The sequence below is a fragment of the Diabrotica virgifera genome, chromosome 10, assembly GCF_917563875.1.
Source record: "Diabrotica virgifera virgifera chromosome 10, PGI_DIABVI_V3a".
Classification (NCBI taxonomy): Eukaryota; Metazoa; Arthropoda; class Insecta; order Coleoptera; family Chrysomelidae; genus Diabrotica; species Diabrotica virgifera.
Genome location: NC_065452.1, coordinates 152333895 through 152621811, shown reverse-complemented (window position 1 = coordinate 152621811; position 287917 = coordinate 152333895). Strand labels below are relative to the sequence as shown.

Sequence of the window (287917 nt, the reverse complement as noted above, 5' to 3'; positions counted from 1 at the left end):
ACAACTACGAATACAAGCTCAAAATCGGTTAAGAACAGGCCAAGAGGCCTAATATAAGAAGAAGAATTATCAATTTGGTATGCTTTCTAACAATTATTAAGAAGGTATGTATTTGAAACAAAATTTCAATATTTTGTCTTGTACCTACAACGTTACAAAAAACAAAAGCCCTGAACCGTATTGAATCATTTGAGTTGTCTTTTTCTAAAGAAGTTTTTTGAGTTAATTCGATTCGTCAAGGGAATGGCAACCGAGGAAAGGCGACAGTTCATAAAAAATGACGTATTTCCAATATTTATCGCGAATTTACCATTTTTAAGATTTCGCAAAAATCTAGCAGAAAATCAAAGGCATTGGAAAAATTTTGTTGTTGAAAATCTTTGTCTTTTTGAGTTTATACGCTTCGTCAAGCGAAAAGCAACCGAGGAAAGAAGACAGTTTATAAAAAATGAGGTATTGCCAATATTAAAATTTTTAGATCTCGCAAAAATCCAGCAGAAAATCAAAGGCTATGAAAAAATTGAAAAATTGCCCATGAAAAAATTTATTGTTGAAAATCTTCGTTTTTTTTTAGTTTATACGCTTGTTTGAGAATCAAAGGCTATAACCCACGAAAAAATTTTGGAAAAAGTTTTCTTGTTGAAAATCTTCGTTATTTTGTGTTTATACGCTGCGTCAAGAGAGAAGCATTCGAGGAAAGGCGACAGTTCATAGAAAATTACGTATTTCTAATATTTAAAGCGAATTTACCATTTTTAAGATTTCGCAAATATCCAGCAGAATATCAAAGGAAAAAATTATGGAATAAATTTTTTGTTCAAAATCTAGGTTTTTTTTGTGTTTATACGACTCATCAAGGGAAAAGCCATTGCGGAAAGGCCTCAGTCAGGGCCGTAACTACCATTGGGGCAACCGGGGCAGTGTCCCGGGGCCCTCAGCCAAGGGGGGCCCCACAGAGGCCTCCTTTTGGTTGGCCGTGCATAGATTTTAACGAGGAAAATAAAAATATGTAATTTAAAAGCCGATATCAACGAAATATTTTCAAATGACACAATTTTAAAAAGACAGCAACATAAAGTCCTAATTTTTCACTGGGGAAATTAGTCTTTTCGACTAAAATGCAAATGGAACAGAACAGGGGCCCTGAGGCCTGAGCTAAGCTTTGACCCCCGAGACCTTAACATAAAGATTTAAATTATTAGTTAGGAAATTAGTTATTTCGGCGTAACAAAACCTAAAATGCCATTGGAAGAGGGGACCCGGGATAAGCTGGGGCCCCCGAGACCTTTCTTCTTCTTGCAGTACCGTCTCCTATCGGAGGTTGGCTACCATCACAGCAATCTTAACTTTGTTGGCTGCAGCTGTGAACAACTGTATTGAACTGCACCCATACCACTCCCTTAAATTTCGCAACCAGGAAATCCTCCTACGTCCCACATTTCTCTTTCCCGAGATTTTTCCTTGGATTATGAGTCTTAGCAAAGATTACTTTTCTCCTCTCATTATGTGGCCTAGATATTCCAGTTTTTTCGTTTGTATGGTTTTTATGACTTCGCATTCCTTCCCCATCTTCAGCAAAACATCTTGATTTGTTACTCTTTCTGTCCATGGTATTTTCCACATTCTCCTGTAACACCACATCTCGAATGCCTCAGTGTTTTTGATGTTTATCTTTTTCAGTGTCCAAGCTTCCATGCCGGACAGCAGAACGGAGAAAACATAGCACCTTAACATTCTCGTTCTTAAGTTTATATTTATGTCCCGGCTGCATAGGAACTATTTCATTTTGACAAACAATTGTCTCGCTATCTCTATTCGCCTCTTGATTTCTCTTGTCTGGTCATTAGTATCAGTGAAGCAAACCCCTAAATATTTGTATAGGACGTAACTCTTTCAACTGGATGATTATTTTTTATGGTTAAATTCACATTGGTGTATAGCTTCTTTGTTACAATCATGAATTTAGTCTTTTTGATGTTCAGTTTTAGACCATACTTATTAGTGGCAGGCATATTTTGTATTAATATTAAGGCAAAAACCATACGATTAGCTATCTAATGAGTGGAGTTAAAGAGAAGAGTCTGTTTAGTGCAGGCACGTAGCGACCATTCTTTGAATCATGTCACATGAGTCTAAAAGTAGATACGCAGTCTAAAGATTTCAAGGATGGAAAAGCGGATCAAAAGGAAAAATATGAAAGATAGTGACAAAGGAACCAAAAAGAAAGCTTCAAACGTCAAAACTAAACTAAATTTTTATATTGAGCAACCCAAACCATCTACCAGCTCAAACCGAGAATCAGAAGAAACTGTTGAGTGCCCAGGATGTGGGCAGTCATTTTTTAATGCCAATTGGATTCAAGGTGGAATATGTGCAGAACGATGGCATGAGGCCTGTTTAGCGTATGAAGAAAGCGGACCTTTCGTTTGCGACCATTGTAAGACTCTTAATAACTAGTGCGTACTTTTACCCTAACTCATTCGTACTTTTAGCCTCCCCGGAGCTCAAGAGTACGCAAATGACACTTTTTGAAAATATTTTTTACAGGGATGTTTTTTTGTTTAAACATAATATGATTTTATTGTTACTTAATAAATAAAGATCTATATTCAACAAATATGGTATCGTTATGTCTTTCTTCCCCCAAGTTACAACCCAAAATAAACTAAGTTCATACTAATCTTACCCTCCTTTTGAGTCATAAGTCCCATATTATAAGGCATAAGGTCCTTCTTTTATACTAAATAAGTCTTATTAATACAGTCGAACCCGTTTATAACCTTCGTGCCAAGCAAAAATATTCCTATTTCCTATAACGGGAATATTCTAATAACCGATCTGACCGATCATTGACAGCCAGTACCAGTACCTAGAAACGTTTCGGGACCTCAAAATTGTATTCCTTAAACCGGGATATTCCTAAAATCGGTATTCTAATAAGCGGGTTCGACTGTATACGACCACAAACGGTCCAGCAAACGACCACAGATTTCCAACGAAATACAGCTTCTACTATCAGATATCAGAAACCCATGATTGTAAAAGGGTCCCCTACACGTCAGTATCTATAAAATTTATAAGAAAAATCCAACAACATTTCAGATTTTGTATCAGGATAACAGAAACGTGTGAAGATAGTAAGATTCTCGAGCGAATCCACACAATCCTCGCAATTTAACAAACTCGTCAAAACATTCAGAATTTCAAATTTTGTATCAGGATAGCAGAAACGCATTGAGATCGATCCGTGTCAAGTAGTCAACCGGCCGAATCCAACCAAAACCCATCAAAACACTGAGAATTTCAGATCTTGTATCAGGATAGCAGAAACGCAAGGAATTCAATTCTTGATCCGTGGCGCATCGAGTACGTCAGTCTCTCCGCCCAATAGTTTGGACACGCACACAAAATGGTGGCTTGACAAAATTGTAATTTTCAAAAATATTTTAAACTGATAGGCTTTTATATAAAAATATTAATATTTTATAGTAACTATAATATTATCTAACGTAATAAATTTCGTTTATTTTTAGATTATTCAAATAATAATTTAATTTTTGTATTAACTAGCGTCGCCACCTGTCATCAGAAGTTAAAAGTTTTGTTGTAAGTGTAGCAATAGTTAGTTAACAAATAAATTAATGTCAAACTGCAGCCAAATTTTATTCTTAAACAGCTTATTTAGTTTATATAAATTATTAAATTAATGACCAAAAGATATTTATAATAAATTATATCTTACTTTTAATTTAATATATAGTCTGACCTTGCGCCATCTATAAGATAGATGGCAAAGATGCCAAACTAGAAATGAAGGAAACTGTAACGGGTCTGAAAGGTATTGAGGACTACAATTTTCGCCAAACACCATTTTGCGGCTGCAGCCAAATTTTATTCTTAAACAACTTATTTAGTTTATATAAATTATTAAATTAGCGACCAAATGATATTTATAATAAATGATATTTTATTACAATAATAATCTAATTTTTGTATTAACTATAGTTGCCATCTGTCATCAGGAGCTCAAAGTTTTGTTGTAAGTGTAGAAATAGTTAGTTAACAAATAAAATAATGTCAAATTGCATCCAAATTTTATTCAACAGCTTATTTAGTTTATATAAATTATTAAATTAATGACCAAATGATATTTATAATAAATTATATTTTATTTTTAATTTAATATTTAGTCTGACCTTGCGCCATCTATAAGATAGATGGCAAAGATGCCAAACTAGAAATGAAGGAAACTGTAACGGTTCGGAAAGGAATGAGGACTAGAATAATTTTTGACAAACACCATTTTGTAGGCGTGTCGAAAGTATAGTAACCATCGCATGGACTGACGTGTAATACCAGGAGTAAATTTCACGACTGCTCCTCGCATTTCTGCTATCCTGATACAAAATCGAGCCATTGTCGAGATTCGGAATGAATGGACAGGATAGATAGACATGGTATATGGGGATAAATGGACAATATCCCATATCCATATAACAGGTGTTGCGTATATAAATTCTTCTTCTTGTAGTTCCTTCTCCTATCAGAGTTTGGCTATCATCACAGCTATCCGTGCCTTATTGACGGCGGCTCTGAAGATCTACTGAGCTGCAACTATACCTCTCTCTAAGTTTCTCAGCCAGGAAATTCTTCATCTACCTATGGATCTTTTCCCCTTAATTTTGCCCTGCATTATGAGCCTTAATATCTCATATTTCGCACCTCAGTAATAGTAATGTGGCCCAAATATTCCAGCTTTCTTGTTTTGAAGTTCTTTATCAGCTCGCAATCCTTTTGCAGCCTTTTCTTAACACTTCTGCATTCGTAATCGTAACGTAACTCGTTGGATCCAAGGTATTTTCAAAATCCTTTTATAGCACCACATCTCAAATGCTTCCAACTTCTTTATGTTGTCTACTTTCAATGTCCAGCTTTCCATTTAATACAACAAAGTCGACAACACGTATCTAGCATCTTAAGTCTCTTATTCTCAGCTCCAGAGGAAGCCCATTTAACAAACATTTTTTTCATTTTTATACATGCTTTTCTTGCAATTTCTTCGATACGTGCCCTGATTTCTCTACCTTGGTCGTTGTTTTCTGTTACCCAGGTTCCCAGATATTTGTAGTTATTCACTCTTTTTACTTGTTTTCCCTCGATATCTAGCCTTCCTATTGTGTGTGTGTTGCTTAGAAATAATCATGAACTTGGTTTTCTTAACGTTCATTTGTAGTCCATATTCGAGCTGTGGGTATACAGAAGAATTCTGAAAATATCGTGGACAGAACACGTCACAAACAAAGAGATTCTGAAAAAGATGAATAAAGAAATGGAAATCTTTAATACCATCAAAACAAGAAAATTGGAATATCTCGGACATATTTACACGCGGAGAGAGACATCTTGCTCCAATTGATTATGCAGGGAAATATTCAAGGAAAAAGAAGCATAGGGAGATGCAGAATATCGTGGCTGGGCAACCTGAGAGAATGGTACGGATGTACATCAAATGAACTTTTCAGAGTAGCCGTCTCAAAAATACGAATAGCTATGATGATTACCGACCTCCGTCGCGGATACGAGACTTAGAAGTAGTATAAATTTTATACTGACTTGATGTAATCTATCTACTAATCGTTGCAGTGCTTCTAGACTGCCTCCAAAAATAGCTGTGTCGTCTGCGAATCTTGTTATTCAAGATTTTTCCGTTTATTGATATACTTACCCTGTTCTTCCTCTGATATTGCTTCCTTAAAAATAGCTTCGCCGTACAGATTACATATCAATGGAGACAGCACGCAACCCTGTGTAACACCTCTTTTGATTTCTACGGTTTCCGTTTCGACATTTTCGATTTTAACCTCTGCTTTTTGGTTCCAGTACAGATCGACAATAACCCGTATATCTCGACTGCCCACATTCTTTTCTTTTAAAAGTTCTATGAGTTTCTGATGTCGTACTCTATCAAAAGCCTTTTGATAATCTATAAAGCAGACATAGAGATTTTGGTTCATATCTAGTTGTCTTTGTGCGAGAACGTTAAAAGCGAACAATATAGTTGCATACGGGTAATATGATCGGTCATATTACCCGTATGCACGCCAATAATGAATATAAAATTCTTAATTGCAAGTCAAAAAATTCGCAATAACTATCTCTTAAAACCTACCAAATTTTATTTTCATATCTCAACCGGTTTTAGGGCAATAAAATAAATCGTCAGTTTGTAAAAAAAAATCAACATCCCGTATCTCGTAAATGAAGCATTTGCGGACATAAGTTTATAAAGCAAACGGTCATTATTTTATCATGCAGAATTGCCCCTTAAAGTTTGTCCCACTTATTTACAAACAACCTATACTGATGAAGAACATGACTAGTTGTTAAAGTACATAACTTTTGTATTATCCAACATAAGATCAATCATCGATTATGGATGTGTTTTGTATGGTTCAGCAGCTAAGTATATCTTGGGAAAAATAGATGTGTTTCAAAATACAATATTACGTATTTGCCTGGGTACTATGAAGTCAACTCCAACCAATTCGTTATATGTTGAATCTCTTGAATTTCCATTGAGATATAGAAGACAATATCTTAGTCAAAAATTTCTGATTAATATTTGTCATAGAATGATCTAAACAAACAGTGGAAACAAGAATATTATGAATATAGTCAACACTCCAAGTCACAATATGCACTGATACAACCCACAATCCCGAGTGAATTTTGGTTTAAAAATTACTCTGTCCCACGTAGATACATTACATCTATTATCAGAATGAGATCTGGACACGCGTGTTATCCAGCCCATCTAGCAAAACTTAGAATTTTAAGTTCCAATTTATGTGAAGATTGTCAAAAAGAAGCAGATTTAAACCATATTTTCTTTGAATGTACAAAATATATACAACAAACTGATGACTTAATAAAAAATTTAATCAAACATAAAATCCTTCCTCCCTATAACATTTGCTACCTTTTGTCATTAAATAATAAAGCCTATATGACTATTTAACAGAATTTATTTCAAAAAGTAACCTTCACTTGTGAGCACAATTAAACTAGTAACCTTTGTTTTACCCCTGTCAAGTCCTTTTTACTTAAAGGACGTAAGTATTTGTAATGAAATAATACTCGATGTAAAATACTTTATTTTAAAGAATTATGCACATGGTTTCCATTTTCTATCGCAGTATTAAGTATGTGACAGCTGTCGTTCAGATGACAGTAGTACCAACCTACATTCATGGTTAAGGGAGTTTTACACGAACATAACACCTCCTCCCTTGACCATGAATTACAAAAGTTAACTAGAAGTAAAAGTACTTACAAATTCAGTCTGGTAACAGGTTTCCTTACTCTAGTGGAACGCCTTAAAATGGGTTCCTCAGTTTCAGTTTGAGCCCCAGGTACACTATTCGAACTTTCCATATTGTTTGAAATTTCGGATTCATCAGTAATCACTTCGGTAGGTGGTGGTGAGACACTGTGCTCTGGAATTGATGCCTCCCTCGGAATCAAATTGTGAGTAATGGTATCCGGAATGTAACATGTTGGATTATTTTGAGATGGAGTATATTCCCCAATTTGCCGTATTTGGTCTACATGACGTTTCCATGTTCTACCATCATCTAACTGAATTAAATAATGCAATAACCCTAATCTGAGTACAATAATGCCAAATTGCCATTTAGAATGAAAATAATCCCTCACGGAAACCCTAGTTCCTATATCAAAGTTTCTTAGACTCATATCAGTATAGGTAACTCTATCACTACATGAAGGTTTAAGTAAATCTAATCTATTCCTTATTTGTCTTCCTAACATAAGTTCTGAGGGACTTTTACCTGTAACTGTATGTGGGCTTCTGCGGTATTGCATAAGTAGCTTACATAATTCAAACTCCCTGTCATTTCCCTCACTTCGCATAGCCCTTAAACATTTTTTTAGTATTTGGACATATCTCTCTCCCTGTCCATTAGTTGCAGGATGGTAGGGTGCAGTAAATTTTTGTGTAATTCCATTATCTTTCATAAAAGTTCTAAACTCATGAGAGTCAAATTGTCTACCATTGTCTGTAACAAAAACTTTAGGAATACCAAAAGTTGTAAAAATTTTTCGGCAAATTTCAATAGTAGTTTTTGTAGTAGCATTTTTTGTAAAATTAATTTCAGGCCATTTACTGAAGGAATCTACCAATATAAAATAATAACCTCCATTGAAAGGTCCAGCGTAATCAGCATGCACTCGTTCAAAACAAAATTTTGGTGGCTCCCATATATGAGAATTATCTTTAATTGGGTTGTTCTTGTGCTTATTGCACTCTAAACAATTTTTACAAAGTGACTCAATATCCTGGTCTATGTGAGGCCACCAGCAATAACTACGAGCTAAAGATTTCATTCTAACTATTCCAAAATGTGCAGTATGTAATTCTGTCAAAATTTTATTTCTCAATTTAGTAGGTATAACTACTCTTTGTCCTCTCATAATAACATCAGATTGTAATGAAAATTCAGCTTGATTTATATTGAAGCTAAATCGTTTATCAACAGGTTTTCCTGTTTTTAACCCAACAAGTAATTTTTTTAAGGTATGATCATTTTTTGTATGAAAAGCTAGATCTCTAATATTTGTAGGCAAAGTTTCAATTTGATTTATTTCAAAAATATCTGGCTCATCATGTGTGAAATTTTGTTCTGATTTTATAGGTAGACGTGAAAGTGCGTCAGCATTGAGATGAGAATCTGTATTTTTGTAACGAATGTCATAATTCAAACCTTGTAAGAAAATTGCATAATGTTGCATTCTTGTTGCACTTAAAACTGGTAGGCTTTTATCAGGTGCAAAAATTTGAACTAACGGTTTATGATCAGTGAGCAAAGTAAATTTCCTAGCACATAAATAATTGTAAAATTTTTTTACTCCAAAAATTATGCTGTAAGCTTCTTTGTCTATTTGTGAGTACCTTTGCTGTGTAGTAGTAAGAGTTTGAGAAGCAAACTGTAAGGGTCTCTCTGTACCATCTGAAAAGATATGTGAAAGTACTGCACCTACCCCATAGGGTGATGCATCAGTTGCTAGGACTAATGGTAAATTTGGGTCATAGTGACATAAAACATTTCTAGAACAAATGAGTTTTTTTGCTTTGTCAAACGCAGTTTGACAAGTATTCGACCATTTAAAATTGACATTCTTTTTAAGTAAATTATTTAATGGTTGTAAAATTGTAGAAGTATCTTTTAAAAAACGTCTGTAATAATTAATTAGGCCACAGAAACTCCGAACTTGAGTTCTGTTTGTAGGTATTGGAGCATTTGCAATTGCAGTTACCTTATCTGCACTAGTAGACACACCCGTTTTACTCATCTTATATCCACAGTAGTCAATCTCGTCTTTGAAAAATTCGCTTTTATCCAAATTTATATGTAAATTATGTTCAGATAATTTCTTTAAAACTTGTTCAAGTCTTTGTAAATGTAAGGTATTATTTGGAGCTGTAATTCTTATATCATCCTGAAATATTGAAATACCATCTATTCCTTGTAGCATTTGCTCCATTAAACGTTGCCATTTGGCAGGAGCACTAGCAATTCCAAACATTAATCGATTTGGTTGAAATAAACCTTTATGGGTGTTTAATGTAAGTAAATGTTTCATTTCATCTTTTATTGGCAAGTGTAAGTAAGCTTTCGTAATATCTATTTTTGTATATTTGTCCCCACCTGCTAATTGGGAAAGTAGGTCATCTGGTGTAGGTAAAGGGTATTCATCCACTTCAATGCAAGGGTTTAATGTGATTTTAAAATCACCACAAATGCGTATGTCCCCATTTTGTTTAACTACAGGAACAATAGGAGTTGCCCAGTCCGAAAATGCTACTTTCTTTAAGACTCCCTGATTTACTAAGGACTCTAATTCTGCCTCAACTTTAGGGCGTAATGCAAAAGCTACAGGACGGGCCTTACAAAATTTTGCTTTAGTACCAGGTTTTAGATAAATTTCAGCCTCTAACCCTTTTATTTCACCAACTGACTTTTCAAATAAATGTTTATATTTATCTAACAAAGTTGCAATTTCAAAATTTTCATGTAGAATTGTATTTACCTGATGTAAATTGATTTCCAGAGCATGTATCCACTCTCGACCAACCAGTGAGTAGCCATCACCATCCACCACATACAACTTTAGAGTGTGCTTTAATTCCTGGTGCTCAACCTCCACTGAAACTAAACCTAAAACATTCAAATTATTTTTGCAGTATGTAGTTAATTTAACATCCGATTTTTGTAATTGTAATGCAGGAAAATATTTTTCAAATATATTTTTATTTATGATTGTAACAGCAGCGCCAGAATCAATTTCAAAATTTAAAATATTACCATTCACTTTTAAATTTATAAAAAATTTATCTTTGCAATTTCCAGCATTTACTTCTAAGACCTCTTGAGCAGAGTTTACTGAATTTACTTGCCTGTGTGAATTTTGTTGTGCCTTTAAACAAACTTTTTGAATGTGTCCGACGTTTTTACAAAAGTTACAGATTAAATGCTTTTTATTACATTTATCGGCTAAATGCGAGGTGTCTCCGCATCTATAACAAGCCCTATTACGGTTATTTGACATTGTAAAAGTATTATTAGGAGAGCTACTATGATTATTTACTGTATTATTATCATTAAATTTACTAGTGTTTGTATTTTTATGAAAACTTTTTGCTTTCGCATTTAAAACATTTATACTAGCCTGATTGTAATTATTGTTGTGAGAAAATTGATTACTATCCTTTTCTGAAGTTTCCATGCTTGCTGCAATTTCTACGGCTCGGTCCAAGTCCAATCCCTTTGTTTCTAATAGTCTGGCTTGAATCCTCTTTGACTGTAAACCAAAAACAAACTGATTTCGTATAGCACTTTTTAAATATGTGGAAAAGTTGCAGTTTATGGCAAGTTTCTGTAGAGAATGTAGGTATTCTTGTATACTTTCGCCTTCTGCTTGTCTTTTTGATTGAAAGCTAAATATTTCAGCAATTTCAAGTGGTGCAGGGTTGTAAAAATTATCCATTAACTTAACTGTATCCTCATATGACTTGTCTTCAGGGACCTCTGAAGCTAGTTTATCGCACAGTGTATCGTATGCTTCCGACCCCATGTAATGTAGTAAATAGGGCAATTTCATTTCCTCTGGAATTTTAAAAACTTTGTATGCTCCTTCCAGCCGTTTTACCCACCTGGACCATTTTGTAGCTGTCTGGTTAAAAGGTTCAACGGAAAACTGGAATGTAGAAACTTGTGTAGACATTACTGGAGCTGTAGCAGGTGCAACTATCGCAGTTGTAGTCGAGGAACTCGTGTTTGTACCGGCTGTAGTTGGAACGTTGTAGTTGATGTAGTGTCTGTAATATTTGTATCCATTATCCTCGTCGCCAAATGTCAAGTCCTTTTTACTTAAAGGACGTAAGTATTTGTAATGAAATAATACTCGATGTAAAATACTTTATTTTAAAGAATTAGGGTAGAATACCCAGTGATTGGCCATATTTAATATTTGTGTTAGTCATTGGCCCCCATTAAAAAACTTTTAAAAACAAGGCACCACTGTACAACTAATACTAAATACCAGTATCAAATTCGTCTTCCAACATTCAAGGCCACTTCCATAAAATTTCGTTGTTAAACAGTCTGCCATTTGCGTGCTACAACTCGTTGTTAACAGGTCTCTCAGTCATGTGTAGTATTAGTTAGATTTCTAAAGTATTTGCTAAGGGCGACTACATTTTGGTAAGTGTTTGTGCAGTTTATTTTCTTTAAAACCCTGATTTTCTTACTTTGATTGTGTTAGTTACGTAATTGGTGGCTAATTAAATAATTTTTTTATGTTATAACTAGTAAATTTAAGAAAATAAATGACGGCCAATCTCTAGATTATAAAACACATACTACATTAGTGATTGGCCTGATGGCCAATAACTGAATTTTAAATATCTCGACGAAATTATATTTTCTATAAATGATTTTGAACTCTTTTGGCGTATTAACTCTATTGCTAGTCTATATGCTACAAACAAATCATTAAAATCAGTTATTGGCCGGGGGCCAATAACTGATGTTACACAGGGCCAATAACTGATTTTTACAAATTTGCAGGTAATATTGAACTGAACTTTTTTGGAACAATGCCTAAAATTATTGACGGAGAGAAATATCAAAAAAAGTATACAGAAGAAGAGCTTCAAACTGCCCTAGATGAAATAAACAACGGGTTTTCATTACGAGAAGTTTCAAGGCGCTATAAAATTCCAAGGGCAACCCTACAATTTCGAAAAAGTAAAAAATTTACGAAACCAAATTTAGGACCTAATCCAGTTCTTCTACCAGAAGAAGAAAAAATTTTGGTGAACTGGATTTTCGAAAATCATAGGAAAGGGTTTCCACGTCGAAAGGAAGATGTGCAGGAATCAGTTAAGCAGTTTCTTGATAGTAATCCCAGAGATAATCCTTTTATTAACAATCGTCCTGGCGAAACTTGGTACAAAGCTTTCCTACGAAGAAATCCCGAGATTTCTTTGCGTACAACAGAAGCTGTAACCGCGGCTAGCGCAAATGTTTCGGAAAGTGACATACGAAAATGGTTTTTTGAAGTTGAAAGTTTTTTCATAGAAAAAGGACTTACGGAAGTGTTACAGTACCCCGATCGTATTCTGAATGCAGATGAGACATGTTTTAATCTGTGCCCGAAAAACAGTAAAGTTCTAGCGCCTAGGGGGGCATCAAATGTTTATGAAGTAGAACATGCATCGTCTAAATCTAACATCACTGTGATGTTTACTTTTACAGCATCTGGAGGAATAACACCACCGATGGTCGTGTATCCATATAAACGGCTTCCTGCGAATATCGCCAAGTCTGTTCCTGGTGAATGGGGCATTGGCCTTTCTGATACGGGCTGGATGAAAGCAGAATTAATGTGTGATTATATTGAAAACATACTTTATCCGCATTTAAAAAAGGTGAATACGTCTTTTCCGGTCATTTTGTTTTTAGACGGTCATCGAACACACATGACGTACAACCTTAGTATCTTATGTAAAAAACTAAATATTGTTTTAATATGTCTATATCCTAACTCTACGAGACTTCTTCAACCGGCAGATGTGTCAGCTTTCAAGCCTATCAAAAGTGGATGGAAAAAGGCTGTTATACAATGGAGACGAGATCATCATTCAGAGACATTATCAAAAGAGCATTTTGCAAATGTTCTGAAAATTGCCGTGGAACAAACTGGAAAGTCAGAAACAATAAAAAGTGGATTCAAGGCTTGCGGACTATACCCTTGGAATCCAAACGCTTTAGATTATTCCAAGTGTCTTGGAGGACAAAAAATATTGACAGTTGAATCCGAAACAAAGTCAGAAAATCTAAGTAACACATTTTTAAGTTACAAAGATTTCTCTCGCATAGTAGGAAATCGCATTATTCAAGAATTTAACAATGATTATAAGGATGTCACAGAAAATGAACAACCACTGTTGTTTAAGTTATGGAAAAGTTTTAAACACATTCCTCAGGCCATAGAAGTGATTCCGGTGGAACAGCAAACTTTAAATATGCCTACCGATAGCACTGTCCATACAGAAGAGCCTGAACCTTCCGATTTCAACATTAATGAGATTCCTGTATTAATTGTAAGTCACGATCAAATATTAGATGGGCTGCTGGATGAAAATATTCAAATTATTAATGTCCAAGATATGCCCCCTGAACATACAGGCACGGAGCAAATTGAACTATCAAGGCCTAATAATAATGAAAACACAAACGAACAAAGACCTCCAAATCTGAATGAGACTTTGCAGTTTGCAAAGACACCTAAACGAAAAGGAAACAGAAACACCGAAAAAATAACATATGCAATTACATCTACCCAGTGGATTAAAAGAAAAGCTGAGGAGGAGGAATCTAAAAAAAAGATTGCTGCAGAAAAGGAGGAGAGAAAAAGACAACGTTTGGAAAAGAAGGCTGTTACAGTAAGCAAAATTTCCAAGAAGGTTAAAAGTTTAAAAACTGCCAAGAAAGAAAAAACACAAAGTAAAAAAACAGAGAAAAGTATAAACCGAGAAATAAAAGATGATGATAAGCCTAAAATGTTGAACAAACTTACCGAGCAACCTATCTTACCAGAGAAGGATTCTTTTAATACATGTGAAGACAATTGGCTTCTTGATAAATTTTTGTCAGATATACCATCTTCCTCGTCTTTTCAAGATAACAAAAAATGTGATTTGAAAAATATTGCAATAGAGAAGGTAAAAAAGAGTTTATTTACCGATGAGGTAATGGAAACCTACAAGAATAATTCGTTATTTAAAAATCCTAAGCTGACTGAGGGTCTTTGCTTCTCGTGTACTTATAATTTTAAAGAGCAAAATCTTGGAATTAAATGTAACTTTTGCCGAAGGGCCTACCACATTTCTTGCATAAATAGACTTAATATGCATAAATCAAATTCACAAACATTTAGCTGCAATATATGTCTAAAAAACCAACATAAAATTAATTAAGTCTTATACTTATGTATCATTTTTTACTTTTATATTAAAAGGGAGTTATATTAATAGGGAATTATTTTGATTTTGTGTACTATTTTTTACTGTGAATAAATACTACATATTTTAATTAGTACCTAAACCTGTTTCTTTTTTGATTATCTTTTTCGGCCAATAACTGATTGGTGGTGGCTAATCACTAGAAGTTTCATAATCCGTCCTGGCCAATAACTGACAAATTAGTGGCTAATTACTGGAGAAGCCATGCCAATAACTAGTTTTTGACAGAAAGGTATTACACAAGATTTTTTGGAACTTAAATTTGAATCTAGACTAGAAATGTTTGGTTTTGTATAACCTACAACTGATTTTTTATAGGGAGGAACGTAATATTCCTAATGATAAACATTTATTACATAATTCTATGATTTAATCCCTTAATAGAAATGTGACCGGCCAATCACTGGGTAGTCTACCCTATGCACATGGTTTCCATTTTCTATCGCAGTATTAAGTATGTGACAGCTGTCGTTCAGATGACAGTAGTACCAACCTACATTCATGGTTAAGGGAGTTTTACACGAACATAACAACCCCATTTGTTTAAAACCTTCTTTCCGTGACCCAGTCTAGTTTGTGTATTAATTTAATGTCTTGATGGGTCCCTAGACGAGAAGCGAGTAACCATGTTATTCCTTACTGATAATCAAATAGGTATAGTGATAATTACTTTCTTTTCCTTGCTTTAGGAAGATTAAAAAGGTTGTGACTGGCTGAATGGCAAAAGCCTATGCCAAAAAAAAAACATAAGCGAATGAATCAAAAAACAGAATGTTAAGAAGACCTGAGGCTATAGTTGGGTTTTAATTTCAGTATTTTATAAATCCTAGAATATTCCTCAAGGTGACGCGAACTTTGAGAAAAAAACAAAGTTTGATTCGTACACCCGGTCGGTATACAATGAAAATTTACCTGTTTAGCAAAAATATTACTACAAGGATATTGTTAAAGAATAAGGATATAACATATTCAAAAAATCATTTAAATCGGACAACAGGTTTAGGAGATACGCGACATCAAAAATTACCCATTTTTTAGGGTGCCAGGTTTCTATGACGCGCAGTGTATAATATTACCAATCACTATTTAGTAGTTTATAAATTACCAAGTTTTTTTGAAAATATTTTAATGAAATTTTCTGAACTGCTAAATATAAAAAGAGTAAATATTTCATAAAATAGTACAAATTTGTATTCTTCGTGAAATTTGGTGCAAATAAATTAATTTTTATTTCATTAGACAGTTTATTTGAATTTGAATTGCTATGTCCACAAACGTTCCAATTAATGATTTTTGGCGATTTTCTTAGGCCTGTAACTCCTATGCCGTAAGTCTATAACTCCAAATTTTTACCCCTTATTTTACTTATTATCGGCTAACATTCAACCAAATTTAAAATGTTTACATGCGTGCCCATCAGAGATATAAGGGGTCAAACTTTGAGATCTTTCAAAAAATTACATTTTTGAGATTTTTTTTGAAAAAAACTACTTAATCCGGGAACAGTCGCGCCGTGGGAAAAATCTCACATTTTATCCTTTTCCTTGATAACTTGATGAACAATTTTGCAACATTGCTTTCCACTCGTAAGTGCCTCGAGGAGGATCATAGTAATGCGTGAAAAATTTTCTTAACTCTTTTTTGTGTGGAATTTATGGCTTTGGTGAGAACCAATTAGCTTTAAAATTGTTAGAAATAGGTATTTTTAACATAACAAGTAAATAAAAATATTATAAAATAGAAATTTGTTTAAAATTAGTATTTAAATTTGTATTATGAGATTTTTTTCTCTACGCGCGACTATCTACGCGACTGCTCCCGGATTAAGTCTCAACGCTTAAACTTTTTTCATTTAAAGTATATACCTACGTATTTCTTTTCCAGAAAAAAAAGAAGAATGTGTGTGTACTTTGTACGCACGTAAGAAGTTATACTTCTATTATATGATTTCAACGAAATAAAGAGACTTTCAACAGATTATTTGTATTTTATTTAAAGATTAAACTAATTTTTACTTACTACTTTCAAAAAATTTTTATTAAAACAATACCAAAAATAAAAAAAAAAATAGAAAACGCACGGATTCGAACCGGGACCTCTCGATTTCCGGTCACACGCTCTACCACTGAGCTATACCCCCTTTGCTTTGACAGGTTACAAGATTTCTCATACATACTGACAAATTTAATAGACCAAGTGAAGTATACAAAAATACTTAAAATTTAATATACTTACTATTATTATAAAATATCTTATTCCCGAGGAAGACAAATCCAAAGACACAAAAATTATAATAAATATTATTACTAAAAACACTAATAATATATTCTTTTCACGCACACCTTATTTAACCATACTGTCGGTGTGCGCATGCGCCGGGGAATGTAAAAATTCACCCTCGTGCCTAAAGAAGTATAACTTCAAAAATTACAAACCATTATCTGCTTGCCTTATGCTGTTAAAAAATGTTGAAAATTTAATTTTATCAGTTTACCTTTTCAAACTTTGTGGTTCATTTAAGGCCTTAAGGGTAGTTTGTAATTAAATAATGCTCTGGACCGTTTTTTAGAGCATACTTTTCTAAAAAGTTTGGTTTTTGATTTATTGTTCTAGGACAAACCTAAGAGAAAATATTGGGTAAACAGCGAAGCAATGTTTTCCGTGAATTTGATCGATACACTGAAACATAAATCGCTGCCAGCAGCAAAATAAGTTTTTTAAAAATAAAATGAATGCACTTTTGTATACATACTCGATAAACTGAAGTTTAATTGGTAGAAAACTAAACAAAAATTTTTCTACAACCACTATTCAAAATGCACTTTTTTGCACAGTTTTATGTTAAGAAACTTGACATACACTAAGCGCCAAAATTAACGCACCACCTTAAAAATGGGACATTTTTGAAGTCTCGTATTTTCTAAACCTGTTGTCCGATTTTAGTGATTTTTTTAGTATGTTATAGCTTTATTCTTCAAGAATATCGCCGTAATAATATTGTTGCTAAACAAGTAAGTGTCAATGTATACCAGGTGTAACAATGATAGTGTGTTTTTTCCTCAAAGTTCGGAACACCCTGTGGAATATTCCAGCGTATATAAAATATTGAAATTAAAACTCAACTGTAGCCTTAGGCTTTCTTAACATTTTGCTTTTTGATTCATTTGCTTACGTTGCGTAATAAAAAAGTTAGGTACTTTAACAAATAGTAACGTTCTTCATCAATACAGGGTGTTTCTAAATAAGTGCGACAAACTTTAAGGGGTAGTTCTGCATGAAAAATAATGACCGTTTGATTTATAAACATATATCCGCAAATGCTTCCTTCCCGAGATACGGGATGTTGAATTTTTTCTTACAAACTGACGATTTATTTACTGCTCTAAAACCGGTTGAGATATGCAAATGAAATTAGTTAAGTTCTAAGAGGTGGTTATTGCGCACTTTTTGGCATATAATTAAGAATTTTATATTCACCATTGGCGTACATACGGGGATTATGACCGGGTAATATGACCCGTATGCACGCCAATGGTGAATAAAAAATTCTTAATTGTAGCCAAAAAATGCACAATAACTACCTTCTAAAACTTACCAAATTTCATTTGCATATCTCAACCGGTTTTAGAGCTGTAAATAAATGGTCAGTTTGTAAGAAAAAATTCAACATCCCGTATCTCGGAAACGAAGCATTTGCGGACATATGTTTATGAGTCAAACGGTCATTATTTTTCATACAGAATTACCTCTTAAAGTTTGTCGCCCTCTATTGATGAAGAACGTTGCTAGTTGTTAAAGTACCTAACTTTTTGTTATGCAACATAAGCGAATGAATCAAAAAGCAAAATGTTAAGAAAGCCTAAGGCTATAGTTGAGTTTTAATTTCAATATTTTATATACGCTAGAATATTCCACAGGGTGTTCCGAACTTTGAGGAAAAAACACACTATCGTTGTTACACCCGGTATACAATGACACTTACCTGTTTAACAACAATATTATTCCATAGATATTCTTGAAGAATAAAGCTATAACATGCTAAAAAATCACTAAAATCGGACAACAGGTTTAGAAATTACGAGGCTTCAAAAATGTCTTATTTTTAAGGTGGTGCGTTAATTTTGACGCTTAGTGTATATGGCATTAGTGTGCAGAAAAGTGACGTCTCTGTGCCGGAAAGTTCTTTTCTGCACAGTACCATTACATTCCACAAAAATAGTTATTTATGTAGGAAGTCAGTAAAGTGACTCTTTATCGAACGAGTCTGATATTATGAGCCGAGCGAGCCTAGCGAGCGAGGCGAATAACAGACGAGTTCGATAAAGAGACTTTATTGACGTGGTGCATACAAAATTTTATCGCCAATCATAAAAAACATTAACACTTACTTAATTACATCCTAATGAAAAAAGAGTATGTGTACTTGGTACGCACGTAAGACGTTATACTTCTATTATTATGATTTCAACGAAATAAATATATTTTAAACAGTTTGATCGTATTTTTATTTAAATATTAAACCAATTCCAACACTTAAAATAAAAACAAGAATCTACAGGTCGAGCAAGTCTCGTAAATTTCACGATTGCGAGCCACGCTTCACGCAACCGTGTTTGCGTACTTGTGTTTCGAGTTGCGTGGTCGTGCGGAGTTATATTTACCAATTCGCGCAATCGTACTTGAGACGCTGTGTCGTCAGGTGAGGTGTTTGAAAATTTGTGTAACTTGATTGCTTGATTCTGTGGTGTGAAGGTGGTTAAACTTTTGTTTTATTTTTTTTTTGTTTTGTTTGTTTTTGTTGTTGCGAATATATCGCAGAAAGTTTTTAGATGAAGTAATTGTATGATGAAGATAACACAGAAAATACAAGAGGGCAGCATACTTTGCAAAACAACTGCTACAATTTGAAATCAACAATTTGTTAAGTTGTTGTCTTGCAGGTAAAAAAAGTGACTTTTTAAAAAAATTATATCTTGGAAACTAAAAATTATTTTTATTTATAATTGAAACATGTAAAAGTATAGTACTCTCAAAAAAATTTCAGCCAAAAATATTCATTTTTGTAGAGTGGACTGCAATTTTTCGACAACAGCCCTTTTTTGCGGTGAGCAGCATAACAAGTCCAGTCTCATCTGAAATCAAAGTTTCTTGTAGTTTATACCTCTGGCTAGTGAATGAACAAAGGATTTTTTATTAGATGAGGTCATTTTTGTTTTATAAAAAAAACTACTTTAAAAATGAGAAAAATTGGGGTCAAAAATGTGTTTAAACTTATGTAAAATCTTCAAATTTCATTTTTTTTTAATTCCTTCGTTCATATTCTAGCCAGAGGTATAAACTACAAGAAACTTTTTGATTTCAGATGAGACTGGACTTAGTTATGCTGCCAACGCAAAAAAACTTAAACTCTACAAAAATGAATATTTTTGGCTGAAACTTTTTTTGAGACTACCTTAAGTACTATACTTTTACATGTTCCAATTATAAATAAAAATAAATTTTAGTTTTCGAGATATAATTTTTTTAAAAAGTCACTTTTTTTACCCACAAGACCTATGTAACCCCTTAAAAAAATGTTTGGAAGAATATGTTTGATGGCCAAGATGCATACATATATTTAGAAGGAAAGTTCCTGATTTCTGTAGTATAATACATAATACTGAAGAGGAAGTAGCTCTAAGCGCCGGACTCCACTTGCGATTTGTAGTTGTGAAGATTGAACACATTCTTTCAAATAGAAGTCAATCCATGATTATTTAGTCACAAATGGATTGACTTGTATTTGAAACAATGTGTTCAATCTTCCTGATTACAAATCGCAAGTGGAGTGCGGCGGTAATAACACCAAAATATTCCATATAGGTCCATAGAAGGTACACAGACATTGAAAAATTCCTGGAATATCCCCGAAAACATGTTCCCTGAACATCCCAGGAAAATCCTGTGTCAGCATTTTAAACATTACCTGAATGTTTTATTGGAACATTCCATGAATGTCCACGAATGTTCTCTGGACATTCAAAATATATTTTGTAGACATTCCCTGGATATACCAGAAATACAGTGATGAGCGCTGTAATAACCGGCAAAATAGCACAAAAGATGTATTAAGTAGTGAGATAAAAAGACATGAAACTAGTCGAGCTGGGTAGCGATATTAACTTATACATTTAGATTGTATTGATTGTGTACCACCTTCAGACGTATCAGACGAGTTTGGAAACTACCACTGTCACAGTGACAGTTTTAGTTGACATACTCCTCCGATATGTGTAAAGGTGGGATCAATATAACGTAAATTTAAAGGTTAATTTCGCTAAATTTCCCAGCTCAACTAGTTTCATTTCTTTTTATCTCACAACTAAATATGTTGCCCATATTTTGCCGGTTATTAGGGCACTCATCACTGTACATTTTTGCTGATGTGACAATACCTCCTATCTGTTTTTTCATGAGTTTTGTATGAGAGATGGAAAAACATGTTTTAAGGTCACCTCCTGTGTTCATATGTAAGTTTTGACTTGTTTTGTAGTTCATAGATAGTTTAATTTACTACAAAACAAGTCAAAAAATATATGAAAACAGGAGGTGACCCTAAGACAAGTTTTTAGTCTCTCTTACAAAACTCATGAAAAAACAGATAGGATGTATTATTACATCACTGACGATATGTGGCCATACCAAATAATACATCCTTGATAAATATAAACATTTTTATTGAACAAAATCTTTTCATACATTTTTTAATGCAATTTACTGTTATTCCTAAATATTTCAAAAAAATGTGTCACATTTGCTTTGTAAACCTTTCTTTTGCCTTTCGTAGCCACATATTCCGTTTCCTTCCTGGTTTTTTGTAGACCACTTCTCTCAGCTGATTCTAAAAAAAATAAAATAAATGGTAATTTTTCTATCCTTTACAATTAACAATCAGAAGAAATATTATTTACAGATAATGATATGCATAATAATAATAGGTTTGTTCTAGCATCAGTTTGAAACCATTAGCGAATAGTGGACCAGCGCGAGTAGAGGGGATCGCACTGGTGACTGCATTATGTTCTTTTACTGACCAACTGTTTGCTGATGGTTTTTGACTAGTTTGACTGTTTGCTAGAACAAACCTAATAATAATGAATATTTTGTATTTTGACAATGACATCTGATGTGGAAGTCAAAACATTAATAAAATTATTTTTTCAAGTTAACTTTCACATGCGCGTCTTAAAATTGTACTTTTAATACTTATATCATAAATAACTATTAAAACTATCTTAAGAGGAAACAGTATCGATCAACAGGTAGCGAAAATGTGTTCCAAGATTGCGGCTGTAATTTTGAATATTTTTTCAAGATATTTGGCACACATATTCGTAATATAATAAAGAATGGCGGTACAGAGCCCAATTTGAAAAATATATTAATATGTGGAAATTACTCTGTAATTAAATACAATATAAAAAAACGAGCTTGTACCGCTATTAAGAACAAAAAAATACACTTTTTTCAAATACAACTTTTTTATCCGATTTTGTGTTATTTTGGAACTACTAAAATTTTTTATTTCATTAGTAGTTCCAAAATTACACAAAATCTAGGCATCGGATAAAAAAGTTTATTTGAAGAAAGTGTATTTTTTTGTTCTTCTTAATGGCGGTACAGGCTCGTTTTTTAAATATTGTATAATTACAGAGTAATTTCCACATATTAATATATTTTTCAAATTGGGCTCTGTACCGCCATTCTTTATTATTTTACGAATACGTGTGCCAAATGCCTCGAAAAAATATTCAAAATTACAGTGACAATCTTGGAACACGTTTTGACTACCTGTTTATCGCTACTGTATTACCTTAAAACATTGTAATTTGCTAAACCAGTATATTTTACTCTACTACTACTCTACTAGCTACCTCATTTTCCACTGTTTCTAAAGACTTGTTTACATGGGTAGAGTTTTGAGGAGAGTAGAGTAGTGGTAGTACTCTACCAAAAATGGCTTGATACCATTCACATGAGGAGAGTACAAGTATAGTACAGGGTGATCAGTTAAGGGTAGCGAGCGGCCATATCTCATAAGATATTGGTCGTATAGATTTGAGAAAGAAAAATCATGATAAAAGTCGCCAAGAGAAATTACTGGAAATTATTTTCGAGTTTGTCAAACGTCCGCTAGAGGGCATAACAACCAACACAAAGTAGAAAAATGGAATTTTTATAGAATTTTGTCTAATGAAAGTTTATCGATGATATCATTTTCATATTTACAGACCATTTCCCTACATTTTTTGTCTAAAACGTTTTGTTCTATCTATCAAAATAAAGCGGTGGGGGAAGTTCAATTGTTTTTTTAAACAAACCAAGATTTCTTCCGTTTCTTTTGACCGATTTTAGCAAACTTAGGCTCATATGAAAGAGCATAATTTGCACTACAAAACGCTTATTTGGTTTTGAATTTTTACGTTTGCTGTCGCCGCTAGATGGCGTTAACTGAAATGGTAGCAAATTTTTGAGTTTTAAAAAAAAAAAACAAATGTAATGGTATATTAATTTTTATATATTTTAAAAGAGGATAAATTTCTCTATAATTTAATGAAAAGAATTTATTATCTACCTTTTTTTGAACCGTTGATATTGACCAAAATATAATTTTATTACATTAAAAAATGGCACGCCACTGTTTTTTATCAAAATAAAAATCAGTTTTGTAATCTCTTATTAGTTGCTAACAAAAAGAACCTCTTGACTTTTTTCGTTAGACAAACGGTTTTAGATTGAAAAAAAAGTAAATTAGTAATGTTTCGAGATATGGGCGCCCCATGTAAACATATCTTATTTTCTCAATCCAAAACCGTTTGTCTAACGAAAAAAAGTCAAGAGGTTCTTTTTGTTAGCAACTAATAAGAGATTACAAAACTGATTTTTATTTTGATAAAAAACAGTGGCGTGCCATTTTTTAATGTAATAAAATTATATTTTGGTCAATATCAACGGTTCAAAAAAAGGTAGATAATAAATTCTTTTCATTAAATTATAGAGAAATTTATCCTCTTTTAAAATATATAAAAATTAATATACCATTACATTTGTTTTTTTTTTAAAACTCAAAAATTTGCTACCATTTCAGTTAACGCCATCTAGCGGCGACAGCAAACGTAAAAAATTCAAAACCGAATAAGCGTTTTGTAGTGCAAATTATGCTCTTTCATATGAGCCTAAGTTTGCTAAAATCGGTCAAAAGAAACGGAAGAAACCTTGGTTTGTTTAAAAAAACAATTGAACTTCCCCCACCGCTTTATTTTGATAGATAGAACAAAACGTTTTAGACAAAAAATGTAGGGAAATGGTCTGTAAATATGAAAATGATATCATCGATAAACTTTCATTAGACAAAATTCTATAAAAATTCCATTTTTCTACTTTGTGTTGGTTGTTATGCCCTCTAGCGGACGAAACTATGCCTCAAACTCGAAAATAATTTCCAGCAATTTCTCTTGGCGACTTTTATCATGATTTTTTTTTCTCAAATCTATACGACCAATATCTTATGAGATATGGATGCTCGCTACCCTTAACTGATCACCCTGTACTGATGCTAGTATAGTGAAACCGATTTTTGTATTTTTAAACACTCTTGATTATAAGTGCACCTTAAATTCTTAATTTTTTGCTTAAGCTCGTTTACTCCAAAGCCCCCTTTGCCATTCTTTCTACGATTTCATCCTCTGCAGCTTGCTGCAAACTTTTATTTCTGTAGTATACACTACCTAAATTCCATAAACACTGGTATTCGCCGTATTATAGCTCTACAAGTTTTAAAGTTTCATCTTCGGTGAACTTCATTTTCACTATTTACACAAAACACAATTCCAGCCAGAATGACAGCGCCCCCATGTACTCTCCTACCTACTCTATTCTGCCATAATTGAGCGTGTTCCATGGGTAGAGTGTGCAGCCGAGTAGACATTTTGGCAGTAGTGGTGGTCATAGAGTAGTTACTTTGCCATAGGTTGCTAGTCACTCTACTTTAACTCCAACTATACACTCTACCAGCTATTCTACTGTGCTGAGCATTTTTACAGGTAGAGTTACTCTACTCTATCAAGTACTTGCATCATTACTCTACCTGTGTAAACAAGTCTTAAATCTACTGAATGAAAATCTACTTAATCTTAATCTACTCTTAATGAAAAATGTCTAAAATCATTTACCCACCTAGTATTATTGTAGAATTTAAGACAGTCCAGTGCCTTATAAATAATTTCAATATGAATATTTTTCACTTTAATTCTCCTTTGATACCACTCCATTTTAGATTTTGGGGAACTTATTTCATTGTGTTTATAGACCATATTTATTGAAGGAACCCAATCTGGAGATTGTTATTATCGATTAAGTCGGCTGATTTTCCTATAAGATTAAAATGTTAACATCTTCAAAAATCGTTACTGTTGTAATTGTAACTTACCAGATATAAAATGATTACAGCAGACAGGACAGGAAAATTTTCATTTCGCTAGTAAAACCTGTACATTGTATTGCATTTAACCATTGTTGTCTCTCAGATACCTTATTTAGTTCAGTTTAAAAGTGAACTTTATCTTGACTTTATCACAATTACTTTGCATTTCACACTTCAAAACACAACACAACACCAATGAAGCATATTATCTTTCTAAATTAATACTTCCAGAGAAAATGTTAAATTAATCTTTGTACAACACAAAATTACAAAGAAATACAACTAAAATTATCTAAAACTCATTAAGAACAGATAGAATAAGATTTATCTTTTACACCCAGTAGCCATATTGACATATTGATTTAATTTTGAAAACGATTATATTTAAATTTGGTAAATATAACGCCGCACGACCACGCAACTCGAAACACAAGTACGCAAACACGGTTGCGTGAAGCGTGGCTCGCAATCGTGAAATTTACGAGACTTGCTCGACCTGTAGATTCTTGTAAAATAAAATATCAAAAATTAAAAATACCGTTAATAGTTACGTTATGTTTATGAAGTGTAGCCTACCGTAGTGCAGTTGCTTTTCCCTTGATGAATAGTAGAAAATCTAAATAAATATATTTGCTAATAAATTATCATTAATATCTGTCACCGTCCTATATACATATAATCCAGTTAACAAAAACACCATTTCATAATATACAATTTGTATTTGCATTAATACAAAACTTAAAATATTTAAGAATTTTATTAATTTTAGACGAAATAAAAATTTCGTGTGACAGTAATGACGATGACAGAAAGCTTTTTCATGATGGCCGATTTCGATGTTTAGTCGATAGTTGTTATCAATATTGAATAAGTACCTAATTACTAAATCTGTAAAGTTTTGATTTATGTTTTATGAATATAATTGCAAAATGCTACAGAATTTCAATTTCTGACATAAATTTAATTAATAATAACGTAAATTTTGTACAATATTTTTAATAATTAAAGTAAATAAATTTTAAGTTCACTCAAATAAATAATCGATTACTGCCATCGACCACTTACATTCAATCTCAGTTTATTTTGATTAATCGCGGCAGGTAAAGTAAAATTCTTCTTTCAGTACAATAGTGTTACTTTACTACCGCAAATGGCGCCAAATGAGTACAATAATGAATGACTTTATTGGCGGTTGGAGATAAATATAATTATAACATGTTTTGATGAAGTTGTTTTATTTGAGATATTAGATTTGATAGGACTTAAAAAAACCGATTTAACTACATCTCATGTCCGAGAAATCTGGAAAATTCGCTAATTTAACACATTATTTTTGAACTTTAAATGAGTATTCTACAAATGACTACCTCATTCTGAGTAAGATATAAAATCTTCTGTTTACATCTGTGGTAGACAAATATATAACCTGTAAGACAGTTATTTTACTTAATTATCTTATAGAAATTAAATTATGATAACTGTTTTATTTTATAATTTTATTCTTAATAAACATTTTATAATTATAAATTAACCAATAAGGATTTAGCTACCTCAGCAAGATACGTCGAATGAAGTAGGTATAGTGGAAATCTGTGTCTGCATAAATATAACGTCAAATGTGACATTAAGTATTTTATAATAATTATTTAAAATAGTTTAAATCTGGTTTAAATTCAAACAAATTAAGGCAGTGCATTAATTTTTTAACTGATTTCTGTGTAATTTGTGTGGGTATAAGGAATTTAAATTTAAATTGATTAGTATTAATTAAATACAGTTTAAAATTTATAATTTATTATAATAAATCTTCATTTGGAAATAGTGATTTTTATTTTTAGCAAAAACTGTGGTTGTAGAAAAAGTATAGTGTGTAACACATGCAGAAAGGTAATTTCTCACTCGTTTCAATTTATCAAACTCGTGAGAAATTAGTACCTTTCTGCACTTGTTGCACAATATACTATAAAATTGTCAAGCAACCAACTTAATTTATATTAGACCACTTGGTATGGATTGACCCTGAAGGTTTCATTGAGTAAAATAAAGAAAAATTTTAATAGTAATGAAATGAAATTTAATCGCCTTTCTCACAATTTATAAATAAATTACCATACAATTAATTCTAAAATGAAATTTCAATTGAACTATATATAACTCAAGCTCCAGCTCCATTATTAGTATCAGTACCCTCTTTATGTAAATTTTGACTATTTCGGTTAGCTTCTGCTCTTCTTTTCGCATTTTGTGCATCGCTCCTGGCCCTTCCACGAAGAATAACACTGATTGGTCGAGGTTTGCTGCAAGTGGCGGCTTCTTTGAGTAGATCATCTTGAGCCCGGGTTTCCTTTCGCTTGTAGATGGACTTGGTATTGGGTGTGCCGATTGTTTTTTGATCTCCTATTTTCCTTTCTGCGGATGCTATTACTAATTCCTGGACAAATCTGCTTCGCTCTCTTCGAACTTGTTCAGATGCAGTCTGAAGTGAAAGCTCTTCTAATAAGCCTAGAGTGAAAACAGAGCATATTAGAAACGGTCGTTATACTAAAATTTATTAAAAAATCCTTTATCAGAGGTTATATTTACTCCAGGGTAATAAGCTAGAAATAGACCATGTTCGGGACACTCAAAGATCCAGGTACTTAGCTGACTACTTTTTTAGTTATTGTAGACCTATAGGAAGAAAACTGACCTGTTGCCTGCCTAGAGTTCGCGTCCGTTTTTTAATTATTAACAATTTAGTGCAAAAAACGCGATTTTTTCGATTTTTTGCACCCCATTCAAAAGCTAAATAGTTGACCTAAAATTACAAAATTTAATTTTTAGAACATTGAAAAACCTTCAAAATGCCGATATTTTAAAGATAAAAAGTTAATTTGTTGCTGCGCAAACTGCAAAATAAGTGAAACTCGTTATTTGTTAATAACTTTTACTAAAACTACCTTAGAACTTTAGTGTTTTACCCAAAGTTGGGTATTGGGGAACTTAACAAACCCTCAAAATTTGAGACCAATCCATTAATTAGTTTAAGAGTTATTCTAATTGTTTATCCCAGAGACCTTTATTTTGCAATAACATAAGACAGAAAATAATGAAGATAAGGCAATTCTGCTTATGCCAAATGAAAGTAGAAAATCGATGCTATCAAAATGTACTAAAAAAAGATAAAAAAATTATCTAATATAGTCAAAAATCCCAATGCCAAAGTGAAATTTTGTAGTTTATAAACATTTAGAATACCTTTATAGTATATTATTCAACGAGCATGTAATGATGGCTATTACTCACGATGATAAGTTTGCGACTGTCGTAATTCATCAGAGTGAGTAATAGCCATTACATGCGAGTAGAATACTATACTTTTTCTACGACCTTTTTTTTTATTTTAATTAGTAAAAAATTTAATTATCAACTACTCGAAATTTAAATTATAATAATTTACAAAAATACCTAAATGCTATTTACCCCTAGTACGTGGCTGAATAATTGGTTGCCTACTATTACCAAATTATTATTTATTGTAAAAATACAACTAGAAATAGTCAATATAAAGGCGGGTTGACATTACTAGTGAATAACGAACGTGGCTCACGCTTACGTGTTTTGCCCGTGCTATTGGTAGATATTTTATTATCTATTTTCAAACTCGAGTAGTACATTTGTATTTATGAAATGCATAGATACAAATGTACTGCTCGAGTTTGCAAATAGATAATAAAATATCTAACAATAGCATGGGCAAAATACGTAAGCGTGAGCCACGTTCGTTATTCACTAGTAATGTCAACCCGTCTTAAGTTCTATTCGTTTCTGAAAAATTATAAGCTTAAATTTGTACCTACTGTCAATGAATTTAATAAATAGGAAATGGCTGTTGTCGGTAGACGATTTCATATAATATATAGTTATAATGTACATATTTTACATTTAACTATAATATATAACATAATAATATTTAACTATACATAATAATATGTTATAACATCTTTAAAACAATATAACTTGAAAAACAAACACAATATTAGTTATAAATTCCAATTAACATAAACAAAATGCGCTAATGTCACTGTCACTAAATTAAATAATAAACGTCAAAATTTTTAGTAAACAAAATATAAACGTAAAAAATATACTGACATTGTTACAGTTAAAATTCCTTTAAAAATTTTTCGAAGTTAATTATTGGTATAAATTACAATAATTATTGTATTAAATAAACAAGTTTAAGTAATTTTATTTGCAGTTTATATACGATTAATATTAAAAATGGCATGCGCCACTTGAATCTAACTTCAGCCCGTGAGTAATGACCCGTGAGTAACTTCAGCCCGTGAGTAATGAATTATTACTCACGGGTACAGTAATGGGTGCTATTATCTATGAAAAAATAGCGAATAATGAGCATATTATTAAACGGTCGTAGAAAAAAAATATTGTCTGTAGAAAAAATCATTTTACATATTAGAAAAGCTCGTATTTTACACGAATTTTTAAAAATGTAGTTCAATTTGTGACTTGTCGTAGTAAGTGAAGGGGGAGCTGGGAGCCGACAAATGCATGAGTTCAAAAACTAAAAAAGGCAACTTGAAACTGCTATCATTTTCTATATCTCGGGATCTACTGAATATATTTTGATCGTTCTTTTTTTAATTTGTATGTAATTTTTCTGTACCTTACAAATATGCAATTTGTCTAGACATTTATTAATTAATAAACAGTCTAATTTGTTTAAACAATTTTTGAAAAAATAATTTTTTCACAAAAATCCATGATTTTAATCATACTATCGTTATTAATCATAGAAAAAGTTAAGGTATAATTTAATAAATAAATTATCTTCAATAAGTAATTATCTAATAAAAATCATTTATTTATTAAAGTGTACTTTAACTTTTTCTATGATCATTCATGATACTATGATTGAAAAAATAGATTTTTGTAAAAAAAATATTTTTTCAAGAATTGTTTAAACAAATTAGACTGTTTATTAATTAATAAATTTTGAAAGAGCAATATCACAACTAAAAGATGGCAAAGCTCCTGGACCTGACAATGCATATGCTGAACTCATAAAACTATTTAACACCGACGGTACTCAACGCCTAACCAAAATATTTAACGACATATATTTAAGCGGAGTAATACCAAAATCATTGTTGAAGTCGACGTTTGTTGCTTTACCAAAGAAAACAAAGTCCGTATCCTGCAGTGATTTCCGAACCATCAGCTTAATGAGCCATATTTTAAAACTATTTCTAAAAATTATACACGAAAGGATATAGACTGTGCGAAGAAAAAATCAGCCGAACACAGTTTGGTTTTCGAAATGCAGTGGGTACAAGAGAGGCTCTATTTAGTATACAAGTGCTATTTCAACGATGTAGAGACGTAAATTGTGATATTTATGCATGTTTCATTGATTACCATAAAGCGTTCGATACAGTAAAGCACGACAAGCTGATGGAGATATTAACCAATATTGGAATTAACACCTGTGACTTAAGGATTATCAGCAATCTGTACTGGAATCAAATATCCTCTATCCGGACAGAGGCAGGAGAATCTGACGATATCAAAATCAAACGTGGGGTCCGTCAGGGATGTATACTATCCCCCCTGCTGTTTAACATCTACTCTGAGGAAGTCTTTCAAGAAGCAGTGGATGATGAAGCCGGAATTCGAATTAACGGAGAATGTATCAATAACATAAGATACGCAGACGACACTGTGGTATTCGCTGACAGTTCTGAAGCCCTACAGGAGTTAATAAACAGAAACGCGGAGGTCAGTCAGAGATACGGACTTTCACTAAACACTAAGAAAACAAAATGTATGATTATCTCTAAGAACAAACAGCAATTTGGACGAATCAGTGTAAATGGTCAACAAATAGAAAGAGTAAAGACATATACCTACCTTGGTACGAACGTCAATGAAAATTGGGACCATTCTATAGAAATCAAATGTAGGATAGAGAAAGCAAGATCTGCATTTCAAAAAATGGCAAAGTTGTTCAAATGTCATGATTTGTCGATACCCATAAAAGTCAGATTACTACGATGTTATATCTTCCCTATACTGTTGTACGGAGTTGAGTCGTGGACTCTCACAGACGCCACCTGCAAGAAAATTGAGGCTTTTGGGATGTGGCTTTATCGTCGAATCCTGAAGATATCTTATACCGACCACATTACTAATGAGGGTGTTTTGCTGAGAATGCAAAAAGAAAAAGAGCTGTTAATCAAAATAAAAACAGCCAAAATCGAATACCTCGGTCACATCATGAGGAACAGTGAAAGATATGGACTGCTGCAACTGGTCTTACAGGGAAAAGTAGAGGGAAAGCGAGGACCAGGAAGGCGAAGGATTTCGTGGCTGAAAAATCTACGTACGTGGTTCAACACAACCACTACAAATCTTTTCAGAGCAGCAGTGTGCAAAGTACAGATTGCCATGATGGTCGCCAACATCCGAAACAGGATAGGCACTACAAGAAGAAGAAGAAAGATTTGTAGGTTCCCCCTAGTAATCGTTTGAACCACATTTTTGAAAAATCGTAGAGGGTGCTGTGAAGGTACAATATGTGTGCAAATTTTTTAAGAAAAAATACAAATCCAATTCTTTAAAATGGCATTAATGAGATTCCTTAATTATTATAAACAAGTTAGCTGTGAATTAAAAAAACATATGGCTAACTTTGTCCCAAATGAACCCAGGCTAAATTTTTTTATTTGAAAATTCGTGTTAAGTGTTTCGAATATATAAAAATATTGTTTCTACGGACAACATTTTTAAAGTTATTCTAAATGTTTATAAACTACAAAATTTCAAAAATTTGGCATTAGGATTTTTGACTATATTAATTATTTTTTTTATCTTTTTTTAATACATTTTGATACTATCACTCTTCTACTTTTCTGTCTATTTTCTGTCTTATCTTATTGCAAAACAAAGGGCTCTGGGATAAACAAATAGAATAACTCTTAAACTAATTAATGGATCGGTCTCAAATTTTGAAGGTTTGTTAAGTACGCCAATACCCAACTTTGGGTGTAACACATAAGTTCTAAGGTAGTTTTAGTAAAAGTTATTAACAAATAATGATTTTCACTTATTTTGCAGTTTGCGGAGCAACAAATTAACTTTTTAACTTTCAAAAATCGGCTTTTTGAAGGTTTTTTAATGTTCTAAAAAACTCAATTTGGTAATTTTATGTCAACTATTTAGCTTTTGAACGGAGTGCAAAAAATCGAAAAAAATCGCGTTTTTTCCATTAAATTGTTAATAATTAAAAAACGGACGCGAACTCTAGGCAGGAAACAGGTAGGTTTGCTTCCTATAGGTCTACAATAACTAAAAAAGTAATCAGCTACCTGGATCTTTGAGTGTCCCAAGAAAATCCTTATTACTCTGGACTTATTTATTAAAAGACCCCTTCGGGCTAGATAACAGAACGTTTTCAGAATTCGATCATCAGAACTTCTTACAAGGTATACATGTTTCTCCTTCTTCTTTTTCGTTTATATAGGCAGTACTGCCTGTTTTTCTTCAACGGTGCCTTATATTCTGCCCCTAAATTGTCGTTTCATCTTTTCCTTGGGCGTCCCATACTTCTTTTGCCTAACGGTGACTTGTCTCTGGCTATTCTTACTATCCTTGATTTAGACATCCTGCTTAAGTGTTGATTTCACTCTTCTTTTCTGTTCTTTATCCAGGTATTTATATTATCTACCCCACATATGCATCTGATTGAGTCACTTCTTACCCTGTCCTGTAGTTATTTTCCAGTAATCCTTCTTAAGATCTTCATCTCTTTAGTCTCCAGATGTCTTTGTATTTTGCTTGTGTCTGGTCTTGTTTCGGCCATGTAAGTCATAACTGGCCTAATAACTGACATATACTCGGGCGTTTGTTTCCACTCCTAGGTGTTTGTTTGTCCAAATTGTGTCGTTTAGGCATCCGGCCGTTCTACTGGCTTTAATTATGTATTTGGTCTTTTACCTCTTCTTCGATATTGTTGACGGCTGTTAGATTAATTCCCAGGTATTTGAAAGTCATTACTTGTTGTATCATTTGATTGTCTAACTCTAATTTGCATGTTATTAGTTCTTTGGCTATTACTAAGCGGTTTGTTTTTTGGTTTGATATTTTCATATTCATTTCTTTTGCGTTAATGTTGAATTCGTGCAGTAATCTTTGTACGTCGTCTTCGCACTCTGCTACTAACACGGTGTTATCAGCGTAACAGAGTATTTTTATCTCTCTATCGTCCATTTTGTACCCTCTTTTTTTATTCACTTGTTTTATTATTGCATCCAACATTATGTTAAACAGTAGAGGACTTAGTGAATCTCCTTGCCTGATTCCTATGTTGGCTTCTATGGGCACTGTTGCTGTTCCAGAAAATAAAATAGAAATGAAAGTCAATCGAATAATAACAGAACCCATAGAAGCAAACACAGGAATCAGGCAAGAAGATTCACCAAGTCCTTTACTGTTTAACATAATGTTGGATGCAATAATAAAACAAGTGAAGAAAAAAAGAGGGTACAAATTGGGCGATAGAGATAAAAAATACTCTCTTACGCTGATGACACCGTGTTAGTAGCAGAGTGTGAAGACGACCTACGAAGATTACTGCACGAATTCTACATTAACGCAAAAGAAATGAATATGAATAGCCAAAGAACCAATAAGATGCAAATTGGAGTTACGACAATCAAATTATACAACAACTGACTTTCGAATACCTGGGAATTAATCTATCAGCCGACAACAATATCGAAGAAGAGGTAAAAGACCAAATAATTAAAGCCAGTAGAACGGTCGGATGCCTAAACGACACAATTTAGTAAAACAAACACCTAAGAGTGAAAACAAAGGCCCGAATATATAAACCAGTAATTAAGCCAGTTATGACTTATACGGCCGAAACAAGACCATATACAAGCAAAACACAAAAGCATCTGGAGACCAAAGAGATGAAAATCTTAGAAGGATTGCTAGAAAAGGACTACAGGACAGGGTAAGAAGTGAGGAAATCAGACGCATATTTGGAGTAGACAATATAAATACCTGGGTAAGGAACAGAAGAGAGGAGTGGAAACAACACATAAGCAGGATGTCTGAATCAAGTATAGTAATAATAGCCAGGGACAAGTCACCGTTAGGCAAGAGTAGTATGGGACGCCCAAGGAAAGGATGGAACGACAATTTAGGGGCAGAAAAAAGGCACTGTCGCAGAGAAACAGACAGTACTGCCTCCCTAACAACACACAACATTCCAGGAATGTACTATCAAATATCTATTAATGTTTGAATGTCCTGCACATTCAAGGAACATTCGGTGAACATCTGATTAAATTATTGGTGGAATGTTACCACAAGACATTATATGAACATACTACCAATGTCGTATATTTTAAGAGAGACCATTTACTATTCAATTTGCGTTCATTTTCAAATTTGCCGCGTGTGTATCTATGTAGGGTCGCGTGGTCATCACATTTCATGATAACCTAAAAATTTCTGATTTTTGATATTTCTTTTGATTTTTAATTGTAAAGAATAGAAAAATTACCATTCATTTTAATTTTTTTTAGAATCAGCTGAAAGTGGTCTACAAAATAACCAGGAAGGAAACGTATAGCCTTGTGGCTATGAAATATAGCCTTGTGGCTATGAAAGGCAAAAGAAAGATATAAAAAGTGTATTGGCTAGTTGGAAGAAACGCCACATTGTCGAAGCATAATAAGTTATTACTTTATAAACAAATATTAAGACGTGTATGGACTTATGGATGCCCACTATGGGGTGTACTATAGACCAAGTACCTATATTTCACATGACACCATTAGACAACCGTAGGAATAACTTCTCATAGCAGTAAATTTGGAATATTGTAATTCCTAATGCTGACTCAAATAACTAATTGGTGGCTGAAATTTTAAGTTTTTGTTAACTTTTTTATCGAATATCTATTAAATATTTAAACTACACCCTAGAATTTATCTATTTTTACCCTCAAAACAAAAAATTAAACATACAAAAATATGTAAAAGAAAATGTAAAAAAATGTTTCGTTTTCGAAACTTGGGCCATTAATGGGTTAATATGTATATGTAAAATACAGTTACATTTACGTCTAGAATAGAGACTTGTATATTTTGTTCTCCAGTTGCAAACTAGGGCCTGTATTTTAAAGAGATTGACGCTGTTCTCCAATTTTTCTGGAGCCACTGCCATTTTTACAGTCAACATACTAAATCGACGAAAGAATCATGAAATCCATATTGAGGCCAAAGTGTTTCTAGCAAAATGGTTAGCTGTCAAGAATGATGTCACATATCTGAGTATTAACGCTGTTCTCCAATTTTTCTGGAGATACTGCCATTTTTACAGTACACATACTAAATCAACGAAAGAATCATGAAATCCACATTAAAAGACCAAAGTGTTTTTAGCGAAATGGATAGCTGACAAGAATAATGTCACGTATCTAGGTATTAACGCTGTTCTCCAATTTTTCTGGAGCCACTGCCATTTTTACAGTCAACGTACTAAATCGACGAAAGAATCATGAAATCCACATTAAGAGACCAAAGTGTTTTTAGCGAAATGGTTAGCAGTCAAGAATAATGTCATATCTGGGTATTAACGCTGTTCTCCAATTTTTCTGGAGCCACTGCCATTTTTACAGTCAACGTACTAAATCGACGAAAGAATCATGAAATCCATATTAAGAGGCCAAAGTGTTTTTAGCGAAATGGTTAGCTGACAAGAATAATGTCACGTATCTGGGTATTAACGCTGTTCTCCAATTTTTCTGCAGCCACTGCCATTTTTACAGTCAACGAACTAAATCGGCGAAAGAATCATGAAATCCATATTGAGGCCAAAGTGTTTCTAGCAAAATGGTTAGCTGTCAAGAATAATGTCACATATCTGAGTATTAACATTGTTCTCCAATTTTTCTGGAGCCACTGCCGTTTTTACAGTACACATACTAAATCGATGAAAGAATCATGAAATCCACATTAAGAGACCAAAGTGTTTGTAGCGAAATGGTTAGCTGTCAAGAATAATATCACATATCTGGGTATTAACTCTGTTCTCCAATTTTTCTGGAGCCACTGCCATTTCTACAGTCAACGTACTAAATCGACGAAAAAATCATGAAATCCATATTAAAGACCAAAGTGTTTTTAGCGAAATGGTTAGCTGTCAAGAATAATGTTACATATCAGGCTATTAACGCTGTTTTCCAATTTTTCTGGAGCCACTGTTATTTTTACAGTCAACGTACTAAATCAACGAAGAATAATTAAATCCATATTAAAAAACCAAAGTGTTTTTAGCGAAATGGTTAGCTGACAAGAATAATGTCACGTATCTGTGTATTAACGCTGTTCTCCAATTTTTCTGCAGCCACTTCCATTTTTACAGTCAACGTACTAAATCAACGAAAGAATCATGAAATCCATATTGAGGCCAAAGTGTTTCTAGCAAAATGGTTAGCTGTCAAGAATAATGTCACATATCTGAGTATTAACGTTGTTCTCCAATTTTTCTGGAGCCACTGCCATTTTTACAGTACACATACTAAATCGATGAAAGAATCATGAAATCCACATTAAGAGACCAAAGTGTTTTTAGCGAAATGGTTAGCTGTCAAGAATAATATCACATATCTGGGTATTAACTCTGTTCTCCAATTTTTCTGCAGCCTCTGCCATTTTTACAGTCAACATACTAAATCAAAGAAAGAATCATGAAATCCATATTGAGGCCAAAGTGTTTCTAGCAAAATGGTTAGCTGTCAAGAATAATGTCACATATCTCAGTATTAACGCTGTTCTCCAATTTTTCTGGAGCCACTGCCATTTTTACAGTACAAGTACATGTACCAAATCAACGAAGAATAATGAAATCCATATTAAAAGACCAAAGTGTTTTTAACGAAATGGTTAGGTGTCAAGAATAATGTCACATATTTGGGTATTCAAATAGACGGTCACTGAAGTGAAAAACAACTAAAGTTAGACACAGTTTATAGTAAAATAATATAATTAGTATACGTTAGTCGCAACAACCTCATTCGAAATGTTAAAGAAACAATCGCCATCAGTATTCAAACTAGCTGAAGAGTCAATTCTAATGCATTGACCAATGACTTCTTAACTCTATTAAACCTAAAGCCGGGCTCAAATGACTCGTGTACTTGGTGAATAATAATTATTATTGTTACTTGCGTAAACTTGCCATGTCGTGTGAGTGGGTTACTACTAAAATTATTTGTCCATGTATGCTTAATTACTATTTTTATTAATAATATTTGTCAATTACTACAATAATTGTACTAGTAAACCGCTTACATGAGTATACAGTATTACGAGTATATGCAAGTAATGATTATTCGCCACGTACACAAGTTGTTCGAGTCCGCTTTAGAAGACCGAAAAGGTTGAACCTTCTAGATCTTCTCTCCACTAGAAACTGATTCATATTTATTTATTTAGTTAGTAGTTATATTACTAATGTAATTAAATATTAAGGGTGATCACACCTAGACGTAGCTCTCGACTTGTATAGTGTCTACGTAAGAACAGATTACAAGAAGGACATTTATAACAGTTATGGCTAACACTGACCTTTAAACAGCTAAACACCTACCTGTTAGCAAAAATTGTGATTGTTGCGATGGCGCTAATGGTGTATTAGATGATGTCTGAACAACAACTGGAGATGCGTTGAGCATCAATGTAGACGAAGAGCAATTTGATGTGTTTGGTTCTCTCAATGTTTGGCTCTGAGTTTGTCGTCTGGGATACCGCTCTAGTTGTTGTCTCGCAGCATTTACTTGTTGTCTTTCTAATTGTAACTGCATTTGTAGCTGTTGTAATTGGGTTGGGGTGCTGCTATTAGTATTGCTTGCTGATCTTCTAACTCCTAAAATTTATGACACTCGATAATTCTAGAGCAGGGTTGAAAAAAAAACATGTATTTTTTAATTGTATACAAAACACATGTTTTTTTGTTTTAAACGTTTTTTTTTTAAATGTTATGTTTGAAACAAAAAAAAAACGGGTCGTATTACGCGCGCCAATGGTGAATATAAAATTCTTAATTGTATCTCAGAAAAGACGCAATAACTACTTCTTAAAACCCACCAAATTTCATTTGCATGGGTATCTCAACCGGTTTTATAACAATAAATAAATTGTCAGTTTGTAAGACTGTCTAGCATTAGTAATTGTACAATGACAATTTAACTGTCTAGCAACAATATTATTACAGTGATATTGTTAAAGATTAAAGCTACAATATTTATTAAAAAATCACTTAAATCGGACACGTTTCACGATTTCACAATTTCACAATTCAAGACACCAAAATAGCCAATTTTTAAGGTTAGGGGTTAATTTTGCCGGTGAGATAAAGCAAATTAAAAAAAAACGCCTGTCTAATTTCAGTGTTTTAAACAAAAATTGATTTAAACCTAGACAAATGTTTAAAATAGTTAATTAAATGTCATTAAAACAGTTTAATGTTTAAAATGAAACAATCCTGCTAATAGTAAACAATTCATATTTTCACAAATATTTTGTAATGAGTAGTAAATAAATATGTAATATATTATATTCCTGGTTATTTCTTCTCAGTAAATGTATATTTGCGAAAATTTACCTGTATATTTGAGAAAATACAAACTGTGCTATAATGTAAATATATTTTAACACATTTTTCGTTACTGCTTACTGCGCATACTCGTAACCATTCGTAAAAGAACGGTAATGTGACAGGTTGGAACCATTCGCAAAATTAAATTCCTACAGAGGGCGCTCAAAATTTCAAAGATGGACGATAACTCTAGGAAAACAAATCATTTTGTCATTTGACCTCACAGTTCTAAAACGTTAAATTAAAATCATGTACACGACTACGAGAGTTTTGCCAAAGTAACCACTAAGACATCTTATAGGTTAAAGACGACTCAAAATTATGTTTCATCTGTATGCATTCATTAAAATTTGATGCTAACTACTGATTTGTTTTTACCTTTTTTTCATAAAAAAATCTGGCCCCCGATAATCACACAGCGTTTTAAAAATTATTAATAGAGAGTTATCAAGTAAAATTCTATCCATCCGTTATTTTGACACGTAAACGCTATTTTTTTACGGTATAAGTTTTAACGTATATGTAATTTTAGAGTTATCAAGTGCTTCACGTTAAAAGTTGGTAGCTGTCAGTCAAATGTATTTGACAGCAATATAATTAAATTTGTTTAAATTTTTTTCTATTTTTGGTTTCTTTCATCGAAGATACGTAATATTTTGTAATTTTGCCTGGTTTTGTACAATTTGGGTTTCAAATTTTTTCTAAAGAAATATGGAAGAGATCTAAAGGCCGCGTCTCACCATCAAATAATTTGATCAAACAGTTTGAGCAAACTTGACGTACTTGAGGAAGTACGTCAAAGTGACGTCACAGTTGCAGTTTTTTTGAAATTCTAAAAATCTGTGCTCTCACTATCAGTCTAGTTTGATCAAATTTTTTGTATTGAGTTGTCTAACTTGTTTGTACTTTATTTAAAATTAAAATTTTTCATTATTATCCACAATGAACACTCAGGATGTGACGTCACTAACTGTCACTTTCAGTTTGCTCAAACCAGTTTGATCAAATTATTTGATGGTGGGACGCGGTCTTTACAACAAGCAATAAGGTACTTGAGGCCAAATGACGAAGATTTAGAAAAAAAAAATTTGAAAATAAAATGTTTTCCACCAACTTTCCACTAACTCCAAATGTTAGCAGATGGTCAATCAACCAAGAAAACAAAGACAAAACACTTATTAATGTACAGAAATAAAATTTCATACCGAATAACAGATGACATAACCACACATAACAGAACTTAAATGTCGAGTCTGGCCGAATTGGTGCGATTCGCTGCTAACGTTACCGTATTTCAAGCCCGCTATCCGACGTACCGTAACGTAGCCCGTAAACGTTAAAATCATTTCCGTTATTCAGTCTTCATACTGCGCATGCTCCATTGCTAAAATAACGTTACCGTATTCTCCTAGAATTACTTGATAACTCTCTAATATATCTTCGAATTTCTAATTTTGTTTATAATTTAGTTAATAGCTACACTACAATTTATTTTACACCAACAGATAACAATTTTTAATTAAATAAAAACTGCAAACTAAGTAGGTGAATTTATTTTATAATAATTGTGTTCTGGAAATTATGAGGTGGTCGGAATATTTTGCATAACAATGTACATTCTATGTACAGAATATACACTACATTTTATTTATTTATTTAATTTTGCAGTCGCTTAAACAATAAAAATTACTTAATTTAATACAAACGTTAAATTAACAAAATGTGTGATTTGGCATTGGTTAGTTTACGTCATTACGTAGAGTGTAGAGTATAATAGGAATAAATACTGAGGAACACTGCAATAGTTTTTTAAGTCGAAATCATTGTTAATTACAACATAAACTGACCGCAAATATGTACACAAATTAATGACAAAGTCAATATTTTCCTAGAGTCGATGCTTTTCAAATTTGCCACCAGGCGTCGCCCACTTTGCGGTTCCTCGCCAATAGACATACATGCATAGAAATATACACAAGGATAGACAAGGCATACTGAGCAAAAAAGCCTAACGCGGAAGCAGTCGATCGGTGGTGTATCTATCTCTTTTAACCAAGCGACTCCGCGAATGTTACAGACAAAGATGGCTAGACCACTCATTCTTTAATATTGGCGTTACACCCTTAGACAAGGAAAAAAGAGGTTACACCTAGATGCACAGAGTGGCCCATACCTTCCCTAATCTACTAGTTATTATAGGTTTGTTCCAACACAACGAGAAACCGTCCATGTAACGATCACCGTCCTGCGCAGTAAACAAAATAACCCATGGAACGCACCATATACAGACACAGAACGTATTATTTTATAGTAACGTGATCGTTACATGACGGTTCTCGTTGTGTTAGAACAAACCTTATATCTACTTATGGTTGGAACTAACCTAAAATGACAGCCTGACCCACTACTTTGTGTCGTGTAATTTGGGTTGCCTATATGAACTTGAATCTGCGAAATGGGCCTATAATAATAAAGTTTTGCTATAAAATAATATAGAGTTAAATGTTTAAATAATGAGAATAAGTTTTGCTATAATTAACCACTTTAAAAATTCACATTGTAAGATATGAGTATGAATGTGTGACTGAAAAGTTATTTCTATAAAAAGTGATCTGTACATGTAACTGTGGGTATGCTTGACCATAGCCACCTTAACTTTACAAGCCATGAAGAGAAAAAGGCAACGTCGCAATTTATGACGTCCGTAGTCTGACTTTCGGACTACCGCTTTCGAAACTACGACTTCTGTCGTAGTACAAATTCTGGTAAAATTTATAATATTTTTTGAATCGAACAAGAAAATATTATTAATTGGAAGTTTGTACAAAATAATATTAAAAGTAATTCCTTGTAAGTAACGTTTATTATACAAAAAAAAAACCATTAACAAGAATATAAACGAAATTCATTTTTTTCGAATCATAAGAAAACTAATAAGTATTTTTCAACAATTTAAACGCAGAGTGAAAGATTACGTTAGGACCAAAGGCCCAAAGTCCCTGAAAACTTCTATGTTTATTTTAATAAGTTACAGGGGTGAAAAACTGGGAAAATTTAGTGTGATTTTTAGTTTCAAATATGTCATTAAAAAAACTTTTTATTTATTCTAAGGGACTTTTGGCCCTCGGTAATAAAGTAATCTTTTATTCTGCGTTTAAATTTTTAAAAAATACTTATTAGTTTTCTCATAATTCGAAAAAAATGATTATTAAAATACAGGCGTCAAAATTTTGCATTTTGTTCCTTTCCCCTTAAAGTTTGTCGCACTTATTTGGAAACACCCTGAATTGATAAATAACAAATCTAGTTGTTAAACATAAGCGAATTAATAAAAAAATCAGAATGTTAAGAAAACCGGAGTCTATAGTTGGGTTTAATTTCAGTATTTTATAAATTCCCGGTACACCATAAAAATTTAACTGGTTAGCAACAATATTATTACAGCGGTATTGTTAAAGAATTAGGCTATAACATATTTAAAAAAATCACTTAAATCTGCCAACAAGTTTAGGAAATATAAGACATTAAAAATGACAAAATTTTTAAGTGGACGGATTTCTATATGCACGCAAGTTTATATAAAAATATATTATATTGAACTAAAATCATCTTAATAACATACCTTTTAATGGTATTTATAATTTGGAGCACGAAATATTGTAAAATATTTCAGTTTCTCTGTAAATACAGTGAAAATTATTTAAAAACAAATGAGAACTGTCAGAATTAATCGGTCTACCAATAGATGTTGCCAAGTTTCAACTTCATGGCTTGTTAAGTAAAGGTGGCTATGGCTTGACTAAAATAAAACAACGATTAGATATAAAAAAAATCACAAATATTATTCAATTTGGAAATACGAATATCAATGTTGAAAAGTATGTATTTAAATACTAAAATTGTACCCAAGTCTTTGGTTAAATTTTTTTCTTAATTAATCACCTTTTTTTGCACATTTAATATTTTTAACTTGGTATCAAAGCTGATGAGTAGTATTTTAAAATTTAAATAATTTAGGCTTTAGAGTATTTAAATACCAAGTATTTATTATAATTATAGAGTATTTAAAGACTTGGTTTTTAAATACTCAAAGTCTAAAGTATTTAAATAACTATAAAAAAGTATGTAAATTTTGAAATACTGCCTATCAGCTCTGATACCAAGTTAAAAATATGAAATGTACAAAAAGGGTGGATGCTTAAGAAAAAAAAATTCCCAAAAACTTAAGTACATTTTAAGTATTTAAATACTTTTCAACATTGGTATTTGTATTTATGATACTTTCCCAAATTTAATAAAATTTGTGATTTTTATATCTAATCGTTGTTTTATTTAAGTAAAGCATAGCCACAGTTATAGGTGCAGTAGTAATAGTAGTAATAACGTTTCAGTTTCATATTTAAATACATCTACAAATAAGGTACTACATATTTGATGCATTTATGCCTTACAATGTGAATTTTTAAAGTGATTAATATAGCAAAATTTTATTATTTATAGGCCCATTTCGCCGATTCAAGTTCATATAGGCAACCCAAATTACACGGCACAAAGTAGTGGGCCAGACTGTGGACATAAGTCTATTAAATCATACTAATTTTGTTTGGGAAGTTGATTTTTATGAATAAATTAAATAAATACTAAAATTGTAGTTTCGCATTTAATTAATAAAGATTCAACCATCCGCCTATGGTTTTTCACGTTGACGTAAAGACAGCAGCGATACTTTATGAAATAAAAGCTAGATGGCGCCTAATGCATTACAAAAAATACGATTATTTATTTAATACTCCAGCCAGAAACCAGTTTTGCATACAAAAGCATTGTAATTATTGTAATCTGTTTTTCATTTAAATATTGGTACTTAAGTTAGAGGAAAGCGTTGTATCTTGGGATGATCTTAATTGCTCTGCCATCTATGAGTAATAGACCAAACTAACCTGTCCAACTTTTGGCTTGTAGTTTGGGTTGCCTATATAAACTTGAATCGGCGAAATCGGCCTATTAATAATAAAGCTTTGCTATTTTAAATATTATAAATTTTAGTAAATTTGGGAAATATCATAAATACAAATGTTGAAAAGTATTTAAATACCCAAGTTCTTGGGTAAATTTTTTTCTTAATCATTCACTCATTTTGTACATTTCATATTTTTAACTTGGTATCAGAGCTGATGGGCCGTATTTCAAAATTTAAATAGGTACTATTTTGTAAGTGTTTAAATACTTTGGAGCAATTAAATTTAAATACCGAGTACTTAACTATAGAGTATTTAAATAGGTACCTGGTATTTAAACACTCTAAAGTATTTAAATACTTACAAAAAAGTATTTATTTTGAAATACTACCCACCAGCTCTGATACCAAGTTAAAAATATGAAACGTGCAAAAAGGGTGGATGATTAAGAGAAAAATAACCCAAATTTAATAAAAAAGTTTTTTTATATCTAATCATTGTTTTATTTCAGTCAAGCATACCACAGTTATAAGTACATAATATCACTCTTTATAGTAATAAGTTTTCAGTTTAATTTTTAAATACATCCTACAAAAAAGGTACTACATTATTTGGTTCATTTATGCCTTACAATGTGAATTTTTAAAGTGGTTAAAAAGTTGGTAAAACTTTATTATTTATATGCCCATTTCGCCGATTCATGTTCATATAGGCAACCAATAGCTCAAATATAAGTCAAGTACTTCACTTAGCCACCAGAGGGTAGTGTAGAGTGATTTGCAACTTTTAAATGAACTGTGTGTGAGCTACTGAAGAAAGTTCGAAATTATCATTTGTAAGTAATTTTTTGTGGTTTCATTGTTTATTTTTAGTTACTCTTTAATTTATGGATAAACGTAAGATACTATATTATACTCTGAGATGTGCTCTACTCAATGCTATAATAATTATAAATTCTCCTATACAACTAAACTCAAATATGAAACGTAGTTTCAAAAGTAATGCATCAGCTAAAATATTATGCTCATTTTCATAGTTGATTTTTTCATGAACAAATTAACGGATACCGCTAATTTTTTTTTATTATTTTACATTTTTCTTTGGTATTTACACAGTTGGGCCAAGTTTTACTTAAACTTCTTTTTTGCATTTATACCAGGTGGAAGAAAAGAAATGTTTTCTGATGTTTTGAGACACACTGTAGGGAGGACAAGGCACAAGTGTGAGTTAGCGTTGAAATCGTACTCTGTAGTCTTGTTTTGTAAACATTTTGTTTTTTTAATATTCCTGATATCTTTGGTAACAAAGAAAATATACGGTTTTATTCTATAACATGTATTTGAACTGAAACAAAAGTTTGAGACACTCTGTAGGGCGGAAAAGGTACAAAGGTGGGTATACATCGAAACTAGGTACTGTTATAGTCTCATATTTTGTGAATATTTTATTTTTTAAATTTGTCTGATATTTTTAATAACAAAGAAGCTAGACGGTTTTACTCTTTGTGTTTTAACTGACAACATGCGATACGTGAAGAGGCCATGTCTTATCATACCACTAAGATGAAACTATTTTCTTTATATAGTACGAAAGGAACAAACTGTTCTTTAAAGAGCTTCCACACGTAGACACCAAATCCATACTTACTCTCAAGGAAATTCCACCTCAAAACATCACAGAACCTCCATTAAACAATCTCGTATCTCTTATGTTGCGCTGTGCATAACTATACTCTTAAGGTTTCCACCGAAATTATTAACATTATGTGTCTTTCTGTTTTAAAGGTTTATTAACTGTTATTTTTTATTAATTTAGTTTTGTTTCACTCAAAATACGTCGTGTTATAGAAGAAAATCGTTTAATTTCTTCGTTTCTAAAGATATTGGGGACATTCAAAAAACAAAATGTTCACAAAACATAAGCAGCATAATTTTAGGTGATGCGTAACTTTTGAAACTTGGGACTGAACTACTGTTGTACATTAGGACGTCCCAAGGTACAACACTGAGATATGCTTTTTCAATTAAATGCATATAAAAAATATTAAATGCATCAAATATATTATGTTCCTGGATTGATTGGCAGTGCTTACAACAAAGCATTACAAAAGAAAATATTGAGAAAGGTTTTTCATATTTCCATTTGAAAGAAACATTGTGAATGACAATGAGTTTCTTTCATCCTATGTAACTGATCGTGAACTGGTTTAGGAAAATACAAATGGTAGGCCTATAGACATTGAAAAGACTCAAGGACCAAGAAATGAAAGTTGTGTTGGATTCTACCAGTGATTTTGAAGCGAGTGAGCCTTTAGTCTAGTGTTTATCATCGTCTATCTACAGAGGCCCCCGCAACATGAAGCGGAGGGGCCGACGGAGTTTGTTACGCCACTGTCTATCTATCACCTAACATCTAAAATCGTGACACCTGAAACGATTCGCCAGTTTCCAAAAGCTCAGGCGAGAAAGAAGACCACAAGAAGGAGACAACCTGGAAGGTGCAGAATACTGACATATACGCCGGAAAAAAGGAGATGAGGATAACAAAAATAAAAAGAAAATAAGTTTTGACCCTCCTAAGCAACTGTTTCCTGATAGGAAGAACAAAAATAATCCCAAAAAAAAACAAAGACAAAATTGTTCTCTAGTTCTAGAGACCTCTAGTTCCGAGGATGAAGAAATGACTTTTTTATCTGACGAAGAAGATTGCGATATATCCATGCAAGAATTAATACAAGGAGTTGTGGAGGAAGAAATAGATATAGTCTTAAAAAGCCTTACCTCTTAAAGATTTATAAGTCTCAAATTAGCCAAAAGAGCATGTTTCAATAATTACATCTCGATGAAGGCCCCTACTTGGGCATGTTTTGAAGTATTTATTAATAATTAAGTGTTCACTGGAAAATTGTTGTTTTTATTTATTATATGCATCACAATTTTAAAGATTTATAGGTCTCAAATTAGCTAAAAGAGCATGTATCAATCATTACATCTTGATGAAGGTCCCTTCTTGGGCACGTATTTATTAATAATTAAGTGTTCACTGCAAACTTGTTGTTCTTATCTTTATATGCATCACAATTTCAAAGATTTATAAGTCTCAAATTAGCTAAAAGAGCATGATTCAATAATTACATTTCGATGAAGGCCTCTCCTTAGGTATGTATGTTTTAAAGTATTCATTAATAAGTAAGTGTTCACTGGAAAATTGTTGTTTTTATTTATTATATGCATCACAATTTTAAAGATTTATAGGTCTCAAATTAGCTAAAAGAGCATGTTTCAATAATTACATTTCAATGAAGGCCCCTCCTTATGTATGTTTTAAAGTATTCATTAATAAGTAAGTGTTCACTGCAAAATTGTTGTTTTTATTTATTATATATATCAAAATTTTAAATATTTATAGGTCTCAAATTAGCTAAAAGAGCATGTTTCAATAATTACTTCTTGATGAAGGCCCCCTCCTTGGGCATGTCTTGAAGTATTTATTACCTAGTAAGTAAGTGTTCACTGCAAAATTTTTGTTTTTATTTATTATATGCATCACAATTTTAAAGATTTATAGGTCTCAAATTAGCTAAAAGAGCATGTTTCAATAATTACATATTGATGAAAGCCCCCTACTTGGACATGTCTTGAAGTATTTATTAATATCTAAGTGTTCACTGCAAAATTGTTGTTTTTGTTTATTATATGCATCACAATTTCAAAAATTTATGTCTCAAATTAGCTAAAAGAGCATGTTTCAATAATTACATCTTGATGAAGGCCCCCTCCTTGGGCATGTCTTGAAGTATTTATTAATATGTAAGTGTTCACAGCAAAATTGTTGTTTTTATTTATTATATGCATCACAATTTCAAAGATTTATAAGTCTCAAATTAGCTAAAAGAGCATGATGCAATAATTACATCTCGATGAAGGTCCCTCCTTGGGCATGTTTTGAAGTATTCGTTAATAAGTAAGTGTTCACTGCAAAATTGTTGTTTTTATTTATTATATGCATCACAATTTTAAAGATTTATAGGTCTAGCTAAAAGAGCATGTTTGAATAATTACATTTCGATGAAGGCCCCTCCTTATGTATGTTTTAAAGTATTCATTAATAAGTAAGTGTTAACTGCAAAATTGTTGTTTTTATTTATTATATGTATCACAATTTTAAAGATTTATAGATCTCAAATTAGCTAAAAGAGCATGTTTCAATAATTACATCTTGATGAAGGCCCCCTCCTTGGACATGTCTTGAGGTATTTATTACCTAATAAGTAAGTGTTCATTGCAAAATTGTTGTTTTTATTTATTAGCATCACAATTTTAAAGATTTATAGGTCTCAAATTAGCTAAAAGAGCATGTTTCAATAATTACATATTGATGAAAGCCCCTTCCTTGGGTATGCCTTGAAGTATTTATTAATATCTAAGTGTTCACTGCAAAATTGTTGTTTTTGTTTATTATACGCATCACAATTTCAAAAATTTATGTCTCAAATTAGCTAAAAGAGCATGTTTCAATAATTACATCTTGATGAAGGTCCCTCATTGGGCATGTGTTGAAGTATTCATTAATAAGTAAGTGTTCACTGCAAACTTGTTGTTTTTATTTATTATATGCATCACAGTTTTAAAGATTTATAGGTCTCAAATCAGCTAAAAGAGCATGTTTCAATAATTACATCTCGATGAAGGCCCCTCCTTGGACATGTTTTGAAGTATTTATTAATAATTAAGTATTCACTGCAAAATTGTTGTTTTTATTTATTATACACATCACAAATTTAAAGATTTATAAGTCTCAAATTAGCTGAAAGAGCATGTTTTAATGATTACATCTCGATGAAGGTCCGTCTTGTAAGTGTCCCGATTTTTTCAGGTTTATGATTTGGTCATCCTATCCTAGGTGCTTTCTCCTTTTAAAAGGGAAAATCCCAGTAGTTGGCTGTATACCATAGTTTAAAAAAAAACTTACAGAGACGTAAAAACTGCAGTTGTAAAATGGTGTATTATTTTATTAAATATATTAAAAAGTCATCCAAATGGATTATAAAATTCCAGAACTTTTTCGATCTCATCAGATCATCATCAGTAAACAATCTATTTTGTAGTTGAAACTAGCCCACTATTTTGTGTATAAAACTTAGATGTTACATGGTTTTCAAATAATATTACAATTTTGATGTGACAGTAAGTCGTTGTTAATAGATTAAAATTAACTTACGGGGCAAAATGGCTTCCCTGTTCGAACAAAAGGAGTGCTTATCTTGTGAAGGATACAGACCGGAGTTGGTCTGTAATTTTATAGTCCATTTGAATGATTTTTTAAAGTTATACCATTTTACAACGGTAGTCGTTACTTCTCTGTAAGTTTTTTATATTACCATTTATTATAACACTAGGGCATTCAACACAACTTAATGTTAACACTATGTCTGTTGATTTGATTGGATTAGGTTTCTACATCATTTTGTGATACAAGCTTCCAGGTTGAGATGTTGCTCAGCACTTCTACATTTTGACGCACTTTATTACCATTTATTATCACACTAGGGCATTCAACACAACTTATTGTTAACACTATGTCTGTTGATTTGATTGGATTAGGTTTCTACATCATTTTGTGATACAGGCTTCCAGGTTGAGATGTTGCTCAGCACTTCTACATTTTGACGAACTTTATTACGATTTATTATCACACTAGGGCATTCAACACAATTTATTGTTAACACTGTGTCTGTTGATTTGATTGGATTATGTTTCTACATCATTTTGTAAAACATTCTTCTAGGTTGAGATATTGCTCAGCACTGCTACATTTTGATGCACTTTGAATAGGGTTTGGTTTACAGCGGTCAAGTTTTTGGCAAACACTGTGCTTGCCTTGCATGTTGGTGAGTATTCCTATTTATTCCCACGAGTAGCTGGGGACCGTTGGTCGATTCCTGAAGAGCCCCATGTACAGCATCGTTACTGGCCTCGTGACGTGTGACCATTCAGTTTTTAGCACGATAGATTCCAGCTTAACGTTTTCTCCATATTTTTGTTGAGTAGAATGGGGAGAGGAAAAAAGTGTATATGAGAAGAATATACAGTAGAACGAAATATAGTGAGCCGTCTGCCTTTGGAAACCTAATTTGGGGTCGAAAGAAACAAGAGTTAGCCAAGAGAGGCTGATAGAAAAGGTTAAAGCCATTTCATTCAAGACAAGTTGAAGAAGAGTAAAATGTGAAGGCACTTATGATCCACCAGGTGCGTTTCATAAGCGTATGAGTATTGATTAACTATGTGTTCCCGCTCATACTACAGACTGTATGGCTCATCCAGCATGCCATAGCATGGAAGACACCATTTTTACAGTGTCTTGTTCTTAACGTGCCATATCAAGTCCCCTTGATGTTGGCGAGTACCATGGCGAAACTGTCTCTGTCTCCAGCTATTGTAAATAGTTGCTCTGCTTTCTTTATGCCTGCCCACTCCCTGATAATCTCAACCAAAGGGACTGTTTTCTACCAATTCCCCTGCGTCCCTCGATTTTATCAATCATAATAAGTTGAAGAATATATCCCCTTACTAGGTGTCCAAAATAGGCCATCTTTGTGCGGGCTAGTTATCTGGATCTAGTAATATTAATTTTAATTTTACAATTTAATTTTAATTTTACAATGAGGACACCCTAAACTCCATGGCCTGACGCCATGAAGAGGACCATGTTGGGAAGAACTCTGCGAGACAGAATCAAAAACGAAGAGATCATAAGAATAAAGGTGACTGACATCATCGAAAGAATAGCCAGACTAAAGTGGAGATAAGCGGGACACATAGCCAGAATGACAGGTGGGCGATGGACAAAGAGGTTATTGGAATGGAGACCAAGAGAAGCGTCGGCCGACCGCCTACAAGATGGACGGACGATTTAATAAGGCTCAATAAAAACTGGGTAAGAGTGGCGCAGGATAGACGGGGTTGGAAACATAGGGAGGAGGCCTATGTTGAGCACTGGACTTTTGATGCTGGATGATGACTGCTATATTGTTGCTACTCTACAATGATGAATGAATTTAGAACCAACGTGACGTCATCGGGGAGACTTCGGAAAGAAACAAAATATTAGTTAAAAAAAACATAAATCATAAAAAATCATAAAAAACATAAAAAATCTCAAACATAAAGTAGTTTTAATAAAAATTCTAGCTTATCCTCATTAAATAAAGTAGTTCATACGCCATCACATATTAAAAGATTTCATATAAAAACATGTTCGCATTTCTTCCGTTCCTTTATATCATTCTCTCTGATTCACCGATCCCATATCTTCAATATCCATTTTTACCTGATATGGATCCTACCATTATTTTTCTTAAGCATCCCTTTGTTTTCCTTCCACAAATAATAACACTATTTTTTTTGTTTTCTCTCTCAAATCATTCTCCCTCTTCTTTGTTTTCTTTTGATGTGCCATTTTTTAAGCTTTTCAGCTTTTTAAGCCATTCTGTACTCATCTTTTGTGTACTTTTTAAGTCCATTAGTTTTTGAACTTATACTTCTTTAGGCACGAGGGTGAATTTTTACATTCCCTGGCGCATTCCCAAACGTTATACGGGATCTGATTGGGTGTTAAAATCATCTGTTAATAATTGTTCAATATGGAGATTATGGATAAATAAATGTTGTGTATATTAGTTTTTATTGTTGTGATGGCAGAGAAAAAAGCAAGTTTATAATATTGTAGTGACTTTTTAAATAGTTTTTAAAACCGACAGGTACGTAATAATTGTAAATGTTTCAGTATCCTAATAAAAAATTACATAGGTACCTAGGGGAGAGTTGGACAAAACGGGATACCATTCTTGTTTATTTTTATTACGGAAAAAATGTTAAAGAAATTATCATATTATTTTTTATAGGTATAACATTTATTGAAGCACACAAAAAACATATTTTTAGCTATTTTTAATGGCTGGAAAATAGTAAAAAAAATATTTATTAAAGTCCTGCACATCCCGTTTTAGCATACCACGGTTGGATAAAACGGGATAGGTTCACAATATTTAATTTTTTGCATAAAATTATTTAAAAAGTATATTTAAGTAGATATAAGACTGCAAAGCAAAATTTACCTTTGAAAAAACAATATCTTCAGTAGTCAGAAACTTAAAAATAGGCCTTTTTTATGTTTTATTGCAAAATGGGAAATAAGACCTTTTATTTAGGACTAGGTATGTACGTATATCAGAACAAAAGTCACATAAAAATATGATGTTCTTTCCTGCAGTATGAGAACACGCTTTATCGCTATTTAAAAAATTAATAGGCCAACAAATAAATAGGTGGATAAAACGGGACATAAAAAACTGTATCCCATTTTATCCAACTTAGAAGTGTCCCGTTTTGTCCAACTCAGACATTTTTCAAAACAAAAATGGCTCGTGCCTAAACGTGAAAGTAAAATTAGATAGACTACACATGACAATATTCGTTAATGAGTGCGTAATTTAATGTAATAGTTACCGGAATTATATGTTTAGATATGTAGGCAATATTAATGTTGAAAACAACGCACTTAAAGTACAAAGTACCAAAAAAATAGAGTCAAACAATTCTAAACACAACTTTTCATCAAATAATGGCATCGAGGTAAAACGAACTGAGAATGTTAAAATGACGACTGAGAACAAGTTTTCGTCGTTGTCCGATTGATAGCAGCACTAGTTGGGTCTCTAGGCTAAGTATCCCGTTTTATCCAACTCTCCCCTACCTATTTGGAAAATTTAAAATGAACCACCTACCAAAATATTATGTAATGCTTTAATTTACATAATTTGATTACCATCAAAATGTCTACCAATATTCACCTAATATGAATAAATAAAGAAATATACAGTGGTACCTCGACATACGAGGGTAATTGACATTTCCCCATTGAAATTAACGAAATGTCATTAATCCGTTCCAGTCCCAAAAAAATCACTTTAGTTGTTTTTGTTAAGTGTTTTTAAATAAGAAAAATGTTTTTATAAGAAGAAGCATTTATTTATAAATAACAAAAAATACCTACATATTCTGTAAAAACATAAGAAAAAGTGAGGTGCTTACGGAAGCACTTAATTTTCGTCAGTGGTCTTCGCTTTTTTCGTCACACTTTGCCCATTTTCATCTGCAGCTCGTTTAACAAAGCTGTCCAAATAGGTTTGTTTCTTCCTCCCTTTCATACATCGCTCGTGCGTTCTCACATATGATGCTTTATGTTAAGGTTCCTGCTTGAAGCTGCTTCTCTGTCACCCACACCATCATTAGTTTCTCCATCTTTTCATGGAGAGAGGTCCGGAGCTTGGAAATGATTGTAACGCTCTTAGCTGGGATTATACCCTTTATCACGTCCTTCAAGTTAGAAGTAGGTAGTTAAAAAGAGGTATGAATTTTAATAAAAAGCGGTTGCTCGTATCACAAATTTTGCTCTCATCTCAAAGCAAAACATCTCGGCAGCTCGTATCTCAAAACGCTCGTATATTAGGGCGCTCGTATATCGAGGTACCACTGTATTGTTATTCCACAAAATATTCCTTTAATTCCACAAAAATCAAACTAATTTGATTAAATTCATATAAGTAATAAACAACTGTCAAAAGTTTATGGTGTAAACGTTCAGTTGGTGTATATTCCCACATGACAGATACGCGAAGCTGGCGCAATGGGAAAGCACTTTGATTTTCGATCAGCGGGATCGACGGGAAGCGGGTTCAATCCCCAATGCAAGTTACTATTTTTTTTTTATTTTTTTTTTATACATTTTATGATTGTAAGTATATTAATATATAATTTTTTCAGAAAATACGTATTTAGTTAAAATTTTTGACAACAATTATTGTTTAGAAATCATTTCTTTGTGGCATTTTTTAATGTGTTTGTGTGTGTTTTATTCTTTTATTTTTTTTAATTTTTGGTATTGTTTTAATAAAAATTTTTGGAAAGTAGTAAGTATTAAAATTAGTTTAAATATAAATAAACTGTTTAAAGTATATTAATTTCGTTGAAATCGTACACACACATTCTTTTTTTATTTATTCTTCTCATTCCATCGTGCCATTTTTATGTCCCCATAAGCTTTTCCTTCTGATATATCTAGTTTAATTTCATCTTGTTTTGTCATGTTTTAAGTCTCACACATAGAACTTATGGTCTTATGGTCCAGTTTGTCCGAAGTAGATATCTCATTTTAAAAATTATTAAAAATAAAATCAGTACCTATATCTATAATAAAATCACAATAAAGATGCATTAGAAATAAACAAACCAAGGCACGTTGAATGTTACGCTCCCAATTCATAATTTACAACGTACATACATTGTAAATCTCAATTCATGATTTACAATGTTTATACATTGTAAAGCATGATTCGGGAGTGCACATCAGTAACATTCAATGTGTCTTAGTTTGTTTATTTCTGATGCATCTTTATTGTGATTTTAGTATACTTTTATTTTAATTGTATGTTTTAAAATGTAGCCTCTTTGCTGAGGTTCTTTTTTTGTTAATGTTTCTTAAAAGAAGACAACTTAGATCTTTTTGTAAAAATCTTCAAAAATAAATACATATATACAAAAATTCCACAAGATTGGTAAATTTCGTTTATCCAACATCCAACCAGAGCTGTTGTAAGTACCAACAAAAAGTAATGAAGTCGTAAGTACCAGTACTTATTTAAAGTGGAACTAAGTATAAGGACCAGTACTAAGAATAAATGAGTACTTAAGTATTTCGGTTAAGTAGTACTTGAAAACAGTAAATTTAAGTACTAAGTATTAAGCAGCCGATTTGTGTACTTAAGTAGGTACCTACATTTAAAATATTTGGTGCTTAAATATTGAGTTCAAGTAGGTTCAAGTACTGACATATTTGTGTAAAAGTGAAGAAACTCATATATATCAGGAACATTTCATTGAAATTAAGGATTAGAACACATAGAAATATTAGATATTTGCAGTACTGTTGTATGAAATGGAGAGCTGGATGTTTAAAACAGAAACATGTAAATAAATTACAATAATTTTGTCAAAAGAAAAATAAATGAAGATACTCAGAGTAACGAGAATATTTTATTATAATAATATTCATTTATCGGATACGGGAACCATTTCGAGAAGGGTTTAAATAGATTTCGAGTACTTTTAGAATATGTACTTAAGTATTTTTGAAGTTATACTGCTTTAGGCGCGATTAAGAGTAAATTTTTTCATAAATCTGCGCGCATGCGCACACAGACAGTATGACATTTAGTTGCTAATTTTTCAAATTATGTATCAGCGCAAATAAGCCATTAAAATAATATATTAGTGTTTTTTAGTAAATGTATTATTTATTATAATTTTTGTGTCTTTGAATTTGTCTTCCTTGGGTGTAAAATAATAAAATATCTATTTTTATATTTCACTTGTCACCGTTATGGGTAATTATATATATATCCGAAACGTTAATAGCACGTGCCTTGAGAGTCTGGTTGGTGGGGTGGGGGGGGGGGGGTAACTTTAAAATCTTAAATAGCAATCCCTACTTTTTATTGCAGATTCGGATTCGTCATAAAGAATTAAGCATCATTTATTCGAAACATTTTTTAAAATTTCAGATAGATGGCGCTAATAAATCGTATTTTTCCAATTAAAGCGCCATCTATTAACAATTCTAAAAAATGTTTCGAATAAATGTTGCTTAATTTATCATGACGAATCCGAATATGTTTAAGATTTTAAAGTTACCCCCTACCCCACCTCCAGGGGGTGGGTTGGAGGGTCACGTTTAGTGTTATTCAAAAGGTTTTCGAAAAAGATTAAAAATCTGTTTTTTAGTTTCTCATTTGAAGGTGTATTTCGTGAGATATTAGACCATTTCTATAATTTACCTTTGGTATCAGGATAAATCGTTTTTCCCAATTATATAGCGCCATCTATCCACAGTTGGAAAAAATGTCTTGAATAAAAGTTGCTTAATTTTACATAGCGAATTAAAATCTGCAAGAAAAACTGGGATTTTCCATTTGAGATTTTAAAGTTACCCCCACCCCACCTCCAGGGGTGTAGTGGGGGTTGATGTTTGGTGTCATTGGATAGATTTTTGAAAGTGATTGAGCACGTATTTTTCAGTTTTTCGATCCGATGTTTAGTTCGAGAAATATTCGACCGTTCCACTACTTTTGGGACACCTTGTATAATAGAAGTATAACTTCTTACGTGCGTACAAAGTACACACACATTCTTTTTTTATTTTTTAAATTGCAAGTAAAAATATACTTCAAACTAATTTAAGTACCAAGTACAAGTATTTGTCGGAATACTTAAAAGTTCAAGTGCCCGTACACGTATTTTTTGGAGTACTTAGAGTAAAGTACTTAAAAGTACTTAAGTACATTTTTGAAGTACTGTCGGTAATCAGTACCGCAGCTCTGCATCCAACTACACCATTCATGCTCCTACTTCGTCACCAGTCGGAAGTTGGAGCTTCGAGTGGTCCCTCTAAATGATCCGACTCGTACCACAAGATGTACCACTAATCCAGCCAGCTTATTTACGATCCGATTAGAGATCCCACTGCGAAAGTCCCACCACTAGCGGGAACTCAAATCGGAAACGTGAATGCCCTGCTTTACAGCCAGGATTTTGAAGAATGAGACTAAAGAACAAAATAATAAAAATAATAAAAAAATATAAAAAAAAATCAAAAATTACGAAATATAAATAATAGGTACAGTCACAAAATGAAAGATTACCCATGAACAACTATTTTCAATGTGAAATAAGCCACAATTTTACCAAAAAAATGATTTTATTAACGTTTCGACGCCCAAGTCGGGTGTCGTTGTCAAAATACAAAATAATTTTAAATTAAACAAAAATGTTGTTGCTAAGTAAAAAATTTTTCTACTATGTAATAATTTATTTAATCTGACTCATTTATATCGGCAATTCAGACATGTATTATACTTCTACTATAAAGTAGAAGACTGATATTGCCAATATTGATGAATTGCATTCCTGGGACGACTTTACTAAAAGATAGTTCATTCGATTACATGAAATTAACCCAACTCAAGAATATCCGCCACAAAAAATCATAGCATGTGATCTATCTTTAAAAAGACAACCAAATGCAACGGTGGCAGTAAAATTCTCGCGCTAGAGATTCCATAGTAAATCATGAGGGAAAGAAATCACTAGTTTTAGATAGAATAGATCTCAATGTGTTTGTTGTTTTGAATGTTGTTGAAATGTTGAATTTATTTCCTATTGTTTTAAGTTTCTCGGATAGTCCTTTTATATATGGTATTGATATTTTCCTCGTATTATTTCTTGTTGATGTTATAGGATCCCGTTCTACGTTGTTCTTTTCTATTCGATCCAATCTTGACAATTCCTTATTTATAAACGATAAAGGATAATCATTTTTTAATAAAACAGATGTTAGCCAAAATTACTTGTTCTAACGAAAATTCATTGTTAGAAGAAAAACAATTGTTAACATCTGTTTTATTAAAAAATGATTATCCTTTATCGTTTATAAATAAGGAATTGTCAAGATTGGATCAAATAGAACAGAACAACGTAGAACGGGATCCTATAAAATCAACAAGAAATATTACGAGGAAAATATCAATACCATATACAGGGTGTCTGCGTAACTTGGAACCATATGAGAAACTTTTTTAATATCAATTTTACGAAAAAAAGTCATTCTTTATAAAGTGCTCTGCATAGTCTAAAACCTAAGATGCAATCATCAGATATCAAATTTTGTCAACAGTATACGAGGTATGTCAAAAAATATGAATTTCGCTCAAGAGCAAACTATCTTTATATTTCAAAATATCAAAAAATTTTATTATGAAAAGTTATTTGTAATTAAAAACCATATTCAAATATGCAAGAACAGCCTTCTACTTGAAAAAAAAATTTCTGAAATTTTCCTAAATTACCGATTCCGGACATCATTTTTATTTATTAGACATGTAATAACTCTTTTATTAATAATTTTAGGAAAAAAGTTATTCTTCATAAAAATCTGTGAATGGTCTAAACCTCAAGATGCAACCATCAGTTATCCAAGTTTGTTAATTTTATACGAGGTGTGTCAAGTAATATGAATTTAGAAAGAATTTAGAAATTCATATTATTTGACACACCTCGTATAAAATTAACAAACTTGGATAACTGATGGTTGAGGTTTAGACCATGCACAGATTTTTATTAAGAATAACTTTTTTTCCTAAAATTATTAATAAAAGAGTTATTACATGTCTAATAAATAAAAATGATGTTCGAAATCGGTAATTTAGGAAAATTTCAGAAATTTTTTTTTCAAGTAGAAGGCCGTTATTGCATATTTGAATATGGTTTTTAATTACAAATAACTTTTCATAATAAATTTTTTTGATATTTTGAAATATAAAGGTACTTTACTCTTGAGCGAAATTCATATTTTTTGACATACCTCGTATACTGTTGACAAAATTTGATATCTGATGATTGCATCTTCGGTTTTAGACTATGCAGAGCACTTTATAAAGAATGACTTTTTTTCTTAAAATTGATATTAAAAAAGTTTCCCATATGGTTCCAAGTTACGCAGACACCCTGTATAAAAGGACTATCCGAGAAACTTAAAACAATAGGAAATAAAAACATTTCAACAACATTCAAAACAACAAACACATTGAGATCTATTATATCTAAAACTAGTGATTTCTTTCCCTCATGATTTACTATGGAGTCTCTAACGCGAGAATTTGACTGCCACCGTTGCATTTGGTTGTCTTTTTAAAGACAGATCACATGCTATGATTTTTGTGGCGGATATTATTGAGTTTGGTTGATTTCATGTAATCAAATGAACTATCTTTTAGTAAAGTCGTCCCAGGAACGCAACTCATCAATATTGGCAATATCATTTTAAAGTGTTCTACTTTATAGTGGAAGTATAATACATGTCTGAATTGCCGATATAAATGAGTTATTAGAATAATTTGTTACTTAGCAACAACATTTTTGTTTAATTTAAAATTATTTTGTATTTTGACAACGACACCTGACTTGGGCGTCAAAACGTTAATAAAATCATTTTTTTGGTAAAATTGTGGCTTATTTCCCATTGAAAATAGTTGATTATAAAAATGCCACAAGGAAATAGCTTCAGAACAACATTACCCATGAACGATCATATTATCAACCACCTAGCACATATTTTGTATTTGCTCGCTTTTTCTATAAATAACAAACGAGACAGATAGATTATTAGAATTATTTAATGATAGAGATAGATTATTAAGATATTACGATTATTAATAATCTATCTCTCTCGTTTGTTATTTCGTCGTCGTGGATGTGAAGAGAGCTAACGCACAGTTGCTTAAAGATGATCTAACTGCAGTATCGCAATCGGAAACAAAAATTTCATATTGTAGTGAAGAGATCTAAGTGAATATGTAACACATTCACTTAGATATCTTATCTCTTCACTAAAATATGAAATATTTCTTTCTGATTGCGATACTGCAGTTAGGTCATCTTTAAGCAAATGTGGGTTATAGTCTAAGAGCTAGAGCCGAAAAATCATCGTCATAAGTAATATGGAGTTTGGCATGTGAAATGTGTCCATTGTATATTGACAATTATGACCAATTTCAGGCTGACACCTCAGTGGATACAGGAAGTAGCAATAAGGGATGAAAGGGGAAAGTTAGTGTAGTCTTTAAAGGTTTTCACCTCCAATTTTGTTAAACCTCCATCGATTTGCATGAAAATTGGTGACTAGTTAGAGCATACCCCAAGAAATAAAAATGATTTGTTGCCAACTTGCACTTTTACCCTGGGGGTGGATACCACCCCTTCTCGGGGGTGAAAACTATTTTATTAAAAATAACCCCACAAATCGATAGACGGACAAATTATAAGTAAAATTTGTTATATCATGTTATTAAAATAAATCAATACTTTTTGAGTTATTAAAGATCAAATATTTGTCTGTTTAAGAGCACATGCGTGAAGTTACGGATGATAAAAAGAACATATTAATTAATTGTTTGTTACTAAAATATTATTTTTATATTATTTCGATATTATAAATTTAACAAAAGTGTACTCGAATATGTCAAATGTACCCATTATTGGTCACCCCCAGTTTCTGGACATATTCAGTTTATATTGATAGAAAAAATTCAATTAAATATCGAAATAATATAAATAATATTTTACTAACATACAATTAATTAATATGTTCTTTTTATCATCCGTAACTTCACGCATATGCTCTTAAATAGACAAATCTTTGATCTTTAATGACTCAAAAAGTATCGATTTATTTTAATAACATGATATAACAAATTTTACTTAAAATTTGTCTCTATCGATTTGTGGGGTTATTTTTAATAAAATTGTTTTCACCCGCGGGAAGGGGTACCACCAGGGTAAAACTGCAAGTTGGCACCAAATCAGTTTTATTTCTTGAGGTATGCTCTAACTAGTCACCAATTTTCATGCAAATCGATGAAGGTTTAACAAAATAGGAGGTGAAAACCTTTAAAGACTACACTAACTTTCCCCTTTCATCCCTTATTGCTACTTCCTGTATCCACTGAGGTGTCAGCCTGAAAGAGGTCATAATTGTCAATATACAATGGACACATTTCACAGGAAAAACTCCATATTACTTATGACGATGACTTTTCGGCACTAGCTCTCCACCTATTAGCTCTCTTCACATCCACGACGACGATTTATAGAAAAAGACAGCAAATACAAAATATGTGCTTGATATGATCGTTCATGGGTAATCTTTCATTTTTCCGACTGTATATATAAACAATAACCTGAGTAAAGCGGAAAGGAAAATTCAACAAAGCATGGAGAACAAAGAGCATATGAAGTATGGAGTACTGTCCAAAGTAAGGACAGAGAGCATATGAAGAAAGGCAAAATAGATAAACGGTTAACAGGTTTACATTTAACAGGCTTTGCCAAACCGAGAATTGAAGGAGGAGTTTGAAAATGGAACAAAGAAACCTCAACACTAGAAAAATAAAAAAATACAGATATAGAGAGGAAGGACGTACGTCGAATAAATAGACCAGGCAAAGGATAAAACCAAAGCGAAAACGAAGTACATGACCGTGAAAAGAACACCTGACAATGAAAATGATGTCACAATAGACAACTACACTATTGAACGTGTGGATGCCTTCACATATCTGGGCACAGAAATCAATCAGAAGGATTCCGTAAGTAGTGAAATTATTGCATGTATTTCCAACGGAAATCGTACATACTATTAGACGGAAAGGCAGCGCTGAAAAATCTCTTTAAATTTACTAAAGCTAAATTTTTCAAGGTTGATTTCTGTGATTGTGTAGAGAAACATACTACGGTCGGTCAAGCGAAACATAGAACAGGGGTTACTGAGAGGGTATCAAAGTTGCTTTCCTACGAAGGTAATTATGTCAATTTACTAAGGCTGAAAATCAGTATACACATTCTAAATTGAATATAAATAAAAGTTATTATAGTCGGTCAGCTGTATGACGGGACAGAGCCAGTCGGTCGGCAACAATGAATGTACAGGGTTATTCACTATATTTTGACCCCCTTGTAAACTGCTTTATTTACAGAATTAGAAAAAAATGTAAAATACAAAAGTTATTCGATTTTTTAATTATGATTTTTTGACATATATATCGTACTAGTGACGTCATCCATCTGGGCGTGATGACGTCGACTATTTTTTTAAATGAGAATAGGGGTCGTGTGCTAGCTCATTTGAAAGGTTATTCAATTCTCTATACAGTACTATAAACATTAAGATCATTATTTATACAGGGTGTCCAAAAACATTTTGAATGAATAATTAAACAATTTAATTAAAAATTTTTTTGGACACCCTGTATAATTAATCATGTTAATGTTTATATTACTGAATTGAGAATTGAATGACCTTTCAAATGAGCTAGCACTCGACCCCTATTCCCATTTAAAAAAATAGTCGATTACGTCATCACGCTCAAATGGATGACGTCACTAGTACGATATATATGTCAAAAAATCATAATTTAAAAATCAAATAACTTGTGTATTTCACATTTTTTCTAATTCTGTAAATAAAGCAGATTACAAGGGGGTCAAAATATAGTGAATAATTCTGTACACAGGGCCGGCGATAACGGGCCTGCAAAAGGTATGCACTGTAGGCGGGCGCTCCTAGCGCCGGTATTGCCTGTATATTCACTGGGGCCGACCGACCGGCTCTGTCCCGTCATACAGCTGACCGACTATAATAACTTTTATTTATATTTAATTTAGAATGTGTGTACTGATTTTCAGCCTTAGTAAATGGATTTAATTACCTTCATAGGAAAGCAACTTTGATACCCTCTCAGTAACCCCTGTTCTACGTTTGGCTTGACCGACCGCAGTATGTTTCTCTACACAATCACAGTAATCAACTGTGAAAAATCTAGCTTTAGTAAATTCAAAGAGATTTTTCAGCGCTGTCTCTTGGACTATATGCTAATAAAGATTGCTGACATTGAAATTATTAGACAAAAGAACCAAAGTGACTATCTACAGAACATTGATTAGATCCGTAGTAACCTATCGTTGTAAAACCTGGGTAATGACGAAAAGGGATGAAGCCCAACTCACGACATTCGAGAAAAAATACTAAGAAAAGTATAAGGCCCGGTGCAAGAGTAAGACGGCACATGGAGAATCAGGGGAAACAACGAGGTTAACGAATTGAATAAAGGTTATGATATTGTACGATTTGTGAAAAGTCAAAGACTGTCATGGCTGGGACATGTGCAGAGACAAGACGTTGCAAAAACAACAAAGAAAATATTACAATGAAAGTCGATATGAAGGAGAAAAAAAAGGAAGGCTCAGAACGAGATGGTGGGATGACGTGGAAGACAACCTGAAAACCATGAACATAAGACAATGAAGAAGACGGGCACAAGAGATATCTCAATGGAAGGACATAGTCAGACAGGCACAGACCCATCCAGGGTTACGATGCCAAAAGAAGAAGAAAGGATACAGACATATGCACAAATAACTCGGGAAACTAAAATTGGAATAATAGCAAATAAAAGTATGTAAAAGGCAAAAAACAATAAAAAACATAAAGTAAAAATAGGAACCGGTCTCACCGGTCAAGGTAGATGATGATATGATCATGAATGCCATATATCTAACTTCCTTTTACCGAATTATATGCAGAATTATATAAGTTTAAATTAAACTAAACTTATCACAGTACATTTCCATTTTATTCCTAAATTGACACAGTTGGATGCTAAATGAATGGCAGAAAATAAGAAGAAATCGGCTTTCCAGATGTGTTTGCATGTCAATATATCATGTTTATGATTTACTAAGTGTAATATACCACGGGCGTAGCCAGGGGGGTCTTGGGGATTCAACCCCCAAAAGTTAAGATATTAACATATTTCAAATTTTTATTATGAATATAAAGGTTATATTATGTAGTTTTAGTCGTTTTACTTTTTTGAACCCCCTCTGAAACTAAAACCTGGCTACGCCTGTGTAATATACCTTACCTGATAATTGAGATAGCAGTTCCGCTATTGGATCCACAGAATCTCTTGAAGAAGGGGATGAAGATGACAATCCTCCAGAGCTAAGAACATATTTATATATAAATATATACAGTGGATAGTGTCTCTGAGAGAACATATACAAAACGAGGACGTGCATAGCAGGACGAAGGTGGAAGATATAATAGGAAGAATTGCGCAAATGAAATGGAATTGGTAGGACACGTGGCACGACAAAACATCGAAAGGTGGACGAGAAACATTGTACATTGAAGACCACACGAACACGGTCATAGCAAAGGAAGAGCACAAAACAGAGAAGAGTAGAGAACTTATGGGGAGGCCTTTGTCCAGAAGTGGATGCAAGATATACAGTGGGCGCGGAAAATATGGAAACAAAAGATATCTGTGACACCCTGTATGATACAGGGTGTTTCATTGGGAAACTGAAATACTTTAATGGTGAATATAGGTCACCGAGCCGGTTCTAGATATAGTACATTTTTTGCCCTGCCAACTTTTATTACCGAGTTACAGGGTGTATTATCGATTTTGCCCATTTCTTTCCTAAGTCATATCTTTAGAACCACCCTGTATATTTTTTTGATATTTGGTACACATATGTCTCATTCAAAACCCAAACGACCGACATACTAACCATAAGAAAAATCCAGGTCCGGATTAACAAAAAATTATAAAGTAATTGTGACCTTAAAACAACACCCTGTATAATGAAATTTTGAAAATCTGTTTGCATATTTGAAAAGAGCACAAAAAAGTAAGTTTAATGGTTCACTTCAATTTTTCGGCCAGACAATTTTATGACTTTAATTTTAAAATTATATTGAATTCTTTAAGAACTCTGAAATTAAAAAGCAGATATTATTAACTTTTAGTTATAAATTATTAAAGTTAATGAATAAATACTCATTTTAAAAATAATCAATACTTATTTACCACATTGGAACGACCCAATTACTAATGACAAGAAAATCCAGGTCCGGATTAAGAAAAAAATACAAAGTAATTGTGACCTTGAACCAACACCCTGTATATTGAAATTTAAAAAATTTGTCTGCGCATTTTAAAAGAGCATGAACAAATGTGATTAAAGGCTTATTTTAATTGTTTCGCCGTTGATTTAATTACATCAATTTTGAAATTATATTGAAATTTTAAAGAACTCTGAGATTAAAAACCAGGTATTGTTAACTTTGAATAATAATTTAATGTTAATGAATCAATACTTATTTTAAAAATACTTGATACTTATTTACTACGCTGGCTTCATAGATTCTCTGGATTTGTAGCTATATGCACATCATTAAAAATTAGAATTGCGAGAAATGGGATATTTTAATGATTTAGTAAAGAATTAAAAAAACTGCTATATCTAATAAAACTAAAATTCGTTACAATTCAACATAATTTAAAAATATTTGAACTATAACAGTTGCTCAAAATGTCCGCCATTTTGTTAGATGCATTTCCTTGCTCGTTTTAAAATATTTCGAATCAATTTTCTAAGTAAATTGGGATTGTTCTTCATTTTTCTGGTAGCTTCTTGTCACCTTAACAGAATTAATCAATATGATTTCAAAATTGCCGTAATTAAATTATCTGCGCAAAAATTTGACATGCACCTTTTAATGCAGTTTTTTATGCTCTTTTAAAATACACAAACAAATTTTCAAAATTTCAATATACAGGGTGTTGATTCAAGGTCACAATTACTTTATATTTTTTTCTTAATCCGGACCTGGATTTTTATTGTCATTAGTAATTGGGTCGTTCCAATGTGGTAAATAAGTATTGATTATTTTTAAAATGAGTATTTATTCATTAACTTTATTAATTTATAACTAAAAGTTAATAATATCTGCTTTTTAATGTCAAAGTTCTTAAAAAATTCAATATAATTTCAAAATGAAAGTCATAAAATTGTCTGGCCGAAAAATTGAAGCAAACCATTAAACTTACTTTTTTGTGTTCTTTTTAAATATGCAAACAGATTTTCAAAATTTCAATATACAGGGTGTTGTTGTAAGGTCACAATTACTTTATAATTTTTTGTTAATCCGGACCTGGATTTTTCTTATGGTTAGTATGTCGGTCGTTTGGGTTTTGAATGAGACATATGTGTACCAAATATCAAAAAAATATACAGGGTGGTTCTAAAGTTATGGCTTAGGAAATAAATGGGCAAAATCGATAATACACCCTGTAACTCGGTTATAAAAGTCGGTAGGGCAAAAAATGTACTATATCTAAAACCGGCTCGGTGACCTCTATTCACCATTAAAGTATTTCCGTTTCCCAATGAAACACCCTGTATAGTAACAAAATGGTGGTTATGTCATATGATCATATTGAACAAAACCTTTATTTTTTATAGGTGCTTTCTGTCTCAGGGTGTCCCCGAAAATAGTGCGTTCCTTTAAGGTATGGATATAATAATATATAATTTAGAACAAAAAAGTTCTATAACATTTTTTTCTAAAGTTAACCGTTTCCAAGAAAAAAATTACATTGTTCTCCATATAAATGAATTTTTATTTTCGTAAATTTGAATGACATGGCAACCTAGCCTAGAAGAACTTGCTGTGACTGTGGAAATTTAACCTAATAACTGCTTGTTTATTTACACTTTGAAGTGTGATTTTTGGGGTTGTTGACATGGTAGGTACCTACCTGCAAAATAATGGATATGGGTTTGGTTGATATTTACATTATTTTACCTACCAGATGCAACTGACATACAAACCTACTTTTTAATCTTTAGATTTTTGAGTTACGCGTTGTTGGCAGACTTTAATTTGCATATCAAAATGTATTTTCGTTTTTTTGGTCAAACTGATCAATTTAGAAAAAAAATGTTATAAGACTTTTTTATTCTACATTGTGCCTTCTACTTATCCCTTTAAGGAACGCACTATTTTCGGGGACACCCTGTATTAATGGTCAATATTATATGTTGCATCAGCAATAAAAAACTGTAAGAAATGATTGTAAAATGATTTGAATGACCACACAAACACTACTGAGACTATACTTGAGGAATCCATCTTTATGATAAACTCAGATATAATGACACCAGAACTAATCTTCACTGGGAAGATTAAGGGTACTAACATGCCGAAAATACATGGATGAGCGCGGTGTAGGTCGCGATCGCGGTCGAGGTTTACGTCGATGACGGGCAGAACATACCGAAGATACCTTCCTATCACTGTTCTTAACGGTTTCCATATAACCAAAACTTGTTGCAACCTGATTACAACAAGAAATTAATAAATACACCAGCCGTATCTTCGGCGAATGTCACGTGGTTTAAAAACCATCAATAAACTTTAATTTACCACGCGATCAGCAGCTCGATCGCGATGTAAAACAAACTATTTTGTTTTGGCATATACATCGCTGTAAACCGCGATGATATGTCACGAGGGTGAACGGGTGACACATCCTTTGTATGTGCGATCTCATAAGAAAATGAAGGTTTGTTTTGACATCGATGTAGTGACCGTGATCGCGACCTACACTGCGCACATCCTTGTATCTTTGGCATGTTCGTAACCTAAGGGTAAGAACAGAACAAGTGGGTCGAGGTGGAGGTGTAGGTCGCGGTAGATGCTACTAGTTAAGTCGCGGTCGATGTCGACAGCACATAGCAAGGAGGTCACCTGAGCTGTCAGTCGAGCTAGAACCACCACAATTTCAGTGTTTTTCTAGATAAGCTTCTCCACATCTTCAATAAGGCATTTCCTTTAATTCCTATTAAGCCAAAACATCGGAAACCTTGGGTTACGAAAGGTATTCGCATATCAGCTAAGAATATGCGTTCACTACTATACATCAAGAAATTTACTACCAATGTTGCTGTCACTGAATATATCTTGAAGTACAGGACAACATATCTAAAACTTGTCAGGTCAGCTAAAAAAGCCTATTATGAAAATCGTCTGGGACGCTCTAAAAGTGTTGCAAAAGAAACTTATCGTAAACGTATGTCTATCATAAACGATCTTCGAAATAAAACTCACACATCTCAATCTTTTTCCCTTCCAAATCCTGAAAGTCTAAACGACTACTTCGTTAATGTGAGTAAAAATATAACATCAACAATTTTGCCGCAACAAGATCCCATTTCCTGCCTTCCTAATTCAAGAAAGGTCTCGAATTTATTCTTTTTACGACCAGTCGATAACTCTGAACTGATCCAAACAATCAATAGTATCAAAAGCAAATCATCCTGTAGTACTGATGGACTATCTATAAAAATTTTCTCTAATCTCACAGAAAATGTGTTGGAAATCCTCCTCTCACTATTTAATGATTCCTTCGAAAAAGGTAAATTTCCAGAGTGCCTAAAGACAGCCATTATTATTCCTCTTCATATGGGTGGCGAAAAATCTGATGCCTGCAACTATAGACCTATTGCTTTACTACCGGTGCTCTCCAAAATTATTGAGAGACTCATTAAAACTCGACTTATGTCCTTTATCGTTGATAACAACATTTTATCACAAAATCAGTTCGGCTTTTTAACAAATAAATGTACCACTGATGCCATGTTTTCTGTACTACATGAGGTTTACCAAGCACTAAACAATAATCTTTATACTGCCACTGTTTTCTGCGACTATGCCAAAGCTTTTGATTGTGTAAATCACGACATCTTGATTACAAAACTAAATTTCTATGGAATTCGTGGTATTTCTTTGAATTGGTTCCAATCCTACTTGAATAATAGGAAACAACTAGTTAGAGCAAATTATACTAACTCTAGTCTCAAAAACATTGTATGTGGAGTACCACAAGCTTCAGTATTGGGTCCTCTACTGTTCCTTATCTTTATAAATGACATCACTAATTTAAAAATCAATGGGAAAATTTTTCTTTTTGCTGATGATACCAGTATCACTTGGAACAACTCAACTATTGCATCTCTTCATGAAACTATAACTTCAGATCTACTGACGATAAAGACCTGGATTGACTCTAATTTACTCTCTTTTAACGTAAATAAAACAGTAGCATTATCCTATAAAGGAGCTCTTCAACCTTTGCCTCTCAATAACAGCCAGATCAGTACCGTTGATTCTGTAAAATTTCTTGGTATTTTTTTAGACAGCAACCTCAAATTGTCCCTTCATATCGATTCGTTAAGTAAGAAACTCGCCTCAGCTTGCTACGCAATAAGATCTGTCTCAAGGGAACTCAATTTAGCATATTCTAAAATAACATATTTTTCGTTGTTCGAGTCTCATCTTCGATATGGTCTTCCTTTTTGGGGTTCTAGTACAGCTGCTCAATTTGATGTCATTTTTAGATTGCAAAACAGGGCAATAAGATATCTGTTTGGCCTCAGAAGATCTACACATTGCAGAAGTTACTTCAGAGATCACGAAATTTTAACACTTCCATCTTTATATATTCTAGAAACGGTTTGTTTAATTCGTAAACACCTTCATGTCTTTCCATCAAGGCCCAATCATCTTTACTCCACCAGAAATTCAATCTTTGATATCTATTTACCGATTCCATCCACTGAGTTAGTAAAGAAATATATATTATATTTCGCAAAGAAACTGTACAATCATCCGTTACAACTTAAATCTGCAACATCTTTCCCTAAGTTCCGTAAAATGACAAAAGTCTATTTATCCAAAAGACCATATTATTCAATAGAAGAATTTCTCAATGAATAACTAAGAAAATTGGGTTTCATACGCAGTAGCATAAATTTGTTAGTTCCTTATGTTGTACCTATTTTATTTTATTTGTTGTATGTTCAATTTGCAATTTATATAAATTTTGCAATAAATTGTTTTTGTCTTGGCTTTTATATTTTATACTGTACATTATTGACGATTTATCTAATTTTAGTAAATTGTAGTTGTTATTTGTTATTTATATTATGTTTTTCTTTTGACTGTATGTAAGCTTTGTCCATAAAATTGTAAAAACTTTCAGTGGCAATAAAGCATATTTCTATTCTATTCTATTCTAAGTAAAGTAGTTTAATGAAATTTGAATGACAAAAAAGACTGTGCTTTTGCGATGTTGTGTCAGTAAGTGATGATAGTGATGAAATGTCAGCTGTAAAGAATCAGATCCTCCTTCGTATTTAAAAAATTTACTGAATTTAATTACTTTAGAAATTAAAAAATAAACTAAATACAAAAAAGGGATTATATAAAAAGTATCAACTCAGATAGCGCAGGTAATGACAACTTGGCTTCGAACGGACCAATCACAAGAAAGCATCATTGTAGGCCGCGCAGTAGACATATATGTAAAACAAACTCATTTTATTTTCAAAAGCATCGATGTAAACCTCCTGGATAGCATCGCTCTAAACCTCCACAGCGACTTACCTGCTATGTACTCTTCCATTTACTACAATGTGTTTGTTTTACATGGATATCGACATCGACCACGACCTCCACCTCCACCGCGACCCACTTGTTCTGTTCTTACCCTAATACAATTATCTAGAATCTAGAGAACAAAAAGTCCCAAACATTAGTTAATGTGGACTTAATATGGTTCACTGATGGATCTAAAACCGGCATGGTACTGGATCAGGAGTCGTTGGGCAAACATATAACTATAATAAATCTTACAGCCTAGGTAATCACTCACGAAATCAAAACTGGTGAGAAACTGCAAAGATCTCCTCAACAACCTGGCAACAACAATAAAGTGTCTTTAATATGGTTGCCAGGTCATGAAGGGGTGCATGGGAACAAACGAGCAGATATGTTAGAGAAACAAGGCTCGAGAGAAACTTTTGAAGGCCCAGAACCTTTCTGTGGCATCACTAAAGATGATACGAAAAACGAGGTTCAGAGACGGCTGATAAGGAATCATCAAAAGAAATAGAGAGCCACCCAAGGGTAAATCCAGACTAAAAAAATAATCAAGAATATTGATATAAAACTAAAAACTCTCGAACAGTTTGATGAACCTCAATAAAGGAGAGATCAAAACGGTCACTGAAATGGCGACTGGGCATTACCGTTTAAGAAACCACCTACACAAACTAGGTAAGGCGAATGAACCATAGTGCAGAAAGTGCGAAATGGAAGAAGATACTGCCACACACATACTATGCTATGGCAATGTGCCGAGTTATGAAAGGCTGGAATTCACTGGTCAACTGAGGTTTGAACCAGAAGAGATCCTAAAAGTAAAAATAAGAAAACTGTTGGCCTTCGTTGAGATCACAGAACTTATTAGAGTTTAAGGAAAAAACAAGGTATGGTACAAAGGCCTTACAACCAAGTGCCAGAAACTAACGAGTCTCGCCTGATCTAAGAAGAAGAAGAGAAGATGTCAAATATATGAGTGGTCCCATATTTGTCTCAACTGTACCTTTGGCAATGTCGAAAATATAAAATTTTAAATCGCTGGTGCATCTAATATACATACATAACCAGCAACTTGTTACTATATTATACAGGGTGTCACAGATATCTTTATGTCTCCAAACATTACGCACGCACCTAATATATTAACTTACCCAAAATGCATATTGCTTCTCCTTGGTCTTAAAGCAGTGGTTGAACCCCTACCCAAATGAGTGGTACCATGAGATGTATTATGTGGAATGCGTCTAACATTATGTCTAGTTCCTACTGGCTCATCCAAAAAAGAAATTAAATCTCTTGCACCAGTACGATGTTCCAAAGTTAAATGGCCAGAGAAATCATCAGTCATTAAGTTTGGGTCACCGCCTGGCATTGCAGCGCAAAGTGGGCAGACCTAAAAAATAATATAAGTACAGTGACTGAATTTTAAATGCGGACCACGAATAGAAACAGAAAAGACGGTAAAAGAGTAGCTCATGCTAGAAGTCAGATTTCGTCAGTATCTTCTCTTCTTCTTGCAGTACCGTCTCCTATCGGAGGTTGGCTACCATCACAGCAATTTTAACTTTGTTGGCTGTAGCTCTGAACAACTGTATTGAACTGCACCCGTACCACTCCCTTAAATTTCGCAACCAGGAAATCCTTCTATGTCCACATTTATTTTTCCCGAGATTTTTCCTTGGATTATGAGCCTTAGTAGGGAGTATTTTTCGCCTCTCATTATCTGGCCTAGATATTCCAGTTTTCTCGTTTGTATTGCTTTTATGACTTCACATTCCTTCCCCATCTTCAGCAAAACATCTTGATTGGTTTGTCACCCTACCTGTCCATGGTATTTTCCACACTCTCCCGTAGCACCACATCTCGAATGCCTCAATGTTTTTGATGTTTATCTTTTTCAGTGTCCCAGCTTCCATGCCGTACAACAGTACAGAGAAAACATAGCACCTTAACATTCTCGTTCTTAATTTCAAATTTATGTCCCGGCAGCATAGGAACTTTTTCATTGTGATAAATGATTGTCTCGCTATTTCTATTCGCCTCTTCATTTCTCTTGTCTGGCCATTAGTATCAGTGAACCAAACCCCTAAATACAGGGTGTAACAAAAATAGAGGTCATAAATGAAATCACATATTCTGGGACTAAAAATAGTTCGATTGAACCTAACTTACTTAGTACAAATGTGGACATAAAAAAAGTTACAGCCATTTGAAGTTACAAAATAAAAATCGATTTTTTCCAATATATCGAAAACTATTTGAGCTTTCTTATTGAAAACGAACATTTGGCATTCATATGACAGGAACATCTTAAAAAAAAATTATAGTAAAATTTGTGGCCCTCCCCCCCCCCAAATATTATGGGGTTTTGTTCCCTTAAACCCCCTAAACTTTTTTGTGCACGTTCCACATTGTGGCAACGTTAGTTAAATGTTTCTAAAAATTTTTTGCCTCTTAGTACAATTTCGAAAAGCTAGTTTTTATCGAGATATTTTGAATATTTGTCAAATCCACCACATATTTGTATACTGTTAGTAGAGAGCTGGTAATAATATTAAAATTTATTTATAAAATTACAGTTTGAGGTATATTTTGACACATATTAAAAAAAAAAGAAGTCACATCTCGATCAAAGGCGCTGCATCGGAAAAATACTCAGAGGCAAAAAAGGTTTAAAAACACTGTGTTTAACTAATGGTACCGCAATAATAGTTTAATTGGAACGTACACAAACGTTTGGGGGGTTTAAAGGCACAAAACTCCCATGAAATTTTTATGTAAACTTTTAAAAAAGATACCGCACCTCGATTAAAACTAGTTAATCGAAAAAATACTAAGAGGCAAAAAAGTTTTAAAAACGTTGTGTTTGTCTAATGGTGCCAGAATAATAATTTAATTGGAACGTACCTAAAAGTTTGGGGGGGGGGGTTAAGGGAACATAACCCCCGTAAAATTTTTATGGGGTGCAGAAATTTCACTGTAATTTATTTTTACGATACCCCTGCCATAAACACGTCCATTTTAATTAAAAAATCTCTAATAGTTTTCGATATATCGGAAAAAAACGATTTTCATTTTGTAACTTCAAAGGGCTGTAACTTTTTTTGTGTGCATATTTGTACTAAGGTAAGTTAAGTTCAATCGAAATATGTTTAGTCCCAGAATATGTGATTTTTAATTTATGACCTGTATTTTTGTTACACCTTGTATTTGTAGGACGTAACTCTTTCCATTTGCTTATTATTTACGGTTAAATTCACATTGGTGTATATCTTCTTCGTTACATTCATAAATTTAGTCTTTTTGATGTTCAGTTTTAGACCATACTTGTTGGTATAGGTGTTTATGTTTTCCAGCAGTATAAATAAACATTAAAAAATTAAAACTGATTCAATAACAGTGTATCAGAATGCTAAATATCAACTGAAAATTAAGTCATTGCATGCGTTTCCGATTTATAAATGCATAGTATCTTGATAACTGCTTCTGGATTTCTCCTTTGCATATGTCCCATCCATCTGAGTCTTTGTGCCTTGATAAATTTGACGATGTCTTTCAAAAGTTCTCTTACATCGCAGTTCATCAGTATTCTAAATTGATTATTACCTTAGTTCAGTGAGCCTGCTATCCTCTAAATGATTTTTATCTCTATGATAGAATCCTCCATCTCTCTGTGTCAGGCACATTACTTCAGCACCATATGTCAATACTGGTCTAATTGCTGCTCTGTAAATTTTCAGTTTAGTAATCTAAGCTTCTGATCTTTGAGGAAGTTGTATTTCCAGTAGATTTTGTTCCCTGCCAAGATTCTTTCATTGATTACTATGCTTCTATCGTTAGTTACATTAACTGAAACCCAGGATATTTAAAGTGTTCTACCTTTCTAAACTCATATTCGCCAAATTTAACCTTGTCACATTAACAGTATTTTTTCTTAAGCACATTAGCTATTTTATTTGGAATTATTGCCAAACCCCTGCTTGCACAACTTCGTAAATGCTTCATTTAAACTATTTAGGTTTCGGCTAATCTATGCAATGTCTTCAGCATATGCCACAAGTTCCGACATCGATGTTATGCTGACAGGTAGGCCGAGGATAGAATTTAAAATAAAAATGCCTATAGGTCCTAGGTCGACTCAGTCTGAACAAAATGAGTACCTTGCGTAAAATCAGGGGTAATAATAGACGGTGAAGTGTAGGAGTGGTTCTGTTACTTTCTTTTTATACCGTAGGCCCTAGAGATAACAGACTACCCTACTATAATCCCTAAGCCGCGTCAGCGGTATAAAACGAGAGACTATTATTATAGCACATATTGTTCCTTCTACAGCGACATTAAATAGTGACATTGATAGAGAGTCGCTCTGTCATACTCCAGTTGCTATTTCTACATTTTTGGAGATGCCATCATCTGTTATTATTGTCATTGTCATTTTCGTAAACTTTACGAGTTTTTAGGATATCTCGATTTTTCATGTCAAGAAGGATATTGACAATGACAAAAATATAACTAATGAAGAGGTACAAATATCAATCAAGAAAATGAAAAACAGAAAATTGCCAGGAACTGATGGTATCAATAACGAGCTTATTAAGTATGGTAGCCCAGATATCGTGACAGAATGACAGATATTTCAACAAATAATAAGATATAGTACCCATACCAGAGGAATGCAGAATAAGTATAACAATACCAATAAATAGTGTGACCAACTCCAATTCAGTCGAATCGGGACAAGGCTGAAAAAAATTGAAATCCGGGACTTTTCAATGAAAATCGAGCCATTTTTTTTTCAGAAGACGATAATTAAAATACAGAAACGAAAAAATGTCCATCGTTTTAGTTTTCGTAGAACTATAATACCACGATATAAAATGCATGCGTTTTGGATGTGGTATTAGTATTACACTCTAGAAATTGTCCACTTTTTATCGTCCCACCAATTCAATTTGATGTGAATTCTTAGAAGAATTACGTATTCAAAATTTAAAAATAGAATTTTAACAAAACTGAAAATTCGGATGGCCCGGAAGCCTTGTCCGGGACACGACTTCGTAATTTGGGCCATGTCCCGGATTTTTCGGGCTAGTTGGTCACACTACGCAATACATATATAAAAAAGGACTAAAAACCGACACACATAATTACACAGGAATAACGCTGTTCCAGTTTATATCAAAATTGTGAACAAACATCTTGTCACAGGAGTTAATTAACACCGTAGGCCTATCTGAAGAATAACCAAGGATTCAGGACCAATAGATCTATAATGACGTGATCTTCCTATTACGGCAACTAGTAGAAACATACATAAAGTTCAAAAAACCTCTTTTCCTGTGCTTTGTGGATCTCACAAAGGCGTTTGACAGAGTGAAATTGGAATCAGAAAAAGTCAATAAAAGACAGTACTACAGGAAACTAACAGTCGCAATAAAACAAGAATAAAAATGGAACATGGACTGACTGAAGAAATAAACGTGCTGGCAGAAATTAGGTAGTGGGGACAGCATAAGTCCGAATCTCTTTAACATGATCATGGACCAGATAATAGAAATTGTAAATGAAACCAACATTTGCTACAAAATGAGAAACCAAGCCTTCTAAGTAAGTTTATCGACAATCAAGAACTATTTTCAATTATATTGATAAGTAGCTATTAGAATGTATTGATTTTATTGTATTGAACTTTGTACTATTAAGTGTTATTGAAGAGTGACTACAAGGTAATTAGATAATTAACTTGGGAGCAGTCGCGCTCACTTCTGTCACGTAAGTAGTCGTGCGTAGAGAAAAAATCTCACAATACAAATTTAAATTAGAATTTAAAACATATTTCTATTTTATAATATTTTTAATATCTATTTCTAACAATTTTAAAGCTAACTGGTTCTCACCAAACCCATAAATTAAAAAAAAGAATGTGTGTGTACTTTGTACGCACGGAAGAAGTTATACTTCTATTATATGAGTTCAACGAAATAAAATACTTTAAACAGTTTATTTTAGTTTTATTTAAATATTAAACTAATTGTAATACTTACCACTTTCCAAAAATTAAAAAAAAAACTCGGACATTATGACAATTCACGGTAACAAATAGACGAAGTGAAGTATAAAACATAAAAATGTTTTAATAATACGTATTATCTTACTCCCGAGGAAGACAAACCCAAAAACACAAAAATAATAAAAAATATATTTACTAAACACACTAATATATTCTTTCCACGCCTTTTTTGGACTGATACACACACAACTTACAAGATTTAGCAACGAAGTCCATACTGCCTGTGTGCGCGCAGAATAATAAAAGTTCACTCCCAATCGCGTCTAAAGTATAACTTAAAAAAATCCCACGTATTACTACGATCCTCCTCGAGGCACTTACGAGTGGAAAGCAATGTTGCAAAATTTTTCATCGAGTTATCACGGAAAAGGATAAAATGTGAGATTTTTTCTCACGACGCGACTGCTCCCGGGTTAAATCAAACTAGATAAAAAGTGTGGCACAAGGTATTTACAAAATCATAAAAATCAAATTGAAGTTCATTTTGTTATAGAATGGTTATATAATACAAAAAAATTGATATTAAAATTAAAGTCATATATGGCTTCAAAGCTTTCAAATACTACAGTGAACCAAAAGTGGTTTTATCTGTAATTCCAACCGAAGAGAATAATGTACTTTCACCTGAAAAGCCAGCCTGTTCTGACTCAAGGAAACGAAACCCTAAATCAAAGAAGAAAAAAGCTCCTTTGAAAACCAGTAAGAGTGCAAAGAAAAGACAAGTGGAAGGAAGTGACTCTTCCTTATCTGACAGTGACTACTCAGTGCACAATTCATCTGCAAGTGATATAAATTGTGAATCTGACTCGGAAATGCTTGAGAACGAACCAAAAGAAAGATCTTTCAATGAAATTTTGAAAACCCCGGAAGCTCCAGCCAAGAAATGTTTAAAGCCCAGGAAGAAAGCACTCACCTATCGTGCTCAAAAGATTGTGGTTAATTTATTTGAAGCAAAAGAAGAAGATCAAGCAAAAAAATACCCATCAAAAACAAAACATTTTAATGAACCAAAATGCACTGGAGATAAAAAAGACAAGAGTAAACTTAAAAGTGAAGAAGATGCTCAACCTGGAACTAGCGGAACAAACAAATTCATTAACAGCAACATAGTAGAAAGCTGGTCTTGTCACCTTTGCAATACTAATCGTGTAACGGACATGAGGCTTTGTAATCAGTGTTAGCATTATGTACACGAAGAATGTGAAGGGCTCACAAAGCAGGACAAAATTCCCTTTTTCCAGTGTTCGTCTTGTTTGGACTTGTAAAGACGTTGTTCGTGGGTTTCCAAAAGTTAAATACAACTTCATAAAATTATGTCTACCTTTTATAATGTAAGTTTACAATTTTTACAATGTTGGTGACTGTATTAAATTTCATAATTTTGTAAAATATTAATTCTGTTTTTCCTTTTAATGTGTTTATCTATGAGTACCTCACTAGGCCCTCTAAAAAGGCCAAACTTATGCGTGGGCCACCTTAGGCTCTACTCATGGGCCAGTTTTGGAACACCCTGTTCCTAAGATGGCCCACATGCAACTACTTAGTTTTTTAATTATTTTATGATCATACATATTTAAAAACGAGCTTAAGTACGGATATTATTTTGGCTAACAGTACTGCCAACTTATTACCAAAGCAGCAAAATAAAAAAAAATTGTTTACATATTGTAATAGTTACTTTTCACTTAACTATGGCCACCTTTGGTGCACCTACCTTAGGTAATTGAACTATTTAATCCTGTACTTCTCCTAGAAAATTTCTAGCTACTGTTTCTTTTTTAAAATCTATTTTCATGTTGACATATTTATATGAAATCTTCACAATTTACTTTATTTAGCTAATCTTGCAGGGTATTTTAAACAATTGATACCTATTTTTGTTTTAATTTTTTTGCTCGCTATTTCTACTTCAAACTAAGAAAATTCAAAAGTTAGGTATTAAACTATCTTACCACTTCAAAATTAATGTCTTGATGGTCAGCAGTTACATGCTCTTGCAATGTAACATCAGTAAATCCCATACGAGAGCAATATGGACACGTGTAAGATTGGGGTAATTCCAAACTCGTAAGAGCTTCACCACCATAGTACAGCTCTAAAATAATAAATGTACAATATATAGTAAAAAATAAATACTATGTACACTTTGTTAGTCATACAGTGTTAGATATTTTTTATATAAAGCTATATTAGTTGTCCAATTATGAGACGACAAAAGAACATTCTAATGCTGAAATTTTTTTTATATGTGGACAACAACGGTCAGTCTACCACTTCTATGAGTATTTCCATTACTAATTATAAAGAATCATTAGTAGGCCCAGACTACCAGCTTATATACCTACTGTTAGCAGCATGAACATTAAGCAAAAACATGAAACCGCAAGCCAAAATCTCAAATTCTTCTATTCTGTTACATATTGCCGCTTCGCAAGAACGTAGGCTTAAGTCAAAAAAGACGATTTTAGAGAAGCATTTTAAAATTTCATGGATGATTATGAGCGTAACTCCGAATAAGTTGTTACTTTAAAGAAATTACCTATACAATTTTCTTAGAAATATATCTAAATACAAACTGTGACAACTAGATAAATTTATATAAAGTGTTTTTGTTAACCCCTATTACATTTGAGTCTTTTTTCCTCAGAAACATTTACTTCAACTTTGTTAAAATGCTGACCTAACTACAAAAAGGGTCCTTATTTTAGAGAGAATTTTCACAAAAACTAATCGTAAGTATAAGATCGGTCATCCTTAACGAGAAGTACACACAAATTGCTTCACATTCTGTGCTATTCTGTGGCGTAACTAGCTTGGGTCTGTATTCATACGAAAATGTTAAGTATTTAACTAATTTCGCGCTAAACAAATATAGACACTTGGTGTCATCTCTTAGCGACTATTATTATTAACGTCTTAGGTCTTTATTCACGAGATAGATACTTTTATTTTTAGTAGATCTGCATTAATAAGTCAATTTCGTCAGATTTTGACTTAAGCCTACATTCTTCTGAAGAGGCGATATATCCTATTTTAGCATCCAAGCCTCCGTTCCACATATTAACACAGAGAATACAAACATAACACAGTATTCTTACTTTGCGTTGCAGATCATTATTGCCAAGTACTTTTCTTATATTAATGAATGTTCATTGAGATTTCCTATATGTGATTTTTTTTATTACTCCAATTTATTTAACAATCTGTTCCGTTAGGAACAATCAGTTAAAGTTACGACTTTCTTAGGCTATCTATACATTTGTTGATAAAAAAAAATATGTGATTTAATCTCCTGTGTATAATCATTGTTTTTGGTTATGATTGTTTCCAAGCATGCATATCTGTTTACCTTTTGAACGAGTTGGTTTCTAATTCATCACATCTCTTGTTGGTGTGTCTTTCCAATCGTCATTAATTTCATGTTTTTGATATGTATTACACACAGTAGAACCCCGATTATCCGTGGGCGGATTATCCGGGCTGCGGATTATATGTACGTGCTACCATTTTCTATTAGTTAAATTGCACTTTTGAGGTTTTATCAAACCTCTATAATTTACCTATGGTATCGCGATAAATCGTTTTTTCCGATTATAGCGCCATCTATCCACAATTCGAAAAAATGTCTCGAATAAAAGTTGCTTATTTTTACGTAAGCAATCCAAATCTGCAATAACAAATCGGGTTTCCATTTAAGATTTTAAAGTTACCCCCACCCCACCTCCAGGGTGTGGAGTGGGGGGTCGTGTTTAATGTCATTCGATAGATTTTTGAAAAATATTGAACACTTATTTTTCAGTTTTTCGCTCCAATCTTCATTTCGCGAATTATTCAATCGTCCCAGGCGATGAGCTCCAACCTGTGCACCAGGTACCTCAGAAACCATCATGAAATTCGTGTTCAGTGACCACCAAAACCCCTAAGTATAAAAATTGAACTCATTTCCGTCAATACTTCCTAAGTTCTAAATTTTTCATTTTCCATCTCTTCGAGATGCACTTTGAAAATGCATTTTCTCATGCACAAAAATTTTTACCGGAGATCAATTTAGTTCACAAAATTGCCTGACATTCTCTCTCGAATCGAATGCCGGCTGTTGCGTATCTTTTTTTTTTAATTTTTTAAATAAATTATTAAAAGTTAATATATTTAAAGTTCATATTTTATAAGTTAATTATTATACTGAGCGAGTTTTATGTATAGAAACCCTCAATTATCTCGGAAACGGCTTGCACGATTTTTATAGATTTTGGTGGGTAGGGGTTTTCTAATGCAGCCGATATTATAGTGATAATTACATTGTTGTCAGATCTTCCGTTTTTCTGGAAATCTAATGAACTATCTTATTTAAAATGGAACACCCTGTATATTTTTTGCGTTTTGAAGTCCTTAAGCAATACTGATTATTTTTCATGTTATATTCCCTATATCTAAATGCCATAGTTTCGGAGTTATTGCTAATTTATTAAAAAAAAAAATTAAACAAATTATAAAAATCAATTTTTTCGGCCCGTTTAGACATTATTTTACGTTATTTGGAGCATTGGTAACAAAAAAGGTATTGTAATTTTTCTCTATAGTTAATAGTTTTCGAGATATAAACAATTTAAAACTGAAAAAAAATCGAATAATGACAATTTCAAAAACACAAATAAAAAATATTATTTTTGAAACTGAGGAGTTTCCAAATTCAAGCCAAACCCTTTTTGTAGGGGCTCGCTATAAAAATTTTTGGCACGTTTTATTTTAAAACATTGCTTTTTAATAATTGTTAAAGAAGCGCACATGAGAGGACGGGCGATCAGGCTGCATTAACAACTAAAAAACAATCTTTTAGAATTAAACAAGCTCAAATTACTTATTGGTAACTGATAAAATAAGGCTTAAACTTGAATTTGTGTACTTTTCAGTTTCAAAAATAATATTTTTTATTTGTGTTTTTGAACCTTGAAAATCGTCATTATTCGATTTTTTTCAGTTTTAAATTATTTATAACTCGAAAACGATTAACTTTAGAGCAAAATTACAACAGACCTTTTTTGTTCCCAATGGTCCAAAGAAAGTAAAATAATGTCTAACCGGGCCAAAAAATTGATTTTTATAATTTGTTTAACATTTTTTTTTTAAATAAATGTAGCCATAACTCCGAAATTATGGCCTTTAGGTATAGGGAATATATAACAAAAATAATCAGTATTAGATTATTTAATTAAAGTTAATTAGATTTTTAGAAAAACGGAAGATCTGGCAACAATGTAATCATCACTATAATATCGGCTGCATTAGAAAACCCCTACCCATAGGCGCCCATACCCATGGGCAGGGGGGGCCGTGGCCCCCCTAGCCTTTTGGGTGCCTTAAACTATATATTGTTATCTATAGTGTACAAAATGTAATGTGCAAAATCTTCACGTCTGGCCCCCCTGAAAATTTTTATATGGGCAAATATGCCCACCAAATTCTATAAAAATCATGCAAGCCGTTCTGAGATAATTGAGGGTTTCCATACATAAAACTCACTCTGTATATAAATATTATATATACCATTTTAAATAGTTTCTTTGGTTTATATGAGTTTAAATCCGCTAGAGAAAATATGCCTCTAAAATAGTCGCAAAATTTTTTATGGCAGAAATTAAAACAACAAAATAGTTTATAATTTTATATTGGGTCCTATAAATTTTGAAAACGTTTTATTATAAAAAGTTCTTTTTTGTAAAAGTGTAATTGTTTATTTATCAGCTTACCTTCTTTTTTATAACAATTTTAATTTACTTTACCATTAATTAATTTAAAACCATTCATCTTTTTAGTTTTTCATTGTATCCAGTATTTACACTGATATTTTACTACATATTTACTTTTCAAAACTTTATTTTTGGGTGTTTCAAAACTATTTTTTTAATGTAACTTTATGTAGGTTTGTTCCAACACGACCAAGGACCGTCAGATTACAGTTTCGTTACTAGATAATTAACGTTCCATGGGAACGAAATAATACGTTCCATGGTACTGCGCAAGACAGTGATCGTTGTTTCTTGACTGTCCAAAAGTTCATGTTGGAACAAACCTTGTAATGTGGTAGATATTTATGTATGAAAAAAAATTAGGATATGGCAACGGTGTCCAACCAAATGTCAAACATACAATACATAAATGTTAGGTTATATGTTATGTCAATTAATTGTCAATGTATTCTTGTACCAGTGTTGCCAATCAGCGGATAATTATCCGATTTGCGTACCTTTTTGGGAGTTGTCGTATCTTCTTTGTATCTTTAAATAAATCGGATATTTACGTATATTTTTCAGCGTATCTACCATCTACTAAGACTTTCTCATCCATATATTCCCAACACCAACAACACATTAATCTTCTTTGGTTCCACCCAAATTTTTATACTGGATGAATGTTAGTGACATCCGATACTTTTCATCTTTTGACAAAAGGGACATGTGCCAATTTTTTTGTTTAGAATTTAAATGCACAAGTGCGTCCACTTAAGGCATACTAATCCAATTCAAATTTCAAAAACCGTCTGCTGTCCGATGTTTATTTATGAGTTTTTAGTTTTTAGTCTTTAAACTTATGAAAGCTAATTGACTCACGATTTAGTTTTATTTTCATTTTATGTAGTGCAGTGCTTAAGTAAACGTCTGTTGAAATAAGTTTTGGTTTGTGAAAATACTTTTTTATAATGGATAAATGGTTAATAAAAAATGTTAAGGTGGGTAAAAATTTTTACTAACGTGTGGATATTGAAATATAATAATGAATTTGTTTTAGACCAAATCAAATAATGAAAAAAATATAATGCACTGCCTTAATTGTAGAGATAGTGCAAACACTCCTGACCATGGAGCTGCGCGAAGGCGGATATTTTCACGTTGAGTACAGTGCGTTTCGAATGGAAGTGCGAAATTTCGTCTACTGCGCCGTGGTCACGAGTGTTTGCATTACCTCTAGTTATATACATTGTTACATAGGAACAATTTTGAATAAAAATTCTAGGAGAGTTGGTCACGGATTTCCACCATACTTCATTCGACGTATCTTGCTGAGATTGCTAAATTCTTATTGGTTAATTGATAATTTTAAAATGTTTATTAATAATAAAATTGTAAAATAAAACAGTTAATAATTTAATAAATAATAAATAATTTAATTTCTATTCGATAATTAAGAATAATATCACCTGTCTTACAGGTTATATATTTTTCTACGCTTTAACCACATATGTACACAGAATATATAACGTTACTCAGAATCAGGTAGTCATTTGTAGAATACCAAATATAAAGTTCAAAAATAATGTGTTAAAATAGCGAATTTTCCAGATTTCTCGGACATGAGATGTAGTTAAATCGGTTCTTTTTTGTAAAGTTCTGTCAAATCTAATATCTTAAACAAAACCATTTCATCAAAACATGGTATACCTACCTAATTATATTACATTTCTATTGTTTTAGTTGTAATAAATCTTTAGTTGTTAAAAGAGCATAGGCGCAAAATTTCGGACCAAAACAATCTTTAAACGTATTCATTTTTTTCGAATCCTGAGAAAACTAATAAATATTTTTGAAAAATTTGAATGCAGAGATTACATTATTACCGAGGGCCGAAAGTACCTTAGAATAAACAAAATGTTTCTTTTGAATGAGATATTTGAAATTAAAAATCACACTCAAAATTCTCTTTTCCTTTCACCCCTGTAACTTATTAGAATAAAAATTATAGAAGTCTTCAGGGATTTTCGACCCTCGGTAATAATGTAATATTTACCGGATTTTGTTATTTGATGGTTGTTAAGGGGACTAAAAGAATAACATTGGCAACATTGATTTTAATAACAGAATAACTTTTGACCTAGGGTACCTTTTCATGACAAATCGGATATTTTTCGAGCAATCATCAGATACTCTAAAGAAATGCGATTGGCAACACTGTCTCGTACATTATGTCCTAATGTGCATTTATGAATAAAGCCTGAAGCCTGGAATGAATTAAAAATAGAAACAATAAGAGGGACCTCACATCAACAAAACTATGCAAAAATTAAGCAATTGGATAGTCCCAAACTTCAAATTTAATTGTCATTATGACTAATACTAATAGTATCTACTTACCATAATCAGATCTTGTTAATATACACTGCATAGGATGATCAGTAGTATGTCTGGTATTAGTGGCTCCTCCTTCATAACATGTTGCACAAAGATCATAATCATAACAAACTAGACATTTATATCTGCGTCCTCTAAAGTTTCCTTTTAGACAGGAATCGCAGCTTACACCTAAAATTAGTAAAATACATTAAAAAATAGTTGGTGCACAGGTACCTACTTTCAACGGCTTACCTTCATGACGGCTCATGGTTATTGTCAACAATTTACCGAACACTTTAATTTAATAACAATGAAAAATCATTTCAGAATACTATTGCAAATAAGAACATATTAGTTGTACTAAAGATTTTGATTTTTGGTAACTTCGTAATTTGGAATTTCTAACAAAACTTCATCCGAACGAAATATAAATGAAATGCCACAGTCACTCCACTTCTCCACTATTCACTTCACTATTCACTATGCTCCACTCACATTACACAAGTGACACTGACACTGACACGACTGACACTTGACACTGACACTACAAGAGTTGTTGCCACTGCGACCAGTGCGACCTTTTAAATGCCCCACTTAGAAACTGAAATTCCACCAAACCAAAAGAAGCGACAGCTTGGTCGGTTCCTTTGATGTTAGCGTGTAAACATGGCGTGTAGTTATGATTTTACAGTTATACCTATTAGTACACTGAGAAAAGTCTCACACATTTCTCGTAAAACCCAAAATTATAGTTGCACTGAGAAAAAGGTTTGCTCAAGAGGAAAGTACCTTTAAGGCCGCGTCCCACCATCAAATAATTTGATCAAACTGGTTTGAGCAAACTGAAAGTGACAGTTAGTGACGTCACATCCTGAGTGTTCATTGTGGATAATAATGAAAAATTTTAATTTTAAATAAAGTACAAACAAGTTAGGTCCGCTTGCCACTATGCTAAATTTAGTACTGAAATTAGTACTAAAAATATTGTATCTACAAATTAGATGCGCGCGCCGATTTAGTACTAAAAATTAAAACATGTTCTAATTTCTTGGACTAAAATTGACACATTATTAAAAAGTGAGGATATATTGTATATTACTTTGGTTTTGTTTATACATAATAGAAGTGTATCGTTTTTTTTTTTTCTTAATTGCTAGGATCATTGTAATTACAGCTGCTGCACATAATTTCAGCTTTCGCTTCCTGTTATTGTTCGCATTCATTATTTGCCTCTTTAGCTCTTTATTTTGTTTACTCAAAAATAGGATTAGAAAGGTTTAAAATACTTCTTCAACATCAATATTATCAATATAAAATTAGTAGAGCGCATGCCTACATGCTGATTATAATTCGGATAGTTGCAAACACAAACTGACATTTTCAATCTAAATCGACTCGCGCAACTAACCAATATTTTTAGTACTGAAATCAGTACTGAAATTAGTATAATGGCAAACGGGTCTTAGACAACTCAATACAAAAAATTTGATCAAACTAGACTGATAGTGAGAGCACAGATTTTTAAAATGTCAAAAAACTGCAATTGTGACGTCACTTTGACGTACTTCCGGAGTTTGCTCAAACTGTTTGATCAAATTATTTGATGGTGAGACGCGGCCTTTATGCCTCACGATATCAAAAATTGTTAATAAAAAAGTTGTTTGTAATTAAAAATTATGTTATAATATGTAATTACATTCTTCTAATTGAAAAAAAAAAAATTGAATTTTTTTTCAAATGACGGATACTCAAAATTTTTATTACGCGATAACTCCGTTATTATTAATTTTACGAAAAGTTATTCTTATAAAAAGGTCTGCATAGTCTAACAACTAAGACGCACTTATAAGATATCAAATTTTTTAAATTTTATACGAGGTATGTCAAAAAATATGAATTTCGCTCAAGAGTAAAGTACCTTTACTTTATCAATAAGAAGGATGTAATTGAAACTGAAAGTTTCAGTTTATTTCAAGCAACAGCGCGAAGCGGAACTACCTGACTTGACAGTGGCAAGTGTGATCTTGCCGAAACGTCCTCAAAATAATGGTTTTTCTCAAAATCAAAATTATTCAACGCTGAGTCAAACCCGGAAAACCACAGAAAAACCATTATTTTGACGACGTTTCGGCAAGGTCTCATACTTGAAATTTTCAATTTTCTTTATGTACCGAGATCTTCTCTGGCTTGATATGTGATTTTTCTCCATTCCTTCCTGTTATTAAATTTTCTTTTTTGGCGTAAATCGTCTGAATCGACGATTTTTGACTCTTGTTGGATTCTCATCGGAGAGAGCGTATGCCTGCTTCTCCATACCTCAAGTGATCAATACCAAGAGTTTATCCCCCACACCGCAACTGAAGTGAATGAAGTAGGTGACTAGCGTCATCTGGCAATTGAAAGATGAAATAGTTTTCAATCCTAATAGCATTATTATTAATATTTAAAAATATTAAAATATTACTATAAGATTTTTAAATTGAAAACTTATTGGTCCATTTTCTTGGTAACACCTCTATGGCTTCTAAAATTTGCAATTTAATTTAAAAATTATTATTGTAATACCATACAAAAAAAAACAAATACTAATTGGCTAAGCCAAAGTCATTATAAAATAAAAAAAATCTGATCTACAATCAACAATAATTATTTTCATTTATATTGATAAGTAGCAAAACTTTATCGATTTTATTGTATTGAACTTTGTACTATTAAGTATTATTAAAGAGTGACTACAAGGTATGTAATTATAATTAGATCTTTCTTTCTTTCTCCCCTTCCTTGTACCCTATCAGGGTGTCGGATTTGGGATCGCTATTTTAATTTACATTCACCCATCTCTTCCATTCTTTTCTGTTTTCCGCCATTATTTTTAAGTGATTTTCCTTTAACTTTTCCCGCCTCTACTATTTGCTGTATCCATTTTTTTTTCTTGGTCTGCCTCTTTTTCTTTTTGCAATGTTCCTTGCTTCGTGGATTCTTCTCGTAATTCTGTTGGGTTGCATCCTCATCAAATGCCCATACCAATTCATTTGTCTCTTTTTTAGTTTATTCATTATTGGTTCTTGGTTGGCCATTCTCCTAATAGTCTCGTTGCTTAATCTATCCCATTTTGTCTTTCCAACTATCCTTCTTAAATGTCTCATCTCCATTGCATTTATTCTGCTCTTATGTTTTTCCAGAATTGTCCAGTTTTCACTTGCATAGAGCACAGTCGGTATCACTATTGTGTTATATATGTTTATTTTTGTCTCTCTTGCAAGTTCTCTTTTCCCCAGTATTGGGGATAAAACATAGTATAACTTGTTTGATTTCTTTGCTCTAATTGTTATTTCCCAGTCTATTTTTTCGTCGTTAGTAATGATACTTCCCAGGTATTCGTAAGTTGTAACTATTTCCAGTTCTGAGTTTTTGCATTTTATCTTTATTTCATTATCTTCTTTGCCGTTGATTATCATTATCTTACCTTTTTCCTCGTTTATTTCCATTTTTAGCTCTTCTATTTCCTCTACCCATATATCCATTATTTTCTGCATTTTGTTCTCGGAATCTGCTATTAGTACTATGTCGTCCGCATACATTAAGGACTCTATTGTTACCGGTTGTAATCTATGGTATCCTATTATTGTCTGTAGTTGGTTGGTTCTTGCTCTAGTTTTTCTTATTAATTCATTCATTACGATTATGAATAGCAAAGGGCTGAGACTATCTCCTTGTTTAATACCTCTATTCCAATTAAATTCTTCTGATCATTCCCCTGCTATTTGTACTCTTCCTTTTACCTCTTTGTAAGTGCTTTCTATAATTTTTATCAATCTGTTTGGTACATTTATTTTCCTCAAGCATTCCCCTATAATTTGTCTTTCTATCGTGTCAAATGCTGCTCTTAGGTCTATGAATGCTAATATCAGTTTTTCCCCCGTGTCTAAGCATCTTTCGATTAGGTTCCTGATGGTATATATGTTGTCATTTGTTTGTCTTCCTGGTCTAAAGGCCGCTTGTTCATCTCCCAATTTCATTTCTACTTCTTGCCTTAGTCTTTTCTCTATTATTTTCGTATACATTTTAAAGCATATGGATGACAGACATATAGCTCTGTAGTTTTCGCAGTTTATATGTTCTCCTTTTTTGTATATTGGTACAATTATGTTATTCTGCCAGTCTCTAGGGATTGCTTGTTTTTCCCACGCCTCTTTATATATTGTCCATAGCCAGTTTATTCCCTCTTCTCCCATGTATTTTACCATTTCCCGTTCAATTTCATCATCTCCTCCTGCCTTGTCTGTTTTTATGTTTGATATTTCTTCTATTACTTCTTCTCTACTTATTTGGTCTATCTCTGTGTTTTCTTGGCCTTCATTTATTACATTGTCAACCTGTGTTACTTCGGTATCAAATTTTTCCTCATAATATTCTTTCCATACTCCATACCCTAGCTATTTGTTCTAGGTTTATTTGAATTTGCATTGATCTATCTCTTACTGCATTTATCTCCTTTCGTTTTCCTCCTTTCATGTGTCGTATTGTCGTCCAAAAGTTTCTATTATTTGTTATATATCCTTCTTGTAGTTTTTCTCCAAATTCTTTCCATGATTTTGCTATTGCTTGTGTGACTGTCTTTTTTACCAATCGTCTCTGCTTGTAATATTCTTCTTTATCTTCTTCTAATCCCGTTTCGATGTATTTTTTCCTTAGACAAGGAAAGAGAGAGGACGAGTAATCCTATGACCAAAAGTGAAGCCAAACTGACACCAGGGATTTTGATCATCGACGTATCTTTGGGGTATTGTTATGCATTGAGTACTTAAAATAAAAACATGAAATGTATTTAAAATGAAGAATTTGTGTACGGTAAATGTTTTATTAAGTTGCTCATATTACGTACATATGTTTCAATACATACATATGTTTTTATTACGAATTTTAGATGATGATTTACTTTATTTTTTATGAAATTTTAACCTTCAACGAACACCCACCACTGGCAACCCATTGTTATTTTTGACGTGACCGCCATGTTTCTGGTGACAAACAAACCAAAAACTGGCTTTACTTTTGGAACGTGTGTGTTAAATGGGTGTTACCCGTCCTCTCTTTTTTCCTTGTCTAAGATTTTTTCCATGCCATTTTCTTCTTTTTTATTTCTGTTTTCACTTCTTTATTCCACCATCTTGTCCTTTTCAATTGTAATTAGATCAAAGCTAGATAAAAGGTGTGGCACACAAACACAAGTATTTACAAAATCAAGAAACTCAAGGTGAACAGTTTTTAATGTTTATTTGTTACATTTGTTGTAGAATGGTTATGTAATAAAATAAAAATTAATATTAACAATAAAGTTCCCTATATGCCTTCAAAGCTTTCAAATACTACAGTGAAACACAGGTGTTTTTATTTGTAGTTGAACTATTTAATCCTGTACTTTTCCTAGAAAATTTCTATAGTCTGTTTTTAAACCAGGAGGAGTAATTCAAATTTACCACGCCGTAATGCTTGTTTGTAATTGGTCCAACCGCAGGCAAGTTTACTCTACTGTTATTCCATAGGTTAATTAAGTTATATCGACGATTTTTTGTTTTCTGCGTTATTCCTTTAATTTTTAGTCTCCTTTTATATAAACAAAGTTGTTTTTAGAACTCTTTAGCGACGTATTAGTATCAGGCCCGCGCCGTCCATAAGGGCGGAGAGGGGCGATGCCTCCCGGCGCCGAACCAAAAAGGCGCCGGCAGGTGCCGAAAAAAAAATTTGACAATAAAATTACCAGAAATATTAGTAATATTTTATTATTTTGTAAAATTGAAAATTTACCAATCGTAGGTAGATATAAAAATAGCAATTATTATTATATTGTTTTTAGGAACCTAAGTTTACGAACCGTTATTTCTCTCATTAACCGAACTATTACTCCATTCACTCACGGTAAAATATTGCAAAACCTCTGAATTTTAAAGAACAGCTCGGATTAACATGAAATTTGTCATACACATAGCTAACATTTCACAAAAAAATGATATTTTGTCGACGTGTGCTTTTGTCCTAGGAGAGTAGCACTCTTTCACGGGGGGGGGAATATACGTTCAAAATAAGTCCGGAAGTGGATAAACTGACTAATTGTTAAATGTAACTATAAAGTTAAATTGTTCTATAAAGTTTTTATATTACTTAAGTGAATATCTACTTTTTGAGTTATTTGCGAAAGAATATGTTCATTTTTCAACAAAAAATCCACAATAAAAACAAACAAACCGTTTTTAGACGTTTTTTTTGCAAATAACTCAAAAAGTATTTTATCGAAAATATATTCTTAGGAAAAATTTTTAAAAAAAAGGCATTGCCTTCAAAATTTCAAATATTTATTTTTTTCAAATTTTCAAAAATTTAAACGCAGAATTATAGATTACATTATTACCGAGGGCTGACAGACCCTTAGCATAAACAAAAAGTTCATTTTGAATGATATATTTGAAATTAAAAATCAGACTAAATTTTCTCTTTTTTTCACCCCTGTGACTTATTAAAATAAACATTAAAGGAGTTCTCAGGGACTTTAGACTATCTATCGAGAATAATAGAATATTTCATTCTGGGTTTAAATTTTTCAAAAATATTTATTAGTTTTTTCAAAATTCGAAAAAAATTATTGCATTTAGAAAGAATTCGACCGAAATTTTGCGCCTACGCTCTCAAACAGGATTAAAATATTATACATTTTTGTAATCAGTATTTCAAATGCTTTTAAATGAGGTATTACATGATGTACTTTCCCATTTAAAAAAAATCAAAGTTATGCCTGTCACCTGAAGACGGATCGCGTAAAGTTCGAAACATTGATGCTATAATATACTATGATTATTTTAAAAATCGACCTGTCCGAGCGTTTTGCTTATGTGCTAAAAATAAACAAGTTAATAAGGGGGGTAACACCGTATAAATATATATAAGTAAAGTAAATTGTAAAGCTGTAACGATTAATTTCATTTGGGATGGTAATTAAGCGGATATTTTTACGATGTTTTTTACCAAAAAAAAGGGACCAACTTTATTTTCAGCGTTACCTTTCAGGCTTACTTTTGCTGCTAGAGACTAAAGAAAATAAAAATAAAGCTTTTTCCAAAGACTTTAAAAAAGTTATAGTTTTCCCCGAAAAGTTCTTCATTTTTTGGTTATTTCACGTTGAAATATTCGATTTGGAATTTGACGAATAAGAATCCACTTTTCTCGAGCTACAACTCTTCCTCTACTAGATCTACAGACTTCATGCGTGCACAAGTTTTTTTAATTTTTTATAAGTTATATTTTTGCTAAGAACATTTTTTTCAATAAAATACACACTTTTTGTGTTATTTGCGAAAAACCGTCTAAAGCCGTGGTTTTATGTTGAAAAATGAACATATATTCACGCGCAAATAACTCGAAAAATATTGACTTAGTGAAAAAAAAACTGTATATGGAACAAAAGTTGTTTAGAATTAGTCAGTCTATCCACTTCCGGACTTATTTTGAAGGTATATTTTTTCATCTCCGACGACGTAATATGTATTAATTTTTCTCTTTGTTATAAATTAGCTATGCGTATGCCAAATTTCATGTCAATCCAAGCGGCTCTTTAAAATACGGAGCAAAAATCTAAAATCAGAAAATAAGGGCTACCCAGACCCAGAGGGCCATTCTAAGAATCACAAAGGAAACAGAATACCAAATAATATCAGGGAAAGAACAAAAATCAAAGACATAGTATCTAGAACCTGTAGCAAAAAATAAATGTACATGTGCAGGTCATGTGGCAAGAACACCGAACAACAGCTAGACTAGAAGATTACAGACAATCGGATAAACGAAGCAGAGATAGACCACCAACGCGCTGGAGTGACGATGTAAAGAGAATTGCCGGGAACTGGATAGCTGATAGCTCAAGATACGGAGACATGAAGAAACTTAGAGGAGGCCTATGTTCAGCAGTGGGCGATAATGGTATTAGATTATGATAATGATGATACTTTCTAACACATTAAAAATAGTTTGTAGGTATACCGTATAACGATTCACTAAGCTACAAAAAACTACTTACAAAAGAAGGAGGAAAGGGGCGCCTAAAATTACTTGCCCCGGGGCGCATGAAAGCCTTGGCGCGGCCCTGATTAGTATAATGTAATATTCATGGATTACCGTCAAAGGCAGACATGATCAACCAAAAAAAAGATGTATTTGGTGATTTTTCTAGTGACTTTTTTGGGTGTGAATCTATCTTTTTAGTTTATTTCTCTTAGTTTAGAAACAAAAACAAACCATAGCTATTTTCTTTTAATCTATTTTTACATTAACATTGTAGGTGCCACTCTCCCCCAAATTGAATTTAACCCAGAGCGCAAGAGCGCGTAGATGCGTACGCAAGATGCGGACGTGTTCGCAAGTAAATGCGAAGTACGCACTTCGTACCAGCGTTGCCACATTTAGTAGATTTCTACTTTTTGGTAGATTTTTAATATTTCTTAAAAATTCTAGTAGGCAATATTTTTTAGTAGATTTTTGGTATATTTCAACATTTTGTTATGACTATGACTAAAATAAAATTTGCTTTTTAATAGTATTTACCCTATTTTTAAATTAATTTTCAAACATTTTGTTGCAATTTCCTAATTTAATTACCTAAAATAAGATTCAAGAACATTCCTAGTAAGAACAAAAAAAAAAGGATAAAAAATGGGAGAAAACCAACTTAAAATAATCTGCTATACAACGCAATACTAATCTCTCAAAGTGAAGATAATTTACAACGTATGCTGCACCAATTTAACATAACCACTAGAAAATTTAACATGTTAATTTCCCAAAAAAAAAAGACTAAATGCGTGGTTATAACAGCAAATCTAATAAGGTGTAAATTAGAGCTGGAGGGTCAACCAATAGAACAAGTCATGGAATTTAAAATCTAGGCATCACACTATCTAGCTACGGAAAGCTCGAAACAGAAGTGGAAGATCGGGTGAATAAAGCAAACAGAGCCGCAGGTTGCCTGAATGAAACAATATGGAGAAATAAAAACATCGGAAAAGAAGTGAAAGGCAGAATTTACAAAACAGTCATCAGACCAATAATGCCGTACGCGGCAGAAACACGACCTGATACAGACAGGACAAAAATAATGCTAGAAACAGCAGAGATGAAAACACTTCGAAAAATCGATGGTAGATATATAGACTAAGAGCCGCTATAGGTGAAATTTCTTAATCATTTTAGGCACGATGGGACCCTATAACTTAAATAGTAGAACCTAAAAGAAAACGTTTGAACACTATGCCGTCACTTTTCAGTGGCACATGCGTCGACAGTGGCGCATCAAACTTTCCACTTATGGACGGGATAAATAAATCAAGACTTAACAGAACTTACTAACAGAATTAAATTTTTTTTATTTTTTTAAGTTCTATGTGATTAACACATAGGATTTATCGTGATTTTAACCCACCACCCCCTTCCCCCTGCCCCCACCATCAAAAACTTCATTTTTCGTTTTTATTTTTTTTTTTTGGTGGGATGCAATCAATTTTAAAATTTCAAAAAATTCACACGCATAGTTGAGGCTTTTATAAAACATGCCTATTTTTTATAGACCCATAGGTAGAGTGTACATAACCTCAAAAAATTAAAAGAAATTTTTTTTTCAAAAAAGCGTATAACTTTTTTTGAGGAATAGCTGCCGGTCTAATTTTTTCTTAATCTTGTGTGTTTTATCAAACAATATATTTTAAAATTTTTTCAGATTTTTCCGTAAGTCTCCCCACCTTCAAAAATCCGAAAAACTGTTTTTTGGGGGGTTTTGGGGGATTTTCCCTATTTTATAGACTTCATAATATATCAAATCAATTTTGTTTTTATAGGTTATATGTAGCTTGAAGTAACTGAGTTCTTTAGAATGTTTAAAAATCAGAAAAACACGTTCAAACCCCCCAAAACCCCCTTAAAAAACAGTTTTTTGGATTTTTGAAGGTGACCAACGTTACAGAAAAATCTGAAAAAAATTAGAAATATAGTAAAATCAATGGGAAAGTCCCCGTAGCTGGCTGTATACCATAGTTAAAAAAACCATACTGAAGTAAAAACTTCTTTTGTATATTGGTATAAAAAGTTTTATTAAAAAACATAAAAGTCCTCCAAAAGGATTTGCAAAACGTTTTCAATCTGAATCAGATCATCCTCAGTGCGTTCTGCTTCTTCTGCTTCTTTTTCTTTTGTGAAGCAGAACGCACTGAGGATGATCTGATTCAGATTGAAAACGTTTTGCAAATCCTTTTGGAGGACTTTTATGTTTTTTAATAAAACTTTTTATACCAATATACAAAAGAAGTTTTTTACTTCAGTATGGTTTTTTTAGAAATATAGTGTTTGATAAAATACACAAGACTAAGAAAAAATTAGATCTGCAGCTATCCCCAAAAAAAAGTTATATACTTTTTTTAAAAAAAAAAATTTAAAATTTTTTTGAGGTTATGTACACTCAACCTACAGGTCTATAAAAAATAGACGTGTTTTATAAAACCCTTAACTATGCGTGTAAATTTTTTGAAATTTTAAAATTGATTGCATCCCACCAAAAAAAAAATAAAATCGAAAAATAAAGTTTTTGATGGTGGGGGCAGGGAGAAGGGGGTGGTGGGTTAAAATTACGATGAATCTTATGTCTTAATCACATAAAACTTAAAAAAATGAAAAAAATTAAATTCTGGTAATTAGGGAGGGTATTTTTTAATTTATGTATCCCGTCCATAAGTGGAAAGTTTGATGCGCCACTGTAGACGCATGTGACACTGAAAAGTGACGGCACAGTGTTCAAACCTTTTCTTTTAGGTTCTACTATTTAAGTTATAGGGTCCCGTCGTGCCTAAAATGATTAAGAATTTTCACCTATAGCGGCTCTTAGTCTAATAGTAAGTGCAGATATACGACGGAGATGCAGGAAAGGCAGGTCAACTATAGACCAAATATTTACAGTAAGGCAAACGCTGGAAAAATTCTACGAGCGGAATACCGAACTACATCATCTATTTGTAGATTTCAAACAAGCGTATGACTCAATAATTAGAAAGGAATTATATAGCGCAATGCAAGAGTTAAATGTACCAAAAAACTAATCATATTATTAAAACTATGCCTAACTAACACCAAAGCAAAAATAAGGATCCAAAATCAACTGCCCGATGAATTTAACATTAATGAAGGTCTAACACAAGGGGATGCACTGTCAACAACACTTTTTAACCTTGCGTTGGAACAAGTAATCAGGAAAACTCCTATAGATAGGGATGGTACAATATTTACAAAGCTCAATCAGGTCGTTGCCTACGTAGATGATATAGACATAATCAGCTGGACATTAAACGACCTAGAAAAAACTTATACATATTTTAAAGAAGCCGCACAGACTATAGGTCTAGAAGTTAATGTCTCAAAGACAAAGTACATGATAACAACTCGGGAAAAAGTACAAACGAAAGGCAACATATCTCTAAGCGGGCAAATATTTGAAAGAGTGGACCGTTTCAAATATTTAGGATCAACAATAACAGAAGGAAATAAAAACAGTGATGAGGTAATAGCAAGAATTTCGCTTGGAAACAAATGCTTCTACAGCCTACAAAATATCATAAAGTCAAAATCAGTATCTATTAATTCAAAAGTAAAAATATACCCAACAGTGATGAGACCTGTAGTAATGTATGCATCAAAAACATGGAATTTGACTAGTGAACAAGAGGAACAACTTCTTAGATGGGAAAGAAAAATCTTAAGGAAAATATATGGACCTATACAGGAGAATGGAGAATGGCGTATAACAATGAACCACGAAATAAATAGAGTGTTTAACAGACCGACTATAATAAAAGAAATACGAAGTAAACGACTGAGTTGGTTAGAACACGTAGAAAGGATGGATGATAAGAGAAATACAAAAAAAGTACTTAGAAAAGAATTAAATGGGAAGAGACCGAGAGGTAGGCCTAGAAAGAGATGGATTGATGGTATTAACCAGGATTTGAAAGACCTAGGAATACGAGAATGGGCAAAACAAGCAAAGGAAAGAAAAACATGGGCAGCTATAGTCAAACAAGCAAAACACACATAACGCCGAAAAGACCTCAAAAAAAAAAGAAACAAGAAAGTAATATTTTATATAAATATCGTTTAGAACTTTTGAGGAGTTATGCATGTGGCTGGCCTCCACACCATGTAAAACTTTAGAGCCTAGAAACCCAACGGGCGACCATTGCCCTCCATGGGCTGTCAGCGGTCACCGATGATGATAATGATGCAAGGTACGCAACATAAATAACTGGGTGAAAAACAAAAGAGTAGAATGGAATGACCACATAAAACGAATGACAACAAATAAGTAATAAGGACGGCGAGAGACGGTTTCCCAAAAAAGGTGGAATGACAACCTACTGGAGGCACATTGAAAAACAGACAGAGTCATGTCTTCACAAAAAGAAGAAGAAGAAGAGAAGAAATAAGATTCAGGACGTAGGCCACTTTTGTCATAAATATTTTTGAAGATATTCTTCTTTAGCGGCGAATCGATTGAGGGTAAATTTTGATTGATCCACGCGCATGCGCACACCGACAGTATGGTATTAGTTGTTATACGGGCTCTGATTGGGTGTTGAAATTTTGAAATGATCTGTCAATAATTGCTCAATATGGAGGTTATCGGTAAACAAAAATATTGTATAATATTAGTTTTTATTGATGTGTGGACAGAAATAAAATCAAATTTATAATTATAGTGACTTTTTAAATAGTTTTGAAAAGACGCAGGTACGTAATTCTAAATGTTTCAGTTGGAAATACCTAAAGACCGCGTCCCACCATCAAATAATTTGATCAAACTGGTTTGAGCAAACTGAAAGTGACAGTTAGTGACGTCACATCCTGAGTGTTCATTGTGGATAATAATGAAAAATTTTAATTTTAAATAAAGTACAAACAAGTTAGACAACTCAATACAAAAAAATTTGATCAAACTAGACTGATAGTGAGAGCACAGATTTTTAGAATTTCAAAAAAACTGCAATTGTGACGTCACTTTGACGTACTTCCTCAAGTACGTCAAGTTTGCTCAAACTGTTTGATCAAATTATTTGATGGTGAGACGCGGCCTTTATAGTTTCAATACCTATCTATTTGGAAAATGTAAACAAAATAATGTAGTTACCTATTAGTAGGCAATGCTTTAATTTACATAATCTGATTACGAACAAACTTTATACAAATCTTCATCTCATATATCGTTTTCTTACTCTATATTTTGTTGTATTTTATTTCGACAAAAATCAAACTAATAATTTTATTAAATTCATATAAATTTATGGTGTAAACGTTTAGTTTGTGTATATTCCCACATGACGTATACGAGAGTTTGGTGCAGTTTGAAATGGCGTCAACTTTCGTACGGCGCGGTTGACGTGAAGTGGGTTCAAGCCCCAAGCAAGTTATTATTTTTTATTTTTTTTTTATAGGTTTTATGATTGTAAGTATATTATTATATAATTTTTGAAGATATTCTTCTTTTTTGAAAGTGGTAGATAAGAAAGTTAGTTTGATTTTTAAATAAAATAAGTACAAATAACCTTTTAAGTATATTTATTTCGTTTAAATTACCTATTATATAATAGAAGAATATCTTCTTACGTGCGTACAAAGTACACACACATTCTTTTTTCTCTCAAAGCTGTACTATAAACGGTTCTTGAGATATGGCCTAGAGCCATTCTTGTTGGGACACCCGGTACATACTTAAAACATAATATAATTTCACCTAAAATTCATCAAACTTTTAATAATTTTATATAATATAAGAACAATAGAGAAAGAACTCAAAGAAAATAATTTAACATGGAACGATGCAAAAAAGATAGCAAAAAACAGAAGAGAATGGAGAAAACTAGTAAATAAAATTGGACGGAACTCAACAGATGATGCGTGGGCATGGGACTAGCAACCTCACCATCATTCCTCATGCTACTTGAAACACCGCAAGGTGCCCTTTGCTCCACTTGTAGATGTATGATTATGATGATCAAGGACCGGATTAAATGCAATCTGCATTTTTTGCATATTTTTGCATTTTTTTTGATAAATTAGAAAATGTTGCATTTTTTCAAACATTTTAAACATTTTGCATTTTTTCTTGATAAATTCAGAAAAGTTGCATTAATTCGATATTTTAAATCTCAAAGGTCACTTTCACTTCCAATTAAAAAACTATCAGTCGTAAATTCAATAACTGTGTATAATCCATTTCTTAAGAAAAATGTTTAAATCAGGTAATATTCTTATTCTATTATCTATTTTTGGGACAAAGCCGACTAATCCCTAATATAACTTGGTCGGTAGGACAACAATTAGTTGACATAGGTTGTAAAAACCTATTTGCTCTTTGTAAGGGGATAAGCAGGTAAAGAAATTTAGATTTTAATATTTGTTTATAAAAGCTTAAGTTCATTTCGTGTTTTGATTCGCAGTGCGTTGTTGCGTATTATTTTTGACATATAGTTTAAATTGAGTAACGAATAATTTTTTCGCCAAATTGCCGAAAGTGACAAGTATTAAACATTTGTGGATAAAGGCGTATCCAGAGCTTTCATGGGACGGAGGTAATTTATTTTGCTCAGCGTGCACAAAAATTGTAAGTACCTACCTATTACCTACCATTATACTAAGTAATTTAATTTATAATGCCTAATAGTCCAAAAGATTATTAATGTTGCATTTTTCATAAAGGCTCTTGCATATTTTTCACAAATCAATTGCATTAAAATGCGCATTTTTTTACATTTTTTTGGTGCATTTTTTCCGGTCCTTGATGATGATATAATATAAAATACAGTAGAACCTCCGTTAACCGAAATAATTGGGGGGGGGGGAGAGGCCGTTCGAATAACAAGAATTTCGGTTAAAAATAACATTGTTTTTTGTATTCTTCTTGTATCAAATTACATAGTATTGGGGAGATACAGCTGCAAAACATCGTTGTCAAGGGAAAACACAAAAGAAAATACCTAGAAGATTTCTTTAAAACACACTCTAAACATGTTCAATTTCCTTAATTTTATTGCTTTTTTTTAATTTACTGTTTATTGACGAAATTATTGAAACTGTCAGCCATTTCGGTTAAGCGATGTTTTGGTTAAAAAGGTTTCGGTTAACCTAGGTTTTACTGTAGGTACATTAACTCCTTCGGTCATAATCATCGCAGATTTTTACATACTACATACTTACATAATACGAAACCTCGTAAAAAGTCATGTTAATAGATTGAAATATTTACAATTTAGTAAAATAACTTATTATTTACATGAAATATTGATTAATACTGACAACTAACATTTATAAAAATATTTATTCATCCAGAGATATTTTAGAGAAAAACTTTTAAATAGAAAGTTGTAGTACCTATATTAAAAAACACACAATTTGATCTATGGCAAGTTTAATTTCGTTAATTTTTGTTGCAAAACAGCCAGCGAAAATAATGTGGCTTTTTTAATTTACTACAACTTTCTATTTAAAGGTTTTTCTCTATTTTTTTTTTCGTTTATTGTGTCTCAACAACAAGGTTATTGACATTGGGCCAATTTTGTTACATAAGGACATAAGCTATTACATTCGATTATTGTTTACAATAGAGAGAAAATACCTAAAAAAAAACATTAAATTTTATAGTACAGATTTGTTTCACGCAGAAAGTCAAGTACATTCTGAACATGTTTCAAGTCACTGAGAATCACATTAGTAAGACCCTGTATCGAGTATTTTTTTTTGTTCTTGTTCGAACCCGGTGCACTGAGTGAGAATATGCTGAACGGTTAGCGATTCACTGCACTTTTCACAAACACTTGATGTCTCTGAAGCCATGAGGTGTCCATGTGTCAACCGTGTGTGACCAATTCTCAACCTGCGAATGATTAACTTGTCTCTTCTGCTTAAGTTAGGTAGTTGAAAGGTTTCGACAGTAGGTTGTATTCTGCATAATTTCGAGGTTGATATCTTCCATTGGTTTTGTCAGGATTTTTTGATTTGGGACCTGAAAAGTGGTTTTAGATCTGATGCTAGTTGAACGGGTTTGATGTCTGATTTGGCTGTAATTGCTTCCTTTGCAGCAGTATCGGCGGTCTCATTGCCTGAAATTCCAACGTGTGAATGAGTCCAGATTAACGTTATATTTATTCCAGAAGCAATGAGACGGTTTGTTTCTTCGTGTATGGTGTGAACTAATGGATGTTGGGAGTACATATTTTTAATTGAGTCGATGGAGGACATCGAATCAGTACATACTGCAATGTTTTTGGCTTTAGTTTGGCTAGATAACCATTTTAATGCTTGGAGGATGGCATATAGCTCTCCTGTATGGATGGAGTTGGATGCTGGAAGGCAGAACTTCTGAAGAACAGTATTTGCAGTTGTTACAGAATATCCAACCCCTGTCGCAGTTTTAGATGCATCTGTGTAGAGAATCTCGTCGTATCAGTTTGTGTTGACCAGCTTTAGGAACGATTGTCTCAGAATTAGGCTGTTGGTTTTATTTTTCGGATAGTTGTTAAGCGAAAGGTTAATTTTTGGGATATTGTTAATCCAGGGAGGAGTTGATGATATTATATGAGTATCTGTTACTGATAAATCAACAGGTCGTGAAAGAGGAAGTAAAATTTGAGGTAGTGTCTGATATTTATTATTGGGCGTGCAGTTATAGGGTTTGCAAATTAGCTCATATACAGGGTTGTTTCGATTCGAAGACACCCTAGCAAAGTATGTCAGAAGCAATTGTTGCCTACGAAGTGAAAGAGGAAGTTCACCTGCCTCGCAACGTAGGCTTTCGGTGGGACTGGATCTGAAAGCTCCAAGACAGATTCGTAATGCGGTATTCTGAATAGTGTCAAGAGTTCTTACATAAGACTTTGATACTGACATGTATACAAAGCATCCATAATCTAAACGAGAGCGAATGAGAGATCTGTACATCTTAATTAGGACGTCCTCATCAGCTCCCCAGTGATGGTTTGCTAGAGATTTTAATAAATTTAATCTGGTTGAGCAATTAAATTTGACATTTGTAATCTGTGGTTTCCATGTTAGTCGATTATCAAATATTAAACCTAGTATTTTGTGTTCATTACATACCGTGAGCAGAGTACCATTTAATGTAAGTTGAGGTGATATAATGCTACGTGTTCTTCGACTAAATTTGAGTACTTTTGATTTTTCAGCAGAGAAAATAATACCAAAATTTGAAGACCAAGAAGTTAGTTCATTTACTGCATTTTGTATTAAATTTGTAGTTGTGAACGTATCTTTACCGCGGCAATATAAAATGAGGTCATCTGCGTATAAGTTGTACTTCACTGGGCTATGAATATTATTGCAAATATCATTGATAGTGATTATGAATAAAGTGGAACTTAGAACTGAACCTTGGGTACTCCGTTTTCTTGAACGTGAGTTGAGGAAGCTTTTCCGTTAACTAATACTTTAAAGCGGCGACAAGAGAGAAACTGTTCGATAAAAGATAATGTATTTCCTGAAATATTGTATTCCTTTAATTTGGTTAATACAGTAGAATGTAGTAAAGTATCAAAAGCGCTTTCGATATCAAATGATGTTGCTATTAAATCTTGTTTGTTTTGAAAAGCGATTGTGATTTCTGTTTGTAGTTATAGCATTACTAAGTTGTCAGCCGTGCTTCGGCACGGACGAAAACCAGATTGAGCTGAATCTAAAATTTTGTATTTTTCTAGATACCATATTAATCTTTTGTTTATTAGTTTTTCTAGGAGTTTACACAAGGTGCATATTAGTGAAATAGGACGATACGAATTTGGGTTAGTAGAGGACTTGTCTTGTTTCTTAATTGGTATAACGATAGATTCCCTCCATAATGTTGGAAATTTTTGATCGGTCCATATTATTTTGTACAGTATTAGAAGTTTTTGATGGCAGACATAGGAAGATTTTTGAGGAATACGAGGGGGATGTTATCCGGGACCTGCAGCCGAATTCTTGCAAGTTAGAAGAACATTTAATAATTCCTGAAGTGTAAAAGGGGTGTTTAAGACAGAAGAGTCAAATTCGAGCGATTGAGAAGGATATTGTACAGAAAGGTTTGCTTGTTTGGGTGTTTTTATTTTTAAACCGTCGATAGAAATTTTCGGCAATTAAGTATCATGTATTTGGTCTTTTTTATATTCATTTTTAGTCCATATTCTTCACAGAAACTGTTGAACTTGAACGCTTGAACTATAACATATTTATACAAATATGCCAAATTTCAAAGTAGGTCATTTTGTTTGCCTGTTAAAATGTAAAAAAGTTTGGGTTTTTACAAACATTCATATTATAAGGCGGCGCCAGACATGCGGTATTTGGCAAATACTGAACAAGTGCTCGCTATTTGCCTATCAGTGTGGAGGGGTTGCTTGCTATTTGGCATTTACCAATTTTAGTGCTTGTCGAATATTTGTCGTGTTCCCGTACGTTGTCGGTCTTTTCAACACTTCAAAGTAAACAAATATTCGCCGTGGTGAATCTCGGAACAAATCTGGAATATGTGGTGCAAGGTGCTTGCCGTTTAACGAACACTTTCATGAGCACTCAAATATTTGATATTTAGCAAGCACTTGTTCAGTAATTGCCAAATACCGCATATCTGGCGCCGCCTTTTTATATATTTCTAGTTAATTTAGCTGATGTTTTTATTAAAAAAAAATCCCAAATTATATACAAATACGTTAATAAAGTTTTATAGTATGTACATATTATATATATTTTAGTTTTAGATTTAATAGATTTTAGTTAAGTAAATTTCAAATAAAATGTGGCAACGCTGCTACGTACTTTGTGGAAAAACCCCAGTGAGTCAGGAGTTAGTGAGTACGGTACGCGTGTCGCGGTACTCGGTACGACTACAGAAGAGAACAAACCTTTCATTTTTGTCACTTTTAAATTGTAAATAAATACATAGCGTTTTCAATTCAGTAAATACAGAACATTACAAGTGTAGGATTCAGTTTGGTTCTTCGTAATATACCGGTTATAAGAAAGTTTAATTAATACATTATAATATATTAGTGCAGTAATAATCCGTATTGTGTTCGCGGGGTGACGCCATGCCAAGCCGAAAAAGCGCGACCGCGAGTTTAGTGGATTTGAATCCCAACGCCAATCGTCCAATACAGGATTCAGCATTGAAGACCGGTTCGCCGTAGCATCATTCAGCTGGCCGACTAACAACCATAACCAGTCAGGTATTCTTTATGTATTCAATAAAATAAGAAAGGGCTATAGTCCGTTTTTACCCGCACAGCCCCAAGGATTATAACCGAACCGACTTATAAGCACTAGGGAAATAAGAAATAAGCAAGAAATAGACCATGTTCCGGACGCATATTTACAGATGCTAGCGTGTGCACCCGCGCCTATATAAAATTTTTCAGGGGGGCCAGACGTGAAATTATGCCAAATAAAAGTAGAAAATGATACTATCAAAATGTATTAAAAAAAGATAAAAAAATTATCTAATATAGTCAAAAATCCTAATGCCAAATTTTTGAAATGTGGTAGTTTATAAACATTTACAATAACACTACCTATTATCCGTAGAAAAAATCATTTTACATATTCGAAAAGCTGGTATTTTACTCGAATTTTTAAAAATATAGTTCAAATGGTGACTAGTCGTGGTAAGTGAAGGGGGAGCCGACAAAATTTGTACATGAGTTCAAAAACTAAAAAAGCAACTTAAAAGTATTGTCACTTGCATCTCGGGATATACTGAATAGATTTTGATCTTTCTTTTTTAATTCGTATGTAATTTTTTTTTACATTACAAATAAATATACAAGTTGTCTGGACATTTAATATTTAATAAACAGTCTAATTTGTTTAAACAACTTAAAAAAAAAATTTTTTTCCAAAAAATCCATGTTTTTTAATTACACTATTATTATTAATCATATAAAAAGCTAAGGTATGCTTTAATAAATAAATTATCTTCAATAAATAATTATCTAATAAAAATATTCTTTTACTTACTTAAATAATTTATGTACTTTTTCTATGATCATTAATGATACTATGATTTAAAAAATAGATTTTTGGAAAAAAAATTGTTTTCAAGAATTGTTTAAACAAATTCGACTGTTTATTAATTAATAAATTTATAAACAAATTGCATATTTGTAATGTATGTAGAAATTACATGCAAATTAATAAAAGAAAGATCAAAATCCATTGAATTGATCCGGAGATACAGAAAATTGTATTACGTAGTTTGAAATCGCTTTTTCGGTGTTTTAACTCAGTGAATTTGTAGGTTTTCCTAGTAACCGTTTGAACTACATATTTGAAAATTAGTAGAGGGTGCTGTGAAAGTACAATGTTTGTGCAAATTTTTTAACAAAAAATAAAAAACCCATTCTTTAAAATGGCGTCAATGAGATTCCTTAATTATTATAAACAAACTAGCTGCGAATTAAAAAAAACATATGGCTAACTTTATCCAAAAAAATGAACCCAGGCTAAATTTTTTTATTTGAAAATTTGTGTTGAAATACTAGCTTTTCGAATGTATAAAAAAAAATTTCTACGGACAATATTTACAAAATTATTCTAAATGTTTTTAAACCATAAAATTTCAAAAATTTGGCATCACTCTTCTACTTCTTTGCATACACAGAATTGCCCTATATTCATTATTTTCTGTCTTATGTTATTGCAATATAAAGGTCTCTGCGTAGACAAATAGAATAACTTTTAAACTAATTAATGGATCGGTCTCAAATTTTGAGGGTTTGTTAAGTACCAAAATACCCTACATAAAATTCTAAGTTAAATTTACTAAAAGTTAGTAACAAATATGGATTTTCATTTATTCTGCAATTTGCGAAACAACAAATTGGCATTTAGCATTCAAGAATCGGTATTTTGAAGCTTTTTCAATGTTCTAAAAAATCAATTTTTTAAATTTTATATCAACTATTCAGCTTTCTAATGGGGTGCAAAAAAACAAAAAAAAAAATCTTGTTTTATGCGTTAAATTGTATAAATTAAAAAATGGATGCGAACTCTAGGCAGGAAACAGGTAGGTTTTCTTCCCACAATAGGTTTACAATAACTAAAAAAGTAGTCAGCTACCTGGATATTTGAGTGTCCTGAGAAAATTCTTATTTCTCTGGATTATTGCATATCCTAGCTTTCTACGCATATGCGGTACGAATGGGTTATAAGTTTATGGATACGTACAAACATATAATTTCACCTAAATTACATCAAAATTATATGAATATTATACTCTAAATTGTGTAACCTCAATCCTTCTAAAGGCCCGGGACCTGATGGCATCCCATCAAGCTTGCTCAAGTACTGTGCATTTAATTTAGCTCGGCCATTATTTCTCATCTTTAACAAGTCTTTAGCTAGTGGAAGCTTTCCAAATGTTTGGAAGACCAGTTTCCTATTGCCCTTACACAAAACAGGTGACAAAAGTCTTGTGTCCAACTCTATTCCTAAACTATTCGAATCACTTTTCTGCGATTTCCTTACACCCTCCTTGAACGGTGTTCTATTGGAACAGCAGTTTGGTTTCAGGCGCCATAAGTCAACTGAACTCAATTTGCTGACATATACTAACTTCTTACTGAACGCCTTGGACGAAGGACTACAGGTGGACGCCCTGTACACCGACTTCTCTAAGGCTTTCGACAGAGTTAATCACAATATTCTATTAGAAAAATTGCAGCGATTAGGGATACATGGTTCACTTCTGCTGTGGCTTAGGGAATATCTTCTGGACAGAAAACAAATCGTCAAGCTCTACAGCTATTTTTCCTACGAAATAGTTGTCCCTTCGGGCGTACCGCAGGGATCTCATCTAGGACCTTTGTTGTTTAATGTTTTTATTAACGATATAAAAGACTGTTTCCAATATGCGAAATTTCTTTTATTTGCTGACGATGTTAAGTTTTACTGCCACATTAGGAATCCACTCGACTGTTTAAGGCTTCAGTCCGATTCGAATCGGTTGAATGAATGGTGCAGCAACAATGACATGGTTCTCAACTCCTGCAAATGTTTTCACATTTCATTCACGCGTTCAAAAAGTCCTATCTCTTTCACATACAAAATAGGTGATATAAATATCACAACAGTCACATCCATAAAAGATCTTGGAGTTACACTTGACTCTGGACTATCTTTCAATATTCATATAAGCAATATCATCTCAAAATCGCTTCAACTGTTAGGTTTTATTAAAAGATGCTCCCAAGACTTTAAGCAGTTGAGATCGTTTAAACTGTTGTACTGTGCAATGGTGAGGCCAATCGTGGAATATGCATCTTGCGTCTGGTCACCCGCCTATGAGACATACAACTGTAAGATTGAAAGGATCCAGCACCTATTCCTTAGGTTCGTCGCATTCAAAACAAACCGTAGAGACTGGAATTATATGGATCTTGAACTAGAACTTAACATTGACACCTTATCAAGCAGACGGAAAAAGAAGGACATGTACATGTTGTATAATATTATAAATTCAATTCACGACTGCCCTGAGCTCCTGGAGGAAGTAGGTTTACATATTCCCTCCAGAATCACACGTTCAAGATCTACGTTTCATACTCCCATCAGCAGAACTAACTTCACTGCAAATTCTTTCATCTCGAGTGTTTCTAGACAGGCAAATGCTTGCTCCAATTGTGTGGATTTCTTTGCGGATAGTTCGCGATTTTTAAAAACGCTTAAGGATTGCACCCTCTAGTTTTATGTTCTTGAATATTTTAAACTTGTGATTATATATCTTTACCTGTTATTTTTACTTTTTGACTTGCTTTATTGTCGTAGTGTTTATTGTATCTTATTGTATTTTACGTATATTTGTAATATTTTTTTAGTTCTTCATATCTTCTGTAATGATTTATTGCAATGAGCTTTGCTCGTAAATATATATAAATAAATAAATAAATAAATATTGTTCTGAAAATATTTCTTTGTGGCATTTATGTAATTTATTATTCTAAATGGGAAATAAGCCACAATTTAACTTAAAAAATTATTTTATTGACGTTTTGACTTCCACCTCGGACGTCGTTTTAGAAATACAAAATATAACTGAATTAAACAAAAATTTTGTTGCTTAGTAAAGAAAATTCTTCTAATACCTAATCTGACTCATTCATATCGACAATTCAGACATACATATTATTATACCTTTCAAAGTAGAAGACTTTAAAATGATATTGCCAATATTTTCAGTTGCGCTCCTGGGACAACTTTATTGAAAGATAGTTTATCATTCGATTACATGAAATCAACTCAAGAATATCCGCCACAAAAAAGTCATAGCATGTAATTTGTCATTAAAAAGACAACCACATGCAATGGTGATAATAAAATTCTCATGTTAGTGTTAGTGATTCCATAGTAAATTACGAGGAAAAACCAGGAAAAAACTTAATTATACTATCCCGACATTGTAAGAAGTTGGTCTTACATTCAGTTTACTCTCAAAATACCGGGTGTCCACTTATATTTTCCCCCATTTTAACTGCCTATAACTTCTAAACGGTTCAAGATAGAAATATGCGGTTTTAACTGAAATGTTTTATTTTAGTAAAAGTTTTGTCTGAATGGATTGAATTTTTTATACCGCTTTCAAATACGAAATAAAAAATGGCGGATTTTTGAAAAAACTTTGTTGACTTTTTTTTAATGGAACACCCAGTATATTTTTTTGTAAATTGAAAGAAAGGTCATTCACCTATCCAGCGATATAAAGTTTTTCAAAATCGGGTGTCAAATCACTCAGTAATTAATTTTTAAAATGAGGGGTGCAACGTGGATATCACATACCTAAATAACATAACTGAGCAAGTTATGTGATTTCCACATTGCATCTCTCATTTTAAAAATTAATTGCTCAGTCATTTGGCAACCGATTTTAAAAAATTTCGCTGGATAGGTAAATGACCGTTTTTTCAAGACACAAAAAAATATACTGGGTGTTTTAATAAAAAAAGTCAACAACGTTTTTTTTTTTTCAAAAATCCGCCATTTTTTATTTAAAAGCGGTATAAAAATGATCATTTACCTAAAAACTTGAAAAAACGGTCATTTATCTATCCAGCGATATAAAATTTTTTAAAATGGGTTGTCAAATGACTGAGCAATTAATTTTTAAAATGAGAGATGCAATGTGGAAATCACATAACTTGCTTAGTTATGTTATTTAGGTATGTGATATCCACCTTGCACCTCTCATTTTAAAAATTAATTACTCAGTGATTTGACAACCGATTTTGAAAAACTTTATATCGCTACATAGGTGAATGACCTTTCTTTCAATTTATAAAAGAATATACTGGGTGTTCCATTAAAAAAAAGTCAACAAAGTTTTTTTCAAAAATCCGCCATTTTTTATTTCATATTTGAAAGCGATATAAAAAATTCCATCCATTCAGACAAAACTTTTACTAAAATAAAACATTTCAGTGAACACCGCATATTTCTATCTTGAGCCGTTTAGAAGTTATAGGCAGTTAAAATGGGGGAAAATATAAGTGGACACCCGGTATAATAAAATAATATTTTAAAAACGTCAATAAAATCATTTTTTAAATTAAATTGTGGCTCATTTCCCATTTAGAATAATAATTAGGTATATGAAACTTTGTAAAAAGTCATATTAATAGATATTGAAATCTTGATTAATACTGACAACTAATAGATGGAATATTTATCAAGTTTCAATTTTAAGTACATATCCATAAACTTATAATAATCCATCCGTACCGCGTATACCTACCTAGAAAGCTAGGATCTGCAATCGACTTGTGCTTGTAGTCGATTCGGTTATAATCCTTGGGGCTGTGCGGACATGCAATTTTTACCGTTACTCAGTGTTGCCAATCGCATTTCTCTAGATTATCCGATAATCACTCGAAAAATATCCGATTTATCAGGAAAAGGTACACTAGGTCAAAAAATATTCTGTTATTAAAATCAATGCTGCCAATGTTATTCTTTTAGTCCCCTTAACAACCATCAAATAACAAAATCCGTTGTTCGTACGCCAATCAGTTGATTGTAATCAATTATCATTATGATAATTACCATAATTGATTGATTAATTAATTATTAATTATCAATTAACGTAACAATTATTAAGATAATTGATTAATTAATCTAATCTCATAATTGTTATCAATTATGTTTTCAGCAACCCAATAAAAGTTGACATTGACAGTAATTAAATATTTGATAATGATCAGTTGATTCCATTTCTGTTTAGCGTTCGAACAACCGCAACCGGCCCTCTAATCTACTGGATTCTCTATTTCAAAGTTTAAAAATTTTCGTTTATAGATGAAAATCTCGTATCCTAGTTGATTATTACCTAATTCATGTACATATGTAAATACTATTTACTTACTATTATTATATTATTCGTATTTTGTATTATCGTAAGTGTTAAATTCTAAATAAATAAATAAATCTAAATATTTCATTATTTGGATCGTTATATTAATTTATTATAATTATTTGAGTAGAAAAAACACTTTTAAATGTTATTTTATTAAAACGTAATAACTACCTAAAACTAGGTACTGGAAAAATAAATAATAAATAAATCAATACAAAATAAACTACAGCTATATTAACAGCATAGGCGCAAAATTTCTGGTCAATGCTCTTAAAATGCATTATTTTTTCGAGTACTGAGACAGCTAATAAGTATTATTTCAAAATTTAAACGCAGAATGAAAGATTACATTATTACCGAGGGCCGAAAGTCTCTGAAGATTTCTATAATTTTTATTCTAATATGTTAGAGGGGTAAAAGGAAAACAGAATATTGAGTGTGATTTTTAATTTTAAATATCTCATTCAAAAGAAACATTTTGTTTATTCTAAGGGACTTTCAGCCCTCGATAATAATGTAATTTTTCATTCTGCGTTCAAATTTTTCAAAAATATTGATTAGTTTTCTCAGGAATCGAAAAAAATTAATAAGTTTAAAGATTATTGGTCCGAAATTTTGCGCTTACGCTCTTTTAACAACTAAATATTTATTACAACTAAAACAATAGAAATGTATTTGACAGTCTTGTAGTTATTAAGGTATCAAAGTTATTATCCATAATACCCGTGGTGTGTTCAACGTTAATGCCCGACTAAATAATTTTTATAGGCAAAAAATTTGAAGGATTTTTGAGTTAATTAGTAGATATCTGGATACTACTAGTTTCAAATAAGTAGATTTTTCTACAACCACTATTCCAAATGCATTTTTCTGCAGAATTTTATGTTAACAAACTTAATATTTTCTCACAGAATAACTGACAGTAGTGTGCAGAAATGTGACGTTTCTGTGCCGGAAAGTCCTTTTCTGCATAGTACCATTACATTCCTCAAAAAAATCATAAATATAATTAGGTATAACATTAGCTTCTAATAACACAAAAATATACTGGGTGATTCATTAAAACTAAAGATCATGGACCATGCTAGACTTTCGTGACGCACCCTGTATATTTAAATCTATGTTTATAAAGCGCCCATTTGAATTTAAAAGTTAACGGGTACAGCATTTTTTAATAATTTTCTAAAATAAGTACACAAACAATTTTATTCCATAAGTAGTTTCCATACTTTCTAATTTCAAAATTTCACCCTGTATTATTGATAATTATATTTCGTTAAAATTAGTTGTTAAGCAGCTTTTAAAAATATAAAAATATATAGGGTGTTCCAATAAAAAAAACATATGGACTCTGCCAGCCTTTCGTCAATTACCCTGTAGATTTAAATTTATATTTAAAAAATGCACATTTATATATATTAAAATCGAGGGGTCCCAGCGCTTTTTATAATTCTTTAAAACAAGGACACAAATAATTTTATTCCAAAAGTGCATTTCACACTGTATAACGGTTTTTGAAATTTGAATTGGATTAGTATGCCTTAAGTGGACACACTTGTGTATTTAAATTCTAAACAAAAGAATCGGCACATGTCCCTTTTGTCAAAAGATGAAAAGTATCGGATGTCACTAACATTCATCCAGTATAGGTTATTTATAAAAATTTGGGTGGAACCAAACAAAATTAATGTGTTGTTGGTGTTGGGAATATATGAATGAGAAAGTTTTAGTCAATGGTAGATACACTGAAAAATATCCGCAAATATCCGATTTATTTAAAGGTACGAAGAAGATACAACTCTCCAAAAGGTACGCAAATCGGATAATTATCCGCCGATTGGCAACACTGCCGTTACTATACCTGCCATTAGGGTCAATCCATACTTGCGTTGGTTGCTTGATTATTTTTAACATTTTTTATTTTTCTTCCAATTAAACTTCAGCTTATAGATAGAGTAGGTATACAACATTATTGCATTCATTTTATTTAAAAAAAAATATTTTGCCGATGGTTTTGTTCTTTAGCCAATATTTTCACTTAGGTTTGTCCTAGGACCTAGAACAATAAATCAAAAACTAAACTTTTTAGAAAAGTATGCTCTAAAAAACGGCCTCTAGCATTATTTAATTTCAAACTACTCTTAAGGCCTTATAGTCTAGTCGCAACGTAAGGGGTCCCGTGGTAAATTCTAGCTCGCCGTGATTTGATGGTGGTATTATAGGTTTTTTGGGTCGCTGAATCCAATGTAAGTAGTTTGAAAGCCCAAATATTACCCGTTTAATTGTTATTAACAAATTATGGTAAAATTAGGTATTTTCCAGGTATGTATTACTTATTAGAAGCCCTGTAAAGAAATTGATAGTGTTAAGGTATTTTCTGATGTGTTTTTGCGACTAGTCTCGATTACTCAAAATATGTTGTTATTTTGTTAATAACAAAATGATTGATTATTCGGCGAAAAGCTCGAAATAATGCGCTATCTACAGCAAGTTTGTAGTCTTTTTCATAGTATGTTTATATACGCTAAATCGATTGCCACTAGTCGTGATAGCTTAAACCACGTTCCGACTTTGTTATTAATAAATTATTGCAAAAATAACTGTATAGTACGTTTACTCGCGGTTTTTGCTCTAGATTAAAAAAAAACCGCTTGGATTGACATGAACTTTGGCATACACATAGCTAACACTCCTTCTCGGGGGTGCAAAAAGATACCTTTAAAATAAGTCCGGAAGTGGATAAACTATAAACTGATTAATTCTAAGCAACTTTTGCTCGATAGAGTATTTTCACTAAGTCAATACTTTTCGAGTTATTCGCGAGTGAATAATATGTTCATTTTTCAACAAAAAAAACACGTTTTTAGACGGTTTTTCTCAAATTACTCAAAAAGTACCTTATACAAAAAAATAGTATCCATGTCTTTTCTTTTTCTATTTTTATCATGTCTCTTACTTTCTTTCTTTCTTCTTTTTATCTATCGTAATTTTCCTCGGTTTTGTTCCCTAAATATTTTTCCCATAGTTTCTTCTTCATTTTTACATGGTTTTTGATTTCGTCATTCCACCAGCTCGTTTGTTTAGTTTTGTTGTTTTTCCTGTATACCCCGCACGTGTCTTTTGCCGTTTACGTTAATATATGTTTAAGTAGTTGCCATTTTTCTTCCAAATTGCTTTCTTGTATTGATCTCATTAAGTTTGATATTTTTAAGTTTGTCAATTCTTCATATTTTTGAGCTATTTGTTTGTCTCTAAGCTTGTAGTTTTTAATTGTTTCGAACTCGATCTTTTTTCTATTTTCTGTTGCTCTCGTTTGGAGTTCTATCCTATTTTTTATTTTGGCTTCCAATAAATAGTGGTCGCTGTTTATTTCAGGTCCACTTCTAACTCTTACGTCTTGGAGTGCCCTTCTATTATTGCGTTCTATCAGTATATAGTCGATTATTGATTTTTCCGTTTCCCTTGGTCCTTGTCTTGTATATTTATGGATATTTTTATGCTCGTAGTGTGTGTTTGTTACTATTAGGTTATTTAATTCACAAAATTCTGTTAATCTTCTTCCATTGTTATTTCTCACCTCCTCGCCATATTTTCCAATTACATCAGATGTCGACATATCCTTGGTTCCTACTCTACCATTAAAATCTCCAATGATAAAAATTTTTCCTTTACTGTTTTCTACGGCTATGTTCAGGTCTTCCCAAAATTTGTCCTTTATTTCCTTTTTATCATTTTCATCTGGGCCATACACCGTGATTATGGTTAGGTTTTCTTCCCATTCATCCTTCATCTCTACTATAAGTATTCTTTCTGTCCAACTTTCCCATGTTTGTATGTGCTTTATTCTGTCTTTTTGTATTACACATCCCACTCCTGCTGCTGCTCTTTTTTTCATTGGGTACACCGCTGTATATGAGAATATGTCCACCTTCTAAATACATTTCTCCATTGCCTTTCTTTTTGGTTTCTGTTATTCCTAGTACGTATTTCTATTCTGTTTCTATCAAACTCATAGCTTAATTCTGCCTCTTTTCCATTTAGTCCTCTCACATTCCACGTTGCTAGTCTCCGAATTTATTAATATATATATATATATATATATATATATATATATATATATATATATATATATGTCTTCATATCAAGGCGAGATCCGTTTGTATCATAAGCTATACAAGATGAGATCCGTTTTGCAAGGCGAGATCCGATTTTGGATCTCACCTTGTATTCACGTGTATATAGTGACATCTCGATGTAACAATGGTTAGGGTACAAGGAAATCGATTTTTGTCTGGACCTCATTTTGCACCCCTTTTGGTGAATTTTATATTGCAGTGGTTCCACTAAATCCGCTGTAGAGGGCAGCGCGCGCGATCCGTTGTGTATATGGTAAATATATATTTTGCAGACAATCCGAGATCCGGTAAATTTGGAAACATCGCAAATGAATTTCACGGTCAGCTCTCTCACTCGGCTTATGTCTAGCTTGAATAAGAATGTTTACATTATTTAAGGGCTCTGTCCAGAAAGGCGATTGTCAAATATCGCGAGAACTAGACGGCATATCGAAAAAACTTTGGAATGCTTTTTGAATGGTTTTTCAAAATCTATATACTTATGCAATAGCAGGGTTCTTATTCTGCCTGCGAAAGCGGTGGGTGTAGCAACTTTGAATTTTCAACTGAAACACTTTATTTTTAATTAAATAGTTGAAATTTAGAATTAAAAATACACAACTTTTGTTTGAATCGATAATAGCTTCTTTAATCCAGTCAAAAGAGCTTCAAAATCGTCGTTTTGATGACATTTTTAGGGTTTAGGGGTACCTCAGGTAGTTAGCTTAAAACGTAAGAAATAAATTTGAATAGTTAATGTTTATTGATAAACAAAGCTCCAATTCTATTTTACTTCAACTCATTTTAAGGCTATTTCAATAAACTAATCGGTTCTTTTTTCAGTTTTTTGGTAAAACATTGTAACTTATAGACGAAAATTCTTAAAATCGGCTATTTTTCATTTAAATTGTCAATAAATAGTTAAATTGAGAAAAGATTGGTCAGATTTACATAAATTTTGTTATTCCGTCCATAGAGAAACTAAAACAATTGTTACGTAGTTACACTGAGTGTCATAAAAACCGTGTATTTTTACTCATTTCTTTGAGCTATTTCACGTAATATCGAGATATTAGTTGTATTTTTTACATAAGTTATATTAACGTTAAACTGACTTAATTTATAGTTTTATAAGCAACAATTAAGTATAGCGAAATTTATAAAACCTTGTTTAAATTGTTTTACATGCTCTATAATGCGGTTATCTTAAATTTTGTTTTGAATGTTTTTCTTCTTACTGGTAGACAAAAAATGGCAAAATGTGCATTTTTGACATCAAATTGTTGATAACCAACATAGTTACTACTCAAAATATTAAAAAAACTAACCGTCGGTATAACAGGTTGCCTGGAAACCAGATGCAGAACAGTACCATAAATGTTTTAGACTTTTTAGCACTTTCTTTAAGTGAAATTTAAAATCATTTACCACCCATGTACACTCATTACGGAATCTGTTACAAGAATTTCAGCGATTTCAGCCATTTTTTCAAAATTTATTTGGATTTTCTCTAGTAATCCTTCCAAAAGACAAGACATAAATGGTGAATACCTTTTACACCAACTTCAAGGAGGGTAATTTATACAGGTACATACCTGGAATTATTATATGGACAGTTCACTCTTGTTAGAGTATAGTTCGCTCAAATATGAGCTCTTTTAATCCATTTCACGCGATAAATTAGTCCGCTTTTCCTTTAGGTCTTAGTTCATAGGTTGTGATGTTTTTTTCTCGCTCAAATATGAGCTCTTTTAATCCATTTCACGCGGTAAATTAGTCCGCTTTTCCTTTAGGTCTTAGTTCATAGGTTGTGATGTTTTTTTGCCCTCTTTACTATCTTCTTCCACTCTCTCCGGTCCTGAATCTTTTCTCTCCAGTTTGCAATTTCCATCTTTGATATATCGTCTAGCAGTTGTTCTTCCCATCTAATTTTTGGTCTTCCTCTTGGTCTATTTTTTACTGGTTTCCAGTTCATTATCTTCCTGATCAGTTCTTTTACCCCTCTTCTTTGTGTGTGCCCAAACCATCTGAGGCTTTGTGCTTTAATGAATTTTACTATATCTTCTCCTTTATTTATATTTATTATTTCATGGTTCATCAGCTTTCAATATTCCCCTGTTTCTGTCTTTACTGGGCCATGTATCCTTATAATTTTTCTCTCAATTATTTTTAACTTTTCTTCGTCTTTTTTCGTAAGGCACATTACTTCTGCTCCATAGGCTATCACTGATCTGATTGCTGCTGTGTATATTTTTGATTTTGTTTTTTTTGCTCAGGTTTTGTCCTTGAGTAGTTGGTTATATTTCCAATATACTCTATTACCTGCTTTAATTCTGTCGTTTATCTCTATACTCCTTCCGTTTTTGCCGTCCACCATCACCCCCAGGTATTTGAAGCAATCTACTCTCTGGAATGTATTTTCACCTATCTTTATTTCTGCTATTCTGTTTACATTGTCTCGTGTGCTTATAAGAAATTTTGTTTTATTCTGATTGATTATTAATCCTCTCGTCTTTGCTTCTCTTACCAGGGTTAAAAGTGCCTCTTCTAGTCTTTTTTTATCTCGTGCTACCAGTCCCAGTTCATCTGCATATCCTATGATCTGTGTTGAGCTTTGAATAATTGTCTTTTTCAGCCCTGTGTCCCTAATTACTCCTTCTAGAGCGATATTAAATAGTGTCGTTTGTCGTTGACAGACTGTCTCCTTGTCTTACTTTAAGTTCTATTTTGATGTCATTTGTATCGCCCTCATTTGTTTTAACTTTTGCTGTATTGCATCTATTGTTGATCTTCCTTTGATCTATTGTTCTAAAACCCTGTTGATATGGTCCTATAATTTTTTCTGTGTATTGATTTAGTTGGTTTCTTATAATTGTGGTCAATATCTTATACGTTGTATTTAGTAGCATAATTGGTCTGTAGTTGCAGCACTTAGTTGGATCTCCTTTCTTAAAGATTGGTGCGATGTGTCCGTTTTTCCATTCTATGGGCATGCTTTCGTCCTTCCAAATTGTAACCATTAACTTGTGCATTCGCTTCGTGAGCTCCTCTCCGCCGTTGATGATCAGTTCGTTGTTGATTTCATCTGGCCCTGGCGTTTTGTTTACTTTTAGTTGTTTTAATACCTCCATGAATTCCTAATAAGTAGGTGCGACTTCCTCTTCATCTCTGTTATCTCTTATATCCTCATCCTCTGAATATGCCTTATTGTCGTTTTTGTATAGGTCCGTGAAATGTTTTCCCAATCTTTTTTGTTTATTTTTGTGACAGATTTTTTGGTACTGTGTTGTTGTTGTATCTATTCGAACAATTTCTTGTTGTCTTTATTATTCGTTTCTAATTCTTGCATTTGTTCAGAGATCTATGTGTTCTTCTTTCTTCTATAGAGTTTCAATGCTTCTTGTTTTTCTTTTCTATATTGGTCCAGTTGTTCCTGTTCGGCACTTTGTAGCCATTTGTTTCTTGCGAGGTGCTTCAGTTGACTTTTTTGGTGATATTCCTCATCAAACCATTCTTTCGATTCTTTGTTTTTTTGGAATACTATTATTTGTTCTGCTGTCTCTATTATGCTGTTCTTTATGTTTTTCCATTCTCCTTCTATTTCTTTGTGCTCGTACTGACCCAATTTCTGTTCCAGTTGTTCTGTATATTGTTGCTTTGTTTCTTGCGTTTTCAGATTGGCTATATTCCATTTCCTCCTTTTTCCTTTCTTATGATTATTTGCTTTGATTATTTTCATCTTAAGTTTTGCTATCAACAATATGTGGTCAGTGCCTCCATTTGCCACTCTATATGACCTTACATCTTGTACTATTTGTGTCCACTTTTTCGAAATTAGAGTATGATTTATTTGGTTTCCATCCATTCTTCCTGGTATCATCCATGTTATTTTGTTTTCTTTTTTATGTTTATGCCCAGTACTAACTATATATGTATTTGTTGCTGCTGCTAGGTTGCAGATTTCTCCTCCATTATCATTCGTAGTTTCATGAATGGTTTCTTTGCCAGCTACATTACGATTATAGTCCTCCTTTCCGATCTTTGCATTGAAATCACCCAATATTATTAATATGTCATTCCTCGGAATATTTTCACAGGTTTCTTCCAGGATGTCTTAGAATTCTGTTTTATCTTCTTGGTTTGCTTCTTCGGTGGGTGCATAGCAATTGACTATCGAGATGTGGGCTTGTTTATTTTCTTATGTAAGATATCCTTTCATTAACTGCTTTGAATTGTATCAGTTTTTCCCTCATTTTTTTGTTCACCATAAATGCCGTACCATTCGTTCCCTGTTTGTTTTCTCCCGAATAATACATGCTAAAGTTTTTCTTCTCAATTTTTCCTTCTTTCTTCCATCGTATTTCCTGTACGGCTAGGATTTCTAGTTGGTATTTTTTCATTTCAAGAGCTATTTCTTGCATCTTACCTGATGCCAGCATGGTTCTAATATTCCAAGAGCCCATTCTAATGGGTTTTGTTCTTTTCTTCTTATTGAAATTCTTTCTTTATTTTGTGTGCGTTATTTTGTTTTCGTTAACCGTTTGCATTTCCGAGTCTTTTTTTGCCATGTCAATATCATATTTCAGCCGCTGTTCTTCGTTTATTAGTTTTTTGAATTTTCTATCAGCTGTTCTCTCTCTTCGTCCCATATCTAGATTTTGCCATTCACTATTAATTTCTTGTAGCCGATTTTCGTTTGCTTACCTTTGCTTCTTTCGTCCTTTGCTATTTTAGTTATTTCCTTTTGTATTTCTTTTTCTTTCGATGTCCAATCGTTGTTTATGGTAGGGGAGCAAAGTATGCTGAATGTGCAGTCACTCGAGCGCTTTGGGGACCTATTGGGTTGTGATTATTAGGTCCTAAAACCAAAAAAAGTTAAGTAAAATTTTCCATTTTAGCGGGCGCTTGCCATTTTTTAATTTAATTTTCCATTTCCATTAATCGTTTTTTTTAATATAGCGCCATCTATCCATAATTCGAAAAAATAGTTCGAATAAAAGTTGCTTATTTTTATGCAGAGAATTCAAATCTGCAATAAAAAATGGGGGCTCCCATTTAAGATTTTAAAGTAACCCCCCACCCCACCTCCGTAGGGGTCGCGTTTGGTACCATTCGATATATTTTTCAAAAATATTAAATAAGTGTATTCTGCAGTTTTTCGATCTGATGTTTATTTTGCTAAATATCGCGGGATTTGTATTTAAAATTTAAAATTTACCCCCCACCCCTCTCTGCGAGGGGTCGTGTTTGGTATCTATCGATAGATTTTTGAAAAATATTGAACGTGTAGTTTTTAGTTTTTCGATCTGACGTTTATTTCGCGAAATATTCGCCTTTTTCTTGTGAAACTTTGTGACTCACCAATTCCCTTACGCCCTGCTCAAATCGTCAGATTTTTTAAATATATACTGTTTTGCATGTACTTAACTTACCTTATCTTAATCTGACAATTTCGAGTATTTTTAAGGATTGATTTTTTTTTTCGGGCCCCCCTAAACGAACTCCCCTGTGTTAAGAGCCAATATATGGCAGAGGTACATCTGCAGGGTACCACGTTTCTCCCCATATGATAATCTGACGCGCTCGAGTAACTGCAAAAATCCCCGCTTGGGCTCCCCTAATATTATATAGATACGATATTTATGCTGTTTTAGTTTACGTTTCTTGTTTAGGATTTCCATTTTATCCGTGAGGGCTTCTATTTCTATTGCGCATACTGTTTCTCCTATTTTTTTTGCACTTCTTAGTTTTATTTGTATTTGCAACTCTTGGGCTCTGAAATTTTCCATTTCTTCTTTTAATTTCTTATAATCATTTGTTTCTACTTTCAACCCAGTTACGATCAAGCTTTTCTTTTTGCTAAATTTCTCCAGTTGCTCCATTCATTCATATAGCTGTTTTACTTATTTTTTTAGTTTTTGTTTCTCTGCTTTTACACCCATTAACTCTTTATTGGTTTGTTGTTATTCTTTCCTTATTTGTTTTATTTCCTGAAGCATTTCATCGTTTTTATTCATTAGCTCTTTCATTATTGTAATCATAACATTTTCCATGTCTTCCTTGTTTTCGTTGCCTGCTTTGCTTGGTGACCGTTTTTTAATTTTACTTCTATTAAAACAATCATCCAAGTTTTCTCTTTTGCGTTTCGTTTCATCATCGGTTTCACTTCCTGTGACATTTTTTCCATTTTCTAGGAGTGCAGCGCTAAATACCTGGAATACCGATATTAGATTATCAACAATACTTAAAAAATGAAAGTTACCAATTCACCGGTAGTTAATGCGTTATTTAAAAATTACCTGCGCACCAGAGTTGCCAGTTGGTCTGTAATTAGGATGGGGATTAAAATAGATACGAATTCACCGGGACCCGGAAATATGCACACCCTGATATTCTAGTTACGTAAGCTCGTCCGATTGGCGTATGACGTTAACAACAGAGTAAAGCATAGTCCCGTCTATGCGTTCGTAATACGAACGCGAATGAAATTTGAGAATAATACAAATGAATGAATTATGACTAAAAGAAACTAAGTGATTTTTATAGTTTAGAGGAAAATTATTAAACTATTTACTTTTATTTAAATTGATTTTCAGTTATTTGTAAAGTTCCCAGTTTCTTGATTATATTGGTATCCGGAAAATAAAAATATTCATATAATCGATATCTACTAAAATTATTATATTTCGTTAGTTGGCAAAAATTGATTAGTGGCCTACATATTAGTAAATATAATTTTTACCAAGGGGAAGAAAAGCCCCAAAATAAAACCATAAATTTAATGGATTGATAAAAAAACAAAATTTTTTACTTTTTAAATAATGTATTTCATCAGATTTAAGTAAGAGGCTTGGAAAAGACAAAAATAAGTTTTACAGTTTTCATGCCATGCACTTTATTTAAATTTTGTGCATGTGAAATAGACGTACATACAGCAACTATGTAGCAGTTTTCATAATTTTTCTTTTACGCAATGTCAGGTTGTTAAGAGACTTGTTTAATTCTTTAATTCGGAAGTAAAAAATAACTTGTTCGCTTTGTTAGAACAGTCTACAGTTACACTTTTGGACATAAGGTTTTCTAAATAATTTTTAGTTACCAAAATGGAATCACCATTCATGTGGAAGGAAAAATTGTCCCCAGTTACTTAATATATGACAAGAGAGTGTCTGATGGTTTACATAAACCACACTTACTCAAATGATCAACCCACGTGTACGTTGAAACATCTTCGGATTGAATACTGGAGTCCTTCAATTTATGGCAGATATAACCAGCCAAATTCTCCAAACCATCATACTCGAGGTCACTAATGTTTTTTCATTCTGACTCTCATTGAAAACTTGAAAATCCACAACTGTTTCGTTGTTAGAATCCAGCCTTTGGATCAATTGTCCAGAAATTGGTAAATCTGGGATGTCGTCTGTTTAAACGTTCGAAAATTCGTTCCGTTGTCTCTCCTACCCGTATATAACTTTTATAAAATAAAATAAAGCTTTTTGTTAACACTTTAAAAAAATTTTAATGGGTTTTCCCCGAAAAGAGCTTAATTTTTTGGTACTATGTATCACGTTAAAATATTTGATTTGGAATTTGAAGGATAAGATCGTCTTTTTTATGAGCTACAAATTTACTTTTACTGGTTCTATAGACTAAGAATATACCATTTTTTCGTTTTTTTTATATGCTACATTTTTTCCAAGAATATTTTTTCGATATAATACTTACTTTTTGAGTATTTGTGTTTTTTTTTGTTGAAAAGTAAATATTTTTAGTCGCAAGTGACTCTAGTACCTACTACTAAATTAACCTAGTACCTAAGTTAAAAAAACTCTATAGAACAAAAGTTGCTTAAACTTAGTCAGATCTGTTTCCGGACTTATTTTAAACGTATATTTTTTCACCCTCCAAGTAAAAGCAATCAACGGCACAAATTCAACTTTGAAGTGGGGGATGGGTAGAATCTAAATCCAAATTTTCATGCAATTAGGAGTTGACCCTGAAAATTATGTGTGTTTCTTTTTATCTTTTAAATAATTTTACTTAAAATCATTTTTTAACTATCAAATAATAATTACATATTGAGTTATTTTATTTTTTAAACTTTAATAATATTTATAAAAAATTTTACTTTCTTGTAATGTATCTTTAAAACAAGCAATCATTTAAATAATTATTTTGTAACAATTTGTATTATTTAAGAATATAATAATTACATTTTGGTTTCGTAGTAAGTGTTTTTTTAAGAATATTAATGTATAGTTTTAAAATATTGTATTGTAAATAATTATCATTATTAAATGGTTATTATTTGTCAAGTATTCTTTTTCTTTTTTCACACCCTTATGTATGTAATAAAACTAAGGGACTTTCTGAAAGGTCAATCGTAGACTTTAAAGACACAAAAGAAGCGATACTTAAAAGTTACGCCCATTATATATCTTTATATCGTGGGAAATATACAATACAACACGAGCTCCAACCGCTCGACTAATACTCTTTAGAGCTGGCATCAGTGTGTGATCTCGCGTTGAACGGTAAATATCTAAAATTTCGTATATAAGTCCTCCCCTTTACTTTTCAGCGACGGATCTCGTTTCGCTGTAAATTTATCAGAAAAATTTAAGTACAAATATCTTTTCCCCTCTAAGTGTGCCATGATTAATATGTTAATTATAAAGATACTTATGAACAATATACTCCAATAATTAATTTCCTATTGGTGGATCTCGGGTTGTCCTCGATTTAGTCGGATCTCGCCTTGATATGAAGACGTATATATATATATATATATATATATATATATATATATATATATATATATATATATATATATATATATATATATATATATATATATATATAGTGACTGTACACCCCGATATGGGGCTAAGTCGCGTAAGCTTTCTAGATCCTATTTCTTAGGAGGATCAGTCCCTTTTGCTTATGTTATCTTCTTAACGATTTCTCTCCATTTTTTCCTATCTCTAGTTTTTCCCCGCCATTCTCTGACTCCTGCGTTTTTTAAGTCTTCTTCAACTTCTTGCAACCACTTTGATCTTGGTCTTCCTCTTTTCTTTCTTCCTCCTGGATTCCATTCTATCATAGCATATGTCACTGCTTGATCTCCTGCCCGCCAGATGTGACCTAACCATCTAACTCTGCATTGCTTTATTTTGGTCACGATATCTTCTTTTAGTACTTTCTTAATCTCTGCATTTGTTCGGCTTCGATATTCATTTTGCTCTGTTCTGATTGGTCCCAGTATGGTTCTCATGATCTTTCTCTCCACTATTCTTAAGTTTTCTTCATCTTTTTTAGTCATCGTCATTGTTTCTGCTGCGTATAATAATATTGGTCTAATTATGGTGTTATACATTCTCATCTTGGTTTTAATAGACAGTATTTTGCTTTTAAGTAGTGTTTTATTTGCAAAATAAGCTTTATTCGCTGCCAATATTTTTTCTTTTATTTCTGGTATTCTTTCACCCGTTTTGCTTATTGTCACTCCTAGGTATTTGAAATGTTCTACATCTTCAAACTCTGAATTTCCTATTTTGGTTTTTCCTTTTATTGCTGGTTTCCCTAGTCTTAATATTTTCGTCTTTTCTTCATTTAATGTGAGTCCCATTGTCTCCCCTTTCTCTTTTATTTCTTCTAGCATTTCTTTCATTATGTTTCTATTTTTTGCAATAATAACAATGTCGTCTGCATATGCGATTATTTGTCCACCTCTTGTTCTTAGGTTTCCTTTGTTTATATTTCGTAGTACATATTCTAAAGCTAGATTAAACAGTGTCGTGGATAAGGCATCCCCTTGTTTCACTCCTTTATTTATAATGAATTCATCTGTCTCGCCTCTTTGCGTCTTTATGCTAATTTTGGTAGTTCTCATTGTCATATTTATTAATTTTCTGAGTTTATGTGGGATTTTTAATTTTTCCAGGGCAATCATTAGTTGTTTTCTCTTAATCGAATCAAATGCCTGTTTGAAATCGATGAATAGCATTTCTAATTGCAGTTTGTATTCATTTGCTTTTTCCATTATTTGTTTTATTGTGTGTATAGCATCTATTGTTGATCTTCCTTCTGTGAATCCACATTGGTACTGTCCCACTCTCTTCTTCGTGATCTTTGACAATCTTTTTCTTATTATCGAAGTCAATATTTTATATGTTGTGCTTAGTAGTGTTATTCCTCTATAATTTTCACAAATTTGTTGGTCTCCCTTTTTATGTATTGTTATTACCTGCCCTATCTCCCAGTCCTCTGGCATCTTCTCTTCCTTCCATATATTTTTCAATAGTGATAGTATTTTTTCCTTCAGTTCCTTTCCTCCATATTTTATAAGTTCCATGTTAATTTCGTCTTTTCCTGGAGCTTTTCCATTTTTGCTCTTCTGTATTACTTCCTCGAGTTCATCTATTGTTGGCTCTTTTGAGACTGCAATGTGTATTTCGTCTGCATCTTCGTCCACTGTTTCCTCTTCGTGCATTTCTTCTCCAGTGTATTCCTCCGTCAAGAGTTCTCTGTAGTGATCTGCCCATACCTGCCTATATTCAGTGTCTTCTACAATGACTATTCCCTCTTTATTTTTTATTCCGTTTGTTTTACCTTTGTATTTTTTGGTTTGTTCTTTAATATTTTTATAGAAATGTTTCGTGTTTCTATTTGTTCTTTCCTGTTCTATTTCTTGCATCTTTTCATCTGTCCATCTTCTTTTATTTTGTCTTATAATTTTCTTAGCGTCCTTTCTTAATTTTTCATAACTTTCTCTGTCTTCCTCTTTATCCGTTCTCAGCCATTTAATTCTTGCTTGCACCTTTTGTGCTGTTAGTTCTTTACATTCGTTGTTATACCATTCGTTTTTTGTTTTCTTCTGGTGTTTGCCTACCTGCTTTTTTGCAGCTTCTTCTATTGACTTTTTGATCATGTCCCATTCTGATTTGATGTCCTCTGCTTTATATTTCTCTCTTATTTGCACTGTTACTTCTTCTTCATATTTTTTTCTAATATCTGCATTCTGCAATTTATTGACATTCCATTTTTTCTGTTGATTTTTCTGTTTAGTTTGGATTTTAACTTTTTGTCTTATGGTGGCTGCGACCATATAGTGGTCTGAATCCGCACACGCACCTCTGAAAGTTCTCACGTCCTTCATTGAAGATTGTTTTCTTTTGTTTATTAGTATGTGATCAATTTGGCTATACGTTTTCTGATCAGGTGACCTCCATGTTACTTTATGCATTTTAGGGTGTTCAAATTTTGTTGAGCTTATTATCATGTTTGTTCTTGTTGCTAGGTTACATAGTCTTAGACCATTATCATTAGTGTTTTTGTGTACGGTGTGTTTTCCTGCAATTTGCTGTAAAAAATCTTCTTTTCCAATCTGGGCATTGAGGTCTCCTAGTATAATTATAACATCTTCTTTGGGTATTTTTTCCATCTCTTCTTCTATCTTATCATAAAAATTGTCTTTATCGTCTGTGTTGCTTGTTTCTGTAGGTGCGTATAGGTTTAATAGTGATATATTGAATGGTTTATTATTTATTATTACATACGCAATTCTTTCACATATCGGTTTAAAGTTTATGACTTTTTCTCTTAGCTGTCCTAGAATCATGAATCCCACTCCTTTTTGTCCTTGCTTCTTTCCTCCTGAGTATAATAGTGTAAAGTCTTGTTTATCAATCTGTCCTTGTCCCTCCCACCGTATCTCTTGCAGTGCTGCAATATCTGTTTTATACTTTGCTAGTTCTTTGCTTATTTCTAGCATTTTTCCTGGTGCCAACATCGTTCTTATATTCCATGTGCTTATTTTCAGTTCTTTATGTTTTTTATTTTTTTGTTTTCGTCTTGTATTTTTGTTTCCTTGTCTGCTCTTATTTATTTCTTTTTTGTGATACATCAATTTATCTGCACTCATTTCCTTTTTATTTGCCTCGTCCGTCGCCAAATAAGTATTGTCTTGTATTCTCTCATCAGTTGCTAGTTTTTTGAAACGTTTTGAAAAACCTCATCCAACTGATTCTTGTTCTTATTCCATTTCCTCTCCCGTCCATCTATTATCAATTTGTTGTGCTTAATTTGGACGCGTTTTCCTTTCTTTATTTCATCATTTGCTATTTTGACTATTTCTTTTTGTATTTGTAATTCCTCTTTCGTTAAATCATTGTTTATATATATTCTTTCTTCTTTTACTTCTTTAAGTTTTCTTTTATTTTCCATTACTTTTATTTTTTCCTCTTTGTTTGGCAATCTGACTAAACATGTTTTGTTTCCTAATTTCACAGCTTCTTCTATCTTTATATTAATATCTAGTTCTTTTTTCATAAAGTTCTCCATTGTTTCTTTTAGTAATCTTCTATCTCCCGTATCTATTGTCATTCCCTGTACTATAACATTATTTTCTTTTCTTGCTCTATCGAGTCTTTCAAGGCGCACTTTTACATCTTCCAGTTCCTTTTTCATGTGTTCATTTTCTCTTCGCACTTCACCATTCTCTTGTCTTAATTCTTCTAATTCAATTCGGAGTTCCCTCATTTCTTCTCTGTATTGCCTTTGCTCCTCTTTAATTTCTTTTACGTGAATTTTCAGATCTTGTGTCTCTTTCGTTAAGTTTGCCATCATATTTAATATTTGGTCTAGTTTGTCTTCCTCTGTGTTCCTTTTATCTGGGGTTCTTGATACTTTTTTGCTTTTCGAAAAAGACTGCTCTTCATTTTCTCTATATCTTTTCCGATTATCGTCGGATGTGTAATCGTCGGGGTTCATTTTCTTACCGAAATTGCTCGCGATAAAATCACCCTCCCCACCTATCGCGCCAGAGGAAGATGATTTTCTCAAGCAATATGTTTCTCTTTCGAATGTGTTACCCCTAAATTGAATTAAATTAAATTAAATTATTTTACGTTATTTTGGAGCAGTTCGATTCAACAGTTCCCACCTTTAACTTTCAAAATTCCAGTTTCTGGAGCTTGTAATCAACGTTCTAATGATCTACTTTTTTGGCTTGATGTTGAATTAAATTGTATTTGTTGTTTTAAGTTTATGTATTGTATTTAATATTATTGTACTTACAGTCTGTTTCAAAAGTTTATTTCTATAACTTCACTTAACACTAATCGTCTTTGACACACTGTAACTAAAATCACTTTAGAAACTATTTCTTATTCGCCAAAAAATTGAATTTTTAGAGAGCCTGATTTTTCACGTGTTCGAGTTTCCTCCATACTCTTCTTATTAAATATAACATAATAAATTATTGCAAAAATAACTGTGTATAGTACGTTTACTCGCGGTTTTTGCTCTAGATTAAAAAAAAAACGCTTGGATTGACATGAACTTTGGCATACACATAGCTAACACCCCTTCTCGGGGGTGCAAACCTATGTTGCGACCCCCTATGTTGTGACTAGACTATTATGAACCTCAAAGTTTAAAAAGGTAAACTGATAAAATTCCATTTTCAGTATTTTTTAAACAACATAGGGCAGGCAGATAATGGTTTGTAATTTTTTTCTGGAAAAGACATTCATGCATACTTTAAATGGAAAAAGTTTGAGCTTTGAGACTTAAGTAAATTTTTCCAATAAAATCTCAAAAAAGTAATTTTTTGAAAAATTTCAAAGTTTGAACCCTTCTATCTCTAATGGGCAAAGAAGTAAAAATTTTAAATGTGGCTGAATGTTAGTTCCTAACAAGTAGAATAAGCGGTAAAAATTTGGAGTTATAGAATTCAGGCATATAAGAGTTGCATGCCTGAGAAAATGGCCTAAATTTACCTAAGTCTCAAAGCTCAAATTTTTTTCATTTAAAGTATGTATGACCATTCTTTTAGAGTATACTTGTCTAAAAAGTTTGGTTTTTGATTTATTGTTCTAATAGGACAAACCTAAGTGAAAATATTGGCTAAAGAACGAAGCCATGTTTTCCGTGAAAATGCTGAAGCAAAACTGGCCGCTATCCGCAAAATATTTTTTTTTTAGATAAAATGAATGTAATTTTTTACTCTCTATTGAAGTTTAATAAGTTGAAAAATAAAAAATATTAAAAGTAGTCAACCTTTTGGACCACTTGGGTTGGATTGACCCATGTTGCCATTCTTCACTTAAAGTTATTTTAAGATATATGTATGTATTTTAACACTTTATTCCTTTCATTTTAATTGAATTATTGTATTTCAATTATTTTACGATATGCTTATTAAATATTATATACCTAAACATAATTACGCAATATATGTCATTGTCATATTACAGTCATATTCAATGTTCATTTCTATTTTTATTAAATATCACATGGTTACATTTTATTTGCACTTCTAAATAAAATTTGTTTATTTGTTAATAAATAAAAGTTGCGTTAAAAAATGGAAGATTTAAAAATACAAAAACATCGGGCATATTTTGGTCATCATCGTCAGATCTCCTAATCTACATTTCTGAGGTTCTACTAGACAACTCTTCCAAGACCGTTACAAAACGCCTAATTGTATCCAGTGTCTCACAGATCTTTGTTCCATTAGGTTTACTAAGTCCTTGTGTCATCATAGCAAAAGTCTTCCAGCATATATTCACACAGTGTGGGTAAATCTTCATGATGAGCTCGATCATAGTAATACCTTTACAATTCCTAGACATGTAAGATGTAACAACCCTCTTGTTACTGAATTCCACACCTTTTGTGATGCCAGTGAGAAGGCTTATGGTGCCTGCACATACATTTGCACAATTGATATTACAATACAATTGATATACAATAGTCTTGGGTTGGATAAACTTGTCAATCTCCTTCACTAAAAACATTTGTTGCAAACAGGATATCTGAAATTCAGAGCAAAACCTCATGTGAAAATTGGTACCATGTCAATTCATCTTCGAACCCTGCAGATGTATTATTATCACGAGGTGCCACTCCAACTTCATTAATTGCATCTTCTTTATGGTGACATGGTTCAGACTGGCTTTCTCTTCCCTTAGTGAAATGGCCCATTGCTTCCATTTTCAAAGAAACGGAACTTCCTGAAATAAAAACCTCCCCAGTGCTACGAACTACAATGAGAGAATCTGCAATAATAGATATTGAACCATTCTCAAATTTTTCAAGACTTCACCGCTCCATGGCATTTTGTTAACATTTTATTCATAACCTCAAACCAGGTAACGATAAGTTCCATGTTCCATTGAGCAGTGAAGAACTTTCACTGCTCAATTTTTATAAATAAAAATAAGCACAACAGCAATGGTTTATTGGTGCCATATTTTTCTGTTGATTGTGAAAATTTTTAAAAATTGTTGATTTTGCAAATTTTCTTTATATCGAATACAGGGTGAGTCAAAACGCAAGTACATTCTTTTCACAGGAATTTTAAATGGAATTTTACTATACGTTAATTTTTATACAATTTTATGAAACTTAGCTTAATCTTCAATAGTTTTGTTTGATTGTGGGAGACACGTTATTTCTGTTTGGGGATGGCTCGTCGCTGTGAGTCGCATACCATGCAGCAAGTCGTATGCTGTTTGTTAGGTTCTCTATAGCTGTTTCTAGTTGCGAGTTCATTTTTTAAGGAAAGTTTTTGTGAGATCAGGCTGTCTAGTTTTTCTCTAAATTGAGACCAGTTAGTCTTGGTGTTATGCAAAGTTGGTAGATGTACTTTGTTTAAGATTTTTTCGAAGGTTGTTATTATAAACGGTGAGTGGTCTAATGATAAATCGAAGCATGATTCAGCTTTACATTTTTTGGTATCGAGGCCTTTTGTGATGCAGAAATCAACGGCATCAGGTATTTTGTTTAAGTCAGACGGCCAATAAGTTGGTTCGCCAGTAGAGATTTGTTGCAGGTTATTTTCTACCATTGCTTGAGCTAATTCTCTGTCTTTTGGCGTTGTTTGTCTAGGGCCCACATCGACTTGTGGAATGTAATTCAGACTAATAAAATTTTAATTTAAGAATTGTAAAGAGGTTACTTACTGGAGTAACTCTCTACTTGTCTGTATTTTTCCCCACAACAAAAATGTTTAATGCCCAATCGGCAGATTGCTGTACTGAATGGAGTTAATAAAAAAAAAATAGATAATAGTTAATAACAAAAGTTATATTAAAAATAGTTTTGTATGCTACATAGTATTAAAAATACAAACTATGTAATAAATAATATTTCATAATTGCAAAAATTGCACATCTTAAACACTAAACACCAGCACCTTTTCAAAAACAAGTTTATAATAAAAAGAGTAAAAACTAAAAAATTGCAAACGTACATTTTTAAAAACTTTTTCTAATACATATTACGTATACGTATAGGGGAGAGTTGGACAAAACGGGATACCATTCTTGTTTATTTTTATTACGGAAAAATGTTAAAGAAATTATCATATTATTGTTTTTTTATAGGTATAACATTTATTGAAGCACACAAAAAACATATTTTTAGCTATATCTAATGACTGGAAAATAGTAAAAAAATATTTATTAAAGTCCTGCACATCCCGTTTTAGCATACCACTGTTGGATAAAACGAGATAAGTTCACAAAATTTAATTTTTTTGCATAAAATTATCTAAAAAGTATATAAGACTGCAAAGCAAAATTTACCTTTGAAAAAACAATATCTTCAGTAGTCAGAAACTTAAAAATAGGCCTTTTTATGTTTGATTGCAAAATGGGAAATAAGACTTTTATTTAGGACTAGGTATGTACGTATATCAGAACATAAGTCACATAAAAATATGTAGTTCTTTTCTGCAGTATGAGAACACGCTTTATCGCTATTTAAAAAATTAAGAGGCCAACAAATAAATAGGTGGATAAAACGGCACATAAAAAACTGTATCCCATTTTATCCAACTTATAAGTGTCCCGTTTTGTCCAACTCAGACATTTTTCAAAACAAAAATGGCTCCTGCCTAAACGTGAAAGTAAAATTAGATAGACTACACATGACAATATTCGTTAATGAGTGCGTAATTTAATGTAATAGTCACCGGAATTATATGTTTAGATATGTAGGCAATATAATGTAGAAAGTACTTAAAAGTACAAAGTACCAAAAAAAATAGAGTCAAACAATTCTAAACACAACAACTTTTCTTTCATCAAATAATGGCATCGAGGTAAAACGAACTGAGAATGTTAAAATGACGACTGCGAACAAGTTTTCGTCGTTGTCCGATTGATAGCAGCACTAGTTGGGTCTCTAGGCTAGGTATCCCGTTTTATCCGACTATCCCGTTTTATCCAACTCTCCCCTACTAGTATACCTCGCATCATAAAAAACTGGTACAAATCTTACAACTGAAAATCGTGTTTTTCAAGTTGTGTAAGTGGATTTTGTCACAAGTGTCATTCTAATTTCTAGGGCAACATTGCCAGTTTAACGAAACAGCAGGGCTGTGCGAGAGACCGCAGGGTTTTATATACTAAAAATAAAACCATATCGGATCAGTCAGTCACATTTATTTAAATATGCATCCTAAAAAATTCTTCTATTGATTTTGTAATTTTCCATCATCTCAATTAAGTACCCATACACTGATTCGTGTTTTATTATAATTTATGAAAATATTTCAATTCAAAAATAATGATAAAATCTAGACATGCCTTTCAATTATTATGTTTAAGGGGCTATCCTAGTGTAAATGTACGAAATTCATATATTTTTTGGGAATTTCTAAAATAAAAAGTACTACACCAATTATTTTAAAAATTTGCATGAGCATTTACTATAAAAAGAAGTACATGTAACACAATTTTCATTAAAAAATATTGAAAATTAAATGATTTATGCGCCATCTACTGGCACCGTGAAAATAAAAACATAACTCCACTGCTGCAGTGATTGGGACTAATAGAGATCCGAAATATAAAATTTTAAAGTTATTATTGAAATATAAATTATTTCCTGTACCATCAACTAGGATTTTTGAAAAATATTAAAATTTGGAAAAATGACGAAGTGTTGAAATTTTTTTTAAATTTAGCTAAAACATTTTCAGTTTCAAAAACCGCCAAATTGACATTTTTTATCAGATCAAAAAACCCCTAGTTGATGGTATAGAAAATACCTTATGTTTCAATAATATCTTTGAAATTTTATGTTTCAGGGTCTCTATTATGTAGTCCCAAACACTGCAGCAGTGGAGCTATGTTTTTATTTTCACGGTGCCAGTAGATGGCGCATAAATCGTTTAATTTTTAATATTCTTTTATCAAAATTGTTTTACATATTTATACTTCTTTTTATAGTAAATGAGCGTGCAAAATTTCAAAACAATTGGTACAGTACTTTTTATTTTAGAAATTCCCAAAAAAGTATATAAATTTCGTACTTTTGCATTAGGATAGCCCCTTAATTTCAAATTGAGAGGTGTGATTGGTTTCTCGTAGTGAAAGTGTAGCACAAAACTGTATTTAGTTGTTTAAAGATCCTTCAAATATTTTGGGACATTAACTCAAGCCTCTCTCTGGTTATTAGATTTATTAGATACGGTTTTTTATTATTAATGATCAAAATAGTATCTACAGCGTGATTGATTAGTAGGGTAAAGCTCAATAGCTCCGCTATAGTAATAGATGCAATAAAAGTTAATAACAACAATTTTAGCCACCTTTGAGCTTCACATTACAAAATAAGTTAGAATGTTACAGGGTGTTCGATAACACAGTGGCAGACCAAACTTATGTTTTTTTAAATGGAACACCCTATATTTTATTTTAAATTCGAAATCTTGTTAACTTCTCCAACACAAAAATATAAAGGTTTGTTATGTTATACAGGGTATTTACAAAGTTATAACCAATTTTATGTGAAAATCGTAACAAGTTCAACTCCCTGTATAAATAAAAATAAGCAAAACAACAATGGTTTATTAATGCCATATTTTTTAACGTATTGTCAAAATTTTCAAGAATGGTCGATATTGCTAATTTTCTTTATATCAAATACAGGGTGAGTCAAAACGCAAGTACATTATTTTCTCAGTAATTTTAAATTTAACACCCTGTATTTTATATCACTATTGAAAAGTACCATTACGGTACTTTAATTTTTAGATAACATTCCCTATGTCTAAATTTATTAGTTTTCGAGATATTTTCATTTTTCAATGGACCAGTAGCGTGGCCACCCAAATCACCAGAATTTAATAAACTGGACTGATTTTTTGGGGTTACGTTAATAATGAAGTTTATAAAATACCTCCAACAACAAGGGATGAGATGAAAAATAGAATACAAAGTGTATTTCGATGTGTTAATTTACAAATGCTCCGTAGAGAGTAAGTAGCTCATTCTATGATCGTTTTTAGGCGTACATAAATGTGTTAGGAGATAATTTTGAACACCTTATGTAATTAAATATTAAAAATATTTTATTAAAAGTAGCTTCTAATTTTTTCAAACATGTTTTTTTGCAAAATGTATTACTGATAAATTATGTTTCGTTTTTTATTTGTTACATTGTTACATTTACATACAAAAGTAGTGTTTAATTGTCTTCACAAAATATTGTATTTTGTGTTTGTGTGTTTTTTGTAAAATTTATTACTAATTTTCTTTGTTTATTTGTTGCATTTACATAAAAAGATAGTTTTTAATTGTTTCAAAAATGTTGCATGTAGTGGTTGTGTTTTTGTTTGTAAAATGTATTACTAATAAATTATTTTTATTTCTTTATTTGCTACAGTGTTACATTGATTACCGAATTGATAATCGGTAATCTTCAATTGTCAAGTCAGTCATGGCTTACTTAAAATTTAGATAAATTTAAACACCTAAAATAATTTGCTCTGAAAAATGAAAATATCTCGAAAACTAATAAATTTGGGCATAGGGAATGTTATATAAAAATTAAAGTACGTTAATGTTACTTTTCAATAATGATATAAAATACAGGGTGTTCCATTTAACATTACTGAGAAAATAATGTACTTGCGTTTTGACTCACCCTGTATTTGATATACTTAAAGAAAATTAGCAATATCAATAATTCTTAAAAATTTTGACAATAAATAAAAAAATATGGCATTAATAAACCAGTGCTGTTGTGCTTATTTTTATTTATACAGGGAGTTGAACTTGTTACGATTTTCATACAAAATTGGTTATAACTTTGTAAATACCCTGTATAACATATATATATATATATATATATATATATATATATATATATATATATATATACAGGCTATACACTCCGTGCGGAGTTGGAGCCACTCTTATTGAGCTCATTGACTCATTTATTGTGGTGAGTCACTCCACATTCTTTCTTCTCTCCAGTTTAGTCTAATCTAGGGTTCCTCTTAGCGTTCTCTGTTATTTTCCTCCATATATCCTGGTCCTGTATTTTCTTTCTCCATCTTGGCACCTTCAATCTATTTATGTCCTCTAATACCTGGTCTTCCCACCTACTTTTTGTTATTCCTTTCGCCCTTGTTATATTTGGGTTCCACATTGTAACTTTCCTTACATCTTTTTCTTCGACCATTCTTTTTAAGTGTCCATACCACCGTAGTCGCTAGGTTTTTATAGCTTTCACTATATCCTCGCCTCCCAGTATGTCTCTTATTTCTAAATTCAAGAGCCTTTCATAATCTCCGTGCACAGTTTTCTTTGGTCCATAAATTCTTCTTACCATTGTTCTACCCTGTATAACATTACAAACCTTTATATTTTTTGTGATGGAGAAGTTAAGAGGATTTCGAATATAAAATAAAATATAGGGTGTTCCATTTAAAAAAACATAAGTTAGGTCTGCCACGTAACATTCTAACTAATTTTGTAATGTGAAGCTCAAAGGTGGCTAAAATTTTTGTTATTAACTTTTATTGCTATCTGTTACTATAGCGGAGTTATTGGGCTTTACCTACTAATCAATCACCCTGTATTGAAAAACTTTATATATTTTTGAACGTTATTTTTTTTATTTAGACATTGGGAAAAAAGTACATACCAGTTTTATATGACGGGAAATGTATATATCGCCGCACTGTGGTTCCAAATGCCGAATAGGTGGTCATGAACCTTTTAAAGTGTATTATTCATAGTTTTAAATTATTTTCGTACTTAAGGGTTTTTGGCATCGCTGATTACGAATCTGACATTCTTTTTTTTAACCAAAATGGCGGAAAGAAATTGAAAATATTAATCAAAACGCAAATTTTTTTTTGTCAAATTTGGTAGTTTAAGGTCGCTGATTACAAATCTAACATTATTTTTTTGAAAAACAAAATGGCGGATCCAACAATATAACCGACAGAAATTCGAAAATTTTATTTTAAACGCAGATTTTTTGAAATTTTATATAAGGAACTTTTGAATTTGCTGATTACCAATACATTTTCTTTTTGAAGTACAATATCTAGAACCTATTACTTAGGTACAAGCGCCCTTACATACGCAACAATCGGCAGAATCATGTAATATGCATTATTTCACACTTTGTATCCAAAGTATACAAGCAATGCAAAGGCAGCGAAACCAGTGTGATTCTGTATCTTCTGATACAGAATATGATACAGAGTTATGAATAAGAATAGATCCGGTAGGTAAACTACACTATGTCGACATGTTGTTTTGAATAAGTTCCTGTAATCCACTTATTTTATTAGTTAGATTATACAAACTGGATTATTAAGATTATACAAATCCATTTATTTTATTTGTTGGATTATACAAATTGGTTATACAGGGTGTTTGGTAAAGAATGGGCCATTGCTTAACCATAGATTCCTGAGGTTAAAATAGGTCGATTTAAGCTAACTTACCTTAGTACAAAAGTTGATAATAACCGAAATACAGGGTGTCAAAGTTAAACTTTTATTTATTTTTGAATATTTCCTGACAGGCATCTGACAACAACAAGAAATTTAGTAAGTGGTGCTGGTATTGTACAATCTACTAAATTATGTTAAACAAACGTTTCTGGCTACTACCAGAGGCGTGCGACGGGGGAACGTGAATGGTTGACCCTTTCCAAATTCTACGCCACTGGCGGAATTGCTATTTTAGTGCAATTTTTGATTCTCCAATACTTTCTATGTAAAAAACATACTCTTGATTCGTAACGATTAATCCATTAGTTTTCGAGATATTTGAAGCTAAAAACGAAAGAGCATAATACATGAATCAAAATAACTGTGCTGTTTCATATTTAACTTCAAATATCTCGAAAACTAATGACTTTATCGTTACGAATGAGAGTATGTTATTTGCATAGAAAGTATTGGAGAATCTAAAAATTATGCTAAAATAGCAGTTTCATCAGTGGCGTAGAATTTGGGAAGGGTCAATTATTCACTTCCCCTGTCGTACGCCTCTGGTATTAACCACAAACGATTATATAACATAATTTAGTAGGGTGTATAGTACCTACACTTTCTGCCAAGTACCGTAAGGATATGTCAAATAGTTTTATAATACCGGACATACATAGTTCTTAAAGTTTTAAATAAAGAATAAATTATTTAAAAAAAAGAATACTTTAAAATAATTTGACATATTCGTGTGATACTTGGCAGAAAGTGTAAGCACTGTACACCCTACTAAATTATGTTAAATAATCGTTTGTGGTTAATACCAGAGGCGTACGACAGGGGAAAGTGAATAATTGACCCTTCCCAAATTCTACGCCACTGATGAAACTGCTATTTTAGCATAATTTTTGGATTCTCCAATACTTTCTATGCAAATAATATACTCTTCATTCGTAACGATAAAGTCATTAGTTTTCGAGATATTTGAAGTTAAAAATGAAAAGGCACACTTATTTTGATTCATGTATTATGCTCTTTCGTTTTTAGCTTCAAATATCTCGAAAACTAATGGCTTAATCGATACGAATGAAGAGTAAAATAGCAATTCCGCCAGTGGCGTAGAATTTGGAAAGGGTCAACCATTCATGTTCCCCCGTTGTACGCCTCTGGCAGTAGCCAGAAACGTTTGTTTAACATAATTTAGTAGATTGTACAATACCAGCACCACTTACCAAATTTCGTGTTGTTGTCCCATGCCTGTCAGGAAATATTCAAAAATAAATAAAATAAAACTTTGACACCCTGTATTTCGGTTATTATCAACTTTTGTACTAAGGTAAGTTAGCTTAAATCGATTTATTTTAACCTCAGGAATCTAAGGTTAAGCTATGGCCCATTCTTTACCAAACACCCTGTATATTATCATTAAAATACGGTCATATTACCTTTTAACCAATTATGGGATATATTAGATTTTTATTAACATCCTAAGTGCTCTAAAATTTGTTGCAAATACACGCTAAACACAGTTGCTTGAAATGGCATAGTGTAGTTTACCTCCTAGGTCCAGAACTGTAAACATGAAAATCCCTAGATAGTATAGGGACTCATGCCCACGTTTTCAGCATTTGGAACCGCTGTGCGTCGGCCCGGAACAAGAATGACGTAACTGCAAATTTTGTCAGTTCCTATTTATTGCGTAATTAACTTATAAAATACAGGTAGTGTCGCCAAATAAGGCCAGTGTCTTAATTAGGCCAATTGCAAATATTTTCTTAAATATAGATATTATATATTAGAGGTCGCCGTAAATGTCTTTCTCAGTCAAAATCTTCTACGCCATTCAGTCGGTAGTATCAAATAGCAGCGCCAAGTAGACTAGACACGTGTTTGTTACGGTGCGGAAGTTCCTTTATAAATTTTAGGTAAGTTATAAAATTACTAAAATGGTACTTAATGAATATAAGCCAATTATTTTTTCTTTGTAAAGCGATAGTAAATTAATACTTTTTAAGGAACTGGAACTGTTTTTTCTCTATATTGCTTTTTATTATTTTTTTTATCTTAAATAAAAAAAGTAGATAGTGTCCTAATAAAGCCAATTGTTCTAGATGTGTGTAAATGTGCGATATGTGTGCTTAATGTATTGACAAATTTTTGTTTTTAATATGAATAAAAGTTTCTTTCACTAAATTTTGTATTTGTTCTTTAATTCTTAGGTTTAAAATTTATTATCCACCTCAATTTGCGTAAAAAATGGAAATGGCCTTATTAAGCTACCAGTTCCTAATAAGGCCAAATATTCCAGATTTATTAAATGTTAAAATTTTTTTATTTCTTTATTTATTTAGTAAGTATTTTATCCTGAAATTCGATAGCTAAAATGTTAGGCAATACGTATACAAGAGTTTTCCCCCATATTGTTCCTGAATAAAATATTACAGATATTTAAACCTTAAGGTGGCCTTAATTGGCGACCTTACCTTATGTACAGATGATACTTAGTCCAGGACGCATCTGTTTTGAGATGGACGTTGAGAGGTGACTAAAATTTTTTTGCATAAATTGCTTGAAAATAACTCAAATAATAATATTTGAGTTATCCTCCCACTCAAAATGGTCCGGAACATTGTTTAAATAATCAAAACGTCAAAAAATGAAGGAAAAATTCGATTTTTTTCTTCGTTTTTTGATTATAACTTTAAAAGTATCCATTTGCGAGAAAAGTTATGCTGACATAAAAGTTGTGTAATTAAATTTCCTACAATATAGAATTGGTTAAAAATTTAAAAAATTGTCACCCTTGTTGCAAAATAGCAATAATTGCGAAAAAAACCATACAAAAACAAGTATTCGCATTTTACGTTTTTCAGCCATTTATGCTACACTTAGGACCTTCATATTTTACCCAAAAAAACTTTATAATATAGTAAAACAACACTGGAAATTTCATTAAGATTGGTTTAATAGATTTTGCAAAATAAATTTTGCAATCCATCTTTCGCAAAAAAAAATTCATTTTTTCAAAATGTTGCAGGACTGAAAATAAAGCAGGTAGCAAGTTGATTTTTTTTTACATATAGAACAATACTGTACCTTTCATTTGCAATTTGCAAAATTAAAATCGGTTACCTGCCACGGCGTCAGGAATTTTTTTAAATAAACATTAATTTTTGGTGCTACGCGCAGGACAGCGGTGTTCGATTCACAAAAGTTGATTTCCACCAAAATTTCTTCCAATCTTTATCTTATATATTATTTTCTTACTCTATATTTTGTTGTATTTTAATATTTGAATTCCACAAAAATCAAACGAATTTTATTGTTTGTGAAATATTGTTTAAACAATTGTATATGTTTAAAAATAATAAACTTTTATTCTCTAAGTTAAAATATATGAACAAAGAAAGTTTTTGCTAAAAAAGTGTTATTTCAAAGGATAGAGTATGTGTTTTTATTTTGCAATAAACAAATTTATTTATTTATATCGAAATGTAATAAAAATTAAAATGTATCAATTATTATCAAAGTTCATTGGAATGCCCAATCAGAGCAAACTATCCGCTGTGCTGCGCGTAGCACTAATAATTAATATTTATCAAAAAAAAATCTGACACCGTGGTAGTTAATCGATTTTAATTTTACAAATTGCAAATGAAAGGTACAGTACACTTCTATACGCAAAAAAATTTCAACTTGCTATCTGCTTTATTTTCAGTCCTGTAACATTTTGAAAAAATGAATTTTTTTTGCGAAAGCTGGATTGCAAAATCTATTGAAACGATGTTAATGAAATTTACAGTATTGTGTTACTGTATCATAAAGTTTTTCTGCATGAAATATGAAGGTCTGAAGTGTAGCATAAATGGTTGAAAAACGTAAAATGCGAATACTTGTTTTTTAATGGTTTTTTCGCAATTATTGCTGTTTTGCAACAAGGGTGACTTTTTTTTAATTTTCAACTAATTCCATGTCGTAGGAAATTTAATTACGCAACTTTTATGCGAGTACAACTTTTCTCGGAAATGAATATTTTTAAAGTTATCAAAAAACGAAGAAAAAGTCGAATTTTTCCTTCATTTTTTGACATTTTGATTATTTAAACAATGTTCCGGACCTTTTTAAGAGGAAGGATAACTCAAATATTATTATTTGAGTTATTTTCAAGCAATTTTTGCAAAAAAATTTGAATCATCTCTCAACGTCCAAATGTACTAATATTTTTACAGATGCGCCCTGGTCTAACTGAAGATAATGAAATTCGAACCAATAGGGATGAAAATAAAAGCCATCATTGTAAGGATAAACGCCATACCGCTCATGGCCGATTACTTCTCATTTAATCCCTATTTTAAATATTCAAAAATCGTTTTTTTGTTCTCCAGAGAAATTTGGCTTTTTGCAGTTATAGTATTTTTTACTACAAAGGCAATATTACGTAGGTCAAAATTTTTGACGTATGAGCACTGTCAAAACATTAGAATGTGACTTTTCATCATGGCCACGTTTATGTCATTACTTGTCAGAGATATTTTTCTTTGTTTTTGTTTACTATAAAAATAATATGTATAATTATTTATTCTAATTAATGATGTCAATTCGTTTTCATTACTTGCCGAATTATATTAATTAGCAACAATATTATAGTGTAGGTATAATCATGATACTATAAATAAAGAGATAGTATTTTCCCCTAGCTCAAATACGTCCGAGTTTGCGCATTGATTACGTAACTGTAGACCGGAAGTTGAATTTGAATTCTTGTTAAAGTTAAATGGTATTTGTATGCATTATGTGATGAAATTATTCAATTAGCAAAATAACATTAAACTTCAATGTATTCGAAAAGATTTTAGTGTCGAGATTCCAGTCAAAATAAATGTCAAAGATAAAATATAAAATACAACCGCGAACAATTCAAAGTAATCGGACATTACGAATGATTACGAACCATTACGAACTTGCCGGTCTCCAGTTATGTCACGACTTCCGGATGTGCAATATATTATCTTGTTATTTTATAGTATCATGGGTATAATAATTAAAATAGATTGTTTCACAGCTCAAAGCATAATTTACCGCGAACAGCAACACTGAACTGTCATTTGCGTTTGAATGTATGAGTAGTGTACAAAAAATGTCTAAAATATTTAACTAAAATTATTATTTTTTTGGAATATTGAACTTAAATAATTGTTTTAGAAAATTTATATTATTGATAATAAATGTTTTTGGTTATTTAATTAATATAATTCTAAAATTCTCAATGTAATCGCGATTACGTTTTTCTTATTAAAATACCTTGTGGACGCTTATACAACATCGGGCAGTTCCGTGTTGGTGTCGTATTTTAGCTGTGCTACACAAATTTCAATTCTAGAGTTGATGTTATGGAATATCATTATTTTCGTTAACATTAACAAGTATTTTGGCATATGATTAATATATTTCGGCAATTAATGAAATCCGATTGACATCATTAATTAGAATAAAGAATTAGATATATTATTTTTATAGTAAACAAAAACAAAGAAAAATATCTGACAAGTAATGACATTAACGTGGCCATGATGAAAAGTCACATTCTAATGTTTTGACAGTGATTTTACGTCAGAAATTTTGACCTACGTAATCTTGCTTTTGTAGTAAAAATACTATACGTCATTCGTGTTCCGGACTGGCGATATTATGTATTAGAAAAAGTTTTTAAAAATTTACGTTTGCATTTTTTGATTATACATTATATATGCATTATATATATCTTAGAATCAGTATGTATCCCAAATTGCTAGAGTCTTCCTCTTCATCGGTAGATGATGGTGATGGTGTAAGGCAAGGGTCGAGACAACTCATACCCGAGGAGCTGTTGGAGTCATTGGAGAGACTTAAAGCTTAAAACAAAACATTAATTAAAAAAACCGGTTATAATCTTAAATAACTACATAAAATATATTTAATAAAATAAGTATGTCAAAAACTTCAAAATTATAATCTCTCTCTCTCTAGTTCTTGTGGAGTATTGGGCGCTTATATTCTTTTGTTTTTATTCTCTGGATAAACTGTGCACTAGTTCCCTCCATTCTTAGGCCAGGGTAAAAAGACAAAAATCTGTTCGTGACACTTCAGCAGCCAGGGTACTGAAACGTTTTTTCGACAAGTAATACCTATAGGAACAAATTGTAACTATTTCCTGCGTAGGATCTGGCGGCCATTTTTATTTATAAACAATTAACTGTCAAAAAATGGCATTTTTCCCTTTTTTTTTTCAAATCAATGGAAAACAATGAAACTTATGATTTCTTTAGTACAAATATCTTTGAGATTATGGAAAAAGCTTTAAAATGACATATTACAAAGTTTGATATACTCATTTATTGTTAATATAATTGAGAAAAAAGGTCGGAATTGCAAAAAAAATTCTTTTCGCAATGAATGCTGTAAAAATTAGTGTACAGGTTTGAAATTTTTGTCAAATGAGGGTTCTTTAGTGCTTAATATGTGATAAAAATTTCAAAGCGATTCATTCAATTGTTTAAATGTTATTCGAATTGTTTATCTCAGAGAGCATTTTTTTTGCAATAACATAAGTCAGAAAAAATGATGTTAGAACCATTCCACAGGTGTCAAATGGAAGAGCATGAGCTATATTTTCAACTTGGTTTAGAGAAAGCGAATAAAAAATGCATTTATTAGTAATAAATAATTATGCAAAAGTATGTAAATCTCCCCTTATAAACTTTTTGAATAACTTTTTCCAAAAAAATTAACTTTTTTTACCCTGTTTTAAGTGCACAACTACCAAGTAATGTTATTTATATCATAATTGATTAAAAATTGTAATAAATATATATATAATTTCTAATATAACAAAATAAAAACTTTATAAGGACAGATTTACGATACTTTTGCATAATTATTTATTACTAATAAATGCATTTTTATTCGCTTTTTTTAAACCAAGTTGAAAACATAGCTCATGCTCTTTCATTTGACACCTGTGGAATGGTTCTAACGTCATTTTTTTCTGACTTATGTTATTGCAAAAAAAATGCTCTCTGGGATAAACAATTTGAATAAAATTTAAACAATTGAATGAATCGCTTTGAAAGTTTTATCACATATTAAGCACCAAAGAACCCCTATATGACAAAAATTTCAAAGCTGTACACTAATTTTTATAATAGATATTGCGAAATTAATTTTTTTTGCAATTCCGGCCTTCTTTCTCAATTATAATAACAATAAATGAGTATATCAAACGTTGTAATACGTCATTTTAAAGCTTTTTCCATAATCTCGAAGATATTTGTACTAAAAAAAGCATAAGTTTCACTGTTTTCCATTGATTTGAAAAAAAAAGGGAAAAATGCCATTTTTTGACATTTAATTGTTTATAAATAAAAATGGCCGCCAGATCCTACGCAGGAAATAGTTACAATTTGCTCTTATAGGTATAACTTGTCGAAAAAACGCTTCATTACCCTGGCTGCTCGAGTGTCATGGAAAAAACCTTATTATCCTGGACTATCTCTTCAATTTTTAGCTCTCTTTTTAACTTCGCCCCATCTTGGCCCAATTTTTCGTGTTCTCTCGTCGTTGTTCTTTTGCAGCTGTTGTCTGGTCTTCCTCTCTGTCTTTTCCCCTCTGGTTGGTATTCAAGTGCTTGTCTTACCAAAGTGTCCAATCCATCTCCATTTTTTTTCCTTAACTTGACTGTAGTACATATGTTAGTTTGCTTTGCTCTTTCCCATAGTTTTGTGTTTCCACGTTTCTGCTCCGTTGAGTAGTATACTTTTAGGCCCGGTACTTTATGTCTCGATTAACAGCCGGTTAGTTAACCGGCTGTTTATCTTAACCGGCTGTTTATCGGGACTTCTTTAGGGTCTCTTGCGTTGTAATAAATGCTATTACAAGTATTATTATAATTATAAAAGGGTATAATAATAATTATAATTGCATTTATTACAACGCAAGAGACCCTAAAGACGTCCCTATTAAACCCCGGTTAACTAACCGGCTGTTAATCGAGACAATAAGGTACCGGGCCTTAATGTAACTATTAAATATTTTACTTTTTGTTTTTTCCGATATTTCGTTTGTTTGCCAAATTCTATTTAAAGCGTTGAATGCGTGTTGAGCCTTTATTATTCTCGTCTGTATATGTATATCCTTTTTACAACCCCCGCTCCTTTCCATAATTGATCCCAGATATGTTATACCTCTTCTAGTTTATCATTATTTTATTATTTGTATGGTTATTATTTTTTTTAAAGTTTGGTTTTCTGTGTTTATTCGGAGTCCGATCGTGTCGGAATACTGTGCCAATTTGTTCATTTTTAATTGCATATGATTTCGGTGTTCAGTTAACAGGCAGATGTCTGTTCGATCGTCAATTACTTTTCTCATTACCCAATCTATCATAATATGGAATAGGGTAGGGGATAGTACACAACCCTGTTTGACTCCACTTTCTATGGATATTTCTTCTGTTACTTCACCTGAATGTTCCCGTTTGGCTTTGTATCCTTCGTAGAAGAGTTTAATAAAGTTTATGATTTTTAGTGATATCCCATATAATCTTAAGATTTTCCACATCTGTACCCTATTTGCAAGGTCAAAGACCTTTTCGAAGTCGAAAAAGTTTACATATATATCAGCACTTTGGATGTGGCGCTTAGTAGTGTTATTGCACGCCAATAATTATTGCATTTGCTCAGGTCTCCTTTTTTGGGTATTTTTATAATCAATCACTCCTTTGGTAATTCTTCGTCCGTCCATATTTTGTTCAAAAGTGTATGTAGCTTTTCTACTGATTCTGTTTACTTCTCGTATATTTCGTTGTGCTTTTCCTGTTAAGCTTCGTATGATTGTATATTGTGTTCGTAAGTAGTTTTCTTCTGCTGCTTTTTCTGATATATTCAGCATCTCATTTATATAGTTTCTTTTATCTTTTCTGGCTTGTTTTTTTACTTCTGCGTTTTTTGCCTTTGTATTTCCTTTTAAGTGCCCTCTCTTCTTCCGATCCTTCTTTTTATAGAGTTTCTTGCTTGATTTTTTTCTTTCTTCTATCAGTATCTCTAGTTATCCATTTTTTATTTTGTCTTCTTTTTAATCCGATTGTTGCTTTTGCTGCATTTATCATCACTTCTTTAAAATACTTTCATGTTTCTTCGACTGACTCCAGTTTGTTGTGATACTGTTCAGTTAATTGCCAGTTTCTCACTGAATTTATTTCTTATACATTATTGTTTAAGGGCATCAACATTGTATTTGTTCCTTCTGCTGTTTTTTTAGTTTTTATCTCTGGCTAATTCCATTTTTAAACAGGACCATCATTATAACAAGAACCAGGGCCACAACTGCGGAAATCCTAACCGATCTTAGTAGCAGCAGCAGAAAAAATGGGGTTACATATAAATCAGAATAAAACCAAATTCATGGCGACTAACACAAACACAAGAGCTGGAAATGTTGACGCAAATCTAATCATCAATGACCAAAACTTCGAAGCGCTCAAAGAGTTATAACACATCTGAGGAAATAAAAAGGCGAATAATAATTGCAAACAGGTGTTATCATGGTTGATCGAAGTACTTATCTAACAAACGTCTGTCTCAAAAAACTTGTATAAGGCTGTATAGAACATTGATAGTCCCCGTTCTCACATATGGATCAGAGGCATGGACGCTAACTAAACCAGATGAATCCGCTCTATCTGAAAAGTGTTACGCAAGATATTCGGAGCAGTCTGTGAGAACAGAATATGGAGGCGTAGATGTAACTTTGAACTGCAGAATATCTACAAGCATATGTTTGGTGGAAAAGATATTATCACTGTAATTAAGCGAAACCGCCTGCAATGGGCAGGACATGTAGCCCGGGCCCCTGAATCGAACATGATAAAAAATATTCTAACAGCTCAACCCGTGGGAATGAGAAGACGGGGTAGACCAAAGTTGAGGTGGATGGACGGGGTAATACAAGATGCCGAGAAGATTGGAGTCGGCAACTGAAAAATGCAAGCAAGGGACAGAACAGAATGGCGTAGAAAGCTTGAGAAGACTGAGGCCTTCTAAGGGCTGTAGCACCAAGATGATGATGATGAATTTCATTTTAGTCTCGCTTTGACTAGTATGTGGTCTGAGCCCACATCATCACCTCTTAAGCTCCTGACATCTTGCAACCAGCTTCTCCATTTATATTCAATTATTATAAAATTATAATAATTAATATAAATTTGAGAAATGTTATAATCTTCGGATCATCATAATCATACATCTCCAAGTGGAGCAAAGGGCACCTTGCGGTGTTTCAAGTAGCATGAGGTATGATAGTGAGGATGCTAATGCTAGTCCCACGCATCATCTGTTGACTCCCATCCAATTTTGTTTACTAGTTTTTCTGTAATGTCCTTGTCTCATTGTTCTTTTCCACTTATAAGATGGTCTTCCCTTTCTTCTTTTGTGTTGATCATTGTAATGTAGAGCTTATCTAGCAATTTTTGTTGCTGGTTTTCGTAAGGTGTGTCCTGTTTACTTCCATTTCCGTTTTTTTATTGTATGTTCTATCCTTTCTTCATTTGTTAGTCTCATAGGCGTAACCAGGGGGGGGGTTTTGGGGGTTGTAACCCCCCATTGGGATATACTTTGAGCTCTATACGCTTAACACCATAGCCCTCACAGACCTTCCAGTAGTTGTAACCCCCCCTTTTAGGTAGTTGTAACCCCCCCCCTTAGGATCATCCTGGTTACGCCTATGGTTAGTCTCCAGAATTCGTCATTAGTGATTTTGTTTGGCCAAAATATTCTCAGTACGTAGGCACCTGTTAATGAAGGATTGTATTTTCTGAAAAAATTGTTTATGGTGTTCATGTTTCTGCTCCATATAACAGGACAGACTTTACATTAGTTTCAAATAATCGTAGCTTTGTTCTTCTGCTGATGTTTGTCGAGGCCCATATCTTACGTAAAGAGTTGAAAGCATTTTGTGCCAAGCTTATTCTTTGGGTTATGTCCTTTTCTGTGCCTCCCGTTTAATTTACCAGACTGTCCAAATAACAGAAATCTTTTACTTCTTCTATTTGTTTCCCTTCTATATTATTTCCGTTCGTTTTCCCATCTGATATTTTCGTTTTTTTTTTTGGGATTTATTTTTAAGCCGGTTATTTTTGCTATATTGTTCAATCTGGTAATTTTGTTTTGTATGTGTTGTCTGTTTGATTTTATGAGGCATATATATCGTCTGACATTTTATGAGCAGTTTGTTTCATTATCCAATCTATAACTATTATAAACAACGTTGGTGACAAGACACACCCCTATCTTATTCCTTTTTTGAAGCTTATTTGTTGGGATAGTTCCCCTTAATGGTCAACTCTAGCAAAACCTTTGTCATAGAAAAGCCTTATTACTCTTATATATTTGTCTAGTATTCCATAGAGTTCTAATATCCTCCATATGACTCATGGTTGAACTTAATATGGACAATACATAGAAAAACCTTCTACTTTTGTCGTTTGTGACTAATATGTCCTTTGTGACTTTCTATACATTCCTTTCCATTTTGTTAGTAGTATGGGCTTTGTAAGAGACATAATGAAGGGAGAAGGCTGGAGAATGGCTGGGACACATAGAGAGAAGGAAAAACGACCTACTGATTAAGAAGATCACCAGATGGAAACCAGAATCTGAAAGACCAAGGGGAATACCCGGAGAGAGACGGGAGGTATGAGAGATATCAAAATCCTGGAAGTGAGAAACTGGAGGGAACTATGCACATATCCAAATGAGTGGAAGATAATTGTAACGAAAGCCAAGTCATACAACAAACAAGTGGAATGCGGAGCGATTCACCCTGAAAAGCCCTGATGATGATGATGGGCTTTATATGGCAGGCAATTTCATTGTGAAAACATTATTACACCTTAAATACTCTTCTCTTCTACTTTCTTTTTTCAGATTATTGGTCCACTTCTTCATTTTCTTTTATTTTACAATGCTCTTTAATTCAAACTAAAGATATATGTTGAGTTTGCAATTCTTTGTAATTTAGTAGGTTCATATTGCTTATATGATTTTTAATCTTCCTTAAATATGTATTACCTACTTATTTGGTCAGTTACCTTTTTTTTTTAATTTTTATATAAGCTTCTATGAATAGTTAAACATCACTCAAATTCAAATTTTTTGTCATAGTAGAGGATCCGATATAAAGTCGAATTAAAAAAAAATTCGACCCGGGCAGATTTTATTTCAGATTTTTTGGATCTTTTTGGATCTAAACAAAAAAGGTCTTTTATAATTTTTCTCTAAGTTGATCGTTTTCGAGTTAAAAACAATTTAAAACTGAATAAAAAGAATGAAATATGACAATTTTCAAGGCTCAAAAACACAAGTAAAAATATCATTTTTGTAATCATCGAGTACATAAATTCAAGTTCAAACATTTTTCTATCAGGTCTCGATAAGAATTTTAGCCATGTTTAATTTTAAAACATATTTTTTAATTGTTAATGAGGAAGGTTTCTTATGGGGAGACGGGCATTAACAACTAAAAAACAATGTCAGAATGAAATAAGTCCAAAAGGCTTATTAAGAATTAGTCCAGGGCGCATCTGTTTTGAGATGGACGTATCCTCCCACTCAAAATGATCCGGAACATTGTTTAAATAATCAAAATGCCAAAATATGAAGGAAAAATTCGATTTTTTTACTGGTTTTTTGATTATAACTTTAAAACTATTCATTTCTGAGAAAAGTTGTACTGACATAAAAGTTGCATAATTAAATTTCCTACAATATAGAATTGGTTAAAAATTTAAAAAATAGTCACCCCTGTTGCAAAATAGCAATAATTGCGAAAAAAGCCATACAAAAACAAGTATTCGCATTTTACGATTTTCAACCATTGATGCTACACTTAGGACCTTCATATTTTACCCAGAAAAACTATATATGATATAGTAAAATAACACCGTAAATTTCATAAGATCGGTTTAATAGATTTTCCAAAATAAATTTTGCAATCCAGCTTTCGCAAAAAAATTCATTTTTTTTAAATGTTGCAGGACTGAAAATAAAGCAGATAGCAAGTTGAATTTTTTTTGCTTATACCTTTCATTTTCAATTTGCAAAATTAAAATCGATTAATTACCACGGCGTCAGGAAATTTTTTAAATAAACATCAATTTTTGGTGCTACGCGCAGGACAGCGGTGTTCATTTCACACAAGTTGATTTCCACCAAAATTTCTTTCAATCTATATCTAATATATTATTTTCTTACTCTATATTTGTTGTATTTTAATATTTAAATTCCACAAAAATCGAAACTAATTTTATTATTGTTTGTGAAATATTGTTTAAACAATTGCATATGTTTAAAAATAATAAACTTTTATTCTCTAAGTTAAAATATATGAACAAAGAAAGTTTTTGCTAAAAAAAGTGTTATTTCAAAGGATAGAGTATGTGTTTTTATTTTGCAATAAACAAATTTATTTATTTATATCGAAATGTAATAAAAATTAAAACGTATCAATTATTATCAGAGGTCTTTGGAATGCCCAATCAGAGCAAACTATCCGCTGTCCTGCGCGTAGCACCAATAATTAATGTTTATTTAAAAAAATTCCTGACGCCGTGGTAGTTAATCGATTTTAATTTTGCAGATTGCAAATGAAAAGTACAGCACACTTCTATAAGCAAAAAAATTTTCAACTTGCTATCTGCTTTATTTTGAGTCCTGTAACATTTTGAAAAAATGAATTTCTTTTGCGAAAGCTGGATTGCAAAATATATTGAACCGATCTTAATGAAATTTGCAGTATTGTTTTACTGCATCATAGAGTTTTTCTGGGTGAAATATGAAGGTCCTAAGTGTAGCATAAATGGTTGAAAAACGTAAAATGCGAATACTTGTTTTTGTATATTTTTTTCGCAATTATTACTACTTTGCAACAAGGGTGACTATTTTTTAAATTTTTAACCAATTCTATATTGTACAAAATTTAATTACGCAACTTTTATGTCAGTACAACTTTTCTTGGAAATGAATACTTTTAGAGTTATAATCAAAAAACGAAGAAAAAAATCGAATTTTTCCTTCATTTTTTGACATTTTGATTATTTAAACAATGTTCCGGACCTTTTTGAGAGGGAGGATAACTCAAATATTATTATTTGAGTTATTTTCAAGCAATTTCTGCAAACAATTTGAGTCACCTCTCAACGTCCAAATGTACTAATATTTTTACAGATGCGTCCTGGTCTAAATTGATAGATTAAGGTTTGAACTTGAATTTAGGTACTTCGTAATTTCAAAAATGATATTTTATACTTATGTTTTTGAGCCTTGAAAATCGTGATCTTTCGTTGTTTTTTCAGTTTTAAATTGTTTATATTATAACTAGAAAACGATCAACTTCAGAGAAAAATTACAAAAAGACTTTTTTTGTTTAGAATGACCTAGAAAATCTGAAATAATATCTGCCCGGGTCGAATTTTTTTTAATTCATAAAAAAACTAATTTTTTAATTATCAATTAATTATAGTTAGAACAAGATTTTTGTAATTGTAAATATGCTAAATTACATATCCAATAATTTTTATCCATTAAACAGATCGGTGCAAATCGACCTTATATCGTATCTTAAAAATCTAGAATGAATATCAACAAAAATTTTGAAACCAACACGGGCATGAATATATTATTTGTATCCATACGCCATACCCAGAAGTCAACATCATAAAAGGAAATAAAGTCCAGAAGACTCCAATGGGCAGGACACCTCAGAAGACATTCTGACCAAAGAACAGTAAGACTGGTGTGGGAGGAAGTTCCAACTTGAAGAAGACCATGCGGACTCCCTCGACTCCGCTGGCGAGATAATATAGCAGGAGACCTGAAAGCTATGGGCGTGGAGAATTGGATAGAGATTGCTCAAGGTAGAGAAGAGTGGAGGCATGTTGTCGAGTCGGCTAAAACCCACAAAGGGTTGTAACGCCACGGAGTAAGTATGTAAGTACGTGCTGTTTCACCCTTACACATAAGGTTTGTTCCAACAAGCGGCCAAACCAGTCAGAAACTATCAGCAAATAGTCGACCAGCGCGAGTAGAGGGGATTGTACTGACGACTTTATTAATGTTCTCTCACTGACCAACTGTTTGCTGACGATTTCTGATTAGTTTGTCTGTTGGTTGGAACAATCCTATAGTAAAGCTGCGACACTGGTCTTCCCCTACCCCCACTTAGTTCCATGTTAGTTTCTCCATACAATGTGCTAGAAAGACATCATCAAACCAGTTCAAGAGATCTTGTCGTCAGTAAGTGCGGAAAGTACGCTCAGTCTATGATAATTATGGCTTAAATTAAACTATGTAATAGGAGTTCACTTGTCACATTACGTTTCCATTTTATTCCTAAATTGACACAGTTGGATGCTAAATAAACAACGATAAAAGGCAGAAAATAAGAAATAATGTTTGCATTGTTAAGGTATCATGTCTGCACTGATTTACCACAACCACAACTGTAATACAGATAACTTACCTGCCATTTGTGCCTCCAATTCTGCTAGTGCATTCGCAGAATCTTCATTCACAGGCGAAGAAGTGTATATTCTTCCAGATCTAAGAACAATAAATTAATGAAACAAGTATCCTATTTATGTATAAATATATGTTATAGAGGGTGTCCCGAAAAGATTGGTCATTAATTATACCACAGATTCTAGGGTCAAAAATAGGTTGATTGAACTTCACTTACCTATATACAATAGGGCACACAAAAAAAGTTCAGCCCTTTGAAGTTACAAATTGAAAATCGATTTGTTTTTCATACGGTATGTTCCTGTAAGTTGTATCCATATGGAAAACTTTTTTATTATTAATTTTACGAAAAAAAGTTATTCTTTATAAAAAGTTCTGCATGGTCCAAAACCCAAGATTCAACCATCAGATATCAAATTTTATGAATGTTATACGAGGTATGTCAAAAAGTTTGAATTTCACTCAAGAGTAAAGTACATAGCTTTATTTTTCACAATATTAAAAATTGCTATTATGAAAAGTTGTTTGGAATTAAAAACTCTATTCTAATATGCAATTACATCCTTCTAATTGAAAAAGTTTTTTTTGAAAAATTATGGATAACTAACATTATTTTACTGTATTTCAATTCTGATAACTCTTTTATTATTAATTTTACGAAAAAAAAGTGATTCCTAACAAAAAGTTCTGGATGATCTAAAACCTAAAATACAACCATCTTATATCAATTTTATACGAGATATGTCAAAAAAGATAAATTTAGATCAAAAGTAAAATACCTTTATTTATAGTTCAGAATATTTCAATTAGAAGGATGTAATTACATACTGAAACATAGTTTTTAATTCTAAATAAATTTTCATAATAACAATTTTCGATATTGTGAAAAATAAACGTATTTTACTCTTGAGCAAAATTCATATTTTTTGACATACCTCGTATAAAATTGATAAAATTTGACATAAGATTGTATTTTAGGTTTTAGACCATGCAGAACTTTTTATTAAGAATCACTTTTTTTCGTAAAATTAATAATAAAAGAATAAATATCTGAATTGAAATATGTAACTGAAAATAATGTTAGTTATCCATAATTTTTCAATTAGAAGGATGTAATTGCCGTATAGTTTTTAATTCCAAAGAACTTTTCATATTAACAGCAATTTTCAATATTGTGAAAAATAAAGCTACTTTACTCTTGAGTGAAATTCAAACTTTTTGACATATCATGTAATATTTAAAAAATTTGATATTTGATGGTTAAATCTTAGGTTTTGGACCACGCAGAGCCTTTTATAAAGAATCACTTTTCTTCGTAAAATTAATGATAAACAAGTTTTCCATATGGATACAACTCACAGGGACATACTGTATATAGAAAACTCTTGAGATTTTTTATTGAAAATTGACATGTGGCATTCTTATGGCAGAAACATCTTAAAGAAAATTAAAGTGAAATTTTTGCACCCCATAAAAATTTTATGGGGGTTTTGTTCCTTTAAACCCCCCAAACTTTTGTGTATGTTCCAATTAAATTATTATTGTGGCACCATTAGTTAAACACACTGTTTTTAAAACTTTTTTGCCTCTTAGTACTTTTTCGATAAGCCAGTGTTTATCGACATATTTTGAATATTTGTCGAATCCACCACATATTTGTATATGGTTAAGCACGATTATAGAGACCTCTTACGGCCGGTTTCATAAAGTTAACTTGTGGTTAAGAGATAACCAGAGGTTCCCATAATCTGAAATCTGAACATTTATTTATCATTTACATTTTTAGGTATCTTTTGAAATAGAAGCCATATCTCGATAAAAGGTGACTTGTCAAAAAAAGACTAAGAGGCAAAAAAGTTTTAAAAACACTGTGTTTAACTAATGGTACCACAATAATGAATTAATTGGAACGTACACAAAAGTTTGGGAGGGTTTAAGGGAACAAGCTACCCCCATAAATTTTTTATGGGGTGAACAAACTTCACTATAATTTTGTTTCAAGGATGTTCCTGCCATATGAGTGATACATGTCCATTTTCAATACAAAATCTCTAATAGTTTTCGATATATTGAAAAAAATCGGTTTTCATTTTGTAACTTCAAAGGGCTGTAACTTTTTTTATGATCACATTTGTACTAAGGTAAGTTGGGTTCAATTGAACTATTTTTGACCCCAGAATGTGTGGTATAATTTATGACCCAATCTTTTCGGGACACACTGTATAGACCGGGGCATTTAGCACTAAAAACACATGAATAAATCGATTTTTAAATACAGCACCTAGAGACTTGCAGTTTTTTGCATTATGTTCAGGATAATGTCAGAAAAAAAGTCTACTGTTCAAAAATGGGTGGAAATGCATCATTGCACTTTAAAGTGCATGAAATGCATCCAAAAGTGCATAAACATGTCAAAAAAGTATACTAAGGGCAAAATTTTGTTATTCGGGGGGTTTTTGGGGTCACTGAACACGAATACGCCATCAGAACGGACCTCCAGATCACCTGGTGCCCAAGGTCACTGCAAGGGACGTCATCTTCTGGAGTTTCGAGGGTTTTCGGCATTAAATTGATGCAAACGGATTACTCATGTTTTGATATGTTTATGCACTTTTGGTTGCATTTCATGCACTTTAAAGTGCAATTATGCATTTCCACCCATTTTTGGATATTAGACTTTTTCCTGACGTCATTATGAACATAATGCAAAAACTGGTCAAATGCAAAAAAAATCTATAAGTGCTGTATTTGAAAATCGATTTATTTTGTGCTAAATGCACTCGTCTAATACAGTGGACGCGAAAAGTATGAAAACAAAGATGTCTGTGTATGATATTATAGTAACAATCATGCCTATTCTGTAACTCATTTCGATGATAGAAGTAAGGAAAATCGAATAGAAGTAGCCAAGTCGAATAGAAATAGGCAAAATCGGTATTCCATAACTCCCTCGGAATCTCTACAATCGGAGTAGTGAATAGAAATGACTTCGACACCATTTACCCTGTCGAAATTAGATTTCGATAATCGGAATTGTGCTTGACGCAAGCGCATTGTATTTTGTTTTGACGTTTATATTTTATATCTACTAAAAATAGTTTATTACTACTTATTTACAATTATTTACAGTATTTTTACCTTTTGTATCTGCTTAATTTTTTAGTCTGTGGTGTTATTTACTTAGGAAATTGTATATATTTAATTTAGTCATGTTGTACGAGTATGCATTGAACCTAACCCCATTTTCTCTGGCCTGGCATCTGAATGCTGAATGTTTGCCAGTCAGAGTTCACAGTGTTGCCATACTTTTTTTGTATATTGTTTGTACACCTCTCGGACAAAGGTCGTACCCCACCTATTACTATAAATCTATAGAATATCAAATAATGTCATTATGTACATTTGGCGGTTTCACAAGTTCATCCCAACATTTGGCGTAATCCTCATGGCATAACCCAGAACAGCTAATATCACGTATCGGATAATTGGGGTAAACCTAACTTTTCCTAGGCATCACCTGATCAAAATTCTTCCACGGTTATAGCAAAAGCATCATTAGATCCAGAAAGTGAAGAAATAAGAATTTGTGCGAAAGGGCACCAAGACAAGGCGATCAACCATTACTTCACCTTCACTAAAAAAAACTGGGAACCGGAAGGCAAAGAACGCTATAAATAACTGGGATAATAATAATAATCTAAAAAATATGAGAAGAATTTAAATAATTTAATTAAAAATGTTATTCCAAATCGGTATCACGAAGAATATATCAAAATGAGATCAGACACTTCGGAGCCAGATGAACTTGCTGAAACTGATGAGGAAGACTAATTTTTGTATACAGAGTGGGCCAAGCCAAAGAAAACACTCCACCTCGATATTTGGCAGTATTTATTAGATTTTAAGGAAATTACGAAAGAGGTCGATTTTTGATCTAAGTGTCAACCCCCCTCCCTTCCACTCCTCCACTCCTTATTTTTAAATAGTGAATAGGGATCGTGTGCTAGCTCATTTAAAAGGTTATTCAATTCTCTATTCAGTAATATAAACATTAACATAATTATGTATACAGGGTTTCCAAGAAAAAAATTTTAATTAAATTAATTGACACAAAAAGAAGAATGTATGTAATTTATTTAATTCAAAATACATTCTACTGCTGTCACAAAACAGAAAAAATGTTTTTAAAAAAATAAACAGTGCTTTTCGCTTAATTTCAATGTTCAAGCTACCACCCATCTGCCTCCTGGTAGGTTGAATATTGAATTTAAGCTAAAAACAATATTTATTTGTCAAATAAACATTTTTCTCTGTTTTCTGTCAGTAGTAGAATGTATTTTGAGTTAAATAAGTTGCATACATTCTTCTTTTTGTGTCAATTAATTTAATTCAAAATAATTTTTCTTGGACGCCCTGTGTAACTAATTATGTCAAAGTTAATATTACTGAATAGAGAATTGAATAACCTTTCAAATGAGTTAGCACACGAACGCTATTCCCTATTTAAAATAAGGGGTGGGGGAAATGGAAGGGGACATACAGATGTATGTTCCGTAAAAATGTGTCACCCTTAGATCAAAAATCGACCTATTTCTTCATTAAAATCTAATAAATAATGCCAAATATCGAGGTGGACTGTTTTCTTTGGTCCACTCTGTATTTTGTTTAATATTTAACCCTGGAAGATCACACCTATTTTTTTTAAATAACTGCACACATGGGTATCATATTATACCCAATGATTTTTTGTGAAGAAATAAAAAAAGGAAATATTTTATGATTTCCAGAGACTCTCTAATCACTATTGAATACATAAGAATAATTAAATCAATCATTTTATTTTCTCTCTTAATTGTAGTAACACAAAAGAAAAAAATATTAAAAATACCTAAAAATAATTAACAAATATTTCTAAAAAACCGGAAGCATAATTCAAAATATTTTAATTTATTTTAACAACAAAATGGTCTTTTTAACTAAAATATAACACCTTAGGATTATAGAACTCATATTCATTCTTAGCCAGGTATTTCAGTTTTACTCATCTTAGTGACTACATTCATAAGGCAGTGTGGCTCTATGCTTCATGCATTATGCTTTATAGCAAGCCGAGCATGCACTCTTTGCTTTTCCATCTTTGCATTTGCAGAAATAACACCTAGTTTGCTTTACTTAATTTGTGGGATGTTGTGTTGTTAGGTCATTAACTTGAACGCACACGTGATCGCAAACTTCACACATGGGTGCTACATACCCTAGCCTGTATTCAATAAATTTTCGTGATTGGAAATATTGCTCAAATACCGCAACTACACACCCGTCTTTGTCAGACTAGAGACTGAATTTACATAAAGCAGCATTACCATTGAAATGCAGCTGCGCAAGCTATATGCAGTTAAGTGTCGCGATGGGTATCTCACACCCAAGTGTGAGCTTCCAGGTTTAATAATTAATTGGTTAATATTAATACATGTACTTAATATAGCATTATTTAGGATTATACTATTATTTATTATTGTAAACCTATCAGATCATTTTACACAACAAATATCACATTACAGTAATTAGTAATACCAACCAACATAAAGGGGATTCTGCCATTTACAGCGTAACCCTCATTAATAGTCGTACCAAAATATTTAAATAAGCCAGCCAAAAGGCGTAACCCACAAAATATGATATAAAATTATTTTTTCTTGTATTTGTAAGTACACACCTAATAATATAAATTTTTGTGGTATTTATTTAATTCAGGAGATGAAGTGCTACATGTAAATAGTAAAAAAATATTGAAATTAGCTACATAGTACAAGTAATTCGGTTTTTTAAGCCTCCTGTAAAATTCATAAATTGAGGGTTACGCCCTTTGGCCTTACCAAACTTTACTTTGTCACATATATCTTTATGTACTTAATTATATAATTAACTTACTCAGAATGCATATGCTTCAAAGTTAAATGACCGGGGAAATCATCAGTTATTAAATTTGGGTCACGGCCTGGCATTGCAGCGCAAAGTGGACAGATCTAAAAAATAATATAAGTACAGTAACTGAACTGGAAAAGCGCTCCTAGCATGAAAACTGTGAAAGTAACTCATGCTAGAAGTCTTTTTCCTGAGTATAATATTTATTTATTACAAAATCAATGGGAAAATCCCAGCAGCTGGCTGTATATATACAGGGTGAGTTTTTAGTGCGGGATCGGTCGATAATTCCATTACGGTATAGAATATCGAAAAAATTTATTTAGAAAAAATGTAGGCAATGATAATCTCCACGCTTGGAAAATATGTCCGTTTCTACAGGGTGATCAATAACAGCGTGGTATATCAAATATATAATTTTTTAAATGGGACACCCTATATATTTTTTCATATTTATATTCTCCTCATAATTCTTGTTCATATAATATAGGGTTTTGCATTACTATACAGAGTATTTAACAAGTTATCACCATTTTTATTTCGAAATCCCTATGAGATTAACACCCTGTATATAAAGAAGTAATTCATAGACAATAATTTGTTTTATGTAGTAAGATAAAATATACTGTAGTTTTTAAATTAAGTCCAATTGAAATCATTGACGAATGTTTGTATACAGGGTGAACTACAAAACCAAATTACGATTTTCTCTATTTTTTTTAAATGAATCACCCTATATTTTATTTTTCAAAAATATTGTATTTATTATACTCTTTCATTTTTATATAGCATTCCCTATATCTAAACTTATTACTTTCGGAGATATTTTTAGTTTTCTTCAACTTTCGGGAATACATTCAATTTTTCTAGTAGAAATAAGTTGGTATTGAATGATAATTAAACAAAATTATTTTTATTCAATACATAACTAACACAAAATATAAACCATAGCAATATGCAATGAATCTATCAATAAATGTGATATTAAGGAATTATCATATTTCCCTAATATACAAGAATCATACAATTCCTACAAAAAAAATATAGGTATCTTGTGTATAATAAAATTACAAGATTATTTTTATTTAATAAACAACTCACACAAAGCATAAATCAAAACAATATACAACTAATTTAATAGTTTTTAGATTATTATATCAACAGCATTCTAAGCCAAGAAGTTTTTAGTAACGCATTCCTAATAGCAGATTGTGACCCGCAGTTATTAATAATATAATTTTCATATTAAATTTCATTAATATGCATCAAGAAATCCCTACTTTGTTAATACTCAAACTAGGTGATATATAAATGTTTAAGGTGATATTGTTAGAGATTATGTGATTGGTCCACATTTTTTGACGGTTGAGGTTTTTATACGACGATGCTCCAGTTCTTCCAAAATTGATTTTTTTTAAGTGGGGCTATATAAAAAACCTTGTATACCAGAAGCATCCAACAACGCTTGATGATATGAAAAGTAGAATAAAAGAAGCTTTTAATAATATTGACTTACAAAAATGTTAGAAATGTGTCTCGGTCATTTGAATATCGGTTACAAAATTGCATAGACGTTGAAAGTGGTCATTTTCAACATTTACTTTAGATTTATATCCTTGACATCACATTAATTGGTACATTCATTAAATTTTTGTTATGGTTTATTATTTTTTTGTTAGTTATTTATTGAATGAAAATAATTGTTATATTATTACATAATACTTGTTTGTTAAGTTATTTATATTTATAAGAATAATTGAATGTATTCCCGGCAAATGAAGAAAACTAAAAATATCTCAGAAACTAATAAGTTTAGGTATAGGAGATGCTACATAAAAATGAAAGAGTATCATAAATACAATATTTCAAAAAAATAAAATATAGGGTGTTCTATTAAAAAAAAAATGAGAAAATCGTAATTTTGTTTTGTAGTTTAAAAGTGCTTATAAAAATGAATGTTCTACTAAAAAATTCTTGGCTTAGAATGCTGTTGATATACCAATCTAAAAACTGTTACATCAGTTGTATATTGTTTTGATTTATGTTTCATGTAAGTTATTTATTGAATAAAAATAATCTTGTTGTATTATTATATACAAGACAAAGTTTTATTTGTAGGAATTTTACGATTCTTGTATATTAGGGAAATATGATAATTTCTTAATATCACTTTTATTGGTATATTCACTGCATATTGCTATGGTTTATATTTTGTGTTAGTTATTTATCTAATAAAAATAATTTTGTTTAATTATCACTCAATACTAACTTATTTCTACTAGAAAAATTGAATGTATTCCCGAAATTTGAAGAAAACTAAAAATATCTCGGAAAGTAATCAGTTTAGATATAGGGAATGCTATATAAAAATGAAAGGGTATATTAAATACAATAATATTGAAAAATAAAATATAGGGTGATCCATTTAAAAAAATAGAGAAAATCGTAATTTGGTTTTGTAGTTCACCCTGTATACAAATATTCGTAAATGATGTGAATTGAACTTAATTTAAAAACTACACTATATTGTTTATTTTATTACATAAAACAAATTATTGTCTACGAATTACTTCTTTATATACAGGGTGATAATCTCATAGTGATTTCGAAATAAAAAAGGTCATAACTTGTTAAATACTCTGTATAGTAATGCAAAACCATATATTATATGAACAAGAATTATGAGGAGAATATAAATATGAAAAAATATATAGGGTGTCCCATTAAAAAAATTATATGTTTGATATACCACGCAGTTACTGATCACCCTGTAGAAATGGACATATTTTCCAAGCGTGGAGAGTATCATTGCCTACATTTTTTTTTAAATAACTTTTCTCGATATTTTATATCATAATGGAGTTATCGACCGATCCCGCACTAAAAACTCACCCTGTATATACCATAGTTAAAAAACCAATACAGAAGTAAAAAACTTCAATTTGTATCTTGGTATAAAATATTTATTAAAACTTTAAAAATGTCGTCCAAATGGATTGCAAAACGTTTTCGATCTGATGCAGTTCATCTTCAGTGCATTATGCTAAGTACATGAAACTAGCACACTGTTGAAAGTGGTAACATCGAAATACATGGTTTACATAATATAATTTTATAAAGTAAGGCGACTCCAAGTCGATGTTAACCCTCTAGTGCCCCAATCCGCCTCAAGGCGGGCCATAATAAATATTTCCAGGCTTACTGTTTAAACCACAACTGTATTTTTGTTGGTAGACCTGGTGTTGCTAGGCGTAGTTCCAGATTTCGGCAGGCAAGGTATATGGGGCCCATAATTCTTCACACAGCCGAAGAATAAACTTACAAAGACTGAGTTTACTTCCAGTTTCTTATTTATAAATAATCCATGCATTCATTGCTTCCAAGTCGAAGAGTATTATAAAACACGTACATAGGCCATCGTCTTGAAGTTACTTTTGTAGTAGGTATAGAGGCGCGTCATTTGGTCCTCTACCCAACAATTGTATCTTTGTGTTCACTTGTGTTCACCAACAATTTTATCTTTATTAGGTAGATGATCAGTACCAGTACAAGGGTAACCATTTACAATAAACATACATAAATATAATTTTACCCATCCGACAGGAATTTGAAAGAGAGGCTCGTCGAATTTCCCAGAAAACGATAATAACTTACACAGGGCCAATTTGGCCCCTTTAGACTTCTATGGTAGATTTGTTAGAAAAACCATTTAATAAATTTAGTAAACAATATTTGTTTGTGTTAAATAAGTCTTTGTATCAAAATATTAAAAGTCATAAAATATGAAATTATTATTGCCTCAAATAAAAAAACTACAATAACTTCAAATCGCAACAGGGGCCAGATTGGCCCCTCCGACTTTCTAGTGTTAAACGAACAAAACCCCCATAAAATTGTTATGTAAACATTAAAAAATAAGCCTCAACTCAATAAAAACTGCTTATCGAAAAAATACTAAGAGGCAAAAAAGTTTTAAAAATATTGAATTTAACTAATGGTACCACAATAATAATTTAATTGAGATGTACACAAAAGTTTGGGGGGTTTAAGGGAACAAAACCCCCATAAAACTTTTATGGGGTGCACAAGTTTCACTATAATTTTTCTTTAATATATGTTCCTGCCATAAGAATGCCACACATCCATTTTCAATAAAAAATCTCCAGTAGTTTTCGATATATTCGAAAAAATCTATTTTCATTTTATAACGTTAAAGGGCTGTAACTTTTGTTATGTGCATATTTGTACTAAGGTAAGTTAGGTTCATTTGAACTATTTTTGGTCCCAGAATATGTGATTTAATTTATGACCTGTATTTTTGTTACACGCTGTATAATACAAAAAAAAATAATACCAAAATTAAAGTCATAATATGCCTTTAAAGCTTTCAATTACTACAGTGAAACAAAAGTATTTTTATTCATAGTTGAACTATTTAATCCTGCACTTTTCCAAGAAAATTTCTAGCTATTTTTTTTAAATCTATTTTCACATTGACATATTTATATGAAATCTTCAAAATTTACTTTATTTAGGTAATCTTATAGGGGATTTTAAACAATGGTACTATTTTTTCCTTTCATTTTTTTCTGCTGGCTATTTCTACTTCAAACCAAGAAAATTCAATAGTTATGTATTAAACTATCTTACCACTTTAAAATTATTATTTTTGTGATCAGCAATAACATGATCTTGCAATGTACCATCCGTAAATCCGGTAGAACAACAAATGGGACATGTGTAGTTGGGTAGTTTTAAATTCACAAGAGTTTCGCTCTCTTCCACACCATCCTCTGAAACGATAAATATAAAATATATAGTAAAAAATAAATACTACATTTACTTTGTTAGTCAGATATTGTTACATATTTTTTATATAGAAACTATATTAGTTGTCCAATTAAGTAGCAGAGGAAAGAAGAACATTCTAATACTGTGATTTTTTTCTGGTATGTGGACAACAACTATTCCCAACTGGTCAGTCTACCACTTCTAGTTCCTTTACTAACTAAGAATCATTAGTAGGCCTAGACTACCAGCTGATATACCTACTTGTTATGTAAAAATTGATTACAAAAGAAATTGTTAAATAGAGCTAGGAAACCATTATATAGAGGGTCCTTACAGTAACACCTTGACTGCTGTAATGTTTTAAAAAAGTAGGTCCCTATGGCCACAAGTCTCCCGTTTCTATGCTTTTGAGACAACTATGGTGTGTCACACGGCTGCTATCAACAACATTTGTGTCTCACGGCAGCCAACGTGTTAAGGTAACACTGTAATATGAAAACTTCTGATATACTTCTTCTTCTTCTTGAAATTCCTTGATATGTTTTATGAAGGTTAGCTATCATTACAGTTATATTCATCTTATACTGCTGCTGTAAACAGCTCAATACAGTTACAATTGTACCACTGTCTCAAATTGTTTAACCAGGATATACACTGTCTGCCTATGCTTCTTCTTCCCAGTATCTTTCCCTGTATAATGATTTGCAGCAATGCATATCTCTCATGACATGGCCCAGATACATTACATACTTATTTTTAAAATTCTTCTATAAGCCCACATCTCAAATGCTTTTATTCTGTTACTTATATCCTTTTTGTGGAGTCTAAGCCTTCATTCCATATAATAACACAGAAAATACAAAATATGCTAGTATTCATACTTTCAGCTGCTAAACCATTGCTGATATGGACCTACTTTTCTTATATTATTGAATGGTGATCAGTAAAGAGTGGATAAAATGCAAAGAAAATCTTTTAAAAAATTAACAATTTAATACCCGTGTTGAGCTGGCCCCCCCCACTTGCAAAAATTAAAAAACAAATAGCCCTGATTTATGAGCTATTTATGAGCTCTCATATTCCGCAAACTAAAAATTTTGAGCTCGTTCCACTGAGCAGGAATTTAATACCCTAGTGGGGGGGGCTGAGTCAGCCCCCCCCCACTACTTAAAAATAGGAATATTGAATCGGTTTTTGCGGCAGAATTACGAGCTATTTATGAGCTCTTGAAATTATATAGTTTCGATTTTTGAGCTCATCCCCTTCACCCCCAAACAACCCTTTAATTGATTTAACTTAAGAGAAAGATGCTGAGAAAACTTAAAATATATCGTATTGCGAATATAATTCCTATAGCTTATATACTCTAAGAATAAACTATTATATCAAGAGCATTTCGATTATTGAGCTACAACCCCTTCGCCAGAAAACCACCCTATCTTCCCGGCTTAAGAGAAAGTTGTACTTAAAATGCGTTAAACTAATTATTTGGCGACTACATATCATTTAATAATTTATAAGCTTCCAAATTACGCGCATTTAGATCAGTAAATTGCAATTTATTTTGTATAGTGCAGTCACTGAAGGTAAAAATAAACGATTACCTTCAATTTCGGTGAACCTTCATCGATTTTCACGAAAATTGGTCAGTGGTTAGAGGATACGTCAAGAAACAAAGGTGACATGGTACCACCTTGCGCCTTTACCCTGAGGGTGGATACCGCTCCTTCTCGGGGGGAAAATTATTTTATAAAAAATAACTGCACATATCAATAAAAGAACAAATTAAAAGCAAAATTTATTATATAAAGTTAATAAAATAGTAAATACTTTTTAAGTTATTAAAGATCAAAGATTTTAATTATTTGTGTTATTTAATTATTACTAAAAAACTGTAAGTTTTTACAAAAAAGTTAATAGTAGTTTAATTCGTATAGCTTATATTCTAAAAATAAACTCTAAAATCACGCGCCCCTCGATTATTGAACTACAACCCCTTCGCAAGAAAACCATCCCATATTCCCGGCTTAAGAGAGGGTTGTACTTAAAATAATTTAAATTAATTATTTGTCGACTATATATTGTTTAATAATTTATGAGCTCGCAAAATATACGCATCTCAATTATTGAATTGCCATTTTCTTTCTATAGTGCAATCACTGAAGGTAAAAATCAACTATGACCTTCGATTTCGGTAAATCTCCATTCATTTTCACGAAAATTTTTGAGCGGATTTTGATACTATCAACTTTTTCTGGATCTTATTTTTCATAGGTATTTCTAAGTACTTCGACAAGTATTTAGTACCTAAGTGTTATAAAATGCATCTCTTTCCCGTTATTTAAGCTTGAACCCTTAGATTTGAACAGTCGCGGAAAAAAATATACATTTAATTACCAATAACTTATTTTAAATTAACATTAAAGGGTTTTTCAAGTAAGCAATTTATTATATTTTTTATTAGCTTCAATTTTAGTGATGAAAACTTTTTTGTAAAAACTTACAGTTTTTGAGTCATTTATGAAAAATCGCTCTAAAGCATGCATTTTCTTTCCAAAAATTAAAATATTTGATCTTTAATAACTCAAAAAGTATTGATTTATTTTAATCACATTATATAACAAATTTTGCTTACAATTTGTCCCTCTCTCGATTTGTGGGGTTATTTTTAATAAAGTAATTTTCACTCCCGAGAAGGGGTGACATATACCCCAGGCTAAAACCCCAAGTTGTTATTGTCAATTCGTGAAAATAAATGGCGATTTACCGAAATCGAAGGTAATAGTTGATTTTTACCTTCAGTGACTGCACTATAGAAAGAAAATGGCAATTCAATAATTGAGATGCGTATATTTTGCAAGCTCATAAATTATTAAACGATATGTAGTCGAAAAATAATTAATTTAAATTATTTTAAGAACAACTCTCTCTTAAGCCGGGAATATGGGGTCGTTTTCTTGCGAAGGGGTTGTAGCTCTATAATCGAAAGACGCGTGATTTAAGAGTTTATTCTTAGAATATAAGCTATACGAATTAAACTATTATTAACTTTTTTGTAAAAACTTAAAGTTTTTCAGTGATTTACAAAAAACCTCTCCAAAACATGCATTTTTTCACAAATAATTAAAATCTTTGATCTTTAATAACTTAAATAAATCTTTGACTTATTTTATTAACTTTATATAATGAATTTTGCTTTTAATTTGTTCTTTTATTGATTTGTGCATTTATTTTTTATAAAATAATTTTCACCCCCGAGAAGGGGCGGTATCCACCCTCAGGGTAAAGGCGCAAGGTGATACCATGTCACCTTTGTTTCTTGACGTATCCTCTAACTACTGACCAATTTTTGTGAAAATCGATGAAGGTTCACCGAAATTGAAGGTAATCGTTGATTTTTACCTTCAGTGACTGCACTATACAAAATAAATTGCAATTTACTGATCTAAATGCGCGTAATTTGGAAGGTTATAAATTATTAAATGATATGTAGTCGCCAAATAATTAGTTTAATGCATTTTAAGTAAAACTTTCTCTTAAGCCGGGAAGATAGGGTGGTTTTCTTGCGAAGGGGTTGTAGCTCAATAATCGAAATGCTCTTGATTTAATAGTTTATTCTTAGAGTATATAAGCTATATGAATTATATCCGCAATACGATATATTTTAAGTTTTCTCAGCATCTTTCTCTTAAGTTAAATCAATTAAAGGGTTGTTTGGGGGTGAAGGGGATGAGCTCAAAAATCGAAAGTATATAATTTCAAGAGCTCATAAATAGCTCGTAATTCTGCCGCAAAAACCGATTCAATATTCCTATTTTTAAGTAGTGGGTATTAAATTCCCACTAGGGTATTAAATTCCTGCTCAGTGGAACGAGCTCAAAATTTTTAGTTTGCGGAATATGAGAGCTCATAAATAGCTCATAAATCAGGGCTATTTGTTTTTTAATTTTTGCAAGTGGGGGGGGGGCCAGCTCAACACGGGTCAATTTAATGCACATATTTGTGTAAAAAAATGCAAGGTTGTGCATGCAGATGATGCAAATTGTTTGTTTTAATATTTGATTCATATTTAAAAACCAAACTAAAACTACGTGGAATGAAGTAAACACTTCTGTTGTATGTAGGCATAGGAATTTATTAAAATTCTTAAAATTTATCCACAAGGGAGTGGAAACGTAAAAGACGTTTACAATGATGACGGTCTCTTTTTGTATTTCCTTTTGTAAACGTTTTGTATTTCCACTCCCTTGTGGATAAATTTTAAGAATGTTATAAATTCATATGCCTACATACAACAGAAGTACCTATTTACTTCATTCCACGTTGTTATATTGAAGGTATACAGCCAACTACAAAGTTTACCCCTTTTTAAAGTTTTAAACTAAAACTATTTTTGAGCATTTAAAATTGTATTTATTTATTATTAAGAATCGATTACTACAACAAAAAAGGAGAATGAAACGAAACTTAAAATCTAAAATATGATTATCTATACAGGGTGTTTCATTAGTAATTGTCCATATAGTAACTGGAGAAACCTTAGCACAAAATACGAAGATTTAACCTAAAACACTTAAATAAAATGTTGTTCCTTACTGAGTTACAGGGTGTTTTATCTAAAAATTTAAAAAATATTTTTGCTCAGCATTTTAAAACTATTTGACGTATCCTTTTTATACTTGGCATAAAGTGCGACTACTAGACACCCTACTAAATTATGATAAACAAACGTTTCTAGCTACTACCAGAAGGGTACGACGGGGGATGATGAATGGTTGACCTTTCTCAAATTCTACGCCACTGGAGGAATTACTTATTTTAGTGCCATTTTTAGATTCTATAATACTTTCTACGTAAATAATATACTCTTCATTGGTAACGATAAAGTCATTAGTTTCATTAAATATGAAACGGCACAGTTATTTTGATTAATTTATGATATGATTCATATGATTAAAATTTAAAAATTATATGTACCCAGTACTTTAAAGCTATTTGGCGTATCCTTATCATACTTGGCAGACAGTGTAGGTACTGTACACCCTACTAAATTAAGATAAATAATCGTTTCTAGCTACTACCAGAGGCGTACGACAGGGGATAGTGACTGGTTGACCCTTCCCAAATTCTACGCCACTGACGAAATTGCTATTTTAGTGTAATTTTTTGATTTTGCAATACTTTTTATGTAAATAATATACTCTTTATTCGTAACGATAAAATGATTAGTTTTCGAGATATTTGAAATTAAAAATGAAGCGACACAATTCACTGATCAAAATAACCGTGTTGTTTCATTTTTAACTTTAAATATTTCGAAAACTAATGACTTTATCGTTACGAATGAAGAGTATATTATTTTCATAGAAAGTATTGGATAATCCAAAAATTGAACTAAAATAGCAATTTCGCCAGTGGCGTAGAATTTGGAAAGGGTCAACCATTCACTTTCCCCCGTCCTACGCCTCTGGTAATAGCCATAAACGTTTGTTTAACATAATTTACTAGTTTGTATAGTACCTATACTTCCTGCCAAGTATGAAAAGGATATGTAGAATAGTTTTAAAATTCTGAGCAAAAATAGTTTTTAAATTTTTAGATAAAACACCCTGTAACTCGGTAAGGAACCACATTTGATTTAAGTGATTTAGGTTAAATCTTCGTATTTTGTGCTAAGGTTTCTCCAGTTACTATATGGACAATTATTAATGAAACACCCTGTATAATTTTACTATATAATGAAATAGATACTATATTTAAAAAAACTAGAAATTTGTATAATAAAAATGTTCACTCTTTAATTACTTTTAATAATATGAAATGAGTTCACTATATTTTTAAATCTTCTACAAGAAATTATTGTTTCTTATCTGTTAATATACGTTTATATAAGGAAAAGCTTCGTTCCACTTCAAGTGAAGTAATGGGCACAAATTTTGAAAGCAGCAATATACCCATTTTCTTTAATTTCATGCAATTCAGAAAGCTCACCCAAAAAAGTTTTTGAAACATTTTGCAGTATTTCAAATTGCTTTTAAGAACATTTTCAAATTTTTGTAAAATTCTTGCTCCTATTGGACCTTTTACATTTTTACAAGTTGTGTAAAATTTTTCCACCAAATAATGGAGTCAATCAAAGGTACAGAATTGGTTTCCAATGGTAAGATGATATTGGATATAAAATTATCATCATCATTGGCTCTACAACCCATGGTGGGTCTTGGCCTGTTCCAGAATCATTTTCCATTCCTTTATATCCTTTGCCTTGGTTTTCCAATTTCATACTCTTAATATTCATAAGTCGTTTTCCACCTGGTCCTTAAATCATGATCTGGGCCTGTCACTTCTCCTCAATCCAACCGGTGGGTGAAGAATGAGTGGTGAATGAGTTGGTCCCAAATCCATAACATCTCTTGTTGTTGTGTCTTTGCAATGTCCATGAATATTTCGTCTTATTGACATTAGAAGTAAGTCCGGCCTCTTTGCTAATATCTACCATCTTATTCATACTGACATATTTAGAGACCAGCAAATTAAAAGTCAATAAAAGAAGAGAATTTAGTGAGGCTTTTAGTAAAACTTTTTGAGGCTCTCAGTAAAAAAAAATTATTGTTCTAAATCTATATTGCCTTCTTCCTCTAATGGTACAAAAAGAACATGAGCAGCTATATTGTAAAATAAAAAATATGCTGGCCAAATGAAATTCTTAATATAAAAGCTGAATCTGTTATAAAGAACATCTATATCCGTTATTGCCTGAGAGTCTTATTTTTTAGTATCTTTACGAGTATTTGTTGTGCTTATTACGGATGGTGTCTATCTGTTTTGTATAAGATCAATGTTCTCGTTGATTAAGTTGATCAAATTGTTTACCTTGGATATCAATTAAATTATAAAGCAGAGAGTCACAGCAAAACTAGATCTAGGATAGAGCAGGCCATTGCCGCTTTTAGAAGGATGCCCAACATGTTATGTAACAGACCTAAAATTGGTATTGAGGATCCACCTACTTCGCTGCTAGGTGTTCTCGCTCTTACTTTATGGTGTCGGATCCTGGACTGTGAATCAAATCAATAGCAGTCTCTTGGGTGCAGAACTATTGAGATTATAAAAAGCATCATGATAATAAAGCTGGAGTATTTCAGACATGTAATGAGTGGTCCCAAATATAGGTTGCTGCAAAATATTATACAAGAGAAAATAGCAGGCAAACACAGTCCAGGACGAAGAAGAACCTCATGGTTGAAGAACTTGTGAGATTGGTATGGTGTTGATAAAAGCATGTTATTTAGGGTGGCAGTGAATAAAATTAAGATAGCCATGATGGTAACAAACGTTCTGAAAGGACTGGTACATAAAAGGAAACAAACAAGAAAAGAAGCTGAATTTAATTCATGTAGTATGTGCATTTGTGAAAAAAATTTGGAATGAATTAAAAATAGATAGGAAACAAAAGGGACACATTAACAGAATTATTCAAAAATTTAGAAATATTTCAATTGACTTGTTATTACTAGTACTTTCCCATTAAATCCAGCGTACCACAGGCCCTGGGTTGTCCTGGGTGTCCTGGGCCCTCTCCTTTACCTATTATTTACCGCAGATATTCCAACCACTGAAACAGCCCAAATCTCAACATTCGCTGATGACACCACCATAATCACTGTCAATGAGGATCCCATTATCGCGTCTGCACAACTGCAAAACCACCTTGACCAATTGGGAACATGGCTCAACAAATGGAAGGTGAAAGTAAATGAAAAGGTAAAAGGAAAAGTAAGTGAAAGGGATGTATGTCCAGCAATAACATTAAATGATAAACAAATACCTAGTCAGCACACAAGTTAAATATTTGGGACTAACCCTTGACAAAAGATTAACATGGAAGCCGCACATTCAAGCCAAGAAAACCCAGATCAACATCAAAATACGACAAATGAGCTGGCTTATTGGTCGAAAATCAAAACTCAATATTGAAAATAAACTGCTCCTGTATAAAACTATGATAAAACCAATTTGGACTTAAGGTGTTCAACTCTGGGGTTGCTCAAAGCCATCAAATATCAAGATAATACAAAGAGTCCAATAAAAAATATTGAGGATGATATTCAACGCACCCTGGTATGTAAGCAATAAAACCCTGCACGAGGACTCAGCTACACCCTTGGTAGAGGAAGAAATTCCAAGGATCACAAAGAGCTACCTTGATGGACTGAGAAGTCATCCAAATGATGAAGCAAGACTGCTGAACACTCCTCCCGAATTCGCAAGACACTGAAGAAACTATGGCCAACATATTTAATAAATTAAATAATATACATATTGTGATCTAATGTAAGAATTATAATAGGAGGGTTGCCACAGGGCAGCTTCTCTCTCATGTATTTAACATTCAAACTATTTACTTATAGCTTCGATGAAGCAGATTGTAAATTAAAATATGTAATAAAAAAAATTACTAGTACTACAACTACATAGTAGAATTTACTTACCAGGATCAGATCTTGTTATTAAACCTTGAAATGGATGATCAGTCTTATGGCCGTTAATTTTGGCTTCATGCTCATAACATTTTTCGCAAAGATCATAATCATAGCAAACAAGACATTTGTATCTCTGTCCTAATAACACCTGTATTTGGCAAGAATTGCAGCTAAAACCTGAAATACATTAAAAATAATTTGTACACAGATCTACCTCCAATGAGAGATTCTTATCTTAAACATTCTTAAGGTGCCCACACACTAAAGGGAACTAGAAGGTTTGAATGTGCAAGGTATGGGGTACAGTTAAAAGTTATGGGGTACAGAGAGAGAGTGTGTGTGGAGGGGGGGGGGTGCGTGTGTGTGTGGGTGTGAGTGTGTGGGTGTGTGTGTGTGTGGTGTGAGTGGAGTGTGAGAGTGTGTGTGAGAGTGTGTGTGAGAGTGTGTGTGTGTGTGTGTGTGTGTGTGTGTGTGTGTGTGTGTGTGTGTGTGTGTGTGTGTGTGTGTGTGTGTGTGAGAGTGTGTGTGTGTGTGTGGGGGGGTGTGTGTGTGTGTGCGTGTGTGTGGGTGTGTGGGTTTGTGTGTGTGTGGTGTGAGTGGAGTGTGAGTGGAGTGTGAGTGTGTGTGTGTGTGTGTGTGTGTGTGTGTGTGTGTGTGTGTGTGTGTGTGTGTGTGTGTGTGTGTGTGTGTGTGTGTGTGTGTGTGTGTGTGTGTGCGCCACTCCATGGTGCTTAGTGTATGCTGATGATGCAGTGTTAGTAGAAAATAGTGAAAGAGACTTAGAACAAAAATTGGAACAGTGGATACAAGCTCTGGAGCTGAGTGTGAGTGTGTGTGAGTGTGTGTGTGTGTGTGTGTGTGTGTGTGTGTGTGTGTGTGTGTGTGTGTGTGTGTGTGTGTGTGTGTGTGTGTGTGTGTGTGTGTGTGTGTGTGTGTGTGTGTGTGTGTGTGTGTGTGTGTGTGTGTGTGTGTGTGTGTGTGTGTGTGTGTGTGTGTGTGTGTGTGTGTGTGTGTGTGTGTGTGTGTGTGTGTGTGTGTGTGTGTGTGTGTGTGTGTGTGTGTGTGTGTGTGTGTGTGTGTGTGTGTGTGTGTGTGTGTGTGTGTGTGTGTGTGTGTGTGTGTGTGTGTGTGTGTGTGTGTGTGTGTGTGTGTGTGTGTGTGTGTGTGCACACCACTCCATGGTGCTTAGTGTATGCTGATGATGCAGTGTTAGTAGAAAATAGTGAAAGAGACTTAGAACAGTGGATACAAGCTCTAGAGGAAAAAGGTTTAAAACTTAGTAGAAAAAAACAGAGTATTTGGTATGTTCATTTAAAGACTACGCAGCTAAACTACGCATCAAATCAGGAGTCCCACAAGGGAGTGTCTTAGGCCCAGTCTTATACCTACTCTTCATGGCTGATCTGCCATGTACTGATGACACAGTCACCTCTATGTTTGCAGATGACACAGCTATATTAGCAGTAACAGAAATCCCAAAATAGCAGCGACAATACTACAAACCGGTCTCAAAAATATAGCAACGTTGGCAAGAAAATGGCGAATTACAATAAATGAAAGTAAATCTGCACACATAAAATTTACAAAATGCCAAGCATCACATTTAACAATGAACGAACACCTAAAACAGATAGCATAAAATATTTGGGAATACACCTGGACAAACATCTTATCTGGTGGACCCATATATGAAAAAAAAAAAAAAGAAAGCAGCTGGATACTAAATGGAAAAGCTGTTCTGGCTCCCTGGCAGAAAATTGCAATTATCATTACGAAACAAATTACTAGCGTCCAATACCATTCTCAAACCAGTGTGGACCTATGGAATCCAGTTATGGGGAACAATATCTAAATCGAACATTGCTCTCATCCAGAGATTCGAGTCAAAATCTCTGCACAGTATAGTAGATGCTCTCTGGTTCGTAACCAACAGACATTTATAATGATTTAGAGATGGCAACGGTTACTGCAGTGACCAAACAGCTTAGCACAAACGACCTGATGCGTAGAGCAACATCCAAACCAGAGACATGTCAAGGGTAGACACGGCATACTCATCAAAAAAGCGTAACGCTGAAACAGCATGGAAACAGTCGATTGGTGGTCTATCTATCTCTTTTAACCAAGCGCATGTGACTGAAAAAGATGGCTAGACCACTCAATCTTATGTCGGCGTTACACCTCAATGCATTTAGTGGCATATGACTAGCCTAATCTACCATATATAATATCTTTGATCCAAGCACACTAGTAATAAATCTGCTTAACAGTCAAGAACCCCGAAGGCTGAAAATAAGAACACCTTTGGATCTACCATTCTAACAGCAATTGTACATATGAAATTAATTTTAAATCTTTATAGTTTTATTCTTTTAATATCAATGCAACACTGTGATGTTATAAATTTTTATTCTTTTTAATATAAATGTAAGAATGTATCAATGCATACAGATAGTGAATCATTGGACAAAGTTTTTTTTCAGGACATTGTATCAATATTAACATGTAATATCTATCTATGCTTATTGTTATTGTATGATGTAACAGGTTGCAAATAAACATCAAACAAAAAAATTAAAGATGGAGTTAATACAAATAAAATGATATCTTTGGATGGTAAAATGATCATGAAAAGAAAATAGTTTTAAGTACCTAGGATCCGTATTATAGTAATGGAGAAATAGATGGGGATGTATGCAGTAAAATTAGGGCTGGATGGATGAAGTGGAGGGAAGCGAGTAATGTGTTTGAGACAGAAAAATTCCAATTAAACTGAAGACCGGCTATGATGTACGGAACTGAATGTTGGTCACACAGGCGTAGCCAGGTTTTAGTTTCGGAGGGGGTTCAAAAAAGTAAAATGATTAAAACTACATAAAATAATCTTTATATTCATAATAAAAATTTGAAATATGTTAATATCTTAACTTTTCGGGGAGGGTTTGAGCCCCCACAACTCCCCTGGCTACGCCCGTGGTTGGTCATGAAAAAGAAAGAATAAAGAAGTGTAGGAAATGTTGGTAAAGGGGATTAATATTGATATAACCCAAGATACAATTGTATGGATGCAATTAAGGAAGCCGAGCCCGCATAGGGATAAGGCAAAGAGATTGATGGGTGATGAAAGCATTCTTAGAAGATATTAAAATCTTACCTTTAGGATTTTGATGCATGGTGTCAACGATTTACCGAACACTTTAATTGAATAACAATGTATAACACTTAAAAACACTATTGCACATAAGAATATATTAGTTGTACTAAAGATTTTGATTTAACTAACTCATAACGTAACTTCTTAATTTGGCTTCTTTGGCTTTCAGCGTTCTGTTGAGAAAACTTCCCTCTTCCCTCCGAAATATAACCGTTTGGTTTAACTTTTGTTTTAACGGTCACGCACGAATTTAAGCGGCAAAACACAAAATACCCCAATTTGGTTGGGTTGGGGTATTCTGTGGCCAAATGTTAAATATCCAAAATATTATGGTTGTTGTATTTGAAATCATGTTACTAATTACCTACTCTATTCTAAAAAATATAAAACTCTATTATTTGACTACAACAATAAAATAGACAAGAATTTTTAAAAATATAAACAAAAATTTTTCTTTTGTATAGGCAACCAATTACATACATATGTAATCAGTGTGTACTGGGCCTTTAAGGCGAAATTACCCGGATCAACGTTCAATGGAATTGAATCACTTTGGAGGAATGGAGCAGAAATGAAAGCTATTTACATGGTATCTGGAGAGTGAAAGTAAACTATTCAACACGTATTCTTCGAATGAAGTCGTGCGTTTAGGAGTTGCATTAATATCCAAGGAAACGCCGTCGTTGGTGGGTGCGATTATGGGCAGAAGACAAACCTTAAGGTAAGTAGACTGTAGACTTTTTAGGTAGATTTAATCTGTTTAGAGCACATCTAGAGGTGTCAAGTATAGTATTTTTACTACAAAAGCGATATTACGTAGGTCAAAATTTTTGACGTAAGAGAACTGTCAAAACATTAGAATGTGACTTTTAATTATTGCCATGTTTATAATAAACATGGCAGTAATGAAAAGTCACATTCTAATGTTTTGACAGTTCTCTTACGTCAAAAATTTTGACCTACGTAATATCGCTTTTGTAGTAAAAATACTATATCAAACACTGTCGAGAGAGCACTAGCTGTACTAAAATCACAATAAAGATGCACTATAAATAAACACACCAAGATACGTTGAATGTTACAAGGAGCACTCCCGAATCATGATTTACAATGTATAAACTTTGTAAATCATCAGAGGCGTAGCTACCACCGTATCAATTATACGGGGCCCCCAACGCGGCATGTAGAAACAAAATTCTATTTACAAAAATTGAACAAAGTATTCTACAATTATTTCACTATTAAAACGCTTTCAAACAGTGTATGTTGTTTGGATATCAACATTTTGGTGTAGTGGATTCTTTATCTATATCTACCCATATAAATCATATTTATCTATTATCCATTCTCTGCCCCATAAGAACAGAGCTTTTTTGTTTTCAATCTACCTCTCATTGTCAATTCCATTGGCTGTGTGTGAGTTATATTGTATAATGTAAACGCCAAATTGCAATTTTTGTAATCGCTTTATCTTTGAATATTTGAAACAGTATATGTATTGTTTGGGTATATTTTCGTATAATCTGTTCTTTATCTATAATTATAGTTATGTATATCTACACTTCTCCAAGAAATTAATGCACCACCTTAAAAATTGGTCATTTTTTATGTCTCATATTTCCTAAACCTGTTTTCCGATTTAACTGATTTTTTTAATATGTTATAGTCGTATTTTTGAACAATATCGTTGTAAAATAATATTGTTGCTAGAGACAGGTAAATTGTCAGTGTGCACCGGCTGTATACCAATCAAACTGTGATTTTTTCTCGAAAGGTCGCGCCACCCTGTGGAATATTATAGCATTTATAAAATATGTACTGAAGTTAAAACCCAACTATAGCCTCATGTTTTCTTGACATTCTTTTTTTTTTTTTTCGATTGATTCGCTTATGTTGGATAATAAAAAAGTTAGGTAATACTTTAACAACTAGCCTTATTTTTCATCAATACAGGGTGTTTTTAAATAAGTATGGCAAACTTAAAGGGTTAAGTCTGCATGAAAAAATAATGACAGTTTGCTTTATAAATGTATGTCTGAGATAGGGGGTGTTGAGATTTTTCTTACAAACTGACGATTTATTTATTGCTCTAAAACCGGTTGATGCAAATGAAATTTGGTGGGTTTAGCAAAATTTTATGTTCACCATTGGCGCACATAAGGGTCATATTACCCGTATGCGCGCCAATTGTAAATATTAAATTCCTAATTGTATATCAAAAAGGCGCAATAACTACCTCTTAAAACACACCAGTTTACTTGCATATTTTAACCGATTTTAGGGCAATAAATAAATTGTCAGATTGTAAAAAAAAATTTAACATCCCCTATCTCGCAAAGAAAGACAGACATAATTTGCAGACATACGTTTATAAAGCAAACGCAGACTGTCATTATTTTTTCATGCAGATTTACCCCTTCGAGTTAACCATACTTATTTAAAAACACCCTGTATTGACGAAAAACAATGCTAGTTGTTAAAGTACCTAACTTTTTTATTATCCAACATAAAAATGAATGAACCAGAAGCGAATGAATAAAAAACACAATGTTAATAATAACATGAGGCTGTAGTAGTCTACTAAAATAAAAAAAAATCAAAATGTAATTCCGTACAGGTTGGAATTAAATTTTTATTAAAGTTTAGGTGAATACAAAAGATATTTTCAAGAAAGTATCCAATTTATACACTACGGGTCAGAGAAAACAGACACCCCAAAAAATTGGTCATTTTTGATGTCTCGTATCTCCTAAACCTATTTTCCGATTTAAACTATTTTTTCAATATTCCAATTTCCAATAATTTCAAAAATGCGCAATAACTACCTCTTAAAACCTACTAAATTTTATTTGCATATCTCAACCGGTTTTAGAGCAATAAATAAATCGTCAGGTTGTAAGAAAAAATTCAACATCCCGTATCTCGGAAACGAAGCATTTGCGGACACATGTTTATAAAGTAAACGGTCATTATTTTTCATGTAGAATTGCCCCTTAAAGTTTGTCGCACTTATTTAGAAACACCCTGTATTGATGAAGAACGTTGCTAGTTGTTAAAGTATCTCAACTTTTTTATTATCCAACATAATCAAATAAATTAAAAAGCGAAATGTTAAGAAAGCCTAAGGCTACAGTTGAGTTTGAATTTCAATATTTTATATACGCTAGAATATTCCACAGGGTGTTCCAAACTTTGAGGAAAAACACACTATCATTGTTACACCCGGTATACAATGACACTTATCTGTTTAGCAACAATATGATTACATTGATATTTTTGAAGAATAAAGCTATAACATATTAAAAAAATCACGAAAATCGGACAACAGGTTTAGGAAATATGAGACATTAAAAATGTCACATTTTTAAGGTGGTGCGTTAATTTTGGCGCTTAGTGTATATACATATATATCAATTCAATGTGCCTCTAGTAGAATGTAGAAAATGGGGCGGCCAATAGAGCCTGATACACTGCGACCTTTGCAGATCTATTGTGTTTCTCCCTTCTTTTAAAGCACTTCATCTAGCTTAGTCCTCTTAATGAGACTTAACAGCCTACTTGATAGTGACCTTTTCGTGTAGCCTGGTGCTTCCGGTTTTTCTTCCACGAGTTCTAGAAACCGCACTCGTTCGAGACCTTCGCAGTGACCCAGAATGTGTAGAGCGGTTTCCTCTTCTTCCAGACAGAAACGACAGGTGTACTCTTCTAGCAGGCCTATGAGACTCAAGTGTCTATTGAGTCTACAGTGTCCAGTCAGCAGACCCACTATCATTCTGACAGTCCTGCGCATAGGCGTAACCAGGGAGGGTTTTGGGGGTTATAACCCCCTCTATACGCTTAACACCATTACTATTCTATACCCCCTAGAGACCATCAAGTAGTTGTAACCCCCCTTAGGATCATCCTGGTTACACGTCTGGTCCTGCGACTGCGCGAAAGTAAGTCTGCTGTAAATTTAGCCAAATGAACTGTTTGGCCTGCCTCTGTCCTGGTGAGTTGTTCCACCACTCAAGAGACTTCTGTTGCACCCATTTGTGTATGGCTGCTCTTTTTATCGTATTTGCGATTCCAAAGAAGGGTTCCGGAGTAACCAGTGGCGTAGATGCATCTTCTCTTGACAATTCATCGGCCTTCTCGTTGCCACGATGACCCTTATGTCCCGGCACCCAGGCAAGTGTCAACCTGTTTCGACTTCCCACCTGAGATAGGACATTCAAACAGTTCCATACCAGCCATGAATCGACCTGTACCGAACTGAGAGCCTTTAGAGCCGCTTGACTATCCGAATAGATAACGATGGAGTCGCTATCTAGATTTCGGCTTAGTTACATAGCGCACCTTTGTATAGCAGCTACTTCGGATTAAAATATGGCCGCGTATGTTTAAGGACATAGCCGGACTCCGTCCCTGGTTTTATGCCATATATTCCAGCCTCTGTACCTATATTGGTTTTGGAGCCGTCCGTATACTATATTGAGTTTGCCGTTAGTGGCGGACCAGTTTCCTAGTCCTCTCTTTTTGGTATTGTAATTTGGACATTTTTGTTAAAACTATACCTCGTAACCATTCGGTCTACAGGCATTCCTAGAGCGGGATCTGCCTTTATGTCCTGGTATAGCCTTAAGTTATCAGCTCCCTGCATCATACTTATTGGAGCTTGGACCGATGTACTGTTGATCTGGCTTCACTCCGTATGTATATATGCAGAGGTGGTAGGTTTAGCAGAACTTCTAGCGCGTCTGTTGGAGCTGTTCTCATGGCTCCTGTAACACTCAAGCATGCAAGCCTTTGTGTGCTACTGAGCAATCGAATCGCCCCGGACTGTTGCATTTTGTTCCACCACGCCACTGAACCGTAAGTTATCATGGGCCTTATAACCCTTGTGTATAACCAGAGGTTCATTTTAGAATTTAACCCCCAATTCTTACCACACATTCGTCTACATCTGTTCGGGCCATAGTGGCCTTCTGCGTGACTTTTTGAATGTGTGTATTCCATGTCAGCCTCTGATTGAATGTGCCTCTAGTAAGTTGTCGTTCCATCGTTTTCATGGTCTTCCCACTGATCGTCTTCCTATTGGGGAACCGTTTCTCGCTGTCCTGACTACTCTATTTATTGTCATTCGACTTATGTGGTCATTCCATTCTACTCTTCTCTTTCTTACCCAGTTATTAATGTTGTCCACCTTGCATCTCCGTCGTATATATGTACTTCTAGCTCTGTCCCATAGCGTCTTACCATCGATTTTTCCGAGGGTTTTCATCTCCGCTGTTTCGAGCAATCTTTTTGTCCTTTTTGTCTTCTTGTGGAAAGGAATCTTCCAGAGCGCCCTGATAGCTTTGTTGTACATAGGTACTTGGCACATTCTATTATTTTTCGTGGAAACTTTCTTTGATGGTAAAAAAGGATCTAAATTTTTTGAAAATATTCTCATAAGCTTCATATCTTTTTTTCAATTCTCTCGTAACTCTTATCAAGTATAGAAAAATATAATAATAATATGTAAGCACTACGAGCCTAGTAGGCCCATGACTTGATGTACTATTCTTTTCCACTCCCTTTTGTCAGTCGCTTTTCTTTCCCAGTTCCTTACGTTAATTCTTCTCATATCTTCTCTAACTCCATTACTCCATCGTGACCTCGGTCTTCCTCTTCGTCTTCCTACCAATGCACTAGATAGTACCATTCTGGGAATTCTAGATGGAATCATCCTCTGCACATGGCCCAACCATCTAAGTCTTTGCGCCTTAATTACTGCTAGTATGTTAGGATCTTGATAGAGCTCAGTTAGTTCCTTATTTGTTCTTCTTACCCATTGTCCATTTAAGTTTTTCCCACCGAAGATTTTGCGCAGTATTTTCCTCTCCCAAACTAATAACAACTCTTGATGTTTTTTTGTTCTGACCCATGTTTCAGAAGCATACGTTACTATCGGCCTTATTACGGTCTTGTAAGTTCTTAGTTTTGCTCTTCGTGATATATGTTTACTTCTTAACAACCCATTAAGAGCAAATATAGCGCGGTTGCCCGACATAATTCTCTTTTGAATTTCTTCTTCACAGTTAGGATTTCTTGTGAAGACAGTTCCTAAGTACTCAAATCTCTCAACTTCTTCGAATTTATACTGTGTTCCCTTCGCTGTTGTCATTGTTATGTATTGACCCCGAACGAATTGCTTATTTATCCAGTCCATATACTTTGTTTTTGCTTCATTTATATACAATCCTTTGGTTGTTGCCCTCTCCTCGAGTTTCATGACTGTTTCTATAAGTTATATTTTGCTCCTAGCCAAGATTACCAAATCGTCTGCGAATGCCAAGCACTGATGTTTTTTGTGGTAGATCAGACCTCTTCTATTAATGTTTGCTTCCTGTATAACCTTTTCTAGTAATATGCTAAACATTATAGACGATAATGGATCACCCTGCCGCACTCCTTGTTTGACCTCAAAGCTTTCTGTTATAGTATTGTTTATCTTGACTTTATTCATTGTTCTTTGGAGAGTTAATTTTATAATTCTAATAAGCTTTGGAGAAACGTCCATGTCTTGCAATGCTGTGAATAACTCGCTTCTTTTCACTCGATCGAAAGCCTGTTTAAAGTCAATGAAAAGAACCATGGTGTCTTTATTATATTCGTAACTTTCAGCCTGTATTTCTCGTAGTGTGAAGACCTGATCCACAGTACTTCTGCCTTTTCTAAACCCACTTTGATATTCTCCTATGCTTTTATCAACCTTCGTTGTTAATCTGTTTTTAATATGCATAGCCAATATTTTATACGTTATGTTTAGCAGCGCTATGCCTCGATAATTCTGACAATCAGCCATATTTCCTTTTTTGTGAATAGGACACAGTATTGCTTCTGTCCATTCCTCAGGTAGTATTTCTTGTTCCTATATATTATTAATTAGTTTATGGATTTTCTCTACTAACTGATTTCCTCCAAATTTAATCATTTCAGCCGTTATGCCGTCGCTTCCTGGGCTTTTGTTCATTTTTAATTTATCGATGATATTCTGAATTTCGCTTATAGTCGGAGCCTGCTCTTCACCCTGTTGATTTTGTATTTCATTTACTAGATCCTCTGTTTCCTCGTTATTATCGTCTGTCTTTTCAGGTCCATTTAGAAGCTCATCAAAGTACTGCTTCCAGCGTTCTAATATCTCTGGTTCACCCAGGGCCGTGCCGTGCTATGATGTGGCGAGGCAGTCGCATCAGGCGGCATCACAAGGGGGGCGGCATAATCAGTAAAATAAAAAAAATGTAGGATTGTGTAAAAATGTTGTCAGAATCTATAGAAAAAAAGAAAAGTTACAGACAATATGGCTAAAGACCAAAGGAAAAGTTAATGAAATTGCAGAAAATTTTCATATAAGTTCCCAATTTCCAGCTGAAAATGAAATTAGAGCCAGGAGCAAAAAGCGTTTATTTGACTACGAAAAATGTGTGAACGAACTCTTAACAGATGAAGCTAAATTTAAAATAAATTTGTTCACCTATATGACATTGCCGTTAATTCTTTGATAAAAAGAAAAAAAATCTGATGATATAATGATCTTGTAAAATAATTGCGTAATATGTATATTTCAAACTACTCCATGAAACATTTAGAGCTATTTGTGCACGTTTTGAGCTATTTGTGCCAAAATGACCTAATTTCTTTATACCCAAATGCAGTTGTAAACTAAGAATTTTATTAACACTCCCCTGTCTCGGTACCTAGTAGGGAAATAAGTTTTTCAAAATTAAAAACTATGTATTTACGAAGCTCCATAAGAACAAAACTAAAAAATTTAGCACTTATTTCAATAGTTCTCACTAGAAGTCAGAAGGGTAACATTATAATTTTTGTAAATGTTACTTAAGAGCATAGGCGTAAAATTTCCTTGCAATACTTTTTAAATGCATTTACTTCTTTCAAATCCTGAAAGAACTAATAAAAATTTTTGAAAAATTTAAACGCTGATTGAAATATTACATTATTACCGAGGGCCGAAAGTCCCTAAGAACAAACAAAAGGTTTCTTTTGAATAAGATATTTGAAATTAAAAATTACACTCTTTTTTTTTCACTGTATAATATAACCTATTCAAATAAACATTATAGAGATTTTCAGGGACTTTCGGCCCTTGGTAATAATGTAGTCTTTTATTCTGCATTTAAATATTTCAAAAATACTAATTAGTTTTCACTCAGGATACTAATTAGTATATAATTCAGAATACTAATTAGTTTTTACTCAGGATTCGAAAAAAAAATGAATGCATTTAAAAAGCATTTCAAGCAAATTTTGCGCCTACCCACTTAATGTAGTGTTAATACATATTTCATTTAATTTAAAGTATATTTTGTTTTTAAAGTAAAACTTTTGTGTGTTGCAAACTTTTACCAGTGAGGACGCGGCTTAAGGGGCGGCATTTCGAAGACTTGCATCATATTGAAAATATGTACCGCACGGCTCTGGGTTCACCCATAATCATTTCTCCATTTTTGTCTTTATAATGTAGAGTTTTCGGTTGGTGCCCTCCAGAAAATATATATTTCTCCCATTAATTGCACCTTGCCAGTCAGAATGGTGTCACCATCTCTATTTTCATCTGGAAAAAGTCTACGTCTTCTATTTCGTTGTCGACTATCATCGTAATTTTCGTCCATAGTGCTTTTAGCTTTGTTAAGATACGTTTCAAACGTTTCTGATTATTGCACGTATTTTATTTAGAATTGAAGCTGTACGTCGTCGCCGCCTGTTATATTTTGCCGCCTGACGCCTTTGTGTGTGTATTTGGCGTAATGGAAAATACGGCACTGTTCCTATAGCTAAGCCGGCCCTGAGTTAGCGTCGCGTTCGCATAGGGGCGTTTCCGAAAGATCTGCAAGGGCGCAGGTTCTCTGCACCCTCTCGTAAATTCCTCCCCGTGCTACACCCGCGTCAAATGTCGATATCACAAAATCCAATCTTATATTTTGTACCCAACTTTTTTAACTGAAATATATCAAGAAAAGTACAACCTTTTTCATATGAGCTTTAAATAAAACGCATAGTGTACGTAGGTGACCAACAAGTGATGTTAGGTGAAAATTTGCAGCGGTATTTTCAGTGCTGTACGTAAACATCATCGACTTTTTCGATCATTTTCGGACAGTAGAAGGAGAGATTGAAAACTATACCAGATAGGGTGATGACTGAACAGGATGTGGATGATGTCGCATTTCTTACAGGTTTTAACCCCTTTATTGTTAGAATTTTTGCACACTTTACTCACCAACATTCCATTTACAACCTGTGTTTTGCAATCCATTCTTTCATACTCGGATACTGTCTATGACCTATGTGATATGTACTTGTCACCTATAACTTGACCAAACGGCAAAATTTAGTATCAAAAAAACATATTTTGCTTTTCTCGTATCGCATAATTTTTGAAACAGAAAAAGAGTTTAAAAATAATTTTTAATTTATAGCAGAATATTATAATAGTCGTCTATCGTCTTCTTTGGGTGTCTACAAACCCGTAACATTTTAAGTTAAAGCGTGTTTTTGCAAAAAAAGAAAACAGTAAACAAAACGTTGTTAAAACAGATTTTTATTTTGGACATTTTTGTGTTTGAGAATTTGATCTGTGCACTATGTCTGCTTCAGTTTTCCATGAGGAGGGCGTTTTTACAAAAAATGAGTAATAGAGGGTGTTTGGTAAAGAATGGGCCATAGCTTAACCTTAGATTCCTGAGCTTAAAATAAGTCGATTTAAGCTAACTTACCTTAGTACAAAAGTTGATAATAACCGAAGTACAGGGTATCAAAAAATTTTATTTTATTTATTTTTGAATATTTCCTGACAAGCCTGGGACAACAACACAAAATTTAGTAAGTGGTGCTGGTATTGTAAAATCTACTAAATTATGTTAAACAAACGTTTCTGGCTACTACCAGAGGCGTACAACGGGGGAACGTGAATGGTTGACCCTTCCCAAATTCTACGCCACTGGCGGAATTGATATTTTAGTGCAATTTTTTTATTCTCCGATACTTTACATGTAAAAAACATACTCTTCATTCGTAACGATAAAGCCATTAGTTTTCGAGATATTTGAAGCTAAAAACGAAGAAGCATAATACATTAAGGAGGGGGTATGGTTTGAAATCAACATATCAAGCACATTTTTGTGAATTTTTTTCGACGCTATGGTAGAATTATTTTATTTTTAAATTAAATAAATATATTAAGTACAATTCAAAGAATATTTAAGAAAAAATTTAATCCAAAATATTGAAAAATAAGCCATTGGCGACAAATTTTGACAGGCAGCTCACAAAAAAATGGATTTTGCGGTGGACACCAGAACTCATCACTGGATCATACGAAACAAAAAATTCAAAAAGATTTAATTAGCTTATGAGTTTCACGAGGTAACAACGTCGAGTTTTTTTATTTTTACTGATTTTTGAATTTTTGGTATCACTCAGAAGTCAAAAATACGAAATTTTTGATAAAAATTTTGTGAAAACCAACAGATTTAATATTGCTGAACAAAAACTAAGCACAAAACGAAAAATATCTCGACGTTGTTACCTCGCTAAATGTCTAAAGAAAATCTATGCAAAATTTCAGGTAGATTGGTCAAGCAGTTTTTCAGTTACAATGTCCACCGCATTTGAAAAAGCAGTTTTGAGAAAAATGCGTTTAAAGTTTTGACAACTGCATCTTCATCTTCTTATTTGTCTGCCAAATCGTAAAGTGCTGAACATTGGAATATGTTTTTTGAATTGCGGAGTAATCTACAAAAGAGAAGGCGAACAGTTGTTTAACGTTTCTCACTACGCTCAAGCGTGCTGGCGCGAAGCCGCGGCAAAGCGAGTCGAAGGTAGGGATATTCAACACCCTGTATCTCCGGTAATTTTACTCCAATTATTTTGAAATTTTCAGAGAGTATTCTTGAAAGTATGCACTTTTATTTGAAATAATAAAAAAAATTAAATATTTCAAACCATACGCCCCCCCCCCTTAACCAAAATAAGTGTGTCTTTTCATTTTTAACTTCAAATATCTCGAAAACTCATGACTTTATCGTTACGAATGAAGAGTACATATATTATTTGCATAGAAAGTATTGGAGAATCAAAAAATTATGCTAAAATAGCAGTTTCATCAGTGGCGTAGAATTTGGGAAGGGTCAACCATTCACTTTCCCCTGTCGTACGCCTCTGGTAGTAGCCAGAAACGATTATTCAACATAATTTAGTAGGATGTACAGTGCCTACACTTTCTACCAAGTATCACACGGATATGTCAAATTATTTTAAAGTATTCTTTTTTTTTAATACAGTAGAGCGTCGATTATCCGAACTAATTGGGGGACATGGGTGTTCGGAAAACCGATTTGTTCGGATAATCGAACTATATTGAGATTGTCATACATATTTATCCAAGTGAATAAAAACCATATTTATATAACTGTATATTTGTTTATACCTTGATAATGACAAATAGCAATTAAACAAAAAAGTGCAGTCTTTGTAACAACATATTTTAGATACACAATTGAAGAAAATTGAAGATATTTTAAGCGCTAATTACTATTATTAACGCTTGCGAGTCGGGAGTTCGGATAACCGGTCGTTCGGTTGATCAACGTTCGGATAATCGACGCTCTACTGTAATTTATTCTTTATTTAAAACTTTAAGAACTATTTGTGCCCGATACTATAAAACATTTACATATCCTTATGGTACTTGGCAGAAAGTGTAGGTACTGTACATCCTACTAAATTATGTTAAATAATCGTTTGTGGTTAATACCAGATGCGTACGACAGGGGAAAGTGAATGGTTGACTCTTCCCACATTCTACGCCACTGATGAAACTGCTATTTTAGCATAATTTTTAGATTCTTCAATACTTTCTATGCAAATAATATACTCTTCATTCGTAACGATAAAGTCATGAGTTTTCGAGATATTTGAAGTTTTTTTTTTGGCATACACATTAGTGATTCAGCCAGTCACAACTACATATTATAGCCCTAACTAACCTAAATAATCCTAACTACCCTAAGTGAATATTCGAGATATTTGAAGTTAAAAATGAAAAGGCCCACTTATTTTGATTAATGTATTATGCTCCTTCGTTTTTAGCTTCAAATATCTCGAAAACTAATGGCTTTATCGTTACGAATGAAGTGTATGTTTTTTACATAAAAAGTATTGGAGAATCAAAAAATTGCACTAAAATAGCAATTCCGCTAGTGGCGTAGAATTTGGGAAGGGTAAACCATGCAGTGTCCTCTGTCGTACGCCTCTGGTAGTAGCCAGAAACGTTTGTTTAACATAATTTAGTAGATTGTACAATACCAGCACCACTTGTACAATAAGTAAACAGTTCTTAAATCTTAAAAAATCAACTAAATTATTAAATTTGTTGGTTGGTAAAAGTCTAATTTGTTTTCCAGTCTAGTGGTGATTATTCTTGCTTGCAACTCCTCAATTTCTTCACATTTTTGTTTGTAGTATTCTTCTTTCGCATTTCTGATTTTACTTACAAATGTTATTTGGTAATCTGCTCAGGTTATAAGTCCATATTATACTTAATAAGTTTTTTTAAAGAGGAATGGCAATTAATTGGTTAGCCAAGTTAATGATAACACAGCCATATATGTAATTCTTGATAATTATCATCTTAAAAATTAACAAAAAACCCTATTAAAATAGACAATTGTTACACCTTAATAAAATTTTTTTTTTCAAATTCAACATTCGCTAATGTCACTCTAGGTACAAATCATAGAGTCACAGCTCCCATCAGTCACTCCATATGCCAGTCTTCACCACTCATTCATAATCGTGACTCAGGTGGTGTTGTAGGAAATGAGAGCAACTCAAACCAGGCGAAAAAGAGCCTCTACGAAAACCATGGCGTTGCAGCTTGTTCACACAACAGGGCCCTCTGCATTGCCACTATCGTATTTGCGTTTTTGTTCACACTTGCAGTCATTATCGCCTTTACTGGACCTCAGACTGGTAAGTTGTTGTACTGAATTATTTATTTATTAACCTTAACAGGCTCTTACCGCTTAAAACTTCTGATTACATTTTATTTTAGTCTTATAAATTTTATTTAATTACACCTCAGTCTTTTTATACACTCCTTCACCACCTCCCTCCATCTCCTTCTGTCCAATCTCCTTCCTTCCATCTCTTAATGTTACTTTTCTTCAGGTCTTCGTACACACTGTCCTTCCATCTTTTTCTTGGCCTGTCTTTCCTTCTCTTTTGTATTGGTCTTCGTGAGAGTACCATTTTTGGCATTGTTTTGCTTTCCATTCTCTCGATGTGCCCCAAATATCGTATTCTCTGTGCTTTGATCGTCTTCGTGATCGTTGGCTCTTTATATAGTTCTTCCTGTGAGCGGCCGTGGAGTTACGGCATAATCGCTGGCCTCATAGGCCAGTGCACGTGGGTTCGAGCCCTGCCAAAGACAAACCATTTTCATTTCCAATAATGACACGAGCCGTCTCACCGTGCCTCGGAGAGCACGTTAAGCCGTCGCGTCGGTCCCCCTGGGCTAGTGTTCATCGGCACTAGTTACTTAAAACAGGGTTAAAGATGTAAATGGCGCCGGAACTGTCCGAAAGGATCTCCCCGGCAAAAATGCCATACGATATTATTATTATAGTTCTTCCAATTCTTTATTGGTTCTTCTTCTCCACTGACCTTCTATTTTCACACCTCCATATATTGCTCTTTGCATTTTTCTCTCCCATCTTTCTAAAAGGTCTGTTTCTGACTTTTTCAGCACCCATGTTTCGCATGCATATGTTACTGTAGGTCTGATAACAGTCTTATAAATTCTGATTTTTGTTTTTCTTCATACGTATTTGGATTTCATTAATGTGCGTAATGGTCCATACTTTTTATTTCCTTTGGCTATTCTTGCCTTGATCTCCCCTTCCTCATGACCATTTGCATCTATTTTGGCTCACAGGTAATTAATGTCTTTGGCTCTTTTGAATGAGTGTTTTTTCTCCATCTATTTGTACTATGATGTTATTTTCTTTTTGGATCTCTTCCATTACCTACCATAAACTACTTTTCTTCATTTATTTTAAGTCCCATTTTTTGGCTTCTATTACTATGTTTTTCATTAACTTTTTTAGTTATTTCTTGCTTGTTGCTAATAGCTGGGTCAAATAGTTCAAATCATCTGCAAATGCTATGCATTGGTGGCCGTTTTAAATATCGTTTCTTGCATGTTTATTCTGCTTTTCCTGATTATTCCTTCCAATGTCAGATTGAATTCAGTTGTTGATAGTGGGTCTCCTTGTCGTAATCCTTCCTTGGTTTCAAACTTTTTGGATGTATACCCTTTCCATGCTATTTCGTTTGGTGTGTTTTCCATTGTCATCTTTATCATCCTGACAATTTTACTTGGTATCCCCAATTCTTTCATCAGTTCGTACATCTGCTGTCTGTTTACTGTGTCGTAGGCCTGCTTTAAGTTGATGAACAAAAGCATATATTATGTAGTACTGTTTTATGTTCGTAACAGGTAGTCTGTATTTTTTTTAAGGCAAATATTTGGTCCGTCGCGGTCGTTGATCTGTTGTTTCTAAAACCTTCCTGGTATTCTCCCAATATTTTTTCCGAATATTGATTTAGCTTTTTTCTTATACTTTGTAAACAATTTCTAGTAGTGCGATGCCTCTATAGTTTTTGCATAGCATTCTATCACCTTTTTTTATGTAGGGCATATACAGTGCGTCTGCGTAACTTGGAACCATATGGGAAACTTTTTTAATATCAATTTTACGAAAAAAAGTTATTCTTCATAAACTGCTCTGCATAGTCTAAAACCTAAGATGCAATCATCAGATATCAAATTTTATCAATATTATACGAGGTATGTCCAAAAATATGAATTTCGCTCAAGAGTAAAGTGCCTTTATATTTCACAATAGCAAAAATTGTTATTAAGAAAAGTTCTTTGTAATTAAAAATTATGATATAATATACATTTACAGTCTTCTAATTGAAAATAAAAATTAGAAAATTTTCCTCAAATTACGAATACCCAACATCATTTTTATTTAAGATAACTCCGTTATTATTAATTTTGCGAAAAAAACTTATTCTTTATAAAAATGTCTGAATAGTCAAAAAACTAAGATGCAATCATAAGATATCAATTTTTTTTCAATTTCATACGAGGTATGTCAAAAAATATGAATTTCGCTCAAGAGTAAAATACCTTTATAGTTCACATTATTTCAACTAGAAGGATGCAATTGCATATTGAAACATAGTTTTTAATTCTGAACAACTTTTTATAATAACAAATTTCAATATTGTGAAAAATAAAGGTACTTTACTCTTCAGCGAAATTCATATTTTTGACATACCTCGTATAAAATTGACAAAACTTAATATCTTATAATTGTATCTTAGTTGTTAGACTATGCAGAACGTTTTATAAAGAATAACTTTTTTTCGTAAAATTAATAATAACGGAGCTATCATAATTAAAAATGATGTTGGGTGTTCGTGATTTGAGGAAAATTTTCAAATTTTTTTTTCAATTAGAAGAGTGTAAATGCAGATTATAACATAGTTTTTAATTACAAACAACTTTCCTCAATGACAATTTTCGATATTGTGAAATATACCTAAAGCACTTTACTCTTGAGCGAAATTCATATTTTTTGACATACCTCGTATACTGTTGATAAAATTTGATATCTGATGATTGCGTCTTAGGTTTTAGACTATGCAGAGCACTTTATAAAGAATTGCTTTTTTTCGTAAAATTGATATTAAAAAAGTTTCCCATATGGTTCCAAGTTACGCAGACACACTGTATAGGTATATATTAATATGTATAATATGGTTTACTGAATTAATCAATCTATTAAAAAGTTCATAATATAATTAAATAAGCACCTAACTGTACAATTTAGGCATGTACATGTACCGGGTGTCCCAATAAGAATGGCTCTCGGCCATATCTCAGGAACCGTTTATAGTACAGCTTTGAGAAAAAAAATATGTATAACAAAAGTTGTCTCGGGAAAAGCCTGGAAATTATTTTCATAATTGTAGGTACACCACTAGAGGGCGTAATTGAATACCAAAAATTAAAAAATAAAATTTTTACAAAATTTACCTAATGAAATGGCACTGGAAATCCAATCATTTTTAAGTCAAGACAAGTTTAAGTCTACCTTTGCAAATAAGAGGTGGGGATGAGTGGGAACCTTCTTATGAAAAAATGGCTGTAACTCCGGTGCTAAATCGAATTTTGCATACTTGGTCTTGTTGAAAACAGCTCTTTTTCGTCAATGCAAATGCCTTATTTTCGAAACAGCCTAATAAGTAATATGCAAGCTAGGAGGCGTAATTTAATTCATTTTCAGAAATCTAGTTTTCTTTGAAAAATATTAAATACAAGTATGCATTTTTAATCGTATATTACAAACATAATACCGAAAACCGCATGTCAATACCTTTTTTCTATTTTCAGATATCTTAAGAAATGTGTAAATTTTAAACATAACTTACTGTCACCGGTAAACGAGGTTAAGGGAAAAGTAGTGTGCTATGGAAAAAACAAATAAACATTTTCCAGATGTAAACGTATATAATTAATTAAAACAATAAGACAAACAACACTATACAATATATACTATATAAGAAATAAAATCAACTACTTACTTAGGCTTAGTGATTGCCTAAATGTTCAAATTGTTGCCCATCATTTTCGATGTAAGCATTTACTCTTTCAAGAATAGATTTAATAGAAACAGATTTAACTGTTTTAGACTTTTATTTTATGGGGACGCATTAAAGACCTTGTTTTTGCCGCTAGGCCCACTACTCGAGAAAATATGATCTAGAATCTAGAGAATACGAAACGCCATTCAAAGCGTTGCGAAAGCAGAAATTAGACTGCTGTTCAATTTATTTTTGAAAGATAAATGCTTGCATCGAAAATGATGGGCAACAATTTGGTCCACTTGAACATTTAGGTCGTCACTAAGTAGTTGCTTTTATTTCTTTGTTATATTTTATAGTGTTGTTTGTCTTATTGTTGTTTTAATTAATTATATACTTTTACATCTGGAAAATGTTTCTTTGTTTTTTCCATAGCACACTACTTTTCCTTAACTTGGTTTACCGGTGACATTAACAGTTGTTTAAAATTTACACGTTTCTTAAGATATTTCGAGATAGAAAAAAGGTATCGACATGCGGTTTTCGGTATTATATTGCTAATTTGGTCTAATTTTGTAATACAGAATTAAAATGAATACTTTTATTTAATATTTTCCAAAGAAAACTAGATTTCCGAAAATAATTGAATAACGCCTACTAGCTGGCATATTACTTATTAGGCTATTTCGAAAATAAGACTCTTACATTGACGAAAAAGAGCTGTTTTCAACAAGACCAAGTATGCAAAATTCTATTTAGCAGAACCGGACTTACAGCCATTTTTTTCATAAGAAGGTTCCGACTCACCTCCACCTCTTATTTGCAAAGGTAGACTAAAAACTTGTGAAATCAAATATGCTCAGAATTTTATGAAGAATACGATGATTGGATTTCCAGTGCCCCTTCATTAGGTAAACTTTGTAAAATTTTCATTTTTTAACTTTTGATACTCAATTACGCCCTTGAGCGGTGGACACACAATTATGAAAATAATTTCCAGGCTTTTCCCGAGGCAACTTTTGTTATAAATATTTTTTTCTCAAAGCTGTACTATAAACTGTTCCTGAGATATGTCCGAGAGCCATTCTTATTGGGACACCCGGTACATGTACATATGCCAAATTATCAAAATAATTTCATAGATTTAGGACTGTATTCATGGGCGCCCATAGCCATGGGCAGAGGGGGGCGTGGCCCCCCTAGCTTTTCGGGTGCTGTAAACTATATAATATGGTTATCCTAAGTATACAAATTGTAAGTGCAACATCTTCACGTCTGGCCCCCTTCTGAAAATTTTTATATGGGCGCCCGTGACTGTATTATAGGTATGGTTTAAATGAATCAGGAGAGGTAATTATGTTAAACAGACAATAATATCTAAATCAAGTTTATGTAACTGTTATTTCATACGCGGTGGTTTGTCGCGGATAAAACTGGGATGTCTTGTCTGTCTGTATGTCTTTAGCGGATACATGTGTACAAGTCACTGTTTGGGGTACCTGGTGGGGTATAAAGTCCGGTACAAATTATTTAACCAGAGTATTTGGGATACGATCATAGCACAGCGCAGTTCATTTGAGGTATAGTAGTGGGTTGATTATATTTAGTTACTTTTATGAAAAAACTCTTAACTGTGTAACCTGTTATTTAGATTGCCCGTGTGCTGGAGATATTAAGTCGAGTTATGTGGACGAAAAAGCCAACATGACAAGAATTTTTGAACCTAGAGCTACAAATGGACAGATCTTCCCATGGAACAATATACGTCTTCCTACCTCCTTGAGACCACACCGCTACAATTTGACAATTCATCCAAATTTAACAACTCTTGAAGTTAGAAGTAAGTACTTGTTTCGTAAAATAGATAATTATATTATAATACGTTAGTAATAATAAATTTCAACTCCTTTTTCAACTTCCATCTACCTCTTACCTCCTTATACATCAAAGTTCTTTACAAAAAAAAGGCTCTTAAGCCGGATTTATGTTAGGACGGGGACGTGGACGAAACGGCTGTCTTACTTAAATCAGGCCTTCTACATACTTATCACAAATCTAAAAAGAAGAAGACCAAACACTTTCATTTCATGAATTATTCAAGTCTGATTTCTTAATTACAAACTCACTAATACAGGGTGAGTCACCACTAACGGGACGGAAGATGACAGCGAAATGGTAAAAGATTTGAAAAAAATTTAAATTAATAGCTTGTAAGTTGATAAAAGCTACATTTTAAAATTATTTTGAAATATACAGGGTGTCCCAATAAATGGCGGCGTATCAAAGTTATATTTTTTCTTATGGAATACCCTATATTTTATTGCATTTTTAATTGTCCCCAAAAAATAAGGTATAGCTTCATAAGGCTTCCCTATATCTATGTACAGAGTGTTCTGAGTTATGTTGACTTTTCTTAAAATGTAAAGTTTTAAAAGAAGACTAATTCTCAAGTTATTTAAGAAATTATAAAAATATTACTTTTACATATAAATTGTTGGATATTGGTTTAATGTAATCCATGATTAATTATTATACATTTATCTACAGGGTGTTCAAAATTTACATTTTCATTATTGAAGTATTCAATGTGTCATATGATGCTTATTTGAAATAGAATACCATGTATATTAATAAATAATTATACTTAACAAGTTTACCTCTTTCGAATGGTATATGTATGTCCTATACCTAGGTCTCATAGTTCTTGCGTAATTTACAATTATTTAAATTCTTAATCTGTAAATCGATGTTGTTCTGAAGCTATTTCCTTGTGGCATTTTTATAATTACGTATTTTTTATGGGAAATAAGCCACAATTTTACTAAAAAATGAATTTATTAACGTTTCGAAGCCCAAATCGGGTTTCGTTGTCAAAATACAAAATAGGTACTATTAAAATAAAACAAACATGTTGTTGCTAAGTAAAAAAATTCTTCTAATAATTTATTTAATCTGACTCATTTATATTGGTAATTCAGACGTATATTATACATTTTAAAGTAGAAGACTTTAAAATGATATCGCCAATATGTATGAGTTGCGTTCCTGGGACGACTTTACTAAAAGATAATTCATTCGATTACATGAAATCAATCCCAACTCAAGAATATCCGTCGCAAAAAAATCATAGCATGTGATCTGTCTTTAAAAGTATATATATATATATATATATATATATATATATATATATATATATATATCAAGTATAGTCCTGAAAGAATCAGATAGTAAAAAGAGAAAAATCAAAGAAGCGGCTCTAATTATGCTAAATGAAACCAATTGTGTCGCAAATTCCTCGGTAGAATGCAGTAGGATGTGGTTACCCATACTGAAAGAGGAAGTCAATAGAAAGAAAATACCACGATTAGTAAGTCAATAACATATCGAGTTGGTACAAATTTTATATTTTAGTATTACTTATTGTATATCTATGTAATATTAATATTATTTATAATTTAAACATATTAAAGTCAGAATTTGGTATTAGTTTTTTGAAGGTAGATTAAATGTAAGACCAAATACTTACGATGTCGGGATAGTATCACGAGGTTTTTTCCTGGTTTTCCCTCGTGATTTACTATGGAATCTCTAACGCGAGAATTTTACTGTCATCGTTGCATTTGGTTGTCTTTTTAAAGACAGATCACATGCTATGATTTTTTTGGGACGGATATTCTTGAGTTGGGATTGATTTCATGTAATCGAATGAACTATCTTTTAGTAAAGTCGTCCCAGGAACGCAACTCATAAATATTGGCGATATCATTTTAAAGTCTTCTACTTTAAAATGTATAATATACGTCTGAATTACCAATATAAATGAGTCAGATAAAATAAATTATTAGAAGAATTTTTTTACTTAGCAACAACATGTTTGTTTTATTTTAATAGTATTTTGTATTTTGACAACGAAACCCGATTTGGGCTTCGAAACGTTAATAAATTCATTTTTTAGTAAAATTGTGGCTTATTTCCCATAAAAAATACGTAACTGTAAATCGATTTTAAAACAAAAGATGAAGTTAATTAATGTCATTGTATGACATTGTCATTTATGACAATATGGTCTGGTAATGTTCTTATAATTAATGCATACCATGATTGACTATTACACATTTATTTACAGGGTGTTCAAAATTTACAGTTTCATTATTGGATTATTCAATGTAGCATAATAATATGACGGTTATTTTTTTAGAACACCATATATATTAATCAATGATTATACTAAACACAGGTTTCTCTTTCGAATGGTATATAGATGTTCTATAACTAGGAGTCATAGTTTTTGCGTAATTTACAATTTTCTAAAACGGTACATCGATTTTAAAAATATTTATAGTCACTCTCGATTTTTAAACCCATCATCTTGGCATAGTTGTTATAGAGTGTAGTTGTAAATAAATATGTAGGTATATTTTTATTGGCTGATTTGTAAAATAAATTTTTTCGGTATTGAAAATAACTAAATACATAACGAAACATACAGAATCTTAATAAAACAAATATATAAATAATACAAAATGAACCACAACTTACTATAAGTAAACAATTTTCACTTATGTAATACATGTTCAGAATGTTTATACAACAAGCGATTTTAAATGATTTGTTTACATTATTTAACATAGCTGGTGTTATAGACTCAAAAGCGTTCGAAATTCTTAATTTCATAAAAATATCATCTGAAGTACATAGTAGGGTCGGATGTGTAGCATTTACAATATTTTTAATATTACCCCATTTAAAAAAATTCATCTTGGTCACCAGGATCTGGATCTATCTATCCATTTATTTCTAAATTTTATGTTGAGGTTGTTCTTAACATCACGTCAAAAATAAGCTGGAACTCTGTCATCCAATTGGAGCCACATGTTTGTTCGCACGCTAAGTGGAAAGTTTTAAGATGGATCCAAAAAACTTGTTTTAAGAAATTTAAAAAAGTTGCTCCATTCCGATTTTCGTCAAAAAAAAAATGGGTCGATAACGTATTCGCTCAGAATACTGCCCCAAACATTAACACTTCATCGATGTTGGCGATCAACAGTAAAATGTTTGTTTACTGTATCATAATAAAATGAAAGCTATGTCTATTAAATAGACGATTATTATGAAAAGTAGGTAGATTTGTCTGTACACAATACATTTAAAAAAAAAATCAGGATCTTCTCCAAATTCTAAAGTCTATAAACGAAAAGTTAAACGTTCTGTCTAATGCTGGTGTTTTATACGGATGATAGTGGTTTTTCTTATGTATTCTACATACACTCGTTTGACTGATTTTCAATTGACTCGAAATTTTTCACGTACTAGTATTTGGGTTTTCCGTAACAGAAAGCAGGACATCAAGTTCGTTGACTTCATCAAAAATAAATGGTTTATTTTTATTTAACTTTTCGTACCTAGTTACCATTAGCACGGAATCTATCGAGAAATCTCTCAAAAACGTCCTTTTTTGAGTGTCTTCTATCAGGACACTACTTTTAAGCGCAAACATTAGAAGCTAAGAGAAAATTTTAAAAATATTCCCCAATGCAAAGTAGCATGTCTACTCTTTCATAGATAGCTACTTTCATAGATGTCTACTCTTTCATTTTTAGGAACAATTAAATTTGAATGTAATTGGCTCTGCCAAAGCCATTTTTAAGTAAAACAAAATTTGAATATCATACACGGATGTTTATAGCTTTCATAATTACCAGACCGTACTGTTATAAACTGACAATATCATACAATGACATTAATTAACTATATCTTTTGTTTTAAAATCGATTTACAGATTAAGAATTTAAATAATTGTAAATTACGCGAAAACTATGACACCTAGGTATAGGACATCCATATACCACTCGACAGAGGTAAATTTGTTTAGTATAATTATTTATTAATATACATGGTGTTCCATTTAAAATAAGCATCACATGACACTTTGAATACTCCAATAATGAAACTGTAAATTTTGAACACCCTGTAGACAAATGTGTAATAATTAATCATGGAATACATTCAACCATATCCAACTATTTAGATGTAAAAGTAATGTTTTTATAATTTCTTAAATAACTTGAGAATAAGCCTTCTTTTAAAACTTTACATTTTAAGAAAAGTCAACATAACTCAGAACACTCTGTACATAGGTATAGGGAAGCCTTATGAAACTATACCTTATTTTTTGCGGACAATTAAAAAATGCAATAAAATACAGGGTATTCCATAAGAAAAAATATAATTTTGATACGCCGCCATTTATTGGGATACCCTGTATATTTCAAAATAATTTTAAAATGTAGCTTTTATCAACTTACAAAATATTCAATTTAAATTTTTTTGAAACCTTTTACCATTTCGCTGTAATCTTCCGTCCCGTTAGTGGTGACTCACCCTGTATATCATCCAGCTTTAATATGATATCCCATAAACATGCACAATTTAAATCATTTATAACATGTTTTTTCTTCTTCTTTAATCTTCTTCTTGCCTTCAATTTTACCCTCGACTATAAGTTGAAGGAACTGGTATTTATACTCCGTTTTTTTTTTTCTTGATGGTTTGGAAAAGTTGGCGTTTTTGGTTGATTCTTTTAAGGACATTTACAATTGTTACTTTAGCCGTCCATGGTATCTTAGGACACGGCGATAAAGCCACATTTCGAAAGTTTCTAATTTGTTTATATCCCTCGTTTTGAGTGTCCAGCTCTCTACGCCATATAACAGCACCGACCATACGTAGCACTTAGTAGACCTTAGTCTCAGTTGAAGATCGAACTCTGAACAGGTCAGTACCTTCCTGAATTTTACGAAAGCTTGTCGAGCTTGCTCAATGCGACATTTTACTTCCCTGTTCGATGCCCAGTCTTCAAAAAGCCACGTTCCCAGATACATATTTAAATTTGCTCACTCTTTCAATGGACTTGGTATTCAGTGTTATGGTGGAGTTTTCAAGCATCCAAGTTTCTGGAGATGATAATTAATTTGGTCTTTTTTGGAAAAGAGGGGAACTGTCGAACACCCCTTCTTATATGTATGGGTTTGGATATAGAATTGTCTATTTTTAATTGTGCCGTTTGATACCAGTATCAAAGTTTTCAATGCATCTTATGCCTTTTTGGTGTATATCAAGTTTCTTGAGGATATGCATTAACTTGTGGTGTTGTACAGGATCAAACGCTTTTTCGTAATCTAAAAAACATAGGAACACGTCCTTCCTCTGATCGTAACAATTTTGGACCTGTGTTGCTACTATTGCTTCTTTTGTTCCTAAACCTTGTCTAAACCCGAACTCAGAATCACTGATGTGCTATTCACATTTTTTGTATAATCTTTGATGTAGTTTTCTAAGAATACATATCTTTAAAGTGTGACTCACCAGGCTAATGAGTCTGTGATCCTCACATCTTTTTGCATTGACTTTCTTGGGTAAGGGAATAAAGGTAGAGCTATCTTTAGTATAACTTGTATACTTGTGAATAAGTATAAAGTGTTGTTTAATTTAAATAAAACACATTATGATGCTCGTATGCTATGTATACTTGTGAATAAGTATAAAGTATTGTTTAATTTAAATAAAACACATTATGATGCTCGTATGCTATACGAAACTCGCCGCTTCGTGGCTCGTGTCGTATCCGTCATACTCACATGATAATGACCATCATGAAATGCTCGTTGCATAATATACTATTAAGCTTTATATAATTACAGGTCAGGTTTCCATCGAATTCCAAGCAGAAAAAGAGACGAACTTTATCGTCCTTCATTGTAAAAATCTCACCATTCTAGACAAAATCATTCAGGATAGGCACGGAAACAATTTGACTATAATTAAAATGTTAGAGTACTTAGGTGGGCAACAGCTGTACATAGAAATTAGAGAAAAGTTTAAAAAAAGGCATAATTATGTTTTGAGGATTCGATACAATTCAAAATTAAACCGAGAGGCCGAGGGATTTTATATTTCAAGTTATAATACAAAGAACGGAGAGAGAAAGTAAGTATTAATATATTTTGTCTGTGTTATAGGTGTTATAATGACGATCATTCTATTTTGCTTTATTAAACTTAATAAAAAACGACCATTATATCATTCCGGTAAAAATTACCAAGAAATTATTGTAAGTCGATAATACTTCATAATGCTTAAAAATATGCATACAAATATTTAATGAAACGTAAGTCATTTTTAAACGCTTTTATTTAGTTCAATAGATTGCGTCAAATCTTTGGATGTTAATTTGACTACCTTTTCTTCCATGCAAATGAATGAAAATTTGCAGACATATGCATTCGCGGTGACAATACACGAATAGACAACAAAAAATTTTTGTTTATGTTTATTAATTGTTTAAATAAAAAAAACGATTTTATTGGAAAAATGCCTAAATTCTCTTGTTTTTTACAATGCAGAAACTTGAAACTTTTACGGATTGTAGCTAATGATATAACCTATACATAATTTCACTTTTTACGTTAATTTTTTTACGTTATGCGTCATAAATAAATAATGAAGTTTTAAATTTTGAACATTCATATGTTTGTTTATACAGTACGATGCAAATGAAAGGAATAAATTCGTTATTTCGTAAAAAGGCGACTTTAAGGAAAAATCTCGGAAGAGGTCGATTTTTATTTTGAAATTACGATATTTTGGCATATATGTCATACTAGTGACGTCATCCATCTGGGCGCGATGACGTAATCAATGATTTTTTTAAATGAGAATAGGGGACATGCGATAGCTCATTTGAAAGGCAATTCAATTCTTTATTCAGTAGTGTAAAAATTTATATAATTATTTTTACAGGGTGTCAAAAAATAATTTTTTAATTAAATTATTTGACAAAAAGAAGAATGTACGTAATTTATTTAACTCAGAATACATTTTACAGTTGCCCGTAAACAGAAAAAATGTGTATTACAGAAATAAACATTGCTTTTCGATTAAATTAAATATTCAAGCCAGCTCCCGCCAGCCACCTGCCTCTTGGAAGTTTTAACATTCAATGTAAGCGAAAGGCAATGATTATTTGTGATATAAACATTTTTGTCTGGTTTATGACAGCAGTAAAATGTATTTTAATTTAAATTTAATAAGTTACACACATTCTTCTTTTTTTAAACGCTTTTCTTTAGTTCAATAGTTTGCGTCAAATCTTTAGAGGTCAATTTGCCTGCCTTTTCATCAATGCAAATGAATGAAAATTTGCAGACATATGCATTCGCGGAAACAATACACGAATAGTCAATAAAAAAAATTTGTTTATGTTTAATAATTGTTTAAAAAAACGATTTTAATGGAAAAATGCTTAAATTCTCTTGTTTTTTACAATCTAGAAATTTGAAATTTTTACGGATTGTAGCTAATGATATGAACTATACATAATTTCACTTTTTACGTTAATTGTTTACGTTATGCTTCACAAATAAACAATGAAGTTTCAAATTTTTTGCCGATTCTGACTACTTTTTATGTTTGTATATCATATGTTTTATATACATATTTTAATAAACATGACGATATATTTTAATGTTTGAAAAGTGTAAGACTAAAAAGTAAAAAATAAAAAAATATGAAAAAAAAGTTTTTAGGAAACGCTTTTCTTTAGTTACGAGTGACTAAAATTAAAAATATTAAAAAATCAACTAAAAGGCAAAAAATAAAAAAAATTGAAAAAATCCAACACATTCGTTAAAGAAAAGCGTGGGGCGAAAACCGTTTATTCGATGAAGACGCCCCACGCTTTTCTTTGACGAATGTGTTGGATTTTTTCAATTTTTTTTATTTTTTGCTTTTTAGTTGATTTTTTAATATTTATAATTTTAGTCACCCGGAACTAAAGAAACGCGTTTCCTAAAAACTTTTTTTTCATATTTTTTTATTTCATTTTTACTTAATTTATTTATGTGTAACTAACCAACAAAATTTATTAAAACTAAAACTAACAAGTAGGTACAATATAACTGTCAACTGTCAAATATAAGTCAAATTATTAATGTAAACATTGTTAAATCAAAATAACAATTTACTGTTTTTTACCATTCTGCAAAATACAGGGTGTTTTATAAATAAACTTTAAAATGTATAGATACTTACGTAATAGAAAATAGATATTGTACAGGGCGTCAATAAGGTATATTTCATGAATGAAATACCATGACGTCACTTTTACTTTTCCTCCGTAGGGAGGAAAAGTACAACTTTGCTCCCTACAATCAGGTCCGGAAAAGTATACTTTCGGTAGAGGTAGGTGGAAAAATACAATACTTGCGATGGAATATCCATAGGATAATAAAAAGTGAATATGTGTAGCTATGCAGGTAATAATAATAGCACAAACATCTCGACTAGTAACAGAGGGCTATGAATCATGATACAATTTAATTCTATAGGTAAGTAATACATTATAATAAGTTCTGCATTTTCCTTTGATCGAGCTTTCGTATTGTGCGAACATCTGCACAAAAGAGAAAGATAGAACTTAGGAACTTGGATAGGATAAGAATGATGAGAGTAGGTAGCGACCTTGCCGATCTGACTCGAACAAAAAGTGAACGGCCAAAGTTGTGGTCATCTTGTCATAGATGCGTAAATAAAATTAAAGCGAAACCAAAGAATGATCGAATATTTCGTACACTCTGTGAAGAAAATGATGAGATATTTAATACGTTGCTACTACATACGGAAGTCCGCTGGCTTTCTAAAGGTACTTGCTTACGGTGGTTCTTCAGTCTCATGGATACTGTTATTGAGTTTAGAGAAGCGAAATGACATCGCTTACTTATCAGATTTTTTGAAAAATTAAATGAAACGAACCTGCAACTACAAGAGAACATGAATACGGCCAAAGCGAAGGGAGTAGTGGAGCATTCATTGACAAGCTACCTATTTTTGAAGAAAATATACAGAGAAGAGATCTGACCAAATTCCCCAACTTGAAATCTTGTTATGATTCTGGGGATCTTCAAACATATTGCCTCCATCTTCAAACATATTGCCTCCATCTTCAAACATTGAAAGAAGATCTACAGTCCCCATTCCAAGATTTGACTAGTCTGTTATCAACTAGTAAGTTTCAACGCCATGTCCTTCTGAAAGTCTGTTTCAGGAGTGTGAGTGAAAGATTTTGGCCGCGGATAAAAGAAGTGTATTCAATCTTGTGGAATGCAATCAAGTTACTATTATTAGCATTACCCACAACATATCTAGTGGAGAAAGGTTTTAATTCTGTATGTATATTGAAAAACAAACAAAGAAATAGGCTGGACATAATAGAAAGAGGGGATTTGAGGTTGCTATTAACCAACATTGAGCCAGACATAAAGAAATTATGTGAGGGATACCAGGCCCAAGGAAGTCATTATCAATTATTACTAACCATTTATCACTTTATAAAGTGTAAAAAAATAAATAAATGTTGTACTGATTAATTACTTGTTTCAATTTAATTGGTGAATTTCACCAAAACTGGTGAAACCTGTCTAAGGTTCATGGGAAAAAGGTTGAGAACCACTGGTCTAAAACACGTTTTGTCTAATACATACGCGTACTCTAGACGAATATAATCAGTTTTTCATAAAGTACCCAAGTGTCACTTATAAGAGTTAAACTAAAACTAAATATTTTTTTAGGTATTTGGCTACAACACACTTTGAACCAACTTTTGCTAGAACTGCCTTTCCCTGTTTCGATGAACCCCAATTTAAAGCAAAATTCAGGTTAACTGTTTTTAGAGACAGATTTCATATCAGCCTTTTTAATACTCCCGTAGTAAAAACTGATGTTTTAGGATTTTACATGGGCACTGGGTTGGTAAGTACATAATATTACAAATTTTATGGACCAAGCCGATAATATACAGGGTGAGGCAAATATTAGAATTATCTCGAGAACTAAAAGCAACAGAATCATGAAAATTGGAATGAAGGGGTTTTGAAGAGTGATCTATTTAATGAAAATATTTTCATCTATTTGCTACTTCCGGTTATACCGGAAGTTGATAATTACTTCATTTTTTTAAATGGACACCCTGTATATTTTTACATTTTTGGATTCTACTCAAAGTCTTCTTTCTTAAAATATGAGGTTTTGTAATGTTATACAGGCTGGTTTAAAAGATAATTACGGGTTTTTATTAATTTCGTAACAACTTTCACACCCTGTAGAATTGTAGTGATGTGACATCAAAGTTTCTATTTATGGTCTATATAGTATGGTAATATAAGTAGTCTACTATTGTTAAACATTAATAATGTAGCGAAAAGTTTAATAATAATATACAGGGTTGGTCAAAACTCGGAATGAGTATTTTCTGAGTTTTCTTAAATGGAACACCCTATATTTTAGTATTGTAATGAAATGATATTTTATTATACTTTTTTATTTCGTAAGCATTCCCTATACCGAACTGCTACAATTTGTGAGTTATTAGTGATTAAAAACAAACATTAATTGCAACAAAAAATACGTGAAATTTTATCAGGTTGGCCGTGAAAATATTTAATTACAAATAGTTTTACGGAAATAAATACATATTAATATAGACTGATCCTAAAAATTACCAATAATGGTTGAGCTGTCAAAATACCTACGTAGTTAAAATTGTAGGTGCGATTAACAATTAAGACCAAATTAAAGCAGTTAGGTATAGAGAATGCTTAAGAAATAAAAAAGTAACATAAAATATCATTTCATTACAATATTAAAATACAGTATAGAACCTTCTATTTATAGCCGGTCTGGATCGGCGCGAAGTTTCCCATCGTTTGTCGGTAAATGAACATGGTTCAAAGGAAGTCAGAAGCTGATACAGACCCTTCCAATTCAGCTAGGGACCGGTACGCTCAGTGCCGTGGTAATTTTATTATGGTGTGATCGAACGACGTTGTGTTGGAATTTTTATCATTGTATCAATTAACCAACTCACTAAAATTTCTACCGCCAACACTGGTGGTCTACCTTCGATTATCTATTTTCTATTTATCTTTGCCAACGTGAACTGGCGATACCCACGGAACACATTGCATGGAATTCGTCTTTCTTCTTCTTCTTAAAGTGCCTATGCGTTCCGGATGTTGGCGATCATCATGGCTATCTTGACTTTGTTTATCGCAGCGCGGAACAGTTCAGTGGTAGTCGTGTTATACCACTTTTGTAAATTTTGAAGCCAGGAAATGCGTCCTCTTCCCGGTCCTCTTTTACCATTTACCTTCCCTTGTAGAATCAGTTGAAGAAGGCCGTAACGTTCTTGATTTCTCATTACATATCCTAGATATTCTAATTTTTTTGTTTTGATGGTTATGAGAATTTCACAGTCTTTCCCCATTCTACGCAGGACTTCCACATTAGTAATTAGGTCAACCCAGGATATACGTAAGATGCTCCTATAACACCACATTTCGAAAGCTTCGAGCCGATTCATAGATGCAACAGTTAGTGTCCACGCTTAAATTCCGTAGACCAGAACTGTGAATATGTAGCATTTCAACAGACGGTATTTTGTTTTTAATGATATGTCTCGACTGTTGAAAATGGGTCTCATTCTAACGTATGCTGCCTTCGCTTTGATTATTCGCTGCTTAATTTCTGTTGAGTGGTCCCATTGGCTATTTAAATTCGTACCCTGATATGTATATTGCTCAACTCTTTCGATATTCTATTGGTTGATTGTAAGCTCAGCGTTTAGTATTGGTTTTTTACTAATTGTCATAAATTTGGTCTTCTTTATGTTACGAGCTAGTCCGTATCTGTCTGATTCGTCTTTAGAGTTACAAAAACAAATAATTATATTGACAAAAGGGTTGAATTATTTACAGAATAAAAATTTTTTGTATTGGTTCACTTTCTTAAACGTAAATCGAGGGCTGAAAACCATAGGTTTCCAAGCGACAGTAACAAAAATTTTCAGGAAACAAATTTTAAAGTTTGCTGTCAAATAAAACGGTTCTGATAAAATTATACTTAGCCAGAATGTTATATATTATTGTTTAAGGATTTGGTAATACAGTGATTCTTAAATTAATGCTGTCGTTATGGTATAAAATGCAAATTTAATGGTTTTTACAAAATGATACACTTGTGCTTGGAACCTTAGGGCTGTAACCGCTGTACTTGGAACTTTGTGTCCCTAAATAAATTGAAGTTTTAAAAATGTCATATTATGACATAGTATGTCATCATTGTAGTAGACTTTTTGCCTTTGTAGCACTGATAACAATAATAGCCTCTACTGCTATACCATGATGTTGGAAGATTTTTAAAAACAAATGAAGAAGAAAATTAAGTAAGCGTAGAAATTTACACAAATTAATTATTTTAATTAATTAATTAACTTAATTAATTTATTAATTATATTGAATTAATTTACTCAAATTAATTATTTTCATAATTTTCCATTTCTACAGAACATTTCTTGATGGTAGATATTCAGAACGAAAGCTACAATAATCCGCCCAAGATTAATTTTCGGAGGATATTCGGAGGCATCCACAGAGGACATTGTAAAACAAGAAAATGATAATTTTAACTCATGAAACTGACATTTAACTTTCACCAATACTCTCACTGTAGTACATGGAACCATATGAACCAGACTGTGGCGCTATATGTTAACGAATGGCAGAACTTTCAATACCATTCGATGCAGAATTAAAAGAACAATAGATTTTTGTTAACCAGTTTTGTATAAATTGTCGCTAAAGAAAATGATAATTTTAACTCATGAAACTGACATTTAACTTTCACCAATACTCTCACTGTAGTACATGGAACCATATGAACCAGACTGTGGCGCTATATGTTAACGAATGGCAGAACTTTCAATACCATTCGATGCAGAATTAAAAGAACAATAGATTTTTGTTAACCAGTTTTGTATAAATTGTCGCTAAAGAAAATGATAATTTTAACTCATGAAACTGACATTTAACTTTCACCAATACTCTCACTGTAGTTCATGGAACCATATGAACCAGACTGTGGCGCTATATGTTAACGAATGGCAGAACTTTCAATACCATTCGATGCAGAATTCAAAGAACAATAGATTTCTGGTAAAAAACCAGTTTTGTACAAATTGTCGATAAAGAAAATGAGAATTTTATCTCATGAAACTGACATTTAACTTTCACCAATACTCTCACTGTAGTACATGGAACCATATGAACCAGACTGGGACGCTATCTGTCAAAGAATGGCAGAACTTTCAATACAATTCGATGCAGAATTCAAAGAACAATAGATTTCTGGTAAAAAACCAGTTTTGTACAAATTGTCGATAAAGAAAATGAGAATTTTATCTCATGAAACTGACATTTAACTTTCACCAATACTCTCACTGTAGTACATGGAACCATATGAACCAGACTGGGACGCTATCTGTCAAAGAATGGCAGAACTTTCAATACAATTCGATGCAGAATTCAAAGAACAATAGATTTCTGGTAAAAAACCAGTTTTGTACAAATTGTCGATAAAGAAAATGAGAATTTTATCTCATGAAACTGACATTTAACTTTCACCAATACTCTCACTGTAGTACATGGAACCATATGAACCAGACTGGGACGCTATCTGTCAAAGAATGGCAGAACTTTCAATACAATTCGATGCAGAATTCAAAGAACAATAGATTTCTGTTAAAAAACCAGTTTTGTACAAACTGTCGCTTGAAACCCTATCGTTCTTAGGTTTTCAAATATTGGTTTTTAAGATGTGTTTTAATATTGTATCATTTTTTTCAGCTTTACGATGAATTTTTGGAAACGAACGAAATCAGTACCTATTTAGTAGCATTTGTGATATGTGACTTCAGTCAACGAAATAAACAAACTGAAAGCGGTGTATCTGTCTCCATATACACCCCTGAACCTTTTGTTTCCAGAGCTCCATTTACGCTGGAAACGACATCTTTCTTCCTCGATTATTATGAGAACTTTTTTGGAGTAGCTTTTCCTCTTCCAAAACTAGGTAAGCGTACAATAATTATTAAGGCATTAATTTCATAGTTGTGTGGACTGTATAGACTTTAGACTAATTAGTCTCATGAGCCACTCTCTCAAGCTACTTCTTTAGATAATTCTTAATAGAATCAAGCAAAAATGTGAAGAGACAATGGGAAACCAACAATTCGGTTTCTGAGAAGGATTGGGAACAAGGGAAGCTTTGTTATCAATGCTAACATTACTTCAACGATCATGGGAAGTACAATTTATGTCTGCTTTATAGATTTTGATAAGGCGTTTGATATGGTTCAACATGATAGGCTGCTTGAATATCTAGAAAGGATTGGAATATATGATAAAGATCTGAGAATTTTACAACATCTATATTGGAATCAAGAAACTTCTATTCTGGTAGATGGCAAAGAGACAGACAAAATTTGCATTCAAAGAGGTGTCAGACAGGGTTGTGTTGGGGATAACCCAACTTTAACGTATCCTCAGAAATAATTTTTAACGAAGGCTTGGAAGGGCAATGTGAAGTTCGAATCGGGGGAGAAGCTATTAACAACATCAGATATGCAGACGACACCGCGATAATGGCTGAAAGTATCGAAGATCTTCCATTCCTTATAGATCGAGTCACTAGAGAGTGCTCCAGTACCGGACTTAGCATAAATACCACAAAGACAATGTTACTTGTGGTTAGCAAACAAGACGTCTGCCCTATGCGACTAATTGTCAGTGATGAACCGATAACAAAAGTTAACCATTTTAAATACCTAGGATGTTGAATAAACGAGACACTAAATCCGGATAAGAAATTAAAACTCGTATAGAAATTGTAACAGGAGCATTTATGAACTTGGATCTACTCTGAGCAACTCTCAGCTGAATTTACAACTAAGAATCAGTTCCTAAAATGTTATGTGTATCCTGTATTACTATATGGATGTGAAACCTGGATCATGAAGGTTAAAATGATGAACAAATTAGAAGCCTTCGAGATGTGGTCATATCGTAGAATGCTCAGAATATCTTGGGTTGAACGCATTTCAAACAGAGAAGTCTTAAACAGAGTAGGTCAAGGCGAAGGTGATTTAATCAAGATGATAAAAAAAAAGAAAACTTGAATATCTCGGGCATATAATCAATGAGACGTAGCAGATACAGGATGCTGTAGTTAATACTCAACGGAAAGATCGACGGAAAAAGAGGAATTGGTAGGAAGAAATATGCATGGCTCCGAAACCTTCGTCAATGGACTGGTTTATCAGCAAATCAACTATTACATGCCGCGCAAGATCGAGAACGATATCGGCAAATTGACATGGAAGCTACCCACGCCTAAAATTTGGCACGGTACTTAAAGAAGAAGAAGTGGACTGTAGGTTGTTAGTTTAAGTGGAGGGAGATTATGTTATACATACAATATCTAATTAAGTCTATAAAAATCTTACATAAATTACTGTTTCACTCGCGTATCGATCAACGTCACATATGCAGGTTTCACATGCGGTGGTCCATCGCGGGTAAACCCGGAATGTTTTATCTGTCTGTTTTTCGTGGGTACATGTATAGAGGGTACTGTTTGCTTTGTAAATTAGTTCACAAAGAGAAAAAGCGTTCATTCAGCGATAGTTAAACCCAGAGAGAGGTTCGCGGTATTTTCAAGTGTTACTAGTGATTATCACAGTTATAACCGTGAGTTATAACCGTGTGTTTTCTTCAACGGTCAAGAGTCGAAGAGATTCGCGTCTTCACAGTTCGACACAAGGCAGCAAAGAGTTTGCATTTTTTTGCTTTGAAGTGGAGAAAGCAGTGAAGAGAACTGTCGCCAGCGGCGGTGGCAATCAAGAGGTAAAAACTTCTGTTGCAGTGTCTAAGCATGTCTTGACCTGATCTGAAAATCATGATTTGGGATCTACAATATATATATACATTGTAAATTATGATTCGGGAGTGCTCCTAGTAGCATTTAACGTATCTTAGTTTGTTTATTTCTACTGCATCTTGATTGTAAATTTAGTATAGAAATATTAGACCATTTTTTTGGAATCGTAAATCGGTCGCAATGCAGCCAATTGGTTTATTGTACGTCGTGTTTTTACTTATGATACCCATTCCAGAATTCTGGAAGTTTATACCAGCTTGTACAGGTGGTTCAGTAGATAGGTAGATGTTGGAGTCACTTGGTGGTTTCCAAAGAGTATTTTCCATCTGCTATCTAGTACCTCGCAGTCACGCAAGATATGGCTGTCTAAAAATTTAAATTTAGTCTAAAAACACCCTAAAAATGTAAGTAAATAATATAAATAATTGTTTTATTTCAGATATTGTAGCACTTCCTGAGTTCGATTACGGGGCAATGGAGAATTGGGGACTAATTACCTACAGAGAGACTGCTATTTTTTCAAACACTAAAGATAACGACACTTTTATTGCTGCTCACCAGTGGTTGATTAGTAAACTTGCACATGAATTAGCGCACCAGGTTTGTTCTTTTGTATTAACATATTACTCTGATTTGTTTCCATTTAGTTTGTATATAGATAGATCTACTTCAGGGATCCACGTGAGCCATAATTATCTCTCAATCTTCTGATACCTGGGAGAAATTATGTCCTAGACCCATTCTCCCACCTATTACAAAAGTTTCCTTTCCCATATCCTACTGTAATGTCGGGTAGTAGCAACATCAGTACCAATATAGAGTGTAAAGTAAATGATCCTGGTCTATTATGGGATACTATCAGTTTTAATGGTTTTTGGACTGCGATAGAGAAAGCAACGGGAACCTTCTGCATTATTCTTACCTAGTATGTATAATCATCATGACAATTATTGAAATACGGGATAAGGATCTGAGTTCCTGGTAGACTTTTTATAACAAGAGGGTGGTAAGAATCTCCCTAAAAATTGGAACGTGGAACGTAAGAAGTATTTTTGAAGCTGGTCAGTTATATAATTTAGAAAAAGCAATAGCCAGACTTCAAATTCATATTCTCGGAATTAGTAAGGCTAGATCACAGCTAATGGTTAGTTAGTTAGTTATCTTTATTCCAAAAAATCACAAATTTACAATAAATATAATTTTAACAAAAATATTTGTACAAGAACAATATGTGATTTAAGCCTAAGCGTTGGAACCGTCTAGATCATTAAAATTTATTAAAAAGAATTCATCCAGACTATAAAAAACATATTGACCTAACAATTTTTTTAATTTTTTTTAAACTTACATATTGAAAGTGCTTTAATCCCAGTGGGCAAATGGTTGTATACTTTAATACCGGAGTACAATGGACCATTTCGAGTACGTCTATAATTATAATTGGGAAGAATTATATCTTGCCTGCGTGTATTGTGACTGTGTATATCAGAAGGTTTTAACAATTCATGTCGTTTTCTATGTATAAGTAGAGACATCTTATAAATATAAATATTAATGAGCGTCATTATTCCATGATCTTTGAAGAGAGGTCTACATGAAGTTCTATTTGTTAAGTTGAATAGTGCTCGAATTGCTCGTTTTTGAGCCACAAATGCCATGGTAAATGCCCTACAAGCAATGGGATGCTATACTATTCTGGAAGCGACAATCAGCAAAGCTATTCAAAAAGAGTCGGAATTTTTGTGGATAAAATTGCCAATAGATCAATCATTGATCAATAACTCTTCAGCTATTCATTTTAAAGAAACTACCTCAGTAGTGTAGGATGTATTCTATCTTAAATCTTTTTTAGTGGTTTGGAAACTTGGTGACAATGAAATGGTGGAACGATTATTGGTTAAATGAAGGTTTCACGACATTATTTGAATATCAAGGTGTAGATCAGTATATTCCGGAATGGAAGATGATGGAACAATTTATTGTAGATAAAACCCAACCTGCCCTAGCGTTAGATGCACTAGCATGTAGTCATCCTATTTCTGCAAATGTGACCGATCCGTCTGAAATTGATGCTATTTTTGATACTATTTCTCTAAATAAGGTGAGTAAACTCTTTTGCTTTTCCACTACAACTTCTTTCAGCTATCTCGAAGAATTTTGAAGAACAAGAGAAAGTTTTATCTTTCATAAAATTAAAATATTATTAAAAATAATACTTTATTGGGACCAAATATTCTGATAACAACCTGATACGAGTGTCGTGGCGACATTTGCTTAAAAAACTTATATACACTTTCTATATGCTTATATGCACTTTTTGATGAGAACCTAAGAAGGTTTGAAACCGGTTAAAGTGCTTATGGCGCTGTCTGAACGAACTGAAATATAAGACGGCTCTTGTTTCGATTTACAACGAAGTGATTATTTAATTTTGAAGAAATTTAATACGAGAAAGAAAAACAGGCAGTTTCTTGTAGTTTATGAGACTTCAGATGAATTCTTATAAATAAGTAACAAAAGTGTAGATGAGATAATATAGAATAAAAAATAAAAACCTTATCTTGTAAAAGGTATATTTAAAATCTCTAAAAAGGGCTATATCACAACAAAACGTTTTCGGGATCAATATTCCATCATCAGTGTTATCACAGGTTTATATGCTTTAAGCCACCAAAATATACGGGTAAAAACCCTCGAGTTGTTTTAAGCAGTTGAGGTTACATTATATTATCCTATTTTAATGTAACCTCAACTGTTTAAAACAACTCGAGAGTTTTTACCCGTATATTTTGGTGGCTTAAAGCATGTAAACCTGTGATAACACTGATGATGGAATATTAATTCCGAAAACGTTTTGTTGTGATATAGCCCTTTTTAGGGATTTTAAATATACCTTTTACAAGATAAGGTTTTTATTTTTTGTGATTTATGGTATACAGCCAGTTACAGGAATTTTTCCTTGTGATATTTATAATATACACACACCCAAACTTATATGGAATCACCATGTATTTCAAAGTAATATTATTTATTAATAATATTAATAGTAATTTAGTAATATTATTTTGAAAAAACTTCTAATTGTTGCGAAGATTAAAGGTTTTTATTGAAAATAAACAAATATACAAGACATCGGATAGTACAGCCCGGTACGGTATAGATTATTTGCTTGAGTTGCAAGTTGAACGAAAATAAATAAACTAACTTTTGCGTCCAAAAACGAAAATATGCCTCGTGTGGGATTATAGAACTTACAACGAGGAAAGATTAATGGTCTTGTGGAGAAAGTAATGTTTTTAGATGGACATAGCTGCAGAACTAGGCGTAATACAGGGCGTTCTGTCCAAAACATATGCTAGATAACAGGAACTAGGAAAGCTCAAAAATAAAGCAAGAGAAAGTCGCCAAAAGTAATAATGGCTCTCCACGATCGTTTAATTGTCCAATCAGCTGGAAGACACCCAACCATTTCTCACCTGCAGCTCCAAAGGCAGCTTTTGGAAGCTACATGTGTAACTGTTTCAGTTGAAAAGATAAAAAGAAGAGTTCGTACCAAGAAGTATATAGCAGTTGACAGTTATGGGTTCCCGAGTTATCGAGGCAGTACAAGATTGATCGCCTAAATTGGTGTCTTCACCACCAAAACTGGAACATTGGGAATTGACAAAATGTGCTATTTTCAAAAAGAGTCAGAATTTAATGCAATCGGATGGAAAATCAGATGACTCACGAAATCGTGTACTTAGAGGTCGAGGAAGGCAAGCAAGAATGAAAACTGTCAGATCTGTTCACAAATATACAAGGGGAAGTGTAATGTTCTGGAGAGTAATTGTGATTCGTAAAAAAACTCCTTTAATTTTCATCCAATCAACTTTAACTGCTCACAGGTATGTTGATAACCTGTAGTCAGGCTCTGGAGAGGCGCAACAGGAGAAAATTTAATTTTATTGCATGGTAATGGACCTCTACATACCATTAGAGTGACTACAGGCATCATTGAAGCAGAAGGTATCCCTTGCTTGGAGTGGCCTGCTTGCTCACCCGAGCTTAATCCTATAGAGTATTTGTGAGATATGCTTAAAAGAAAAATTAGAGCTCGCCGGGATAATCCAGAAAACACCGCACGGCTAGTACAAGCTGCTTTTAAAGGATGGAGCAACCTACCACAACAAAATGTTGATAATTTTATTAGGAGCGTGCCCACGCAAACTGAAGCTTGCATAAGGACTAGAGGTGATAACACTGACTACCACAAAATACAAAAAAAAAATAAATAAAAACAAGTTAAACATTATTCGTTTTACATTGAAATTTTGTATGCTATTGACTTTAAAACAACTACTTTCAATTTGTTTGTTGAATACTTTATTGTTTTATTTAATTGTTATGTATTTGTTATTAAATTGCTTTAAAATAAATAATGTTTGACTTCGTGTGTTCGTTTTTTTAAATTCGCCCGAAATAATAAGAAATATCAGGTGATTCCATATAAGTTTGGGTGTGTGTAGTTTATTAGTAAATGAAAACATGATAAAAACCAAAGTAGACGGAAGGGGGGGGGGGAAGAAAAACATCGACTCGCCAAGAATCTGTAAGCCATAAAAAATATATATAAAGGAAAAGATTCCTCTCATTGGCTGTATACCATAATAAAAACTTACTAAGGAAGTAAAACTTCACTTGTAGGTAAATGGTATATAAATTTATTAAAATTTTTATCTAAAATGCTCCAAATTGGATTGAAGTGGGTACATTTATAGTACAAAAATACACAAACGTTTTCGGACCAATCAGTCCATCATCAGGTAGAAAACCTAAAATAAGCAAACCACTGCATTAAAAGAGGCCAAGATGAAATGTTGACTGTTTGAAAGTTAGGAAAATTAAAACATGTGGTTACTTACTTTAGATCCAAAGTAGTTGGAACTAGCTACATAGTTAGGTCAAAAGACCTTAAAGTTACAATAATTAGGCCATTTCGGCTACAACAATGTCGACAATAAGTCGATGTTTAAAGAATTTAGAAATGTAGTGGTACTACAATGTGGTCTTCATCTTGGGTTCAAACTGACAGACTGAAATATGACATTGAACGAATTAATTTATTATTAAATTAATCTCATTACCGTTAAACCATAGTAATCTACTCTTAGTTTTGTTTTATTCACCCTGTCTTATTTACATGAATTCAGGCAACCAGTTATATTCTTAACTCTACACTGTGATTATTAACTTAATTGCATTTCATAACAATCAAACTCCAGATTTATTCACTAATTCTTTTATCTTATATTTATCATCTAATAAATTTCCTTTTATTTTTCTTTAGTTTATTTTTCTTCTTTTTTCTGTTCTTCTTTTCGAACAAGTGACGTCATTACCTTGTTGGCAAAATTTTCGCTTTCAATCGTCATAAAATTATCATAAATAATTTTATGTTACTATTAATTATCATAAATAATTTTATGTTACTATTAATTCATTATTCTCACTCATTTATTTAATAGCTAATTAAATTCATTTATTTAAGTAAAAAATATTTTTTGCATTGCTAAAATACAAAATAACTGCATACACATAAAATTCCCTACCTAGAAGGTCTTGTCAATATTCGTTCAATGCCATATTTCAGTCTGTCAGTTTGAAGCCAAGATGAAGACCATATTGTAGTACCACTACATTTCTAAATTCTTTAAACATCGACTTATTGTCGACATTGTTGTAGCCGAAATGGCCTAATTATTGTAACTTTAAGGTCTTTTGACCTAACTATGTAGCTAGTTCCAACTACTTTGGATCTAAAGTAAGTAACCACATGTTTTAATTTTCCTAACTTTCAAACAGTCAAAATTTCATCTTGGCCTCTTTTAATGCAGTGGTTTGCTTATTTTAGGTTTTCTACCTGATGATGGACTGATTGGTCCGAAAACGTTTGTGTGATTTTTGTAGTATAGATGTACCCACTTCAATCCAATTTGGATCATTTTAGATAAAAATTTTAATAAATTTATATACCATTTACCTACAAGTGAAGTTTTATTTCCTTAGTTAGCCATAAAAAAACTTTTGTTTAAATCCATTGTTAGAACCTAGTATTTAAAATCTACAAGATGAAGTTTTGGCAACAAATAAATTTTGTAAGAGGCATTTGAAATATGCCTAAAAACGCCGAATTTAAACTTTCTCACTACAAAATCGTCGGTCACTTCAAGCGTTGTTTCTGAGAAAACGGTCCATCCTACACCAAAAGTGCTAATAACTATTTTTGTTCAAAATTATCTCAGCTACATTTCTTTTTGGAAACATTTTTTCTACGACGTACAGATTCTTGGTAAATCGATGTTTAACGTTTTCCTCCCTACGAACAGGGGTTTTTTAGGGGTAATCCCGGGGATCAATATAATTTACATTTTAAAATAGTTTTATCAAATAGAGTATTTTAATTAATATCTAATACAGGTTATTTTCAGGGTACTGCCGTTTTGTATATGTTGGCAAATTTTTTACACAAAGAAAATTTAGAAAATGGCCTTAACGACTATCTTATTTCGTATAAATACCAGAATGCTGAAATGAAGGAACTCTGGAATGTTCTATCAAAAAACACCAACCAAACTTTGGATGTAAAAGTAGGTAAGAGGATTTGAAGACCACAAGAGAAAAGTAAAAATGCCACAAAACAATTCTTAATTGATCAAATAATGAATAGGTATATGAACAAAAAAATTATTTTTGCTGATGGTACCAGTATCACTTGGAGCAACTCAAATATTGCAACTCTTCATGCTACTGTAACTTCTGATCTACTTACAATAAAAACCTGGCCCGACTCTAATTTACTCTGTTTTAACGTGGATCAAACAGTAGCATTATCTTATAAAGGAGCTCTTCAACCCTTACCTCTTAATAACAGCCAGATCAGTACCGTTGATTCTATAAAATTTCTTGGTGTTTTTTTAGACAGCAACCTTAAATGGTCCCTTTATATCGATTTGTTATATAGAGAGCTAGCCTCACTTGCTATACAATAAGATCTGTTTCGAAGGAAATCAATTTAGCATCTTTCAAAATAACATATTTTTCTTTGTTCGAGTCTCTTCTTTTTGGGGTTCTGGTACAGCTGCCCATTCCGATGTTATTTTAAATTACAAAAAAGAGCAATAAGATATCTGTTTGGCCTCAGAATAACAACACATTGCAGAAGCCACTTCAAAGATCACTTGTATTTTAACACTTCCTTCTTTAGACTAAGTTTTCAATCTAATAGCACATAAAATAACACCAAAAATATTACTCTACATCCCACCATATTGAAAACAATGGGAACCTTCTCTGGTTACACCTCCCAGGCTTCTACAATTTGCAAGCCATAACGGATGCTGAGACTAAGGAAGATGAGGGAATTTTACAATTTATAATTCACGTCCCATCTGCTCAGCGCGGTAAAGTTCCAACGAGAATGATTCCCTTAGAAGTTCTAGTCCTCGTTGAAACTTTACCGCGCTGAACAGATTGGACGTGAATTATAAATTGTAAAATTCCCTCATCTTCCTTAGTCTCAGCATCCGTTATGGCTTGCAAATTGTAGAAGCCTCGGAGGTGTAACCAGAGAAGGTTCCCATTGTTTTCAATCTGGTGGGATGTAGAGTAATATTTTTGGTGTTATTTTATGTGCTATTAGATTGAAAACTTAGTCTTTTGCTAGCAGTTGCCGCTAGGACATCCCTGCCATTTCATTCGTTGCAATGCGTAACTGCACGCCGGGGTTTGTCCTGGTTGGGTCAGAGAGAGCAGCATATATGTGCCTCCTGATGAGAGACTAATAAGTTTCGAAACCGGTAGAGGTGCTTGCTGCACTTTCTGATTGAACTAGAATATGACGCGGGTGTAGTTTCGTGTTGCAACGAAATTGAAAATTGTTATTCATTTTTGACTTCCTTCTTTATATATTTTCGAAACTGTTTGCTTAATTCGTAAACATCTACATGTCTTTCCAGCAAGACCTAATCATGACTATTCCACCAGAAATTCTACCTTTGACGTCTATTTACCGGTACAAATCTATATATTCTGCAAAAAAACTATACAACCATCTCCCTCTACAACTTAAATCTACAACATCTTTCCCCAAGTGCCGCAAAATGAAAAAAGCATATCTATCTGAAAGACTATTTTTCAGTAGAAGAGTCTCTTAATGAATAACTAAGAAATTACAGTATCTTTATGTACAAGTAGTAGTATTTTTATCTATATTTGGGTGTCATATGCATCAGCTTAAATAACTTATTAGTTCCTAATACAGGTAGATTATGCAATTTACAAATTATTTAAATTTTGCAATATTGCAATAGATTGTGTTTGTTTTACTTCATTATTTTTTATGTATATTGACGATTTATGTACTTATTTGTTATTACATATTTCTTTTTCTGACTCTTTGTAAGCTTTGTCTATAAAATTGTACAATTTTAAATGACAATGAAGCATATTTCTATTCTAATATGTATGAAAAGTAGTAGACTATCGAAAGTGGAATCAAATTCCACATTGTAGCATTTTTACTTTTTCTCGTGTGGTCTTCATTACAAAATTTTCGTGAAATATCTTACGTTCTTGAAAATTTCCAGGTGGTAATGGACACGTGGACGAATCAGATGGGTTTTCCACTTGTAACATTAAGACGAGAGAATAACACCATTGTTGCCACACAAAAGAGATTTTTGGTTACAGTTGAAAAAGGAAACAATACACATCATGCACTGCTTCCTTCTGGTTATGATTATAAATGGCATATCCCTCTAACTTATTTCACCAATAATGACAGCGAAGTTAAATATGTTTGGATGAATATGACTGAAGGTAAGTGCATAAAACAATTGGAAACTTCAAAATCACTATTATTAAAAATTGAGATTTTACACAAAACATGTCAACATCGCGAATCGTGAATCTATAGTAAAACTATCCACATACACAGCTAAGTTGTCGATCAACTGAGCGCTCTCTGTCGTAATTTGAAATTTGCTAGCTAGCACAGTATGTTCACCTCTATTCCTATTCCGGTTCACCTGTACATTGTAGATATTATTGTTTTATAGACCGTAGGTCTGGACTCATATGGAGATATATAAATTTTAGCTAATTTAAATGTACCACCGTCTGATACTAATATCTTAGAAAATAATTTATGGCATATTTTTTAGCAAAATTTGACGTTGGCGATATAAAATGGATCAAAGCCAACGCAAACCAAACAGGCTTCTACAGGGTTATGTACGACGATGATATTTGGGCATCATTAATTAAGGTCTTGAAAACCAATCACAAGGTTTTTAGTGCCGCCGACAGAGCCAGTTTAATTGATGACGCATTCTCTTTGTCCAGGTATGTTGTTTTTATGTACTTAATATGATGTATATATTATTATGCTCTGTCTTTTCTCCTTATTATGAGATTGATAAGCATCTTATTAATTAGATTAATTAATTAATTATTTTAATTGCTACTCATGAACAAACCCAAAATTTAATAAAATGTTTCAATAAAAAATATTCTCATGGCTAATTGATTGAATGTGTTACCTTTATTTTGTGGCTTCTAGTATTTTTCGTTGCTTACTTCTTCCAGGACAAAACGGAAAATAAATATACTCAAAATCATATAAATTTTATAACTACTATTTATTTATACAGGGTGAGGCAGATAAAGGGCCTATTAGAAATATCTCGAGAACTAAAGCTAACAGAATAATGAAAATTGGTATACAAGGGTTTTGAGGTATAAACTATTTAATGAAAATATTTTGGTCTCTTTGCTACTTCCGGTTATACCGGGAGTTGATGGTAACTTCGTATTTTTAAATAGGACACCCTATATATTTTTACATTTTTGGATTCTCCTCGATTTCTTCTTTCTAAAAATATAAGGTTTTGTAATATTACGCAGGGTAGGTTAAAAGATAATTACGTTTTCTTATTAATTTCGTAGCAACGTTCACATCCTGCAGGATTGTAGTAGTTTGACATAATAAACTCTATTAATGTTCAAATGATTTTTAATATAGTCTACTATTGTTAAGAGTTATTAGTATAGTTAAATTTTTCATTTTAGTATACAGGGTTGGCCGAAACTCGGAATGAGTATTTTCTGAGTTTTCTTAAATGGAACACCCTGTATTTTAGTATCGTAATGAACTGTTATTTTATGGTACTTTTTAATTTATTAAGCATTCCCTATAACTAACTGCTTTAATTCGTGAGTTATTGGTGATTCAAGTCAAACATTAATTGCAACACAAAATAGGTGACATTGTATTAGGTTGGCCGTGAAAATATTCAATAACAAATAATTTTTTGGAAATAAATACATATTAATCTAGACTTATACTTAAAATTGTCAATAAGGGTTGAACTATCAAAATACCATCGAAGTTAAGATTGTTGGTGTGATTAACAATTAAGCACAAATTAAAGCAGTTAGGTATAGGGAATGCTTAAGAAGTAAAAAAGTACCATGGAATATCATTTCATTACAATACTAAAATATAGGGTGTTCCATTTAAGAAGACTCAGAAAATACTCATTCCGAGTTTCGACCCACCCTGTATACTAAAATTAAAAATTTAGCTACACTAATAATTGTTAACAAAAGTAGACTATATTAAAAATCCTTTGAACATAAATAGAGTTTATTATGTCAAACTACTACAATCCTACAGGGTGTGAATATTGCTACGAAATTAATAAGAAAACGTAATTATCTTTTAACCTACAATGTATAATGTTATAAAACCTTATATTTTAAGAAAGAAGAAATCGAGGAGAATCCAAAAATGTAAAAATATACAGGGTGTCCCATTTAAAAAAACGAAGTTATAAGCAACTTCCGGTATAGCCGGAAGTACCAAATCAATGAAAATATTTTCATTAAATAGATCAGGCTTCAAAACCCCCTTATTCCAATTTGCATAATTCAGTTGCCTTTAGTTCTCGAGATATTTCTAATAGGCCCTTTATCTGCCTCACCCTATATACTATACCAGTGTTTGGCAATTTTGAAAATGTTTGGCCATGAAATTGTGTGCAAAGCCGCTTTATCAAGAATGAACTTGATTAAAAATCGGTAGAGATCTCACTTAACAGATGAATATCTCAACTTCGTAATGAGACTCAGTTGCACTAAACTCACTCCACACTTCAGACAGGTTGTACATAAAAAAATGTCACTTTTCTCTCTGATAATTAAATTTTGTAAAGAGTTTTCCCCCTTATTGTTATACTAACTAATCATTAATTTTGAAATTAAGTAAGCTGTAATATAAAATTGTCATGTGCATTTTTTATACTATTCATTTCCTCTCTACTACATGTTAAGTAGGAGTACTTTTCAGATGTGCATTTAATTAAAATAATTTTCAGATTTAATAAGTTTGCAACAAACACCTTGCATTGAAACTAATGTAGAAAAGATAACATGTTAATTAGCATTTTGTACTATGATTATTTATTTTAAATTCCTTAGTTTCCTTTCTACAAAATTGAAGATGTCTAAAAACTTCATTAGCATTCAAAATATAAATTCCTAATTTTTAAAATATTCTCAGTAAAAATTTACAATACTGCTGTTTTTTTCTCTCAGCTCGGTATCTCGTGCAAAGTTATAATCCCTGTATAATTAGTTGGAGCAAGCTGTATATCTCTCCACATGTAATATGTATGCTAAATATTTATATTACAATCAAGTAGCCTCTCTCCAATTTGGAGATGATTGTCCTGAAAACCTATCCATCAAACGTTGAGTACGACACGATTGTATTTTGTCACCCAGACTTTTATATTCCGAAAAAATCTTTAGAGAGACTTTGAATTAGAAACAAGAGGGACATCTTTGTATTTTGACAACGACACCCCATTTGGGCGTCGAAACGTTAATAAAATTATTTTATCGCCATCTAAGGTCATTCATTATTGTACTCATTTGCCCTCATTTACAGCAGTAAAGTAACACTTTATTGTACTGAAAGAAGAATTTTACTTCACCTGCCGCGATTAATCAAATTAACTGAGATTGAATGTAAGTGGTCGATGGCAGTAATCGAATGGCGAGTATTTGAGTGGACTCACACTTTATTTAATTTAATTATTAAAAATATTGTACGCAATTTGCGATATTATCAATTAAATTTATGTCAAAAAGTGTAATTCTGTAGTATTTTGTAATTATATTCATATAAAATAAATTAAAACTTTACCGATTTAGTAATTATTCAATATTGATAACTATCGATTAAAAATCGAAAGCGGCCATCTTGCAAGTTATCTGTCATCACTGTCATGAAATTATTATGAGGTCTAAAATTTAAAAAATTCTTAAATTGTAAATTGCAAGTAAGTGTTAAAACCAATATCAAATTATGTTGGCAAATATTATTTTATATCAATAAAACATATCTTAACCGATTGTCAAATATACCAGCAAACGAGAAGTAAACTCAACCTTCCCAGGGACATATCTGAGCTTCTTAGAGACAATACAAATATCAACAATACGGCTACTCGTTCCAGACAGAAACTGGAATCTATTCGGGCACAAGGAGTTTGTACTTCTCGACTTGATTACGATTTCGTCTCAACACGAATCTGTTTCCACGGTCACCAATTTAACACACTTTACACAAAAATGATACTTTCAAACTGGACTGATTGCTTTCGATGTTAATTACACAATGAATCCTTTTTCTCTCATCAATTTGAAACTCACCACTCTATTCTCCTTCCATCCGTCTCCTAGCCAATCACAAGCATTCTCCACACATTCATATCCCTACTTTTTTTCTTAATTACAAATAGTATTGTATACAAAATGTCTTTCTTGTCAATTTCCAGGAGATATTACAATTAAAAATTTTTACAATCTAGAAAAACCCTCTTTCCTAACTAAACAAAATTGTTTACGATTCGTTTCTTTCTGCGAAACCATTTAGAAACACTGTCCGTTTTCAATCCAACCTCGGTATACATTAACTTTCTAAACAACCGTTTGTAGTTCATTGTGTTGAAATGTATAAATTGTTCGAAGAAACTTTGCCACTAAAATTTTACTCTTCTGCGAAACACTGCTTACGGCTAAATTATTTTATTTACAAAATTTGACTATACACATGAGGAGGGTATATCTGAATTCATTTCGCATAATCTGTCCGAAGTATTGTAACTTTCGAGATTTGATGGTGGTCAGTATGTTCCAGGTTTTCTTCCTTCTTCTGAGGACCTCCTCGTTTGTTATTCGGTTAGTCCACAGAATCTAAACTATTCTCCGATATAACCACATATCAAATACTTCCAATCTTCTGCATATATCTTCGTGCAAGGTCCATCTTCAACGTCATAAAGAAGAATAAAGAAGACTTAGCATCGCAGAATTCTTATTTTTACACCAAGAGACAGGTTGCATTATGAGCCTTAATATCTCATATTTCGCACCTCTGGTAATGTGGCCTAAATATTCTAGCTTTCTTGTTTTGATGTTCTTTATCACCTCGCAATCCTTTTGCAGCCTTCTTAACACTTCTGCATTTGTAACTCGTTGGATCCATGGTATTTTCAAAATCCTTCTATAGCACCACATCTCAAAGGCTTCCAACTTCTTTATATTTTCTACTTTTAGTGTCCAGCTTTCCACTCCATACAACAAGATCGAGAACACGTAACATCTTAAGGCTCTTATCCTCAGCTCCAGAGGAAGATCTCGATTAACAAACATCTTTTATTTTTATAAATGCTTGTCTTGCAATTTCAATGCGTGTCCTGATTTCTCTACCCTGGTCATTGTTTTCATTGTGAGTGGCCGTGGGTAACGGCATAAACGCTGGCCTCATACGCCAGTAGACGTGGGTTCGATCCCTGCCAAAGACAAACCATTTTCATTTCCAATAATGACACGAGCCGTCTCACCGTGCCTCGGAGAGTACGTTAAGCCGTCGGTCCCCCTGGGCTAGTGTACATCGACACTAGTTACTTGAAACAGGGTTAAAGATGTAATTGGCGCTGGAACTATCCGAAAGGATCTCCCCGGCAAAAGTGCCATACGATATTATTATATATTGTTTTCATTTACCTAGGTTCCCAGATATTTGTAGTTATTCACTCTTTCTACTTGTTTTCCCTCGATATCCAACCTTCCTACTGCATGTTGCTTAGAAATAATCATGAACTTGGTTTTCTTAACGTTCATTTGTTAGTAGTCCATAGTCCAAAATATGTACTACTAAAATAAACAAAAAATGTTGCTAAGTAAAATATTCTTCTAATAATTTATTTAATCCGACTCATTTATATTGGCAATTCAGACATGTATTATACATTTTAAAGTAGAAGACTTTAAAATGATATTGCCAATATTTATGAGTTGCGTTCCTGGGACGACTTTACTGAAAGATAGTTCATTCAATTACATGAAATCAACCCCAACTCAAGAATATCCGTCACAAAAAAATCATTGTGATCTGTCTTTAAAAAAGACAACCAAATGCAACGATGACAGTAAAATTCTCGCGTTAGAGATTCCATAGTAAATCTCGAGGGAAAACGAGGAAAAAACCTCGTGATACTATCCCGTCATAGTAAGTATTTGGTCTTACATTTAATTTACTCTCAAGAAACTAATACCAAATTCTGACTTTAATATGTTTAAATTATAAATAATATTAATGATATATAGATATACAATAACTAATACTAAAATATAAAATATGTACCAACTCGATATGTTATTGACTTACTAATCGTGGTATTTTCTTTGTATTGCCTTCCTCTTTCAGTATGGGTAACCACATCCTACTGCATTCTACCGAGGAATTTGCGACACAATTGGTTTCATTTAGCATAATTAGAGCCGCTTCTTTGATTTTTCTCTTTTTAATATCTGATTCTTTCAGGACTATACTTGAATCTCTCCACTGAACTCTATGTTCATTATCCCATGCGTGTTGACATTTGAGATCTATCAAATTCTCTATTTTTAATACAAGACTGATGTTCACTTATTCTAACGTTTAATGGTCTTGATGTTTCACCTAGATAAAATTGTTCGCATTCACAAGGTATTTTATAAATGTAATTCTTTGTTCTTTCTTGTTCATTGTTAGGTTTAGTGTTAGATAGAATAGATATCAATGTGTTTGTTGTTTTGTATGTTGTTGAAATGTTGAATTTATTTCCTATTGTTTTAAGTTTCTCGGATAGTCCTTTTAGATATGGTACTGATATTTTCCTCCTATTATTTCTTGTGAATGTTGTAGGATCCCTTTCTAAGTTCTTGTGACGGATATTCTTGAGTTGGAGTTGATTTCATGTAATCGAATGAACTATCTTTCAGTAAAGTCATCCCAGGAACGCAACTCATAAATATTGGCAATATCATTTTAAAGTCTTCTACTTTAAAATGTATAATATATGTCTGAATTGCCAATATAAATGTGTCAGATTAAATAAATTATTAGAAGAATATTTTACTTAGCAACAACATTTTTTTTGTTTATTTTAGTAGTATTTTGTATTTTGACAACGACACCCGATTTGGGCGTCGAAACGTTAATAAAATTATTTTTTCAATTTAATTGTGGCTTATTTCCCATATAAATAATTAATCATAAAAATGCCACAAGGAAATAGCTTTAGAACAACATTTTTTTTTTCATTTGCCCTTTGCACTACATATCTTAGATGCAAGTAGTTTGGATCCTTCTTCTTTTAAGCGGATCCATGAACTCCAGAATCCGATCTTGCTTTTAGTAAACTTGAATAAACCGTGAGGGAGACTATTGACATTATTATTAATACACTGTACATTTCTAATTTACAAAAACCTTCAAGCTGACCGACAATTCACTATTTTTAGAGCTGGAGTACTCAACGTAAGTGTAGCATTAGAACTATCCTTATACTTAAATAATGAAAGGGATTATGCTCCTTGGGCAGCTGCTATAGAACACTTGAAGTCTTGGGCTCGAAGATTATCTGAATCTTTAGCATATAAATCCTTCCTGAAGTATATGCGACTTTTACTGACACCAGTTACCAAATATGTTGGATGGAACAAGAACAAATCACATATGGAAAAGTAAGTTTTCATTATTTTTTTTTAATTATATTTCTATTGTACTTACCTATTTAATGTCTTGTTACTGCTCAAAAAAACAATGTGAACCCTCGGTACCGGATTGATAATATGCAGACGACCAGGCCAAGAAATAAGCACAAAAGATAAATATCCAAAACCCAGATGCGAGATACTACTTGGGACATTAGATACCTCAACACAAGAAACCAAGAAATAATCCAAGTACTGAAAGAGAAACAAATGGGCTCTACGGGAAACAAAATACAAAGAAAAAGACTATCAAAATTTGGTGAATATATATGCTAATCTACAATGGAGTAACAAAAAAAAACATGACCAAAAGTATAGCCGTACTAGTACACCAAAGATACCAAAATCAGATCAAAGAGTGTCAATTGGTATCGGAAAAGATTATAACAAAAAATAAAAGAAGAAGAAAACAAAAAAAAGATAAGTAAGACCTGAACATCTAAGTATTCGGCTCAGAAAATAACAAGCATCAAACAACAAGCGAAACATTTTATGACGAATTACAAGTAGTAGTCAAACAATCAGAATAAAAATATATAGTAGACCAAGTTGAAGGGAAGATATCTTCGAATTTTATCAACTATGCAAAAAGTTAATATTTTGCATGTTAAAACACGTTTGGTTTGAGCTTAATTCCCCACCAGGTTCTTCTATACACCCCCTTATTGATTTAATAATAAGCAAACCCCTTAATTCATTTTTAGTATAAATTATTTTGTATCAGAACATTTATGTAGTATTTTTCTATTTTAGGCTTTTAAGAGGACGAGTCCTATCTGCTGCTATACTATGTGAACTAAATGAAACCATATCCGTGGCAAAAACTCATTTTCAGAACTGGATGATCCAAAACAAAAGTGTAGATCCAAATTTAAAAGAGATAATCTACTCTGCAGGAGTTAAATATGGAGGGATGAATGAATGGCAATATTGCTGGAATTTTTACAAGAACACAACAGATGGGAACGAAAAGCAAATGCTGTTGAAAGCGCTGGGGGTTGCTTCTGATCCCTGGTTATTACAAAGGTAATGATTGTAGATTGTAAATTTTAAGGAGACATTTGGTTCCATTAACGGTCCATACATGGCGAACTGAAATTATACAAAATAAGTTCTCAATCAAGTAGTACAGAAAACGACAATAAATATCGTTTAACTTCTCTGGTTACTACCCCCGTGATTTTCAAAAAATATAAATCATACGGATGTCGAAACGAAATTAAGATGAGGGAATTTTAAATAATTCACGTCCTATGGTGGTAAAAGTTCCAACGAGAAAGCTTCCTAAGTACTCTACAAAAGAGTAAATGAATTAAAAATGAACAAACATTTTCAATTTCTTTGCAATCCGAAAATGCAGTAGCATCATACTCTAGTTAAATCGGAGAGTGCAGGAAGAGTTTATACCGGTTTCGGGGATTTTTTGAAGTTATACTTCTTTAGGCGCGATTTCATTAAGGGTGAAATTTTATTAATCTGCGCGCATGCGCACACAGGCAGTATGGAGTTCGTTACTAAATGTTTTAATTTATGTATTTATCAGTCCAGAAAATGTGTGGAAAGAATATATTAGTGTTTTTAAATATATTTTTCTACAAACGTGTTAAAAATGCAATTTATAGCCCTCCATAGGAGCGTTAAAAATGCTACTTTAAAGCATTAGTGCTTTAAAATTGTTAAGGCACTGCAGTTAAAAGTGAATTGTCAAATTGTGAAACGTCAAAATATTTATATTTCATTTATTAACATTAATAGATATTAATAATACCTATTTACGAATGTTTCTTCTAAAATTTAGGAATATATTAATTTTATAATACATTTAAGTATGTAGTAATTTTCTTTACAATTTTTACTTACCTATTTGTTTTTGTTTATACCTAATATCTTGCAATATCTACCTTGTCTAGCAAGTGTCTGCGTAGGCTAGCGGTATGTGTATCTAGTTACGGACCTTTTAGTACTTGGTTCGATTCCCCCATAAGGAAATTGTTTTTGTTTATTATTAATGGTTATTGACATCTTAGATTATTATACGGACTTAAAAATGATTAAAAATAATTAAAATAATTAATCGGGATGTTGCCCAACTATTTACCGAGTTGCAAATTTATAATAATTGCCTATTTCAAAATGCACTTTTGAAATGAATTTTTCTTATGCACAAATGCAATTTCAGATTTCTTATTCATTACAATAGTTCACAAAATTTCCTGACATTCTCACGAATCCAACGCACCAAACTGCATTAAAATCCGTCTTACTGCGCCAAAAATCGACAGTAAGGCCTTTTTTTGTGCTTTAATGCCTCGACTAATTCGGCCAGAGATCGAGAGGTCGTGAGTTCGAATCCAGTGTAATCCTATACTTTTTTTTATTTTTTTGAAAGCGGTAAGCACAAAGTTAGTTTGGTGTTTAAAATAAAAATTAAAACAAACTGTTTAAAGTATATTTATTTTTAAAAAATCATATAATAGAAATATAACTTCTTACGTGCGTACAATGTACACACACATTCTTTTTTTCCCTCATCAGTAGTCCCATATCCTCGGATTGCAAAAAAATTGAAAATGTTTATACATTGTTAATTCATTTACTCTTTTGCGAAGCTTTCTCGTTGGAACTTTTACCACGCTGAGCAGATGGGACGTGAATTATTTAAAATTCCTCCATCTTAATTTCGTCTCGGCACCCGTGTGATTTAAAATTTTGGAAATCACGGGGGTAGTAACCAGAGAAGTTCTACCTGTTGTCAATCTAGTGGTGTGAGAACGATATTTATTGAAGTTATACTTCTTTACGCGCGATATGAGGGTGAATTTTTATATGTTAAAACCTACGATCCGTGCGCATGCGCATTATAACTTTGTTCTGATTGGATGTTCAAATGGCATGTCAAAAATTATCCAATATGGCAGCTGTAGCACAGCTGTGGTGTGGACGGTTGACGGTTTGGTTATGTATGGTTGTTGCGTTTTAAAATTTGTGGGAAGAGAAACAACAAAGGTTAGTTAATAGTTATACTGCCTTTTTGAAGTTATACTTCTTTAGGCGCGATTTCATTGAGGGTGAAATTTTATTAATCTGCGCGCATGCGCACACAGGCAGTATGGAGTTCGTTATTAAATGTTTTAATTTATGTATTTATCAGTCCAGAAAATGTGTGGAAAGAATATATTAGTGTTTTTAAATATATTTTTCTACAAACGTGTTAAAAATGCAATTTATAGCCCTCCATAGGAGCGTTAAAAATGCTACTTTAAAGCATTAGTGCTTTAAAATTGTTAAGGCACTGCAGTTAAAAGTGAATTGTCAAATTGTGAAACGTCAAAATATTTATATTTCATTTATTAACATTAATAGATATTAATAATACCTATTTACGAATGTTTCTTCTAAAATTTAGGAATATATTAATTTTATAATACATTTAAGTATGTAGTAATTTTCTTTACAATTTTTACTTACCTATTTGTTTTTGTTTATACCTAATATCTTGCAATATCTACCTTCTCTAGCAAGTGTCTGCGTAGGCTAGCGGTATGTGTATCTATTTACGGACCTTTTAGTATTTGGTTCGATTCCCCCATAAGGAAATTTTTTTTGTTTATTATTAATGGTTATTGACATCTTAGATTATTATACGGACTTAAAAATGATTAAAAATAATTAAAATAATCGGGATGTTGCCCAACTATTTACCGAGTTGCAAATTTATAATAATTGCCTATTTCAAAATGCACTTTTAAAATGAATTTTTCTTATGCACAAATGCAATTTCAGATTTCTTATTCATTACAATAGTTCACAAAATTTCCTGACATTCTCACGAATCCAACGCACCAAACTGCATTAAAATCCGTCTTACTGCGCCAAAAATCGACAGTAAGGCTTTTTGTGCTTCAATGCCTCGACTAATTCGGCCAGAGATCGAGAGGTCGTGAGTTCGAATCCAGTGCAATCCTATACTTTTTTTAATTTTTTTGAAAGCGGTAAGCACAAAATTAGTTTGGTGTTTAAAATAAAAATTAAAACAAACTGTTTAAAGTATATTTATTTTTAAGAAATCATATAATAGAAGTATAACTTCTTACGTGCGTACAAAGTACACATACATTCTTTTTTTTCCTCACATCAGTAGTCCCATATCCTCGGATTGCAAAAAAATTGAAAATGTTTAAAATGTTTATACATTTTTAATTCATTTACTCTTTTGCGAAGCTTTCTCGTTGGAACTTTTACCACGCTGAGCAGATGGGACGTGAATTATTTAAAATTCCTCCATCTTAATTTCGTCTCGGCATCCGTGTGATTTAAAATTTTGGAAATCACGGGGGTAGTAACCAGAGAAGTTCTACCTGTTGTCAATCTAGTGGTGTGAGAACGATATTTATTGTCTTTTTCTGTACGACTTCATTGAGAACTTATTTTGTTTCTTGGTAGATGTCTCGACGATATCCGTGGCATTTCTTTCTTTGCATTCCGGAAAGGCCTAAAGCGAAGTACCTGGTTGAATTGGAGAGAAGAGGATATGGGACTACTGATGTGGGGAAAAAATCCCCGAAACCGGTATAGACTCTTCCTGCACTCTCCGATTTAACTAGAGTATGATGCTGCTGCATTTTCGGATTGCAAAGAAATTGAAAATGTTTATACATTTTTTTTTAATTATAGAGTCAACAATTCAGCACTGTCTTCTCCACTTTCCTGTCAATTCATCTTTTTGAGGGCCAAATATCATTCTTTCAAATACCAGCAGCTTACTTATTTCCCGCTGATGTAGAGTCTGTAGGACTGATGTAGAAAGTTTCACTTCCATATGTAACAACTGGGAAAATAATTGACATGTACAGTTTTAATTTAGCTTTTTAGCAGCTTAGACCTTAATAATGATAATAGGGAGTATAATGCTCTATTCTCCTCAGCTATTATTGCTGAGACTTCTTTTTCTATGTAGTTGTCATCTGTGATTACCGCCCCCAAATATTTAAACTCTTTTACTACTTTGAAGTTATGGTTATTAATAGTTATGTTCTGCATAACTCTTGGTCTTTTATTTTTGGTTACTAGCATGTATTTCGTCTTCTCTTCATTTATTCTAAGACCTAGACTACCTGTTTCCTCATCGAGTTGTGAAAAGATATCTCACATGTCTCTTGTAGAATATGCGACTGTATCTAGATAATTGGCAAAGGCCAACAATAGTTTTGTTCCTCAATTCGCAAAACACCCTGTCAGTTCAGTTGATATTTTACTTATTGCATATTCTAAGGTCAGAGTAATATAGCAACGGTGATAACCCAAGTAGCACCGAACGGGTTTATTAAGTATTTTAAGGATGCTTTAAAACTGTAGAATAAAACTAAAATTAAAACCATTTGGTTTTTAAGTAAACCTTAAGGTTGCAATAAAACCGCTTTCAGCATAAAAGGGCCCACTCCGAAAGAGGTCAATAAAATCAAGAATAAAAACCTTAAAACTCTTAAGCAACTGATTTTAAAATTGCTGTGAAGGTGCTTTTAAAACCATATTAAAAGACAGTTTAAGTGCAGGCAGTTTTATAGCAAACTTAAAAAGGTTTCTTAAATGGAGACTTACAAGACAATTTACCATATTAAATGATTCCTTAAACCCATATACTCCATATAGGCTAACAAATTTTTACATGTGTTATGATAGGTAGATACTTATTTGTAACCATAACATAATAAAAAGTACTTGGTTATTTTGGACTGTTAAGGTAGAAAAACACTAGAGCCCCAACTTTATTAATAATGTTAACAAAAATAGGTCTAAATAACTCACGCACCCTAAAATTTCTGACTTTTGGCGATTAAAAAATAAAAATAATAAAAAAATTTAGATCCAAAAAATATTTATTTGAAAGAAAAATCTTTTTATCTACAATTTTAATGTTTTAATGTTAAAATAAATCGAATTTATGTTTTAAAGTCGCTTATTTATAATTTTTATGTAAACCTTATATTGTAATCTATCATAGCTTTCAGCATCTCCAGAAAGCAATATGGCCGAAATCCAAATAAAACTATTTGGTCTATCGACAGAGAATTGTTAAGATCAGATGGTTTTATTTTATACCTTTCCAAGAGCATATTATCCTACATAAAAGCAAGGTTGCCTTGGCATTAAAACCGTTTAGATTTAATGCTGCTGTCAATAATGCCACTCGGTTTTAATGTGAATCTAACCTAAAACGATGCGTCGTCGTAGTGCTGTGTTTGTTGTATTTTTCTTTTAAAATGACCAGTTCGTTTATATTTTAAGTACTTGCGACTTATTTCTTCCATACTAACTGTACTTCCACTTTTTACAACACACTATACCACTGTTTCGCTCTAAAACAAATGGCCGACCATTTTGGACATGAAAGAAGAGTTGATGAGTTTAGTTTTATTGTTTCTCACAAAAAAAGCATAGTTTAGTTTTTACGATAACCAAATTGATTCAGTTAAGAGCGTTTGGTTTTAATATAGCCTACTAATTGCTTTTAAGAAAGCATCTTTAAAGAAAACTAAAAAAACAGTTTTAAGGCATATGTTTTACTGACAATAGTCTTGAGATCAACTAGTTTTAATAATAGGTGTTATTAGTCATACTAGGAGAATCTTTAAAACTGCAATAAAACTAAAAGGTAACAAACTAGAATCTAATAAAACCAAACAGTCCGGAAGTTCTTCATAAAACTGATTAGTTTTAAAGTGAACTGAGAATAAACCATTTTATAACTACAATAAGACAAATTATCTATTAAGGTGAATTAGTTTTATTTGATACTCTTATTAGATACTTTAAAACTAGTGGCAAATGCTTAACAGTTTTAAAGTTTTGGCAGTATATTTTCAAGGTAACTTTAAAACCATTATCTTCTCATTTGCCACAATAAAACCTTCATAAACCTTAAATAAAATTAAAATGTTTTTATTGTGCTACTTGGGAAGGGGTCTCCTTATCAAGTCCTGATGTTATACTAAATGACATCGATGTTTTATTTCCATCTTTACCTGAGCATATGAGTTTGTCACGCACATTTGAGTTAACTCGACAAATTTTCTTAGTATTTCCATTTCTTCTAGCATTGCTAGTTGCAACAATAAAAAAGCTGCCCTGTACGTATTAATTTAAAACTTAAACTAGATTTGTTTCAAAATCTCATGAACTATGAATTCACATACCTACGCCAAAAAATTAACTGTAAAAGTATAAATTTTAATAGTTATATCATTTCTAGGTATTTAATAGAAACTCTGGATACGAACCTAGTCAAACCTGAAGATGTAAAACTGGTTCTAGAAGTAGTAGCCGCAAATCCAGAAGGAAGACTATTAGCATGGAGACACCTAAAAGCCTATTGGCCTACAATGCACTCCCTATACGGAAATAGTACAATGTTAATGGGAAATCTCATATCAGCTGTTACAGCACACTTGTCTACACCATATGATTTTTACGAAGTATGAGACTTATATAGCGTTATAAAGTTAGCGAAATGATCTTTTTATAATATTTTTTACCTATACCATAGCTAAAAAAAATCCTTATGGCTTGAGAATAATTCCTCCATTCGAAATTTTGCGTATTTTCTGTATATCAAAAGCCAATACTCATAAGCAACACTAGAAGTGTGGTTTGCGAAGCTCCCTGTGAGGTTGGCAATTTTTGTTGTGATATTCTCGATTTTTGTTTTTTATCTTACGCAGTAATTCCTCTTTCTATCTGACAGTCGTATACCTAACATTGCCATTTCCATTGGTTTTTTCTGTTGTGGTTAGTTTGTTCATATTTGCCTTAGTTAGCGTCCAGGGGCCTGATTCTAATTCATTTCGATGTCGCAATTTAATTTCGACACCGCCATGGCAGTCGCAATTTATAGCGATTCTTATTCATTTCGATATTAGTTCCAACTGGGGATATTAACGTTATCATTTTGACACTGCTCAGAATTTGGGTTGGTCCTCCTGCTTATTGGATTTATTGGCTATGCAACCACCGCAACATTTGTTGATAGTCTGGGTATTTTATCGAAAAAATGCCATTTTTGGAAAAAGTTATTTACCAGCTATTTTATTGCTAAAATCGAATCTTAGGATTGCGTATATTGGTAATATGGGGTATGACAAGTCCGTGGAAAGTGTGTTATTTTATTTATAAACAAATTAGCACTCCTAAATCTTCAATTAGTGCTCTGTAACTCCTAAAATTTTTCCTTGAAACCAAAAACACTCGAATATAAATTCACGGTACTTTAGTTCTGCACAAAGTTATTTTTTTCCGATTTCCTTCAACAAAAATTTTTCTCGGAAAATCCGAGTTTTCCCCAAAAAATCTGCAATTTTCAATTAAAATTTTAGGGAAGTAATTATTTATCAATAATTAAATAAATTGATGACATGAAAGATTTTTATAGTAGATTATATATCAGGAGGCCTGCGACAATCTAACAAATAGTTTAGAAATAATTAAAATGTTAATTAAAAAATTTCGGTCGAAATAATAACCAGAAAGATACATCAGAATAACTATGATTTTCGTATAAAAAGCACTACATATATCTATTCAACGTTCTTTACAGAATTGAAATTGGACTAGATGAGCGGTCTCAGGAATGTTATAAAGAAACAATTTTTTGCCTTATAAACAAATAGAACCCCTCAGAAAATATTAGATTAAATTAAATTAAGTTAACGCTGTTGAAAAGGGCACTGCTTCTGTGTCCTTTTCGAAGAAAAAAAAAATTGAATTGCGAGGAGTGGTTCCAGGTATAACCGGTCAAATTTGACCGGCATTTGCGACAGATTTATAAACCACAGGATTTCAATCTTTGAACCATTACCTTTTTATTCCGGTCCTCTTTGTACATACAAATTTTCATATCTTCAAGACACTCATAACAAAAAAGATTTATGTCACCAAGTTGTTTAATTATTGATAAATAATTACTTCCCTAAAATTTTAGTTGAAAATTAAAGATTTTCAAGTGCTGAACTATGTACTGTTTGGAAAACCCGAATTTTCCGAGGAAAATTTCCGCCGAAGGAAATCGGAAAAAAAATATCTATGTGCAGAATTAAATTACAGTGAATTTTTATGCGAGTATTTTTGGTTTAACGTTAAAATCTTCTGAGCTACAGAGCAATAATTGAAAAAAAGATTTCGGAGCTCTAATTTGTTTATAAACCAAATAGCACACTTTCTGCGGACTTCACTGTATACACAGTATACAATACTGGTAATAAACCTCAAGAGTGGCTGCTGTCTACATTCGTTACACTGCCAAAGAAATCCCAATGCAAAAGAATGTTCAGAACATCGAACAATATCTTTAATGAGCCATCTACTAAAGATATTTCTAAAAATCATCCACAACCGAGTTTATCAATAGTTGGAGTCAGATATTAGTAATACACAGATGGGGTTCAGAAAAGGACTAGGTACTCGAGAAGCTCTCTTCGGTTTGAATGTTCTTACACAAAGATGCCTAGACGTTAATCAAGAAGTACATGCATGTTTTATCGATTTTGAAAAAGCGTTTGACAGAGTACGCCACGATAGGCTAAGAGACATTCTTGAAAGAAAAGACATAGATAATAAAGATCTGCGAATAATTCTCAACTTATATTGGAATCAGAAAGCTAACATCAAAATAGAAAACGAGATATCAAAAGCAATAGAAATACGTAGAGGAGTAAGACAGGGATGCATTTTGTCACCACTGCTATTTAATGTATATAGTGAAAGCATCTGTCAGAAAGCCCTTTTGCAAGCAAATGAAGGAATCGTAATCAATGGAGAGGTTGTAAATAATATTCGATACGCAGACGACACTGTACTAGTTGCAAGAACAGTAGAAGAATTACAACGATTACTTACAAACATAAATATTGCTTGCAACAATTATGGCATAAACATTAATATCAAAAAACCAAGTATATGGTCTTCAGTAAAATCATGACACAACCAGCACATATTAGTATAAACGGCATTCAAATTGAAAAAGTATCAAGTTATAAATACTTGGGAACTTTAATAAACGAAACTGGAGACCAAAACAATGAAATAAAAAGACGTATCGAAATTGCCAGGGCCACCTTCATAAAGATGAGAAAATTCTTCTGCAACAGAGATATAAGCATCCCTCTACGATTAAGAATGCTAAGTGGCTACGTATTTAACACGCTATTATACGGTGTAGAGGCCTGGACTCTCAAACAGAACAACATAAAAAATATTGAAAGTTTCGAGATGTGGTGCTACCGTCGAATGCTGAAGATAAGTTGGGTTGAAAGAATCACAAATCTTGAAGTAATACGAAGGATAGGAAGAGACCCAGAAATTTTATTAACGATAAAACGAAGAAAACTCGAGTATTTGGGTCACCTGATGAGAGGTCATAAATACGCATTACTTCAAAATATAATGCAAGGAAAAATAGAAGGAAAACGGAATCCAGGCCGTAGAAGAATGTCGTGGATGCGGAATTTGAGAGAGTGGTTTGGCTGCACCACTAATGAACTTTTTAGGTCAGCTGTAAACAAAGTCAGGGTAGCCTTGATGATTTCCAATCTCCGATAGTAGTGGCACAAGAAGAAGAAGAAGAAGATTTGATTCCAGCACGTCCAGCAATAAAATATCTGGTACATAATTTTCCTTGTTTTATACTAATTTTTCCAGATTATTACCTTACATCTTTGATTGAGTTGATAATTCACATTGTGGAAATTCTCACTTATTATATTTCTTTAATACCATTTTATTTAATTCCTCCAAAACCAACAAATTTCCATAAAACCCAGCTATAATAGGTGCGTTCGCGGGTACAGTTGACAAATTGTCGCCGACAATTTCTAACCTCACTTAATATAAATAATACCGTTAATAGATAAATATACAAGGTTTAAATATACAATTTACATTTAATTAATATTAATAATTAATTATTAAATTATACTAGGTAAATATACCTTGTATATTTAACTATTAACGATATTATTTATATCATTTTGAAGTGCGCATGCGTTTTCTGACAATTTATCCAATTTTCTGACAATTTCAGGTACCCGCGAACGCAACTATTAATACCTTTTGCTTTGGTTTTCCTTGCAAGAAACAAACAAAACACATCTCCTAAACTAAACCTAACCTCGCTTTCGACCTTTCATTCATGTCCATGTCACCATAAATTTGACTGGAAATTATAATATCGACCAGTTTTATTGAGTCGCAATTAATTTCGATAAGTCGCTATTTAATGACATCATTTCGTTAGTTCAACTAAAATCCACAAGGCTCGCACAGTTGCATTTCAACGTCGCCATATTGATTGCGACTTGTTTTGAGTCGAAATCTGAATTAGGCATTCCAAATCACGTGATATAATATGGCTGCTGGATGGCGAAACTGTCATCCATAGGCGTATCGAATGTTTAAACCACTTCATATTTAATTTGCTATCACAATTTCACAAATTTCGCTACACAATTAACAAAAAAACAAAACCAAACAGGATATTCTTTACAAATTTGTCAATATTCAATGTAAACATTACATACGCCATGACCACCCCCCTTAACTGTGTCTATGGCCATGTCAGTTTAGCCATCCACCGACCACCACTGACAGTTCATTGGAATCCCTAATTAGAATCAGGGCCCAGGTTTGACGTTCATATGTTATGATTCGAAGGATGAACTGGTTGAACACTTTGCTCCTCGTAATGAGGTATTTTGCGGTTCTTCAGCACCCAACATGAGTTTTCCAAATCTTGCCATTCATTCTATTAATGCTCCATTAGTACTCCAGGTGTAATTAATAGTAGGAGTCAGCAATGACAAATTAGTTACTAAGAACCACAGATTTTGCTAACTGGTTTCTATGTTATAGGTATCAACATATTTTAATGGCATGGACGTAGGATCAGCTTCAAGGGCATTAGAGCAGAGCTTAGAAATAATTCAGTTGAATATCAACTGGGTTTCGCAGAACGAGGAAGAAGTAAACAATTGGCTTCGTAAAAATTTGAAATAGATCTAGTAAATATTAACTTTCAAAAAAGTTTTGCACCAATTCTGCGTTCGTCTCTATACTCTATGGATTTACTAGTAAGACAGTAATTATTGTTGAGTATTATGTGTTTGATTTATATTTTTAGATTAAGTGACATTTCATTAAAGTTCCTTTAACTCATATACACTTAAATTAATACATTCTGTGATAAATTTTATGCAGCAACTATCTACAATCAGTATTTAATACAGTTTCTAGTTTTCCTGCTCAGAAATAACCTTCCAAAAGATATATCTATTAGAATTAAAATTAATTTGTTCTTCTACTTTATACATATAGAGTTTTCTTATGATGATAATATGTTACTATGCATAGAACACTGTTTATTAAGACAGCACCTGAAAATTGAAAAGTTATGGAGGTTGCATCGTGAAGATATTAGCTGCCATCACTTAAGGCATACCAATGTATGATGGTACTTAGCACCTTAAGAAACTAGAAGAACTTTCTACCTTATCTAGACCTCTACATATTGTTAAACAGTCGGGTTCTTTCCATAGAACACATGATTTACTTCCTTCCATGGTTAGTTTTTACTATATTTTTGTTTTTCCTTGATCATAACCAATAATCGAAAAAACCTGAGAAATCGAAAACTTGTGGAGTTTGCGCTGTGAAGATATTAACTGCCATCACTTTAGGCATACCAGTGTATGGTACTTAGCGCCTTAAGAAACTAGAAGAACATAGGAGATCTCATGAATGACTTCTACATTATACAGACCTCTCCATATTGTTAGTCAGGATCCTTCCATAGAACACATCATCTACTTCTTTCCATAGTTAGTTTTTATTATGTTTTTGTTTTCCCTAATCATAACCAAAGTATTTAAAATATTCCAGAGATCTATTTTGATAGACTGCTTATAGACCAAGAGGCAGCGCTGAAAAATCTATTTGAAGTTACTAAAGCTAGATGTTTCACAGTTGATTACTGTGAGTGTGTAGAGAAACATACTGCGGTCGGTCAAGCGAAACGTAGAACAGGGGTTACTGAGAGGGTATCAAAGTTGCTTTCCTACGAAGGTAATTATTTCCATTTACTAAGGCTGAAAATCAGTACACACATTCTAAATTAGATATAAATAAAAGTTATTATAGTCGGTCAGCTGTATGACGGGACAGAGCCGGTCGGTCGGCCCCAATAGTCGATTGAGGAAATGAAGCATTTTGGCTCGCAATTTTTTCGTCCAGCATGGATTTACTTGAAATTTTCACAGAAGGTAGGGAATGGTCTAAGGATCATTTTATATAACATGCCGCTATCATACGCTAAAACCTTGGGGTGGTTGCCAACCCATCTCGAGGGTGGGAATTTTTTATTACATTTTAGCCATGTAATTCGATGGAAAAAGTGATTCTAAGAAAAAAATATTTTTTACATTTTCTTCGTAAAACTAACATTTTTCGAGTTATTCGCGCTTGAAAATAACAGTTTTTCGACGAAAAAATCGACTTTTTAGACGGTTTTTTGAGAATACCTCGAAAAATATGCACTTAATAAAAAAAAAACTGTAGATATTGAAATTGTATCTTTTAGTAACACAAATCAAATTCTTTTCCTATAATATCTTTAAGGCCAATACAAACCGAGATACGGCATGTTAAAAGTTAGCTTTTTTCTTCAAATACATAATTTGAAATATTCAAAGCCAAATAATGGGAAAAATTTGCATTTTTTGAGGAAAACTTAAATAATCTTTTTTCAAGTATACAAATAGGCCTTTAAAAAAAAATAATAAAAAAATTCTAGCATGAAAATTAAGCGACTTATAATCAAAAAATATCGGTACCTGCTTTTCTCTACGAAAAAGTCAGTGAAAACAACCCCCTAACTACCTTCCTAATTCAAAATTGGTCTTCGCCTTTTTGTAGTTCCTTTTATATTTATATTATCAATACACTCGAGGAGTTTGACCTATTTAAAATTTAGGAAAAATTGGAGTTTAAACAAAAATTGATTTTTTGCAATTTGGTATTTTTCACCTTTTACTTCAAAATATCTCCGAAAATACTGAAGATACGAAAAAAATTAAAAATTACTAAATTGTAGCTTTTTTAATGACTAAAAATTACCCTGTGCATAGATTTTCATTATAGTAAACAGTTAGCCAGTTATAGCTGTTTAAACCTCTATTTACCAGCAAACACCCCCTTATTCGAGCTCTTTAAACCCGCCCCAATTAAAAACTAAGGGATCTTACCGAATTTAATTTACACAGTCTTATAGCTCTTTAAAAATCCTACCAAATCATTTTTGAAGAAACTTTTTGTCGCCAAAAATGTATAGAATATTTTTAGACGTATTCTAAAAAAAGTCGATTTTTTCGTCAAAAAACTGTTATTTTCAAGCTCGAATAACTCGAAAAATGTTAGTTTTACGAAGAAAATGTAAAAAACATTTTTTTCTTATCACATTTTCCATCGAACTACATGGTTTAAAAAGTAATAAAAAATTCTCACCCCCGAGATGGGGTGGCAACCACCCCCAAGGTTTTAGCGTATGATAGCGGCATGATATAGAAAATGATCCTTAGACCATTCCCTACCTTCTGTGAAAATTTCAAGTAAATCCATGCTGGACGAAAAAATTGCGAGCCAAAATGCTTCATTTCCTCAATCGACTATTGGGGCCGACCGACCGGCTCTGTCCCGTCATACAGCTGACCGACTATAATAACTTTTATTTATATTTAATTTAGAACGTGAGTACTGATTTTCAGCCTTAATAAATGGAAATAATTACCTTCGTAGGAAAGCAACTTTGATACCCTCTCAGTAACCCCTGTTCTACGTTTCGCTTGACCGACCGCAGTATGTTTCTCTACACAATCACAGTAATCAACTGTGAAAAATTTAGATTTAGTAAATTTAAAGGGATTTTTCAGCGCTGCCTCTCCGTCTATTAGATCTTATATTTAGTTGTATGCAGCAATGGGAGAAACAAAGGAAAGCCAAATTAATACCAAAAAAATTAAAGTTGGGAAAAAACTATATAATTTAGCTAGTTCCTCTAACTCATAATCGAAGGTAAAATTGAAGGCAAAAGAGGAATGGGACGCAAGAAAATGTCCTGGCTCCGAAACGATAAGGCAATGGACAGGGATTAACGACATACAATCTCTGATATATATTGCAAGAAACAGAGAGTTAATGGAAAATGTGATCGCTAACATCCATTAGTGGATTTGCATTTGAAGAAGAAGATGTATGCTTCCAATTATTATGCCCAGCTATTTGCTTCATCAGATGCATCAGATATTTGCTAAGATTTTCATCATTCGAAGGTCCTCCATCACCAATCTTCATTCATCCAACCATCTCCTTTTGGGTCTTCCGTTAGATCTACTAAGTCCTGTACACCAATTGTTTTTCAGTTGTTTTAAGTTTTTTTCAAGATTTGAAAGGACACTCATTCCAGGATATTACAAATTCGTAACTTGTGGCCTATATTTGCAATTTCTGGACATATTAGTTAACGTTATGATTTTATTTTTACCATAAAACATCCTGGTAATAGCTATTTGTATAACAAGGGAGGAAAGTGCTACTTTTCCTCCCGAGAATGAAGTTTACTGCCCGACGCGTAGCGGAGGGCAGTAATCATTCAAGGGAGGAAAAGGCACTTTACTCCCATGTTATACATATGATTTTTCCACCTTCCTCTAATAACAAGTCATTTTTTCATTTTTACTTAATTTATTTATGTAACTAACCAACAAAATTTATTAAAACTAAAACTAACAAGTAGGTAGAATATAACTGTCAGCTGTCAAATATAAGTCAAATTATTAATGTAAACATTGTTAAATCAAAATAACAATTTACTGTTTTTTACCATTCTGCAAAATACAGAGTGTTTTATAAATAAACGTTAAAATGTATAGATACTTACGTAAAAATGTAAGATATTATACAGGGCGTCAATAAGTTATATTTCATGAATGACATACCATGACGTCACTTTTACTTTTCCTCCCTAGGGAGGAAAAATATTTTCCTCCCTAGGGAGGAAAAGTACAACTTTGCTCCCTACAATCAGGTCCGGAAAAGTATACTTTCGGTAGAGGTAGGTGGAAAATTATTTTACAGTTTAACGGTATTTTTGTCTTCCTATAATAGCCCACACCATCCGCAGTATATGTTAAATACTTTGGTTTGTGTATTCGATCTCTATATTATAATAGTTTAACAACACAATACACATATTACATTTTAATAAAACGTTTTCTGATTTTAGAAAAAAAAATAGTTTTACAAATATATTTATTATAGTTTAATGTACATATTCTTCAAACTACTGTTGTTAATTTTCCATTTTCTTGCTTTGTTACTGTAGATCAATGTGTGAATGTATTTCCTTCAATATATTTATCTGCTGAATTATATGTGATGTATATATTAGTCTGTATTATATGTTTGTACATGTAGACAGAAATATCTGAAATCGCCAAGGTCAAACTTTGGGTTACGCGACGTTGTCAGATCAATCGGGTTTCAGATTTTTTTTTATTTATTACCTGTTTCACAGTAAAACTTCCCTTTGCTTCCTCCTGCGTAAAAGTTGTGTGTGTTTTAAACATTGTGTATAATTTCACGGGATTGTGCACTTAGGGTCGATTTCTCATACCTGCGTTAATCCATGGTTCAGTTGAACGAGATTCACCGGTGAACTTCGGTTTTGTTTGGAATGTGTTTCTCATTGTGAGTGCACGTTCTACAGCTTTCGAGAAATGCCAATAATAGATGGCAAAAGGTAAAAAACTATCCCCATTTTGTACGACCTTTTTTATGCTGTTTTTGAATGAAGTTAAATTTAAGTCAAAAATGAATAACCATTTTCAATTTCGTTGCAAAACGAAAATACAGCCGAACCATATTCCAGTCCAATCAGAGAGTGCTGCAAGCACCTCTACCGGTTTCGAAACTTATTAGTCTCTCATCAGGAGGCACATATGCTGCTCTCCCTGATCCAACCAAAACAAACCCCAGCGTGCAGTCCCGAATTGCAACGAACGAAATGGCATAGATGCCCTAGCGGCAACTGCTAGCAAAAGACTAAGTTTTCACTCTAATGGCATATAACATATCCCACCAGAATGAAAACAATGGGAACCTTCTCTGGTTACACCTCCGAGGCTTCTACAATTTGCAAGCCATACGGATGCTGAGACTAAGGAAGATGAGGGAATTCTACAATTTACAATTCACGTCACATCTGCTCAGCGCGGTAAAGTTCCAACGAGACTGGTTCCCTTCATACTTACACAGAGTAAATGTAAATCAAAAATGAATAACCATTTTCAATTTCGTTGCAAAACGAAAATACAGCCGAACCATATTCCAGTCCAATCAGAGAGTGCTGCAAGCACCTCTACCGGTTTCGAAACTTATTAGTCTCTCATCAGGAGGCACATATGCTGCTCTCCCTGATCCAACCAAAACAAACCCCAGCGTGCAGTCCCGAATTGCAACGAACGAAATGGCATAGATGCCCTAGCGGCAACTGCTAGCAAAAGACTAAGTTTTCACTCTAATGGCATATAACATATCCCACCAGAATGAAAACAATGGGAACCTTCTCTGGTTACACCTCCGAGGCTTCTACAATTTGCAAGCCATACGGATGCTGAGACTAAGGAAGATGAGGGAATTCTACAATTTACAATTCACGTCACATCTGCTCAGCGCGGTAAAGTTCCAACGAGAACTTTGGAACTTTACCGCGCTGAGCAGATGTGACGTGAATTGTAAATTGTAGAATTCCCTCATCTTCCTTAGTCTCAGCATCCGTATGGCTTGCAAATTGTAGAAGCCTCGGAGGTGTAACCAGAGAAGGTTCCCATTGTTTTCATTCTGGTGGGATATGTTATATGCCATTAGAGTGAAAACTTAGTCTTTTTAAATTTAAGTATTTATGGTCAAATAGTCATTTTAATAATTATAAATAAATGTAATAAAAACAAAAATAATGTTATCGTTAGGCTTAATATAATAAAATAAGTTATATTTATATTATTACAGCGTTTCGTGTTAATACAACGCATGCGCAATCCATGAAATCATCTAAACTGGGTTCTGAAATCTTTGAACGGCCGAATTCCGGCGTTCAAGCATCGTTTAAGTTTAAACTGCCATCGGTTTTACGTGAATAGGGAACTTGCATAATTTTTTAAATATTAAAATGATATTAAAAAACATAAGGTAACATGATCTTAAAACGCTTGCATGCGAAAAAAACATATTTTTAACCCGTACACTAAAATTACGACACTTTGAAAATACTATAAAATTCAAATATCTTAGGAGGCTCTTGAACGTCCTTCTATTGGTTCGACGTCACGGGCCACGGTCAACCGGGGCTAGCAGTCGGAAACAACGCGATTAGGGTAGGTACCACGGGTATATTACATTTTATTCGTCTTTAATGGAAAATTCCTAGGTATTATTTATGTTCATCTTATATAATTATTGTAATAAGTAGTTCCCCAATCGGCTTAGTTTTAAACTGAAATTGATAAAGTTGAGTGCTACTTTGTAAAGAGTTGAAAACGCATAATATGACGGACGAGGGTTTTTCAAAAGGTCAATCTGACTAACTTACCTACCGTTGATGTCTTCATGGTGACAAATTTTATAAAAAGTAGTGAAAGCTATTCTATTGAAGAAATGCGAGGTGTCAAGGCAAATAAGTAATAGTTATTAATAAGCATGTTTAAACCGTTTATAACAATAGTTTGGTACCATTATATTATAGTATACGGTTTACCCCGTGGGTTTGATCTACCTACCTCTAATCGAAGGATTTCGTATATCCTGGAAAAGATTACGCTGTAATTTGCATTATAATAAAGAGTATATTTTATTGTAATGTTTATTAATACCTACTGGAGCCTTTCATTATTGTGTTCAAAGCCTTCTGAGAAAATATTATGGTGATTAGCAGACGTACCGATAGAACGTGTACATAGCCAACAAAATCCTTCTTTACAAAGTTAATAATACGCATAAGTAAGAAGAATCATTATTGTAATTTTACAAGTTAATATCTTTATCATGTCAGCTTATACTTACACCGCATCCCTCGGTAGACCGCAAGCTATAGTAGAAACCCGACTAGACCGCATACTATAGTAGCACCAATACTTTTTAGTTACTCTTACTTTTATTACTAAAAGTTTTGTTTATTTTTAAGTTACTTGTTTCTTCTTTGTTCTTCAACACAAGAAACGACAAAAGTAATTTCATAAAAAAGAACTTTTTGATACATGTCAACAGAGATAAAATGTTAATATTTTGCCTGTCAGAAAAAATCATTTTTGCCACAGAGTAAAACAAGATATTTCAACTATATTATTTATCTATGGGCAAACTGCATTAAATGCAATAGCCCACCGAACGGGCAAACGATACAAGTGGCCTCTGACGTCAGAACCCAGCTCTCGCTTTTGAAGTTGTTTGAAACGGAAATTTTAGGCGCGGAACTTTGATCAGATGTTGTACGTACACTATTCATTGTTAAGACTTAATATTTTGAATATACCATTTTAAAACATAAATTAACAATTTTTTGCAAAAAAATTTTTTAGTGCAAGTTCCCTATTGAGAAAGACGATTTTGACTTTAAACTGACGTACACTTAAAAGTTCAGGTTAAACTGGAGTTGAACTCGATATGAGAAATTGGCTCTTATTGTCCGATTTTTCACTATGCATGTCTATTAAAAAAATATTAAATGTATTCTAAATAAACAACTATTCGACGATTTATCTGACAATGTCCCAAAACCACTGATTTTGTGCACAATGCATTTGGATGTTTACTCTTTGCACTAACGCGTTGAACTGACGTGCCCTCTCCTTGATTCACTACCTGAATGACCTTCGCGGTTTGAGATATTTCTGTACAATTGTAAGTGTCTTCGGTTTGGCGTATGTAGTTTATGCCGTATATCTACTCTGTACCAAAGCTTTTATTGTATGTTCTCAAAATAATTAAAGATATTTAATTTAATATAAGTACTGTAGAAAAATGTGTAATATATGTTTAAGATGTTTGACCCTATTTTTGAATTAGTTCGGTAATTTAAGAGTATTGATTAGCACATCTTTCTTATTCTATTTTTACTTGTCTTCCATTTTGTATATTGTTCCTGTACCTTCTAATCAAATGATACAAACTGAATTGTAGATTATAGACTATGTAAGTTAATGTAGGCTGTTTAGCTTCTGTACACCTCGACCTAACAAGATCTTTTGTGTGGAATCCTAATCCAATTGGATCCTATAGTAGAAGCCAGTTAGAACGCAGTACAGGTAGCATAGGGCAATGTATTTCTTACGGGAGAACGGCCGACCACATTGCCGGTTTGCCCCGAGCGGATTTAATCAGGTTTGCCGGATCAGGACCGGATTTGGTAATCATAGCACTGGAATATACGCTCGCACAATAATTGCGTACGGTTGTATAAAAGACAATCATTATTAAAAATGTATAAACATTTTCAATTTCTTTACAACACGAAAATGCTGCAGCTGCATAATACTCTAGTTAAATCGGAGAGTGCTGGAAGAGTTTATACCGGTTTCGGAGGTCTTTTCCCACTCATCAGTAGTCCCATATCCTCTTCTCTCCGATTATCCTAGGTATCATACTTTGGCCCTTCCGAATTACAAAGAAAGAAATGTCACGGATGAACTAGAGCCATCTACCGAAAAACAAAGTAAGTTATCAATCAAAGTAGCACAGAAAACAACAATAAATATCGTTCCGATACCACCAGATTGACAACAGGTGGAATATTTTCTTTGGTTACACCTCCTGAGATTTTCAAAATTTATAAATCATACAGGATGCCGAGGAAATTAAGATGAGAGAATTTTAAATAATTCACAACTCATCTGCTCAGCGTGGTAAAGTTCCAACAAGAAAGATTCCTTAATACTCCTACAAAAGCGTAAATGAATTAAAAATGTATAAACATTTTCAATTTCTTTGCAACACGAAAATGCAGCAGCTGCATAATACTCTGCTTAAATCGTTGAGTGCAGGAAGAGTCTATACCGGTTTCGGAGGTCTTTCCCCCCTCATCAGTAGTCCCATATCCTCTTCTCTTCGATTTCCCCAGGTATCATACTTTGGGCCCTTCCGATTTGCAAAGAAAGAAATGTCACGGATGAACTATACCTCGTCCAATTTACTTACCGTTGCACGTCATCCGCGCCATAGCCTGTGACACGATACCAACACGAAATATTTAGGCGGTGGGTGTGTTCTTTTATAGAATCAAAATGATTCTAAAAGGGAACACACCTACCGCCTAGATATTTCGTGTTGGTATCGTGTCACAGGCTATGGGGCGGATGACGTGCAACGGTAAGTAAATTGGACGAGGTATAGAGCCATCTACCGAAAAACAAAGTAAGATCAATCGAAGTAGCACGGAAAACGACAATAAATATCGTTCCCATACCACAGCAGCTGCATTTTCGTGTTGCAAAGAAATTGAAAATGTTTATACATTTTTAATTCATTTACTCTTTTGTAGGAGTATTAAGGAATCTTTCTTGTTGGAATTTTTACCACGCTGAGCAGATGAGTTGAGAATTATTTATAATTTTTGAAAATCTCGGGAGGTTGTAACCAAAGAAAATATTCCACCTGTTGTCAATCTGGTGGTATGGGAAACATCGATGTATAAATAAGAGATTATCGAACTAAACAGTAACATGAAGAAAGATACTACAAAAAAAGTAAAATATATCAAAAACTCATTGTCGATAGCTTATCTATCGTCGTAAGACCAACTGCATTCCAACTGTGGCTTCTACTATAGAGTGCTAATAATTCTGGCGAAGTTGATCAGATTTCTAGAGGCATATTCTTGATCTTGGACGGTGTAAGGGACACTGGGGAAAATATTATGATACCTATGGTCTGAAAAGTAAGAACTTCCAAGATATACAGGATAAAATTCTGAACGTACCTTATCAATTTGTGCATTGAATTCCAAACTCTTTGCCTGATGTAGTGCAGATGTAAACAAGGTGCTAAAATTATTTAATAATACTAAAATAAGAAAATTACTTCACTTGATTTAGCTTTGTTTGAAGTGTATCATGACCATTTTTTATTGCATATTCTGATTCTACGGATTTGTTTGTGAAAACACAGCATAATAAAACAAAGTTGGAGGTGTGGGACATTTTTTGAATGATATATTTTAAGTATTATGTAGTTAAAATGAAATATTAAATTGAAGTAAGTAAGGAGCTGCAAATATCCCATGTCACTAATAGGGGTGGGACACTACTAGGGTGTCGGGGACAGGATGTTATAAATGTTTTTTTATATAATAAAAACTTCTCTTTATTTTACATTGTATTTTGATAAATTTTATCCTCCTCAGACTCGGATATATTTCAAGGTCATCATCTGTATCTTTATAAAATTTGTACTTCCTCAGACGAAGAATCAGAATCTTCACAAACTTTCTTATGAGTTACAGTGTGTCTGCGTAACTTAAAACCATATGGGTAGCTTTTTTAATATAAATTTTACGAAAAAAAGTTATTCTTCATAAAGTGCTCTGCATAGTCTAAAACCTAAGATGCAATCATCAGATATCAAATTTTATCAATAATATACGAGGTATGTCAAAAAATATGAATTTCGCTCAAGAGTAAAGTGCCTTTATATTTCACAATATCAAAAATTTTTATTAAGAAAAGTTGTTTGTAATTAAAAATTATGTTATAATATGCATTTACACTCTTCTAATTGAAAAAAATATTTTAAATATTTTCCTCAAATTACGGATACGTAACATCATTTTTATTTAAGATGACTCCGTCCAGAATTAGCCATACGGCTCACACTCCCTCCAAGGGGAAAATTGACTCATCCCAGATAATCAAAAGATTGAGCTCTGGTGGGACTCTTTCCGTGTTATCGAGTCCTAGGTGACTTGGAATGCAGGTGTATCTCCCAAAAAGCAGACCCAGCTTTTTTATGCTTTCGAGGAGGGTCTTCGGAATGACTCCAGTACTAGACATGATAATCGGTATCGTCTGGGTACTTTGCATTCTCCATTGCCTTCGTATTTGAATTTCTAGATCTCCGTACTTGGCGATTTTTTCAGTGAATTTACTTAGTAGATTATTGTTGTTAGGTATCGCCACATCAATTAGTGTTGTTTGTGTTGTTAATTTATTAACTAGTACGAGATCTGGTCTATTATGTGCCACTGTTTGGTCTGTGAGCACAGTGCGGTCCCAGTATAGCTTGTAGTTGCCATCCTCAAGCATACTCTCAGGGACGTATTGATAATACGGGAGATGGTCCGTTTGGAGAAGTCCCAGCTTGATAGCTATCTCTTGATGAAGGATTTTTCCCACTGCGTCATGCCGTTCCTTGTATTCAGTTGCAGCAAATGCCTGGCAGCCCCCTGTAAGATGTTGGATGGTTTCTTGGGCTTGACATCCATATCGGCATCTGTCGTTTTGAACCTGAGGGTCTTTGATGATATATTTCAGGTAATTTCTGGTTGGTATAACCTGATCCTGAATGGCCAGTAATGAACCCTCCGTTTCAGGGAACATCTTTCCTGATGTCAACCAGTAGTTCGACGCTATATTGTCGACATAATCTTGGCTGACCTCATTGGGATGTCGCCCGTGCAGAAGTTCACCCATCCAGGCGCGCACTTTTTCGTCCTTAGTAAGGTGGTTTATGCGCAGTTCTGCTTCCCTCAGTTTGATCGGTGTTGTGTCATCTACTGCGCAGATAGCGCGATGTAGAGTAGATGTCTCAGCCTGCATCTAAAAATAAGTTCTTAAATTAGCTATTTGTTTATCTAATTGCTCACCTATATCCATAAGTCCTCTTCCTCCTAGATTTCGTGGTAATGTTGTTCTTTCTACTGCACTTTTAGGATGGTGTTTTTGTGCCTTTGTGAGGTGTGTTCGTACTTTTCGCTGAAGAGCTTCTATATCTGTTTTTGTCCACTTAACAAAACCAAATGAGTAGCTAAGCGCGGAACATGCGTAGGTGTTTAGTGCCCTAAACAAATTTCTACTGTTAAGGTCTGAGCGAAGCAGCTATTTTATCCTTCGTATAAACTCAGTAGATAACTCCGTTATTAATAATTTTGCGAAAAAAGTTATTCTTTATAAAAATGTCTGAATAGTCAAAAAACTAAGATGCAATCATAAGATATCAATTTTTTTCAATTTTATATGAGGTATTTCAAAAAATATAAATTTCGCTCAAGAGTAAAAAACCTTTATAGTTCACAATATTTCAACTAGAAGGATGCAATTGCATATTGAAACATAGTTTTTAATTCTGAAGAACGTTTTATAATAACAAATTTCTATTGTGAAAAATAAAGGTACTCTCAGCGAAATTCCTATTTTTCGATATACCTCGTATAAAATTGACAAAATTTAATATCTTATAATGTTATTTTAGTTGTCAGACTATGCAGAACGTTTTAGAAAGAATAAATTTTTTTCCTAAAATTAATTTTTTTTTTAATTTTTTTTTTCAATTAGTAAAGTGTAAATGCAGATTATAACATAATTTTTAATTACAAACAACTTTTCTCAATGACAATTTTCGATATTGTGAAATAAAAGGCACTTTACTCTTGAGCGAAATTCATATTTTTTGACATACTTCGTATATTATTGATAAAATTTGATATCTGATTGCGTCTTAGGTTTTAGACTATGCAAAGCACTTTATAAAGAATAACTTTTTTTCGTAAAATTCATATTAAAAAAGTTTGCCATATGGTTCCAAGTTATACAGACACACTGTATATTACGGATGGCTGTAGTTGATTTAGCAGACTTCTTCCTTTCTCTCTCTCTCTCGAGCTAATCTTTGGGTCTCTGCTTTCTCTGGTGTACTAGTTAAAATACGACTTCTGCCTCTTCCTCGTCAAGCTACTTTTAAGAAGTACCATTAGCTTATTAGGAATTATATGACATTACTAAAGCTCTTGAATACTGAATCAATAGGTATAATATTGCACTTATTTAACACAGTATACAATACTGGTATTGTACCTCAAGAGTGACTGTTGTCTACATTCGTTACACTGCCAAAGAAATCCAATGCAAAAGAATGTTCAAAACATCGAACAATATCTTTAATGAGCCATCTACTAAAGATAAGATAAAAGGACTAGGTACTCGAGAAGCTCTCTTCGGTTTGAATGTTCTTACACAAAGATGCCTAGACGTTAATCAAGAAGTACATGCATGTTTTATCGATTTTGAAAAGGCGTTTGACAGAGTACGCCACGATAGGCTAAGAGACATTCTTGAAAGAAAAGACATAGATAATAAAGATCTGCGAATAATTCTCAACTTATATTGGAATCAGAAAGCTAACATCAAAATAGAAAATGAGATATCAAAAGCAATAGAAATACGTAGAGGAGTACGACAGGGATGCATTTTGTCACCAGTGCTATTTAATTTATATAGTGAAAGCATCTGCCAGGAAGCCCTTTTGCAAGCAAATGAAGGAAAAATAATCAATGGAGAGGTTGTAAATAATATTCGATACGTGGACGACACTGTACTAGTTGCAAGAACGGTAGAAGAATTACAACGATTACTTACAAACATAAATATTACTTGCAACAATTATGGCATAAACATTAATATAAAAAAAAACCAAGTATATGGTCTTCAGTAAAAACATGACACAACCAGCACATATTAGTATAAACGGCTTTGAAATTGAAAAAGTATCAAGTTACAAATACTTGGGAACTTTAATAAACGAAACTGGAGACCAAAACAATGAAATAAAAAGACGTATCAAAATTGCCAGGGCCACCTTCATAAAGATGAGAAAATTATTCTGCAACAGAGATATAAGCATCACTCTACGATTAAGAATGCCAAGAGGCTACGTATTTAACAGCTACGATATGATGTAGAGGCCTGGACTCTCAAAACAGAACAACATAAAAAATATTGAAAGTTTAGAGATGTGGTGCTACCGTCGAATGCTGAAGATAAGTTGGGTTGAAAGAATCACAAACCTTGAAGTAATACGAAGGATAGGAAGAGACCCAGAAATTTTGTTAACGATAAAACGAAGAAAACTCGAGTACTTGGGTTACCTGATGAGAGTTCATAAATACGCATTACTTCAAAATATAATGCAAGGAAAAATAGAAGGAAAACGGAATCCAGGCCGTAGAATAATGTCATGGTTGCGGAATTTGAGAGTGCTTTGGCTGTACCACTAATGAACTTTTTTAGGTTTGCTGTAAACAAGGCCAGGGTAGCCTTGATCATTTCCAATCTCCGATAGGAGTGGCACAAGAAGAAGAGGGAGGGATTCTGCTTCGCTGAATGGTTCACTGTTGAAAGGGTATATGCCAGTCTTTCGAAACCCAGAAATAATAAATATGTTCTTGTGCGTTACAGCCAATGGGTAAGCTTGCCCCACAAGATCACATATGCGGTAGATGGATATAGTTTTGCTTGGCTGATTCAACAACCAATCATAAACTTATGGGACATAGACCGACACATTGAGGGGCTGAAGTCTGTGGCTAAATTGTGGTGGAAACGTTAAAATTATAACTTCCTTTTCTTTTGCTTTCATTATCACTTCTAGACCCATATGGCTCTCGTAATTATCTATCATCAAAAATATTGGTTGGTCCTTAGTGAGTTTTGTTCGATTAATTATGTGTTCTAAACTCTTTAAAAAGATCACTTGATATCCAATCTGTCTGGCTACTTAGTGCAAGTCTTCCTGGAGGTGCGTGCACCTTTCAACTCCTTATATTTGATTCTGGGAAACACAAAAAAATGATACAAGCAGTACTACATCTGGTGAGAAAGTACAGAACTGATAGTTCACAATAAAGATGGGAAATTTGAACTGTACCTCACCTTCCTTGTCGCACACCTCCCACTTCTCCACTATAATAAAACATAAGTGAGATACCAATTAAATTAATTGATAATGTATTTTTTTGTATTCTGAGAAAATAGTTTTCCACTCCGATATTCAAGAATAGGGTCAAGTGCAGTGGTAGTACAATTTTTCATTTGATAACAAAAACTGAGTTATACTAAATGGTGCTACTATTTGCTGAAGTATTTTTTAGAAAAATAGTGAGCTCAAAGAAGCCACACAAGCTTTAGAACCAGTCTATTGTAGCTCAAATAATGAATAAATTAGTATTAGTGGTAAACCTATTTAGTGTAATTCAGGATTGAGTCTAAAAGCAACATACTTCTACTGCTTGGAAAGTTTTAAGTGCTTACTCGTAAATCCATTCTTTATGTCATTAAATGTATTAGTTCTTAAATGTTTTTATAGATTTTACCATTTAGTTCATAGGAGTAAATAATGTCCTATTTTTATACAATTAACTTCAAAATTTTTGTGTGGAACTAAAATATTTTCCGTAAAATACATAACTACAAAGTAAACTTCTTTTTGTTTTTTTTATTAATAAACCAAAAAATTCCTTTCATTTCTTTGTGGGTTGTTATTCTTAAATACAACATTGCCAAATTTAATTCCTGGTTCCAAGAATCACATTTTACACAACCTCAAATTTTAAAATCTGAATTTCTTCATGTAAAAACATCAGCCATAACCAAGAAAGAAACTGAACCAGACAACATACCAGCTGAAGAATTCTTAAAAATTATACAAGAGGACATTATTTCCCTAGATAAGCTTTTTAATGACGTGTATACTACATACTTACTGGTGATATACCTGAGAAATAGCTTAAGTCTGTTTTATAGTAATTTTGAAGAAGCAGTGAGCAAAAAGATGCGACGAATTAATCTGATGAGCCACACATGGAAAAATTTTATTCGCATTATTCATGAGTGAATAAGAAGTCATTACGAAAGAGACCTAGATGAAACCAAGTTTGGATTTAGGTTAGCGATGGGCTTTCCATGAGGCACCTTTTTGTAAATGTTCTTCTTCAAATGCCGCGATCAACGTAAAGATATTTATGTGGCTTTCATTGATAACGAAAAGGCTTTCGATAGAGTACAGCAACCGAAGGCATTGATGGTAGAGACCTACGTATCATAGGAATCTTGTACTTTAAGCGTTATTTAAGTAAAAAGCAGTCATATGAGTCGATGGAAGATTAACTGACAAATGTTGGATTCAAACAGGAGTCATGCATTTTATCGCCGCTGTTATTTAATATGTATTCGGATATAATTTTCAAACAGGCTTGGCACCAGGTGAAATATTACAATTACTAGGTGACAAAGTACATATTACATATCATCCATTATATCTGTGTCGCTATTTGGAATTCAGGAAAATGACCATCTGAATGGTGTACCCCAATTTATATCCCACTACACAAAAAAGGAACTACTACCGCACACTCACTAATAACACATGCTAGTAAAATCTTATTGCATATCATCAAAAACGGATTAAAAACCTATCTACATTACTAAATACATCAGGAACAAGCGGAGTTTGTAAACGGTAAAGGTACACGGGAACAAATCCTGAACCTGAAACAACTCATTGAAAAGTCGTAGAGAATTTCAAGTACCTATGATTATATGCTTCGTTGACTACCAAAAGGCATTTGATTGTGAAAGCTGGATAAATCTGTGGTCCATTTTAATATAAGTGGGCACACCAATGCACCTGGTGACACTTATTAAAAATCTGTAGCAGTCCAATATAGCAACAGTACGGCTAGATCAGAAGTTCTCAAACCAATTCAAGACCGAGAGAGGTGGTAGACAAGGATGCGTGTTGTCACCTGACTTATTCAATATTTATGGTGAATATGTCACGAGGATGGCTTTAGAAGGATGGGCTGGTGGAGTAACAGTAGCTGGTAGGAAAATCTCCAATTTAAGATTTGCTGATGACACTACACTTATAGCAGAAAAAAAGCAAGAAATGTTTGATCTCCTACGAAGAGTTGAGTACGAAAGCAATAAAGTTGGTCTGAAAATCAATAAAACTAAAACAAAAATAATGATGGTCGACAGATTCCACACTATTCTGACCAACTGACTAACATGTTACAAGAATACCAGATAGTAAACAGCTTTGTCTATCTCGGGTCTAGTATAACTAACGATGGTAACTGTGAAGCAGAAGTTGGGAGACGTATTCGTATGGCAAAAATGCGATGAGTCGCTTCACTAAAGTTTGGAAAGACAGAGCTATCTCTCAAAATATCAAGATGAGACTGGTGAATGCCCTTACATTATCAATATTTCTATACGGGCCAGAGACTTGGACTGTTTGTGCATGCGAGCGCTAAAAAATTTATGCCTTTGAGATGTGGTGCTGGAGAAGAATGCTGCGCATACCTTGGACAGCTTATAGAACAAACATTTACATTCTAAACTAACTCGAGATTAAAAGAGGCTGTCCACAATATGTCTGCAATTCTTCGGTCACGTGATTCGCAGTGGTGACGATAGTTTGGAGAGATTAATTGTTTCTGGAAACGTTCCGGGAAGAGGACGATCGCCAACTAGATGGTCCGACCAAATTAAGAATTCAGCTGGAAACTCATTCTGCGAAGGCCGCGTCTCATCATCAAATAATTTAATCAAACAGTTTGAGCAAACTCCGGAAGTACAGCCGGTTCCTAAAAAAACTGATACGGCTCTTAGTACGATTTGATCATGTTGAGCAGTGTATTTGATTGATCTGACATATTTATTATGACAGACAAATAGTAAAATAAACAAACAACAAACAACTGATTACATATTATCTTAATTCATAAATTGTACTAATTATTAAGGTCTAAATGTTTATATTATTTTGAATTCCTGTATTTTATAAAGAGTATATAAATGATAGTTTTTACATCAAATAGATCACATAATTATTGTAAACGTGGATTATACAACAAAACAAATTAATATTCATTTCAGCCCTGTAACTTATTAAAATAAATATTATAGAAGTTTTCAGGGACTTTCAGCCCTCGGTAATAATGTAGTCTTTCATTCTGAGTTTAAATTTTTCAAAAATATTTATTAGTTTTCTCAGGATACGAAAAAAATGAATACAATTAAAATACATTAAGAATTTTGACATGCGTCACAATTTTGCATTAACTCAATGTAAAATTCTAAACTGTTGAATTCCAGCTTCCCTAATTATTTGACATCAAAAGACATTAGAAACTATTTGTAGAGGATTGAAATCTGTATTGAAAACAACTGTTAAAATTGGTCTACGTAATTAAACATATTCCAAAATTTTGTAAAAATGTAATACATATCAGTTTTCAGCCTGTATTGTTTAAAAACAATACAGTTGATAAGATACTCTCAGTTGCGGAGAAAGTATTAATAATAAAGATTAATAATAAAGTCTAATAACCGTGGAACAGAATAAGCTATCTGACAAATTTTAAGATTTGGCAGTGACATTGACAGTATGTAAATATTAAGTATTTATCCTTCAAAATACACTGCTCAATTTTCTACAAAATACGCTTCAAGAGTCGTATCAGTTTTTTTTGGAACCAGGTGTACGTCAAAGTGACGTCACAAAGCTCTTAAGGCCGCGTCTCACCATCAAATAATTTGATCAAACAGTTTGAGCAAACTGCGGAAGTACGTCAAAGTGACGTCTCAACTGCAGTTTTTTTGAAATTTTAAAAATCTGTGCTCTCACTATCAGTCTAGTTTGATCAAATTTTTTGTATAGGGCTTTTCATTCACAGTCATTTGTTTCGAGCTTCTGTCATGTGTCACATAATATTAATATATCTACGTCGTACGTTATTGCTATATACCAATGATACAAACCAAAGACGTATGACGTAGATATATTAATATTATGTGACACATGACAGAAGCTCGAAACAAATGACAATCGATGAAAAGCCCTAATAGGGCTTTTCATCGATTGTCATTTGCTGCTGAGGCAGCTCGCACAACGTTTCTAAAAATGAAATCATTCTTCTGTAACCACAGCTTGAACCTAAAAGTACGTCAAAGAATGATAAAATGCTATTTTTGGTCAGTGTTGTTACATGGCACCGAGACCTGAACCCTGAAGGCTGATACGATCAAGCGACTAGAGGTGTGGTTGCATAGAAATATATGGGAAATATTATACAAAAGTGCATTTAATGTATATAATATAGCTCAAAAGGCCTTAAAAGCCCATGGCTTGGAATTTCTCCACGGTTTTTCTCCATTTTCTCCTGTCCATAGCCGCAGTTCTCCAATTTGATATCCTGATTGTTTCCAGGTCTTCCTTACATGCTTCTAGCCACTTTTTCCTGGATCGTCCTCTTCTCCTCTTTCCTTCCCCTCTCAGCAGCGAGTCCTTTGCCCACCTTCCGTCAGCCATTCTCGCAAGATGACCTAACCAACTTAGTCTCTTTGTTCTGACCATCTGGCTTATTTCTGGTTTTCGGTACAGCTCTCTGATCTCTGCATTTTTTTCGTCTCCTCCAAACGTCTTCATCGTTTTTTACTCCCCCGAATATCTTCCTTAGGACACTCCGCTCCCAGATGTTCAGCATATTTTCTTGATTTTTGTTCATGCATGACCCATGTTTCGCTCCCGTAAAGAACTGTGGACTGGATCACTGTTCGGTAGAGTCTTAATTTTGCCTCTCTGGAGATGTTTTTGGCTCTTAATAGTTTGTGTAGGGCTCCGACTGTCTTCCTTCCTCTCGAAATCCTTTTTTCAATTTCTTGGTTTTCTTCCCCTTTACTTGTTAGCGTTACTCCTAGATACTCAAACTCCCTCACCGTTTTGAAGCAATACTCTTTATTCTCGTTGTTTGTGGGAGTTTTCAGTTGTGTATCTCCATCTGAGGTCTGTCCCATTTCCATATACTTTGTTTTTTGATCATTAATTATCAGTCCATACTGCTTAGTCTTTACTTCAAAGAGTTTGAAAATCCTCAGCAGTTCCCTTTCCGTTCTTGCCATTAGCACTACATCGTCCGCAAAGGCCAGAACCTGGTTTCTGTGGTCAAAGATTATACCTTTCGTTCGTATTCCACTCTCTCTCAATATTGCCTCCAACAAGAAATTGAAAAGTACTGTGGACAGCGGATCTCCCTGCTTTAATCCCCTTTTAACTTCAAATTTTCCTGATAGGCTTCCTTCTATCCTTACTCTATTGTCGGTCTTCACTAAGGTCATTTTTACGAGTCTGATCATCTTTTCCGGAATTCCAAGTACCTATGTACTCTTTAGGGCCTGGTACAAACGCCTTCTTATCACAGAATCGTAAGCTTGTTTGAAATCTATAAAGAGGTTTAACTTTAACTGTTGCTCGTATGTACTGCTCTGAATCATTTTCAACACGAGTATTTGATCTGTGGTGGATCTGCCCTTTTTGAATCCTCCCTGGTATTCACCAACCTGCTCGTTTAAGTGCCTTTCCAGTCTGCTTCTTACGACTCTGGCGAGTACCTTTTAATGGCGAGCATTTAATGTAGAACTAGTAAAATATTTAGTTGGATCCAAAGAAAAATGATAAACTGTAGATAATGATATATAGTCACTAAAATAAAAATAGAAGAACGTTTCAAATTCAAACAAATGTTGTGTCATGTTGTTTTCAATAAGAGCCGCGTGGCACACTGTAGATGTCTGGTTAGCATAGAAACGGGAGCCTCGCGGCCGAGCGACCCATTTTTTTTAACATTATGGCAGCCAACGTGTTAACAATGAATTCAACGGATTTCATCTGCGAGTGGAATGCAGAATGTTAGGCAAAACTTATTACATTAAGAACATGACGTAAATGTCAACGTCAACATTGAATTTACTTACATATGTCAACTTCTCAACTTTTTACAAATGGAATGACAGGAGAAACAATTTTGTAACATTTTTGTTTGTATTTGCTATTTAACATAGTTGAAATTAATTGACATGCTATGGCAATTAAAATATAGTATTATAAGCTTCAGTAAAATATTTTATTAATTGAAAAAAGTGCACTAAATTATCCATTTTTGGTGAAAGTTATAAATCATGTATTTCAATAAAATATTGTAAGGAGTGACTAAAGACCATGGATCTGGCTAAATCATTATTTGAAACTAGGAACCATGAAGGTTACGTTGGAAAAGAAGCTAACACGGTAACTATTATTTTTCAGATGTTTAGATTTTCTTCTATTTGTGCCCTTACCACAGGTTACCATGTTTTAAACAATCTGTTTATCTGTGTATCCCACAATATCATTTTTGACTGCAGACCTACCATTCATTTCTCCATTGTTCTGTTTCTTGAGCTAGACTCATTCCAACTACATGTAATTTTACATCATATAATCATATGGTTAGCAATATGTTGTATCTTCTGCACATATATTTCTTATACATCTCTGTACATAACTTCCACTAGGTATCATCTGTTCTTTATTCTATATTCCTGACTTTATTAACTCTGTGGTCTATTTATTTCTATGTCCCAGTGTAGCAAGTTTAAGTTTATAATAAAACTTAGTTGCTTTTGTATATCGACGGTCTAATTCTAATAGCCTGTATCTGACAAAAGAGGTTTTTTACAGTAGGAGGTTTTTCTGTTTTTTGCAATACCCCATATCTTTAAAAATATTCATAAAAAAATTACAACAATTTCCTGTATCGGGATATTGCTGTAATAATATCCCGTATCGACTCAAACAAATTATTATGATACAGGGAATTTCTTATCAATTTTATAGATATTCAGTTACGGGGTATTAGAAGACCTGTATTAGAGGTTCCTAGAATTGTTTGTTTAGATTGGGGTATTGTGTATAGATGGATAACTGTTTTGTTAATCGTTTGCCGTGAAAATCGGAAATTCAGATTTTTTGCAGATACGGGGTATTAGAATTAGACCATCGATATATTAAACCGGTTTTATAGTGTTATACACCTTTCCGTTCCAAATGCAACTCCTTTCTATTGTGACATCATTTCTTATATTTTTTCTGATATTGCTTTGGAGACGCCCTTTATACACGTTGCTGGTCTTCCTCATTTTCATTTTTCTGTAGGGGTCCATTCTTACATTTTTTGGGGATTCTTTTCTCCATTCGTCTTATGTGCCCATACGATACTAGCTGTTGTCGTTCAATGTCATCTATGATTGTTCTTTCCATTCCCATTTGTCTAACATAATCGTTGCTTATGTGTTCTAGACTAGATGCTAGACTTCTTGCTGACCTTCTCCAAAAATCCATCTCAGTGGCTAGTAATTTAGCGTTGTACTTCTTAATTAATTACCAGTCTTCAGCTCCATAGGTTAATACTGGTTTTAACATTGTTTTTTAAATTAATTTTTTTTCTTTCCTTATATTTTTTTGCCACAATACCGAATTTAGGGCTCCTATCAGCTGTTTTTCTTTTACTATTCTTTCTTTAAATATTGTCTTCTTTTCATCATGTACTTGTTAGTTTTATTCTCAGATATACATATTCATTGCAGCTTCCAATTGTCTCCTGTTCCAGGTTCAGCTTCTCTCTTCCTTCTCTTCCTATGCATAGATATTGTGTCTTTTTTGTACATACTTACCTCCATTTTTCTATACTCCTATATTAGTTTCCTTCCCATATATTCAAGATCTTCTGCATAGTGTAGAGTATAGAGTATCATATCTCCTATCATTAGCCCATTCCATTGCACTTCTTCCTCCACTGTCTCAGGGCTTCATCATTATCTATATTGAATAATATTGGTAATACACAGCATCCTTGCCTTAGTCCTTTCTTGACCAGAAAACCTTTCTGATATCCCATAGTTGTATTTGTGAGCCTATGTTTATTTAGAAGGTCCATGTTTGTATATTATATGCCAGTACTGGCAAATGTCATATATTGTCATTTATTCATTTCAGAAAAGAGAATTCGAACAGGTGATAGAGCCAGATGATGTAGATGACAGTATTGTTGAGGGTTTCAGTCAAGGATTGACTGTCTCAGATACTATCTTGCCTACTCCAGGAAGTCCATTTTCTGCTTTGACCCCTAGCATGTGTCCGCAGGACATTCTTGCCAAACAAACGGTACCAGATGATCCAAATTCACAGCCCGAATATAGGTAAGTTTATTTATGGTGGTACATTGGATATATTTTAAAAAACTCATTCTAACTTGTGTTCTGTTTTTAGGTTTGATGAATTTGGATTTAGGGTAGATGAGGAAGATGGTCCAGAACAAAATTCTAATAAACTTCTAGGAATACCTTTCGTTGAAGACCCACAGCATAGGTAAATATGTAAATATACTATTAATACTTTGAATGCTGAAGATGCCTAAGAACATCATACCGTTACTACTGTCAGGTGCCCATGACAGCTTCAGGCGTCTTCAGTTCAGAGAGTTGAAAGACTGATAGGTTTTGTACAGTTCAGTTCAGACTGTAAACATACGTTTGCAGTGAAAAATCGAGTTAGCACCCATGTCGCTTAAGCATATTTTCTCAACAATGAAAGGGTTAATGGATTTGTTTCACTCACATCATCTTCTAGATGTTCTTTATCTTGGGATATACAATTGAATGTAAGGAAGATATTCGGGGGAGTAAAAAACGATGAAGACGTTTGGTGGAGACGAACAAATGCAGAGATGAGAGAGCTGTACTGGAAACCAGAAATAAGCCAGATGGTCAGAACAAAGAGACTTAGTTGGTTAGGTCATCTTGAGAGAACGGCTGACGGAAGGTGGGCAAAGGACTCGCTGCTGAGAGGAGAGGGAAAGAGGAGAAGAGGACGGCCCAGGAAAAAGTGGCTAGAATCCTGTAAGGAAGACCTGGAAACAATAGGGATAACAAATTGGAGACCATGGACAGGAGAAAATGGAGGAAAACCGTGGAAAAATTTCAAGCCATGAGCCTTTAAGGCCTGTTGAGCTATATATATGTACATGTATACAATTTAATGCAGATTAATTTAACAACAGATGCAATTTTCATTGTAAGGCAACTGATGGAAAAATACAGGAATAAAGAGACCAACGCTCATATGGTATTAATTGATCTTGAGAAAGCATATGATAGAGTTCCTCGAGAGATTCTGTGGTGGGCACTCAATAAGAAAGGAGTCCCTGGCGAATATGTAAAGATTGTGAGAGATATGTATGAGGGAGTAACGACTAGCGTTAGGATAGGTGTGGGAGAGACTGATAAATTTCAGGTGAAAGTAGGATTGCACCAAGGCTCGGTGCTTAGTCCTTATTTATTCTCATTAGTTTTGGACCAGGTAACAGCGAAACTACAGGATAGTATTCCATGGTGCCTAATGTATGCTGATGATGTAGAGTTAATAGGAAATAGTGAAAGAGACTTAGAACAAAAACTGGAACAGTAGAGACAAGCTCTGGAGGAAAAAGGCTTAAAACTTAGTAGGACAAAAACAGAGTATTTGGAATGTTCATTTAAAGATGGAGTTACTACAAATAAAATGGTATCTTTGGATGGTGAAATGCAATAGTTTTAAGTACCTAGGATCGGTATTACAGAGTAATGGAGAAATAGATGGAGATGCATGCAGTAGAATTAGGGCTGGATGGATGAAGTGGAAATAAGCGAGTGGTGTGTTCTGTGACAGAAAAATTCCAATGAAGCTGAAGGGAAAATTCTATAAAACCATCACATCAACAATATTACTCAAAGATCCATGAAAATGCTTGGCTTTGTTAAAAGGACAACTCGTGATTTCACGAACGTGTTCGCTATTAAAATGCTCTATTGTTCTTTAGTCAGGACGCACCTTGACTACTGTTCTCCAGTTTGGTCCCCACATTATTTACACCTCAAGAACAAACTTGATAGTGTTCAACATAATTTTCTTAGATATATTGGGTTCAAAAAACACATCAATTATAATTATACAGATATGGAACGATTTTTAAATATCTCTTCTCTGGATGTCCGTAGGAAGCGTAAAGATCTTACAGTATTGTTTAATATTATCAATGGCATATATTACTGCCCTGAACTCCTTGCTAAAATATTGTTGTTTGTTCCACCACGATCAACAAGACAAATTCAAACCTTTCATATTTCTTTTCATAGATATAATTACTCATATTTTACTTTTGTTCCTAGAACACTAAGACTTGCTAACTCCCTAGGTGACCTTTTACTTTTTGGTAACTCTGTTGATGTTTTTAAGAACCATTTAACCAAATTAAATATTTAGCAATGTCATAACCTTGTTATTTGTTAGTAATTAATGTTTTGTAATTATTTTACTTTGTCATGTCTTTTTAAATGTTTTGTACTCTCTCATTTTATTCTTATATATTCAACACTGTAATTATCAATATCTTATTAATGTATTCCGAATTGGGCTTGCCCGTATAAATAAATAAATAAAACAGCCATAAGACCGGCTATGATGTACAGAACTGAATGGTGGGCAGTGAAAAAGAAAGAGGAACAACGACTGCATGTGGCGGAAATGAGAGTGCGTAGATGGATGAGTGGAGTGACAAAGAAGGATAAAATTAGAAATGAGTATATTAGGCGAAGTCTAGGTGTGGCACTAATTGATGCCAAAATGAGAGAGCATAGGTTAAGATGGCTTGGTCATGTTCAACGTCGAGACGTTAATCACTCAATACGAAGAATAGCTGAAGTGCAGATTCCTGGAAGGAGTAGGAGAGGAAGACCAAAGAAGACCTGGGGGAGACGATAAGGCAGGACATGTTGGTAAAGGGGATTAACATTGATATGCCACAAGATAGAATTGTGTGGAGAAATGCAATTAGGGAAGCCAACCCAGCATAGGGATTAGGCAAAGAGAATGATGATGTATACAATTTAATGTTATATCATATCTAATTTTTAGGTTGCAATGGGTGGCTCATCTCGAATTTTCTCACAATAAGGAAGTTTCTAGTTTAACATGGGACAAAGTAGATCTAAGATTACCAAGGACTGATAAACTTGCTTCTATGGTCAGGTCTGGCATTCCTCATTCTCTAAGACCCCAGATGTGGATGCGAATGTCTGGAGCTTTAGAAAAAAAGCAAAAGTCTGAATTGTCTTACAAAGATATTGTAAAAATGTCCAGCAATGATTCTTTGATGATGTCCAAGCAGATTGAAAAAGACTTGTTACATATTATGCCTACAAATGCTTGTTATAGTAATATTAATAGTACAGGTATTCCAAGACTGAGAAGAATGTTAAGAGGTATTGCTTGGCTGTATCCAGAAATTGGGTAAATACAAAATATAATTCTATTTATAACATTTTTTTACTTTATAGTACAGTACAACCTCGTTTAACCGGACTAACTGGGACCGGAAGCGATCTGGTAAATCGAAAATCCGTATAATCCGGAAATATAATAAGGTTAATAAAACTACATGTTCATATATAATGTTGTAAATAATTTTAAATATAAAAGCTGTGGAATGGTTAATTTTGTACATTTTAAGATACCAAAGATTAGGCTGAGAATTATAAATAGGAAACCTTTTTTTGTATGGAACAGTTTATCTCCTATCAATAATATGCTCAGAGTTTGTAATGAATTTTTAGACCAACATCCAGAACTGGATTTTTTCGATGCAAGTTGTAAAGATATTCAGAAACTTCTGGTGGGCTGGGATAATTTTCAGATGCAATTAGAAGTTATATAACATATAGATCTATATCATATATGTATATATATATATATATATATATATATATATATATATATATATATATATATATATATATATATGTATTTTCTTTTGTTATTGTTAGTCTGTTGTTTTGTTTGTTAGTTTGTAAGTTGCCATCACCTGTGATTACCATTGTAACATTTTTTGTTTATTACTGGTGTTTGTGATGTGTACCAATAAATAAATAAATAAATACATGTGAAATGATAACTTACTATATTTACACTATTTGATTTACGCGAGCATTAGTTTTTATTTACAAAAAAGTCATTGATCTTCCTTTGTTTTAATTTTGTGTGACGTTTCAATTCAATGGGAAATAGCATTACATACGTACATACAATTATCAGTAGTAATTGCACAAGAGCTCTAAAATTATTGAATTTTTCCCGAGTGTCACTTTGACAGTTTTAATTTCACGAACCGAAGGCGAGTGAAATTATGTCAAAGTGTCACGAGGGCAAAAATTCTATATTTTAGAGATCGAGTGCAATTTGTTGCGATTATTTTATGAATAAAACTGTTCAAAACCAAAATTTTATTGTAATTTATTTATGTAAGTACAAAATTATTACAATTAAATACACATCTGTTATAAATATTTTACGGTTGAAAGTCATCACTTATATAATTTTTAAAACATTAATTGTCATTAATGTCACTGAATGTATTTTTTCGTAGCAACGAAGGGCATCTGACGTAATATACTTGACGACGGGAAATTATCAAAAATTATCAGTCTAATTTAGATTTCTGTAACTTTCTATTGGTCAGAATCTCGTATGAATGAAATAATCAAAATTATTTTTTCATTCCGGAATAATCCGGACATCCGGATGAACGAGGTCCGGATTAACGAGGTTGTACTGTACTTATTTTCACGGCATAACAGTATTTTGAGTCAATTTTCTTATTAAATATTTTTTTCATTCCGACTTTTGAGATAGTTTTCAAAGGTCTAATAAGTTTTAATAATATTTTAGATACTGTCAAGGGATGGGAATGATTGCAGCTTCCCTTATCTTATTTATGGAAGAAGAAAGCTCATTTTGGATCATGGTTACCATAGTTGAAGATTTATTACCAGCATCATATTATAATACAACACTTATAGGTATTTATCAAATAGTTTTCAGGCTTTTGTAAGTTTTATAGTCCAGTAAACACCATGGCACCATGAACTTGAATTTGCTAGTTTTGTCCATTACTGCTTTTTCTATGTTTAATTGCCACTCTTTGTTACTGTTCTTTTTGTTATTTATTTATGGTCTACTAGTAATGCCAGTTTTTACTTTTTGTGGAAATAATATTGCGCGTTTTGTAATATATTCTACAAAACTTTAAATAGTATAGCTTTCTTCTTCTTTAGGTGCTACGTCAGTATTCAAAAGTTGGCAGTCATCTTGTTAACAATTTTCTGAAATCTCTCTCTATCGGCTGCTGCGCGAAATAATTCTTCTACTGTGCAGTCACACCATTGTCTAATATTACGCAGCCATGATAGTTTCTTTCGACCAACCCATCTCTTTCCCTCCACTTTTCATTGTATTATAAGACGAAGTAGATGGTATTTAGCTCCTCTAATTCTATGGCCAAAGTATTCTGTTTTTCTCCTCTTTATGATGTTTATGAGCAGACATTCTGATTTCATCATTTTAAGAACATATTCATTGGTAGTGTGAGAGACACTATATTTTTAAGATCCATCAATAGCACCACAATTTGAATGCTTCTAATTTATTAAACATTGTGTTTTTTAATGTCCATATCTCACAACTATACAGTTGTGGATATTGCATTTTTTAAGAACTTTGAGATTAAAAAGCAGATATTATTAACTTTTAGTTATAAATTATTAAAGTTAATGAATAAATACTCATTTTAAAAATAATCAATACTTATTTACCACATTGGAACGACCCAATTACTAATGACAAAAAAATCCAGGTCCGGATTAAGAAAAAAATATAAAGTAATTGTGACCTTGAAACAATACCCTGTATATTGAAATTTTGAAAATTTGTTTGTGTATTTTAAAAGAGCATAAAAAACTGCGTTAAAAGGTGCATGTCAAATTTTTGCGCAGATAATTTAATTACGGCAATTTTGAAATCATATTGATTAATTCTGTCAAGGTCATAAGAAGCTACCCGAAAAATGAAGAACAATCCCAATGTACTTAGAAAATCGATTCGAAATATTTTAAAACGAGCAAGGAAATGCATCGAACAAAATGGCGGACATTTTGAGCAACTGTTATAGTTCAAATATTTTTAATTTACGTTAAATTGTTGAACTGTAACGAATTTTTGTTTTATTAGATAGAGCAGTTTTTTTAATTCTTTACCAAATCATTAAAATATCCCAATTCTCGCAATTCTAATTTTTAATGATGTGCATATAGCTACAAATCCAGAGAATATATGAAGCCAGCGTAGTAAATAAGTATTAAGTATTTTTAAAATAAGTGTTGATTCATTAACATTAATATTATTAAAAGTTAACAATACCTGGTATTTAATCTCAGAGTTCTTTAAAATTTCATTATAATTGCAAATTGATGTAATTAAATCAACGGCGAAAAAATTAAAATAAGCCTTTAATCACAGTTTTTCATGCTCTTTTAAAATGCGCAGACAAATTTTTAAAATTTCAATATACAGGGTGTTGGTTTAAGGTCACAATTACTTTGTATTTTTTTCTTAATCCGGACCTTGATTTTTCTTGTCATTAGTAATTGGGTCGTTCCAATGTGGTAAATTAGTATTGATTATTTTTAAAATGAGTATTCATTCATTAACTTTAGTAATTTATAACTAAAAGTTAATAATATCTGCTTTTTAATGTCAAAGTTCTAAACAAATTCAATATAATTTCAAAATTAAAGTCATAAAATTGTCTGGCCGAAAAATTGAAGCGAACCATTAAACTTACTTGTTTGTGCTCTTTTCAAATATGCAAACAGATTTTCAAAATTTCAATATACAAGGTGTTGTTTTAAGGTCACAATTACTTTATAATTTTTTGTTAATCCGGACCTGGATTTTTCTTATGGTTAGTATGTCGGTCGTTTGGGTTTTGAATGGGACATATGTGTACCAAATATCAAAAAAATATACAGGGTGGTTCTAAAGTTATGGCTTAGGAAAGAAATGGGCAAAATCGATAAAACACCCTGCAACTCAGTTATAAAAGTCGGTAGGGTAAAAAATGTACTATATCTAGAACCGGCTCGGTGACCTCTATTCACCATTAAAGTATTTCCGTTTCCCAATGAAACACCCTGTATAATAGGATAAACCACACATAACATTTCAGGACTTTTTTTTGAATGTGCATTGACAGGTTTCTGTTACACAAAACTGATTTCCAGGTCATAAAAGTCTTACGTGATATTTCGTTCCTGGTTATTATCTCTTCATAAGATTCACAATTTACATTTGACCAGCTGCTAAGGTATTTAAAATGGTTTACATGTCCCATCTACTCTTCATGAAGAGAAAGTAAAAGTGATCTATATTAATCTTTCTACAACTGCCATTCTTCACTTTGTCTTTGAAATGTTAATTTAATTCCTTTCCGAAACTTGCTTCACTAACAAGATATACTAATGTCTGGAGATCTGTACAGTGTGGGCCAAAGAAAACAGTCCACATCGATATTTGGCAGTATTTATTAGATTTTAAGGAAATGACGAAACAGGTCGATGTTTGATCTAAGGGAGAGACATTTTTACGGTACATGCCTCTTTCATTTGTCAACCCCCTCCCTTTCACTTCCACCACCCCTTATTTTTAAATAGGGAATAGGGGTCGTGTGCTAGCTCATTTTAAAGATTATTCAATTCTCTATTCAGCAATATAAACATTAACATAATTATTTATACAAGGTGTCCAAGACAAAAACATTTTATTTAAATTAATTGACACAAAAAGAAGAATGTATGTAATTTATTTAATTAAAAATACTTTCTACTGCTGTCACAAGACAGAAAAAAAATGTTTTTTGATAAATAAACATTGCTTTTCGCTTAATTTGAATGTTCAAGCTGCCACTCATCTGCCTCTTGGTAGGTTGAATATTGAATTTAAGCAACAAACAATGTTTATTTGTCAAATAAACATTTTTTTATGTTTTCTGTCAGCAGTAGAATGTACAGTAGAACCCCGATTATCCGTGTGCGGATTATCCGGGCTGCGGATTATCCGTGCTATGATTTTCTATTACTCAAATTGCATTTTTGAGGTTTTATCAAAGTAGTGTGACCGTAAATCACTTGACGCTATACTCCGAAAAGGAGACTCGTAATGAAAGATTTATTTTTTCTGTTATCCATTTATGGTAGGAACTAGTGTTGCCCAAATGCAAGACCAAGACGAGACTTAGACAGTCTTGGTCTTGGTCTTAGGTCAGCGCCAATACACCTGGTCTTGGTCTTGGTATTGGTATTGCGCTCTCGGTCTTGGTCTTGTAGCAAGAGTCTTGCAAGTCTCGCAGTTACACATTAGCCTATTGCTATTCTTTAAGCGTTACTTTAGATTTTTAGATCTTAGAACAACGTAGGTACAGTGCACATATTCTAAAGGTGCCGGTGGGGGACGCCGTCTATTCGCAGTATTATAGTCGGTCTATGAGAGAGAAAGTATTCAAAATCATGAAATAACAAATTTTATATTATTTGTTATTTCATTATTTCGAATACGTTCTCTCTTTCCACCGACCATAATACTGCTCATAGACGCCATCCCCCACCGGCACCTTTAGAATATGTAAACTGTAACAGAGTAGGTATATTTTAATCTTGAATTATCTTAGCCATGGTAATGACCAACAAAATTAATAAATGTCTAAATTGACATTGGGTAAGGTATGAATTCACGATCTAAGCGATCCGTGCCTATACTCTAACTAACAACTATATACCATGGCCCACGGGAGACAGTCTGTTTCTTAATAAACGTTTGCATTTAATAAGCTTACATGTGCTAAAACATGGTTAAAATACAAAAAACCAAATTAATGACAATGACATAAAGTTGACTGTATTTCAAAGAACATTATCTGTCTAGAAAAGGATTGATCGACCCTCACCTTATATGAAACGGAATAAAAGAGTTATACAATTTGCCATTTATTTAAATAAAAAGTAAAATACAATACAAATTAAATTACAGAACAGTACGCAATTGCTTTGACTTTACTTTATCTTTATACATATTAATTTTTTTGACCAAGAATTAATACAAAGATTCTTTTATACTCGTTACTATCCAATACCCTAAGTAGGATATTGTTGTGTGTGTGTCGAATGATGAGTTTAAATTTCTTTATCAAAGATATACATATCGAAAAGGTAACATAATCTGTTTCGTGATTAACAACGCGACATATGTGTCGGTGTCATAAACAATGTCAAAGAAACTTATTGTCCATTATGTTCAATATAATAATATAATTTATAGAAATAGACTGTTATTTGATAGTTAGCCGCGCTTTTTCAGCAAATTTTGGTTTATTTAACCGATATCACACACTCAGCACAAACGATGTTTAGTCTGATGTTTAGTCTTAATAATTTGTGCCGACAAGATTTATTATATTATTATATTTTTTTATCAGCTAAGCTAAGATGACATATATTTCTAAACGATTAGACGGTGGCTATTGTGTCGCCTATTATCAAAATCTGGACAATTAATTTCAGAGCGAAAAAATCGTCTGCTGGAAAAGCATGTTTAAAATGTTAATTTTTACATTGTAGTTTTATGACCTCTGAGTACGTATCAAATGTGCCGCAAATGGATATTTTGATTGGCTATGTATGCTTATGGTATTGTTCGTAATGCGTGTAAGTCCAATTTTCCAAATACATATTTTTTTGCGTTTCATAGAGCCTCTATGCATTTAAGCATATACCCGAACTACTATACTCCCTAAAACCACATTCGGTCCTAACTGCAAGACGCAAGAGTATCGCATGGTCAGTCTTGTTCTTGCTCAAATCTTGCACGGTCAGTCTTGGTCTTGGTCTTGCGAAAATGCAAGAAAAAGACCAAGACAGATTTTGGGCAACACTAGTAGGAACATATGTAACTATATACGTACATATGTACATATTATATATGAGAAATAAATGTTTGGATTATCCGTGAATTTCATTTATCCGTGCCATCGTCCGGTCCCGAGGAGCACGGATAATTGGAGTTCTACTGTATTTTGAGTTAAATAAATTACATACGTTCTTCTTTTTGTGTAAATTAATTTAAAACAGATGAAATAGAGAATGTGGAAAAATCCCCTTATGAACAATTCACACAAACCATTAACCTTGGATCTTTTGATCACTGAGTGTTTCAAAGATCTACATCTTATGTTTTTAAATTAATTTCATTCAAAATAATCTTTCTTGGACACCCTGTATAAATAATTATGTCAATGTTAGTATTACTGAATGGAGAATTGAATAAGCTTTCAAATGAGTTAGCACACGACCCCTATTCCCTATTTAAAAATAAGGGGTTGGGGGAGTGGAAGGGAGGGGTTGACAAATGACAGATGTATGTACCGTAAAAATGTGTTCCCCTTAGATCAAAAATCGACCAGTTTCTTCATTTCCTTAAAATCTAATAAATACTGCCAAATATCGAGGTGGACTGTTTTCTTTGGCCCACTCTGTATCTCTATAAAGATATATGAAGTACTATATATTTAACAGTTGCTGCTAATAATTATTATGTTACAGGTATTCAAGCTGACCAGAGAGTATTACGAACCTTGATCTCAAGCTATTTACCAGATACAGATGAAGTACTAAAGAACCATGACATTGAGTTGTCTCTAATAACCCTTCATTGGTTTCTGACTTTATTTGCTAGTGTTGTTCATATGAAGATTCTACTGAGGATATGGGATTTGTTTTTCTTTGAAGGATCAATTGTTTTGTTTCAAATTACTCTTAGTATGTTAAAAATGAAGGAGCCATATCTCAAAGAGTTGGAAAATTCAGCTCAGATTTTTAATGCCTTGTCTGATATTCCAGGGGATATAGATGATGTAGACATGTTATTGGAGGTAAATTTTTATAATACACTAATATACAGGATGTAACAGAAAGACAGGTCATAAATTAAATCACATATTCTGGGACCAGAAATAGTTTGATTGAACCTAACTTTCCTAAGGTAAGTTAGGTTCGAATTATTTAATTTATGACCTGCGTTTTTATTACACCCTGTATATACACTAAATTAACAATATACAATTATTCACTTGAGTTATTTTGGAAAGTCCTTTAAAATATTGATCTTTTTAGGTGTCCAAAGAATTGACAGGATCATTAAGTGAAGTTATGCTAGAAACTTATCGGAGAAGGCATTTAGCTTATTTAATGGCCGATCAAGGTACTCTGGTGGGGAACCCTGAAGCAGCCCCTAATCTTCCAAAACAACATCTTGCAAGGTAAATGATTTTTTTGTGTAATAATAATATAATATATTTAAAAATAGAAAATAGAAGGTTTTGTTTTGATTTAAATCTGTCTCCTGTCATACTTCGATAGCTATTTCTAGGTCTACCTGTTGTCAAGGAGGCTATGCAAGAAGACACATTTACATCAAAACTTCCGATCTTCTCTAGATCAGTTTACATCAAAACAAAGTTTTGATGTAAATTTGTTTTTGAAGTTATACTTCTTTATGATCGAGAGTGAAATTTTATAATTTGGGCGCATGCGCACACAGGCAGTATATCGTTCGTTGCTAATCTTTCAAGTTATGTATGTATCAGCGCAAATAAGTCATTAAAAGAATATATTAGTGATTTTAGTATATGTATTATTTATTATAATTTTTGTGTCTTTGAATTTGTTTTCCTTGGGAGTAAGATAATAAAATATCTATTATAACATTTTTATACTTCACTTGATCTATTTGTCACCGTGATGTGTAATTATATCCAAGATGTCATATAGACTGGACTTGATAGCTTCGTTGGTAAAGCATTGGACCAGAGATCGAGAGGTCCCGGGTTCAAATCCCGGACGATTCATATTCTTTTTTTTTTATTTTTGGTATTGTCTTAATAAAAATTGTTTGAAAGTAGTAAGTAAGAAAGTTAGTTTAATATTTAAATAAAATATAAATAAACTGTACCTCGACACCGTAAGGTACAAGAGGACGGCTTAAGTAAGTAAGTAAGTACAAATAAACTGTTAAGTATATTTATTTCGTTGAAATTATATTATAGAAGTCTAACTTCTTGTGTGCATACAAAGTACACACACGTTCTTTTTTTTCTTACATAGCCTCCTTGACAACAGGTAGACCTAGAAATAGCTATCGGGGGATAGCAGGAGACGGATTAAATCAAAATGAAGCCTTCTATTTTTATTAATGCCATACTCTGTATTAGAGTACACAAGACTTGTTTCATATAGTTTCTCTGAGATCGCATGTCGGAATATTTTCCTAGCGGCGCCTTTTGATATTTTCATATCTGGGTTAACAGAGAACTTGAATCGAGTCGACATTCATTTCATATATATTTACTTTCTGTCATGGTTTTGTAGGAGACAGATTAAGAAAAATAAATCAGTAATTCAGTTGCTGCTTTTTAATGAAAATACTGAAGACGACATTAAGAGTAAAAATATAAAACAGACTGAAATTTTAGTTGATCTTAGGGAAGCTATTTTACAGGTGAGTTTATTAATAAATTAAGAAATTTTGTTTCTTATACATGTATTTGCATAAATTTTTGATCTAAAATTAATTATTTAGCGTTTGTATAAATTCAATAAAAATATTTGTTTTGGTATGTTAGTATGTATAGCGTTAACATGCCTTTTAGGTTCATTGTTGGATGGATAATTTTTATCGTTTTCTCTTCTTAGCTGTTAGCTTCCAATCTCTGATTCTCATCTCCCTGACATCTTCCATCACTACGTCTCTCCTTTCCTTCTTGGTCTTTCTCTCTTTTTCTACCAAAAACCTAGTCGGCTTTTTTGTTATTGGAGGATTAGCATTCAATTGGTACAATTCTACATTAGTTCGGCTTCTCCATTCTCCCTCATACCTTAATTATTTTGTTCATGGTTCCAGCATATCTGTTGCTCTTGGTCAGTCTCAGGTTGATTTCAGTTTCTTCCTTGCATGTCTGGTCCATAAGGATACCTAAGTACATTATAATCGTTCACTTTCTAGAATTCTGTAACTGATCCATCTATATAAATTTCCCATAAATTTCTATATTTTCAATATTTTCAATATTTCAACATATTAGAACCTTGTACCTGTCCCTTCAAAACTAGTTTTTTACCCATATATCCGCCAACTATCTTTTCCCGCCAAACAACGAAACTAAAAGTTGCCCAACTACCAACTACACTATGAGTCTTTTTTCAACCATCGTCGAATGCACACCGCATTGAAGAAGCTCCAAATAATGTAGTTTTTGTCTATTTTTACCTTAAGTATAACAATACAGGGTGTCCAGAAACTCTACCGACAAACGAAGACAGGAGATTCCTCAGATAATTTTATGACAATTTAACCCAATTCACCTAGTCCGAAAATGCTTCCTAAGGGAGCTAGAGCTCTTTGAAAATGGCGCCATGTAATTAGTTTTTCTTAAATACCTCCAGAACGCTTCTATTTAGAAAAACGAAAATTGGTATATTTATTTACTTTCCTGAAATGAATCGATTTCATCCATTGCGAATTTCTAGTACCGGTCATAGGCGTACGTTTTGGGTAGGGCAACGGTTATTTTATTGCATAACTTTTTTGTCTTCAACTTATAAGCATTTTTGACACCGGATTATTAAATTGTGAGGTATTCTAGTACTAAAAGGTACTCTTACTTTAAGTCGATAGGATACACCGTTTTCTAGAAAAATCTATTTGAAAGTTTTTAGTTTTGGGAATTTGAAAAAAAAAGTTAAAAATTTAAAAAAAAACCGATGTATTTTACCAACTTAAAGCAAGAGTAACTTTTAGTACTCGAATATCTCATAATTGAATAATCTCGTGTCAAAAATACTTAAAAATTAAAGACAATAAAGGTATGCTATAAAACAACTGTTGACCTACCCAAAACGGACGCCTATGATCGGTACTAGAAATTCGCCATTAATGAAATCGATTAATCTCTGGAATATAAATAAATGTACTTCTATTTCATCTTTCTTAATAGTTTTTTTTTAATCTTTTTTTTTTAAATTCAAGGAACGAAAAATTTTAAAATCGATTTTTCTAGAAAACGGTGTGTCCTATCGACTTAAACTAAGAGTACCTTTTAGTACTAGAATAACTCACAATTAAATAATTCAGAGTCAAAAATGCTTAAAAATTATACACAAAAAAGTTAGGCGATAAAATAACCGTTGCCTTACCCAAAACGGACGCCTATGACCTGTACTAAAAATTAGCAATGGATGGAATCGATTCATTTCTGGAAAGTAAATGTGTATACCAATTTTCGTTTTTCTAAATAGAAGCGTTCTGGAGGTATTTAAGAAAAACTAATTACATGACGCCATCTTCAAAGAGCTCTAGCTCCCTTAGGAAGCATTTTCGTACTAGGTGAATTGGGTTAAATTATCTTAAAATTATCTGAGGAATCTCCGGTCTTCGTTTGTCGGTAGAGTTTCTGGACACCCTGTATAGTTAATGTCTGTGGCCTTATCTTATCAACTAGGCAGTAAGTGATAGTGACAAATAGTAAAACAATATCAGCTGTATCAACTGTAACTACAAAGATAATCCTATGTACATCTTATTCATTTATCTCCCGTCAAGTTCGCGGTGTTGCCATTGCGGGAAACGGTTTGCTGTTCTATCACAAACTCTAGGCGGGATAAACTGTTTCACAAACTCATAATTTAAACTTATAATTTCAATCTGCTACACTTACTTGTAACTTATAATATCAATCTGCTATCTATCATTTATTCTTCGATTACTTCAACTCCTCAATATACCTATTTTTTGTTACTTTATAAACATTGTGTTTTAATTACCTATCATCCTCTCCTTATCCCTAGCAAAGATTATTCCTTGCAGGTGCTGGATTTCCAGCTGGTCCTTCGACAAATAAAAAGAAGAAGAAGTTCCCAAAATCTGTGTGCGAGAATCGACCATAGAACCAGCCGAGTTCGCTACGGCGAGCTCCTTAATCGCACACCATCCTCCACCTCTAATTTCAAGGAGCTTCTGGTGTTTATTTCTCTTTTGCTCGAGATTTCCATGTACGTGGATTTATTAATATTAACTTTCAGTATCATTTTAGAGCTTTCCCGAATCAGTCATTTTGCTATAATTGACAGTTCTTTTCCATTTCTGACAATGAGAACCATACCATCAGCGTACGCTAAGCATGGGTACTCGTTGTAGAAAAGAGTACCGGACCTATTTATCCTAAGGAGTAGTGCAGAGTAACAAGAAGAGATACGATAGATAACAAAGATTAAGAAAAGAATGGGAATAAATTCGGATATAATAGACTACATCGAACAGAAGAGATTAACCTGGTACATACACGTCATAAGAGCAGACAAAAAATGTTGGATAAACGGAATAACAGGGTGGAGCCCGATAAGAAGATGGAAGAGATGCAGACCCCGAAAATATTTCAGAGATGAAGTGGACGAAGCAATGCAGTGAAAACTGTAGAAATCCTTAGTATATATACCTGTTTATCCCACTATCCCTTAAAATTTTTCTAGGACTGTATTGAATAGACAACGCGTCACCTTGGCAAACACTTTTTTTCGAATTCTACTGAGACTGTACCATTGCATTTCACAGAACAAATGGTTTTTCTAATGTCATTTTTAGCAATCTATTTTTCTGTTACTTCGAATTTTTTTTTCGTTTCTATTAATGTTTTTATTTATTATTTTAGGTAGCCAGACATTTTCTTCAACTAGACCCAAAATTGAGTAGTGAAATAAGTTTAGTAGCTGACTATTCAATGGATAGTCATGGTCAAGATCACGTAAATTATATAAATGTTTCCAAAACTAGGAAAAGAAGAGCAAAAGCCTTATTGGGTAAAGTTTGTATTTTTGATAAATATTGATAGTTGTCTATTTGGTGATATATCTATCATATGATGCTGGTCAAGATGATATGGTCAAATGATGCTGATAACATTTAATATTTAGAAAAATTTATTTGTTTTTTAGACTTTGAACGACACGATGATGATGAACTGGGATTTAGAAAAAATGACATTATTACAATAGTAAGTCAAAAGGATGAGCACTGCTGGATAGGAGAACTAAATGGATTAAGAGGTGTGTTTCCTATCAGAACTACACTTCTCTGAAAAATTAACGCACCACCTAAAAAATTGGCCATTTTTAATGTCTCGAATTTCCTAAACCTTTTGCGCCCGATTTAAGCGATTTTTTTAACCTTATTCTTGTTGTTGCTAGACATTTGTTGCTAGATAATTGTCAACAACAATTGACAACAAATTGTCATTGTATACCCTGTGGAACTTAACTGTGTTTTCGTAACATTCTGTTTTTTGATTCATTCGCTTATGTTGGATAATAAAAAAGTTAGGTACTTTAACAACTAGCCTTGTTTTTCATCAATACAGGGTGTATTTAAATAAGTATGGCCAACTTTAAAGGGTAATTCTGCATGAAAAAATAATGACAGTTTGCTTTATAAACGTATGCCCGCAAATGCTTCCTTTCCCAGATAGGGGGGTTGAAGTTTTTCTTACAAACTGACGATTTATTTATAGCTCTAAAACCGGTTGAGATATGCAAATGAAATTTGGTGGGTTTTAAGAGGTAGTTATTGTGCATTTTTTATATACAATTAAGAATTTTATGTTCACCATTGGTGCACATAAGGGTCATATTACCCGTAGTATTTACATTATACTTTTATGTTATCTTCATCTATTAGCTTCAGCAAATCAGTTGGTGTATCGTCTGGAGCTTTTCTAATTTTAGCATTTTTTATAGCGTGTTCTACATTTGATGTCATAATATCTGGGCCGTCAGTACAAATTTGGTAGAATTCGATAATAATATTTCTGTCATCTTCAAATAACTGCTATATACAGCTGCCATTCTCTTCTTATTTCATTCTCATATACAATAATTTTGTTGTTATTGTCAACTAATACAAAGGGAATTCATTTTTGAAATATGTTGCGTAGTTCTTTTTGTGCACATTAAATGTCATGCCTAGATATCACATTCTCCATTTCGTCGTACCTTTCTCCCATCCATTTTCTTTGGCTAATTTGATCTCACTTTTAATTAAAATCCACGAGGAAAATAAACTTCCTGTAGATGGCTGTATACCATACATCACAAAAATACTAGGTTTTTTGTATAAGGTATATTTTAAAATACCCTAAATAAGGGTCACAATAATACAAAACGTTTTCGGATTAAGAAATCCATCATTAGTGTTCTAAAAGCCAAAAATTGCAGTTGGGTAAAAACCCTTTAAATGTAAATGATTGTTAAAAAAGGGTTCAAGTAAATGATTGTGTTATGTTACATATTTATATAAAATTCAAATGCTGTTATAGATATGCCTGGATGTTACTCAGGGCAACACAGGACTCTTTCCACGTGGTTGGATTTTTTTTTTGGAGAAAACCTCATATTGGATTTGAATGACCATCATTTGAATTTTATATAAATATGTAACATAACACAATCATTTACATTTAAAGGGTTTTTGGCTTTTAGAACACTGATTATGCATTTCTTAACCCGAAAACGTTTTGTATTATTGTGACCCTTATGTAGGGTATTTTAAAATATACCTTTTACAAAAAACCTAGTATTTTCCCTTTTAATTCTTAGATGTCTATATTCTATGAAAATAATTATTTTTAATTTTGTAGGTTGGTTTCCAGCCAAGTTTGTAGAAATGTTAGATGAAAGGAGTAAACAATACAGTAGTGCTGGAGACGACAGCATATCAGAAACCGTAACAGACTTGGTCAGAGGTACCCTTTGTCCTGTCCTCAAGCAAGTCCTTGAGCATGGAATGAAACGTCCACATTTTTTAGGTAAATTTTTAATCCAAGATTTAATTGAATTACTTTTATTTTTTCTTATTTTTGAAGGTGGTCCATGCCATCCATGGTTGTTTATTGAGGAATCGGCAATGAAAGAGGTTGAGAAAGACTTTAAATCTGTATACAGTAGATTAGTACTTTGTAAAACATATAGGTTAGATGAAGATGGAAAAGTGTTAACTCCTGAAGAAGTAAGTTAAAATAATATTACCACTTACATATTTTATTCACAGTAAAGTACATACAGGGTGGGGCATTAGTGTGACAAGGTCCAATTACTCGTTTGTCGTAAGATATACGAAAAAAAGTTATTGACATACAAGTTGGGGCACGGATAGGACCATAGTTTAAAAATATTTTCAGATATACAGGGTCGCCCGTATTGACAGGGTGACACAAACTTACGTTTTTTTAAATGGAACACCCTGTATATTTTTATATTTTTGGATTCTCCTCGATGTCTTCTTTCTCAAAATATAAGGTTTTGTAATATTATACGAGGTAGTCTAAAAGATAATTACGTTTTATTGTTAATTTCGTAGCAATATTCACACCCTGTAGAATTGTAGTAATTTGACATCAAAGTTTCTATTTACGGTCAAACGATTTTTAATATAGTCTACTATTGTTAAACATTAATAATATAGCGAAAAGTTTAATATTAATATACAGGGTTGATCAAAACTCGGAATGAGTATTTTCTGAGTTTTCTTAAATGGAACACCCTGTATTTTAGTATTCTAATGAAATGATATTTTATGGTACTATTTTATTTCTTAAGCATTCCCTATACCTAAGTGCTTTAATTTTTGAGTTATTGGTGATTCTTTAATCCAAACATTAATTGCAACAAAAATTACGTGAAATTTTATTAGGTGGCTGTGCAAATATTCAATCAAAAATAATTTTTCAAAAAAAGTAGATATTAAACTAGACTGATCCTTAATTTATTAATATTGAATGAAATATCCAAATACCTACGTAGTTAAGATTGTTGGTACGTAAAATATTAATAAAAACATACAAAATTCTACCTAGTTGGCTATGACAATAAATTTGCTAAAACATTTGACTATTTGACATTATACTATTTTTATAGTTGCAGTTGCTTTGTTACCATTACTAATATGAATTTTTCTAATGAGTAACTGATGAGTAATTGATCAAAATGTTTTTTGTGCTAACAGAGTATAACAAAAATGTGCTACTAGCAATAAGAATTTTTCATCGGCAATTCCCTGATAGACGAAAACCAAGAAGAGAAACTTTTGAATGTACACTAAAACGATTTCAACAGTCAAGGTCTAGATAGTTAGATTAAAAGAACGTTCTTCCTAATATGCAGATCCTCAGTTACACTAAGAATTACATTTAATTCATTTTATTCATTTAAAATAGTTTTTATTCAATCAGGTTTCTCGTAATTTAAGTATCCAGTCCGTTGAAACCGTTTTAGCATAGTTTCAAAAGTTTCACTTCTTGGTTTTCGTTTATTAAGAAATTGCTGATGAAAAATTCTTATTGCTAGTAGCACATTTTTGTTATACTCTCCTAGCACAAAAACCATTTTAATCAGTCACTCATCACTTACTTATTAAAAAAATTAATATTAGTAATGGTAACAAAGCAACTGGAACTATAAAAATAGTATAATGTCAAATGTTTTAGCAAATTTATTGTCATAGCCAACTAGGTAGAATCTTGTATGTTTTTATTCCTATTTTACGCACCAACAATCTTAACTACGTAGGTATTTGGATATCTCATAGAATATTAATAAATTAGGGATCAGTCTAGATTAACATCTACTTTTTTTTTGAAAAATTATTTCTGATTGAATATTTGCACAGCCACCTAATAAAATTTCACGTAATTTTTGTTGCAATTAATGTTTGGATTAAAGAATCACCAATAACTCAAAAATTAAAGCACTTAGGTATAGGGAATGCTTAAGAAATAAAAAAGTACCATAAAATATCATTTCATTAGAATACTAAAATACAGGGTGTTCCATTTAAGAAAACTCAAAGAATACTCATTCCGAGTTTTGACCAATCCTGTATATTAATATTAAACTTTTCGCTATATTATTAACGTTTAACAATAGTAGACTATAATAAAAATCGTTTGACCATAAATAGAAACTTTGATGTCAAATCACTACAATTCTACAGGGTGTGAATTTTGCTACGAAATTAACAATAAAACGTAATTATCTTTTAATCTACCTCGTATAATATTACAAAACCCTATATTTTGGAGAAAGAAGACATCGAGGAGAATCCAAAAATATAAAAATATACAGAGCGTTCCATTTAAAAAAACAACTTTGTGTCACCCTGTCAATACGGGCGACCATGTTTATCTGATAATATTTTTAAATTATGGTCTAATCTGTGCCCCAAGTTTTACCTAAATAACTTTTTTTGTATCTCTTATGACAAAGGGTCTATTGAATAAAAAGAAGTATTTGCTTTTACTTACAAGTATTTAAGTATTTACTTACTACTAATTGAATAAAGTCATTTCTTTAACGCTTTATTCAATTACTATTAAGTAAATACTTAAATACGAGGAAGTAAAAGCAAAGACTTCTTTTTATTCAATAGATCCAATCGAGTAATTGGACTTTATCACACTAATGCCCCACTCTGTATCTGCCGTCCTCAATAGACCGTGATAGTCGTGACGTCAAAACGTCAAAAAAGTTTTCCAAACACGTTGTGCCTAGGTACACGCTAAAATGTACGCAAATAAAAAAGTTAAACTTCATCAAGCTGGTGACTATTTAGCGTGGGCAGTGACTGTATATTTTGATACACGCTATTTTGATATGTTTAGTGTTTGTTTGATAGAAAAATATTTGTTATGACGTTTAATTCTACCTAACTTTTTTATTTGCGTACACGGTAGCGTATACCCTAGACACAACGTGTTTGGAAAAATTTTGACGTTTTGACGTCACACTATCATGGTCCATTAAAACGAGGTATCTGCAAAGAAATTGAAAATCGAGTTTTTGCTATATACATATGTGGTTTCCTTGTATGATGAATTAATTGGAACGTACACAAAAGTTTGGGGGGTTTGAGGGAACAAAACCCCCATAAAATTTTTATGGGGTGGACAAATTTCACTATAATTTTGTTTTAAGATGTTCCTGCCATAAGAATCATACATGTCCATTTTCAATAAAAAATCTCCAATAGTTTTCGATATATTGAAAAAAATCGATTTTCATTTTGTAACTTCAAAGAGCTGTAACTTTTTTTGTGTACACTTTTGTACTAAGGTAAGTTGGATTCAATCAATTTATTTTTGTCCCCGGAATGCGTGATTTAATTTATGACATACCTTTTTGAAACACCCTGTATACTAATTTACCTACTCTTAAATTGTTGCATCCTGCCAAGCCACCTTGCCAACGTCACTAGTGAAATAATTAGTTAAACAATTTCAATTTTGCAAGGCAATAAATAGTTGAAGACTGAAGTACGCGATCACTGTACAGTATCGAGCGTCCATTTTAAATGATTCACTGCTGCAGTTTCTTCCGTTCCGCAGTATGTCTGTGAAAGTAGTTGTTGGACGGAACGGCCTCCGCGCGGCGGCCGTTCCGTCCTGTGTCGTATGGTTATTTTTACTTGCTTATTGTTTATTATATATTTTTTATTATTTCTAGTTGCTCTACCGCTGTGTTCAAGCTATAAATTTGTCTCATGATAACGCGCATGCTCAAATGGATGTGAAACTTCGTTCTTTAATCTGTATGGGCCTCAATGAGCAAGTACTTCACTTATGGCTCGAAGTGTTGTGTTCTTCCAGTGAAATTGTTAGAAAATGGTATGTATACATAATTTTAGATAATATTAAATTTTTTTATATGTATAAACGGTCCTGGTAGAGGGAGATCGAGGTTAATTTAAATCTAACGCATGTTACTACAAAAGGGAAAGACACGGAAATAAAAAATTAGTTCTATGAACAACTCGGTGATATAATTGGAAAAGTACCAATATGACAAAAATAATTGTGGGAGATATGAATGCGAAAGTAGGAAGAGAAAAGCCTGGTGGTCAAAAGCCTGCATAAAGAAAGTAATACAATGGAAAAAACTAATAGAATTTTCAACGGAACATAACCTTAAGTTAGCAAGTACACAATTTGGTCATAAAGGTATACATAAAATAACCTGGATCTCTCTTGATGGGAAAACGAGAAACCAAATAGACCATGATCGCATTGAAAGAAAGCACAGTAGACCCGTGGCGGACTGTAGAAGCTACATAGGAGCAGATGCCGATAGTGACCATATATTGACAATAGTCAAACTGAAGCAAGTCTATTCAATAGAATTATGGAAGTTGGAAAAATGCCAGACGAATGGAGAAGCAGTATATTAGTACCTGTCTACAAAAACAAGGGAGACATACAACAATGTACAGACTACAGGGCTATAAAAGCCACACTTAGCCACACCATGAAAATATGAGAGAGTAATTGATAGACGGATACGTGAAGAAACCGAAATATCCGATAATCAATTTGGCTTCACGCAGGGCAGATCAACAACAGATGCAATTTTCATTGTAAGGCAACTGATGGAAAAATACAGGAATAAAGATACCAACGCTCATATGGTATTCATTGATCTTGAGAAAGCGTATGATAGAGTTCCTCGAGAGATTATGTGGTGGGTACTCAATAAGAAAGAAGTCCCTGGCGAATATGTAAAGATTGTGAGAGATTGTATGAGGGAGTAACGACTAGTGTTAGGAAAGGTGTGGGAGAGACTAATAAATTTCAGGTGAAAGTAGGATTTCACCACGGCTCGGTGCTTAGTCCGTATTTATTCTTATTCGTTTTGGAATAGATAAGAGCGAAACTACAGGGTAGCATTCCATGGTGCCTAATGTATGCTGATGATGTAGTGTTAATAGGAAATAGTGAAAGAGACTTAGAACAAAAACTGGAACAGTGGAGACAAGCTCTGGAGGAAAAAGGTTTAAAACTTAGTAGGATAAAAACAGAGTATTTGGAATGTTTATTTAAAGATGGAGTTACTATAAATAAAATGGTATCTTTGGATGGTGAAATGATTGTGAAAAGCAATAGTTTTAAGTATCTAGGATCGGTATTACAGGGTAATGGAGAAATAGATGGAGATGCATGCAGTAGAATTAGGGCTGGATGGATGAAGTGGAAAGAAGCGAGTGGTGTGTTGTGTGACAGAACTATGATGTACGGAACTGAATTTTGGGCAGTGAAAAAGAAAGAGGAACGAATGCATGTGGCGGAAATGAGAATGCTTAGATGGATGAGTGGAGTGACAAAGAAGGATAAAATTAGAAATGAGTATATTAGGGGAAGTCTAGGTGTGGCACCAATTGATGCCAAAATGAGAGAGCATAGGTTAAGATAGTTTGGTCATGTTCAACGTCGAGACGTTAATCACCCAATACGAAAAATTGCTGAAGTGCAGATTCCTGGAAGAAGTAGGAGAGGAAGACCAAAGAGGACCTGGGGGGACGATTAGGCATGACATGTTGGTAAAGGGGATTAATATTGATTAGACCCAAGATAGAAGCTTATGGAAAAACGCAATTAGGAAAGCCGACCCCGCATAGGGATAAGGCAAAGAGAATGAGTCAAACTGAAGCAAGAAACTCCCAAAAAAAAAACAAGAAAAGGAAAATATCGGAAAAAATACCAAGTAGAGCACCTCCAGGTGGCAAAAAGAACAGAGGAAGAAATAAACAAAATATTTGGAGGAATCACGATGAAGAACTTAGAGGAGAAATGCTAACTAATACCCATGATACAAGCGGCATACCTTAGGATTGGGAAAGCAGAAAAAGGGAAGTGAGAACACTGTTTAGATGAGTACTGCAAAATTATAGTAGCACAGAGAAACAACGCAAAAATGGGAAATAAAAGTAATACAGAAAAAAGTAAAGAGCATTATAAAGCCAGAAGTAGAGAAGCTAAACAATTATGCAGACAAAAAAGGAATAAAATACTGGGAAAGCAACTAGAACTAAAAGAAGACAACTGTGTTCAAAAGAAGTTAGAAATTTTGATCAAGTAGTCAAAAAGACACGAGTGGCAAAATAAAAGCACAATGTTTTGCACAAATAAAGATGGATGGAATGTTACTAGGTGACAAGACAGAAAAATTAAACAGATGGGCAGAGTATTTCGACGACTTATTACCTTTATTAAACGATAAAGGCTGAACAAAAACAGAAATACAACAACGAAAAGAAGAAACAGAACAGCAACAAATGTAAAAGAACTGACAAAGAAGGAGGTAATAGAAGTAATAAGAGACCTAAAAAATACAAGTGTAGTGTGGGAGAAAGCGGACTGCCAGAAGTAATATTAAAAGTACTGCAGAAAACAAACAGAAATCAGCTCAGGTCATAATAGGCTTCCTTACAGGGCATGCGCCAATGAAGGGGCACCTAAATAAAATAGGATTGTTTGATGGAGACTTGAACTGCTGACTTTGTAGCAGAGAACTTGAAACAGTGAATCATATCTTGCATGACTGCTAGGTAGTAGATCGCAAGCGGCAAACACTTTTCGAAGACAACCAAATGACTCTTGTACATAATAAGTAAATAAGCTGGTACAAAATTCCAGAATGCTGGAATGCGTATCATACATAAATGGAAGATGTACAATAAAGACTGTACTCTAATATTCTGTAATGTAAATTACCAGACATTATCATTGTTTTTCTTTTCTTTTCTGAAGCCTTTGACCGTATTCCTAAGCGTAGACTTTTACGTAAGCTAGAATATGCCGGAGATTGCGATACTTTATTCGTTGGACTTATGATTTTCTAACCAATAGACATATTAATATTTTAACGTTGGGAAATTTTCAAATTACCACCCTGCATATTTAATCTCAAATATTCATAATATTTTTAACACTCAGTGTATTATATTAAAGCAATTTTATTGTTGTAAATAACATGTGCGACCCGCTAATTTAGTTGATAACTACAAGTCATAAACAATATATTTTGGAGATTGCACACAAATGCTGACGATGTAATAAAATCCTTTGTTCTTCTACATCTACATTTGTTATAACATTACGGCGCCTGGGGCCTGACCCAGAAATCTATTGCCACTAAGAAAATCATTAATTATTATCATTCATTCGAATCACTTCATAGAGACAAGATGTAGTTCCATGGGTAATTAGCTTTCATACGTTGTAAATGTTAACATATCATTGTATTGCTCCCGGGTTGGAATGTGTGGTTAATTAAATTTGTACCATGGTAAATTGGTGTTTTACTAGGTAAAGATGTCCAAATTGCTCCTGCAACGATTCAAGGGTCATCTAGGTAGACTTCGCTTAGCTGATTCTTTTCACTGCATGTAGCTTACTATGGTTTATTTTTTAACCAAGAGGAGTGATTCAAATTTACCACGCTGTATTGCTTGTTTGTAATTGGTCCAACCGCAGGCAAGTTTACTCCACTGCTATATTTTGACACTAATGACATTTATCAAATTTTGACAATAGTGACATTTCATAGGTTAATTAAGTTATATCGGGGATTTTTGCGTTTTCTGTGTTATTCCTTTAATTTTTAGATTGTTAGTCTGCTTTGATATAAAAAGCAGTTGTTTTTGGAACTCTTTAGCGACGTATTAATTTAATATAATATTTATGGATTACCGTTGAGGGCCGACTAGATCAACCAAAAAAGAAGATGTATGTGGTGATTTTTCTAGTGACTTTCTTGGGTGTGAATTTGTCTTTTTAGTTTACTCCTCCTGGTTAAAAAATAAACTATAGTTTATGATTTTATGATGTTGCAGGTATCATCCGTGGTCCTTTGTGTACAGCCCAGGTTGGGTACAGATCAAGTGCGATCTCAGAATATTGTCCCAATTACCATTCAACCTAAACCCTGACTGGGAACTTCCTGTGAGGAAAGAAACCAATAATCAACCACTTAAAGATGGAGTCCGGGATATGCTCGTCAAACACCATTTGTTTAGTTGGGATATTTAATAGGAACCCAATGCTGCAACTTGTTTTGATGTACACGCAGAGTGGCTAAAATGCTCAAGGAGGTTGTAGTTTCAGGATATATATTCTTGAATTATATTCTGACATTAGATTTTAATTGTTGAGAGTTTAAACCTGTGCCATTTTGTGCGTAAAGAAGTCCATATAACGCGAAATCAGTTGGCTCAGAACACTAAAGCCTGCAACTTTTTGATTGCATGATTGAAATAATATTCAATGATTCTTCTCATATCCGTCCCATTCGAGCTGATAGTCTAATGTAATACAATAGAAGTATTCGTGAGAGGAAAATGGTAAGATCTCTAAAGTACCCCGCACAAACCTTATGGAAATTAGGTCTCAGTGGATTTCGTTCATACTTTGGGAAAATACTTTTTGAAGCATGCTGATAAAAAGTTCTCATGGGCACAACTCAATCGTATGAAGGATTTTTAAGATATAGAGGCACAAACTTGGAAAATAATAAAATTTACTGGGTATTCCAATTCCCTAAGTTACTGGTTATCTGGCAACATGTAGAAGTTTGGATCAAGGAAAAGTACTAGTAGTCTAGGATTTTTTCCTGGCTATCCAATGGCGACATTTACTTTGACCTTGACCTTCAATGGACGTCATCTTCTAGAGTTTCGAGGGTTTTCGTCATTAAATTGATATAAAAAGATTACTCATGGGTTTTTGGGATCGCTAAACACGAATATGCCATCAGAATAGACCTCCGGAGGACGTGGAGGCCAAGGCCACTGCAAGGGACGTCATCTTCTAGAGTTTCGATAGTTTTCGGCATTTAATTGATGCAAATGAATTACTGGAGGGTTTTTTGAGGTCGCTAAACACGAATATGCCACCAGAACCGACTCACGGAGCACCTGGTTTCCAAGCTCAATGAAAGGAGCTCCTGGAGTTTTGAGGGTCTTTGGTACTACATTAATGCAAACGGATTAGTTATAGGTTTTTGTGGTTGCTGAACACGAATACGTAATCAGCACAGACACAGGAGCACCTGGTGCCTAAGGCAGGTCATCTTCTGGAGTTAAAAACCTAAGAGTAATCCATTTGATTCCTCCGAAACTCCAGAAGATGACCTGTCTTAGGCACCAGGTGCTCCTGTGTCTGCTGATCACGTGTTCGTGTTCAGAACTCCCAAAACCTATAACTAATCCGTTTGCAATAATGTAGTACCAAAGACCCTCGAAACTCCAGGAGCACCTTTCATTAACCTTGGAAACCAGGTACTCCGGGAGTCGGTTCTGGTGGCATATTCGTGTTTAGCGATCCCAAAAACCCATGAGTAATCTGTTTATATCAATTTAATTCCGAAAACCTTCGAAACTCTAGAAGATGACGTCCATTGAAGGTCAAGGTCAAAGTAAAGGTCGCCATTGGATAACCAGAAAAAAATCCTAGACTAGTAGTACTTTTCCTTGATCCAAACTTCTACATGTTGCCAGATAGCCAGTAACTCAGGGAATTGAAATACCCAGTAAATATTATAATTTTACAAGTTTGTGCCTCTATATCTTGAAAATCCTTCATACGATTGAGTTGTGCCCATGAGAACTTTTTATCAGGATGTTTCGAAGAGTATTTTCCCAAAGTATGAACGAAATCCACTGGGACCTAATTTCCATAAGGTTTGTGCGGGGTACTTTGAGTTAGATTTTTAGCATCAATGAAACAGCTTTAAACTTTTTAAACTCAATCGTATATTTCATCAGTTACAAATACCAACTGTCAGTAAATAAATTACATATTAAACATCTGTCAAATATAATTAAGGTATGAAAATTATTTACTTTTTAAAAAGTTTTTTAAAAACAATGTTGCTATCAGTAATATATTATTTTTAAATATAAGTTGCAGTTAGAAATGTTATTAAAGGCAGTAAAACTAATATTTATTCAAAACATTTAAAAATAATGTCTGCAAACTGAAAGACTTAATAAATATATAGGCTAATCAACTTATAATAGGAAATAAAAAATATATTTTTTAATTTCATACAATGATATAAAATACAGGGTGTTTTATTTAAAAAAAATAATAATTATAGTCTCTAGTTTTGCGTCACCCTGTACACTAAATAGAAAATAATCAAAATTTTAATCAGTTGCAAAGGCTATATCCAAAACTGTCAACAAACGATTAAATCTCAATGCTCAAATAGTAAAACTCTGTATCTAATTGAAAAAAAAAGTAATATTTATGCACTGTGAACTTCCACGTAAAAAAGCACCATTTAGATTTAAGGTATACTCTGCATCATACTCTAAGAACAGTTGGAATGGGCGAGTAAAACTTTCGAATTATCTCAGAATTATATTGGCACCAAACGCCAACAATTGAAATAAAACATACAACATTCGAAGATAAACGAATCCGACGAGGAGTGCGACAGGGTTGCATCTTATCACAGCTAATATTTAATCAATATTTCGGAGGAATTGTCTCTCATATCAGACATGCATAGGTATATTGTTTTTCTCATACCCTTTTTTCAGTTGTGACATGTTTGTGGGTATCTATGCATGTCTACAATTATCGCATGCAATTTGAGATAAATTTGACAGTTGTCTGGATTTTTTTACCTTATAAAGGCAACCTAATTGCTGAACAGCTAGCTAGGAAGGCAGCAGCCATAAGACTCTTAGAGGTTGGCGGTAGGAGGAGTAAAAATACTTTTTAAGAAATATTTTGAACTTTTTAGTTATGTTAATTACCATGTAATAAATGCATAACTTATCTTCACATGTATCTATGTGCAGCAGATTCGAGCAAATATTATAAGAATTATTGTGCATTTAATGGTAGAAGCATATAATTTGGATCACATATACAAAGGTTCAAATTTAGATATGAGGCCATCTCAGATTTTACCTTTTACAAAAAAGGCGGGCATTCAAAATGGCGACTACACATATGTGACTAATAGCACGATAACTTTGGAAACACGACAAATTTGGTATATAGGTTCTTTTTTTGATGCATAAGGTCGAGCTCTTGAACTGTAAGAATCGGTTTACCAGAAGTTGTGTTTTTTCTAATTTTTTTTATAAAAATATATTGTATATTTTTTCAATTCTTTCACCCTGTATATATTAATTTTTCAAAAAGGTAATACCAGCGTTGAAAAGAGAATAAAAATATTTTTTAGGAAATGTTTTGAACTCTTTAGTTATATTAATTACCATTTAATAAAATACATAACGTATCTTTACATGTAGGTACCTATGTGCGGCAGATTCGTGCAAATAAGAATTATTGTGAATTTAATGGTAGAAGCATATAATTTGGACCACACATACTAC

General features: G+C 32.7%; 5 protein-coding genes and 1 long non-coding RNA gene across 8 annotated transcripts; 3 read left to right on the top strand and 3 right to left on the bottom strand.

Annotated features, from left to right (window-relative positions):
* Positions 1 to 11533: 11533 nt before the first annotated feature.
* Positions 11534 to 14684, top strand: LOC126893390 (uncharacterized). Its single transcript, XM_050663528.1, has 2 exons — positions 11534 to 11783; positions 12150 to 14684. Exon 2 carries the CDS (start codon positions 12179 to 12181, stop codon positions 14561 to 14563), a length of 2385 nt encoding a protein of 794 aa, XP_050519485.1. The 5' UTR covers positions 11534 to 11783; positions 12150 to 12178; the 3' UTR covers positions 14564 to 14684.
* Positions 14685 to 21307: 6623 nt separating this feature from the next.
* LOC126893391 (uncharacterized) lies at positions 21308 to 25585 on the bottom strand. Its single transcript, XR_007701162.1, has 3 exons — positions 25077 to 25585; positions 24824 to 25018; positions 21308 to 21488 (listed from the first exon to the last, which is right to left on the bottom strand). It is a non-coding gene; the product is annotated as an uncharacterized LOC126893391 (long non-coding RNA).
* A 1536-nt stretch (positions 25586 to 27121) lies between these two features.
* LOC114344659 (E3 ubiquitin-protein ligase KCMF1) lies at positions 27122 to 84410 on the bottom strand. Its single transcript, XM_028295487.2, has 7 exons — positions 84098 to 84410; positions 83867 to 84034; positions 77693 to 77835; positions 70822 to 71063; positions 63297 to 63376; positions 37740 to 38015; positions 27122 to 27572 (listed from the first exon to the last, which is right to left on the bottom strand). The coding sequence occupies exons 1-7, from the start codon at positions 84111 to 84113 to the stop codon at positions 27226 to 27228; spliced, it is 1272 nt and encodes a 423-aa protein (XP_028151288.2). The 5' UTR covers positions 84114 to 84410; the 3' UTR covers positions 27122 to 27225.
* Positions 84411 to 102780: 18370 nt separating this feature from the next.
* LOC114325143 (endoplasmic reticulum aminopeptidase 2-like) lies at positions 102781 to 235962 on the top strand. 3 transcript variants are annotated; one of them, XM_050663525.1, is made up of 16 exons: positions 102781 to 103140; positions 173548 to 173804; positions 185855 to 186100; positions 191439 to 191627; positions 197488 to 197773; positions 201412 to 201592; positions 205522 to 205747; positions 208053 to 208213; positions 209466 to 209714; positions 214084 to 214242; positions 216241 to 216472; positions 216817 to 216997; positions 223511 to 223732; positions 224516 to 224788; positions 231012 to 231234; positions 235661 to 235962. In XM_050663525.1, the coding sequence occupies exons 4-16, from the start codon at positions 191492 to 191494 to the stop codon at positions 235802 to 235804; spliced, it is 2673 nt and encodes an 890-aa protein (XP_050519482.1). In that variant the 5' UTR covers positions 102781 to 103140; positions 173548 to 173804; positions 185855 to 186100; positions 191439 to 191491; the 3' UTR covers positions 235805 to 235962. The 3 variants fall into 3 exon arrangements, with proteins under 3 accessions (XP_050519482.1, XP_028128898.1, XP_028128897.1); XM_028273097.2 differs by lacking the exons at positions 102781 to 103140; positions 173548 to 173804 and adding an exon at positions 182001 to 182304 and having other exon boundaries at positions 185945 to 186100; XM_028273096.2 differs by lacking the exons at positions 102781 to 103140; positions 173548 to 173804 and adding an exon at positions 182001 to 182304.
* On the bottom strand, positions 156583 to 173102 carry LOC114325144 (E3 ubiquitin-protein ligase KCMF1-like). The gene is made up of 4 exons (XM_028273100.2): positions 173084 to 173102; positions 169939 to 170106; positions 161306 to 161448; positions 156583 to 156756 (listed from the first exon to the last, which is right to left on the bottom strand). The coding sequence occupies exons 1-4, from the start codon at positions 173100 to 173102 to the stop codon at positions 156658 to 156660; spliced, it is 429 nt and encodes a 142-aa protein (XP_028128901.2). The 3' UTR covers positions 156583 to 156657.
* A 20711-nt stretch (positions 235963 to 256673) lies between the features above and the next one.
* On the top strand, positions 256674 to 285005 carry LOC114325146 (small G protein signaling modulator 3 homolog). The gene is made up of 14 exons (XM_050663527.1): positions 256674 to 256969; positions 258716 to 258918; positions 258989 to 259087; positions 261671 to 262045; positions 263480 to 263610; positions 269239 to 269567; positions 269809 to 269954; positions 271063 to 271192; positions 274398 to 274545; positions 274681 to 274791; positions 276378 to 276545; positions 276603 to 276745; positions 280237 to 280397; positions 284399 to 285005. The coding sequence occupies exons 1-14, from the start codon at positions 256901 to 256903 to the stop codon at positions 284592 to 284594; spliced, it is 2409 nt and encodes an 802-aa protein (XP_050519484.1). The 5' UTR covers positions 256674 to 256900; the 3' UTR covers positions 284595 to 285005.
* The last annotated feature ends 2912 nt before the right edge of the window (positions 285006 to 287917 follow it).

Excerpts from the sequence above, each read along its gene's own strand:
- LOC126893390 (XM_050663528.1), top strand. The coding sequence starts at position 12,179 with ATGCCTAAAATTATTGACGGAGAGAAATATCAAAAAAAGTATACAGAA.
- LOC114325146 (XM_050663527.1), top strand. The coding sequence starts at position 256,901 with ATGGATCTGGCTAAATCATTATTTGAAACTAGGAACCATGAAGGTTAC. Across the intron at positions 258,919-258,988 it reads AATTCACAGCCCGAATATAG|GTTTGATGAATTTGGATTTA; the intron begins GTAAGTTTATTT and ends TTCTGTTTTTAG. Across the intron at positions 274,546-274,680 it reads AAGAGCAAAAGCCTTATTGG|ACTTTGAACGACACGATGAT; the intron begins GTAAAGTTTGTA and ends TTTGTTTTTTAG.
- LOC114325143 (XM_028273096.2), top strand. The coding sequence starts at position 182,265 with ATGACTGAACAGGATGTGGATGATGTCGCATTTCTTACAG. Across the intron at positions 208,214-209,465 it reads CACATGAATTAGCGCACCAG|TGGTTTGGAAACTTGGTGAC; the intron begins GTTTGTTCTTTT and ends AATCTTTTTTAG. Across the intron at positions 224,789-231,011 it reads GATCCCTGGTTATTACAAAG|GTATTTAATAGAAACTCTGG; the intron begins GTAATGATTGTA and ends TATCATTTCTAG.
- LOC114325144 (XM_028273100.2), bottom strand. Across the intron at positions 161,449-169,938 it reads AATAACAAGATCTGATCCTG|AGGATGGTGTGGAAGAGAGC; the intron begins GTAAGTAAATTC and ends TTATCGTTTCAG. Across the intron at positions 156,757-161,305 it reads AAAATAATAATTTTAAAGTG|ATCTGTCCACTTTGCGCTGC; the intron begins GTAAGATAGTTT and ends ATTATTTTTTAG.
- LOC114344659 (XM_028295487.2), bottom strand. Across the intron at positions 77,836-83,866 it reads ATTAACAAGATCTGATTATG|AGCTGTACTATGGTGGTGAA; the intron begins GTAAGTAGATAC and ends TTATTATTTTAG. Across the intron at positions 27,573-37,739 it reads ATCACAATTTTTGCTAACAG|GCTTATTAGAAGAGCTTTCA; the intron begins GTAGGTGTTTAG and ends TTTTCACTCTAG.